The 285,875-nt window shown below is 46.8% G+C and overlaps 4 protein-coding genes and 1 pseudogene across 12 annotated transcripts; 2 read left to right on the forward strand and 3 right to left on the reverse strand.

Annotated features, from left to right (window-relative positions):
• Positions 1 to 11,963: 11,963 nt before the first annotated feature.
• LOC146177921 (uncharacterized) lies at positions 11,964 to 240,209 on the reverse strand. Of its 9 annotated transcripts, XM_084580661.1 has the most exons (22): positions 240,073 to 240,209; positions 223,919 to 224,107; positions 217,383 to 217,572; positions 207,497 to 207,712; positions 188,567 to 188,768; positions 175,561 to 175,814; positions 163,795 to 163,863; positions 153,000 to 153,488; positions 128,536 to 128,712; positions 116,415 to 116,501; positions 116,061 to 116,138; positions 115,761 to 115,958; positions 115,067 to 115,213; positions 114,719 to 114,832; positions 75,918 to 75,992; positions 67,130 to 67,213; positions 57,956 to 57,985; positions 45,345 to 45,446; positions 42,589 to 42,779; positions 31,965 to 32,034; positions 25,818 to 25,899; positions 11,964 to 16,034 (listed from the first exon to the last, which is right to left on the reverse strand). In XM_084580661.1, exons 2-21 carry the CDS (start codon positions 224,089 to 224,091, stop codon positions 25,864 to 25,866), a joined length of 2,982 nt encoding a protein of 993 aa, XP_084436787.1. In that variant the 5' UTR covers positions 224,092 to 224,107; positions 240,073 to 240,209; the 3' UTR covers positions 11,964 to 16,034; positions 25,818 to 25,863. The 9 variants fall into 9 exon arrangements, with proteins under 9 accessions (XP_084436787.1, XP_084436780.1, XP_084436783.1 ...); XM_084580654.1 differs by lacking the exon at positions 31,965 to 32,034 and having other exon boundaries at positions 42,609 to 42,779; XM_084580657.1 differs by lacking the exon at positions 31,965 to 32,034 and having other exon boundaries at positions 42,609 to 42,779; positions 75,981 to 75,992; positions 175,561 to 175,817.
• LOC146177922 (protein GVQW3-like) lies at positions 16,579 to 25,809 on the reverse strand (annotated as a pseudogene).
• Positions 89,892 to 92,036, forward strand: LOC146177923 (uncharacterized). Its single transcript, XM_084580652.1, has one exon. It carries the CDS (start codon positions 90,228 to 90,230, stop codon positions 91,461 to 91,463), a length of 1,236 nt encoding a protein of 411 aa, XP_084436778.1. The 5' UTR covers positions 89,892 to 90,227; the 3' UTR covers positions 91,464 to 92,036.
• Positions 106,130 to 109,534, reverse strand: LOC146177924 (uncharacterized). Its single transcript, XM_084580662.1, has one exon. The coding sequence runs from the start codon at positions 108,024 to 108,026 to the stop codon at positions 106,176 to 106,178; it is 1,851 nt and encodes a 616-aa protein (XP_084436788.1). The 5' UTR covers positions 108,027 to 109,534; the 3' UTR covers positions 106,130 to 106,175.
• On the forward strand, positions 111,946 to 113,447 carry LOC146177925 (uncharacterized). The gene has a single exon (XM_084580663.1). It carries the CDS (start codon positions 112,107 to 112,109, stop codon positions 113,427 to 113,429), a length of 1,323 nt encoding a protein of 440 aa, XP_084436789.1. The 5' UTR covers positions 111,946 to 112,106; the 3' UTR covers positions 113,430 to 113,447.
• Positions 240,210 to 285,875: the final 45,666 nt, after the last annotated feature.

The following is a 285,875-nucleotide window of genomic DNA, read 5'->3' on the forward strand; positions in this document are numbered from 1 at the left end:
CATGGTCAGTTAATCATACACTAAATGATTCATTTTTTTCTGCATGGTACAGCAGCTGTTGTACAATTTTATTTTAGCCTTCATGAAGAATATCACCCTGGCTCCACATGGCCTTCTGTTGACCCTTGATATGCGTCACAATCACACACCCGAGTATGTATTTGTCTAAGGGCACCTATGCATGCAAGGAGGGGACCGTTACTTTCCATTTGTCAGAACTGAAATGCACGATCCACATCATTTCTGTAATTCAACTGCCTGCTATTTGAACTGTCCAGCATTGATGCAAGTTTCAAAGAACTGCAATTAGCAAATTAATCCAAGCAGGAAACCATGCCAAGAACTGCTTCGGTTTCATCTTTAACAACTGTTTGAGAACTAAAATTAGCCAAATGTTGCAAAACATAGATGAGAGGTTACAAAATCTAAAAAACAATGCAGCCTACCTGTGGCATGTAGGGTTTCACATCCTAAAGTGACATATGTAGCTATGAAAAATACCGTAGTGGAGAGCTCCAGACTAATTTGACTGCCCGGGCTTTGTACTTTGCGTTGACATCTTGCAGGAAACAGAAGCATTTGCATTTCACCTGCACCACAGTGCGACTGCCATCACTGGCATTAAACATCACGACCTTGGGGCAAGTGGCCGAACGTGCCACTAAGATGTCGCAGCGTCTACGTACATGCTATACACGTCAACCTTTCTAGCATTAAAGCTGTCACATGCATGGCAGATATTCATGTTCAGCTTTGGACTGACAAGTTTAAAAGTGTACTATTTGTATTTGTCTAGCATGAAAAACAAAAAAAAAAACTAAGGAAAAACGAAAAAAAAAATGAACATATGTTGAAAAAAGCACTGTCATTAACACACAAAGCATATTCGTTCCTTTATTAATGATAAAGTGGCCTTCAACAATAGTACAAAGCCTGAACATTTAGGAAGGTGCTGTGCCAGGCAGCTATTTTAAAGAAACCTGAACCATTTCACCTTTAGTAATGTGCATCCCGACGGTGTGGGCTGGGCACTTATTTTTCGGTCCACTCCAACATGCGAAAACTGCATCATTTGCATTCCCATTTTCCGAGTTTTGAGCTCTATAGTGCAGGCTAACAAATTGTCGATGACTTCTTTTCGTCTGATTGTTGCACAGCGCGTGTAAATAAATTACCACTGCACCTAATAAACACTGACATGCACGTGCAACATCGCCGATCATAAACGGACACACTGATGTCCGTCTGGACATCGGCGCACTCTTCGTAGTCTCACACAGCACTCTAGTAGGACGTAATCCGTACATCACAGCATCTCACGGTAAGCACAAACCACACCTCCAACAAACACGAATGACGCGATGCTTGGGCTAGAGACACTCCGGCGGCACCCAGCTTTTTTAGCGCCGCTTGTATATGTACTACGTAGAACTTGCGGCACCAAACCTCAATGCGAGCAGAAAGCGATGCGTTACGTGACGCATCTCATCACAGATAGAAGTGACGAAACTTTGAAGAATCAAAACTACATAACTACATAACGACCGTCGTAGACGTTAATCCACATGATAACGAGGACCAAATGAGCGGGCGTGCGGGCCGCGGGCTGGCCGTCAACACCGCGATTACATGCGCTTGCGCTCTGGTCGTGCTTGCCACCCTGCCGCGGTCCAACTCACGTAAACCTGTCATCATGCCATCACGTAGTATATCACCCATTCTAGGCACTATTCTTGCCACTGTACTATTCTTTGTAATTTCACATTTCACGCATGCAGTATGTTCTTGCACCTCGCACGTAGTACACCTCATACCAACTTCGATTTGGCTACATATGGCTACCATGTTGTTGCTACAACCACATCTGAGTCCGGCTTTCCCGACGGATCCCAAGGCCCATATCGGAGAAAAATGCGTTGGGTCCGTCGGAAGAACCCTACCGATCGGGTCCGTCCGCCGTACCTCTGAAAAATATTTCCCGGATCCGTCCGTCGTATCCCGAAGAAAAACGCACCGGGTCCGTCGGACGTACCTTTAAGACCATTGATCGGGTCCGTCCGACGTACCTTTAGCCACAGCCTTTTTTTTTTCACATTTCCCTCCAATTGCTTGAGCCTCTTAATCTCATCCGCCAACCTAACTTTCTGCCGCCCCCTGCTACGCTTTCCTTCCCTTGGAATCCAGTTTGTTACACTCAGCGACCATCGGTTATCCTCTCTTCGCACATGTCCTGCCCATGTCCATTCCTTCTTCTTAATTTCTACTAGAATGTCGGTAACTTGACTTATTTCTCTGACCCACTGCACGCTTTCTATCTCTTAATGTTACCCCTACCATTTTTCGTTCCATAGCCCTCTGGGTTGTCCTCAACTTAAGTAGAACTCTCTTGGTTAGCCTCCACGTTTCAGCACCATAGGTGAGTACAGGCACTAGACATAATCTGCGAGTGCTTGCCAAATGCGCTCCATCGCAATCTTATTCTTCTTGTTATTTCCTTTTCATGGTCCGGATCTGCGGTTACTACATGTCCTGAGGACATATTCACCCACTACTTCCAGTATTTCGCTACCTATATAATGCAAACTGCTGTTCCTTCCCGAGGCATGTTGAACATTACCTTAGTCTTCTGCATATTGATTTTCAAGCCTACCTTTCTACTTTTCCTGTCTAGGTCATCAATTATTTGCAGTTCATCCCCCGAGTTGCTTAGCAAGGCAATGTCATCAGCAAATCGCAGATTACTGAGGTATTCTCCATCTACCCTTATCCCTAACTGCTCCCATTCCAAGTCTCTGAATACTTCCTCTAAACAAGCTGTGAATAGTACTGGGGAGATTGTGTCTCCTTGCCTAACACCTTTCTTTATGGGAATTTTGTTGCTTTCTTTATGTAGAACTATGGTTGCTGTGCAGCCACTATATATATCTTCCAGCACTTTCACGTACGGCTCGTCTACCCCCTGATTTCGCAATGCCTGCATCACCGCCGAGGTTTCAACTGAGTCAAATGCTTTTTCGTAATCAATGAATGCTATGTATAAGGGCTGGTTATATTCCGAGCATTTTTCTATCACCTGATTGATGGTATGGATATGATCGATAGTAGAGTACCGTTTCCGAAACCTTGCTTGATCCTTTGCCTGATTAGGTTGTCCTGATTCTATTAGCGATTACCTTAGTAAATACCTTATACGTAACAGACAGTAAGCTGATTGGTCTGTAATTTTTAAGGTCCTTAGAGTCCCCTTTCTTGTGAATGAGGATAATGTTTGCATTCTTCCATGGTTCCGGTACCGTCGATGACACCAGGCACTGGATGGATGGAATATAGGAGCGTCCCTTTTGAAACGGGGTGGTAGCAGTAGCTATCATGCTCATTTTTCTCCATATATCTTAATTATTGACTTAGAATGGTTAACTAAACCATCATTCTATTTATTAAATTTTGCTCCTACATTACTAACATTATGTCACTTCTCTGCTTTTAAGCCACCAATCTTCCAGCCGTTTTTTGCTAGTTTCCACCGCCGGTTTATTCACCCGGCCATGGTTATCTCTAAACCCCAGAGCTTCAGGAACAGTGATTGCGCCTGCATCAACTTCCGGATGGACTGGATGGATGGATGGATGGATGGATGGATGGATGGATGGATGGATGGATGGATGGATGGATGGATGGATGGATGGATGGATGGATGGATGGATGGATGGATGGATGGATGGATGGAATATAGGAGCGTCCCCTTTGAAACGGGGTGGTAGCAGTAGCTATCATGCTCATTTTTCTCCATATATCTTAATTATTGATTTAGAATGGTTAACTAAACCATCATTCTATTTATTAAATTTTGCTCCTACATTACTAACATTGTCACTTCTCTGCTTTTAAGCCACCAATCTTCCAGCCGTTTTTTGCTAGTTTCCACCGCCGGTTTATTCACCCGGCCACTGTTATCTCTAAACCCCAGAGCTTCAGGAACAGTGATTGCGCCTGCATCAACTTCCGGATGGATACCATTGCATTCGAGTATAATATGGTCATTGTTTCACTGGAGTTTCCACATACAGCACATGCGTCATCTCCATTGTTAAACTTCTTTTTGTAGCTGCGTGTTCTAAGGCACCCTGATCTAGCTTCAAAAAGTAGGGCACTGCCTCTTGAGTTATCAAAGAAATCTTCCTTCCTGATCTGCATTTTCCACTTTCGGTATAATTCCACACTCTGTTTTTTTTTTTTTCATCGAATTTATCCAATTTTTACCTGCTGTGTTTTTCACCTGTTGCTTAATGCTCTTTATTTCTCCGTCCTTGTTACTACCATACTTACTAGTTAGTTTCCTAGTTCTTTTCGTCCATTGTGAGTCAACGCTTTTTTTGGTACAGGTATTTAAATACCTTAGCTGCCCATCTGTTACTGTCCAATTTCCTCAGGCGTTCCTCATATAATATTTTACTCTGAGCTTCCCGTACTTCGAAAGATGCCCAGCCCATATCTCCCTGTACCGCCTCATTTGTAGTTTTGCCGTGGGCACCTAGTGCTAATCGTCCAACGGATCTCTGATTTGTTTCTAATGTCGACTGCACCTCTGATTTTAGGCACAAAACCGCATTTCCGAAAGTAAGTCCGGGCACCATAATTCCTTTCCAAATACCCCTCAATACCTCATACCTATTGTATCCCCACAATGCTATGCTTCATTATCCCGGCATTCCTTCGCCCTTTGGCCTTAAGTGATTGCTCATGCTTTCCAATGTATGCCAATCCTTCGTTTACCCATACCCCCAAATATTTATATTCTGCTACTCTAGGTATTTCAAGGCCTTGAATTTTAAGACCCTGATCAGTTGAGCCGTTGAAAATCATCAGACCCGACTTAACTGCGCTGAAACTGAAGCCTAGAGCGTCCCCTTCGTCTCCGCAATACTTAACTAGAGTTTGCAATTCTTCCAGACTCTCAGCTAGCAGCACAATATCGTCTGCATACATCAAACCGGGGAGGCGCTGCTCGACCGCCTTTCCATCTAATCTGTATGACAGGTTAAAACCTAGGTTACTGTCTTGTATCCTCCGTTCCAGGTTTATCATATAAAGCATGAACAGCACCGGTGATAGAGGACAGCCTTGTCTTAATCCTTTGCATACTTTGATATCCTCCGTACTTCTTATCCCTTCCCACGTAATTTCTACTTTGTTATCCCGGTATATTTCCTGTAGGAACTCTATTATCTCATAACCGCTACCTTCTTCTTTTAATATGTTCCACAGGAGTTCCCTGCTTACGTTGTCGTACGCCCCGTTTATGTCCAGGAAGGCCAAATACAAAGGTCTATTTTCCACTCTAGATATTTCGATGCATTGGGTAAGCACGAACAGGCAATCATCTAAGCGCCTACCATTTCTAAAGCCGTTCTGAAGTTCTCCGAGTATCTAGTTACTAATTCAACCCATGCTTGCACCTTTAATTTCACCGCCTGCATGGCTAATCTGTACATTACAGATGTTATATGGTAATCGGCCTGTAGGATTTTATGTGCATCCTTTCTCCTTTCCCTTTATAAATCAAATTCATTTTACTCTGCCGCCAGCTGTCCGGAATTTGCTTATTCGCTATGACTGTTTCCAAAGCTTTTAACAACGTTTCCTTACTTTTTTGACCGAGTTCATTAATCAGCTTGATCGGAATTCCATCTATTCCTGTAGATGTGTTTTTAGGAATATTTTTTTCTGCCTTTTTCCAGTTTAGATTGGTCAGTTCTAAGGTGCTTTGTATTCTGCTACCTTGTGTTGCTTCCTGATTTGCGGAGATTACCCTATCGTCGTTCTTAAATGACTCGGCTATAACTGATGTAATGTAGTTCACTGCGTTGTCCCCCTTTAAACAATTTCCCTCGTTATCTTGAATCCGATCTTGCTTTCTTTGATTCTTCTTCCCTAGCCAGCTTATATGGTTCCAGAATTTTCTTGCTCCGCCTCTAGAGGCATCGTGTATATCAGCCATCCAGCGATCGGTGGACTGTCTTATTTTACTTTGGACGAGGGCCTGCACTTGAAGTTTCTTTTGTCGATATGATTCCCATTTTTGGTCGATTTCCTCCTGAGAAGTCTGTGCTTTCTTTGCCATTCGGTGTTCCCTTGAAGCAGCCCGTCGTTGTTCAATAGCCACGGAGCTGGTGGAATAAGGAAATCAGGGAAGCTAGCTTCCCTGATTTCCTTATTCCACCAGCTCCGTGGCTTCCTCTTTCCATTCCAGCGGTTTGCATCTTTAACCTCCTGAATTTTACTCCTTATGAGTAGTTCTACCTGTTCATAATCCCAGTCTTCCATGGGGCTTTTCTCTATTGCTTCCACTATGTCTGCTGCTATCTGCGCTATTTGATCGTCGTTTAATTTTGCGTATAGGCACGCGCGCCCCTCGCGGCGGGAAGAACAGTTTGGTAGGGAGACGTGGCACCCGGCCGTGCAGCGGAGACGCGGCGGATCTGCTGTGCATGGGGCGCATTCGCCGTTCGTTCTTTCGATTCGCGGCATTCTATGGTCACAAATGAATTGCTAGATTGCAGACCTTGGATTGCTGCTGTTGCACACATTTCCACTGGCCTGATCAAATAGTTTTAGCGTCACCGAATAAGCTTTACGAAGCGAAGCGACGCTAAGGCGAATCGCTGCCTTCCAACGAGCAGTGAGCTGGCAATCATGCCCGGGTATTGCCGCGTCCAGATTTACCGCGAAGCATTTTTCCCGAAAGAGGACAGACTATACCTTCACCTGCATTAGCATCCTTTCTCAACCCGCAAAAAAAAATGAATAATAATATTTAAAGAAATTGGGCAACTCGCATCAGTGCTATTGGGCCGCCGTGCGCGCCTGTGGGCCGCGCTCGTGGATGCAGTTGTTCATTGCATAATTTTTATTTATGCTGTCCTGTGGTCTATATTTCCCTGTCTACGATAGCTTGCATAAGCACCAGTACAATGCAGAGAGTAATCATCAGAAATGGAGTGTTTAAATGACGCATTTACTATGTCTTGCGCATTAGTTTCGCGAATTTGCCTTGGCAACTTTTTTTGCTTGCTTGGTTTCATTATTTTTTTTCTCCTCTCAGCTCATTCCTTTTCTTCTTTCCACACCCTTTCCTTCCACGCTTATGCCGCTACTTTCCTTCTCCTCTTGGGCGGCTTCCTTTGTCCGTCCCCCAGCCTGATTTTTTTTCCTCGCCATCCTTCGCTGTCCACTTCGCCCTCCTCTGTAGATGTGATTCAGGTTGTTGTTGTTGAAAACTTTTATTGTCCAACAGAGAAGGACCACACCGCCTGGACCGCTCTGTCTCACCCCCCCAGGAGGTGCCATTCCATACGCTTTATTCATTTAGTTGTGTTAATGACATTTCGATGTCTACTGAGTTGTTGAACCTCGAATGATAAGCTGTTTCTCATGCGACACTGCTCAATCGAAACTATAATAAAAAATAAGTAAAAAAATTTTTTTTTTTTACTTATTCGTGGACACTCTGAACAGATCTTGCATTCATTACATGCCATCCTGCTCCAAACAAGTTGTCGAGCGGCTGGCTGCCACCTGTTACCTTCCCCTGTCAAAACTTAATTTTGTGGCGGAGGACTTGAAAGTACCGGTAAAGAGGCAGTAAGGATCTTAAAAAAAAAAAAAAAAACGAAAGAAAACTAGCATTCAAGTCGGGATGAGGCAGGACGTTCTTTCAACGAAAAAGAAAATTAAGCATGCTACAATTCTGACATGTGACAGAGAGGAAGACATGAATGTGTATTAGAAACTGTAGATCGTTTGTGTGGTGCTGTAAGGCAGTTGCCATTCTCATAGCTGTGTCACTGTATCAGCGACCGCGTGCCATCTGCCATCCTTTCCTTTATCGTCGAGAAGTGGCAACAGTCTCACCAGAAAACAGCTTAAGCTCTTCAAAATCCGTCTGCGTAATGTAAGTGCCTGCGGCATCTTCAGGTCGCGTTCTCGAGTTTTCAGGCTTGTCCCTTTTTTTTAGGCTTTTTTCTCTTCTTCGACTACAGCTTCATTCATTATTTTTCTCCCATACTCGTTCCACCCTTCTCGGCCGCTCGATTTCCCGCAGATTTTTTTTTTTTTTTTTAATCTCTCTCACCCACCCCAGCTTGGGGCGTTCGAGCCGGCCTTTGTGAAGCTGTACCACACTTGGGAGGAGGGGCGTTCGCCACAAATGTTTTTTGTATTTGTTTTTACATTTTTACCGTGTTTTTTACGCCCCCTTCGTTTTTTGCTCGGCCTTTTCTAACTGCGCGCGCTTCTCCTGTCGTCTTCCGTTTCGCGCGTTTCCAGCCTAGAAATAAACGCCCAGCGGGCGGCCAGGGCTCGTCTCTGTCTCTGCGTCTTGTGGTTCTCGCATAGTTTGTGCTTCGCTACGTCGCTCGAGCTGGCTGAAACTGCTACCATTTCGTTGCGCAGGCCGCCTTTTCAAGCGCGCGCCCTGCCTAGGCGGCCGCGCGTCTCCCTATCAAACTGTTCCGGCGCTCACTTGTGGCGCTGCCTGTCCGCCGCGAGTGCTGCCCCCTGGGTGACTATACAGGGTGGCCAGTTTTTCTAGCACGATATCCCCCCCGTCCTTCAGCAAATCTGTAGTTATCTGATCCTCTCCAGCCGATTTCCCCTTTTCATAGTTTCTAGTGCTTTCTTGACCTCGTCCTTCGTCACTGGTGGAACGTCTGTTTTTCCCTACCGCCAATCTCATTACGGTCCCGACTACTTTGGCTACTGTAGAGATCTGTATAGAACTCCTCGGCTACTTTTACTATCTTTTCCATATTAGTGATTACGTTGCCCGCCTTGTCCCTTATCGCATACATCTGGTTTTTGCCTATGCCCAATTTCTTTACCGGGGGAAGTTCTTTACAGCATGCTCAATTTTCTCCATTTTAAATTTACTTGCAAACAAAATTTAAATATGCTTTTCTAATTTGAAAATTGTATTCGTATTAGCTCCCAAATCGAGGGCATGCCATCAGCCTGCCGTGCTTCTCCCGGTGTACTGCATTACTGCGGCTGGTTAACTGGATATCTCATTATTTGGTTCACTGGGCAGCAAAAACCAGCCTTCCGCTTAATTTGAGGTTTGGAGCAAATGGAGCAGTGCTTCCACCGTGTGCCTCATTCACCCAGGCCCTTGTCAACTTTGTGGCCGATGGCAGTTGCTAGACAGGAAGAACTTATTTACGCTCAATGTTGGATGTGGTAAATGAGGTATGGCAAGGAGAAGACATTCCACTTGGCTGGAAACAGTGGTGGTCCCAATACCAAAGGCTGGGAAACCTCCAACAAGCCTAGAAGCTTTGCGGCCTATCTCGCTAACACCCACAATTTGCAAGATCTATGAAAAGATGATAGCCACCCGCCTGTCATGGTGGTTGGAAAGTAATAAAAAATCCCATGCTCGACAAATTGGGTTCCGAACAAACCTTGGCACAGAAAATGGACTGGCCATGCTCGCTGAAGAGGTCATACACGTGTCGCCTTAACCTAGTGCGCACTGTAGTGGCTACCGACGTGGCGAAGGCATACAACGCGTTACATGCCAAGATTCTTAGCAACATGGAATGTATGGCATTCCCTTGCAGGTCATAAAAGCAGTACATAATCTGCTTAAGGACAGGACATTTTCTATCCGGATAAACGGAAAACAAATTGGCAATTACACCTCGAACAGAGGCGTGCCACAAGGGTCAGTGTTAGCACCTTTGCTATTTAATATCGCACTGATCCCATTGGCATGGAAATCAGCTGAAATACCAGAAGTGCGGCTCATGATATACGCAGATGATGTCAAGATTTGGTCTGTTCATAAACAACTTGAAAGACAGAATCGGTATCTGCAAGAGGCTTTAAATACCATAGCTGAGTACGTCCAATATGCAGGTCTGGAATTGTCACCTCAAAAGTCCAGTTACATTCATGTTGCAAACAAGGATGGAAGAAAATAATTGGCAACGCGAAGAGTCAACCTAAAAATTGGAGATCAGACATTGGAAGAGGTGGACGAGTTGAGAGGGCCTAGAAATTCACAAATCCGGCAAAGGAACACAATGGCTCCATAAGGTGAAAAAAGTAGTTGCGACTTCCTTAAACTTGATAAAACGCATTCCGTCTAGGGGAGGAGGAGCTCGAGCGGACATGGCAAGACTTCTTGTACAATCGGTGTTACAGCCGAGGATACTATACCAGGCCCAATTCCAAAGACTCACGAGGCAGCAGTGGGCCAAATTAGAAACAATAAATAGAAACGCAATGCGCATTATCACGGCCTTATCAAAACTTACTCCTATCCCTATTCTGCAAGAGCTTGCACAGATAAATACGTTGACAGAATTGAACAAGAGGCAACAAGGGATATGAAGCGAAAGTACGTTATGCCAATAGCATCTTTGTACAACGAAGTGGCAGTTCAAACACCACCAATGGCTGACACCTCTCTGTGGGAATTCAGGATAATTACGACAAACAAGACCACTCGGCTTCGTCGCAAAGAAAAGCTGGCATCTCGACCTCTGGTTGATGCACTTCCAGGTGCCTGCATTGCATACACGGACGCATCATTATAGAAAATGGCGGTAGAACAGTACATTTCGGAATACCCGGACCCACTTGTGATGGAACTCTATGCAATCCGCGATGCTATGGAGGCCATAAATAAAATAGATTCCATAACAGAAGCCCACATCTATACAGACTTCTGAGCCGCCATAATACAACTGAAGAAAGTGACAAACACGCTATGTGTAACCCAGGAAATCCACGCACTCAATAAAAAAACAGATGTGCATCCAGATACATTGGACACAAGACGATGCTGAGAACGCTGAGCAGAGAAAAGTTGACCACCTCACACACGAAGTTCCAAACACTAATGCGCCCCCCACCAGGCTCCCTTTTGATGCCCGCTCCGCTGTTCCCATCTTAGTATCCTCTTTAAGGAAAAGTACATGTGCCCTCATTCCCCCGTGTAGATTCCCCCTCCCTCATAACTTAACGAGACTGGAGGAGGTTTCCCTTAGAAGGATAAGAGCTGGGGCGGCCCTTACCCCGTCGGTAACCTGCCGATGGGAATCTCAAGCAGACATCGGACCAACCACATGCCCAAGTATTCCACACTGGCTGTAGAAGTGGATGTTTGCCACCTGCTGTGGACTTGTGCAGGGACAAGGGCATCAAGGACAGATTCTGCGCGAAGTGGGACTAACCACAACAAGGGAAGAGGACTTCTCTAAATGGCTCACAGATGACAAGAGTGGGAGCCTGCTCCGGTTCCTCACCGAAAATGTTACAAGAGTTTCTATAATATGCCTTATGGCAAGCTTGCGTTAAAAAAAAAAAAAAAAAAAAAAACTTCTCGCGGGACTTCTAATTGTCATAGCTGCAGTCGTGTGGTTGTTTCATTGAGAAAAAACAAACATTTGCTTTTTTTTGCACTATCCACACTGCTATTTATGCTTAGTAAGGTTGGTTGGTTTGTGGCGTTTAATGTCACAAAGACTCAAACTATGAGAGACGCCGTAGTGGAGGACTCCGGAAATTTCGACCACCTGGGGTTCTTTAAAGTGGTGGGGCTGCAAACCATTCTAGAATGTACACAGGAAATTTTAATGTCTGCACTAAGCCTTTATGGCCAAGACACTTCATAAGTGACATCACCAAGTATCTGTGTTCAACACATGCAGCTAATCATAGAAACCCGAAAAACCTGGAAAGGGTGCTGGTATGGCACATGGTATGGTTTTGGGTTTTCACTGCATATGCGAATACCAATTCAGCCCATTTGAAAAACATGCACTTCTTAGCAGGTCTTCGATTTTAAGGTGAAAGCTGTTTCCAAGAACATGTCCACAAAACGTCACAAACGCCATAAATTCTTACCCATCAGTCCCTCTCATGAGTGTGAAATCATGTCTCAAGCCAGAAAACAAAACAATAGTTCAGTAATTGTTTATTGGCATACACCTTTATGCCTGCTTATCCAGCAGCATGCATGAGTAGCATTTCTGCCAGCGCCAAACTAAGAATGTCTTTCACACATGGGAACACATCGTTAGGAATGCCACCCTTTTCTTTGCAGTTGCCTATTTAGATAGGAGAAAAAAGTAATCGAGAGGAACAATCACTGAACAGCCACAAGTGCACCAAATTCAGTAGCATTTCTTGAAAATTTGGCTTGTCAGTCGTCAGCATTCTCCCTTTCCAACACCCTGCTGTTGCATATGCTGTTGGGCACAGAGATAATGAACAAGCTGAGCCGAGATACTTGAGACACTTGAGGTGTGCCCAGGAGCTTGGCACGCATTCACGCAGACGCACGCACGCACGCACACACACACACACACACACACACACACACACACACACACACACACACACACACACACACACACACACACACACACACACACACACACACACACACACACACACACACACACACACACACACACACACAAGCAGCAGCAGCAGCAGCAGCAGCAGCAAATATCTGCTGTCTCGATGGTAGTACTAACGGTCAATTTCTTAAACCTGAAAAACAAAAAACAAAAGGGGGTACAGTGGCCTGAACTAATTATATACGAAAAACAGTTGGCAGAGCCACTACTGTGGCAAAAGATCTGTTCTCTGGCCTTCAGCAATGGCCTGCTGTTGTGCACTTGAGTGAACAAAGGCACCTCAAATGAGGGTAGCCATTTCGAAATATATCAAGTGTTCGGATCTTAACTGAACTGATATTGTGCCTTTATTCAACTGCACTCAGCAAACTGCTCTGCACACAGAATGGTATAAGCTGGGCTCCACACTCTTCTTAAGACGAGGATTTCAGCCACACCCTCTCTAAACCCATAAATGACTGATGCACAGGCTCAAGAGGCGCACACAATATAATGGATCTGCATGCTCTAACCTGGATGGCCGACAGTTCAAGGCTTCACAGCACAAAAAGGTCCTGCTAAAAATTCTTGAAAACATGTCCATGAGAGCGCTTGCCCTGGTCTACTGCTAAGCCTTTCTGAACACCAAGCTGAACGATACGTTTGGAGAGAGTGACAGGTGCAGACAAAGCAGCATGCCAAGACGAGCACCCTTCCCCAACTTGCAACAGAATCAAGTAACTTCACGACAACCAGCATACTTTAAAATGTAAACAGTCTGTGTTTTGTAGGGTTAAGCTGCACAGTTAGGATTATATTGTTATGAGGATAACGAAGATCACACTTTGAGGATGAAGTCATGCCCCAACTGTGCCTCCTCCGTCCCTTGTTGCAATGAAGGCTCTAATTCCTAAATATATATCATACGTTTGGTTGAAGTTCACTGTAGAGTTGTACATGGACAAGGGGACATGAAAAAAAGTTGACCCCAATTTTTCTTTTTGCTTGTTATTCGCAGGTTTTCACCTGTTTCGTAATGAAAAAGCGAGATCTGCAACAGAAGTCAACAAAAGTTTGTTTTGTTATCGAAAACTGATGGCCATGCATTGTAGCAGATTTTATGAGTAATATCATTAAAAAAACTGATAAAAAGCAACAGAATATGAAGCAGTAAACGGGGGCAAACGAGTAGCAAACACTGATTTTCTCTGCTTTTGCTTTGCTAGCCTTTGTAAAAGCGCCAACTTATGTCCTATAGACATGCCTTTAAGAGAATGTAAAATAACTACAAGAGCCAACTTGAAACAAAATACAGCTGTAAAAGCAGCATAGAAAGTTACGTATATGAAGCATCACCACTTAAGTTATAAACAATTTACCCCAAAAGTCTCCCCCCCATCATAAATACAAGATAACGGCAACAAGTCCAAACCATCCATCTACATGCTTCTATACATGTTCGGTCTGGACCTAATGAATCTGTGAACCTCTGGTTGAAAGAAAGAAAAACCTTTTATACGGTTGCAATTCAGGAATCAATGTCACAATGATCATTCAACCTGCCATGTTGCAGTGTTACCAAGTGCAGCCAATGCACATGCTTCCACATTTCTCTAATCTCTGCAGTGCTCACAAAGCTTTTATTGATCCTTAACTAGTGCATGCCACACATTCTTACCCATCAGTGCGAAATCATCATGAAGAGAAAGAAGCAGATAGCACCCTCCTAATATCCAAGGAAAGGTACACCTCAATGCACAGCCCTTCCATAATAAGCCACAGTTCTCAATTCCCATCACATAAATGAAATTCAAACAGCCACAACTTAAAGATAGGGCCATAAAGGAAAATATATTGGTGCCCTCTCCACGCAAACTACGCTGCTCAGCAGTGGACTATGTCTGTAGGTGTACATCATTTTGCTTACTTCAGCATGCGCTTTTTATATACTCAAATGCTATCCTGCAACAATAGGATGCCTTGGCTTTTCTTCATTCATGGTATGCATTTTTATTACATTTTTCCCGCACTTACATGTTTCAATGCTAGAAAAATATTTCCCCAACCAATAAGCATTAGTTGCAAATGCTGCAATACAATTTTTTCAAATTATGCAGCTTGCATGAATGAACCTAATCAATGCCTAAGACAATTCCAAACATTACCTGGTCTTTCCAGATCCATTCACTGGCTGCACTCAAAACTGAGCTAGATGCAGACACAAACTGTCTGAAATGCCAAGACATGCAGGCCAGCCGAATCTCTATAATGGAGGACTGATTTCGGCCACCTATTCATTCTCCCAACAGTGCACTAACGAACAGTGAGCCTCCTGTCAAACTTAATCTAAGGAGCATAAAGCCAGATGCTTATTTGATTTTTTTTGTGCTATGCAGTATTCCTGTCTGGGCACACTGAAAACCTGAGAACATTGCAAGGTGACCCACAATCCAACTACATGCCCGACAAGCCTGACACGTACAGGCCTGAGACCACATGCATCAAATGCACAACACAAATAGATGATATATAGGAAACAACGTCCCAACGAAACATTGGCTTCGTGAAGCACCATACCGGGAGGCTCCAGACTAATACGTGCATCTTGAAGTACACCGGTGCCTTCTCCAAAATGTGGGTTGGGAGAGCCATTGATACAGCTTTCATTGCAGAGACACAGCACAAATGCCTGCCCACACCACAGAGTTGTATGCCGTGCACTCGAAGAAACACTTTCATAGCTGGTTCTTTGTAGCAACAGCCGGAGGCTTACCAAAAGAACTGACCGAGCCATGTGAAACAACAATGCTCAAAATCAAGACAAGTAATCCCAGCTACAGCTCCTTCCTGTGTGGCACTGAGACAACTGAGGAAAGAGATTCCCATCTCTTGCCTCATACAAGTTGTAACCTTTACAGATAATGAAAGAAAAAAAAAGAAAAAGTGCACCCAAAACTTGGTTTCAGAGGTTGGACATAGTAATCCGACAGGTAGGAGGAGGTAAGCTTCCTTTCACAGTCCGCTTCTGTTTTATCTCATCCTGATACTTCTGTTTACAAAAGCAGCTACTAGGAGACCAAACTTAGGACAACTCAAGTTTAACTGCCTAACACGGTCAGGGCCAGACAGATTATGTGAAGCCGTATAAGACCTCTGGTGGCCTGTGTGAGTGGGCGCCAGTGTAACTGGGTAGCAATGAAGAGAAAGAAGCACTCTAGAAAAGCAGACAGTATAGAACTTTATGCAAAAGCATGGGTTACATACTAAACAAGGGAGGCAAGAGAAAAAAACAAATGCAGGGGGCCTAGTACGACGTGAACTCACAGGCCGTGCTGACTGCGGTGGCAGCAGCAGCAACAACAACAACAACAAGTAACAAACAAACAGTTAGGAAGGAGACAAGAAAAACACTACACCAGAGACGCGTCAGCAGCAGCAGCAGCAGCACGTAGCAGAAGTCCTGGGCAAAAGAAAATCCCACGACAGTGGTCCCTGGCCTGTGTCGCACGCACCCTATCATCATTGCACGAGGAAGAAGCAGCAGCCGGAGCGTGGCGGAATGGAAAGCACTCCATGCCCAGTCTGGGCGGGCTGGTGGTGTGAGCTCTACTTTTTGTTTGATGACCCCTGTGGGCAGAAGAAGAAGCAAAGTGACCCCTCCATAAACTGTTGTTCTAGAGCAACACCAGCTAGAGCAACGTAAAGAGGGCACAATTCAGGCACAAGATCCAGCCCATGCAGCTCCCTCACATTCAACTGGAAAGCCAAGTCTGCACTGTTTTTTCTCTTTCACTTGCTGTTAAGAGCCTCCTTTTGCACTTTAAGAGAGTTAATTCCTGAGCTAGTTGGTTTCAGACGGGCCAACATCAGACTCTGCGAGCCTTTTATATGAGAAATGCAGGTTTGAACTGTGCCAGCGACACCTCGGTTTTCCTTTACGAGGCTGAGAAAACATTCGTCATGCCTTCTTTGGTAAGTTTGGTGCCCTGATGCCTTGTGCACATTAGCCAAGAAGGCTACTGTATATTTCACCTGATTAAACAGTTGGTGTCCTTTTTCTTGTGTGTAGCGCTGAATACCCTCCTTTTAACCAGGGATACTTTAGGTCCCCGTTTGCCAAACCCACCCTTTTTTCACATTACAGCAGTGGTGAGACACAGCAATAGAAAAACATTAACTGCCTTCGAAACTACAGTTGGATATGTAGATGAGCTCATCTATAACGCCACAGACTGCAGCCACATTGACCATTGGCCCTGGAACTAGCTACTGTTTATGCCAATTCTGTTACACATGCAAAGGTCACGCTTCAGTTGGCTTCACTGCACAACAATATTGAGAGACCAAGGTAAGAGTAACTGCAACAGTGGGCAGTTTTCCCATCCTTTTGCACCTTCTCTGACAGTTTAAATCAAGGGATGAATCCAAAGCGTACTGCATTCACAGGCAGGATCCAAGAGATCTTGCCACCCATCGTATAAAAACTGGCACCTCTTAAAAACGAGGTTTTCGGCCATTTCATCAAGTTCGCTAACAAAACAATATTCCAAGCTGACAACTCTGTTACTAAGGGCAACGTTTTCAGGTCCCTAGAGTAAATCCTTCACTATTTAGAAGAGACCCAACCCAGGTATGCTCATGCAATGCAGCTGAAGCGTACCAACTCGTACATGCTGCACTTCAGATTTCTTTAGCTAAATTATGGTCCATATCAGCATTCTTTTCTTTTTGTAATATGTTAGGAACTGAGAAGGAGTGCTTCCCCATAACTGGAAAGTCAAAACGACCCCGTTTCAGCCACTGGCACTGCATTACTGTCACCTACAAAGCAAACCAAAATGCATGAATGACATCCAGCATTTTTAACTCCTCTCTTAAAATTTGATCACAAGATGAAAGCTCAGAATCCTAATGCCTTTCTCTTTATGGTAAATGCTTCTAGCAGCATCAAAGTTCTCGTGCTCAAAGCCACCAAAGTTATTTTTTTCCCTCCAAACTCTAGCAAATAGAAAAAGGGATTATGCACTCTGCCAAGTTGCTGTACAAAACAAGGTTGGTAGAATGCCTGTTGTTTAAGAGGCAGCAAGACTGTACAATAGTAATTGAAGCAAAGATTGCTGTTCAGGTGATTTCAGGTGTATGGAATGGCCCGAGAAGTGAAGCTGTGAAAAACTGTTTCAGACAAGCAGGCTTTAAATTATATGATAACTCAAATTTTCGTGCTGCTTTAGCTAACATTGTATACTGACGGGATTTTTTTGCACTGCTTCTTATTGTATGTAATTTTTTGTATTTATTGTTGTATTTTAGATATTTTTGAAATTCATATCCTTGTAAACGATACGTTTATGCTTATTTTGTTTTGTTATTAACCCACTCCCCTCTTCAATGCTTTACGGACCCTGAGGTTATTGTGAATAAATAAATAAATAAATAAATAAATAAATAAATAAATAAATAAATAAATAAATAAATGTGGCGATATGATGTAAGAGGGCCCATATATGGATACTGTGATTGTTTTTTAACCCACTTTGCGGATATCTTTGTATTTGTCCTCCTTTGCACAATGCTTCTCTGGAGGCCTGTAAGATATATGTAAATAAATAAATAAATACTGTGGAAAGCTTCCTTGAGGATGAAGCTGAGGTAGCAGAATTTTTTCGAGGAATTCTTATCTGCAGATGCAGATCTTGTGAGCTCCTGAAGAGCTTACAGATTGTGCAATTCTCACGCAAGTAAATGGCACATGTGCCATAGAGGATGACTACGAGGACATTTCAGAGGAAAAAGTGTCAGCATCTGAGAGTGACGAGCATGTAAGAGTGCTTCAAAGGTACTGTGAGCAACAGGAAGGTTTGCAAAGTGAAGTGCTTTACCTCCAGAATTTGGGGAGGAATACACTCTGCACTCACAAAAAGACACTAGCATGAAGGACATCTTTAAGCTTTCCAGAGCAATTTCCTGTTAATGCTTGTTGGTTTGTGGGGTTTAACCTCCCAAAGCAACTCAGGCTATGAGAGACGCCGTAGTGGAGGACTCCGGAAATTTCGACCACCTGGGGTTCTTTAACAAACACTGACATCGCACAGCACACGAGAACCTTGCTTTTCGCCTCCATTGAAAAGTGGCCGCCGAGGCCGGGACTCGATCCCGCGTCTTTGGGAACAGTAGTCGAGCGCCGTAACCACTGCGCCACCCCGGCGGGGTTGTTAATGCATGTGAATGTGAATGAATTTATATGCTGATGTGCAGTCCAGTGATCAACACAATGCTTTTAGAACTTTTGGTTACAAGAGTCCTCGCTTATAAGAGATCTTTTTCAGGTCCGTTGAGTGTCACTTGTAACGCGGTTTTACTGTATTACTTGAACACTAATACATCTGTCACAAGAACACTAACTCAATCTGCATCAAGTTTTCAAGAAGGACTGAAGTAAATGGTGCGACACGGCTGTTTTGAATGACCACTGAGAAGTTTCCTTTGGGTGTGTTAGGTGACATCGATGGTGTCAACATCCGCTCTCGAATGTGCTTGAAAACTCGAGAGCACTTGAGGAAGTGGCTTTGAGCCAAGCAGGTTTGGGCTTGATTGCCATGTGACATTCAGTTGAATGCAGATCGAGTTCAATGAGGATCAAAAGTGCCCGTGTGACAAGACACTGAAAAGATGTGCTATAGTTTACGAGGTCTGTTAGAAAAGTATCCGACCTTTGGCCAAAGAAAAAAAACTGGCATAACTGGAGCGTCGGAAACCTAATCACCCAGTAGTCTCCTTGGGACTCCACACACCTCGCCCAGTCCATTGTTGGAAGCCTCTTCAGAATGGAGTTTAGCTCAGCTGTCATTGCAGCCATAATGTCCTCTCTTGTTTGAAGTTGCGCTCCTTTCAATGGCCTCTTAATTTGGGAAACAGCCAGAAGTCGCAGGGGGCCATATCAGGTGAGTAAGGAGCCTTTAGAACTAAAGGAGTCTGGTTTTTCACCCAAAAAGTCTGAATCAAGTGCGAGGAATGTGCACGAGTATTGTCGTGATGGATGTACCAATTCTTGTTGACCACAACTCAGACCTCTTGCGCCGCACAGCATCACGTAGGCGATGAAGGACATCCCGTAGCACTCTTTGGTGATTGTTTGATGCTGTGGTGCGTACTCGTGGTGTACCACACCACGGGAGTCAAAGAAAGGAGTCACTGTCGCTTTGCTGTCGCTGTGTACTTGGCGCTTTGATCATGGTGACATGAAATGCTTTCAATGTGATGAATCGGATTTGGTTTCTGGGTCGTACCCGTACACCCAAGACTCGTTACTAGTGAATACAGTGTTCATGAAGTCGGGGTGACTGTTAGCGGAATCCAGGATGTCCTGGGAGACTTAAACCACAAGGCTGCTTTGCTCCACCGTGAGCAGATCCGGCACGAATTTTGCCGAAACTCTCTTTATGGCCAAACCTTTGGTGATAATGGAATGTGCGAAAAAAGTGCCGATTCCCACCTCTTCTGCAATTTCTCGGATAGTCACACGATGGTCCCGCACCACCACAACGTTCACTTCCGCAATGACCTGGCCATTCAGCATGTTGATGGCCAACTGGAGTGTGGCTCGCTCTCCACCAATGTGTGGCCATCTTCAAGTTAAACCGGCTGTACCACTGCTTAATCTGTGTGCTGCTCATAGCATCGTCACCGAAAGCCGCCTGAATCTTTCAAATGGTTTCCGCTTGGTTGTTGCCCAGTTTCTGGCAAAATTTGATGCAGTAGCGCTGCTCCAGTCGCTCCGTCATTTTCCTTGAAATAAAAACCCAACGAAAGCTCTGCGCACTACCTCACTCAGACGCTGCGTCCCAGCGAAAGACACTATCGGCAGGCGGAAAAAAAAAAAATGGGCATGCGTATGAAGGTTCAAAGTCAGCTGATGCACTTCTTTCATACCCATAAGATGTTCGAAAAAAAAAAAAAAAAAAAAAAGTAAGGTCGACTACTTTTTTAACAGACCTTGTACAATACCCCATATGCAACTGAATCTAGGCCAACCATTCTTACTTTAGGAACATGCTATCAAATTATTAGATCAGTTTAAGTATTTAAAAGCACATTTTGTAATACACGATTCACTGAAATGAAAAAACAGTATGCATGTGAACACCCACCAACTAGGCTTTGTAAACGACAGCATGCCTAAGCTGCAAAACATGGTTTCATGCCTAAGCTGCCAGAGATTAGGAACACTGATAACGTCTGGACGTTGGGTTAGCTGTTCGTAACATGCTTGACAGCTTCCAACTATCATGTGGCAAAAGCTTAAACCTCACAGAACTATTTTCTGCACTTAAAACACAGCACTGCCACTGGCCATGAACACCCAAGACAGCCCAACAAGCAAAACCTTCCAAAGAGGTCAATGGGAAGGGCACTTACCTTTCGTGTCTGGTGTTGTTAGGGGGAAAGAGAAACAGTGGACACAAAATGTCAGCAAACAAAAGAGAGAAATGTGCAGGTTAGTGAAGCTGTCACTTGAGCAGCTTAGTTAGTAGAGCCATACAGAACAGTAAGTGCATTACAGCAGAGACACTCCACCAAAAGTCCCAATCACCTCCACAGCAAGACCGGAAGGTATTCACGGTTGTATGCAATGCAGAGTAAAGGGAGGACATTGCACAAAGCCCACACTTTCGTTAGGTTCAAAACTTTCGCACCCAAACCTTGGACCAGCGCAGAAAAAGAAGAGGTATGTAAGCCTGCTACTGGCTGGCACGGCCAAAATGCAAGTTGCTGCCATACCAAGCCAACACTGTACAGAAACAATGCCGCACAAGTTCTAACTTGGGAGGGGGAAAGAAAGAACAAGGCCATGAGCTACGATGACCTCAGCAAGAAGCCACATTATAGCTGGTACTTGCGTGCCAACACCTGCGGTCCAGGCACAGCTCAACATCTGTCCTGTTCCTTTTTGTTCTTAATTGGAAGCTCTTCGATTTGAACGAGCCCAATTTTTGTGTAAGATTTTCGCTAACTGGGCAGCCCAAAGCATGAAGCTTTAGTTTGCCCCAGGTACCCTGCACGTAGAAGATTACCAACAGACAGGAATTACTCATAATCCAGACAAACCAAGAAAAAAAAAAAAAAAAAAAACTGCAACAGCTGCAATCTCCTGGCTTACCTACCCCAGGTGTTTGGAGGCCGATAACTGCAAAGCACTTAAGCTTTGGGTCTTCCATTCAGTGAACAAAGCTTCCATACAAAAGTCGAAATTGTTGCCATCTCGTCGAGGTTACCTTTCTTTTCAACTCAAGAGACAAAGAAAAAATGCCAAGCCCTCATGCCACAAACCAAAACCGTCCACATTCCAACTGCCACTTGGGATTCGCCTGAACGCTGCACACATTAATCACAATACCATCCTGTAGATGCAATTGGAATGTGCGGATTAGCACTGACACGACTTGCCTACAACACTGAGTCAACCCAAGAATGATGCAAGGAGGTTATACAAAAACTGCTGGAATGGAAGTGGCACCCAGAAGCTGGAGCCACCAAGATAGGAAGGGGCAGAAACGGCAGTGCCCAAGGTTGGCTTCATTTAAATGTTGCATATGTGACGTGCCCAATTGTTTTGCATTTGTCTGAGTATTATCACGCTCTTGTATCTGGTAGAGAAAATATCAGTTTGCCGCAGATATTCTTTGAAGCGACGTTTTTGCCATTTAGCCCAATTCAGAGTTTACAGCTTGGCACTAAGCAATTAAGCAATTGATCAAAGCTCTTTGGGCCAGTTGGTTCATACTAGCTCATACAAAGACCAGCTCAAAACACAGGGACAAAGGAACAGAAAAACGAAAGGACGGACACTGATTACTACCAACTGTTTAACTAGCACAACATAAGCCAAAACGCTGACCATGTGACCACTGTGAGGGGTGAAAAGAAAACACAGTAAATCATGTCATATGTGTCCAGCGCTATCTGTTTATAAACCGTATCAAGACTCCTTCCACACCAATCTTCGTGGCACCAGCGCCAGAAAGCAAAAAAAACAGAGATGATAACATGGCATCACTGCACGACACATGAAGGATAACCAAGATGAAGTAGGGGGATCAAAAAAGCATCAAGACAAACCAGGTTACAGTTTGATAAATAAGAGGATGGACAGGCAGAAATTTACAACACGCACATTCAAAGAAACTTAAAACAATGAACAAAGGGGTTTAACTATGATCCAGGTAACACATTTCTTTTCCGTGCAATGAAATTGATGGAGTGCTGACACAAGAGTCGCCCACCTTAGCAATGAAACAAGCCTCGATCACCCCCTTTTCAGTTTTGCTTTTAGCCGTCCCCAGGAGCCTCGTGCTCGCTAATATCGGTTCCCATTTGTGGCCAGACTGGTTGCAGGATCTGAAAGGTTTCCCCGCGTCAGTTTTTTACATTGAGGAAGTGCTCCCTGGCTTTAACATTAAAACACCCTACCTTGGGTATATTTTAAGCTTGTACATCCAGCTGGTGCCGCTAATGAAAAAAAATGGCCGTCTAACTCTGGTTAGACGAGCTCTGCTTTACATGGCTTTTGTGTTGTTTAGTTTTGGATTCTATTTGAGAGTATTCAACGATATAGGACTTCCAAGTTGTAGCATAAGGTTCAATTTTAATCACAATTACTAACCATCAGAAGTTAAGACCTCAATGACACTAGCCAAGCAACAATACATGACTTGAAAGTATAGCCTATATTTCAATTTTAGTCAATTAATTAGCACTAATTAATTAGGACGTGCAGTTACTCCAGTGCAATTACACTCGGCATAGGCAATCCAAGGATATAAGACTTGAAGCTATAGCATAATTTTGCATTTACAATGAACTAATTAGCAGTAATTAGGACCTAGAATTACACTAGTAAAATTACACTCTACACAAGCTATCTAACGATATATGACTCGATGTCGCATGAAGTGCAAAGTTAAATGGCAGCTATTTAACCACGTTTAAGACCTACAATAATATAGTGCTTTTAAATCTGATAACCTACACAACTATATAACATTTGCATTGATATGGACTGCCTAAAAGGTTTAACATTGAGTTTGAGATGTGACTATTGCAATGAGTAGAGCTAAAAACACCCCACACTCAGATATCGTCGACATTTTCGAAAATCCAAATGGTTCCAATAGATTCGGAGACGTCCAGTATGGCGTGCCTGATAGCCCACAGTATTGCAAAAGAACGTTAAAATCTTAAGCTGTCGAAACACGCTGGCAACGCCGACGAACAACGTTCCCAAGTGCATTGGCAGGCCGTTTCTGGACCTTCTCAAAGTGGCTGCCACAGGCTTCATCCTGGTTGTGTGCTAGTTGTGTGCACGCGTGTTTATCTTGGATCGCTTTGATATCTGATTTCACATTGTTATATATATTGTGGGTATTGTAGGTAATATGTAGATACAGTTTCTCTAATAAAACCAGTTGGCAGTTCGTGCTCTGTCCTGTCGTCATGCCTCTTTCTTCTTCTACCTATTGCGCAAGTTTATTCCTTTTGCTAATATGAACCAACTCGCCCAGAATAAAGTACTAACTTTATAGGAGACTTCCACTCCAGCAGTTTTTTTTTTTATAGCCCACTTGGTGACACGTCGAAAGAAGTCTCCGAAAATCTTGTTCTATCCTCCCACATACAAGCAAGTGATGAGTGCAAGCACAGTGAAGCTCTCTCCACATCACTGTGTTTAGGAAGCAGTCCTCCACCAAAATTCCTGTGGTAAAAAAGTGTGTGCCTCCATCTTGGCCATTATCAAGTGAGACACCCCTTAAGCACAGCACACGCTAATGCTGCAGGGACCAGACACTCACGCCTGTCCAAATGAGTTAATGAGCGCAATTTAATAAGCCCAGACACTAGCGTCAAACAGCATACGCTTCTTTCCAATAGGTGCCACTAGGAACATATTCTTGCTTAGTGCAACTAAGAAAAAAATGGAAGAGCCAAACTGTCCATCGACACTTTGTACACTGTGCTGCAGGCTGGCAGCTCTTACGTCTGTCTCAACCCTAATGTGCCAAAAAATGGAGACACAGTTTGGACCCTCCCCTGTCTCCCATGGAGGCAGACTGAAATGCTGGGCCAAATCGAACCTGCACATTGTGTGCAAGGACAATGGCAACCTCAGAAAAAGAGGTCACGAAAAGGAAGGTGCAGTCAGCTCCAAACATATACCAACACAATGCTGAATGCACTATGACAACCCCTTTTGACATCAGTAGAGACTTCCATGTTTCCCCGGGCAGAACATTGATGAATGTTCGCACTCTCAGAATGAGGCCTTGGAACCTGGGACCACATAACCTATGAAAACCCCTGGAAAGACCTTAAGCAAGACTGAGTAGATTATTGCTATGGTCTGATATAACTGAACTGTGCTGTAACAAACATATACAATTCCTCAGACAGAAAATAAAAAAGCTAACCATCAGAAAAAATTAAAAGCCCATTAAATTAAAATTAAAAGTGGAGTAACACATATGCTGCATACCATCGCTGTTTTTTCAAGTTGTATCCTACCACAGAATCCGTGCAGATGCCGTAATGCACTAACAGCTCGGTGATTTAAGAGAATCACTACTTGTGAAATGCTACAGCAGCAGATGACTTGCATGGTTGCGAAGTGCCGGCCATGTTCACATCTAGTGCCAAAGTAGAGATTTGAAATAAGGCAGCGCTCACCAGCATACACCCAAGTGCAGCCACCCTATAGTTTGTGCCCCAAAGGACGCTGCAGCGGAGGCTCTGGAGGTTGTAACCACCTGGGGTTCTCTATCGTGCAGTGACATGACAGGGGTTAAGGTTTGTGCAAAAGCTTTCCTTTTTCTGTCCACATTATGGATAAAAAAACCCACTCAAGCTTTGGCCTTAAGGGCATGACACCAGGCCACATATAAAGCCTGCTTTAACCGAGCCATATGAATGCGTGGCCTAGGGATAACGTGAATGCAAGGGTCTTGGCAGGCTGATTCTGCTATCCCACATGACAGGAGAGTTGGCCTGCCAAACACAAGGTCGGTGCTCGGCCATGTCAGCTGCCAGCACCATGATTTCTTGCTCACAATGCCAGCGTCAATAAATGGCTGTAGACTGCCAATGCCAGATTTTCGGTGAACAGGGTTTTCAATCCTATTGTGTTAAAAAAAAAAAAACACTTTTGCACAGCCTTGCCTTATCATCCACACAACTTTCCTTTGGCAGCCAAATGTCTGCACTTGGGTGGACCAATGCCAGGCATGCTGTGCAAACACCACAGGCCAGACCGCAAGCCCCCAAGCGAGCCAAATCCAAAGCAAAAGGCGAAGTTGCATCAGCAGCCCAGTGTTGCCAAAACCACACAGCAAAGCAGTGTGTGGAGCAAACTGATATACTAACATCAGCAGAGAGGGGGGGCGCACACAGCTGGCATCCCGACGGCGCCTCATTTTTTGCTCTTCTTCCAAAATTTCAGCCGTAACTGAGGGAGAGCAAAAATGAAAAAAAAAAAAAAAGACAGTGGTGTGTTGTGTGCATGATGCCATCAATGCAAACAGGCAGCCGCGCCTGTCGCAAACAACATATTTGAGGAAGGAATTTAAGAAAGGAAAGAACATTCTCATTAGTTGATCACATATACGTATAGCTTATGAAAAAAAAAAAGTTAACCTTCATTTGCTGCCTATTCACAAACCTGAAGGAAGTGGAGGCATCAGCCCCGGCAGACTATAGGCTGAATGAAAGGCATCACCTGTATTTACAAAAAAAGAAAATTGCTGCCACGGACTCAGCACTGTACCAATGATAAACCTGCATTGTGAGCACTACAGATCAACTGTGTGAGCAACATATCTTTAAAAAGTGTGTATATATATAATACGTATTTCAGCAAACTAGCAGCACCTGCCCCTACATTTCAATGCACATGCCTGCGCTTCACCTGTGAAGGCAGCAGAGTGAGAACTGCACGACATAATCCTCTATGCAGCCCACAGGAAGACAGTACACCTCCTCTTCCCAATTCATTATCCAAAGTCACTAACACTTTCGGTTCCACCAGTTGGATGACTTGAGGTCTTGCAACAAGATGCAAAATTGGAATAAGGAGCATGCCGACACATTCTAGGTGAGCTGAACTATGTCCCAGTGAAAACTGTACTTCCAAAGTGACCATGCCCTTTAAATGCAGCCAGTACGCAAGGAGGTTTCACAGGCGCCAAAGAAAATGTTGTAAGAGCACAAACTGAGCTCTGCCCAAAACTCTGGCAATGAAGCAAAAGCTGAAACACTCACTCCCTGTCTATGCAGTGCTTCGGCAGAACACAAGGAAGAGTATCTGACACCATTTTGACAACACTGGGCTCCACCATTAGACACCATGACATGCACAGTGCTGCATTTTTCCCAAACATCATGCAGCTCCCATGCAAGGCATCCATTTCAATGACATCAATCTTGAGCCCATTCATGAGAAACCACACACAGGGAGGAGTGCAATGCAATCCTTATGAGCTGGCCTTTCTCTTTCCTCTCCAAGAGCTCGCATTTATTATGTTTGCACTGCACTTGTATTTCATTACTTGCCAAGATGCATAGCAGAGAATGTTCTGTAAAGCAGTAATCTGGGTGCTTTGAACAAGAATAAGCACCATTAAGGTTGCTATCATCAGCTGCTTTTCTTTCTTGATGCCATCCCTTTGCAAGCAATAACCAAGCGTATCCTAGAACCAACTGTGAATATCATTCATAAGGGATGAAAACGAAACCTATCAAGGCATTTTTCTCGTTCCATGGAATGCTGAACATTTTGAAAGAGCTTTGAAGAAAAGTATGTTACGCCATTTCAAAGCTATCTTATTAAAATGCAGCCCCAAGGAAAGTGCCTCCAACATGCAGCTGCATCCATTTCTGTGTTCAAGCTAGGCAGTTAAAGATGAACACAGTAGCAGCTGCTCGTTCAAACCCACAGGTCTGCAACAATGCGCATAATGCTGTTCAGGCAGGCATTGATGACTACATGTGTGAGCAATGTAGCAGGATCGACTAAATGGTAAGCCTGTGTCTTTGGGGCTATGTCCAGAGTCACATCGCACCATTTACAGGTTGCCTTCAATATGACACTGACTTTTGCTCAAACAACTAGCCAAACACTAACAAACGCTGCCTCCATAGGTACCTAGTGAAAGGAGAAAAAAATTATCTCAAAGCTTTGTTACCATGTTTAGTTTTGGTTTGTGGGCTTTAACGTCCCAAAGCGGCTCAGGCTATGAGAGACGCCGTAGAGGGAGGACTCCGGAAATTTCGACCACCTGGGGTTCTTTAACATGCACTGACATCGCACAGCACACGGGCATCTTGCTTTTCGCCTCCATCGAAAAGCGGCATGTGTTTCTATGGGTTTCACTCCCAGCTTCTAGTCCCTAATGTGGGTAAATCCCACGCATACAAAATAAAACACCTTTTGAAAATACCGTATTTGCATGATTCTAACGCGCACCCTTTTTTTCTCCTGAAAATAAGCTTTCTGCACGTTAAATCAGACTCAAAACCCGAAACGAAGCAGCTCAATAAACCATGGCCAGCCACATTGCCATCAGTATCAGCAAGCATCCGGCACGGGCTCTTCCGGTAAGCCAATTCCGTTTTTTGGTTGTGTTTGTCCAACTACTTGATGTGTGCTTAAATCATGATATCATGGCTTAAATAAGCCCGTAAAGGATCGCGTGCGTGCAGCGACCGGCTCTGTGAGCAAGCCCTCGCATGATCTCAAGATAGTGATGCTCGAGGACATTGAAAGAGGGATTCAGAGTGTGTTGGTAATGCATGCACAAGATGACCTTTTGTGGTCGATGAACAGCGAGAAAGAGCTGTTTTCTGAGTGATGGCCTACGGTGCCGATTTTGTTCCATTAAATGTTACCAGCAATTTTCAGACGTTTGTTTACTGCATTATTTCTTGTGCGTGGTAGAATCGGCGCCATGTTATTTCCAGGTGTTAAATATTGCCGCGCGGTTCTATCAGGGGCGTGTTATAATATCCAAATATGGCACACTGCCTTTGAAATCAAGTTTCATATTTTGAGAATCTGGTCCAGTATGCACTTGGTTATTCTACACGAAGGGGGAACATCATAGGCATGCTGCAAAATCAGAAAACTAAGCACTTGGAGAACTTTAGTATACACATATTTTCATGGGTGCAAACCCTACTTCACAACCCCCGTGTTTGCAAACAGGACCCTAATACCCCAGTTACACAGGCAAGGCTAGGCGAAACCGTGGTTAGCCCATGTTACACGGCAGACCAAACCGTGGTAACACCACTAACCGCGGTTATCGCAAACCGAGCTTGGCGACCTTGGTTTGCGTCGTTAACTGAGGTTTTGGCGGCGTCCGTTGACGGAGGCTGCTTGTTGCCGCCCGATTGCGTGAAGCGTACGAGCGGGTCTGCTTCAACAATGCACTCATTTGCCTACTATATCACCGATGTATGGAATAGCTGTTGCCTACTGTGCAACCTGACGTCTTCAGTTAGGGCCGACAGAGCGAAGCAACTGCCTGCTGAAGTTCCGTCCTGTCTCTGCAGAATTGTTTGGGGGGCTTATCGCTGAGCGGAGCATAAAAAAAACAATTTGCGTGGCCTTAGCTGTAAGTACGCAAGTTCGCAACGCTTTCAGCACTGGATGCTGCGAGCAGTCCGAGCTTCGTATTACCGTGTCTGTGGAGCGTGCTAGCACAGCGAACGTCGTCGTCGCTAGGGATAAATGGTTTCGCTTCAAAGCCGCGGTGGTCGGCGCTTTTGAACTGATCGACGTTTCGTAATTGGTCTACTCATGAAAGTACTTTTGTGAATCCTAATCTGCCATAGTAAAAGGATGGTATGCTTAACTTTGGCAAAGCATTAATCGCAGAGCTAGTACAAGCAGGGCGTTTGAGCCCAATTTGCACTGGCGGCAGCTGGCTTAGCTTGAGCAGAAACTTGCTTGTTACGCGGTTATCGTTCTTATCAGCAATCTGTCACTGGTCAGCGATTCTCAAGAGTGATTCATTCTTGATAATCTGCTCAGTATTCCAGACATCAACAAATTTCGCTCGCTTTATTTCAGACATCGGTGCTAGCGATATACCGTGTTGTTCGCGTATGGTTTGCGGGAGGACGGGCTACCAAGGCGGTGTTTACGACGGTCGAGGAGGTGCTGCCATCGTGCGGTGCTTGACAGTGCTGTTGACGCTTTGTCGTTGGACGACACTCCGGGAACCATTTATAAATAAGATATTTGTAAATGCAGCTTCGTTACGCCGATCACCGCATCGCTTCGGCTGTTGTACTTAACGGGCAATGGCCCCGTAACCGAGAACGGCAGCGAGCTGTGTAACAGCAGCGAACCGCGATTGGCGGTTAACCATGGTTAAGTTCGGTAACATCGGTTAAGCGTAACTGTGGTTAAGCCAGCCGTGGAACTAGGTATAAGACAACTCTGGATTACGCTTGATCACTGTCATGCAGCACCAGAACTATTCAGGCTCTAGGCTACTGACAAGAACAAAACAGGGTGTGCATAACAAGAAGAGGCACACACGACAAGGAGTGGTCAAAGCTCATACCAGCTTCAAGGAATTGACTGATTTGGACATCAGTTGCCTATTTTCTTGCTCAAGAAAAAAATTAATGCAAACCTTGGAAGGCTAGACTGCATACAGAAGGAGCGCTACACTCACACATAGTGCAATTCCAGTTGCAATATTTTCTGGCCACGCTACAGATGCACTTCCCCTGCGAGTTCAATAAGTTCAGCTTCTTCATCTTTAAAGCAATCTTTCCTCCCAGAAAAACGTCTGTGTTCCCTTGAAGACTAGTCGAATGACAGCCTGTGTGCAAAATTGGGGCACCGTTAACCCAGCGCGAGGTTAGGCACGCAGGAAGCAAACGATTCAGCGCCAGAAGCAGAGATGCAAGCACCCAGATGGACAAGCAAGCAGCGTTCATAATGGTCCTGCCCTCCACCCAAGACAAGGGAGACTGTGTGTGCCAACCAGCAAGAACAAAGGTAATGATGGCATGACAAGGTTTCTTCTAATGCACAATAATATGGACATGTCTCTGGAACATGGCAATTTCAGACTGTAGGTACAACATGTTTTCTAGCACACAGGAGAGAACTGCAGTCAAACTTTGACGCCAACAAGTGTGGTTTGAAGTAATTGACTGATATGAAAGCTATGTAGCTTAAGAGAGCTTCTTGTTGGGCTAGTTGGTGTCTATTCATTATAAATTAAAGGCGTCAAAATATGCACACAGAAGAACAGAACGGGACAAAGCGCCACTCACAACTGATTTATAGTGCAGAACAAAGTATATATATACATCTCACTGCCGGCGCATGCGCAAGGAACACATTCAGCCTCATGTGATATAAGATGAGCTATGTTCAAGAAACGCTTTCTCAGCATTATACAGATTGATCGATGTGTCACTGACACACAAATTACCTTTCTTTCCGATATAAAACGCTTAAATTAGCTCTCTGGCCATTGTATTGCCACTCCTTGCAAGAATGCGCACATCAGAAAATCATGTTTCACAAGTGCCTGAAGGGCAGGATCTGATATGCTTCGAAATATTGGGACCATCTTTATTTTGATCTACGTTACGTTCATGTTCCTGGATTCGCCCATTAACACATCTCCCGGTTTGTCCGATGTAGGAGCAACCACACGAGAGGGGAACTTCATACACAACCCCTTCAGCACATTTTATGAATTGTCGCCCATGCCTCGTACCACAGCCTCTTTTCTTTTCTTTTGTTCTTCCTTGTCGCTATTCGAGGGCAAAGGCTTCCAAGCTTCAGGGGAGCCGAAAAGACTAGTGGCACCTTATGCCTACTCGCAACTTTCTTCAAGTTGTGGGCCAACTTGTGCACATACGGCATGGCCGCCGGTCTCACCTCTTCTCAAGGGACCTTCTCCCTTACTCCCTTTGCCTTCAACTTCTGTAGAAGGCTCTCGGCTACCTGTGCCACGACCGAACCAGGGAACCCGGCTGAAGCCAGCCTAGCCAACTGGTTTTCAAAACTCCGACGCATCTTGTGAACACATGACGCATTGCAAGGAGTGGCAATACGATGGCCAGAGAGCTAATTGAAGCGCTTTATAGTGGAAAGAAAGGTAATCTGTGAGTCAGTGACACGTCGACCAATCTGTATAATGCAGAGAAAGCGTTTCTTGAACACAGCCTATCTTATACTACATGATGCTGAATGTGTTCCTTGCGCATGCACCGGCAGCGAGATATATCTGTACTTCGTTCTGCACAATAAATCAGTTGAGTGGCGCTCTGTCCCATTCTTCTTTTATTGTATGTGTGCATGTTGTTTTGGCGCCTTTAATTTATAATGAAAGCCATGTGCTTTACTTGCAGTTCACATACTCCAGAGACTTTCAACCCTGATAGTGCAGTTGGCTCAACTGGGCCGAGAGAGAGAGAGAGAGAGTGCTCTGCAGCAAGGCATAGTGGCAATGGGTGTGAGGAGAAGAGAAGGTAACTCACCCGCACCCGCTTCTTAGTTCGGTTGCTGTTAGAGTTTTTAGAGCAAGGTGTGTCTGCCGACGGGCGCCCACTCTCGCCAGGCCCACAAGGGTCCAGCTTCAAAGCGGGTTAGGTTAGGTTAGGCGGCAGCGGAGGAGAGAAAGAGGGGCACAAGCAGCCAGGCGTTAGCAACAGCAAGACAGAGCACCCTTAGCAACGATGAAAGGAGATGGAAAAGCACAGGGACATTTCACCCTTTCTTGCCCATGTAACAGAGAAGCCAGTCACGCAAAAAGCTGGTCACACAGCTCATTGACCCCAGTCTGCCCCAGCTTTCTGAGGCTGTTCACACAGGGTTGGAATCGGTTCTCTCTTCCAACAAGACTTTCTGAGAGTCTTTTTCCTTTCTTTCATTAAAACATTAGTGCCTCTCATCTGCTGTGACATCAAGTCACTATCCAAGCTTTCTTGGGTTGGAACTAGAGCACTGCACTGGTCCGGGCTTACCTGAAAGCCCAGGCCTGGCCACGAAAAGCCCTTTCTTGCCAGGCCTGGGCTGGGAATGAAGCATGTACACCGCCTGTCACACAATCTTAAAAATGTGGCAAAACGATATGGCATGAGGAAAAAACTTATGTTGTGTGTTAGTAAGCCATCAATTTATCTACATAAAAGTGAAATTGCGTGCCTGCATCCCACGTAGCTTCACGTTTATTCTTTTTTCCATATATTGTGTTCCCTCTTTAATAAACTTTCAGTTGTGAGTCAGCGCTCGTCTTGTTTTCCTTTTCTGTCGTGTTTGTCTGTCGCGCTGTTTTTCCATCCAGTATGCTCCACCAACTCGCCCGTTTGGCTATAGGTTTGAAGAGTTGGTGGGAAACTTTTTTTTTTCCGTTCTGTAACCATTAATTTCTGAGGAGTGTCGCCAGTTATTTCACTGGTTGCTGGCCCTGTTAAATGCGGCGAAAGAGGGTTCAGAAGTAAGCACTCTGGTTTTAACGAGGGCTGAATTCGACTATCAATTGTTTAGTCAAGTTGTAAGTACTGTTATCCTTGCTTGTTATTTGTTGTATTTCTTTTCATGTTGTAAATAAATAGCTAACTTACCTGCCCTCGAATAAAGTGAATGTCTGCGGCTTTGAACCAGCAAGGCATCACAAACCCCAATTGCAACATCAAGATAGTGAAAGCTCGTTAATTGAAACCTCGATAATTCGAACTACACTACTTGGTCCGGCCAAGGTCCATAGAAATCTGTGTACAAAAAAGCCCGTTAATTTGAAACAGAGTCGGTTCCGCAATGGATAATTCGAACTACGTGCTGCCTCGTCTGGGCGAATTGGCGCTCAGCACATGGCAAAAAAATATCGCCCCCAGCAAAAGAGCTGCAGAAGAACGGAAATCTGAGCTAGTTGGTGCATTGCAAGATCAAAAAACAGCGCAGCTACTTGGGACCTCGGCTACTTGGGCTACTTGATCTAGCAAAAGAGCTCTATAGAGGCTGCGCACGTCCAAAACAGGGACAGAAGATGAAACCAGGTAAAACCATGGAAGAGTGAGTGAGGCCTAAATGGCGCGGCGGCGCCAAAGGGTAGGGGTTGGCGGCCACGGCAGCCTGCTCTCTGCTGCTCAACCTCTGAAACTCATCTAAATAGTCGTTAATCGAGCCCTGTTAATTCGGAAATACGGATAAGCACTGTCGGTGTGGTCCCAGCCAACACACATGACAGGCTATGGCCTTCGGACGGGCGCTACGGATTACACGGATTTTTTTTTTGTTCTTGCGAGTCATTCATTCTTCCACTCATAGGTCATCAACGAGAGCACGCAGTCAGCCGCGATCATGACGCTGGTTCCAGACAAGCACTGGCACTCTGCCAAGATCAAGATCCCCCTGCTAGAGCCCAAAAGGTAAACACATCCTGATGTTATTGCTGCGGCATCTTGGTGCACTGCCAAGAAATGCGTTGTGGACCATGATGGCGTGAAATGGAGGGACACGCTAACAACCCACGCCTTTTTTTTTTTTTTTTCCAGTTCTTAGGCAAAAATCGAGTTCATTACCAGAGTAAATATGAGTAAATGTACCGCAGTGGAAGTGGTCCTTGCCAGTTTTGTTGAGGCCATTCGATAATTCGAACATCGGACAATTTGAATTTCCCCTGGTCCTGTGAAGTTCGAATTAACAAGCTTTTACTGTACCTCCTCTCACCGCCACCTGAAGGGAAAAGTCAACTACATAGAATTTTGGTCAGTCAGTGCTCATTTGCTACCACTGCTTTGTAATCACCTCAAATTCTGTACCACTGAAATTATTGCAAACAGCCAGAGGTCTAGACGGCCTTCAGAGACATTATGGGGAAAAACAATACAGTCGAACCCGGTTATATCGAACCCGGATATATCGAATTTTGGTTATATCAACTCACGGAATATCCCCTTGAAAATCCCATGTACAAGTATAGGAAAGCCGGTCGTTCGATATATCGAACTCCGCACCAGGCACTGGAAAGTGTGCCTTCCCCAAAGACGATCGGATTACCCTTGGCCTTTTTCAAGCCACGCGCAGAAGGAATGAGAGGGGACAGTTCGGCGACGGCTGGTCTGGGCAGCGCCGGCCTGCCCATTCCCCGAAGGCGCGCGCATCTGCAGTTATCGTTTCCCGCGCGCCAACACATGACGTTTGCAAGCTGCAAGCCATGTGCGTAGGTGTGCCCATCCTTTTGCCGAGCTATCTCTCCTTCAGCACGCGCTACGCATGCGCCAAGCCAGCTCAGCCCGTTTTCAGACAGGCGCCGGACGCTTTCTCCAGCGTGTGTTGTGAGCTCTCTATGGCGCCTGCGGACATTAAAAAGCGGCAGCTTTTTTTTTTTCTTTTTGCGAGTCATCCTTTCTTATCGTTGTGCTGCTCGGACAATAAGAAACGGCAGGATTTTTTTTTTGTGGGAGTAGTTTATTCTTGCATGCATGAATCAACGAAAGCACGCGGTCAGCTGCTGCAATCATGACGCCCGCCCCAAGCGCGGAGTGATAAATCGAACCAGGCTTGTGCAATCAAGCCATCACGGGCACTTTGCCAAGTTCGCTCCCCGCCACCGCAGGAGCTATCAAAAGATAAACGCGCCGGATGTTATGCTGCAAACATCTTGGCACGCTGCCAAGAAATGAGCTGTGGATGAGACGACCGAAACGGAGTGACGCGCGCCATGGACATGCAAGCGAAAACGCTCGCGTGATTTTGGTACGGCGACACGGAAATCTGGTTTTTGAGCTGCCGCGGTGGCTCGAGCAGCGAGAGGGACGCAGTTCCAACAAGTTTGAAATCTTTCGCTCTGTCGCTAACCTTAACTCTTTTTTTTTTTTTTTTCAAATTCTCGGTGCAAATGTGGAGGGTGGGTTCATTATGCGAGTGGGTTGATTACGCGAAAAATACGCTATCGTTTTTTTCGCATCGTAAGTGCCGTCACAAGCAGATTTCTGTATATCGAATTATCGATATATCGAACTATTTCGCGATCCCCTCCGAGTTCGATATTTTATTTATTATTTATTAATACTGCAATCCCAGGAAGGGATTTTCGCAGGGTGAGCATACAGAAAATAGGTAAGTACAAATATTAAGAAAAAAAAAAGTACAAAGGCCACAAATTAATAATAAGCAACAAAACACAACAGCAAAAATGAAAGGCTCAATGACGTAACACAACAAAAAGTTACACTAAGGTTTGGGGCATATAAATACACTACTATCAAGTCATCAGTGAACATGGTCAACAGGGAATTAATTAAATGAAGAAAGAGCACCAGAACGATCACAATATTAAATTCAGTTCAAAAATGGGAACCGGGAATGCATGACAGAGGACATTATTGTGCACTGAGGTTGCCGATGAATGATGTTACAGATAGCTGTAAGACTTCGTCGTTAGTAAGTTGATTCCACTGATATATCCGGGTTCGACTGTAATGACCTCCATTTTTAAATTAACCTTTTCATAAAATACTATAATGTTTCAAACGGGACACTCCCTATCCATCTCATAGAGTGACACAAAATCCACTGCTGTAGACATCCTACTCTGGCATGACAGTAAGCGTACGAGTACATCCGTAGGCGATTTGAAGGAGAATCTGTATTAATCAATTTAGCATAGATCAGCCGTTAGATTTCCTGAAAGCGAGAACTAGCTCCTATAAAGACAGCAGCAAGATAAAATCTGGAGTATATGAAATTTGAATAACTGTGCCAGAAGAACTAGCCTAGTCTTACCCCAATTAAACAGACAGCCCCTGTGGACCGGATAGCCTTAGGTACTGGTGCTTAGTTGTTGATCAGCGAATATATCTTCTATAACAAGGTGTTCGTAGTGTGTCGCATGACATTGACCTGATGTTTTGACAATGTGAGACCACATTAAATATAGCTGAAATACACTAAGTTGTGCTTTTTGATACATGCTGCTGACTCAAAGAATAATCTAAGCTTATACTATCAGAACAACAGGGAACTTACGCAGCACCTATTGGAGTGTATATAGGCCAAAAATAGAGTATTTTGCAACAATTTTTGCTAGATAACAACAGAGCTTGTTAGTACAGTAAAAGCTCGCTAATTCGACTCCCGTTAATATGGAAAATCGGATAATTCGACCTTCGCGCCTGGTCCCCAGAATTATGTATAGGAGCCTATGGGACGAAACTCTCGTTAATTCGGATGGATTTGACCGCACAACGGATAATTCGGACAACTTTGGGCAGCTACCGAGGCTCGAAAACGAAAATAAGACGAACGCGGCGCTATAGCGATACCCAAAAGCAGCATCGCCATGGACATCAATTCTTCAACTTGGCTTGACTTGTGGCCGGATGGGCGCTTTTTGTTTTTTCACGAGTCGACGTTACTGGCGGTGCCATTTTGTCGTTTTGCTGTTGTCGGTGCGCTACGCTGTTGTACTGAGGACTGCTCGCTTTAGTGCGGCTCATTGCTTCTCTGTTGTGCGCTGGTATCACCGCACTCGCCCCCGATGGCAACATCGGCGAAACGGCCGAAGAGCTACGAGGCCATGGACTTGGCTACCAAAGTGGAAATTTTTCGGGCCCTTAAGAACGGGCTCTACCGACAAGAAGCAATGAAAAAATATGACGTTAAAAGGAGTACTTTAAGCACATTGTTACGTTTCTCCACCGACAAGTGGGACAGCTGACGCGGCCACCGCATAGCAACAGGCAGAACCGCGACCGGATCGGCCATTTCGGCGCTGTTCATTGGCCGCGCAACGCTTCCTCCCGCGGGCAAGTCTCGGCATGATCTTGCCACGCGCCAAATGTGTGTGTGTGCGTGTGTGTGTGCAAACGCCGGCCAAGCCTGGAGCTCGTGAGAGAGTGCGCCGTCCTCGCCCGTCTGTAGGAGGTGGAGGAGATGCGGTCGGACCACCTGCTATTGAGTCATCCCTTCGTGCCCAGACTTGTCGGGCTCTCCATTTCCTGTGAGGGTTTACCCTTTCCCTGTGAACTGGAAAACCTATAAAAAGCAGCGGCCGACTCCGCTGAGAGAGAAACTACTTTGACGCGCCGTTGAGACAACGCTAGACACCAGCTGTGTGAACGTGTCTGTATTCTCTCCGGGTCAGCTTCTCTGCCCGATCCTTCATGATGTTTTAGTAAAGGTTGTTTCGTTAGTAGACGCCTCGTCTTTGCTGGGACCGTTGATGCCGTCCGCCGTCCACCGAGCCGCCAGGCCAACGCTACTGAGGGGCCGCGCGCCGCATGTAACAACGGGCGTCAGCGGTGGGCTGAGCACGCGAGCAACGCACTTAATAACCGGTGGCAGCGGTACGCTACTCAGGCGCACGCTGCCCCAAACCTAATAACTGGTGGCAGCGGTGCGATACCACAGGCACGCGCGATCCAAAACCTAACAACATAAGTAAAAAATGAAGAACAGATTCTTCAGGCGTTCGAAAGCGAGAAGTTCCAAGCGTCAAGAAAGCGTCTGCGAACAGCAGCTCATCCGGAGTTGCAAGAAGCCTTGCTTCGGTGGGTGGTCAACTCGCGTGATGCAAACCTCCCATTGAGTGGACCCCTCATCATGGCGCAGGCCGAGAGGTTTGCACTGATGATGCATATCGATGGATTCAAAGCGTCAGAAGGATGGTGTGCGCGCTTTAGAGACAGACATGGTCTCGTTTTCAAGACAGTGTGTGGCGAAAGAGGTGCCGTCAACGAAGATGTTGCCAACAACTGGAAGAACGCTCAGCTGCTGGAACATATCGCAGCATATGATCCAAATGACATTTTTAATGCTGATGAATAAGGCATTGCCTGACAAGACTGTGACAATGAAAGGAGATCCCTGCATCGGAGGAAAAAGGAGTAAAGAACGAGTCACCGTTCTTTTAGCCGCAAACATGACAGGGACAGAGCGCTTGCCGCTGGTCGTCATTGGAAAGGCACAAAAGCCACGGTGCTTTAAGAACGTGCCTGCTCTTCCAGTGGAGTACCGGGCTAATAAAAAGGCCTGGATGACATCGGAAATTTTTCGCGGCTGGATACAAAAGTTAGACTGACAGTTTTCCGCGAAGAACCGCAAGGTGTTGATTGTCCTTGACAACTGTAGTGCACATAACAGTGCCACCGGACTGAACAACATTGAAGTTGTTTTTTTGCCGCCCAACACTATATCGGTCCTCCAACCGATGGACCAAGGTATACAGTCGAACCTCGTTATAACGAACACGGATACAGCGAATTATCGGATATAACGAAGTAAAAGCAAAGTTTGGTTGGCTGTGCTTTATTTCTATGGGAGTTCTATCTGTATAACGAAATGAAAAACTGAAAATTTGACACTAAATCGGTTATAACGAAGCATATTTCGTATTCACACGACTCAAAATCTGCAAAGAAGCAAAAAAAAAAAAAAAATCAAAACGCTAAATTTCGGTTTTATCAATTGCCTCCACCTAAAATGTGTTTGAATCACCCGCGCTTTCGCACGCCACGGCATCTAGGGACCGCGAATGAATCTAGCATCAACGGCTGCCTGGCATGTGACCGGCACGTGATCGAACCACCGCTCGCGTGCACCTGCCTCTACTTTTTGCCGACCTGCGCGTGTGCTCACTTTCCTCGAGGTCGTGCCGTCTTGCAGCATGGCGGCGCCGAAACGCAAAGCAGTTTCTCTTGAAACAAAGAAAAATATTCAGGGCGGTCGACAGCGGGCGCAAGAAGAAAGAGATTGCCACAGACTTCGGCGCTGCGCCTAGCACTCTGTCAACCATACTGAGCGCAAGGCAGAAGATAGAAAACGTGCACTCTGCAGGCGCCGTGAAGAACGACAGGAAGCGCGTCAGGTATTGTCACCACCAGGATGTTGAAGATGCCTTGTTCGCGTGGTTCAAGGACGTTACAGCGCGCAACCTGCCCGTGTCTGGTGCCGTGCTTCAAATATGGCAAGAAGTCTCGCTTGCGTCTTAGGCCACAATTACTTCTATGCAAGCAGTGGCTGGCTGCAGCGATTTAAAGACCGCCACCAGATTGTTTGGCACACCTTGTCGGGTGAAGAAGCAGCCGTCGATGTAGAGAACTGCCGAGAAGTGGGCAGAAAGCTTCCGCATGCAACTGGATGGCTACGAGATGCGTGATGTCTACAACGTGGACGAGACTGCGCTTTTTTTTAAGCTGCTCCCAGAAAGGTCACTCGTTGCGAACAACGAACTGTGCCGAGGAGGCAAGAAAAGCAAAGACCGCGTCACTGTTGTTGTTTGTGTCAACATGGATGGGTCAGATAAAAGGCGGCTAACTGTTATTGGTAAATCTGCTCGCCCCAGGTGCCTGCGCAACGCCCGGAATGTCCAAGCGGACTATCGCTCGAACAAAAAGGCGTGGATGACATCGTCACTCTTTGAAGCATGGCTGAAGGCCTTCGACTAAGACATGGCAGAGCAGCGCAGGAAAGTGCTCCTTATATTGGACAACTGCTCTGCCCATAAGGTGTCTGTACCACTTGAGGCGGTCCGCCTAGTTTTTTTGCCGCCAAACTCGACCTCAGTGCTGCAGCCATTAGACAGGGGCATCATTCGCTCACTAAAATGCTGCTACCGAAAGCGATTGGTTACGCAGCTCGTATTTGACATAGACAGGGGCATATCAATGGCCATAAACCTCAAAACTACGCTGGACATGCTGTACGGTGCATGGAACGAAGTGGCACAGTCGACAATAAGAAATTGCTTTGTTGATGCTGGCCTAGCCCCATCCACCAGCGAGACTGAGCCCAACGACGCCCTCGATTCTGAAGGTGAAGCGGACAATTTCGACGAGACGACATGGCGTCAACTGGCGGTTCCGAATGTTACGTTCGAGGACTTTATTGCTGCCGATGACAACTTGGCTGTGGCGCCCGAATTGACCGACCAAGAAATTGTCGATCAGCTGCTTCCTACAGATGATGCTATGAGCAGCGATGAGAGTGAAGAAGGCGAAGAGCGAGCTCTCAGCAGCACCGAGGCCGCCAATATGGCAAGGAAATTGAGAAGGTACCTTGAGAACCTACCTGTGGCCAAATCAGCTGACATTGGGAAAGCACTGCACAGTGCCGATTTCGTTGAGAAATTTATTCTATCGAATAGTATGAAGTGTCGCCAAATGAAGATTACGTCGTTTTTTAAATAAATCAGTTCTGCGTGGCCTAAATCCCGATTTGTGTGCTCATTTTTGCTTAGCAGTGCAAAATGAAAGGTAAGGTTTCGCGTGCTTATATCACGCTTTAAAGAAAAAAAAAAATGCTTTTTTTCAGCTCTGTGCTTTCCATTTTAGGGTAGTCTTTACTTGGGTTTATGAACAGAATTTTTTTTTTGTAGGAATTTGTGTGTACTTTTACAACGAATATCGGATATAACGAACGAATTTCCGTGCAAAATGAGACTTCGTTATAACGAGGTTTGACTGTAATTCAGTATGTGAAGACTAAATACCGCAGGCGCGTGCTGGAATGCATGCTACTGTGCAATGAAGTCGGTAAGCAGTACGACGTGGATCTTCTGAGCGCGGTCAACATTCTTGCCTACGTTTGGAAGAACACGCCTGCGCACGTCATCGCTAACTGTTTTCGACACAGTGGCTTCGTTTTGCCTGAGCCCTGCAATGACACAGTGGCAGAAGTGTCGCCAGACGACAATGCAGATGACTGCCCGGATTTCGGAGGTGTGCTGCCAGATGCGGTGACACTCGCCGATTACATCAGCATTGATGACGGCGTTGCTACAGCCGGCTCTCTAACTGAGGAAGAAATTGTCCGGGACGTACTGCACGGCAAAGATTCGGAGGAGGAAGAGGGGCAATGAGAGGAGCAGCCTCGGCCCCCTCGCACTGTGAAGGAAGCAGCAGAGGCCCTCGTTGTGTTAGAGGAATTTTGCTGGGGCACTGCAGATGGCATGCGCGCTGCTGAGCACCTGGAAGGACTGAGGAAAATAGCATCCGCGCGGGTTTCAGCGGGAAAGCAGACAAGCAACCGTGATTACTTTAAGTAATAAAGGTATGTTGAGATAAAATCGCGTTTTTTTTTTTTTTGTTCTCTCGATAATTCGGACATTCGGTTAATTCGAACATATCTTACGGTCCCTAGAAGTCCGAATTAACGAGCTTTTACTGTACAATATTGGATGCACCTGGTTTCAGCATGCTTTTCTGACGTTTTTAATTACTTAGTTTTTGAGAAGGCTAATTATTAAGAGCGAGAACTTCCTTCAGAGCGAGAACTTCCTTCCCTCACCCCTTTTCAATGCAGCGATGAGCACGGCTATCGTAGGCTTCTAGGCTCACGCGATAGCGTAATCTTCAGCGGTGAGCCTATTCTGAATCAGAATGTGCTTACACGCTCGTTAGGACTTTGATGCCAAAAATAATATACAGTATCGTAAGGAAAACATAAGGTAGCATTACTTTCGAGAAATTTGTATCCATGGAATGTAAGCCACTGTACTAGAACGAATGGCACTGTAATAAAAACGAGGGCCTTTTATCAGGGAAATTTGAAGTAGCAAGAACATCTACAGTAGTGAAGCGTGCTTAGCTCAAGAATTTTTTTTTTTTTCGGGCTGGGTCAGGTAGGCCAGAATTTCCTCGGGTGCAGGCCGGGCATCTGTGTATAACAGGAAAGGCAGACGGGCCAATAATTACGGCCCATGCAGTGCTCTAGTTGGAACCCATTTGACAGGCAAGCCACCTGTTCAGACAGGTGCAGCATAATCTAAACCTAGGGCAGAAATGTGACCAGATGGCAAAAGAAGACTTGTAGGAGCCCATTAAGGTCCCACATCACATTCCATCCTGCATGTGTGATAGAGGTGCACAGACAACCCTTCATGACTTGCCTGCTGGGCCATGCTCTCGATTCTTAGCCTGAATGATTTCTGTCACTATGACAGCAGTACACACAGGCAAGCACTTAATGAAGTAACAAAAGCAACATAACCTGGAATGTCTGACCAGTCAGGCGTTAGAATGAAATCATGCGAAATGAGAGCAAAAGTACCAGGGCAACAATGCAGTGGTCACAACCACATACAAAGCACCCGACTTGCCCTGTTCAGAGGCCCTCCTTTACTTCTAGAGATGGGCGTATTGTATTCCACAGACAAGGAACATGGTGGATGATCTAATCACCTTGTCCTCCTTCTCTGCTGCAGGTGTTGGGGAAGGTGCCATTGCCGAGGGGCCATTGGTGGCGGGTGATGATGTGTCCACCTTGGTGGAATGTGGGGGGCTGTGGTTGGCCACTTCCTCCTGCTGGGCTGCACGAGCGTCTGCCAACTGGGCCTTCACCTCGGCCAGTTCCTGTAAAGAGCCTACATTAAGCCACTTTCATACTGTCACCATCCATTAGACTGATTAGCTAACAGACTTCACCCTTTATCACAACCCTCTGGCATCTCTGCATTAAGCAACTCCATCAACAGACAAGGCTGCAATCAACTGAAGTAGAGCAGAGAATAGTTGGGCATGTTGGTACTGGTTCATATTGAAGGAAAAATAGTGCAGTGATATGATTGGAAGATCGGGGCCTATAGGGCTTCACCGCAAGGCGTTGAGGAAGGCAGAAGACGGCAGGAGTTGTTAGGAGAGCAAACTGAAGATTTATTTTACATATTTACAATGCAAACGTGCAAGCACGTGAAAGGGAGCGAGGTAGCTCTTAACTAAGAGCACAGCCGAGTCACACTGAAGCAGTCCTCATAGACTGCTTAAATCACTTTTCAGTCCCACTGTGGAACCCGCAGCTTCCCAAACGTCCAATAGGCGCTGCGCCGCTTCTTTTGGCTCCGCCTAGCTGTTCTACCAGCACCTCATGCACAAACACGCACACATACACACTCCTCCTCGCACTTGAACAGGGAATACTGTAGACCGCTGCAGAAAAGCCAGGCCGTCCCCATTGCTCTCTATGATGCAGCGATGTACCATCTGGCTCCAGGCCTCTTCAATGGCGCCGGCCAGGAGATGAAGCACACATCCTCAGCAGCACAAAGCCTTGTACAAGCCAATACGTCTTAAAGGCCTTCGAGCGGTGCGTGCATCAGCTCCTTTGAATTCACCGCAGCCTCCCTGAGAGCAATTAAGGAAGCAAGCTTCCGCAGTGAAGTCACAATACGACGAGTGCAGCTGCTCCATTTTGCCCCGCTGACCTGGTCCATTGTCCAGAAGTTTCCAGTCACAAAACGTAGTCTTGCTGCAATGGTGCCAGCCAGGTGATAGGGCACCCATCTCCCCGCCGCCAAACTGGAGCCTGAGAGAACTACACCCTGGCCCAAGCCAGTTTGCCTTAATGATCACGTGTTGACACAAGCAGCATCTTTGAGTCAGCAGTCGCTTCCTTAAGAACGGCTAAGAAAGCCATCTCCCGCTGCTGGGTCACAACACGACGGTGTGCCGCGGCTCCTAGTTCGCCCCGCCACTGTAGTCCATTGTTCAGAAGAGGGGTGCCGGAGATCAAAGGACGTCCATTTCGGTTGCCGACAAAAGCACTTGACTTCAATTAGCTTGTACAAGACGCGCCTCTCCATGTCGGGAAGATAAGGATCCGTGCTCCTTTGTCCTGATGTCCCCGGTGTTGAATCAGGTCCCCGGGACGCCTTGGTCCGCTGCCGCATTCTCGAAAAACCACATCCGGCTCTCCAGCGGCGCTCTCCAAATGCGCGGACTCTCGGGGACATTTATAGCCGATTGCTCGGGCATAACAGCAGGAAAGGACTAGACACTAGAAGGAACACACCACAAGCACTTACTAACAAAGGCGTTTATTCACTCATCAGAATAAATATGGAGGAAGGAAAAAAAAAATCAGAAAATTAGCCATGACAATCTAGAAAAGAAGTTTCTTATCCCTTGCGCTGAGTGAGAAAAAAACTAATTTTCTAGATTGTCATTGCTAATCACCTGATTTTGTTCCTTATTTTTTTGTCTTGTTTTTTCCTCCGTATTTATTCTGATGAGTGAATAAACGCCTTTGTTGTTAGTAAGCGCTCGTGGTGTGTTCCTTCAAGTGTCTCGTCTTTTTCTGCGCTATTTTTCCTTGAAGATGCTGCAATCTAATATCTAGCCCGAGAAAGTATCTATCATCCTTCATCAGCAAATCCGCATTTAATACAAGGTGCAAGAAAGTCTTCGTCTATGTATAATGTGAGCGAGGAAATATCCCCAAAGTATAGATCTGCACTAAATTTCAGGGTTGCACGGTTGTTCCCTTTTGACGTTCTTAATCTGATAATTTCGCGCACAGTAAAAAGAGCAGCTGCATGTGGTCCTCCGGTTGTTCTAAAACTAGTAGGTCGCTTCCAGCTTGGACACGGGGCAGCAGCGCATGAGCCATCATGCGCTGCACCTGTTTGCGTCAAACAAGGAAGTGTTCTCATATTCAGGGTTTTCGCGGTCCTCATCATCTGCTGAGATTCCCTTGCTGGAGACATTGTTTCGCAGAACCTTATTCTGCTTCATTTTTCAGAACAGACATAAGCTGTAGGGCGTGGCCAGCACGACTGGAGAGGCACGTGAGAGACCTGTCCAACGTGCTATATTAACAAGGCGCAGTTGTTTATTTCATTGCACCACGAAGCCTGCCATTTTTCTCTGTTTTCTTTGTATGAATTTCGTGACATATTTATGCAGAACATTTACTTTTTCCATTTTTGCATTCCAAGCCGCTGCTGCCCACGCATCAGTAGATTCCAACACTGCTAAGTATCCTGCAGAATTTAATTTTCTTATGCAATGAATTACATTTTCCACTAAAGGTTAAGTTGCTAACCTGCTTTGCAGCGAAGACAAGGAAATGAAGGGATGTCTTAATGAGCATTCATTCCTGCAACCTCTGAAAAGGGGGTTGATCATGATATGCCCAGATACCTTCTTGAGGAGGTCATAGTCGTCCCGTGTCAACTTGATCTCCTCCAGCTCCCGCACTCTGCTCTCGAGGTGTGTGCGCACATCCTGCGCATTGCGGCTCACCTGCAGCAGGAGAAGAGATCAATGGGCTATAGTGCAGCTAGAGCACCCACTGGACTTTGTGGTTGCAGCAAGCCCACTAAGCTCTCTCCACCATTTCTTTATGGTTGTTCAAGAAATTGGGACCCTGGCACAAATAATTAACAAAAGAGAGAGGTAAGGGGACAACGAACAGGTGCCAGTGTGGATGACTGTCTTTCGCAACTGCTGCCGTATTTACCATGCCTAACTAGCCAGGCGGATTCAGGGCCAACTGGAAGTGATGGCCAACAAGGCTGTCTCAAATGTGTGTGAGGCTTCATCGGCTAATTTGAAAAAAAGAGGATATGTCTTCTAGTCTAACTTTCCTGAACAAGCCTTTGGAAACATGCAAGCCGAAAATGCTAAGTTGAAGGCTATCCACAAAAACTTGACCACATAACAAAACACTTGCATGGAATATTGCTCGCATAAAAGCAATGTTGAATTCAAGGCAATTTCATGCACCATGGGCAAAGATTACACGGCCATCCTAAAAACACAAAGACTGGATGCCCTGTTACCACCAAAGATGGTCCACCGGATATCCACAAAGGACTACTATAGGAACCTGATTGCTCAATTCCACTCACGAGCAAAGAAGACTGAATTCATCAAGGCAGCTGGAAAGACATGCTAAAAACTGCTCTTCGAGTCTAATCAGTCAATTGCAATCTTCATCAATGACCACCCGAAACACAAGAAAACAAGCGCCTGTTTGTGCAGGCACCGGAATGAAAAAAAAAAAAAATTAAGAGTAATGGTAGTTTCTCTGCACCGCCGACTGCATGATCAAAGCCAGGAAATTTAATGACAGCCATGCCATTTGAATCCACAAAGAATTTGATACAGAGGTATTTGAATAAGCTATTGCTTTTCACTTATCAGTGTTTTACACCTTTGTAGCGAGAACTACAGTGGCCAGTCTCGCCATTTCATTGTGCCTGTCCAGAGAGCAAAGAAAGAAGAAAAAGAAGAAAAAAAAATTAGTGGGTCTCTTAGATGCCTCTTAAGAGGAGAATGGCGAAAGCCTACCCTTCCTATTCTATAATTTACCTCCCATCGTTAGCCTCTTGTCGGCATTCGTTGCAGTGCTACATGCAATTGGTTTACAGGAAAGGAAAGGCGCAGTATCTATCACACTTCCTTCGGCAAGTGGGCGTTTGGACGGTACACCATCGCTTCTGTCGCGTGGCATTCCTTGGCGCGTGTTCAAGTGCGGCATTGCAGATGGCAGGGACGCATCTCGCTTCGGCCAATCAGAACGCCGCAAAAGCGGGACACACTTTGTCCACAACAGCTTTTGCCCTAAAAGAAGCAAGAAAGAGAAAAAAAAGAAGACAGAGGCTAACGAAAACAGTGAGTTGCTAGGACAGAAGGTTCTTTCGAATGCTGCGACTGCAGTGTGCTCCGGAGTTTGACGTAGAGACAATGTCACACCACTACAAGTCTTCTACATCTGTATGAGAATGGTCAACAACGAGAGGCAAGGGGTGCTCATATGTGATGAGATTCCTCTATGGCATAAATAAGCTGAAACCATAGAGTAAACTACTATGTGCAAAAGCCATGTCGTTACTTTCAAGCCGAACCTAAGCATAGCCATGTAAATTGCTTTAACTAACTCCATGCTTAACCACAAGCTAATTTTTTCCAACCAGAGCGACCTCACTTTTGTTTTTGTTTTTTCACAATCTCACCCTTTTGCTATTCATTTCCACTCACGCAGCATCCGCAAACATCACATCGAATTTCAAATGCTCTTATCGTCAGTGCATTTCCATCGTATCTGTGTCTGAGAGTTGGCTCAGTGGTTGCGACAGAAATCTAAGCTTTTTCTCCATATTCCGCTCAGTATTCACATCGCGCTTCATCATACTATGGTGGTTTGGCATTTTTTTTTTCTAACAGAAATCCCATATATATGAAGAAATGACATTCATTTTACAGTGCCTGACTGCGAATCTGTTTGGATAGAGGTCGATAAATCAGAATTTAACATCAATAATAGAAGTGCCATATTCATACCTGCCAGGTTCATAGAAAAGGCATTAGGGAGATTATTTGGACCAAGGAAGGAAAGGGGGGGGGGGGGGGGGGGGGGGGGGGGGGGGGGGGGGGGGGGGGGGGGGGGATGAAGGAGTTACTGGGCATTTATATTGAATGAGTTGATTTTTTTGGTTCAAAAGAGCGGGAATTGGGTGGTTTTTGTTTGAAAACCACTGATATGCCACATAACTGTTGGGGAATCTTCGATATGGCAGATGCTGCCCTTTCCAGAAATTCCTTTGAGTACTGCCGAGAGTAAAAGTGTTCACCCCTGCGGCATTTAGTCAAAAGAATGTGACCGAGGGTTGTGTCGGACATGGATGATCTGAACTAGGTGCGATTTTTTTTTTACAATACTGAACTGCCTCTCACATTCAGCATTGCTGTGTGGTATACAGAGGATTCCAAGCATTACTGCTGAGATAAGGCTGAATTTGTTGCTGGAAGATGGCGCTCCACTGCCTGTCAGCACGTACCTCTTGCAGCATATCTTGGGGAATGTCAAACGCCTGAAGTTTGACAAAATTCCATTTCCAAAGAATTCAAAGCTTGGCCTTTCGACTCTTGCTGCTTAAGTGGCAGTAAGACCGGAAACCGCTCCACAAAGAAAAGCACTTTCTGAAAGGACATAGTGTTGATTGATTTCAGATCTGCGACTCTAGAATTAATTACTGCATTGTCAGCCAAAGAAAATTTGAGGTGAATATAATCACAGGCAGTGATCATGTACTTCCGAACAGCTTCATAAAATTGTTCTTGCTCACTTGGCTTGAGCTTCTGAACAATGCATTTGGCTTCCAGTCCCACCACAATGTCTTCATCATCCTTCTGTCCATCTTTGTCATGGTAATCAACTGTAAGTAGGTCCTTGTGTTCATTTAGAAGGCGTAGCTGCACAAACCTTGAAAGAAGGTCTTCAAGAAGCCCAAAGCGTAAAAATTGCAATGCGTGTATTTGAGGAGCTTGAGACTGCAGCCAACAGTTCAATGTCTCAAAGACAGGAATGGTGTAATTAAAAAAAAAGACGGCACACTTTGTTGAGGTCCGAGCTCAAAAACTGAAACAGCCTCTCTTCACGTATTATGCATGGTGGCCTACTCTGGTCCACCATATCAGTGGCCTTAGCCTTTTTCACTGGCACTGGTGCAGCACCTGCTGTCTTCTTTCTCTTCAATTTGCACGGCATGTGTTCCAGTTCTGTACTTTGTGCAGACAATACTAGAGTCTGGAATTTGGTAGTATGACAGAAATTGCGCACTTGCGGCTTCTTTTTTCACCTCATGAAGGAAAGAACTTAACAGAGGTCCCCATTGATTCATTAACCTTTCCAGGCATTTCCCAAGCGACAGCCATCAGGTTGGCACGTGCTTCAAAATTTTTCGGTACTCAACGTTATGCATTTCTTGGAAATGCTTAAGGGCAGCTTTTCTTTCACACTTTTTTCTAAATAAAAAAAAATATCTACGAGGACTTCGTCCACCTTCGCTGGGAGACAACATGCCGCTTTTTCTGGTGCAATGTTGTTTAAATGGTACGGACAGCCAATTATAATAATGTTTTCATGGGCTTCAGTCAGCGCTACCGCTACGCCATTTTTCTTTCCCAGCATGACATTGGCGATGTCAGAGCGAAAAGCTATGCAGTTAGATAATGGTATGTCCAAGGAATTCAGAGTATCTATCAGCAATTTGGCGATATTACGCCCAGTTGACAGGTTCTCTAAGGTGCTCAGCGCAAGAAGTTTGCTATCGATTATGCCCAATTCTTCAACAAAATATGTAACCACGATCGGGTACAGCTGCACTCTGGCTGTCGTTGCAGCCATCAACGGCAACTGAAAACACACTCTTTTTCATGGCACCCACCGTGCTCTCTTGTGCGTGACGCGTCATTTCACCAACAATAGCTGTCGCCTTCGTTCTAGAACATGCGTAGCGCTTCGCAACGTCAGACTGAAAAAATTTTGCGCAAGAGAGGTCCCACGTGCTCAGAGGCGCTCAGTGGGACGTTATGCTCCAACAAGAAGCACTCCGCTCGGATGACATCACTGTCGTCTTGCGCACCAAAGAAATCTTGGAGACGCTGTTGCTTGTCTTGGCACTGAAGGTTGCTTGAGTGCTTCTTTCACGAAATGTGCGTAGCCAAGTCCGTTCTGCCGCCGTGCGAGATGCTGATGTCACAATTGCAAACTGTACAAAACGCTTGATGCTTGCCTTTCAGAGACGGCACAATACATCCAAGCTCAGCAGTATACTGCCTTAGGAAGACGTGAAGATATTTTTTGCGCTCTTTGCTTAGCGTCATGGCTGAAGACTACATTAACGCGGCACTAAACAACACACAACGCACGCCTTTTGAAAACTGCACTAGACCATGCAACTGAGCAGTCAAAGGTAACAAAGAACACAAGTAAACATGGAAGTTGCCTAAGCAAAAACCGGTGTTAGTGTAGAAACATTATAGGCAGAAATTAAACTACTGAAACTTTAGACAAAACCAGACCTTAGCGCCACGCCTGAACCGCCCCAAGCGGTGGCAGCGCTTCAGTCTCGAACAGCAAAATGAAAGTAGTTCTGGCAGTTTTAACTACTGCGCTTGGCTGACTATGCTTTTTAGACATTTCACTGATCACGATATCAATCGGTGTCAAGCGGTAGATAGCCTTGGAGCTATGTGGTCAGACTAGAAAAAGGGTTTGGCCAAACGTGGGAGCGTTTCCGGGAGATTTCTGTTTTAGCGGTACAATCGCACAAAAGCATCAAGATTCGGGAGTCTGCATATTTATCGGTCTCCAAGATCACTGCTCACTTTTCCAAAGCAATCGATAAAGTTCTTAGCATTATTATTAAATCACATAATACTGGCCGACGTTAGCATAAATTTTCTACACGCCAACCACTCTCAAGTCGCTGCTTATACTAACTGCTTTAAGGGCTATGGCTTTGAATTATTAATTGCTCAGCCTACATGTACTGTTAATAATTCTGGTATTGTAGATCAAACTATATGTAACCTTCTTTCATGCCCAGATGCTTTATTCTTTAAACAAGCATTACTGATCATTTTCCTTTAGCATTGTATTTTAATAACACGTTTCTCTAAATCGATATATTGATCACAATATCTTCGAACGATCGCAGAAGTCAACTGCAGCGTTTTCTTCAACCATTTCTAGCTGCATAGCCTCCTGCACCCAACATGTACAATGCCATAAAAATATGCAGTGCATCTGATAACCTTTGGTTATCTGATGGGTTGTGCTTCAAAGCCTACAAAAAAGTCAACATATGCCTAAAAATAAGACATACCAGAACACTCAAAATTTTGCTAAACAATGCCAAGAGAAGCTATTATGAGAGCGAAATACTATGTACCGGAAGTGACAGCTCCAAACGCTGGAAATCAATTAATTTGCTTCTTAACAACACAACTCTTATACTTCTATAATGCAAATAGTTTACAAGGACAATACAATGACAATTCTTAAAGACATAGCTAATGCATTCGGCACACTCTTTCTGCTCCACCAACCCCGTCTGTTCCCGAAGTCCATAGATATCATTCGCAATGCATGCAATCATTTTTTAATTCTCTCTTGGAGGTCATGAATGCCATGGTGCCATGGCCGGACTCAAGCGGCGCCAACGAAGTGTGTTTAGATCGTCCGTGAATTTGCGTGCCGCGTCATCTAGCGGCAGCGGCAAAAACTGGCGCCAACGGCCCACGGCCTCAGAGATCACACCTCCATGCGCGGCGATCTCGGAGGTCATGAACGGTCATGGCCAGACTCGAGCGTCGTTGCCGCTGCCGTCGCTCGAGTCCTGCAATGCAACGGCTGACAGGCATGTGATTGGCATGCCATCCCCTTTGCCTCATCATTGGCGTGAGCCCCTGCCGCACCTCTGGCACTGCGACTGACCTGTGCGCGCGCACTACACTCTCCCCCCGAGTCCTTTGGCTCCGTTGAGCAAATTTTGCACAGAGGCAACATCCCAAATTAATATTCAATTTTGTTACCGAGATTTCATGCTTATACCCAGTTCAAAATCTTGAAAATTGTGCATTTTCGCACCTTCGTGTTCTCCATATTAGTGCACATTTTGTTTAGTTTTATTAGCAAATGTATTTAGAAGAATTTGGGCGCGCACTTTATAACAAATGTCTGATATAACAAGCAAATTTTCGCGCCCCGTACTACTTTGTTAAAATGAGGTGCGACTGTACGCTCCACTGCCATCATTCTGGTTTTGCTGAAAGACTGATTCAAGCTACTCCCATATCTCAATTGGCATCCATGAGCAAACGCCCAAAGTGGCAAACAAAGGGACAAAAAAATTACGATGGACTTTAGCGACTAAAGTAGTGAAAGACGAAAGCTTGAGTGCCGCATTCTGCTGCGCAACTAGCACTAATGAGTAATTAGTTTGTTTATTAATTAGTCATTAATAATTATGTTATTTAGTCCTTAATTATTATTATTATTAGTCATTAATTGGCAATTGCTCATTGATCGACATATGGCCCATATAAGGCACGCATTCGCGCATACTGTGGTGGTGCTCTTTGATTGCTGGAGACCTCCATGACATCATCTCGTCTCGGCCAGTCAGAGCCGCCGTAAAAGCGGGACACATTTTGTCCACGACAGAGTGAGCCATTAAAGGCTTTCGCCTTAAAATTGCACATGACACATACTGCTACTGAGCTCTGAAAGCAGGAGACCAAACTGATCACTTCTGGTTGCAGGCTGGTGCCATTTAAAAAGGCCATGCAGTTAGACCTAGCCAGCTTAGCACTGCTCTGTCATCCAACGACTGCACAAAACGGAAAAAAAAAATTAAATTCGAGCGTCGTAATGGCCTAAAAAGAAACAAAGGTAGAGCCAAGAGGCAGTAGTGATGCAGCATCGCGTCTCGTTATCTACAATCAGCGATTCTTGCGTAACCTGCATCATGGTACAGATGAGAAACTGATACCTAAGCCGGTTTCATGCGAGCACCAAAACAAGCACTCGAAAAACTGCATGGCATGGCAGCAGCGGCGGTTGCAAAATGGTATCAAGTGTGGCATGTGGAATCACAAACCTTCTTGAAATAAACTTGCTTCTGAGTTGCAGGGGCAATTATTTCACCCACACCACTAGAAACCAGTCGGAACTCACTTGAACAAGTTGCCGTTAACCTTGGCGATTAAAAAGTATGGAAAAAACATTTCTCTACAATTTATTACATTTTGGGCACAGCATATCAGCTATCTCTGGGATTTTTAAATAAACTCATAAGCTCTGCAATAACACTAATTTTTAAACACTGCATGTTTACTAAAATTATCAAAATAGTTTTTTCCTTGGCAAGTTTGACAAGCCGTACTGTTCGTTCTAATCATCCTAGAATGTTAATTTAGGCCTTACTACAGTACACTGATTCTGGGTCACTTGAAGGCAGAAATTTCCACAAGGCCCGACGTTTACAAATCATGCTTCCTCCAAACACAAGACTAGCTTTCCTTAATATATTTAAAACTACCAGGTGTAGGTGAAAACAGTCTGCCCTTTGGAATCAAGTGTGGTGCAAATTTGCCTTTAATGCACCACCAGTCTCCTCCTCCTAAAGCTTTCTGCATTTGGTAAAAATGGCCCTGCACTAGAGCTCCTCCGTAGTTATTTATGCATTGTGAAAACTATTAGCATATCAGGAATTTTATGTAACACTGAAATAAAATTACGAGAGCACTGCAGAAATGCAAAAGCCTGAGCGCTGCTGCTGCACACTGTGTGTCCCTTGTATAGCCTTTGCTAGCAAGGCCAGGGCTGGTGCCACACAGTGGAAATTTTATTTGCCTGTCCCGACCGCTGGTGGTTGAGCATCGGCTGCAGCCCTGCACTATGGCACCCCCTTCCCTTTTTCCGCTTTCACTCCCACCTTCCTCCCTTCCCTTATGGCATGGTTCAGGTGTCTACAGAAAGTGCGACAGATAATGCGCCTTTTCCTTTCCTGACAACCAATAATTAACCACATCCACTTCCAGTTGGCGTGTCATCACATCCACTGGATGTCTAGATTGGTTGGTTGATGAGGTCCCAAAGCAACTTAGGGACGCCGTAGTGGAGGACTGCCACCTGGGGTTCTTTAACATGCACTGACATCCCACCTCGATGTCTGGTTTTACTTTTACTTTTCTGGCTATAATTAATGAACTAATTGACCTATCATTATAATTTTCTTATGCAGAATCCTCATATCATCCTCTTTCGATCAAAGCCATTTGTTTGGTCTTATCCCTTCTGACAAAGACACAGCAGCAGCTGCAAAACAACTTAATAAACATATGGTGCCTGAAGACTCCCATTCTAGGACCCCTACAATTTCTAATCTATATTGAAGACTTCACATATTGCCTTCAGTCTTCTGAATCTTTCTTATATGCTGATGATATGACTATACTAATTCCTACCTTCATACCATTACATCGAATCTCAATGACAACACTGAGAAAACGCAATTCATAATCTTTTTGTTTGCACCCCTCTGCTTATGGCAGTAATGCTGCTATCATCTTCATTGAACCTCATCATATTATTCCTGCAAAACAGTGTTTTTGAAAATACTACTTTATGTCTCCCTAACATTTCACCTTTATGTTGCTGTTAAAAAAAAACTGCTTATAGCATCAGGCTGCTCTTATAGGATGCGCGATTGAATCCAGGCCTTTGCGGCTGCTTTACGATGGAAGCGAAAAGCAAGGCACTCGTATGCTGTGCGATGCCAGCTAGTGCACATTAAAGAACCAGGTGGTAGAAATTGCAGGCATTCTCCTCTACGCCGCCTCTCATAGCCCGAGCCGCTTTGGGGCGTTAAACTCCAGAAACCAAACCATTACTTCCATCTGTCTCAATTACTGCATTACAGCCTGGGCTGTTTTGCGGCCTCACATATTCACAAATCGCCCCACTACAACATGTGCAAAACCAGTTACATAAAGTCCATACAGTGCAAATACAGGTTGTCGACGAAGTTTATGTTTCCAAATCCCAAGAGTTCTCCAGGTTTTCCCCGAGTGCATTTGTAAAATTTCCTGGGTGATACTGTACTTAACGGGCTGACGCAATTTCACCTGATGGCATCGCTCTCCAGTAAGCATGTTAAATAATAAAAACCAAAATATAATCTGTTTTGAAAGGTAAAGAGTAGAGTATTTAATTTAAAAACAAAGCAGAAGGCAGACATTAGTAAAATGCATAACAAATTGACTACCTTCAAATAAATGCAATACCTGACTGCAAATCAAATCGAGCATAGCTGACCGATTTCTCGCCAATTATTTGGACTTGTACAATACTTCAGACTTTATTCAGGTACTGTCATCACATACCCTATAGAAACGTGTATATTTTCACAACTGATATTTTGGACTCTATAATGTCCAAAAGTTGAATTTTTTTGGACCAAATTTGGTGCCATCATTACTATGGAGGATGTGAAAAAACCAGCGCAAATGAAATAGCCCGAAGGCGAAAAATCTCCCTTTCGCCTTCAGGCTATTTCATTTGCGCTGAAGTTTTTTCACATCGTTATGGACCAACTAACTAGTCCAACAAAAAGTTTTACCTAATTACTATGGAGATAACTTTTTTGGCCGAAGCCTCGTTTTTGCGGCATGACACAGATGCGAGCGGGCATCCTTGCTGCAAACAACAGATTTTGCACATTCGGATGGACTAGCTTGGCTCTCTGCTCATCGCTGCCTTTGAGGTAATGGCAATAAGGGAACGCTTGTCGTCATCACGGTGGTCTACGAACGAGCGTAATCAGAAAATGAAACGTGACCACTGTTTGCCATGGATTCACTCCGACGCTTCACTCCGAGCCGCCGCCCGTGGAGACACTTGGGGATGGGGGAATTTACAGAGGATCCTATTCCGCTGGCTTTTTCCCCCGAGAGTCGTCTTGCACTATTTGCTACTTTCGGACTTTTAAAGTCCGAAATATCCGTCGCGAATATGTATGCGCTTCTATGGGGTGACTGACGGTGTCTCACTGAAGTCCGAAATATCCTACAAGTCCGAATTATTGGAGTCCGAATTACCCGTCGGCTACTGTATTTACATTACCTGGCCTAAGAATCCCGATTCAAACCTATTTAAATTAGCTTTTAGTGTTCAACAAAACATTTGCTCAAAAATTTTCTCCACAGAGTTATTGCACCCCCTAACTTCGCAACACTTTTCCGTGAAAAGAAGTGCGAGCATTACGCCAGTACAAACTGGTATGTATGCATGTTCAATATGTGCACAATAAACCTGAATGAATGGAAGCCGAAAAAGGACTCAAGTAGGTCCCCATTCTTACGGCCCAACTGGAGCAAAATTTGTGCTCGGAATACGAAATGCCCAGTGAGTCCAGAGTGCATTCCACAGGACAATGGGGATGCACAAAACCACCACACAAAGAAGTGTTGCTACCTCAACCATCAGTTAAATGGCTATTTTGGCACACAGCCCAAACGAACTTTATTCTGAAGATGAACCAGAATACTTTTGAGCCTTGAATAGCCTTAACCCATGCATTTTTCCATCTGCAGCAGTCCTCATTTGAAATCAGAATAGTGTGAAAAGAGTAAGACCGAAGAACATGAGCGCTATTCCTCAACACTGACAACTAAGTTTCATTTCAAGCTTCTGTCGTGGACATGGGTATGCTTGCATAGGGCTAAACAGTGCAGTTGAAATGCTGAAAACACTCAGTGGCATTTATTTCTTATAGGTTGCTAAAAAAATCCTGTTACAATCATTGCATTCTCACAAAAGGCTTCAAAGCGGTGAAGCCAAAATACTACATCCATTCTGCCCTCAGGTTGCACTATGTGTTCCACAAAATCCACACAAAACAGTCTGCCTAAACCAATGACCTCTAAAGCTGAAAATTGTGACATGCCTGATTATTCCTAATATTTCGCAGCACTGCGACATGCTGCTGCACAGAGCTAAAGTATGTGTTGCCTTATACAGTGAAAGCTCGTTAATTCAAACCTCGATAATTCGAATTTTCGAAGAATTCGAACTGCACTACTTGGTCCGGCCAAGCTCCAAGAGATCTGTGTATAAAAGCCCGTTAATTCGAAAGCGAGTTGGTTCCGCTACGGATAATTCGAACGATGCGCCACCGTGTCTGGGTGGCTTGGCGCACATCAAGCGGAAACAAAATAAGTAGAGAAACACCTTTGGGATCGGAAGGCATAATTAGAGGCTGTGCACGTCCAAAACCAGTACAAACCAGGTAAAACTAAACGGCGCCATGACTGGCGCAGCGGCCGGCGGCATTGCAGGGAGGGGATGGCGGCCACGACAAGGTCAGTGCGTGGCCATGGCGGCGGCTGCCTGCTCTCTTCTGCGCAACCTCCGTAGCTAGCAACTAAATACTCGTTAATTCCAACCCTGTTAATTTGGAAATACGGATATAAGTCCTGTCGGCGCGGACCCAGCCAACGCTCATTAAAGGCTATGAACTCAGAAGGGCACTATGAGTTAAACTTTTTTTTTTTGCGATAGCCATCCATCCTTCCACCCATTATTTGTCAACGGAAGCACGCGAGTCAGCCACGATCATACTGCCGGCTTTTAGCACCATTCGCTGATATCGCGCATTCAGGTGATTGGAGTGGCATTAGATGGTGCCCGTCCCAGTCATTCATAGCATGATAAAGCAAACATACTGAAAAGGAGGCTTGCACAACCGGACAAGCGCTGGAACTTTGCCAAGTTCGCTTCCCCCCTCCCCCCTGTTGGAGCTAAAGTAAAAAAATAAACACGCCGTTATCACTGCGCAGCATATTGGCGCACTGTCAAGAAATGTGTTGTGGACCATGGCGGCGCGAAACGGAGGGACACGCTAAAGACTGACGCCTTCATTTTTTTTTTTTTCCAGATTCATAGGCACGAATCGGGGCTGGGTGGGTTCATTATGCCAACGAGTTCGTTATGCTACTGTAATACAAATGGTTCTTGTCAGTTTTTTTGAGGCCATTCGATAATTTGAACATCAAAAAATTCGAACCTTTTTCCCGGTCCCGTAAAGTTCGAATTAACGAGCTTTTACTGTACACCCAAGGTGAAAACTGTGTCTAGACATTTTTTTTTTTGTAGTTTTGTAAAAAACACACTACCTGGAAAGCCCAAGAAATGATGCAACCTCAAAATTGAATCTGCAGAAGCAGGTCCACTTTTGCGCCTGAATTTCGTCTAAGCCGTGCAGAGTACAGCCATACAGCGTCAAGAATTGGCACAGAACTGCTGATCCCTTTCTCCACCACATCACAACTTGATATAATGTAATTTTTGCTATAGAAAAAACATTTTCGTAGTTCCTAGAAAGTCTGAAAAATTGGTTTCTAGTCACAAAGCCATGCCAGAGAATCATAGCAGGCAAAAGAGGCAGAGCAGGGGTTACCTTTTCAAGAAACTCCCCATAAAGATTGGCCTACAGTGGTGCAGGGAATGGGTAGGGGGTGAGGAAGAAAGTGTCTTAGTGCAAGCCCCAATACCAACACGCACTCCACTGTAAACCCAAAAAGAGGTAAAGAAAAGCACACGAGCATTGCTCCGGAGGGGCTCCGATACTTCTAACAAATGCCACAATGTGGTGAAATCATGGTGGCAGCAGTTATCCAACAGGGTTACCCATTATAGAGAAGGGTGCACAGGTTGCAGCCAACGTAAAAACCAAAGAAACAGCAGGGCAATGCAGTCGAAATTTGATGATCATCAGATTCCATTGTTTTTTCTTCCACTTTTTAATCATTTCCATGGCTACATTATTTAACATTTGATCAACACTGTGGGCTTTCCGCGGCTGTCTTTTGCGCAGCAGTCGCTCGCTCCCCTGTTGTTCTCCTCTTTCCCTTTCTCCCGCCTTAGGTGGCAAAAAGATGTCCAGACAACTTGTCACTGTCGTTCGGCCACAGCTCCGCCCTGGCGTCCCAGTGGCTGTTCTCATCCGCCTTTTGCGTGAGTTTTCTGCGCATGCGCGAAGTCGTAGCGGCGACCGATGGAAACACATTGGACGGCGTCGACGGCGTTTCTCGGCACCGCCAGTGCACGGGGGCTGGCGGCACCGGGCGGCACGGTGACCGTCACAGGCTTGGCAAAGCGATGCCAACCACATCTGCTGTGTACGGTTGCCACTCTCTAGACATGCAGAGGTGCAAGACGCGGTTTTTCAGGTCTCCTTCGAAGAGCCGCGACCAACAACGACGTGATGAAGCTTGAATTAGGGCCACCAAGCATCAAGATGTGAATGGCTGACCTTAGCAACCGACTGCGTACTGTCGACTGTGCGAAAAACACTTCGTTGCAGGTACGTATGCATCTAAAGGAAATGTGCATGATGAAAAGAATCTACCGGAGTTTGCACCAAGCCTGTAACCCACCAGTGATAGCCGCAATGAGCATTTGTTCGGCGCGTCTTTACTTTTTGTGCGACGAAGCCTGATGGTGATGTATTTTGTCGTTTGTTTTCTTTATGTGCGAAGGGGCCGGGTAGCGCAGATATCACAGGTGGCTGTGTGCGCTAGACCGTAATATTTAGCATGTTTTATCGCGACTGCCGCCCGACTAAAAAGAAAAACAAAATTGAACGTCTGCTGTGATGCACCGCCGTTCGCGAGCCGAGTGGTTGAGCTGGTCATGAGGCTCGCGAACGGCAGTGCATAAAACTGTATTTTTTTCTTGTTAGTCAGGTGGCAATCACGCTAAAACATGCTAAATATTACGGCCTAGCGCACACATCCGTCAATGATATCTATGCTACCTAGCCCTTTCGCACATAAAGAAAAGACAAAATACATCTCTTTGAGGCCCCGGCGCAACTAAAGCAAACACGCACCGAAGAAATCCTCATTGCAGCTATCACTGGTGCATTACAGGCTGGGTGCAAACTCCAGTAGGTACTTTTCATCATGCATATTTCCTTTAGATGCCTACATACCTGTAGTATCTGCCGCTCGGAGCATATGACTCACTTGACACACTTGCACGACGCACAGTATTTTTTTTTTACCTTAAAGGCTCGCCTTCGTGCACGCCAAAGCATTCGGATTTTGTTCCTTCGGTGTACGCAATCAGATGCACTGCGTTAGGGAGCTTGATAATCGTCGTCTTCGTACAACCGTTTGCAACGGCAAGGAAACTGCCCGGCACAAATGAGTCTCCTGGAGGGTTCATGCTTGTTCACTTGCAGAGTGGATCGCTCTAGACGTAGAACAGTGTTGGTTCCTGACCGAGATGCGCATCCGATATGTAGGAGATGCACATGTGTAACCAAATCGTTAATTCCACAGAAATCGCAGCGGAGGCAGAAAGGTAGTGGATCTTTTCACAACAGAATGACCATTCTCTGTGCACCGAGAATACTTTCACCACTGCAACCACATCCGTTCCGACTCCTGAGGGCAAAAACCAGCTAAAGCGCTGAATCATCCATTGCATCCATTGCCAGAAAAATGCCCTTTTCAGGGGGGGTGTGTATAAGCGCCTCTCTGCAGAGCTTTGTAGATGAAATCCTATAGCTGCACGCTTGAAGATGACGCGAGGAGGAAGCGACGCCCATTGCACCATGCCGGCGCCGCGGTGACTGCATTGTGCTCGTAACTCGACACCCCGCGCATATGCGCCGCTCGTCACAGGAGACGATTCCACCTAGCTCTGCAGCATCAACAAACCCTTTGCCCTTTGAGATCCCTCTCTCTCTCTGCCTCCGCGCTCTCCTGTCTACCAAGAACCTGCACGGTGAGAGCGTCTCATTCTGTCATGTGCACACGGGCCGCGCTACACGCTCTTACAATACGAAGATAGTATATGCGTGCGTTATGAGTGGATTGTGAAAACGCTGTAACATTCCCCCATACTGCGTGAACATGATATACTGCAATCACTGTCACTACTTTCTGCCCCGAGGTCAAAAAAGGGGGGAGCTTTCGCTTTATAACTGCGTTGGCATGGCCATTTCGTACGGCGCGCTTTCGAGTCTGCTACACTGCCGTCCAAGGTGTTTCTCGCCTGCTCCTGCATGATGGCGCCACATCCTCTTGCAAAAGGCGGATTGGCGTCTTTTGGCAGGAACACGACACCGCTTCGACGGCCGCGCTCATGCAGCTGTCCGAGCGGGGCTGAGAGAGAGACCACTCCGAGACATTGCAAGGTGCATACGCTACTGTTCTTGTCTGCCGGCTTTTGTCCGCACAGACCGGTGTGTACTCGAGTTCGCCCGCTCCGGGTCATACCTGAGAACGCAGCTAGAGCCTGTCGATCGTGATGCAATGATCCGCGACAGGCGTACCTTGCGGTGGTTGCCCACACTCTCTCAAAGGAGCCCTTTGGTCACCATGAGAGAGATCACAGCACGCCCTTGCATTCTTGCGGCACACAATCCTTATCACTTTGTGCGCGCAGGGGAGCCTTGCTTCTCACGCGCTCCCGGGACACGGTGACTGACTATGTGTATGTGTGCGTGTATATATATGTGTGTGTTTGTGCATGTGAGTGTGTGTGTAACCCTGGAGGATGACATTTCAATAAACGTCCCCTTCGGGAACTTGAGGCCTGTATCCCTGCAGCGAAGTGCTCTCCTTCCTGTAGAGGTTGAGTGCGTGCTGCGGTGTTTCAGTGTGTGCGTGGTGATGGCTGATTGGGGATTCAGCTCGCATGACGCTCGAAACTGCGGTGGTTGGTGGCTTATGCACATGTAGAAACCACAACTGGCACACAACGTGAAATGTCCTTGGCTCTGTCGTTGGACAGTACATTGGCCGAGCCGGTCGCCTTGACGATCAAGCTCATGCGCCATGCCTGCCGCCCCTTGTGCACACTTGACAAAGGCATTGAAACACATATGGTTCTTCGGACCAACCTGTGGTGCGACCGTTGACCATATGCCTCCACTGTTTCAGCTTTACACCATTGCAAAAGCAATGTGCGCGACGCTGCCGCTACCAGCAACTCCGCACAACAGCACCCGTACCCCGCTAGCAGTCATTTCTGTTCGGGGAATGGTGAGGCGTCGGCCGGGCTCCCTCTGGAAACTGCGTCGACAGCGCGCTCAGTTGGCCGATGTGGCTCCATGAACCTGCGAGCCGGCTGGCGCGCCATTCTCTCCTGGTACAGCATTTTCACTTTTCGGTGCAGTATCGAGAGGGGAAAATGAGGTAGCTGAAGCGCTATCCCGTACCCCACTCGCCCGCAGCGTCTTTACGCCGGCAAGTGAAGAGGGCAGCTAGCAGACGAGCCGCAGACCGGCACGGAGGGGACGCCCGCAACCAGGTTCTCCCATTCCGCTATCCAGGTAAGCAGTGCTTTGCAAAGCAGGCAAGGGTGAAAGCTCTTTGTGAGCACCTCTGAGATGCCGATGCCAGCGGAAGTTTTGCTGCAAACCTGTGGGCTGACGAAACCAGGCTCTCCTTTTGGATGACTAGGATCGTTTTCAGCCATGAAGAGCTATGACGGCCCAGCAAAATGACCCGTTTTGTCACGATGTAAGCAACTGTCTCTGGGAGACGAAGCGCCGTGACGCTACAGTCGACGACCAATTTTTTGGACTCTCAACAGACCGCAAAAATGTCCGATAAACCAAATGTGCACCAAAATAGCTCAATGTGTTGACCTTGAGGCAGAAAAAGTCATGAATGCTTTTCTGCACCACGCTCCGCTTCCGTGATAACAGGTCCGCCTGAATTTCGGCGAGAGTTGTAGTGTCGCCGTAAGCCGACGAAAGGGTTGCGACCGCTTGCATCAGCTCAGGTTGCGTCGGCTGCGCTGCTGCAGTTGAATCATTGTCGTCATCGCTCTCCGACTCCGCAAGCACTTGACGAATAATTTCGGCATCTGTGAGCCCAGCGCACAGTTCCAATTCGTGGTCTACGTCTGCGAACTCTGAAAACGAGACGGTCGATGGAATTTCGACGCCTGCAGCGCGAAGGTCGTTAACGAGCTGCTCACTGCCCGACAGCTGCTCGACGATGCTCTCCTTGTCCAAAGCCGCTGACTCGTCTTTCAGTACAAATCCCACGTGGCGGAAGCAATTGCGCAGTCTTGAGGCTGCCACTGACTTCCACGCATCGGCGAGCATACTAAGTGCTCCAAGCATATCGACAGAGTAGGTTTTCCCACTGTCGAGGCACACCACCACACGCGAGAGCAAGCGTGACCAATAGCTGACCTTGAGGTTTCGGATCACACCTTGGTCCATCGGCTGCAGGACACTTGTGTTCGGTTGCAAAAACTCGACGCGCACAGCCTTCAAGTTGTGAATGTGCCCGTGTGCAGCACAGTTGCCAACGAACAACTCGGCGGCCTTCCTGGTCAAACTTACGGTCCAGTTTTCAACTTTCAAAAAGCTGCTGCGTTATCCACGCCTTCTTGTTAGCCTCATACAAGACAGGCAGGGTCTTTACGCTTTTGAAGCACCTTGGGGCTTTTGATTTGCCGATGACGAGCATCGGCAGTTTTTCTGTCCTCGACATGTTGCTGCCGACCAAAACTGTAACCCGCTCCTCACTGTTTTCCACCATGGTAGGGGTCACCAGCAAAGGCAAGGGTCTTCTCCGGCATAAGCTTAAAGAAAAGTCCGGTCTCGTCGCGGTTGAACGTGTCGTTCGGCAAGTATTCTTGTAAGAGCAACTGCAGCTTCTCAGAGCGGTAGTCCGCGACAACACTCAAATCAGCAGCTGCATTTTCGCCGCACAGTTTTTTAAAACAGGTCGAAACGCTTCTTGAAACTTTGTAGCCAGCCGTCGCTCACCTTAAAACCTTCCATGTTCATTTGAAGCGCCATCGTCTCAGCTTTTTGTTTGAGGAGGCCACCGGAGATTGGAACCTTGCTGGCCGCTGTTGACTTGAGCCATACGATGAGGGCCTCCTCGAGCTTCGGGTAGGTGCCTTTGCTTACTTTCTTCTGATGACACCCAGTCGACTTCTCCACTGCTTCCAAAATCTTCTGCTTGTTCTTCATGTAGTCCGAGATAGTTTGTCTCGAAATCTGGAACTCTTTCGCAACGTCTGCCTGTGATCAGCCACCTTCTACGAGCTTCACAATAGCCGCTTTCTTCGCCATCGACATGATGAGGTACTTGCCTCGCTTCATGGGTGCCTTCGAGGCCGATGACAACATCGATGATTGCTTCTCCATTACGAACCCCTGGATCACAACACTGACTCCGCTGAGTGCCTTCTCGCTGCCGCTTTGCACGCAAAAAATAAAAAAAAAAAGCTCCTTATAAAATCCGCAGCAGCTTCAGAAATGAAGCCGATTCAATTAAACGCGAACCACAGTAGTGACCCCGGTAGCGACAGAACGCAGAACGATCACGGCTGGGCCTACTCGCTATGCTCGGCAACGCTTATGAAAGGCACAGCAAACACACAGAGGAACAAGCAGTCGAAGCAATCAAGCCAAAAAAAAAGAAAAGAAAAGAAAGCACTCCAGCAGCGATGTTCTGGAAGCGGAAGCTGCTAGGCGAATAATATAGCCTTGATCCAGCGTCAGCTTAGCAGAGGAGCGCACGCAAGGTTGGCACCGGTTTCGAGGCTACAGAAGGAAAAAGTAAACAAACAAGTAGGCGGCGACACCACTCAAAATGTGTGGCAGTTCACCCGGCTCACGCTTGAAATGTCCGAAAAATCGAATAGCCCTCCCTAGAGTGTGAAATTTTGAGCCGCGTAATACATTGACTTTATAAGACGTCCTCGGGCCAGGAAAAAGTCAGAATAATCAAGCGTGTCCGAAAAATTGTTCGTCGACCGTACTTGTACTGAGCGGGCGCAGGGGGGGCATGAACCAGCATGTGTCGCTGCGTGCCCCGGGGATTCATATTTGCTAGACCATGACGGGCTCTCGCTGAAATACATAGCCACGGATCCACCAACCATTTGAAGTGGCTATCCCTCCAACGTCCGAGCGGTGCTATGTTGAGTTTTTCTCGCGACAAATCATTGGCTGGTCATCTGAGTGGCTCTAACGTTTTAAGAAACTGAGTCAATCGGTGACAAGCCTGGCATGAAGTGCGACATTTTCCGCTGTTGCCGTTCCTGCCATGTCTGTCAAATGGGGAAGTTGAGGGGTGGCAAACCACCGGGCATGACGAAACCAACTGACAGTGTGTGTTCGTGGCAGATGGCCACCTGCGATTGCATGGGGCATTTCCCCAGTAACAAGCAGGGGCTCATTGGTGGAGATGGGGAAAGCCAGCCGTGCCTACATCGCAGACCTGAAGGCTTATGCGTAACGGTCTGACGAGCTTGCGCTGGTGCCCACTGTCACCACAGGCAAACGCCGAGGCTCACCCGATGCGGTGGAATGCAAGCGTGCCCCCTACCGGTACAAGGTGAGGCGACATTCACCTGTGTGATTGATGCCGGACGGCAGGCGTTTTCTGCAACCGAAGGTAGACCGCCTCAGCTGGTGAACTTTCTCATCAGATCCTACCCAGAGGCAAGGCTGGTCCCCCCCTTTTCTGGCTCCCTCAGTTCCGGCCTCCGTGTGTTATTTTATTTTTGTCTTTTGTTGTTTGTCTCTTCTAGCATCTTTCGCTTTCTTCTGTTTCTGTTCTTGCTTCCTGTCTTGTAAATATTGTAAAGTGAGTGTCTTCTTTTGTACAGCACGTCTCTCCTCTTTCTTCTTGAAATTGCGAGGGCTGCTTATTAGGCGGCCCTGCTGCGTGGCTGTTCCGGCGTGCATGGAGGGGAAGTTGGGCTCGTTTGGGGAGTGTGGACGATGACCCCTTTCATCCAAGGCCGCCGCAGCTGCGAAGGTGTCAATTCTTGTCACTTCGTGCACGCAGGGCAACCTTGCTCCTCGCGCGCTCCCTGGACACTGTGACTGAATATGTGTATGTGTGCGTGTGTATATACCGGGTGTCCCAGCTAACTTGAACCAAGGGTTACAAAATAATATATTTGGTCAGTGAAACCAGTTGCATACAATTGCCAGCCTCCTTGTGCACCACAGGCAATTTTTTGTTTAGCAATAACTTAATTAGCCAATTACATTACTTTTTCAAACTTACTAAATATTCAACTTAGACCAAAAATGTGAATTAGAAAGTTGTAGAGCACCTTCAGCAACCCTCATTCTATTATATGCGATAAAGAAATTCCCACATGTACCTTTTTTGCCAAGCTCAAAAGAAAGCCCGCGAAATACAAATAATACCACGTGACTAGCGCATTTGAGCGCTATGATTGTGATGCTCTTGGTCATGGTTTGAGCGAACGAAATCAGCTGCGGCTGTGACCCGATGGTCCCGTTGCAGCGGCAGGCTGAAATGTTGGCGATGGTTGGAGCGAGCTCGAGCTCACCCGTCGCCGAGATCGTAGCCTGCGCACCCCAGCAGCCTACGTCACGACAGGCGGATGGCGATTAAGTACCAGCAAATGTAGATGCGAGCGTGAATCTGAGTCGAGTCACATGCATAATGATGCTGATGGGAGAGAAGGTGATGCAAAGGCCTTCTTAGAATCTCGGTCGTGACGGCTCGCCGCGTTCGCTGCTACATGCACCATTACGTGCGCCGGCTGGCTGACGCAGGCGAAGAAACCATCACAAGCATATCAGCCTACCAATGCAACATGGCCGATGAGGCCCGGTCGCAGGTGATTTCGTTCACTCAAACCACGACTGAGGGCACCCCAATCGCTGCACGCAAATGTGCTAGTGACGTGATTTTATTTGTATTTTGCGGGCTTTCTTTTGAGCCTGGAAAAAAAGATACACCTGACGCCTTCTTTATCGCAGTTAATGGAATGGGGGTTTCTGAAGGTGCTCTCCAATTTTGCAATTAACATTTACGGTCTAAAGTCATAATTTAGTAAATTAGAAAAAGTAACATTTAGTTAATTAGGTAATTGCAAAACAAAAAAATGCCTGTGGTGCGTAAAGTGGCTGGCAGTTTCATGCAACTGATTTCCCTGGCCTACCTCACATTTTATTTTTTATCCCTTGGTTCTAGTTAGCTGGGACACCCGGTATATGTGTGTGTGTGCATGTGTATGCATGTGTGTGCCGCTGGAGGATGGCGTTTCAATAAATGTCTCCTTTGTGAACTTGGAGGATTGTCTCCTTGCAGCGAAGTGCTCTCCTCCCTGTGGAGGTTGAGTGCACCCGGTGACAGCTGACCGGGGCTTTGGCTTGCACTACGCTCGAACCCGTGGTGGTTGGTGGCCTATGACCACGTAGAAACCACAACTATGCTGCTTGCATTGGTCAGCTTGCTTCAATGTACAGCTGTTGCACCGCATCTTGTTTCATTCAGTTGCAAAAACAAGCATGCCTTTAGCATTGTTCTGCATCCAATCCTCCTATGCTTACAAGCATACTTTCAAAGTGAACTCTTTTCGCTTCAAACCCTGCATCAACCCTTTCGAAGCCTTACTCGCATCTCCGTAATGGCAGCACCACCTTCATAATTCGAGGCCCCTTACCACTACAGGCAAATCAACCAAGAGTTTCCTCATAGTCTTGGACTGAAGGCCACCATCATGAATTCTCTGGTTTGAAGACAGCCTGAATTCAACCACCATGCACTGTTAGTGTTGTTACTAACCAACCGTGGAACTGAGCAAGCAAAACACGCACCTCGTCGTACTTCTGCTCCAGCACCTTCTTTTCGCCCTCTTCGTCTTGCAGCTTCTCCTGCAGCTCCTTCAGCTTGGCCTGCATCTGAAAGGGAGCACAGGACAGCCGCTGACTCAAGGCAGCAAAGCACAATCCCATAGGCCCAACACATGCTGTCACCTTTTCAGTCTTGCACAAATTTAATGAGACCAGACTGTTACCTCAATTTCTGTGCCGCTGGGTTAGTAATGCTGGAATCCTGAATGCAGCCAATTACCAGACCCACTAGCAGGCCTCTCTCAAGTGCAACTGAGACCAACCTTTACAAATAAGAAAAATACCCTCCCACTTGAGAGCACAGTTTCCTCCCCTATAACTGCACACAGAGCCCAAACAGCCCAGTGTACCCAACACTTGAGGCTCAAGAGCAGTTCATAAGAGAGGAGCGAAAGAGTGCACCATAGCACCAAAGATGAGACACTGTTATGCTGCGCAGAAAGAAACTGACATAACCCACTCCACATGTGCAAGCATGCCACCAACTAGGCCACACCACCAGACCAGATCGCCACTCATTTCACTGGTGCGGGTACCCAGCAAGATGCCCCCAACAACATGCCACACGACGACGCAGAATCCTTCCGACCACAGACCAGCAAGACGCAGATACCTCCTTTAGTGAACATGGCCCAGCCACGCTTATTATTTCTAAGGGTTGAACTTTTCAGTTTAAACAGAAAAAAAAAAAAAAGTCTGCTTAAAGAGGTCATGCCATGGTCATCCAATATATTACAGTTTTGCAGTCTGGTATATACACTTATAACAAGACCGGTCTTCACAATATATTGGATATAACATGGGCAGCCGCTGCGCCATCAGGTTTGCCATGTTTTCTATGGAAAAATAAACCGCTTATTACAATAATGTCATATTGTGGTTCGTGGGGTTTAACGTCCCAAAGTGAATAAGGCTATGAGAGACGCGTAGTGGAGGACTCCGGAAATTTCAATCACCTGGGGTTCTTTAACGTGCACTGACATCGCACATATTATATTATTATATTATAATGTCATTATATATTATTGGTTATAACAATAAAATATGGTCACCAAAAGTCAACAAAAACGCAGAAATGCGGCGAATACAAAACTGCATGTGAACGTGGAGACACCGACAACGCTGATGCAATGACAAAAATAATAATGATAAAAAAAAAGGAAGTCGGGACAGAGCGCGTCGAGCCATTGCATTGGTCAGGTGTGCTGGGGAAGCTTCCATGCCACTGAGACGCAGGGGAGGACGGAGCACTTCCTTGTGCGGAGGAGGAAAGGCGCTGCTAGGCACGGCCGTTATGAGGGACAGCTTCCCCTCGCATTCTGACGGTGGAGCAGTCCATTCAGAGGGTGCGCTGCACTATCCTCCCCTATCTGCTTTCCCCTCGCTTGGCAGTTGCACGTTTTGTGGCAGGTGTGCAGCAGCGTTCATGCAAGCGTCTTTCTAGCGTGGTTCTCCCAGTGTGCCATCATGCTGGCTATGAATTTTTCATTAACAGCAATGGAGGATCCTCCTTCAAGAAGCGTGACACAACCGGGGCAGAAGACTAACCGAAGGGCAATACCGCTAGAAGTTAAGCCAAACATTGCATGTGAGCACAAGGATGGTGTAAAAGTGTGCAACTTGGTGCGAAGTACGGCCTGACGCAACCAACAGTATCGACAATCGTCCGCAGAGCACAAGATTGAGAACGAAAGCGATGCCAGTGCAATGGACGACGGTCAGAAAAGGGTTCAACCCAGGGCCTACAAAGAATAGGAACTTAGAAAAAGTGGTTCTTGAATACCTGTGCAGCGAACCTGCCGATTAGTGGCCCGATTTTAGTGGAGAAGGCAAAGCAATTTGCATACCTCCTGCGCAATACTTATTTCCAGACTGGTGGTGGTTGGATTCAACGGTTGCATACCTCCTGCGCAATACTTATTTCCAGACTGGTGGTGGTTGGATTCAACGGTTCAAGGAGAGACATGGAATCGTCTACAAGGCAGTCGTGGGCGAGGCAGGATCGCTCGACGTCGACACTAGACAGAAGTGGCTTAAGGAAACACTGCCCTGCACCCGAAAAGCATATGCAGATCAGGACTTGTACAATGGGAATGAGACTGGGTTGTTTTTCCAGATGCTAGTCAAAAATGCACGCTGTCAAAGGCGATTCCTGTAAGGGCAGCAAGCAAAGGAAATTGCACATATCATTTTCTTGTGTGCTAACATGGATGGCAGCGACAAGTGCCTCGCCGTTTTTATGGTGCTGCGAGGATCCCGGTTCACTACAGTCATAACGGGAAAGCATGGATGACTTTTCCGCAAGTGGCTGGTCGAGTTTGAAAGCATGGAAGACGCGCAAACTGTTCCGTATGTGGCTGGTCGAGTTTGATCAGCGAATGCAATTCGAAGGCAGGAAGGTGGCATTGGTGCTCGACAATTGCGCTGCGCACCAAACAGCCCAGAAGCTCCCGCATGTGGAAGTTTTTTTCCTCCCACTTAACACCACTGCAGGGTCTATGGATGCAGGCGTGATTGCTTGCTTCAAGGCACTGTATCGCAGGCTTGCACTGAATCTCGACATTTTTGTCAAAGAACTCCGACCGGCACCAGACTTGAGATCTCGCTCCTGATGGCAGTGCAGTTAATTTTTGGAACATGGGCAGAACAAAGCTCCTCCACCATTATGATCTGCTTCAGGAAGGCGGGCTTCGCTGGGGATGCCGACAACGCAGCAGGTTGTAAAGCTCCTGCCGACACAGCAATGGCCGAACTTTGGTTCACAGTGATCGGTAGCGATGGCGGTGCGTTGGGACTTGAGAATTTTTACATACCGTCGATACAGTTGCGACAGATGAAGAGCTAGCTGACAGACAAGGCTATCGTCGCAGCAATCACCGACGCGGATGACAGTGGCAGTAGCAACGACAATGAATTGGAACCTGTGCAGGTTGTGTCTCACCAGCAGGCTTTGAGAATGATCAACTCCCTGTGGAACTTTCGCCCGTATCCACAAACGTGCCTCGACTCGACGCTCCACCTCCACTCGGAGCGGAGAATACAGCCGCCACTCCACTCCAGGGCCGATTCGGATTCATGAACGACCCTCGGCGTTTCCTCCGACAAGTTCTCCTCGAAAATACCTCCTCCACTCGGAGCAGCGCAAGTGGCATATGGGGACGAGATTAAGATGAACTTTTGGCCCGAAAACTGCGTGCTGAACTGTGCAACATACTCAGTTTTTCATGTCAAGTCTTCTAAACAACTTTCGCAACCGACCTCGACGTTAACAGCATAGTGTAACTTGTTTTGTGGGCTGGATGAAAAGGGCGGCTGTAAAAAATGGCTGAAAATGTTTTCGCATCTGGCAACAGTCGTTGCTGGTGACGTAAGCTTCGAGAGATCTCGAAGATCTCGGGTGTGAGATCTACGCTAGGCCTTTGCCGCTTTGCCTTTTTTTTTATTGACAGGCTTGACCAATTTTTTTTTTTTTTACCAGGCTTTTTTTTATTGCCGGGCGTCAAAATACATTGCAGGAAAAAAAAAAGTACAAGCCGCGAACTCCTACGAGCATGGCTCTGGCCTGCTCAGAGGCGAGCTAAACATGCGTGCTGCTTCGCAGCGCATTGCAGCTCATGCACGCTGAATTCGACCCTCCAGAAGAAAATGCCGCGTGCGGTTTCCAAACAAGTACGGAGCCCTAATTGAAAACGTGCTTGAAAAGTCATGCTCTTCGTCGGCCGCGAATATCCCTCCGTAGGAGGAGCACACCAACACGCTCCCTCGACAGGCCGCGCCGGCCGCGCGTCCGCAGATGTACTACGTACCCTCGGGCGACGGGCAAGCCATTTATGTCCGCACAGTCCCACCGCGCCTCCGGTGCTCGCCAGCTTACTGGATACAACACGCTGTTCCCCACAAGTTCGGCGCCGTCTGCAAAAGCGCGCGGGGCGAGCCACGGAAAGTGCGCCGCCACAGCTCGACTCCGGCCGCGGGCGAGCTCACCATTTCACGCCCCAATCACGCCCCAACTCTGCACTCGGTGGGCTCCGAAAAGGTTATCCATTTATCCAGTGACGACTTGTGCCCACGCCACACACGCGCGATGTGACGATCAAACAACACAGACGTCGGTGGCTGATCACGGTTATCCATGTTCGGCGTGAGCGGCAGGGACGGCCGGAGGCTGGCCATGACCACATTCGTAAAACGATAGCGTGCCAGAAGTCTCGGGTCACAGCTGATGCTTTAGAGAAAGGTTCGGTGCATCCTTGTCGTATCTTCTTTTGTGAAACTTTTGGTATACTGGTAGAACGAATTCCACACAGCGAGCGAGCGATGCGATGTCGGCCATGTTTACAAGCGGAGTAGCGATCGAGGAGCAGCCAAGGTAGCGTCGTCGCAGACTCGAGATTCTTGAGAAAACTCAAGTTTTCTCCGCCACTGGAGGAGCGATTCGAATGGAGACTGCTTTGTCAAACGAAAAACAGGCCTCGAGGGCCGCTTGGAGTAGAAGTTCGAGTGAAGGCGTGTTTGTGAATACGGCGGTTTGTTTTTGCTAAGAACCTTCCACTGCACTGTGTTCAGAAGTTGGATGCTATGCAGAAAGATGATGGCTAGATTGCTGTGAAATGGACAACGCTTACATATTACGGGTTTCTTCCCGCTAGGAAATAATAAGTGCAAGCTACCTTGTTCTCATTAAATGTGCAGTTTATATATATACTTTAATTTGCTTAACCCGGTTATAACAATTATTGGTTATACAGTCAAACCTGGATATATCGAACTCGAAAGAGATCGCAAAATAGTTTGATATATTGATAATTCGATATACAAAAATCGGCTTGTGACGGCACTTATGATGCGAAAAAACGATACCATATTTGTCGCGTAATCAACCCACTCGCATAATGAACCCACCATCCACCTTTGCACCTGAGAATTTAAAAAAAAAAAAAAAACCGTCAAGGCCACCTTGTTTACATGCAAGATATTGAGCGATCTTAGCGACGAGCGGCAGCGACAGAACGAAAAATTTCAAACTTGTTGGAACTGCGTCCCTCTCGCCGCTCGAGCCACCGCAGCAGCTCAAAACAAGGTTTCTGTGTAGCCGCGGCAGAAATCGAGAGCGTTTCCGCTTGCATGTCGATGGCGCGCGTCACTCCGTTTCGGTCGTCTCATCTGCAGCTCATTCCTAGGCAGCATGCCAAGATGCTGCACAGCGATTACGTCATGGCGTGTTTATCTTTTGATAGCTCCTGTGGTGGCGGGGAGAAAACTTGCAGAGTGCCCATGATGGCTTGATTGCACAAGCCTGGTTCGATTTATCACGCCGCGCTTGGGGCGGGCGTCATGGTCGCAGCAGCTGACCACGTGATTCATACTTGCAAGAATAAACGACTCCTCCCTCCCCCCCAAAACCCCCAAAAAGAAAAAAAAAGCAACCTTCCGCTTCTTAACGTCCGCAGCCGCTATATCTTATGCTACGCCGCGCGTATAGCACAAAAATAATGGACTGAAAAAAAAAATAGACAAATAGGGAGAGAGAGATCAGCAGCTTCTTAATGTCCGCAGGCGCCATAGCCACACCAGCCGCCGCGAGCGGAGGGTTCGCAACACACGCTGGAGAAAGCGTCAGACGTCTGTCTGAAAACGGGCCGAGCTGGCATGGCGCATGCATAGCGCGTGTTGAAGGAGAGAGCTAGCTCGTCAAAAGAATGGGCACACCCACGCACATGGCTTGCAAACGTCATGTGCTAGTGCGCGGGAAACGATAACTGCAGATGCGCGCACCTTTGGATAATGGGCGCGGCGCTTCCCAGACCAGCCGTCGTCGAACTGCCCTTCTCATTCCTTCCGCGCGTGGCTTGAAACATCCCGCGGGAAACGGCCAAGGGTAATGCAATCGTCTTTGGGGAAGGCACACTTTCCAGTGCGTGTTGCGGAGTTTGATATATCGAACGACCAGTGAAATTGAGTTCGATATATGATGCGGCTTTCCTGTAATTTTACATGGGATTTTCAAGGGAATATTCCATAAGTTCGCTATAGCCAAAATTCGATATATCCGGGTTCAATATAACCGGGTTCGACTGTAACCGATATTTCCATGGCACTTCAATATTGTTATAAATGGGTTTGCCTGTATAAAGGGGTTCTACTATATGCACCATGTTATGCAGCTATGAGTGCTAAATTGTCCCCGTCCGATATTTCGGACGCCCAATTTTACAGACATGCCTGAAAATCCAGACCTTGCCATGACACTGCCACGCACTCCATAGAGTCATGCATAACACCAACCAAAATTTCGGACGTTTGAAATCCTTCTCGTTCGATTTTTCGGACCTATTCGTTCGATTCGCGACTCGAGAGCTATCGAAAACGCAAACAACGCCGGTTGCCATTTTGCTTTTCTGCAACCTCGAACCCACGTGCCACAACGTTTGCTGATCACGCCCGGTATAGCCTCGACAGCAGGCACCGCTTGCTGCACTGTCCCACCAGCTCTGCCGTGTTGCCGTTGTGCGCAGTCGTCAGTAGCATGTGTGGTGTGTTGTGCTGTACGATGTCCCTACTACAACCCATGGACCAAGGCATTATCCGGACACTCAAGCACCTCTATCGATCATGCGTGCTCAGTCGCATGGTGTTATGCGTGGACAGTGGCAAAACCTAGTGTCGACTTGTCTGCAATGCTTTCCGATGCATGGAAGGCGGTGACCGAGGAGACACTGCGAAATTGCTTCCGTCACGCGGATTTCGCGATCAGAGATGAAGTGCCATCGTCATTCGATGACAGCGCCAGTGAATCCCACAGCCGTCTTCATGTGCTGACCTCATCGAGCACTTGCGCGCTGCAGGAGCCGTCCCCATGGAAGTGACGCTGGAGCAGTTTGCTAACACACTGACAGCGAGCTCTGCGCTGCACTCACCGACGACGAAATTGCTTGCCATGTGCTGGAAGGTGATGACTCGGGCTCCGACACTGAGGAGCCAGAGGCTGTGCTGCCAACTAGCAGTGAACTAACCCGAGCTCTGATGGTGCTTTTGGCTGTGTGCAGCGAGAACGTCACCCTTGTTGAAGTGCAAGCCAACTTACTTGTACGGCAACGCAGTGCCCCGCAGTGGCATACTGACCACTTTTTCAAGCCGCTCACTAAATGAAGCGACTTTTTTTGAGTGAATTCGTTTTTTCGGACTGCCCAATTTTCCGGACGCTATCTCGGCCCCTTGAGGGTGTGAAAAATCTGTCGGCGACCGTATAATAGCATATCTTCCTTTACCTGTTTTGGTTTCAACAGCCAAACAATGTCTGCAATGTAGATGTGAAGTTTATGTCACGTCAGGGATGAAAACAACTGCTATCTACCATATTTACTCGCATAATGCTAAAAAATTTCCCCCTCATATTTATCACCCCCCCCCCCCCTTCACATCCATATTCCGTGAAGAAAGTGCGAGCATTATGCGAGTAAATACGGTAATTGCTGCTCCTTCACTCACTGGAGTTTCTCCTCTTGGGGCAGGCTGGCTTCGCAGTGAAACCGAGAAGTGAATATCAACCTGCACATGACCTAACTCTGACATCATAGCCACTGCTTAGGCAAGGGAAGAAATTTGATCATAAATTATTTGACGGTCATAGAAAAAAAGTCACATAGTCTATAGTAGCCTTTTACACATCATTACAAAGAATGAAACACGAACCCCAGAAATCTGGTGTCGGATGGAGCTTTGGCATGGCTAGACAGTGCCTGTTAGATTAAAAAACACGTCCGATATTTCTCTGTAGCAAAAACAGGATAACCTTAGTTTGTGTCTAATAGTTCCATCATTTCCACTGGCTTCTTTAAATGCAGATATCTAACAGCGCATGCGTCTGTTGTTCATGTGTTTCGTCTCCCCTAGCGCTGTTTTACTCGATTCTTAAGCATGTACCAACCAGCCCGTATTTGCCCTCTTCTGGATATCTTCATCACCCCTTCATGTATGACTACTAGTGCTGTCAAAAAAAGCTACTGTCAGAAACTTGACTGTACATGAGTGTTACGTTATACCAATGTAAAAAACGAAAGAAAAAAAAAGAAAGACATTACCTCGGTTATGCAAAACAACTTGCTAAAAAAAAAAAAAAAAGAAAGATGTTCTGAAATGAACATAGCAAAAAATACTGTAAAGTGCAACCCCTAGTTGCATGCCAACGTAAAAAAATGAAAGATGGACCAGACCAGATTGTTAATGGACAGTTTAACAGAGTGCCAATTGGTATGATTTGTGGGGAGTCCCCTTTAACCCATTCCTTTGCCTTACACAGTAACGGAGGCAGTGCACAATCAACATGCACAATTGATGGTTGTTTGTGCACGTTGTCTCGCCCCTTTCAATATGGCACATACACTTTCAACATCTGCACCCACTTTTCATTGCCTTCCCTCTGTGTCCAGTGGTTTCCTTTAGGTTATACTGACAGTGCTTGCCAGGTTACTTTCGCCTGCAAAAAATGTTACACACTGTCTCTGTGAGAGCCCAAATTGAGCCAAAATAAAGAAAAGGCAACAATTGGCAGCAGCTGCTACCAGTGACACCACTGCCAATTCGGTGCCTCTGCCTAGATGTTTGTCTGGCAAGCACAGCGAGGAAATGTCTTTTCCCGTCCTGCATGTGTTGTGGTGAATGCAGTGCGGTGGCCCCCATCCGTGTGATGACCAGCAGGCACCCTCTGTGCTGGAAAGCCCAACCATGGTGGCACAGCAGAGGCTGCTACTACCTCGTTCACTATGCTGGGCAACGTCCGCTCAATGCAGGAGAAGGCAAACCGCATGCCACATACCTCCGACGTCGTCTGCACAGAGAGAGAGAGAGAGAGAAGAAGCCACCCGTCAATATGCAGCTCAGCAAGCCAGCCAACATGTGGCACACACTCGCCAAAGAGAGTTCCGACACTTTGCAGGGCACCACAGCTGGGGCCATCTCTGCCAAATTTCGTTATTCTAGAATAGGTATGAAGGGCATTATGACCATGCTTGCTCAGAAAAATTATCATTCAGCAAAAAAAATTCAGCTGTCGAATTATTTGCTTAGTTTTGCTATATGTTAAAGAAATGCTACCATATAAATAATGGCACTGATTTTTTCATTACCCCCATTCTTTAAGGTTTTTCAGGAAGAAAATACATTGAACATCCAGCTGTCACAAAATTTTCCACCAGAAAGCCCGCCATGATAATATTACCAAGTATTGATGGATGGAGAAAACTGCACTCTAAGATTGACCCCACTATAATTATCCAGTGCTCAAGAAACCCTCCCAGCAGCAGTGGCTTTAGGTTTTCTTCTGGTCACCTTTGAGCTCTGAAATGCCTACAGCACAAAATATATCAAGATGGTCTTGCAAGAGTGGTGTTCCCTTGGTCAAGTGCTGCAGCTGTGTACACAGTCATTCTCGTGGCTTCACCTACCTAAAGCGTGGCCCGCATGGACCGTTTTTTGCACGTGAAAACGCGTCGCACGCCCGACGCCTGCGGCGGGGTCGACGATTTTACTCCCGCATGGTCAGCAGCCGAGCGGCGTTTTTTTTTGCTGCCCAGTTGCGCGACGCACGCGCCCCCGTGCGTCGAGGTCGCGCACATCATGTTTTCCCTGTCGCCGCGAGCTTCAAGTTGTGGTTTTCTCTCTTTCTTGTGGGTCAGGTGTGTCAAGAAAACAGGCACAGGCATCACTTCCAACAGCTATGGATCTAAATACAGAAGCCATAGCACAAGGGAGGTATCTGAGGGCAAGGCTAGCAGCTCATAAACCTCGGAGCTCAGCGTAGACACTCGTGGCCCCAGCGGCCAGCCCACCTTCACCCAACTCTTCCTCCTGCAACAAACTTGTGCGACTGAGACTTCAAAATGCCACAGAACTGACCCATCGACAATGCGTCGAGGACGCGATGCACTGTTCTCCGGAAGGGAAAACAGGGCACAATATCACACACCAACGAAACTGCTCGTCGCTTGGGCTAGCTAACCTTTAAAAAAAAAAAAAAAAAAAAAGGAAATGCACGATGCCCGATGCCCGGACCTTGCTGTCGTCGTCTAGTGCGCGGAACGAATCCGAAAGACAACATTGCTGCTCGGCCGTTTCGGCCGAGAAACCCCAAACCCTCGGTGCCGTCGGAGCGCCAAACCCCCGTCTTTCTGCTCTCGCGAGGTTGCTCGCGAGAGTCTTTCTCGGCCGCGTGGGCGCGGCTCCGACCGGAATCATGTGACAGCTGCTCCGGCTCTCATTGGTCCTCTGCCGCTGTCCACTTCCGGTGTCGGCGTGTCGTCGGCGTTTTTATCTGTTCAGCCAGATCCCGACGATTTGGCAAAATCGTCCTCTCCGGCGGCAAAAAAACGCTCCGCTGCCGTCGACGCCGGCGAATTGCCCGGAAAAACGCTCCATGCGGGTCACGCTTAAGGGGAGATGCGGGTCGAAAAACGCGGGTTTTTTCAAAAATGACTGATTTTTTGTTTTTACTTGTTTTGTCAAGTTTAGTATCTCTACTTTCATGAAAATAAAAATCAAAGCCGAGTTTAAACAGGAAATGGGCTGAAGTTACGTTTAAAGAGCGCACGGTGGCGGTTAAATGACCGAAAGTATGCTATCTTCGAGCGTCCCGCGGTCGGCATAGCTCAGTTGATCGCCGTTGCAGATCACGGGGGGAGATCAGCCAAGCCGCATTCTCCCAATCACCACAGTTGCCCTGCGTCTAAAACGCAAGCAATAAAAAAAAAGCATGCCTAAAAGCATGCCTACATCGCGTTTTTCGAGCGCTGCGACTGGTTTTTAAATCACGTGGTACGAATCAAGCCTCGCCATTGGCCGCCGCGCGCGCGCATGTGGCGAAGCCCACTTGCTGGCTCCATGCTACGTCGAGGTGCGTTTCCGAGTGACGATCGTTCGGCAACTTTATCTTCGTCATGGATGAAGCACAATTGAACCAGCGCAGTCACAGAGGAGTGAAATACCGTTCTGTTCACAAATATAGAGGACGTTGGCGAAAATCGAAAGAGAAGGCTCGACCAGTGACAACTCGACCTGTGGCAGTTAGGCCTAGTGGAACCGACGCCGATCCCTCCAGCGTTTCAGATGCCTCCGAGGAATTTGAAGCGGCGTTAGATTGTGTGAGTGCCTCGGAAAAAAAGATTGGGCATTTCTAAGGTGAGGAAATAGCCTGCGATGAGGCGTCATCTGTAGTTACTGACTTGGCAGTGGTGAACGTTCTTGTGGGCGGCGCGATTTGCCCAAGCCAGCGTTCAGGACTTACAGTATTCGGGAACCGGCCGCAATGCGCAGACGCTTCGTTTCTTGAACTACTCTGTGAGAACTCTGCCTGCCCGCAATGCGTGCTTTCCACAACATACTGATTGCGGCGAGTTATGGCGTGCAGGAATGCGAGCAGAGATTGACAGCGGGAGCTCGGATGAAAGCTTCGCCATCAACGTCAAAGCTGCTGTGGCGGCCTGTTTTATAGGAATTGGATATGAGCAGCTAGTGCGATTTTCCTCAATTACTGGACTCCACAAGCCAATGCATCATAGCTTGGCACATCCAGAGAAATAACAATGCAGAAACAAATGTCCTTGAAGCTGACTGCGGAAGCGAACGCAAATCGCCGCACACTGAAGAAAAAATGCGCATGTCGGAGTCCACTCGCAAGGGTCATGAGGGAGCGCCTTATGCTGCAGGAAGTTTCTAGTGCCAGTGGCTGCTTTATGGACAATTTTCTTCTTTTGTTCCAAAGTTTGGTCGGAATTGAAGCTCTCTTTTTGAAATAAACATGCAATTTTAACTTCAAATGCATTTTTCTCAAAATGCAACTTTGGGCAATTTTCAGTGTTTGCCCTTCATGTTTTTGGTACTTCTGATGCTCATATCTGAATGAAATCTTGCACACATTTTCTCTGAGGTATGAGGAGTGCCATTATCTCTTTCAAGAATAAATACTGATCAAATGTTTACAAAAAAAATATAATTACCACATGGTGGTGTCTTGACAATGTAGACTTGCCAGGTTCAAATTTTTTATGTCATTAGCATACTTAATATGTACTTCATTATTAGTTTTTGGCACTCTACAGTTTATATGGATCAAAATGAGCCATCAACTGTGTGTGTTTATGGAAGTTTAGTATGGCAAAGAAGGGGGGCAAAAGAGTGTATATTTTACACACTGTCACTGAACAGAGCAAAAACTATGCAACTTACAATAAACCTAATTGCAGATTTGAAATCAGCATAAAAAACTGAAACGTGTTCAGTGTGTAGAACACATCCTTTTGAGCATTAACGCAAAGTACAACTCCTTGGAACAAAGCCAGCGATTTATTATTAATTTTTAAAAACTGTGTTTTTTGAAATTCGCAGGCACAGGGAATGTCGCTTGGCGGTGTCGCATGGAACTATTTCCTAATCCCGTGACGTCACGGGTCGGTTGACTGGCAAGGCTTGCTAGAAGCTGCCATTCGCTGCGGTCACTGCAACCATGACGTCACGAACACACTTCCGGTAGCTGCGAAAGTCGTCTGCTCGTGCGCTGCTCGAACACTGTGCGGGCTATTACAGCTCGCCGCCCTTATCGGTTAGGTGGCCATTGCCCATTAATTGCAACAACCGAAGCGACGCAGGGATCGGCAGAACGAAGCTGCATTTACAAATATCTTATTTATATAACGTGGTTTTAGGAGTATCAGAGTGTCGTCCGACGAGGCGTCAACAGCACGGTCAAGCACCGCACGATGGCAGCACCTCCTTGACCGCCGTAAACACGCCGCTGTGGCCCCTCCTCCCGCATACCGTTCGCGAACCACACGGCGGATCGTTAGCACCGATGTCCGAAATAAAGCGTGCTAAAATTTGTTGGCGTCTGGAATACTGAGCCGAATATCAAGTATGAAGCCCTCGTGAGGATCGCTGACCAGCAGCAAATTGCTGGTAAGAGCGATAGCCGTGATACAAGCTAGTTTCTGCTCAAGCCAGCTGCCGCTGGTGCATTTCGGCTGATCCGATCTGCTCGTACTAGCTCTGCGATTAATGCGTCGGCAGAGTTAATCCTATAATTATTTTACTATGGCAGGATAGGAATCACTATAAGGCGGTTTCATAAGTAGACGATTTACGACAGCGTTGATCATGTTCCAAAGCGTCGACCGCCACGGCTTCGAAGCGAAACATTAGGCCTAGCGACGACTAGGGACAGTCACGCACGGCGCCGGCATTCGCCGCGCTCGCACGTTCCACCCCCGCGGTAATTGTGTAACGTACCTCAGCCTGCTCGCGGCATCCCGTGCTGCAAGCGTTGCAAACTCGTGTACTTTCATAGCTAAGGCCGCGTATTTTTTGGCGTTCTGCTCAGCAACAAGCCGTTGAAACGATACTGTAGGCACGACAAGGCTTCAGTACGCAGTCGCTGCGCTGTCGGCCGTAATCGAAGACGTCGGGCGGCACCATAATCTATACATCGATCTTTAAACATGATACAGTGGGCAAATGAATAACTTTGTGAAGCAGACCCGCTCGTACGTATCGCGCACTCGGGCGCCGACGAGTAGCTTCCGTCAACAGACGCCGTCATAACCTCGGTTAACGACGCAAACCGAGGTCGTCAAGCTCGGTTTGCGGTAACCGCGGTTAGTGGTGCAACCATGGTTTGGTCCGCCGTGTAACATAGGATAACCACGGGTTCGCGGTTACACTAACCGTCGCTGCGCGAACTGGCGAACTCCCTAGGCGTGTGCAAGCGAGGACGGGTTGGCGGAGTACGCCCAGTACGCCAGCGAGCGAGCGAGCGGCAACCGGAAGTTCGTCGAAGTGACGTATGTCTGGGCGGAGCTTTGAACTTGCTTGTATTCTTTGTTTTTTATGGCTCCCTTCGGCGTACGAGTTGAGAGGGAAAATTGGAAGGGTCATTTTTAATCGCCGATATCTCTGGTGTTGCAGAAGCTAGATCGAAAATTTTTGCGGGAGAATGATGGGTGGTTCAATAACTATCAGTGTTATGGCGTTGTTTACCCTTCTTGGTGACCCCTTTCTGGGGACCTTTAAGGCTTGATGTGGCTCCCAACAAGAAACCAGAATAGCAAGGCAACTGGAATCAAACATGGCCTGACAAAGTGAGCCCGCTTGCATCTCAAGTTTCTGTTGTGTAGCCAATCCATTTTTGTTCTTCAATTTTCAGCAACTTGGGCGAGTGGGGCCCCTCATGAAGTTAAGAAATTCTGCCACAAATGCAGCGTTCAAGACAACACACAGCGCCCCATCCTTTGTGGGACAAGGAAAACTTTTCTTTGCATGCACTTCTACCCTGCTCGCTTCTTCCCCTGGACACATGGCTACATCATACAATCTGGCATGACATCCGATCCAATACCACAAAAAGGGAAGCAATAAAGTCTGAAATTAGATTATCTGGACCATTTTTTAGATGCGACAGCACAAGCCCACATATAAAGCCCTGCTGTAACCAAGGGTCCTGATATCCCATATAGAGAGAGCTCCTGCCGCCATCCAGTCACATGTCAGTTACCACCTGCCAGATACCACGCTGTTGCCAGCTCAGACCTTGTGGGGTCCTCAAAATGTGCCCTCCCCAGCAGCAGGGTTCACAAACAGATCCTGCATCATCTGTTGCCAAAGCCAGCGAGCAAGTATAGGAGTGAACAGTGCCAGGAATGCTCAACAGATATTTTATGCAAAATGTGCATAAAAAAAGAAAACATGTCTCCTTTTCTCCCTGTCAGTTTTATGCCTGCTTGAACATTCTGCACTCACGTAGCCTCCCTTTTTCCAAACTGCTGCTCAGAAAGAAGGTCTTGAAATTAACATATTAACAGAAATTAACAGAATCTCTCCCCCACCAGAAAAGACAAGCACAGTAGAGTTGAATCTACATTAAGCCTCTCATGTGAATTGGTTTGCTTCATTCAAGCAGCAGCCTACCTCTGGGTTTAACATTAACACCGACATTCTACAGCTTCTTGGCAGCACCTCATTATTGCCCAAGTTAAACCTCAATGTAACAAAATTCACTGGAACGAAATCCTCAATGTAACATAGTATTTTGGTTTTCAGTGTCCATAGAACAGCATGTATTTTAAGCCACAGTATAACGAAGCAAACTTTACTGCACTTTCAATACAGCAAAACTCTGTTGCTGCTTCAAAATGAACCAGCAGCAAAATTGTGCTGCGAGCGGTTGAGCGCGTATCGAAGCACGTGCGTGAAGGTTTGTTGCCTGGAAGACTGATAAGGAGTGAGTGCCAACAGAGCCATCTGGGGCAGTAGAGGTAAGATTCCTGAACGCAGGAAAGCACTAGGCAGCACAAGCATCCAGGAAGAGTGGAGACATTCCTGGCACAATGTTGCTTGCCCAAACTGGGCACCAAATGCAGTGCAGAGCTTGTACTCAAAGGGACCTGTGCTGTGATTATCGCGTTTACCCATAAAGCTCGGTTAGAACAACGAAGGGTGCCCTCCATTCGGTCACTGTGCGTGCACGCGAGCAAAGATGAGCATGTTCTCGCTTGTGGCGCAAAGCTACCATCAATCTGAAATGGGTTGATCAGGTGTAATGAAGGAACGAAATGTGGAACAAATGAAGGAAGCCATCAATTTGCCAAAGAACATTACAAAGTGCTTGTCTTGTGATTGACAGCCATGCTATTCTGACGCGAGAATTCTTGGTAAAAGAGAACTGATTGAAGCATTCTACAGTAAAAGCTCGTTAGTTCGAATTACACGGGACCACTAAGCCAGTTTCAAATTACCCAAAATTCAAATGAATGAAAATGAGCAAAAATGAACGCGCTTGAAATGCGGAAGGTACGAAAAACATTTGCCAAAAAAATCAGTTATTACCTTCTGCCTCCTTTCTTTCAGGGCAACAGTCGCCACTCTATCTTCCAGGATGCGAATGCAATGCAGGGAGTCTTCTTCCCCTCTTCAAAATTGAAGAAAAGGCATGCAACATTCAGCACTTCCACTGCTGCCGCCACGGACGGCCGCACGAGCGCCTCTTCCTCTTCGTCTTCCACATCTTCTGGGACAGACCACTCACCAACAACTGCAGCAATAATGCCCTCATCAGATAGGGCACCGCACACTGCTGCATCGCAGCCGACTTCAACGTAGTCATCAAAACTGAAGCGCAGCACGCATCGCCGCAGGCAGGGGTTCCTGACTCTTGTCGTCGCCACTTTCCTCCATTCCAGCAACAAAGCCACAGTGGTGGAAGCAGTTCGACATCTTAGACGGCGTTACCTGCTCCCATGCACGTACCAACATGTGCATTGCTGAGAGCAATGTGATGATGTGAGAAATGTGATGCTGTGGCTTCTTTGGTTGCTGCGCACAAAATCATGCTTTCGAGCATATGGCGCCTGTAGAAACACAATGTTTCTAATGACGCCCTGATCCATTAGCTGCAGGGTTGGCGGGCAGAAACACCAATCTGGTAGCTTTCCGCTCGGCGTTGACCTTGTGCGCCGAGCACTACGATGAGCAAAACACTTTGGTTGCTTAGCTCCATCTTCCAGTCAAATTTCAGCAGCCACTTCTTGAACAACTCGCCCGTCATCCATGCCTTGCTGGTGGCGGTGTATTCGGTTGACAGTGTTCGGATGTTTTTGGAACACCGGGGCTTATGCGACTTCCCAATCACAAAAAGTGGAACATTCTCCGTCCCGGTCATATTCGCAGCGACCAAAACGATAATCCGATCTTTGCTGCACTTACTTCTGTCCGGTTGAAGCTTGCAGAACAAAGCTGTTTCATCAGCATTAAATATGTCCTCTGCCGAGAAACTGTCCATTACCGCCGCAGGGAACCGCATCGCCACGTCACGCAAGTCTCTGCATCTACTTCTTTTGCTTCATCAAACAGCACCCGGAAGACAAGATATGTCTGCCTCTAAAGCGGTGGAACCATCCTTTGGAGGCAACAAAATCTTGCATATTCATGCGCAGGGCGAAATCACTGCCTTTACCAAGATGATTGGGTCACCACTCGGGGGTATATTATTGCTTCTCATTTCCTTCACCCATGTGATGACGGCGGTCTCAACCTCGGGGTACTTTGCTGATTGTAGCCTTTTTCTGTTGCTGGATAAATCTGATTCGTATGCATCCTCGATGGCCTTTCTATTGCGTACATCGAAACCGTGCTTGGCGGAATACCATGCTTTTTCCCGATTTGCACTTTGCTGATCTTTCCTTGGTCCATTTAATGCAAAATATCCACTTTCTCCTGCACCGTTTTCGCGCAGTATTTTCCGCACGAACGCATCTCACGGACACAAGCTCAAGGCAAGCGGCGTGCAAAACTAGCACTCCCAACACCAAGCATCTCTTGGAGTCGCTCGCTGCACAAAGGCCTAGCCTGCCCAGTCTCCCAGCTATGCCAGTGTGTCTACGGTTCTGCCACCTGTCATTCAGCCGTGAAAGCTTCGAATGGTGGTTTTCAACAATGACGCTTGGCGGCGCCCAGTTCGAATTATCGGTGGCGGCGCTAATCCTTGATTTAATTAACGAGCTGTTATACGCATTGACTTCTATACAGTGCGGACCGGACCAGGACGACTAGTTCAAATTATACAAAATTTAGAATTAAAGAGTTGTGAATTAACGAGCTTTTACTGTATATCAAAAAGAAAGCCAGCTCGTGCATGAGTGATACATCAATTTTTCTGTATACAGCGGAAAAGGAATTTCTTGAGCGTGGGTAATGACATCAAGGGGAGATGCTACTCGAAAACATTTTTTTTAAATATTGATGCTAGGTGAATACAAATTGCACCACTTATAGGTATTGATCTCTTCCAAATACCATTTTAGTTTTAAGATAGCTTGGTGCCTTCATGTTCTAAATGCCATGCATAAGTGAAAAACAATACATGTTTGTGCAGCTGCTGTACATAACTGCATGCACGATAGGGCAGTGCCAACTTCCGTATATTGCCGCATATAAGTCGACCTTTTTTTTAAAATGTCCTTCCAAAAGTTGGAGGGTCGACTTATAATCGGGGTCGACGTATATGCGGAGTCGTAAAGTCGGCTTATATGCGGGGTCAAAAGTAATTTCGATCGAGTCTCGGATAATATCACGTCCCATGCGCTCGTAATTCCATAAAAGTTGTCAGACACAATGCGAAAGTGGATCTGCTTTAAAAAAAAAAACTAATTTCAATCGAGATTTGCACCAAAGGTTTGTGATAACTTGTTATCGACAAACCGTGGGCGTTCCATGGAAAAACGGCCAAAGCCGGGCAAGCTGGCAATGTCTGATACAAATGGGACAGCTACTAATCCAATCCAATCCAAAATAACTACACGAGACCAGCCACATGAGCCGAGAAGCATTTTCGCATGTTGTGCATTTCGCCATTTCTTCTCGTCGCACCACCTGGACTCAAGCCGACGTGACAGCTAACAGCAGTGTATGTCACTCGACGGACGCCTCGCAAGATGCCGCCACAACCCCGGCAACAGTACAGCGCTTCTTTCAAGTGGCAAGTCACCCTCTACGCAGAGTCGGAAAACAACGTCGAAGCAGGGCAGAAGTTCGACGTTTCAGAAAAGTGCACGAGAGGCTGGAGAAAACAAAGAAGTCAGCTTTTTGCATGCGCTGCTAACGACATTCCTTTCGCGGGCCGAAGTCCGAACAATACCCTGCCGTTGAGGAGGCGGTTCGAGATTGGGTTCACGACCAGAGAAGCAAGAGCCTGAATGTTTGCTACAATGACATTGAAACAAAGGCACGCGCTGTCGCGGAGGAGATGTGCAACCCGCGTACCGAGTTTAAAGTGTAAGAAATGGGTGACGAATTTCATGAAGAGGAACGGCCTAAGCCTAAGGCGACGAACGACCGTATGCGAACGGTGGCACGAAGCCTACGGAAAAAAACGGAGCGCCTTTCTGCGCTACGTGAATGACCTGCGAGCAACACATTCATTCCTGCTAGGTCAAATAGGCAACGGTGATCAGACTCCAGTCTGGTTTGAAATGCCTAGCAATAGGGTCGTGTTCGCAAAAGGGGAGCGCCAGGTCCGCCTGCTGACGACAGGCAACACGCACAACAGTTTCACGGTTATGTTATGCTGTACGGCAGACGGGCACAAGTTACCGCCATTCCTTCTGTTCAAGAGGAAAACGATCCCGACGAAAGAAAAGTTCTCGCCAAAAGTCATCATGCGGGTGAATGAGAAGGGATTTTTTGATGATGAAATTGTCCTCAAATGGTTTCCTCTCGTGTGGTGCAGGCATCCGCGGGCACTGCTGAAGCCCCGCAGCATGCTCATCCTGGACTCTTTCCGCAGCCACATATCCGACCATGTGAAAAAAGTGGTAGCAGACGCGGGATGCGACCTGGTCATTATTCCGGGCGGATTGGTACCTCCTATTCTTCAGCGACTGGATGTGGCGCTGAACAAGCCATTCAAAGACCGCATCGGTGAATTCTACAACGAGTGGCTCCAGCAAGAGAACCCAAAGACACCAACAGGACGGCTGAAGAGAGCTTCTTTGGGCGAAGTGGCTCAGTGGGTCAACGACGCCTGGTATGGACTACCAATAGACATGGTCTCTGCGGCGTTCTTCACGCGCGGCATCTCGGCACTGCTTCCGACGACCAGCTGCAGCAGTGGCTCATAAGACGATGATTGCGACTGTGTCCTCACAAGCGACGACAGATGTCTCGTGAATGAATAAATGTTTCTTTGACTCGGCCTTCTGAAATACGTTTTGGGTGAGCTAGGACCGCAGGGTGCGGCAGCATCGACCTAAATTCGGAGTGTAACTTTTTTTGCCCAAAGGGGGTCGCGAGTTGGGGGTTCGACTTATAATCGGCAATATACGGTAGTTCTTCTTGTCCCCAACACTCCACTGAGTGCAAATAAGCAACATAGCAACATTCCCTTGGTATGCAATGTTTTGAGACAATTTTATATCTGGTGCCTGTTTTTTAGTGGCTAGAGCCAGAGAATTTCTTTAATTTTCATGCCCAAAAATACTGCTGATTGCATTTAAACCCAGATACAGTCGAACCCGGATATATCGAACTCGAAGGGGATCGCGAAATAGTTCGATATATCGATAATTCGATATACAAAAATCGGCTTGTGACGGCACTTACGATGCGAAAAAAGGATACCGTATTTATCACGTAATCAACCCACTCGCATAATGAACCCACCCTCCACTTTCGCACCCGAGAATTTGAAAAAAAAAAAGCGTTAAGGGGGCTCGCTCACATGCAAGCGACTGAGCGATCTCAGCGACGAGCGGCAGCGACAGAGCGAAAATTTTCAAACTTGTCGGAACTGCGTCCCTCTCGTCGCTCGAGCCACCGCGGCAGCTCAAAACTCAAAACAAGGTTTCTGTGTCGCCGCGGCGGCAGAACAGAAATCAACAGAAATCGCGAGCGTTTTCGCTTGCATGTCGATGGCGCGCGTCAGTCCGTTTCGGTCGTCTCATCCACAGTTCATTGGCAGCGTGCCAAGATGCTGCGCAGCGATAACGTCGGGGCGCGTTTATCTTTTGACAGCTCCTGCGGTGGCGGGGAGCGAACTTGGCAGAGTGCCCGTGATGGCTTGATTGCGCAAGCCTGGTTCGATTTATCACGTCGCGCTTGGGGCGGGCGTCATGATCGCAGCAGCTGACCGCGTGCTTTCGCTGACTCATACATGCAAGGATAAATGATAAAAAGAATAAAATAAACATCCCCGCAAAAAAACAAAAAAAACCTGCCGCTTCTTAACGTCCGCAGCCGCCATATCTTACGCTACGCCGCGCATACAGCACAACGATAAGAAAAAATGACTCGCAAAAAAAAAAAAAAACAAAAACTGCCGCTTCTTAACATCCGCAGGTGCCATAGCCACGTCCGCCGCCGCGCCACCGCACGCAGAGGGTTCGCAACACACGCTGGAGAAAGCGTCCGACGTCTGTCTGAAAACGGGCTGAGCTGGCTTGGCGCATGCGTTGCGCGTGCTGAAGGAGAGAGATAGTTCAGCAAAAGAATGGGCACACCCACGCACATGGCTTGCAAACGTCATGTGTTGGCGCGCGGGAAACGACAACTGCAGATGCGCGCGCCTTTGGGGAATGGGCGCGGCGCTGCCCAGGCCAGCCGTCGCCGAACTGTTCCTTCTCATTCCTTCCGTGCGTGGCTTGAAAACGTCACGCGGCAAACGGCCACGGGTAATGCGATCGACTTTGGGGAAGGCACACTTTCCAGTGCGTGGTGCGGAGTTCGATATATCGAACGACCGGTGAATTTGAGTTCGATATATGACGCGGCTTTCCTATACTTTTACATGGGATTTTCAAGGGGGTATTTCATGAGTTCGATATAACCAAAATTCGATATATCCGGGTTCGATATAACCGGGTTCGACTGTACTTACATTCTCCCCTTCATGGATCACTGCCTTGTTGTGGCGGAGGGGGCTTGCGAAACTCAATGAAGTCGTGAGCTCTGCTGTGTAGGGCCACCCAAGATAGACAGGTCACGGCAGAGTTCTTGGTTTAGTTTTTGGTTTTGTGTGGTTTAATGTCCCTAAGTGACTCAGGCTATGAGAGACGCCATAGTGGAGGAATCCGGAAATTTCGACCCCCTGGGGTTCTTTAACGTGTACTGGCATTGCACAGCACACGGATGCCTCTTCGTTTCGCCTCCATCGAAAGAGAGTTCTGACAAAATGTGATTCACTGGAGAAGGTAATAGCAACCTGCTCCCGTATTTCCTGCCAAGAAAACCCTATGGCTAGTCACAATAGCATTAGCGGATTAATACCGTTTCTAGGGCTAATTGGTTCATACTTGTACTGTGAAAAAACTGCGCCGAACTTAACGCCTTTAACAACAAGCGCCTTTGTCTCGTCTTCTCTCTTGTGGTGTGTTAAGTTCGGCACAGTTTTTCACAGTACAAGCATTAGCGAATGATACCACTTTAAGGGGAGACGCGGGTCGAAAAACGGCGATTTTCAGTAAAAATGTCACTTCTGTGTTTTTGACTGCTTTAGTAAATTTCAACCTTCCTCTTTCATATATAAAAAAATCAGAGCCACAAATGATCCGGAAATTATCGAAAACGGCGGTTAAAGTACCTGCGGTGGCTCAAAAATGTGCAAATTTGACCCATTTTCAAGCGCGCGAGGCGTCAAATTGCGAAGTTGTACGGCGTAGGAATTTCGTGCGGCGCTAGGCCTACGCGTTTTCTCCCCAAAGCAGGCTTTGCCGCTGCGCATGCAGCAAAGAAATAATAATAAAAACAGCATTCCTAACCGCCAAAACCGCGTGCTTGCACGTCACGTGGTTCGATCGTAGCTACGCCATTGGCTCCCAGTTCGCGAAGCGGCCGCACTTCGTCTGCTGTGTCTGAGACGCGCACCTCGCACTACGTGTTCCGAAAGCCGCTGCAAATATTTCTGCTTGTTGCTGATATGGATGCTAAGAAGGAGCGTGGCGTTCAACGTCAAAAGTTTTGGACGAAGCATAAATACAAGGGAACCCGCCGCAAAGTAAAACGGCGTGTGACGGAGATGCCCGCGGCACCTAGGCCTAACCTCGGCGGAGGGGACGCTTACGTTTCTGTGACGGCTGGATGTTCCAACTTCATCGAAAGCGTAGACAGCTTCATCAGTGCGTCTGAGAGAAAGATCGGGGTCTTCGAAAATGAAGGTAGGGATGGTGATGAGTCGGCGACTGCTTTTATCATCGAGATCGGCGCCGTGAACGTCCTTGTGAGCGGCGCGGCATGCCCGGAGTGCGGACGGTGCGAACTTTCGATCAAAGAGTTGCCGGCAAAGCGAAAAGGACTCGCTTCATTTCTGGAGTTGCACTGCGGAAATGAAGCATGCCCCACATCGACTGTTTCATCGACGTATTCATCGCGACGAGCGACTCCGGCGAGCGACGTCAACGGTGAAGCGCGTCCATCTGCCAGCGCTAGAGAGAGCTTCGCCGTCAATGTTAAGGCCGTGGTTGCAGCGCGCGCTGTTGGAGCGGGACACAACCAACTCGTCCGATTTTGCTCAATTCTTGGCTTACCTAAACCAATGCATCACAAATCGTTCAACGCCATCACGAAAAAGGTGCACCTCGCGGCTACGAAGGCGGTGGTCGAGAACCTGGAGTTCGTTCGCAAAGTGACAGCTGAGGAAGTTGGATCCGCCAGTCTAGCTGTAATGTTTGATGGCACTTGGCAAAAAAGGGGACACAAAAGTCACAATGGCGTAGGCACTGCCATTTCGCTAGAGACAGGGCTTTGCCTGGACTTCGAAGTTTTGTCTAATTACTGCCAGAGCTGCAGTACCCACACGGAATTTGCAGACAAACGGGAGGAGGAAATATGGCAAGCTTTCCACATGCCAGTTTGTGAAAAAAATGTGGACTGCTCAGCACATGCCATGGAGACGACTGCTGCTCTGAGGATATGGAAGAGGACACAGTCCTACAGTACACCACTGAAATTTACAACCTTTCTAAGTGACGGAGATAGCAAGGCCTTTACAGCTGTGTCAGCACCAAGTGTGTACAGTGGTGTGCCCATAACAAAAGAGGATTGCACAAACCATGTCGCCAAGCGGCTTGGGACTGCACTACGAAAGCTCAGCATGCCAAGAGGTCACAAGCTTACAGATGCAGTCATCCACAAGCTGCAGACATACTTTCAGGTCGCCATCACTGGTAATAGAGGAAGCGTGCTTGGCATGTATTGTGCAATTTGGGCATCCTTCTTCCATTCTTGCTCAACAGATGCAGCCAAAAGCCACAAATTTTGTCCAGATGGAGAGGGCTCATGGTGTAAATTCAAGAGGGCAGAGGCATTGGGCCAGGCAGCCCCAGCACACACCCCCATTCTCACCAACAGCCAGGGCAAGGCAATGCTGCCCGTATATAAGAGGCTCACAAATGAACAGCTGCTCTCTCGCTGTGTGAAGGGGAAAACGCAAAACGCAGCTGAATCGCTCAACAGCAAGATTTGGCTGTTGTGCCCCAAGACGAGGTTCGCCTCACGCACAGTTGTCGAGATGGCAACATCACTTGCGGTCTTGTGGTTTAATAAGGGACACAAGGCCTTTGAGAATGTGCTGGAAGAACTGGGTGTCCTTCCCTCAAGAGAACTTGTCACTCTGAGCAAGAATTCTGATACATTCAGAATTTCAAGAATGTCCAGAAAGCAGACAGCTGAGGCAAGGGCTCGTCGCCGCAGTCTAGCTAAGAAGGCTTGTCTCGCGGATGCTACTAACAAAAGCTCTGAGGGACGAACATATGGTGCAGGGGAATTCTGAAGCTGTACACTGTAGGAGGATGCCCTGGCCTGTATTGCCTCCAATTTTCATGCACATAGTCCAACTAGAACCGTAGTAAAGAGCATTTACAACTTTCATTTGCATTTTTCTCAACTTCTTATTTTGAGTGAAACATGGTTATTGCATGCAACATTTTATGCATTTGTCGTACTCGGATCAAGACCAAATTTGGCATGCATAATATTTAGGATCTGTAGAATGCAGTTATCTAGGTTTTATTACAATTGGTGAAGTTTGTAAGTATGAAAAGTTCAAATAGATTTATGCACTAGCTTCTGAAAAGGGAAGCATGAGATAAAAATTCCAGTAAAATGGTGCATGCTGCAGGATCACCATTTCCTTGCTTATTTGCATTTAGTGAAGTATAAGGAACAAGAAAAAGCAACTTATACTGCTTTCTCATGCTCACTGGCATGTCCAGTAGGTTTGTAAAATGCACAGTTTTTCAACTGTTCATGGTACTTAGAACATGAAAGCTTGAAGTTATCTCAGAAATAAAAACAGATTTGGAAAGAGGAGATCAATCTCTATAAATGGTGCAATTTTCATTTATGTGACATCAATATTAAAGAAAATTGGTTTCCGAGTAGCGTCTCCCCTTAATAGCAGAAAGTGAAGTGGAACTCAAGAGACTTCTGACGCGCGTACAAGAAGAAAGTGATAAGTTTGGGCTTAAACTGAACATTAAAAAGACAAAGATCATGGTGTCTTGCTTTATCAAGTCCTGGAGCATCAAGGGACAAGTGGAAGCTGTGACAGATTTTCTCTTCTTGGGCTCCAAGATTACCCCGGAAGGAGACTGCAGCCATGAAATTAGGAGACGCCTGCTTCTGGGAAAGAGAGCCATGGCTAGCCTTGACCGCCTAGTAAAGAGCAGAGACATTAAACTGCCAACCAAGATCCGTATAACTCGTGCTATGGTCTTTCCAGTTGTGATGTATGAATGCGAGAGTTGGACTGTGAAGAAGGTTGACCGCCGAAGAATTGACGCGTTTGAATTGTGGTGCTGGCGGAGACTCTTGAGAGTTCCTTGGACTGCCAGAAGATCAAATCAGTCTATATTGTCGACCATAAACCCTGACTGCTCATTGGAGGGTCAAATTCTAAAGTTAAAGCTCAGCTACTTTGGTCATCTGATGAGAAGAGAGGAGTCGCTGGAGAGAGATTTGATGTTGGGAAAGGTTGAGGGTCGCCGGAGAAGGGGTAGGCAGTGAACGCGATGGTTAGATGGCATCCTCGAGGGGCTGCAGATGAAGTTATGTGATGTTAGGAAGATAGTGAGAGACCAGAAAGCATGGCGTGGTATGGTCCATAGGGTCACGAAGAGTCGGACACGACTGAACGACTGGACTGAACTGAACTTGCATTCTACACATCCTAAAGATTATGCATGCCAAATTTGGTGTTGATTGGACTAAAATAAAGACATAAAATGTTGTGCACAAAAGCCATTTTCGGCCGAATATAAGAATTAGAGAAAAATGCTATTGAAAGTTACAAAAGCTGTTTATTGCTGTTGCAGCAGCACTATCTGCATGAAAATTGCACACAATGCAGGCCAGGCTATCAAGATACAGTGCACAATTTTAGAATTCACCAGCACCATATGTTGCTCCCTCAGACACCTTGTGAGCAACATTCTCAAGACATGCTTTCTCGGCTAGTCAGCGATGCTGAGACCTTACTTCTGCTGTCAGCCACTGCTTTTGTAACCACAAGGTGCACTTTCTTTGTTATGTTATTAAACTCCTTATGGTGCACTTATTTCGGCAAACCAAAAACCGCACAAAATCGGGCAAGTCGATAGTATCCAGTACCAATAACGCATGCCGCAACCACTGCCTTGACATTCACGGCGAAACTCTCCCTCCGGCTGGCTGAAGGGCATCATCCACCGGAGCTGCGCACCGTGACGACTATGACACAACGAATGCGGGACACGGTTCACTGCTGCAACACAGCTTCAGAAACAACGAGAGTCCTTTTCGCTTCTCGGCCAACTCGCAACGGAAAGTTAGCACCATCCACACTCCCTACATGCTGCCCCGCTTCCCAGTACGTTCGCAGCACCGATCTAGCCGATAAAGGTACTCGCCATCTCCTCAACGTTGCCGTCTCCATTCTCGAAGACCCTTATTTTATCCGAAGCACTGACGAAATCGTCTAAGCTGTCAATGAAACTTGCGCGCCCGACCGGCTCCGATCCATCGAAAGTGTCGCCTCCACCGAGGTTTGACCTAGCTGCCGCGGATGCCTCCACAGCACGCAGTTTAACCTTGCCGGTGGCTTCCCTTGAACACGTGGTTTGACCGGTACTTTTGTCACCGAAAATCAAGCTTCTTCTCGGCTTCCATGCGTGAAATCTTTAAAACACGCGGAGAGAAAACTAGCGGGGAAGCGTGACCGTCAGCTGCGTATCGCATGAAGAGCAGACAAGCTATGGCTGCTTCCCGCGCTGACCGCCAATGACGTGGCCGAAATCGCACCACGTGATTTAAATGGCCAGTGAGAACACTAGGTTTGGGCGGCAAAACTTTTTTTTATTACTTGCTGGGCATTTGTGAAGCGGCAAAGGCGGCTTTAGGGAGAAAAAGCATAGGCCTACCGCCTTGCAAAATTCCAATGGCATGCGACGCCGCGATTTGACGTGTCACATGCTTAAAAATGGGCCATATCTGCCCCTTCTCTAGCCACCTTGAGTGCTTTAACAGTTCTTAAATAATTTCGCAATTGTTTTCGGCTCCGATTTTTTTATATGTGAGAGAGGAAGGATCAATGTTGCTCAAACAGTCAAAAACACAAAAGTGACTTAGTTTTTCGACCCGCGTCTCCCCTTAAATTTGATCTTTGGTGACGTGTCTGTGAGTGCCAATAAAGCCAACCGTATAAACGCATCTAAGGGCTGAATCTGTGTATGGGCTGCACCCCTTATTTCCTGAAACAAATATTTAAAAAAGAAAAATCCACGTAAGGGCTGCACCCAAGCTTTCCATGACCCACACTGGAATAGCCTTCAAAATGCAAGCACACAGGAGCTTCCAGATGCTGCCCACAAATGGTGCCCGAAGTCGCGGGTCGTCATTACTATATTTTCCTTCTGCCATGAGCTTCCGCAATCCATATCAGCATCGCAAGCACCGGCCACCCCAGCTTTGTTTTGCAGACTGTCAAAAGGCACGTGAGTAGTGTTAGCGTGGTTGGCATGGTCATGTGACATAGTTGCGGCTCTTGTGTGCCCTCTGCTTTATTTTTTGTGAATTGCCGTTCGTCAATTGCCGCTCGTGAGTGTGCCTGTGGCCAAGGACATTGTACTCCGTAGCTAGTTTCAAGATGACCGGAATTTCAAACAGTTTAGACAGGACTGAAGACGACTTGTGGGGAGAATGTGCACAAGAGCACAGCAGCAGCTCAGAGTTTGAAGACTCTGCGAGCAACAACTGAAAGGTAAATAAACGCCACATTTACTGATAGTGTGCTTTTACTCGAAATTTTTTTTTTATTGCATGTCACATGTATGGGCCACACCCCGAAAATCGGCCCTAAAATCTGAGGAAAAAAATGCGGCCCTTACACACTTTTATCGTTATGTACAGTGCGGTCCACTTATAACGATACCAGATATAACGATATATCGCTTATAGCGATCAAATTCTTGTGATTTATCGTTTTTTTCCATTGCGACTATGTAAAAATAAACCAGATACAGTAGAATCTCGGTGATACAAACTCTGCTGATACGAAATTCGGTGCGATACGAATTTATAAAATTCCCCGGCCGAATTACATTGCGTTCAGTGGGCAAAAAAGTCGGATGTTCCGAACACTTTTTCTTTTCTCTACGTGTGATTTTTTTCTTTTCTCTACGTGTGATACGAACTTCGGTATCACGACCGGTCAAGGCCCACGCACACACGCACAGCGAGAAAAGAGTGCACAGCGGCGCAGCACTGATAGCACGGATCACGCACACGCGCGCGAAAGAAGAAAAAAATACAGCGGGAAAAAACCGACTTGGCAACCTGCGTCAGCAGCGAAGTTGGCGAAGGAAGGCGGCGATATATTATCGGCGGTACATCGGATACAATGATAGATTTATCGCTGCCCGGTAGGTGTTTACCATGAAAATTTGACTGAATATTCAATAAAATATAAAATATTTAGAAGACAATGACGTGAGAACTCTGCATATGCGGCAAACGGTGATATGCGACGAAAACGGAATAAAATGAGCCCTATCATCATCGCAATCGCAGCCGTGCAAAAGATGCTGCTGCGGCTGTATCGTCATCGCCATCACCGATTCCGTGTCAGTGGAAGATGGCGACGACCACATAGACGGACGGCGCGATAGCTCACGAGATGAAATGGCAGATTCATCAGGATTTTTGGCATGGTTTCAAGGTTGGAAGCCTCGTGAAAAAACAAGGACATTTGCACTTAACGATTTTAAAGATCATCAAGGCTGGAGATGTCCTTCAGTTCATTCAGCCGCTAATCTGTTTCGTGCAAGCAAAAAGGACTGCCGCCAGCGTACATGCTACTGGATGCTCAAAGCGATTGTCAAGCTTCAGCTGCTGCTCAAGCGAGTGCGAATTTCCGACTGCTTTAGATATGCTTAAGGGGGGACACGGCTCTTTGGCACCGAAAATCGGCCTGAAAATCGGATTTTCAATTTTTTCATTTTCGTATTCCTCGCACCATTCCGCATCTGCACACAAATTTTCATCCTTATACCCCGCGTATTTATGAAGTTATAGCGATTAAAAAATGCAGTACCACACCCACTGCCCTTTAAATTGTGGACAAACGACACCCAATTTCGATCGCCCGGCGCATGAGAACTACGCGCTCCACCGCGGCGATTTTGGTCTCGTTCGAAAGCGCGCGCTTTCGGCTTATTTTTTCTTTCGGAAAGCAACCCTGTGCGCTCCGCCTTCCCCATAAAAAACAAACAAAAAAATAGCATGCAGCGCGCGCTACTATTGGCCGGTTAAGGCACGTGATCAAAATGGCGTCGTTTGGTTGGTTCCGGCAAGCTAGCCCTGAAATGCGGACTCCCAGTGACGCCATTTTGTCTTTCTGCCGACCACGCTAGTGCAACGCGAGAGTCATGCCAGGCGCGAAGAAGTACCGCTCTTTGCACAAGTTCGGGCGAAAGCAACCAAAGAAACGCGTTAAGAATGCGACTTCGTTGCATACTGTGCAAGAAGCAAGTGCCAGTGCTGCGGGATTGTGTGACGATCACGTTGCGGGCGGCGACGCTTCTCCGATTCCGCTGGACAACGGCGCCGTTCTTCGTGCCGACTGCAGTCGTGTACGTATTGATACCGCGCCTGTCACTAACAGTGACATAACTCAAGTGAGTGCCCGTGAGCAGGCTACGCTTGATAGACTGGTATCGACGCCGGCGACGGCACGAAAGACCGCGCTGTTCGCCGATGCAAGTGGTGCGTCCGCAGAGTCAGATGCGGACGGAACAGCCTCCTATGCGGTAATTGACCTCAGCATTGTGAATATCCTTCTGGATGCCGTGCGGTGCAAAACGTGTCGTGGATGCGTGCGTTTAATTACCAGCGACCGGAGCTATGGCCTCGCCGTAAAACTGATCGTGCTGTGCGACAACTGCGGTGAGATTGCGGCCGAGTGGAACTCGCGGAGGGTTGACGGCGAGAAAAGGTGCAATCCTTTTGAGCTGAATATTCTGGCTAGTCGAGCAATGCTGTCGACCGGTAACGGCCAGACAGCAATGAACGATATCTTTTCGGCGATGGGGTTGTCGCGGCGCGGGATGCACAACAAGACGTTTCAACGGCATCTGAAGAACACACTGCAACCCGCTGCTACCCGAGCCGCCACGACCGCTATGGCACAAGCTGCGCAGGCAGTGGCGAAGGTCTACGATGACTTGTGTTTTGGGCATAGGGGGAACATTGCCGTGTGCTACGACGGCACATGGATGACGCGCGGACACTCATCACATATAGGCGTCGGTGCCGTGGTGGAACTCTTCACTGGTTACGTGCTTGATTATGTGGTGTTGTCAAACTTTTGTCTGGGCTGCGAAATTGGTCCCAAGCCAAACACTGACGGCTACGAACTTTGGAAATCACGCCACCAGTGCCAAAAAAACACCAACTCCAAGGCTGGTCAAATGGAAGTAGAGGCTGGCAAAATTCTGTTTGAAAGATCTCTGCAGCGCCACAACATCGCTACACAACCATGCTATGCGATGGGGACAGTCGCACGTTCAGTGCTCTTAAAGATGCTGCAATCTATGGCTACATTGAAATAGTCAAAGAGGACTGCATAAATCACGTGCACAAGCGTATGGGAGCAGCTTTGCGCAACCTCTTGCAGAGACACAAGGGTGCAGGGAAGCAAAGTCTTGGCGGCAGAGGAAGGCTGACAGCTGATCTAGTTGACAAGCTGGCAATATATTATGGCCGAGCGCTTCGATCAAATGTAGGTGATGTGGATGCCATGCAGCGAGCTGTGATAGCGACATATTACCACATCACATCTACTGATGACTGCCCCAAACACAGTTTGTGTCCTACCGGTGAGAAGTCATGGTGCCGCCACAACGCTGCAAAGGCAAAAGAGGAGCCTGCACCAAAGCACAATTACAGTCTGCCAAGAGATGTGGCTGATGCTCTTTTGCCTGTTTATAGTCGTTTATCAGAGAAGAGCCTGCTGCAGAGGTGCATTCGGGGGAAGACCCAGAACTCGAACGAAAGCTTCCACTCGGTCATCTGGACCTTGATCCACAAAGAGCGGCACTCATCACTGTTTGCTGTGGAAGCAGCCACAGCAGAAGCTGTGCTGCGCTTCAATGCCGGCTGCAAGCATACAGCAGCAGCAATTCTGCAAGAATGCAGTACAAATGTGACAGCAACTGGGTCCAGGAGAGCTGAAGAAAAGGACTTGCACCGTAGCGTACGTTCTGCAAAGAAGCGGGCGGCTTCGCTTGGCGTTGCTAAAACAGAAAAAAGAAAACACCGCGACAGCATGCACCCCGACTATGCTCCTGGTGCATTTTAATAGCATGAGGTCTTTGAGGTTGCCCTTCCTGATTAAATGCCGTGAGGCTTGAGTGCTTCCGACAATCCCCCAATTTTGGTAGTGTTGCATTTTTTAAAGATCAATATCTCTGGTCCTGTTCTTGCTATTGCTTTAAAAAATTTTTTTCTAGAAAGGGAATCCTGCGAGTCTCATGAAACCAAGGTAAATGCAGTGACGACAAAAGAAAATTTGCTGAGAAGGTTATGTTGTCTTCGGTACCCAAATGGAATTTTCCTTTCAAGCGTTTCCTATTGCGTAACTTTGGCTCAAATTGGCATAGGCCATTAATTTTCGCTTCAGATCACTTTCCACCTGTTTCTGATCTTGTTGACATATCAATCATTGACATAATTTACACCTACATGCTGTGAAGTGTTTTTCCTCGTTTTCTCAAAACTGCAATTTTGAGGGTGCTGCAATTTTGGAGGAGAGATATCTCTTAGTCTATTTGTGCTATAGCTCTCATTCTTGTCTTGTTAGAAAGAGAAAACCTTCGACAGTGCCGTAGGACAAAAATATGTACAGTTATTATGCGGCAACATTTACAGAATTAATTATCAATCTTAGGTGCCAACCTGGGCTTTTATTCATAAAAGTTTGACTTATTGTAGCTTTGGTTCAAATTCTTCTACCACGTTAATTCATGACTAGCGGCACTCTATGATCCTTCTAGATCACTCTGGCAGGGCTATTCTCCTCATGCCATAAAGTGTTTAGTAATTAACTCACCTCCAAACGAAGAACATGAATTAGGTAATATTTTGAAAGCTATTTCATCTACAAGAAAACTAATCAGATATTTGAAATCAGCATGCAAAAGTACATTAATGGTGCAAGTTTCAGTCAGATCCACCCATAAATAAGGAAAAAAGTTTTAAGAGGGGTGTCCCCCCTTAAGTTACTTTATGGCTACTATGTATTCTGTAACAAAGTGTTTAGTGCTCTTTATGATGATTAGCATTGTTCAACCTAATTACTCATCGCTAGTAAGTAGGCAAGCCTACAGCATGGAAAAATACGTGGGAGTGACTTTTTTTTTCCGCCGGTCCAGATATAACGATCGGATTTTCAGGTTTTCTCAATATCGTTATAAGTGGACTGCATTGTATGCATGTTTCATCTACAGTCGACGACTGATTTTTCGGACACCCAATTTTTCGGACATACAGTCGCCGACCGATTATTTGGACCTCACGGGGACTGCCGAAAAATCTGAATAAACAGGAGTAAAAAAAAAAAAAAAAGAATCGGAAAAAAAAAAAGGAAACTTTATTTCTATGCACTGGCATGCCTTATGCCGTTATTCAGGCCCCGCAATTGGCTGGAAAAAATCGTGAATACGCCGCTGGACGCTCCTACGTTCGCGAGCAATCAGATCAGCTTGAATCTCTGAAAGGGTCGTGCTGTCACTGTAGGCAGCTACAAGCATCATCATCGCTTTCACAAGGTCCGCGTGCGATGACAGTGGAACAGGTAGTGCGTCATCCTCTTACTCAGATTCGTCGTCAGGTGGGACAGCAGACACCTGGCAAATTATCTCTTCATCGTCCAGCTCCGTGCATGTGAGTGCTGCACTGTCGGCATTTAAAAAGTTCTCAAAGATGACTGCGTCTGGGATCACCCTACCGCCACTGCGCAAGTCTTGCAGCACATGCTCGCCATCTGTGGGAAGCATGTCGGACGGGAGATCCTGGGCCGCGGCATCCACTTCACCAACTCCAACAAATTCAGCATGAAGAAAGCAGTTTCGGAGTATGGCTGCCGTCACTGCCTTCCAGGCGTCAGCAAGCATGCTAATCGCCAACAGCAGAGTTACAGCATACTGCTTCCCGGCGTCAATGCACAGAACCATGCAGCTCAGCAAGCGTGCTCTGTACAGCACCTTCAAATTTTTGATCACACCTTGGTCAATGGGTTGAAGGACGCTTGTTGTGCTTGGTGGCAGGAATTCCAACTGAATGGATTCCAGGTCATCAATGAGGCCATGTGCACCGCAATTCTCCACAAAGAGTAACACCTTGCGATTTTGGGCCTTGAATTTCCGGTCCAGCTTGCGTACATAGGCAGCGAAAAGATGCTGCGTAATCCAAGCCTTCGAGTTGGCTTCATACCACACGGGCAATGTTTTTACTCCCTTGAAGCATCTCGGGCTCTTTGATTTTCCAATCACAATAATCGGGAGCTTTTCGTTTCCTGACATGTTGCTTCCAACCATCACTGTGACCCGGTCTTTGCTATGCCTTCCGCCATGGCAGAGGTCGCCAGACACGGACAGTGTCTTTTCGGGTGACAGCTTATAAAAAAGACCTGTTTCATCACAATTTAAGACATCATCAGGCGAAAATCAGTCCAGCAGCGACTCCACTCTGTCGGAACGGTAATTTGTTACAAGAGTCTGGTCCATGGCCCCACTCTCGCCGCACATCTTCTTGAATGAGAGGTCGTACCTCTTCTTAAAATTACGGAGGTAGCCATCGCTAAACTTAAAGCCTTCGATGTTCATTTGCAGTGTGAGGGCCTCCGCCTTTTGTTTCAGAAGATCGCCCGACACTGGGATCCACTTTGCAACTGTCGCACACAGCCATATGTGGAGCGCTTCTTCGAACTTCGGGTGGCTGCCCTCTCTGAAATTTTTTCTTTCCAGCACTGGAAGAAGACTTCAATGATTCGTTCAAAATCTTCATTTTGTTCTTCATATAGTCCAACACAGTCTGCTTCGAGATGCCCAACTTCCGGGCAACTTCGCTGTGCAGGCGGCCATTCTGCACTTGATGGATCATGGCGATCTCCTTCGCCATTGTCAACGTTGCGTATCTGCCGTGCTTCTTAGCTGAATTCCCCGGCGCTGACTGCCCCGATGTTGGCGCCATTCCCGTATGCTTCGTTGGTCCCACTGCTAGGCGTACACAACACGCAAGCAACACAAGTAGAATGAACACTGCACACTATAACTGCACCGCAAGCCGTCACAAAGAACAAAGAAGAGACGACCGGGCCAGCAGCTACTGGATTTGACCTGGATTTGACCTGGATTTGGATAGGCGAGACCGAAACTAGCCATTGCGCCAGAACACAAAAACGATGATGAGAGCACTCCGCCCCTACTGCCACCTTGTGGGGCGGTAAGCAGGCTCATTCCAAAACAGAAATGGCGTTTCATGCTTCAGTCAGCGTCAGTGTGGGTAGCTGCTGTCGATCGAGTTGGCTCGAGTAGGGTCCGAAAAATCAAATGAGAGGTTGCAAGTGTCCGAAATTTTGGTATTTGTTATGCATTACAGCCTATGGGAAGGAAGGGTGACGGTGCTGCGAAGCAGTTTGAATAATCGAGTATGTCTAAAGTTTTGGAGTCTGAAAAATCAGTCGGCGACTGTGATTGTTCGGACTTTTTCCCAGCCCCGGGACAAACCTTATAAAGTTAATGTATTATGCGGCACAAAATTTCGGACACTCTAGGGAGGGCTATTCGATTTTTCAAACATTCCACGCGTCAGACGGGCCAACTGCCGCACATTTTGAGCGGTGTCGCCGCCATCTTGTTTGTTTACTTTTTCCTTCGATAGCCTCGAAACCGGTGTCGGCCTTGCGTGCCACTCCTCAGGTAAACTGACGCTAGTAGCTTCCATTCCCGTAACAACCTCGCTGCTCGCTGCTGGAGTGTGTTTTTTTTTCCTTTTAGCTTGATCGCTTTGACTGCTTGTTCCTCTGTGTGTTTGCCGTGCATTTCATGTGCGTTGCTGAGCATAGAGAGGCCTAGCTGTGGTCGTGCTGATGCGGGAACTATGTTTATGTCGCTACTGTGGCTCGCAAATTGAATCGGCTTCAGTTCAAGAAGCAAGAAGCGGCAGCGAGAAGGTACTCAACGAAGCCTGTGCCGTGATCCAGTGGTTGGTGGTGGTGGTGTGCCTCGACAGTGGAAAAACCTACTCTGCCGATTTTCTTGGAGCACTTAGTATGCTCGCTAATGCGTGGAAGTCGGTGGCACCCACAACGCTGCACAATTGCTTCCGCTACGCAGGATTTGTGCTGAATGACGAGTCTGCTGTCTTGGACGAGGAGAGCGTCATTAAGCAGCTATCAGGCAGTGAGCAGCTCACTGACGGCCTTCGCACTGCAGGTGTCGAAATTTTATCGACCATCAGAGTTCACTATGAGTTCACCAGAGTGGACCAAGAGTTGGAACTGTGCGCTGCGCTCACAGATGCACAAATTATTCACCAAGTGCTTGCGGAATCTGAGAGCGATGGCGACGATGACTCATCTGCAGCAACGCAGCCAACGCAAACTAAGCTGATGCAAGCGGTCGCAACCCTTTCATCAGCTTATGGCGACACTACGACTCTCGCCGAAATTCAGGTGGACCTGTTAGCATGGAAGCGGAGCGTGGTGCAGAAAAGCATTCATAACTTTTTCCGGCCTCAAAGTCAATAATAGGCAATAAATTGAGCTTTTTTGGTGCACATTTGTTTTTTCGTACTGCCCGACTTTTCGGACATTTTCGCCGTCCGTTGAGAGTCTGAAAAATCTATCGCCGACTCTACTTGGGGCAGGTATTGACCGCAGATCCGGACCACAAAAGGGAAATGACTAAGAGAATAAGATTGGGATGGAGCGTATTTTGAAGGTACTCAAACATTCTGACTAGCAGCTTACTAGTATCCCTCAAGAGGAAAGTGTATATTACAGTAAAACCTCGTAATTCGAACTCGGTTAATTCGACATGGCCCTATGTATTTCAATAGGAGAAAACGCCCGGTAACTCGAACATACCAGTATCCACAACGGTTAATTCGAACTAGGAGCCCGTGGCTCACACAGCTCCTCGCAGACAGAAGTCGGCCCATACCGTGTACAATGCGCACAAAGATTACTAAAGACGCAAAAAACAAAATCTTTCAAATCTGCCCGCGCGCGCGAGACGAGGTGCGCACTCGACAGTCACAGCGAGCATTCCGGTGTATGCCGTAGCAGGTTTTCGCTGCCGGGTGCCGCCAGGCTCCATCACACCAACGGTCCGGCGCAAGCCGTTGCAGGTTTTGGCTGCACCGCGGTTGCTGGGTGCGCTTTTGACAAGCCTTTCTTATTGTCCTGCGATCACGTTGTGTGCACAACGCAGTTGTCGGTGTCGTGCATTTGTTCGTGACGCGGTGGTCTAAGTTTTACCGTTTTCGTTGCCTCACCGCTTTGCCAGCAACGACTCATCGATTGTGACAGCCATGGCAAACCGCGGTAAATACACGGCAAAGGACCTCAAGACGAAAATGGAGATTTTGAGTGAGGTGGAACGTGGTGTCCTATCCAAGACGGATATAGCCAAAAAGTACGACATCAAGAAGAGCACGCTGTCAATGTATCTCAGGAACAAGGAATCGATCAGTGCTGCCTTTCGTAAAAACGTTATGGAGCCCTCTCGCAAAAGGCTACGGACGTCGGCCCATCCCGAAGTGGAGAGTGTCGTAATGGCATGAATAAAAGAAGTTCCCAGCCGGAACATTTCGTTAAGCGGCCCATAATTGCTGCGAAGGCTGCAGTCTTTGCCAGCCAAATGGGCATCAACGAGTTCGGCGCGTCGGAAGGCTGGCTGTCGCGTTTCAAGGCGCGTCACGGGCTGACTTTTAGAAACGTTTGTGGGGAGTCAGCTGAAGTCGACAAGGAAACGTGTGAACAGTGGGTCTCCAGTGAAATGAAGGAACTCCTCACTGATTATGTGCTCAGCGGTGTATTTAATGCTGACGAGACGGCGCTGTATTTCAAATTGCTCCCCAACAAGACAGTCACTTACAAAGGCGACACTTGTGCTGGCGGAAAGAGAAGCAAAGGAAGAATCACCGTCATGATGTGCGCAAATGCGACGGGCACGGAACGGTGCCGCTTGCTGGTGATCGGCAAGGCAGAGAAGCCTCGGTGTTTTAAAGGCATCAAGACGCTTCCTGTTGATTACACCGCAAACAAAAAATCGTGGATGACACGGGAAATTTTCACCGACTGGCTGCGCAAGCTAGACAGGAAATTCGCTGCACAGAACAGGAATGTTCTCATGTTCGTGGACAACTGTACAGCTCATTGTGACGCGAGTGGACTGACAGCAATCCGCTTGGCATTTTTGCCTAAAAACACGACTTCTGTGCTCCAGCCTATGGATCTTGGAGTTATTCAGAACTTAAAAACGCTTTACAGGCGCCACCTCCTAGAGAGACTTCTTTGTTTGGACAGTGGCAAGTCGTACGACATCGATTTGCTTGGAGCTGTCCACATGCTGGCATCATTGTGGAATACCGTCAAGCCGGAAACTATCAAAAATTGTTTCCGCAAGTGTGGCTTCGGTGACGCCCCAGAAGCATGCAGCACGGAGGTAGCGGAGGCTTCATCTGATGATGACTCCGTCGTGCTCGACCGTGGCTACGCGGCTTTGTCGGAGGGTGTCGCCTTTGAAGCCTACGTTGACGTTGACAACGGTGTGGAGACGTCTGGGCCCTTGAGTGATGAGGATATAATCGCGGCTGCATGTGCTCCACAGGGCTCACGGGTGGCGAACACGGCTGAAAGCGATGAAGAGTCCGACGAAGGCGTCGATCCGGTGCCACCCCCTAGTGCATGTGAAGTAGCGTCAGCGCTCGATCTCGCTGCACGATACTTCTCCGCCGATGAGAATTCGGATCCTGCGCTGGAACTCTTGGGCAAGCTGCAGTCGATGCTTGTGGAGTCGCGGCACAAGAAACGCAAGCAAACGCACATCACCGATTATTTTTCCGTGTAAATAAACATGTTTTGAAGCTCGCTACTCACACGAATACATTCCGGTTCTTGTTTGCGGCGCATGACTGACCGATTAGTCCCGTTCATTCGCGTTGCGGCTAGATTGCAAAAATTATCGGAATCGCCCTCTGTAAACGTGCAGTAGCGCCTAGCCCTCTTTACTCATGGTAATGAGTCAACATGTGGGCTCGGCCAGCACGGTGGGCCACGATGGCGCTCATTCCAGTGCCCGACTGTTAATTCGAACTCCGCTTAAGGGGAGACGCTACTCGGAAACCAATTTTCTTTAATATTGATGTCACATAAATGAAAATTGCACCATTTATAGAGATTGATCTCCTCTTTCCAAATCTGTTTTTATTTCTGAGATAACTTCAAGCTTTCATGTTCTAAGTACCATGAACAGTTGAAAAACTGTGCATTTTACAAACCTACTGGACATGCCAGTGAACATGAGAAAGCAGTATAAGTTGCTTTTTCTTGTTCCTTATACTTCACTAAATGCAAATAAGCAAGGAAATGGTGATCCTGCAGCATGCACCATTTTACTGGAATTTTTATCTCATGCTTCCCTTTTCAGAAGCTAGTGCATAAATCTATTTGAACTTTTCATACTTACAAACTTCACCAATTGTAATAAAACCTAGATAACTGCATTCTACAGATCCTAAATATTATGCATGCCAAATTTGGTCTTGATCCGAGTACGACAAATGCATAAAATGTTGCATGCAATAACCATGTTTCACTCAAAATAAGAAGTTGAGAAAAATGCAAATGAAAGTTGTAAATGCTCTTTACTACGGTTCTAGTTGGGCTATGTGCATGAAAATTGGAGGCAATACAGGCCAGGGCATCCTCCTACAGTGTACAGCTTCAGAATTCCCCTGCACCATATGTTCGTCCCTCAGAGCTTTTGTTAGTAGCATCCGCGAGACAAGCCTTCTTAGCTAGACTGCGGCGACGAGCCCTTGCCTCAGCTGTCTGCTTTCTGGACATTCTTGAAATTCTGAATGTATCAGAATTCTTGCTCAGAGTGACAAGTTCTCTTGAGGGAAGGACACCCAGTTCTTCCAGCACATTCTCAAAGGCCTTGTGTCCCTTATTAAACCACAAGACCGCAAGTGATGTTGCCATCTCGACAACTGTGCGTGAGGCGAACCTCGTCTTGGGGCACAACAGCCAAATCTTGCTGTTGAGCGATTCAGCTGCGTTTTGCGTTTTCCCCTTCACACAGCGAGAGAGCAGCTGTTCATTTGTGAGCCTCTTATATACGGGCAGCATTGCCTTGCCCTGGCTGTTGGTGAGAATGGGGGTGTGTGCTGGGGCTGCCTGGCCCAATGCCTCTGCCCTCTTGAATTTACACCATGAGCCCTCTCCATCTGGACAAAATTTGTGGCTTTTGGCTGCATCTGTTGAGCAAGAATGGAAGAAGGATGCCCAAATTGCACAATACATGCCACGCACGCTTCCTCTATTACCAGTGATGGCGACCTGAAAGTATGTCTGCAGCTTGTGGATGACTGCATCTGTAAGCTTGTGACCTCTTGGCATGCTGAGCTTTCGTAGTGCAGTCCCAAGCCGCTTGGCGACATGGTTTGTGCAATCCTCTTTTGTTATGGGCACACCACTGTACACACTTGGTGCTGACACAGCTGTAAAGGCCTTGCTATCTCCGTCACTTAGAAAGGTTGTAAATTTCAGTGGTGTACTGTAGGACTGTGTCCTCTTCCATATCCTCAGAGCAGCAGTCGTCTCCATGGCATGTGCTGAGCAGTCCACATTTTTTTCACAAACTGGCATGTGGAAAGCTTGCCATATTTCCTCCTCCCGTTTGTCTGCAAATTCCGTGTGGGTACTGCAGCTCTGGCAGTAATTAGACAAAACTTCGAAGTCCAGGCAAAGCCATGTCTCTAGCGAAATGGCAGTGCCTACGCCATTGTGACTTTTGTGTCCCCTTTTTTGCCAAGTGCCATCAAACATTACAGCTAGACTGGCGGATCCAACTTCCTCAGCTGTCACTTTGCGAACGAACTCCAGGTTCTCGACCACCGCCTTCGTAGCCGCGAGGTGCACCTTTTTCGTGATGGCGTTGAACGATTTGTGATGCATTGGTTTAGGTAAGCCAAGAATTGAGCAAAATCGGACGAGTTGGTTGTGTCCCGCTCCAACAGCGCGCGCTGCAACCACGGCCTTAACATTGACGGCGAAGCTCTCTCTAGCGCTGGCAGATGGACGCGCTTCACCGTTGACGTCGCTCGCCGGAGTCGCTCGTCGCGATGAATACGTCGATGAAACAGTCGATGTGGGGCATGCTTCATTTCCGCAGTGCAACTCCAGAAATGAAGCGAGTCCTTTTCGCTTTGCCGGCAACTCTTTGATCGAAAGTTCGCACCGTCCGCACTCCGGGCATGCCGCGCCGCTCACAAGGACGTTCACGGCGCCGATCTCGATGATAAAAGCAGTCGCCGACTCATCACCATCCCTACCTTCATTTTCGAAGACCCCGATCTTTCTCTCAGACGCACTGATGAAGCTGTCTACGCTTTCGATGAAGTTGGAACATCCAGCCGTCACAGAAACGTAAGCGTCCCCTCCGCCGAGGTTAGGCCTAGGTGCCGCGGGCATCTCCGTCACACGCCGTTTTACTTTGCGGCGGGTTCCCTTGTATTTATGCTTCGTCCAAAACTTTTGACGTTGAACGCCACGCTCCTTCTTAGCATCCATATCAGCAACAAGCAGAAATATTTGCAGCGGCTTTCGGAACACGTAGTGCGAGGTGCGCGTCTCAGACACAGCAGACGAAGTGCGGCCGCTTCGCGAACTGGGAGCCAATGGCGTAGCTACGATCGAACCACGTGACGTGCAAGCACGCGGTTTTGGCGGTTAGGAATGCTGTTTTTATTATTATTTCTTTGCTGCATGCGCAGCGGCAAAGCCTGCTTTGGGGAGAAAACGCGTAGGCCTAGCGCCGCACGAAATTCCTACGCCGTACAACTTCGCAATTTGACGCCTCGCGCGCTTGAAAATGGGTCAAATTTGCACATTTTCGAGCCACCGCAGGTACTTTAACCGCCGTTTTCGATAATTTCCGGATCATTTGTGGCTCTGATTTTTTTATATATGAAAGAGGAAGGTTGAAATTTACTAAAGCAGTCAAAAACACAGAAGTGACATTTTTACTGAAAATCGCCGTTTTTCGACCCGCGTCTCCCCTTAATTCGAACAATTTTCTCGGCCCCTTCGAGTTTGAATTAACGAGCTTTTACTGTAGTTGCATCCTACGGGTACTCACCTATGGGGCTGAAACATGGAGGTTAACGAAAAGGGTTCTAACTAAGTTGAGGACAACGCAGAGGGCCATGAAACGATAAACGGCAGGTGTAACGTTAAGAGATAGGAAGTAGGTTAGGGAAACAACTCAAGTTACTGACATTCTAGTCGAAAATGAGAACCGGAAATCAGCATAGACAGGACACGTAGTTCGAAGAGAGGATGACCGATGGTCTCCAAGAGTAACCAATTGGATTCCGAGCGCAGAAAATTAGGTGGGTGGATGAGATTAAGAAATTCGCAGGGGTCAAGTGGATGCAGCTAGCGCAGGACCGGGTTAATTGGAATATAATGGGACAGGCCTTCGCCTTGCAGTGGATATAGTGCGGCTGATGATTATGATGCATGTTTCGTGTGTTTAATAAAGTAGTTGGAAGTGGCACTTCGTCCTATGTTTTTTGTGCCTTAAAATATTAAGAATGCACTGTAACCAACTTGCGGGTCTTTGGAGCCGAAAATCGGCCATAAAATCGGATTTCCTATTTCTATTTCATTTTCGCGACCCTGAGATTTTTCCGCAGCTATCTCCAAAGTTTCGTTGAAAAATATCGCCTAATTTGCGTGTTACAGCGTTCCAAAGACGAGAATCTGCGCGTGCGGCCGTTTAAGGGGATACACTGCTCTATAAACTAATTTTCTTAGTTTTTGTCGCACATAGATGAAAAATTTATGCCTGATGTATTTTTGTATGCTGAACACAAATATGCAATCTGTTTTTATCTATCTTGTGTCAATTTTGAAATATTCGTTAATTAATGACTAATCAATGTGCTCAAGTTTTTAATAAGTTCCTGATCAAAAAATGATTAAAATTTCATATCTGTGTTCTGCAAGAGCCAGAGTGTGCAACCATACCATTTTTGTAATTTTGGCCTCCCTGGCATAGAAGTTATAGACTTGCCAAATACATCCATCAAAAATTGAGAAAATTTCAACAAATAACTTACTAATTTAATTAAATTTCAAAGAGGAATTGTTATGCTTTTTAGATCTTATTGCAGAGAACAATTCATAAGCTTCAAAATACAACAAGAATTGTTGCAATCTGACCACCACATCTGGAGATATCTTGGGCAACAGTATGTGGAGTGGTTAAAAAATCCATTTTGAGAAAACAAGAAAAGAAGTTTGATAACAAAGCCGGAGTTTATTTGCTCCAAATCAAGGCTTGGACTTCATTGCAAACTGTGTTAGAAGCCTCCAGGAACATAATCATTATCAACAGTTTTCCCTTGCTTTCTTTTCATGGCACTCCGGAAGTTTTCAGCACCTGCATGCTTCCTGTCCGATGCAGCCAGCCGGCGCTGGTCCTTCTCAGCACATCTTTGTACAGTAGAATTTCGGTGATATGAAATTCAAACGGAGACGAAAATTTTCGTATCACCCGAAATTTCGTATCACCAAAAAACGAGCAAAATCCGTTTTCAAGCCTTCCAACAGGTACGAAATATTTATTTTCGTTGAAAGAAATCGTGTATATCCTTCTGCACCTTTTTTTCCGCGAGATCTGATAACAGAGTGTTTTGAAAACTGAAAAATTGGGCCGCTGTCTTCTCCCGCACAGACTCGGAGGTCACGGCGCGCCGCAGAACATCGATGGCGTGCATAGTTTCTGCTGCCGTCGGTGGTGGGTCATCAACGCTTTGGTCGTCGTCATCTTCGTCACTGCATGGAATGCCAGGCTGTGATGACGCTTCCTCCACAATATCTTCAACCGTGCGGAGACCACAGGTGGCGAGGTCGTCGTCCGCGGTGACGAAATCGTCGACGCAACAGTGGACGTCAAGTTGATTCCAGACATCGATGGGAATCGGGTCTGGCACTTGCGAGGCAGTAGCCACAGCGGATTTGAAAACCCCACACTTCGCGAAACAATTGGCGATGGTCGTAGGAACGACGCGATCCCAGGCAATTGCAAGAAAATGCAAAGCGTCCAGAAGAGTGATCTGGAGATTCGAGTCCTTCCTTTTAATCTTCCCGAGGAGGCGGCGCACCAACAAAGCTTTAAAATGGTGCTTAACATTCCTTATAATCCCAGCATCCAGTGGTTGCAAATGACTTGTTGCGTTCGGGGGCAGAAACACCACCTTAACACTCTGTAGTGTCATTTGTTTTGGATGGGCAGTGCACTGGTCCACCAGCAAAACTGTTTTTCTGTTGTGGCAAGACATCTTGCGGTCGAGGTACGTGACGAATTCCATAAACAGAGAAGGCGTCATCCATGCTTTTTTGTTCGCCTTGTAGACGCAGGGCAATGGACCGGCTGCCTTAGAGCATCGGGGCTTTTGATATTTGGCATCTTTTCCGATCCGTCGGCGTTGCAACAAAACAAAACTGTAATGCGCTGCTTGCTCTTTTGTCCGCCCCGGCAGGCATCGCCTTTAAGGGGAGACACGGCTCTTTGAGGCCGAAAAATCGCCCAAAATTCGGTTTTCTGAACTATTTTTTTCTGGAATCTGGAGGTTCTGAAGAACCCATTCCTGAAATATTATAGTCCTCTGACTAGTATTTATTGCGTTATTAGATTTTAAAGTCAGTAACACGACAATTTTCGCTCATAAAAAGACCTCAAGATTAGTCGAATTCAACCTCGCGCCCCGCGGCAACGGCGCAGCGCGGCTATCTTGGTATCGTTCGAAAGCTGCACTCTTCTATTTTCCATTCCTAGCGGGAAACAGTTCTCCGTCCGGCAACAGTGGAGCTAGACCGCCGCAAAAAAAAACTAAAATCTCGCACGCTATTGGTGTTCTTGCATCACGTGGGACAAATCCTGCTTTCCGATTGGACGCCGGCAGAATCGTCTGCTACACAAAGACGCTGCTGCTCCGATCGTTCGCCATCTTGCATTTCGCCGCATTTCGACCGCATTTCTCCGTCGCGATGGCTGGTGGAAAACGGAAATTTCGAACAGCGCACGCTTTCGGCAAAAAATGAAGACGGCGGCCTCGGACGTGTGAGGAACCATCGGAACCGCCAGCAGCAGCAGCGACGACCACCTCGACGAGGCAGTGCAGTGCGTCAGAAGGGTCGTTGGCATGCGCGGCGGCGACGCCCGTCGCGGTGCCGAAAACAGTGCGCGTCGATACGCCACTTCTTTCCGATGCACAAAAAGCGGCAATCAATCTCCACGCACAAGAAGAACAGCGAAGGCTTTCATCCATGTCTGCGACCCTCCGCAAGCGCCTTGTGGGGGACTTCAACGAAAGGCCGGGAGACGAGACGCCAAGAGTCGGGACGCCGTTCACCGTTCTAAGCCTCGCAGCCGTGAACAAACTCCTCCAGCATGCGCAGTGTAAGCAGTGCGGTAGCCCTGTGACGCTTTCGAAGACGGGCCGGGAGTACGGAATAGCTGTCAAGCTTGTTTTAACCTGTGATTATTGCGGTGAACTTGATGCGCAATGGAGCTCGCCGAGAGCAGGTGGGAATGAGACCTGCAACCCTTTCGAAGTGAATGTGCTCGCTACTCGTGCAGTGATGAGCACAGGGAACGGGCAGACAGTTTTAAATGACATTTTTTCTTCACTGAACGTCTCACGACGTGGTTTGCACCCGAAAACCTTCCAGAAGTACGTGAAGAAAAAACTTAACCCTGCTGCGCTGAACGCTGCCGCGCATGTGATGAGCGAGTGCGCCGATGCCGTGAAATCGGTGTACAGCGAGTTAAACTTCGGAAACCCCGGCAATATTGCGGTTTCATATGATGGAACGTGGCTGACAAGGGGCCACTCCTCTCACATCTGCGTAGGCACAGTAATTGAGCTGTTTACCGGGTATGTGCTCGATTTTGTGGTGCTTTCAAACTTTTGTTTGGGATGCCAGCTGGGCCCGAAAGAAGATGACCCTCACTATGAGCAGTGGCGAGCTGACCACCAGTGCCAAAAAAATAGTTTGAGCAAGCCTGGGCAAATGGAAGTGGAGGCTGCACGAATACTGTTTGGGCGATCACTGCAAAAGCATGGCCTGCGCTATACAACGATGTTGTGCGACGGCGATAGCCGAGCTTTTAACAGCTTGCACGAAGAAAAGGTATATGGTTTTGTGGAAATCGAAAAAGAAGACTGCATTAACCATATTCACAAACGCATGGGCGCTGCTCTGAGAAATCTCCTGCAAAAGCATAAGGGAGATAGCCAGAAAAGTCTCGGTGGAAAGGGCAAGCTCACAGGGGATCTTATTGCAAAATTATCCACCTATTATGGGCGGGCTCTGAAGGCGAACCAGGGCAACATTGATGACATGAAGAATGCTGTTCTTGCAACGTATCATCATGTGACCTCAACAGATGCAAGGTCGAATCATTCGCTCTGTCCAAAAGGGGAAGACAGCTGGTGCATCCACAACAAGGCTGTGGCGAAGGAGGAGCCAGCACCAAAGCATCGATACAACCTCCCAGAGTATGTCGCTGAGGCATTGCTACCCATATACACACGCCTCTCCGACAAGAAACTACTTGAGCGTTGCCAGAGAGGCAAAACGCAAAATGCAAATGAGTGCCTACACTCTGTGATATGGTCACTCGTACCCAAAACCAAGCATGCCTCTCTCTACACTGTTGAGAGTGCAGTAGGGGAAGCTGTCGCCAGATTCAATGCTGGGAAAGAGCATGCCACTGAGGCTATCCTTAAAGAATTGCACTTGAATCGAAGCAGCATATTGGTACAAAGATGTGCCGAGAAGGACCAGCGCCGGCTGGCTGCATCGGACAGGAAGCATGCAGGTGCTGAAAACTTCCGGAGTGCCATGAAAAGGAAGCAAGGGAAAACTGTTGATAGTGATTATGTTCCTGGAGGCTTCTGACACAGTTTGCAATGAAGTACAAGCCTTGATTTGCAGCAAATAAACTGCGGCCTTGTTTTCAAACTTCTTGTCTTGTTTCCTCAAAATGGATTTTTTAACCACTCCACATACTGTTGCCCAAGATATCTCCAGATGTGGTGGTCAGATTGGAACAATTCTTGTTGTATCTTGAAGCTTATGAATTGTTCTCTGCAATAAGATCTAAAAAGCATAACAATTCCTCTTTGAAATTTAATTAAATTAGTAAGTTATTTGTTGAAATTTTCCCAATTTTTAATGGATGTATTTGGCAAGTCTATAACTTCTATGCCAGGGAGGCCAAAATTATAAGAATGGTATGGTTGCACACTCTGGCTCTTGCAGAACACACAGATATCAAATTTGAATCATTTTTTGATCAGGAACTAATTAAAAACTTGGGCACAATGATTAGTCATTAATTAACAAATATTTCACAATTGACAAAAGATAGATAAAAACAGATTGCATATTTGTGTTCAGCATACAAAAATACATCAGGCATACATTTTTCATCTATGTGCGACAAAAACTAACAAAATTAGTTTAAAGAGCAGTGTCTCCCCTTAATACAAAGTCTGCTATTTTATGCCCAAGTTAGCAGTAAATAAGTTCAGGCTATGTTTTGAAACTTCTTTCCTCAAAAGTGTTTTTCTTATGACATACGGTGTTGACCAAGGTATCTCTTGATGTAGTGGTCAGATTTCAAACATTCTTGATGTATATGAAAGCTTATACATCCTTCAGTGAAACTAAAAAAAAAAAAAAAAAAAAAGACTACGTTTTTTTTTTTTTTGGCAAAATTGAATTAACTTAGCACTTCCATAGAATAAAAAATTTGACAAATTTATGCGCGCTCATGACAGGTTACAGCCCTTGAACTACTGCTGCTAAAATTATGCTGATGATATAGTTGCACTCTGGGGTTACAGTAGAACAATTAGACAAAAATTTTGCCAGTCATTAACGTATGAATTATTAAAACTTGGGCTGATTAATAAAAAAATTGAAATCTTAGAATCTATCAGAGAGGCAAATATGGATTGCATATTTGTTTTTAGGATGCCAAAATACACTAGCCACAACGGTTCATCTTTTTAAGTTAAATATTAACAAAATTTGGTCAAAGACCAGGGTTTCCCCTTAATAAAGTAAACGGCGTTTCTTTGCCAGCTTAATGATACTGAGGTTTAATTCCACACCGTGAGTGGGCAGTCCAAATGACACTGACTGCTCCCTCATGCAGCGGCTTCTTCCTACACAGAACTCACCTCTTGCAGCCCCTGCAGCTGCCTCAGGTCTGCCTCAAGCGCTGCGCAGCGGGCCTCAAGCTGCCGCTCCCGTTCCGTGGGGCCCGACTCCTTCGGCACAGATGCTGCCTGGGCCTGCCCAACAACATGCGGAGAGAGAAGGTCACACTGACTGTCCGTCACAGCCAGATCCCCAGTTGCATCCCGGCAAAAAGCATTCTGCTGTGGGCAACAATGGGCGTGAGCTTTGCGAATGCACTTTGCTGGCCACATTCACAGTGCTCTGCTGTTGGTGAACCATTGCTGGCACCACAAAGGACTGCCCTCTTCACCACCCAGACCACTGCCAGAATCCTCCCTTCCACCGACCTGTTGCAGCTGCTCCTGCCAGTGCACGCGTTCTTTCTGGTGGTTCTCCTCCCGCGTGCGCCACTTCTTCTCCTCCTGCTCCACCGACCGTTGGAGGTTCTGCAGAATCTCCTCTGTCTGCGAGAGCACCTGCTGGTAGTGGGCAACCTGCACGTGCCGTCAGACCTTACTCTGGCTGCACTGTTACAATCCCTAAAACATTTCGTATAACCACAAATCCAGAAGTACAGTATGAAGTGTTCAAAGGGATGCTCTACCCCTGATAGCCAACAGAGCCGGAAACGTAAGGGCATAGTGTATGCTTCAATGCCAATCAGCAAATGACACAAGTGACTGCAAGCCCAACCTATACCACACTGCTTGCACACACCCCACTCATTAGAGAGAAAAAAAGTAACAATCAGTCACCAAAATGAGCTTTTCCTTTGTCAACAAGCCATGCCATAACTCATGTACATCGTGCTAGAATCCTTAAATGCCTTTAGCAGTCCATTGTAGCCCTAAACCATTTAAAAATAAAAATCCTCTCTTCAAGAATGTTATCTTTACTAACCATGCCTTTTCAAGCTGCAGGTGAAAAATGTTCGAAGTTTTGGAACACGAAAACACAGAACAGTGAAAATTTGTCGCATATCTCCAATTTAAATAAAAGAAGCTGTGCCTCGCATTCACACTTTTCCAAGAGTGAAGAGACCTCTTTGTCCAGCCGTGCGTTGGTCTTGGTGAGCTGCTGCAGGCGCTCGACATCCGCAGCAGAGGAACCGTTGCTCTGCTGTGTGAGGTGGTCGCCCGTGCCATGTTGCAGCTGCTGTTCCTGCTGCTTCTTGAGGCAGTGCCGCAGCTCCCGCTCAAAGCACACCAGCCACTCCGAGTGGCCCAGACCCCCATCCACCTGAAAGTGCCATAGCCCACTCTGTCCCATTTGCACTACCAATAATGCCATTCGGGACTAAGTGGTTTTTCTACCATCCAACTCGCCCAGCCATGCACTCACCTTGACCGTGGGTAGCAAGCGCTCCAGCAGCTCCCGTTCCTTCTGCTCACATTCAGACAGCAACCGCTGCTCCAGGCTCTGCAAAACACACCACTGCTGTACTGGCCACAGTGAGGGACAGAACCAAAAAGCATGGCATGCGCTTCCCTCACTGCTTTTCCCACCACCTGCCCAACCACATGGTCTCGACCACCCTAATGTCTGACCGAAGCCACCATGAAGCACCCAAGCAAATCTTTTGGCCCTGACCTAGTTCTCCGATGAGGGGTTGTCTGGCCCATCCTCTTCGCTGTGGTATGGTGGGGGCCAAAATGACATCACAATACGACACAATGCTCGCACCAGTGAGCTCACCTGGATCTCTTTCGCGTGGCTGGCTTTGAGCACCTCCAGCTCCTTGCTGAGCTCCTTCGCTTGGGCTTCAGCCTTGCGTTCATATGCCTGCACCACAAAAACATCAGAGAGGGTACTGTTGTGTTCGGAGTTTAGCGGTGGGGCAGTTGCGCGTTCCTGCCGCGGTGTGGTGCGAGTGTGCTCCAGACTAGTAACGAGGCGTGGAAGACTGGCGTCACACATATCAGTGGTGCAGTGGAATGCGGTGTGTGTTTTTTCTTGAGTGTTGTTACGGCTGGGGCCGGACGAAGTTAAATAAAATGTTGTGAACCCGACATAACATTGGCGACGAGGATGGGATCCTGGGTCGACGTCGTTTCTGCTGCGGCTCAGGGAAGTTGACATCGCGGACGCCCACCTGTGCAGCATGGCCGCCACCGCCAGCGAGGGCTACATTGAAGTTTTCGACTTGTCCCGCCCCGAGGACTGGGAAGATTATGCACAGCGTTTCGAGTTCTTCCTGGATGCGCAAGGTATAACAGACGGCGGGAAAAAGCGGTCCACGTTCCTTAGTCGTTGCGGCTCCGCCACTTTTCAGTTGGTGAAAGCGCTCGTCGCGCCGGCCCAGCTCGGAGATACCCCGTTCGAAACAATACTCGCCGTGCTCAGGGAGCACCTGGCCCCGAGGCCGCCGGAGCTCGCAAGGCGATACGAGTTCCACCGACGCGACCAGACACAGGGAGAGCCGGTGGCCGCCTACCTTGCTGCCCTTCGAACCACGGCGCAGCATTGTAATTTCACCACCCTGGACATCGCGCTTCGAGACCGTTTTGTTTTCGGGTTGCGGAACGACAAGGTAAAGCGACAACTTTTGGCCAAGAAAGAAGTGACCCTCGCTAGTGCTGTGGAGGAGGCAACCGCTGCCGAGGCCATCGACCGGGAAGCTAACCGCGGCGTCCGTCCAGGTCTAACCACGCCGCGCATCGAGCCAGTACATCAGGGAACGAGCTCGGACGTCGATAATGAGCAAGACGCCACCGAAGATGTCTTGCGTCTACGGAACATTCCTGCCCAGCGGACGGACCCAGAAGGAACAGGGGGCGTCACCTGTGCTGGTTGCGGCGGCCCCCACGAACGTCGTCTGTGCCGTTTCAGGAACGCCCAGTGTAGGGGCTGCGGAAAAATTGGTCACATATTGAGGGTCTGCCGTTCGCGGAAGCCAAGGAACTACCGCCAGAACTCCGAGACTGACAGCAGGACGCCTCGCGCGAATATTTCCTACTGCGACGACCAAACTGCGACCGCTATACACGATGTGCCTGCACCCGCCCTGAAGAAGGTACATGTGGTGGTCGAAATTGAAGGTAATCCATGCCGAATGGAGGTGGATTCGGGGTCAACTTTTTCACTCGTATCTGAAGCCACAGCCAGGCGGATTTTCCCGAGCGGCCGTTTGCCATTGCTGAAACCACTGGATATCATGATGGATTACCAGGCCAATCGCATAGCCGTGCATGGGTATGGCACGTTCAGAGTGAAGTTTAAGGATTTCGATGGCCTGTTACGTCTTATCATTGTCAAGGGTGAGCGTCCAAGTCTGCTTGGACTGGACTAGTTCCCAGCATTGGGTATCAACATTACAGGAGTGCAGCATATCAACCAGCCATCCCACTTGAGTGCTGACATATTCCAGGAGTTCAGTTCAGTGTTTGATGGAGCACTGGGGTGTTACAAAGGGCCACCTGTGCAGTTTGCACTCAATGCCAAGGTTGAGCCAATCCGACTGAGGGCACGCAGAGTACCTTTTGCACTTCGTCCAAAAATCGATGCAGAGCTGGACAAGCTCATTCAGCAAGGGGTCCTGGAGCCAGTTGATCATGCAAGATGGGAAACACCTATCGTCACTCCTTTGAAGGCTAATGGGGACATCCGTATCTGTGCAGACTACAAGTGCACAATAAACAAAGCATTGCAGCAACATGCATATCCAGTACCAGTGGTGAGCCATGTGCTGTCGTCCCTCTCCGGTGCAACTGTGTTTGCTAAACTCGATTTGGCTCAGGCTTACCAGCAACTGCCAGTGACCAAGGAAGCGGCGGAAGTGCAGACTATCGTAACTCACCGGGGAGCTTTCCGTGTCCACAGACTTCAATTTGGGGTCAGCACCGCACCCGGCATTTTCCAGAGTCTCATGGAAAACCTTCTACGGGGAGTGCCTGGGGTTGTTGCTTACTTTGATGATGTCATTGTTGCTGGAACCTCGGAAGAAGAGCTGCTCAGTCGTCTTCGTGAAGTTCTCAGAAGGTTCCAAGATGTGGGGCTTAAGGTCAAGAAAGAGAAATGCCAGCTTGGGGTGGCTGAAGTAGATTTTTTGGGGTTTAGAGTCGACGCCGAGGGAATTCATCCAATGCCGGAGAAGACTCAAGCGATTGTGAAGGCACCACGTCCTGCAGGCAAGACAGAGCTACAGGCATTCCTGGGGCTCCTCAACTTTTATCATGCATTTCTGCCCCATAAGGCAACTGTCGCAGAACCACTGCATCGGCTCTTGAACAAAAATGCGCCCTGGGTCTGGGGTCACACACAGCAGAGAGCGTTTGATAATGTGAAGCACCTCCTGTCATCCAACCAGGTCTTGGTGCATTTTGATGAGAACAAACCACTCATTCTGGCTTGTGATGCCTCACCATATGGAATAGGGGCTGTGCTAAGTCACAAAATGCCAGATGGCAGAGAAGCACCAATTGCATTCTACTCAAGGACGCTGTCTACTACTGAGCGGAATTATGCTCAGATTGATAAAGAGGCACTTGCAGTAGTTGCAGGCGTAAAAAAGTTCCACGACTATGTATATGGCCGGCCGTTTCAGATCCACACGGACCACAAGCCACTTCTGGGATTGTTTGCACCAGACCGCCAGACGCCGCAGATGTTGTCCCCTCGGATGCTGCGCTGGTCCATTTTTCTGAATGGGTACCAATACTCTCTCCTTCACCAGCCTGGAAAACAGCTGGGCCACGCGGACGGCCTCAGCAGAATTCCCCTGACAAACCAGCAACCCGAGGATCCGTCCCCAGCTGAGATCATTATGCTCTTGGACACTCTTCCAGAACCCCCACTCCATGCGGCTCACATTGCCACGTATTCTGCCAAGGACCGTATAATATCCCGTGTACTCAACTGGGCATGGAAGGGGTGGCCACCAAAGCACAGCATTAGTTCTGAGTTCACACCATTCGTGGTCAGGCAAAATGAACTATCGGCCCACAAGGGCTGTTTACTGTGGGGTGACCGTGTAGTTATTCCGCAGAAGTTACATTCCAGGATTCTTGAAGCCTTGCATGCCGGGCACCCAGGAATTGTTCGGATGAAGGCACTTGCCCGCAGTTATGTATGGTGGCCGGGAATCGATGCAGCTATTGAGGAATGGGTGCGACGATGCTCTCCATGTCAGGAGACACGGCCAGAGATGCCCAGAGCACCAGTCCATCCATGGGAGACGACGCGGACACCATGGTCCCGCCTACACATTGACTTTGCAGGGCCGTTCCAAGGACAGACGTTCTTGATCGTGGTGGACTCGTATTCAAAGTGGCTGGAGGTCATTCCAGTTTCATCGATGACATCACTCACTGTGATCAACGCTCTGCGGAAGCTGTTTGCAACACATGGCCTTCCAGCCACTATCGTGTCTGACAACGGGCCTCAGTTTACGTCTGCCGAGTTTCGGGGGTTCCTCGATGCCAACCTAATTCGTCAGGTGACTTCTGCACCCTTTCACCCGTCCACAAATGGTCAAGCTGAAAGAATGGTGCGAACCACTAAAGAAGCACTGTCCCGCATTATTCAGGGGAATTGGTCACGGCGGCTAGCAGATTTCATGTTACAGCAACATGTAACCCCGCACACAGGCACAGGGCGATCACCAGCCGAACTTTTGATGGGCCGCCGGCTGTTAACCATGCTGGACCGGTTGCATCCGGACAGGGCCCCAGACAGGTCTTCCCAGCATACAGGAACGCTGCCGATGCCACGTTCATTCCAACCTGAAGACCCGGTGTTTGCACGCAACTATGGCCAGGGGCCTCCATGGGTCTCTGCTGTGGTAGCCCGAGCCACAGGCCCAATCTCCTACGAAGTTACGCTGCCAGATGGCCGAGTGTTGCGGCGGCATGTGGACCAGCTCCGTCGACGGGCCGCTACCCCTTGCATAGGTGAAGGACCAGTACCCACAGAACAGCAGCCAGAAGTCTGCCCCTCACAAGGAGGGCCACCGGTAGAAGCTTGTCCTATGCAGGGAACACCACCCGAAGTAGTGAGCAGCGAGCCACCTGAAGACCAACCAGTGGAGGAGCAGCCAACAGCTGAACCTTCCTCTGACGATACTGTCACACCACAAACGGTACCAATGGCTATGCCTCTACCACTGTCTTCAGGGGAGAAAAGTGACCCTGCTGAGCCACCAACCCTACGTCGCTCACTTCGAGCTCGGAAGGCTCCGTCCCATCTGCGGGACTTTGTGCTGGCTCTGGCCGACTGTTGAGTCCGAACTAAGGGTGGAGGAGTGTTGTGTTCGGAGTTTAGCGGTGGGGCAGTTGCGCGTTCCTGCCGCGGTGTGGTGCGAGTGTGCTCCAGACTAGTAACGAGGCGTGGAAGACTGGCGTCACACATATCAGTGGTGCAGTGGAATGCGGTGTGTGTTTTTTCTTGAGTGTTGTCACGGCTGGGGCCGGACGAAGTTAAATAAAATGTTGTGAACCCGACATAACAGGTACCCTGTTAGGAATCGGACCAGCCTCAAAGTCCATACTGAGATAGGAACAGTTTCGCCAGGCCTGGGCTTACATTTGCACAGGGCGATAAAGCACGGCAAAGAGCATGTACTACACTCGTGTAGTACCATCTTGGTACTTCCACGGTCGCCTGTACCCCTTAATGGGACTTTCCTAATAAAATTAGCCCATTATTTCCACTTTACTCACACTACAGACGCTAAAAAGTGAACCCATAAAACCCACCTTTATCGGCCTATAAAGGTGTTCAGTTCAGTTCAGTCCTGTCCGACTCTTCGTGACCCCTATGAACCATATCACACCACGCTTTCTGGTCTCTCACCATCATCATAGGGTTTTCTTGGCAGGAAATACTGGAGTGGGTTGCCATTACCTTCTCCAGTGAATCGCATTTTGTCAGAACTCTCCACCATGAACTGTCTATCTTGGGTGGCCCTACACAGCAGACCTCACGACTTCACACCTACACCTTCGTGTAGGCGTGAAGTCGCGAGCTCTGCTGTGTAGGACCAACATAACCGAAACTGAAGTGGGCACCTGTGGCGCCTCCAAGTATATTTTTGTATTTGCCTTACAACGTTTACGTTTACGCCGTCATTTACGTATGATAAAAGAGTATTATCATATCTGAGACAAAACCTACGACCACATTCAAACGGGCAACGCAATTCGCATTTGTCAGCCTCCGGGATCCCTAGAGCGTCACGTGATTTGTAGTTGCGAGAAAGCAGCATGCTCAATGTGCACGCTCCAAATGTCATTTGAGACTGAGCCTTTGTAGGCATCTTATGTGTACATTGCGAAGCTCTGTATGCATTTGATGTACCGTATACATGCGTGTAATGGCCGCACTTTTTTTTCCGAGATTGGGGTGAAAATCAGGGGGTGCGGCGATTACACGAGAAAAAAAGACAGCGAAAAAATTACTTGCAGTGGTACCTGCCTTTATTATTGTCAAAAAACTCCTCGTCCTCCTCCGCTAAACTCGTCGGGATTTCAGGCTCGTCCCGTGTCCAAAACATCACTCCTCGTCGTCCTCCTCCTCCTCCTCCGAACTCATCGGGACTTCAGGCTCGTCCTTATCCCAGGTGAGGTCATCCTCCGTACCGTCCAGCCTGTTTGATATCCCTGTCACCTTAAAACTTTCTTCCACAGTCTCGAACAAAACCGTGGCCCACGCTTCGAGTATCCAGTGGCAAACAGCCACAAGCGATGCCCGTTTCAGACGGCCGGTTGGAGTCTTCTGGTGGAGGGCCGTTGCCATCCACTCACTGTACGCACGGCGAAATCCACACTTAAAAGGGCGGTTTACGGAGACGTCCAGCGGCTGAAGCATGCCGGTCATGCCTCCAGGTATGACGGCCAAGGCCGTGTTAGACGCGCGGAGCTGTTGCCGCACGCTCTCCGTCAGGTGCCCCCTGAAGCTGTCTAGGACGAGTAGAGAACGCGTCGCAAAATTCGCCCCTGGTCGCTTCTCCCAAACACACTTCAACCAGTCTGTCACCAGCTCATCAGTCATCCATCCTTCGTCCTGCGCACGAACAAAGATGCCATCAGGGAATTTCTCCGCAGGTAGACGTTTCCGCTTAAAAACTACGTAAAGCGGTAGTTTTCATCCATCCGCTGTGATGCAAAGCATGACCGTGCATCGCTGCCTTTCGCGCCCCGATGTAAGCACACTCACGCTCTTCTTCCCCTTCGCCTCGACTGTCACATTCTGGGGTGCGTCAAACCAAACCGGGGTTTGATCGGCGTTACCAATCTGAGAGAGAAGGTGCGCGTGTTCTCTGCGCTTGTTGATAACAAACTTGTGGAGCTGCAGAAGCTTTTCACCCTACTCCTCGGGTAGACGTTGACACATTGTCGTGCGACGGCGAATGGACAGGTTTTTTCGCTTCATAAAGCGCGAAATCCACCCTTAAACACGGTAGCCGCAATCCCCTTGCTGCGTGCAATGTCTAGTGCTTTCATGTGCAACATCTCAGTCGAAACAGCAAAGCCGTTGCGCCGCGTCTCCGTCACGTACTCGAGAAGTGAGTCTTCAACTTCCGGAAACATGCTCTGCTTCCCTCGGAAAGCGCGCCTCTGAACATTTGTTTTCCTGAGGGCATCTTCTTGGGTGCACCATCACTGTACACATTTTTCGTCAACGCCGAACTTTCATCCAGCCGCTCTTTTTCCTTCTTTCGCGTAGTGAATCACTTTCAGCTTAAAGTGAGCGGTACAACTAACATATTTTCCCATCGAGGAAAATCTTCAGCTCACAAGCGCAGAACAAATCAGGGCAGCGAAGCGTTCCGATTGCAAGATCGCACGTGATATGCCTCGGGCGATCGAGGAAATGCCTGTAAAACGGAGAAGTAAACAGACTTGGATTGGATTGGATTGGATTTGCTGGCCTCACCCTTTGTAACGTGCGGGCATCGCTGCGGCAAGGAGCGCCCCCTTTGTAACGGAGGTGGTGGCCGCTGCCCCCATGCTCGACTTTTTTTTTCCTCAAATATTTTGTTCTTAATTCTTAGTGGCAATTCTACTTCTAACCTTACGCTTCATTTTGGCTTTCACTTGATTTTTGGGCCCCACCTGGTGGCAGTAACCACAAAACGTTCCTTATTTCTTGCACCACACAGTACACGGCACTGCCCAACTTCCTGAAACTGATGGTGCGGCTTTTATTCGGGAAATTTTTTAAAAGTTTTTTTTCCCAATTTTCTTTCTAAAGTTCGGGGTGCGGCCATTACAGTAGACTCCCGTTAAGACGAACTCGCTTAAGATGAACCCTCGGTTAAGATGAACAGTGGAGGTCGTTTGTTTGGTTCCCCATAGAGTCAATGCAAAAAAATCCGCTTAAGACGAACACTCTGCAATCGCTAATCGGTTAAGATGAATTTTCACGGCCGGCCGCACCCCACCCGCGCAGCTTACCCGACCGTCCGAGCAGCGCATCAGCGGAAAGAAAAACAAAAATATTTTCAGTGCCACGACCATCCGTGCCGCCGACGCACGCAGACCCAAGCACGTCGGCGTCAGAAATTCGATTCTACGAAGGCGGAAGAGTGCCGCTGCTCGTCCTCTCCCACCGTTCTCCCGCTCACTCCTTTTGTCCCCGCAGTAGGAGTAGGCTCGCATTTCGCGTCGCGCCGGCTGTCTTGGTACGATCTCGGGCAAGGACGAAACAGAGCGCAGAGAGGAAGAGAGAGAGAAATAACAAAAGAGCATGCACGGCTCGGCCAGCAAAACTAGCGAAACGCGGGAAAAAAAACGGTGAGAAGAAAAAGCAGCCAATGACGTTACCCAATGGTGATCACGTGATAGTGTCGTCATGCCAGTGCTACTGAGCTCCGTGCCTTTGCTGACCGCCAACGACGCCTACTACGCAGTGCACAGATCCATTGTTCGTGGCGGGTGTGCGCGTCGTGTCCCGCAATTTTCTACCAGGCTGTACACTGTCACCTCGTGGTGTGCGCTGTTTTCGTGCACGCCGTGTTCGCCATGTTGTTACTATGGCTAGTCGGCCAACAACTCGAAAAAAGCCGCTTGAGCTTCGGGAGAAGGCCGAAATTTTGATCGAAGTTCGCGCCGGCCGGCTTTCAAAGACTGTAATAGCGCACAAGTTCGGCATCGCGAAAAGTACCGGGAGCGGTATCGTGAAGGACGAAGTGCGGATTACCAGTGCTGTGGAAGATGGTGAGTTTGCACCGAAGCGGAAGAGGATGCGCACAGCTATGCACAAAGACCTTGAAGACGTTCTGCTTGCCTGGGTGAAGAGAGCGCGCAGTGCGAATTTGCCAGTGAATGGAGTGCTACTGAAAGCTAAGGCAGAAGAAATTGCCCTGCGACTGAATGTCGAGTTTGCGTGCAGCGATGGGTGGCTTGACCGTTTTCGGAAAAGGCATGGACTGGCCTTTAGTTGTGTTGTCGGCGAGGCCGCTGCAGTGGATGAAGCAGTCTGCAGCGATTGGAGGCAGAACAAGATGAATGAACTCATGGACGAATATGACCCTCAAGACATATACAATGTGGACGAAACTGCGCTTTTCTACCAGCTACTCCCAAATAAAACGCTCGCATTTGCTGGTGATGACTGCGTGGCGGGCAAACGGAGCAAGCTTCGAGTAACGGTCCTCGTGGGCGCAAATATGACTGGGACTGACAAACTAAAGTTGCTGGTGATTGGCACATCTAAAGCACCACGCTGCTTTAAAAACATAAAAACGCTGCCGGTCACGTATATGGCTAATTCAAAAGCGTGGATGACGCAGGCACTTTTCGAGCAGTGGCTTCAAGAGATGGATCGCCACTTCCAGAGACAGAAGAGAAAAGTTCTCATAGTTGTTGACAACTGCCCCGGACACGGCCACGTCGCCGGACTTCATGCCATCCGACTGGACTTTCTACCAGCGAATACAACGGCGAAGCTGCAGCTTATGGACCAGGGAGTAATAAGTAGCTTGAAGAGGCACTATCGTCGCTCTCTGCTGCAAAGGATGCTGATTTGCATGAAGAGCAGTAAGGAGTACACAGTTAACCTGTTAAGTGCTGTCCACTTACTGACGAGTGCCTGGGAGCAGGTTACTCAAGCCACTATTGCCAACGCCTTCCGCCATGCAGGATTTGTGGCGCTTAGTGATTGCTCAGTGCAGAATGACTGCGATACTACGAATGAGGACCACACTGCGAACTTGGAGGATAGAAGCATTGCTTCTGCGCTGAGCAGTAAGGGTGTGTTCATTGACATCAGTGCGTATGTCAGCATTGACGAAAGTGTGGAAACGTGTAGGGCTGACACACTGGACGCTCTGATTGAAGAAGTGCTTGACCTACCATCGGAAACTGCTGCTGAAGATGACAGCTTGAATGTTATGCCTGAATCTGCACTAGTTACCTGTGATGCAGCTGATGCCTGCCTAGACACTTTAGTGCAGTTTTTTGAACAGTGTGAAGGCACTGAAGGGTATCTTCAAAAGTTAAGCGAGATGTCTGCTTTTGTAGCAGGCCATCGATTATCACGACAGACAAAAAAAAATAACAGACTGGGTAACAGTCAACAATGCCTGATGCCTTACCACTGCAAAGTGTAGTAGACAATCGTTAGTCCAATAAATGCTTGTATTGCAGTTTATTTTCCTGAAAGGCCATTTTATTCATTTGTTCTCATATAAGAGGTATTTGGATACACTCTGCATGCTCAAACATCATTTTTGGAAGCACTCCTGATTAGACAAACTTCTGATAAGACGAACAACTTTCATGGTCCCTTGGAGTTCGTCTTAAAGGGAGTCTACTGTACATGCGTGCAGCCATTACACGCGTGTATACGGTACTTCTCTGACTCACGCTGCACGCTTCCTATCTCTTAATGTTACCCCTACCATTTTTCGTTCCATAACCCTCTGGGTTGTCCTCAACTTCAGTAGAACTCTCTTGGTTAGCCTCCACGTTTCAGCCCCATAGGTGAGTACAGGTAAGATGCACTAGTAAATATACTGCAATATTGAACTGCACCCCAGCACCATTCCACGCACCGCACTGAATGTACTACGTAAAAAGTGCTGGCTACCATGCGTGAAGTACCATGATGGTTACGAACATGATTAGCAAAGGAGAGGATTAACATGGGAGCACCGCTTTCGCTCTATACTCCGTTTCATACATCAAATGCAACACTGCCAAAGCTACAGCTCGTTTGCAAGCTCCGAATCCGCGCTGAAAAATAGTGCCTGCTCTTTACGAGAGGAAATAATAGTTATTTTGTCTGCAAGCTTAATAAATCTTACATTTGCCATCAACTTCATAAAGAGCACCTTTTTTAGGGGGAAAGGATCAGATTCGGTGAATTCGTATGTTTTTTATGTCGTTTTTGTTCGTGTCGCGTTTTCGCTGCCCCGCAACCTTGCCAGCTGTGCCACTAGATGGCACTGGCTGCGCCCTCCGTGCTGTGCATCTTTTTTTGAGAAAATGGTTCTTCGGTGCGCATTTTTTTTATAAGATCCGCACTGCGCAGATGTCTAGGCATGCAAACCAAGTTATTGCAAACGTGTATGTTCGGAATAGAGCCCGTTTCCGCAGGAACCACTTGGCCACAAAACGAGTGCGTAGTGATACGCCTCTTTTTTTTTTTCTTGCGGACTACTTGCGTAGCTTTCGCTGCGTTGCACCTGATGTATGAAACGGAGTATAGTCTTGGGCCCAGGTCAGGCTTCGACTGATGTGCGGCTTACGATCCCCTATTGTAGAGTGAACAGAGAGCTTGCTGGAGACGTGCTGATGTAGATGCATACCGCTTTGCTACTGGACCTCTCCTGCGTATGTGCATTGACAGAGGTGAGTACAATCACGGCCACTGCACCTGCGCTATGGTAAACGTGCATATGTTTACGTCAGTACGTCTCTAACTACACTTTGGGCGTTACAGCGGCAACACATATGAAATACCGTATGAGCATGTGTAAAGGCACCTATTTCCTGCAGCAAATATTAAAAAAAAAAATTCGGGAATAACTTTCAAAATGCAAGCGCACAGGAGCTTCCAGGTGCCACCTACGGATGGCGCCAAAAGTCGCAGGTAATCGTCACCATCATATTCCCTCTGCCGCGAGCTTCCACAATCCATATCAGCATTGGTATCGCCAGCCCCAGCCGTCCCAGCTTTGTTTTGCCGACTGTCAAAGGCACGAGTAACGGTAGCGGTAGCGTGGTTGGCGTGGTCACACACTGCAGTTGCAGCTCGTATGTACGCTGCTTTATTTTTCGTGAACTGCCGTCCAGTGTCGCCGTTCTAGCACGATGGGCAAGCATATTGGTTGCTACACGGAAGGTTCTAAACTGAAAGTAATGGAGTTTGCCCTTGAACACAGCAAGCTTGCGGCTGGCGGGAAACTTGACGTGCACGAGAAATGTGTCAGATAGCGCAACCAGAAGGATGCAACCAGTTACAAAAGGCATTTTGAGGCAAGCCGTGCAAGTATCCCGAGCTGGAAGAAGAGCTGTTCTGCTATGCAATTGAAGTGCGGAACAATGGCTATGCATTAACAACTAACATGCTGTGCATGGAGACACAAGCCTTGGCCCATGCGAGCAGTATACCGCACGAGGACTTCAAGGCTAGTGTTGGCTGGTTACCAAGATTTCGAAAGAGGAAGGGCCTATCTTTTCGGCAAGGGACCATGCTGTGCCAACAGCTTCTATTACAGCACTGAATGCGTCCTCAGTCTTCTGGGGCATTGAAGTTGTTATGCTGTCAATGGAAGCTGATCGTTGCACAGACAACCTGCGTTTTGGTATGTGCGCATGACCTTATTACTTATTGTGTTTGCACTAACCCCTGTGTAAACCACCTAGCAGCTCACCCGCATGGCCTCTACCACCTCCCAGTTCTTGGTGCGCAGGTCGTTGTTCTTGGCCCGCTGGTCGTCCAGCTCACGTCGCAGCTCCTCCACAGCAGCCTCATGTGCCTGGGCAAGCCGCTGCTCAGCCCCCTCGGCCGCGGCCTCCGCCTCTGCCTTCTTGCGCGACAGCTCGCTCACCTGCCAGAAAGACACAAGTGATACTCGTCACCTTTCGAAAGCACCCTTCAAGCACAGGGGTTTAACTCTTTGTGCGAAAAAATCACAAAAAATTACATTCTTGACCTCTTTATTTTGTTAACAAAATTCGCAATGCAAAGAATTTTGTTATTTCCGAATCTGCCCCATTGAAAACCATAATATATTTTTGTGATTTAACGAAGTAATTTTATACCGCACTCTTGATTTCACGAAGTCCTCGCACATCGCATGCATGTACCAGTAGCCACCTTGACAATTGGATGAGAACTTCACACCACATTTTGCATCTGCCCTTTTCAGAGCCAATTTTGCCGGCAGTCTGGAAATTGCGAGCGAAACAAAATCCGTTGTGTGCATACAAAACCCACGGTGCGGAAGTTTTAGGACACGTCATGCCATGGCGTAACTGGCCAGTCAATGAAAAAGCGCTAACCGGAAATACTGTATTTACTCGCGTAATGAACCCATTTTTTTTTTCAGGAAAAATTCACGAGAGCTTGAGGAGAGGGCTAACGAGTCCATCCCAGCCATCAATCATCAAAGAAAGCATGCGGTCAGTTAGCCACAATCATGACGCTGGCTCTTTGCATTTTTCCCATCAAAAGGTGCGTGCGCAACGCAACGAGCAGAGCAGGCCACCGCAGGCACTCCTCTCAAGGCTGATGGCACTCTGCCAAGTTTGCACCCCCCCCCCTCCCCCCTTGCCCCACCACTAAAGGTAAGGACCCACCGGCGCAGCGCACTGCCAAGAAATAGAAAGGAATGGGCTGATGTTTTTTTTTTTTCCTTATTTTGCCAAGTTCTCAGTGGCAAAGTGAGAGGTGGGCTCTTATGCAAGTAAATATGGTACGTGCACATGAAGCCTGAACGAAGATTGCCTCACCCAAAGTGCGATACATACATACGACTAAATCTAGTTCACTATAATAGGGCAATGTCCCGTTAAACAAAACATCCGGTGCACTTGTTAGCTATTATTGATAGAATTTCTTATTTTCTGAATTCGTAATTTACATGTTCCCATAAGTGTTCCACAAACATGTTGTACTTCAATTGGGCAGCTAAAACATAGCGGCCTCGACGTAATGAAGTTCGCAATTTAATGGAATTTTCAGCTGGATGTAGGACTTCGTTATAGCGAAGTTCAACTGTACCTATACATAGCTACATCCAAAGTTTCCCTGAAAAATACTGCCTAATTTGCTCATTACAGCATTCAAAAGACTCGAATCTGTGCATGTGACCCGTTAATTTAAAGAGAAATCATGCCAAACTTTGATGGCTCTAAGTTCGAGAAATATTGGCTCCGTAGACATAGTCTCGATCTCATTTGAAACATTGCGATTCAGGTTATTACTATATTTCAGCTCACAATCGAGAATAAGCCCATCAGAGCATAAAACAAAACAAGAGAACAGCGCAAAACATGAGCTGCTATTGGTTTCCCGACACACATGACCAAAATGGCAAACTGACTTGTTCGCGACGTGGGCTGCTTGTGGTTAGGCACCATTTTGAGAAAGTCACGCCGCTAGACCTCATTGGCCTAGTGCCGCTCCCTAGCCGTGAAAATGTTGCCAGAGATAAGAAAGAAAGTTGCATCACCACATCCTGTCATCTACTATTTACGGGCATCATAATCGTGGCAGCATATGAAAAAACTATGTCTAAGCAACAGTAGGATGTGTTGTCTGGCAATATTTCAGACATGACAGTCGTGCGAAAAAGACATGCACAAGACGGTACGGGTCATCCCGTACCCTGTCTTTTTCGAGTCTTTTTCGGGCAACTATCATGTCTGAAAGGTGCCCAAGCAACATTTAATGCCACAATAGATGTCATGCAGAATTGGTGGCACAGTGGCAGTCGTGAAACGGCATCCCATGACACACGAAATCCCAAACCTTGCCTAAATAAACTTGCTTCTGAATGTTACACGGTGCAAGATATCACTAGTTATGCGCTGACAGCGATTACAGTGTGACCGTCAGAATGACAATCCCATGCCACGACTTCAGCGCCAACTACACGGAGGTTGCAAAGCAAATGCACTCATTTTGGTATCAGTATATCAGGACCACACATTATATTCACTGACATATTTGTTCTTGCAAGGACAATTGCAGTAAATGCTCGTTACAGTCCAGCCCACTTATAACAGCCACAGATATAACGAACACTCACTTAGTACGAACGAGGGCGGTGCTACCGTCAAAATATATATTGGGGCAATGGCACAGTGTCTCACATAGAACGAACTGTTGCGGCCTTAACACTCGGTTAGAGCGAACGCAAAGCTGTCGGGCCCCCATAGTTGCCGCGGGTGAATTTCGCGCACTTTGTGTTCCCCTGACACGACGCGAACACAGAGTGCACAAAGCGTCCCCCAGCGCTCCTTTGCGGGTAAAATAAAGTAAAAAAAAGAAAAAGTGCGCGTTGAGAAATGAAAACGAAAAAGCGCGCACGGTGACGAAAGAGAAAGTGGCGCCGCCCGCGTTACTATGATGCATCCACGTGATCTGCGTCGCCCAATCCGGAAAGTGAGGCGCCTGCTCTACCGGCTCAAACCGGTTCTCCATTTGTTGCTCCGTTGCCACCCCGCGCTGAGGGCATTGCGCCGTCGATTCTTTCTGTGCGATGGCACTGCGTTGACATCGTTGCCGCATCCGTGCCTTTCCCGGATCGGGGAGTTGAAGGCTGCCTCAACGCGCGAGCCCAAGGGCTTGACTTGCGCCTGGTGCGATGGAAGACTGTACGCCGACCTCTTCAGGTGCTAAAAGGAAAGCTGTCGACATCGCAACGAAGATGGCCATTGTTAATGAACTTGCTCAAGGTGCAAAAAACTACGAACTGGTCAAGAAGTACGGACTGTCGAAATCGACCATTTCAACCATTGCTAAGGGCAAGGAAAAGATTCTTGCTGCTACCGTGAATGCCGACCCGACGACTAGAAAGCGCCTTCGGAAGGCGACCTACGCGGACGAGGACGCACTGCTGAAGTGGTTCGGTGTCTCGCAACGTTCCGATCAGTGGACCGCTGATGCTCTCCAAGGCTAAAGACTTCGCCTTCCTTTTGGACTTTCCCGATTTCCGCCCAGGCAATGGATGGCTCCACTGGTTTAAGGCTCGCCACGGAATTGTTTTCAAGGCGGTCGTCGGCGAGGCCGCGTCTGTGAGCAACGAGGACGTCGATGCGTGGCTTTCCGACAACCTCCCAACAATCACGAGCTATGCTCCACGGGATGTTTACAACGCCGACGAGACTGCGTTGTTTTATAAGATGTTGCCATCTAAAACGCATGCCTTGAATGGCGACAAGTGCGCAGGATGGAAGAACAGCAAGTTGCGCATAACCGTTCTTCTGTGTGTCAATATGGACGGCAGTGACCGGCGGCTGCCTTTTGTCATTGGCAAGTCACGTAAGCCGCGATGCTTTGGAAGCTACGTGCCCGTATGTTACAGGAACAATATGAGTTGCGACTTATTTGCCAAGTGGCTTGTCGAGTTCGATCGCGACATGGCACGAGAAAACAGGAAGGTCCTGCTCGTGCTGGGTAACTGTGCGGCGCACCATGTGCAGCCTTCCTTGAGTGCGGTGACAGTGCTCTTTCTTCCCAATGCAACCTGCAAAATTCAGCCGCTGGATATGGGCATCATTCATGCGTTCAAGGTGCGCTACCGGCGGCGCGTCATCCAACGCTTGTTGATCGCGACTGATGCTGCCATGCCAGTTCGCATCAGCTTGCTTGCCGCCGTGGAGACGTTGAAAGCGGCGTGGATGGAACTCACCGCGGAGTGCATAGCAAATTGCTTCCGCAAGGCGGGTTTTATGGGCCCAGGCACCGAGGACGCCATAGATCACCCACCGGAAGGCCGGTCGCACGAAGACTTGTGGCAACGCGTCGTTGACACGCAGCTGGCCGGACCTGATGTTTCCTCGGACGATTACGTTTCTGCTGATGACGACGCCGGCATTGCGGAGCCATGCAGTGACGAAGCTATTGTGCGTGAAGTGCGAGCCCTTCCTGACTGCCCAGACATCGAGGACGATGACGAGGATGCTGCGCTACCGCCGGTTGCTGTGAACGCTTCAACCGCGATCTGTTACATCGCGTCGCTTAAGGAACTCGTGTGCAGCAGAGGCCTTGGCGATAAACATGTTACCGCGCTGGAAAAATTAAAAACGGCAGTGATGTGATCAGCTTTGAAGAAGCAGACATGCATCATGGACTTTTTTCAAAAATATTTTCGAAAATAAAGTTAACTTTTGTCTCCCTTGCTCTTTTTGCCCGTATTATAGGTGGTCTACTTACTACGAACTTTGGATACAACGAACAAATGCCACGTGACGATCAAGTTCGTTATAAGTGGGCTGGACTGTAATTCGAACTTCACGGGACTGGAGAAAAGTTCATATTATTGAATGGCTTTGAAACAACTGATATTCGATTGGATTGGTAAAACGTTTATTCGGGGCCTGCAGTAGAACGCGCGCTCCGGACGGGGCCTACGTCGTCCTCTGGGCACCGGCCGCGCGGCCTGGGTCCCCGCTCGCCGTGGCCGGTTCGCTGGTTCCCTGCCGGGCCAGCGCCTTGATGACCTGCTGGATGGCCCAGAGTTGCTCCTCTTGATTGTCGCTCCCTGCGGCTGCTTCCAGTCGCGGCGGGATCCTCCCAGACTTAGCTTCTTCCTGGTACAGGGTACAATTCCACAGCATGTGTGCGAAGCCGGCAGTCTACGTTCGGCAGACTCTGCATTTGTCTGTCGGGTGCGTCTCGGGACACATTCTATGCATCAGCAACGGACTGGGGAGTGAGCCTGTCTGTAGCTGTCTGAATAAAACGGCTTGCTTTCGACTGAGCCCCGAGCAAGGGGGTGGAAGAGTTCTGAGAGCTGTAAATTTGCCACATTTACTTCAGCAGCGAACCAAATCCGAACTGAACTTACTTTTGCCACTGAGAAACAGAGAAAAGAATAAATAAAGCCAGCCGTTAGCGCATCCCTCCATTTCACACCGGCAACGCTGCGTTCCACAGTGCATTTGTTGGCAGTGCGTCAAGAGGCTGAGCAGCGACAACATCCCTGTTCACCTTTTGACGTTAGCGGGAAAGAGGAGGCAACTTGACAAAGTGCCAGCACTCTTGCTCGCAAGCCTTGTTCGCAGGTTTTTGGTATGTTTGCTTTATAACGCCATATTCGGGGCAGATGCTATCAACTGCCATATAATCACTGAAATGAGTGATAAGCGGTGTCATGATCGCAGCTGACCACTTGCTTTCGTTACGGACCGATGAGTTTATCCCCCGTAATTATTTGGATTTTTTTTTATTTGGACACCCACAGCGCCCGTCCGACATCATAGTCTCTCATGAGCGTTGGCTGGGACTGCGCCGACAGAAGTATTTATTCATATTTTCGAATTAACGAGTACTATTTAGTTGCAAGTTTCGGAGGTTGCGTGGAAGAGCAGGCAGCTGCCGCCGCGGCCACCAACCCCTATCCTCCAACGCCTCTGGCAGCTATGCCGGTCATGGCGCCATTTAGGCTTTATCCACTCTTCCATGGTTTCATTTGGTTAATCTTTTGTTCCATTTTGGACGTGTGCAGCCTCTAACTACGCCTCCTTATCGCGGAGGCATTTCCTTGGCCATGTGCTGGGCACCAGGTTGCCCAAACACGGCAACACGTAGTTCGAATTATCTGTAGCGGAACTGACTCTCGTTCGAATTAACAGGCTTTCTTACACATACACCTCTACAGAGCTTGGTTGGACCATGCGGTATAGTTTGAATTTTAAGAAAATTTCAATCATTGAGATTCGAATTAACGAGCTCACTGTATATCAACGGTAAATGGTGCATCAACACCAGACACCAGTAAGGACCCATTTTAATGAGTTGCTGTTAGCTTTGGTGCTTCAAAAATAGTATGTTTTTTCCCAACAGCATTTTTGACACATTTGGCATTTTTGGAGGAGCATACCTCCAATTATACATCCCCTATTCCTCTTTTTTTTTCTTTCCCCTAGGAAGATAAACTTATCAGCTATGCAATAATAAGGAAGTGCCACCTATGGCAGAAAAATAGCAACGGGAAATATGGGACATGGCCTCCGAGATCACCTCCGCGCGCACGTTTCTCTCCGGCCGTTCCAATCGGCCGGAGAGAGCGCAAGTTGGAAAAGGGGCGTGGCAGCGTCTTTCGCCGCACCGCGGCGCTCGCCAGCTTTAAAATGCCACGGGCAAGACGGCAGCCAACAATTTCGCTATAGTTAAAGTACTAATAATATAAGAACCACATGCGCAAAGTTAGGCAGCGACTACCCGAAGCTGCATACCTGCCCGAAGCATGCATGCGTGCTCTGGCGCTCTCTGCTGCGGGCGTCTTTTATTTTTTTTTTTATTTATTTATTTATTATTTTTTTTTTTCAGTGTGTATTTACACGCCGTACATTTCCGAGTTCATTAACTCGCTAAATACAGTATTTACGAGTGCGGCGACTTGCATAAACATCCATAGCACGAATGCAATTCTCTAAATGGTTCCGCCACAGCCACATGATTATTGCTTACTTAGATGCATATGTCACGATAGCTGTCTTTTTCTCGCACGGTTTTAAAGCAGCCTTGGAAGATCGTAAGCACGCAAGTTCGATAGAGTCCTTACAGAAAACAATTTACGTGTGCTTTTATAATACGCCTTATGGAAAGCTTGCGTAATAAAAAATTTCGATAAAGGTGAAGGGTAATCGCGGCCCGTTCAGGCACCTCTGCCGTCATGTGAGTATACGCAAGGTTTTCGGAAGTGATCCCGTTAAAAACTGATCAGCTTATACGATCGAAAGTGAGGAGAAGATAATCACGCGAGTTTCAGCTTATTTCTTATTTTCACTTGTTTGCATATGCTACAGACTGGGTGCAGTGCTTTTATTTTTTATTTTTACTCCTATGCCTATACATGCAGAGGGCCAAGCAGAGCAAATAGGTTACTGTATTTACTCGCATAATCCTCGCACTTTTTTTCGCAGAAAATCGGTGCGAAGTTAGGGGGTGCGATAATTACGCGGGGAAAATTTTTGAACAATGCTTTGGAGTGTTGAAAGCAAATGTAAATAGGCTGTGAACCGGGGTTCTCAAGCCAGCTATTGTAAATTTAACCAAAACTTCAATTGCAAGCAGGACTTACGTTTGTAATAAAACCACAGAGACGACAAACACTAGCTGCAGAAACACTTTATTTGCGAAGGCTGGCCGCCCGCAACATCACCATCACTGAGAGTCCGCGGAGTCCACGTCGACATTGCCATCGCTATCGCTGGTCGCTGCTTCGTCGGCTTCCTCAGCTTCACCCTCTTCATCTTCGTCCCACACCAAGTGGTCTGTCGCGTCCAGGGCGTTGGAAATGCCAGTTTTCTTGAAACTCTTCACGACCACGTCAGCGCCAATCATGCTCCATGCATCTGCACAGCACAGCACAGTTGCACAGCAGCTCCACAGATGGCCTCTTTATCTTGCCACCCGGCGTAAGAGCGTGTTGGCCTTCGGCCATCCATTCTGCATACAGCCTCCGAACGTTATCTTTGAACGGCTTGTTCAAAGACACGTCCAGAGGCTGCAGCATCGATGCGAGGCCACCTGGTATTACTGCGATGTCCGTACGCAATTCCGTCAACTTCGCGCGAACAGAGTCCATGAGGTGACCGCGGAAGCTATCAAGAACGAGAAGCGACGGACAAAGAAGTGCTCCCGGTCGCCGTGCCCACACCGTCTTCAACCAGTCGATCATCAATTCTGCCGTCATCCAACCTTTCTCTTGCACCCGCACGTGTATTCCGGAGGGCAGCTTTCCTTTTGGCAGGGTTTTCCGCTTAAAAATCACATATGGTGGCAGCTTCCGCCCGTCCGCAGTCACGCCTAGCATGACCGTGCATCGTTGTTTTTCGGCACCAGTCGTCCTTATGTGCACAGACCGCGCACCTGTCTGCTCCACTGTAGTGCTGCTCGGCATATCAAAATTGAGGGGCGTTTGGTCCGCGTTTCCGATCTGGGAGAGCAAGAAGTTTCTTTCCTGCCGAATTCGTATCACGAAGCGATGGAAGTCCACAATCTTGTCTTCATAGGCTGCAGGTAGCCGCTGGCAAAGCGTCGTCCGCCTCCTGAGCGAAAGTCCATTGCGCCGCATGAACCGCGTGGCCCACCCGTTACTTGCCTGGAAATCTTGCGCAGAGATGCCTTCTTTCCTTGCAATTACGCGCGCCTGGTTCCGCATCAGCTCTATTGACACGGTGCAACCATCCGCCCGTAGAGCCTTAATGTAGTCCAGGAGTGCAGTTTCAACCCCAGGAAACTTTCCCGTCTTCGGACCACGGAAGGCACGCCGAGTCTTGCTGGTTGCCTTGAGCTTGTTGTGCTGCCGTCTCCAGTAGCGGACACAAAACTCGTTGACTCCGAAGTGTCTGCTGGCAGCGCGGTTGCCGTGCTCCAAAGCGTACTCGACAGCTTTTAGCTTAAAGGCAGCGGTGTAGCTTGCGTATCGCCCCATGGCGAAGCGGCACAGAGAGCACGGTGACAAAAGTAGCACGCACTGAGCGAGGCCTACGAAAGTCTTCGCAAAATGGCAGAACTATGCGCGGAACTCGGGAGAACGTGCGGCGGTACCAGCGGAACAAAACTGACGAAACACCTTGACGTTTCCTTCTCGAGGCGCTCGGAGTGGTCGGAGCTGGTGATGATGATCGTCGGTTGGGTCGAGTAGCGCCTCCTGGTAGCGCACGCACCTAACGGGGCCAGCTAGTTTCAGTAGCACTAGAAAGATGGCGCTCGCTACGCGTAGTCGACTGCCGCGGTGCAACATGTCGACTCTCACGGCAGTGATGTTGGGGGTGCGATGATTATGCGAGGAAAAAAAAAAATTCCAATTTTCGATAGGCAATGTGGGGGGTGCGAGCATTATGCGAGTGCGAGCATTATGCGAGTAAATACGGTAGTTCAAACGAATTATGATGACTATAGAATGGCACTATCATACACGCCTGCCACACTAGTTAGCAATTTTTAATTAGCTTTCAATGATATGCGAAACTTATCAGAACATTTTTGGCACTAAACATCCACCGGTTGTAATGATACTAGTCACTTTCTGAACAAAATTACGAGGCAAACACTGTGAGCAATTTAAAAAAGACGTACATGTTCCTTTATTTGCAAAACTCATGAGGTGGACAAAGAGAAAAACAATATGGGCAAGCACAATCAAGAAGTACACACGAACATTTCGTTATTTACCAAGTTCAATCACCACATGATGACTACTTGCATAGTTTTCTATTCGCAAAGATAAAACTCGCCAGACTAAACACTCAGCTCCTATCTTGCTCAGCAGGTTTTATTTTTTTTTTTTCCGGAAAGCTGCTTGATCAATTACTATTTTTCCTGCGTTGATTAGCTGTGGCCTAAGCAACATTTCTATGATTATCTTCGTTTTGGTGCACAAAGCTAGAAAAGAGCACCTCTCGAAGTATAAGCAACATAAGCTAGCGACATGTACGCTACACATAGAATGTAGCGACCTATGCTCCACTGGAATTTGTTCTATTTGCAAGCAAGCGCAGAAGCCTTAGGATTAAAAATGGGGAGGAAAACGAATGTCTCATCAGTTCACCAAACTGCAACAAGACATTGCTGCTGAGAAACATGCATGCCTTTGACCACTCGAGCATACGCTCGTAACGTTGATTGACTGCCGGCTTCACGAGTGACCGTTAGGCACTCAAAGACTACCACCTACACGAGGTAGTCTTGACGAGTAACTGTTTCGCAAGCAAAGAAAACTATCTACTCGAGCACAATGTGTAAATTCTAAGTAGAACAGAACGCATTATGTGAACACAGCAAGAACATCAACACTCCGCTTCGGTAGCACACACAACACTTAAATTGTGAAACATTTCACACACACCTTGCGGTCAGTCTTTGCTGAAAAACCAGCTAAAAATGAAAGGCTACGTGGCACGCTCGTAACAAATTTTTCGTCAATGTGCACGCACAAAAAACGAGAGAACCGCCAGCGGAGATATGTCGCGAGCGGGCTGGACGATGCATCGACGCATAGGCGCGCACTGCCGCCTGGTGGCGCTTTGAGGAACTGACGAACTTACAACATTTGGCTGGAGCGCGCACCGATTGGAACGGCCGGAGAGAAACGCGCGCGAGGTTGATCTCGGAGGCCATGTATGGGAGCTGTGCCAGCCGCACTTACTGCATTCCTCCTCCTTCCGTGCACGGGCACAGCTATTGCACTGCACCTGCGGCACATTGCAGTGTGCCGCCAGCGATGGGGCTTCACAAAAATCCATTGGCTGACTTTTACTTTCCATAAATCGAACTTGAATAAGGTTGAAACATTCACTGATAACATGCACTTTCCGAAGCAAACAGTTGACAAATGAGATGGGACCACCATTTTGTAAAGAGGACCTTCCTGACAGCGCATGCAAAGTGAAGCGCACAACGGAATTGGAAAAAAACGTCCTTCCTGCCTGTGTTTCACCTGACAGGCAGAGAACCATTGTGCAGACATTCATGAGGTAAAATTATTTTGACGCAGCAGTTTTCCAGGCCCATCTGATAATTTAAGATTTAACTTAATTTGGACATCTTTTTCTCGTCCCTTGAACGCTGAAATTACCCTCCGAGGGTTTCTGCCATAAATGTATGGCAGCGGTATTCCGTCCCGCAAGGTCTTTGCCGTACGAGTACAGTTTCAATTCTCCGTTTGAAATTTCACGCCCTAATGACGATACATGCTCACTGGGAGGTGCTGCCATCTCCTAGAACTTACAAGATGCGCTTGAAATTTATTGCGCTGCCTTCTTGCAAAGATAAACAGAAGTGATTTGTAGCTGCAGCGTGTCGGCCGGTCTGCGACAACAATACTTTTTCGTGGTTTCGGTTTCGCCACGTGATCACAACGGAGGCGCCGCGCAAAGCTTCTGTGTTGACTACTGATGATTGAACAATGTAACTAAGAAGGATGTTTACCCCCCGCCCAGAATCGATGACGCTTTAGATCGCCTAAAGCGGTATTCACACGGGGGAGCCTTTCGGGGAGGGGGTGCGGGGGCAAAGCTGGCCGGCAGAACCCCCTACCTCCCTTGCTCCCGCATTCACACGGGCGACCAAGTACCAGAGGAGAGTGGTGTCTGCGCGGCCTACCTCTCTCCTTTGCCGAAGTCGGGTTCAATGTGCATTGCTGAAATTTTGAACTCTGGTAGTGTGGATGGGGCGGAGAAGGCATGAGGAAACCGTAGACAGGTTCACGATGAAGTAGCGAGGATATTTTATATAAAATATCACACCAGTTCAATGTCAAAATAAGAGCATAGAGACAATGTAGGCATCAGAGCGACGACAGGAATAGATGAGGACGCATACCCTCAGTCTTTTTTCCATTACTACTAGGTCCCTAGATGAGGAGTGCAGTTACTTGAAAAATTAATTGAAAACAAAGTATTTTATTTACTTTGCTCAATACAACACACGACAAAGAATAAAAGGCTGCCAACCGCAGGCTGAAAAGCTCCCTGTACCTATTCTTCACACGGCGACTGGGCTTCAGCATTCGGGGAGGTAGTACGAGATTTCTAGTTTGTACACAAAAAGCAATGTATTAGAGAAAAATAATTACATACCGCTTATGTCAGTAGCATTTTACGAATCATAGGCGCTGAACTTGGCAGGGCAAAAAATGTTACATGAAACATATTGCAAAAAAAAAGTTGAGTGCGAAACAAAAGACACTAAAACGCCAAGAAAAACATTGCACCGAAAGGTGAGGCATTACAGCTAATTATTTTGCATGTTTTTCTGTGGTCATGCCATGTTACGCAAGACTGTTCAGTTGCTTCAGGAAGTTGCAGCACAATGATTGCGTACATATGATTAGTGGTGCGGCAAAGTGGAAAGGACCAAAAGTTGCAGTCTTGCACTGGATAAGTAGGCATGTACCAAACTAAATGGAGCATTTTAAGCATACAGTCAATGTTACCAGAAGAGCAGTCTTATACAAGCGTAAAAGTATAAGAGTGTATAATGTCACTGACCTGACAATGGTAAGTTATAAAGTATGTATGCATCAGTGTGCACATGCGACGGCATGTTGCAATAATTTGCGCTACGAGTTTTTGTGTGACAGATATTCTGACTATTATGTTTGGTTATCGCACTACAGATGCGAAAGCTGTACGTGATAAATGGTTGAAGGGAAACACTGTAAATTAGAATTGTCACTGTTGTTGGAAGACTGCTTGTGGGGACAATGGATACCAGCTGTTTTATTTTATACTAATTATTCATCCCACAAACAGATAGAGTGGCGTACGGCCGTCCACTTCGCTATGATCTTCCACACAAACATACTCGAGATTGCTTTATTGCACTCAGCATCGCAAACGACATACCGAGCGACATAGTGGGTACTCTCCAGCCAGTGAAAATGGAAACGAATGTTTCTTGGTACGTCACAATAACCTCTGTCACAGCAAAGCAGCACCCCACCACACAACCAGCTACAAAAATGGGCTTCCCGCAGAGCGCAACCCGTGAATTTGCCAGGAGAGCGAAGAAAAGGCCGCGGACAACCCTCCTCCCAGAGGAGGTTTTGTGCCAGCCGATAAAAAGCCCCCCACCACCGAGGGGCCCCAGGGAAACCGGTTCAGGTGCCCAAAGGCGGCTCCTTTTCACAACATCGCCGTCCAGAAAGGTGGTTTTCTCCCCCGTGTGAATACCCCTTCAGCAACACCAAGTATTTCTCTTCCATGGACCTCAAATCCGGGTACTGGCAAATCAAGGTAGACTAGAGGGACCGCGAGAAGACTGCATTTATCACTCCAGACAGACTGTACGAGTTTCACGTTATGCCGTTCAGCCTTTGCTCTGCACCAGCGACCTTTCAAAGGCTTATGGACAGTGTCCTCGTGGACCTGAAATGGCAAACGTGTCTCGTATACCTGGACAATGTGATCGTCTTCACCCCAAGTTTTGCAGAGCACATTCGTCGCCTCGAGGTGGTACTGCAAGCGATAAAGTCCACCGGCCTTACATTAAAGGCAGACAAATGTCACTTCGCCTACGAAGAATTGAAATTTTTAGGCCACATCATCTACAGGGAAGGGGTCCTTCCTGATTCCGAGAAAACTGTTGCCATTGCCATCGCAAATTTCCACCGCCATGAGACCAGAAGGAACTTCGGCTCTTCCTCGGGTTATGTGCATAATACCGCCGCTTTGTGCCAAATTTCTCAAAAATCGCCGCGCCCCTTGCGTATCTCACCAAGGCAGATGTACAGTTCCAATGGGAAACACCCCAGCAGCAGGCATTTCAGAACCTTCAACGCTGCCTTCCGTCACTACCCGTTCTGGCGCACTTTGATGAACACGCTGATTCGGTGGTACACACCGATGAGAGTAATTTTGGTTTGGGCGCTATCCTAGTTCAGGTCCAAAAAGGTCAACAACGTGCACTTGCTTACGCAAGTCGTTCTTTGTCGAAGACCGAGGGCAATTATTCTGCCACTGAAAAAGAGTGCCTCGCCATCGTGTGGGCAATTATGAAGTTCAGGCCATACCTGTACGGAAGACCTTTCAAAGTAGTTACGGATCACCATGCACTTTGTTGGTTAGCCAGTATCAAGGATCCATCAGGGCGCCTTGCACGATGAAGTCTGCGCCTAGAAGAATATGACATAACAGTGACCTACACATCCGGTCGTAGACATTTGGACGCAGATTGTCTTTCCCGGACTCCTGTCGAGCCTGCCCCAACTGATGCAGGCGAAGACGACGACATCTTCGTCAACGCAGTAAGCTCTACAGACTTCGGCGTGCAACAACATACTGATCCTGATCTTCAGGCAATAATTGATTATCTGCAAAGTGTTAGCGGCAGAGTTCCCATAGCTTACCGGCCCGCTTCATCCTCTTTCTGCCTATGCGACGACATGCTTTTCAAGTATTTTGCCCCCAACAGTCGACATTACTTGCTTGTTGTTCCTACAAACCTTAGTAATGTCGAAATTTGGGCTAGTTGGTAGTGATCTATCTAAAACAGAGCACATAAAACACGAAAACACAGAGAACAGCAGGACGGACAAGAGCACACTAGCAACTGATGAATGGTCAAAGAAACACCTCTCACTCGGTGAGCATGCGCCAGGAAATTCAGCACGTGTCTAAAACAAAACCAAATCCAAAACATGACGAAGTTGTGCTAAGAACATATGAACCCTCCCCCCCACTTCTCGCTCACCAGTAGAACAAAAACCAACAAGCAAAAACCTAAATCCATAGTGTGTCCAGAGCAAACAATCTGTACGTGAGAGGAGCAAAAACTGGAGTGTGCAACAAATTCGGCTATCAGCTGCCCAGGAATCGGCATTCTTTATCTAGCAATAATGACTTGTGCGTTAGTTCTGCATAGGTTTTATTGCTAGATAAAGAACACAGATTTTTGGGTAGCCGATAGCCGAATTTGTATCACACTCATCCAGTTTTTGCTTCTCTCCTGTACCGATTATTTGCTCTGGTCACACTATGGTTTTAAGTTTTTGTTTCTTTTTGTTCTACTGGTGGGGGGTTTCATATGTTCTTAGCACAACTACGTCATGTTTTCGATTTGGTTTTATGTTTTAGAAACGTGCTGAATTTCCTGGCGCATGCTCACAGAGTGAGAAGTGTTTCTTCGACCACATATTAATTGCTGGTGCGCTCCTTTTCGTCCTGCTCTTCTCTGTGTTTTCGTGTTTTATGTGCGCTGTTTTAGATGGATCCTACGAACCTACGCAACGAAATTTTGCACGCTTGCTACGACGAACCAGCCTGCTGCGACGAACCAGGAATCAATAGAATGCAAGCCAGAATTCAAGAAAAATACTACTGGTCTCAAATAGGACATGACGTTATGAATAACGTTCGCATTTGCCGCGACTGTTAGCGCCGAAAGATTCCTCTTGGCTTTCTAAAACCCATGAAGCCTCCCTCCCAGCCATTTCAACAAATCGGAATGGATTGTACTGCAATTCATCCCGCGCTACGTGTTCCTCGGATTGTGATCACAGACCGCAGTGCTGCCTTTTCTGCTGAGCTTATGCAGCATATTCTTGACTTAAGTTACACAAGTCATCGCAGGACTACTTCCTACGATCCCCAGACGAACGGATTAACCGAACGTTTAAACAGAACGCTTGCCGACATGATTTCAATGTATGTGGACGTTTAGCACAAAACGTAGGATGCAGTCCTACCTTACATAACGTTCACATATAATACAGCCATCCAAGAAACGACCAATATGACGCAGTTTAGCCTTGTTTATGTCCACCAAGTCACCACAGTACTCGACACCATGCTACTCCATGTCGACGAACACCCCAATGATGACGTTGCGTACTTTTTGTAACATGCCGAAGAAGGCCGCCAGCTCGCTAAGCGGCGCATCCGTGAGCAGCAGGTGCAGAATGCAAGACACTACAACCTGCGGCACCGCGAGGTTAAATACCAGATGGGTGATCTTGTCTGGGTTTGGTCTCCAGTTCGACATGCAAACTTGGCGAAAATCTCTTGCGATGCTACTTCGGTCCTTAAAGAGTTCTGCACCGTGGTTGGCGCTCTGAACTATGAAGTTCTTCCTCACAAGGCCCCACGATCAAGTCGTGCCACACGCTCATAGATGGTCCACGTCATTAGACTCAAACCTTAACAAGCCAGGACGCCCTCCCTGCGAGTCCGTGAATTGCCTCGAGTATGCCTCCTCACCGGGGGAGCTAATGATGCCAGTGTGATGAAGACAAGGAAGAGAAGCAGAGGACGACGAAGTCCCCCTCTCTCGTTTGGACCGCACGCCAACACCGGCTCTGTGTTACCGGCTCTATGGCCTTCACACGCTTTTGCCAACGTAACAATACGACGCAGCTTTTCTATACTTTTACATGGGATTTTCAAGGGGATATTCTGCTAGTTCGAATTAAAACCAAAATTCGGATTATCCGAGTTCGACTGTATGTGTTTCTTGGTAGGCTGCCTAATAATAAATTAATCAGGTAGATTTAAATATAGTAAGGAAAGCGGAAAACTCGTCTTTTGTTTGGAGGAAGCATGGTTAGACGCTCTGATGGGCTTAGTTGGTTCATTTGAAGCAAACGAGTAAAACTGCGCAATAGACAGGACTGAAGGAGCACACAGGCACTACGCCTTGTTTGTGTCTGCGTGTTCCTTCAGTCCTGTCTTTCATACAGTTTTACTCGTTTGCTTCAAGCATGGTTAGTGAAAATTAGATCTTGAGCAGATTTCAATCCTTAAATAATCTAGAATCATAAATGACTGTAATAAAGCCTAAATGAGCATTCTAGGATGATTTGAAAGAAAGTTATGGCTTGTCAAACTTGCCCAAGAAAAAGCTTAATTTTGTGACTGGGAGAAATGATTTATTTTGATATTTTTGGCAAACAGTGGTTAAGGGGGGAGGCTACCCTTGAACATCAACATTTTTTATTTCTTGAAATATCTGAATAAAACGCCAAAAGCTTTGAATTAAACAAACTTCCAATTAAGCAGTAAGCACCAAACAATCATTTTATTGGCATTGAAATCGCGCCAGCTCACGAGAAATAGTCTCATCTTTCTTTGCTTCTGCTTACTGAAAAGTGCAGCAGAAAGCATGTTTTGCAGGCTGTAAATGTGTTTAAATGCTTCAGCCGCATTACTTTCTGCAGCAAAAAACTGCTCCACAATAGCGAAGCCGGCAGCTACATTGGCAGCCCTCGGTTGCGTCTCGTCTTCGATGTCGTCGTCCACATCGCTCCCGGCAAGAGGTTCACTGGGCCGGACAATCTGAAGAATTTCGCCATCCGTAAGCGCGCCACACATTTCGACTTCATTGTCCATGGCGACAAACTCTTCAAAACGAACATCACCCAGAGCAGCGCCAAAGTCAGTGGCGTCGAGCTCGCCTGTTTGTGCTTCCTTCGAAGTATGAGACGCATCCTCCAGAGCTGGTGTCAAAAAGCGGCAAACCCTGAAGCAGTTGGCAATAGTGTCTATTTTAACACGATCCCACGCTCGTTCTAGCCTGTGAATAGCACTGAGTAGACTCACCTCGTACTGTGGGGAGTTGTCCATGCACAAAATCAACTCAAGCAGGTGCTTCCTGTAGAGGACCTTCACATTTTTTATTATCCCCTGGTCCATGGGCTGTAGGACAGACGTGGTACTTGCAAGCAAGAATGCAAGGCGGATAGCAGTTAACGCCGGCACGTTCATGTGCGCACTACACTGGTCAACCAGAAAAAGCACTTTCCGGTTGGACGACGCAAATTTTCAATCCAACTTGAACAGCCAATGTTTGAAAATTTCAGCCGTCATCCACGCCTTCCTGTTCACAGCGTACTCAAGGGGAAGCGTCTTTATGCTTTTAAAGCATCTAAGCTTGGCCGCTTTACCCACCACTAGCGGACAGTATCGTTCTGTGCCAGTCTTGTTGGCCGCAAGCCGAACAGACACTCTCTCCTTGCTTCGCTTGCCCCCGGCAGTCAATGTGTCTTCTCGGGAAGAAGCCGATAAAAAAGTGCAGTCTCATGGGCGTTGAAAATATCTTTCGGTTCGTACTCTGCCAAGTACTCTGGAAGCTTTTAGTTCTTCCACGTCGAGCATGTTTCTGGGTTCACGGATGCCTTCTCTCCACCAGATCATGACGATCTTTAAAGCCATCCATCCGAAGAAGCGAAGTCTTCAATCATTAACATTGCTGCAAGTGATTGGGCTTTCGCCGCAACAACCTCACCGCTGACCGGAAGTTTGTTGTTGCTTCTCTAATCCTTCTCTAGCTCTGGATGGGCGCCCGTGCGCATCCGCTTCCTGGACATCTCGAATGTGTCGTGCTCAAAAGCAGCTAGTATTGAGCTTGATGTAATTAGAAAGGGTGTTAGGCTTAATGCCATACTTCCGAGCGATGTCCTGCTTGGCGGTGCCTCCCTTTCCCACTTCTCTCAAAATCTCAACTTTCGTCGCCAAGTCAAGCATGCGGTAACTTCGACGAGTTGCCATTATTGGTGCCAGAACCGTTGCGAGCAAAGTCCAAATTCCACTCGAAGCGTGGAACCATTCACAGAACAAAGCAGGATGGCAACGTTCGCAAGCAAACAACAAGCCAACTGACGCCGCCACGCCATCACGTTCTCGCTGCCATCGCATAGCGACTCATCAAGCCTACTCTCATCACTTCGAGGTGAGAGGCACTGCAGGCGCTTACGACTGCATCGGTGTATCTTGCCGTTGAGCAGTTTCAAGAAAGCGGTGCTGCCGCCTAGCCACGATGGTATCTCAAATGGCGGTCGTCGTGATTCTCGATTGAAAAATAACTTCTAATTAGGCGTTACTCTAAGCTTTTCAACTTCGAATTACTGAGTGATATTTCTACTGGATTGAATACAAAACAGCCAGGACCATATCATCACTTCTAATTAATCGAAAATTCCAATTAAGCGACTTCTAATTATCGGGAGCGGACTATATCAAGATGGTTTACATAGGTCCCTTGGGGCAGGCCTGGAGAATTTGCAAAACGTGCTGGCACTATGAAATTCATTATGGTCATTCCTGGATAGTTACCCCAGGGCAAGACAATTCTTTTTTTCCAAATTTCCTCACTGAGACATTTTAGCAGTCTCAAAATCAATGTTATTAATCAGACGTGCACCAACCAAATTTTCATTGTTTCTAGACACAATATTTTGAAAAACGAAAACTGTCTTGCCCTCGGAAAATTATTGAGGTATGGAATGAGAGAAACCTCATGAAAATCTGATCCGCGGTTCCCGAGATACGGCTGTCCTACGCAGCTACACTAGGCAAAAAAGTGATTCTGAGAAAATGGCCTTAGAGGTTGAGAGAACACTAGCTTTTTGTTTGTCAAGATATCGCAATGAAATTCTTAGGAAAGGCTCATAGCATGGACATTTCAATAACTATTAAGTTTCATAAAACTGTGTTCGCTGGTTCTCAAGTTAGAGAAGTATATGCAGTAGAACCCCGTTGTTACGTTCCTCACTGCTGCGTTTTCCCGGCTGTTACGTCGCTTTCATCCGGTCCCGGCATTGCTCCCGTAGGATCCAATGTATTGGGATCCTCGTTATGGTATAGCTGTGAAAACGTTCCCGCATGATACGTCGCAACTGGTCACCGCGAGCCCGCCTGAGGCAACGCACGCCGACCACCATTTTGACTTTTGAAGAGTCTTGGCTAGGCTTGGCTATGGAACTAACTTCAAGAAGCCGCACGCGAGTTGGAGAGGCCGCCAAAGATGGCCATCTGCCTCGTGAACGTCAGCTAGGTGGCATGCACCGCCACCGCCCGATTCAAAGGGTTCAGCTTCATTCATCCATTCTTCCGTCGAACCAGTCCACGACAAAGCCGGTCATGAACCGGTCGAACTAACCCTTGTCCTTTGTATCAGACGATCGTGATCTGACGTTCTTCGATGGTGTCGCGCAAGCGGAAGGCGCTTTCCCTCCAGGAAAAGCTGGACGCACTCAACGCTGTCGACAGGCAGCCAGCGCGGAAAAGAATTGATATTGCCAAAGATCTTGGTCTGCCACCATCGACGCTTAACAGCATCGTCTCAAAGCGTGCCGAGATTGAAGGCAATGCAGCGCTTTTCGGCCCAAAAGCTAAGCAGGCTCGTGGGGCCAAGTATGGAAACCTCGACAAGGCTCTTCTGACCTGGTTCAAGCAAGCTCGCGCTGCCAGCGTCAACTTTGATGGCAGCATTTTGCGCGAGAAGGCAGTGGACATCACCGACAGACTGGGCATCACGAACTTTGCGGCGTCGAATGGCTGGATCGACCGTTTCCGGAAGAGGCACGGCATCGCGTACAAGACAGTAAGCGGTGAATCAGCAAGTGTGAACTTGGCAACAGTTGACGATTGGAAGGCCACACTATCTGCTATACTAATTAAGGACTATGCGCCTCGTGACATCTACAACGCCGATGAAACGGGCTTTTTTTTTTCGGGTGCAGCCGTCGAAGTCCTGAAAGGAGAAGAGTGTCACGGAGGCAAAAACAGCAAAGAGCGATTGACGGTGCTCCTTTGCTGCAACATGGATGGTTCCGTAATAAGCAAATATCGGAACCCGCAGTGCTTGAAGAACACTCGCCTGCTGCCATGTCACTACAGAAGTAACAGTCGCGCGTGGATGACGTGTTCGTTGTTCGAAGAATTTCTTCACTACTTCGACAACAAGATGGGATCCCAGTGCACGAGTGTTCTCCTTTTTCTAGACAATTGTGCTGCCCACCCAAGAGACCCGCAGTTTCTTCGGAACGTCAAGCTTGTGTTCTTCCCACCGAACACTACAAGCCATCTGCAGCCGCTAGATGCCGGCGTCATAAAGAACCTGAAGCATTCCTACCGGAAGTGTGTTGTGAAGCACTGTCTTGCGCGTATTGATCATGGACAGCAGCCTACGACCATTTCGGTGCTTGATGCTATGCACTATGTCGCTTCAGCGTGGGCTGCAGTGGCCGCATCAACTGCACACCACTGCTTCGCGCAGTGTGGCTTTCGCACGGACGGCAAAGGAGAATTTCCTGGCACAGATGCTGGGGAGTTGGAAGCAGCCTCTTGCGATCAAGAGCTCACTGAGGCGATGGATGCGCTGGGTGCCACGGGACTCACATACGATGACTATGTCACAGTGGATGCTGCCATCGTGACATCGGATTGCCAGAGTATCGGTGATATTGTTGCGAGCTCGGTCGCGAGTGAAGCCGCAGATTGTGATGATGAGCTCGAGCCACACGATTCCGAGGATTTGTCGGATCCGAGCTTTGGAGAAGCGGTCGCGGCTCTGGACCTCCTCTGTAGGTATGTCGCACCTCAAAGCGACGCGGACAGCAATGCGGCTTTCCAGGCTATTGAGAAGCGCCTGGTGTTTTCTAGCGAGCAAAAGAAACGTCACTTTGCGGAAATAAATTGTTTGTAAGTGAAAGCTGCACAGTTCTCGTTCCTTTTCGGGGCCTTCCTCACTGTTGCGTTTTCCCGGCTGTTACGTTTTTTGTTTTCTCGGACCAGTGAAAAACGTATGAACGGGGTTCTACTGTAATATGGGTCACACGAGTCCAGGCCTGTAGAATTTGCGGAATGTATTGGCATTGCGAAATTCATTGAGGTAATTTACGGATATGTGTCATGGGGCAAGACTAGGGCATTTTTTTTATTTTCTTGCTTTCCAAGTTCAACTGTAACAGATGCTAGGACACTGCGGGTGTCGATGCAGTAGTCGTCGGCCCGCCTAGCCAGGAGGATGGCCTTCACTTCTGTGCACTGAACGCGCGTTGCATCTCGAGGCATCGTGAGCGACCACGCAACGTTTAACACGTTGCTCGAAACTGTTCAGAGGGCACGACTAGAGATCTTAAATCCGGCGATCGCAGAAATGGCAAAGGCGAAGAAGTACAAAGATAGCCAACAACGGCAGCAAAGAGCCAGAGCAGGCGATGCGGGGAGGTAGCCGGCGCAGACCGACGTGTCAGTGGGTACATTCGATTATCAATCCCGGACTGTCCAGGACTACTTGCCGACAGCTGTTTGTGTTCGTTTTTCCTCGGGCAGCCCAGAAGCCCTGCCCACAAGTAAAGCTCCTGAGTCGGCGGCCATATTCAGTTAGACCAAGCGCATTCTGGGTACTTTTCGTGATCCTGCAGACGATATTGCGCGCTAAATAATGATATAAGCTCCAGCTTCACATCTTCGCTTTGAAGCGTCCAGAGCCCCAGAACACTGATTTTTGTTCGCGCTGTGAAGTTCTTCTCAACGCACAGGTCTGAAAGCGTCGTAAGCAAAACGCCGAGTACTAAAGCAGCTAATGCTAATTGTAAATGTCGTTTCAAATGCAATAAGCTGGGAGGAACTTCGCTAATGTATGGCAAACCATTGCAAAAATCACCACCTTTATAGTGTTACACAGAAGATAAACGTGTGTGCGACGTTACTGGCGTTACTGCGAAAGAACCGAGTCCTGTGACATGATCGTCCGCTGAAAGCAAACGCTGGAAGGAGTTTGCAAGGTCATGTGACCATAACGCTGCGTCAGCAAGTAATCAGAGACTGGAAAATCTAATGTACTGTGGGGATACACGTATATCACACTGTCCTTTCTAACCAGCCCGTTACACCTAGTGGCACGGGCAGAGGCATATTATTTTCTGTTTTTTTTTTTTGGTAGCCTCACCATAATATATGTCCTTTCTAACCAGCGACGAGCACGGCTGAGTCAAGAGACGACGGACGCTCGCCAGGAGAGGGTGGGGGAGAAGGCACTTAGCGTTTCCCTCACTCCCCATACACAGCATCGCGCTGGTAACCTAGGGAAGGGTAACATTCCAAACGCGAGGAGGAACGACTTGCTTCTCGAGACCAGTTCTCTCGTCTGGTCTCGAGAAGCAACCGATTACTTCTCGGTATGAATACCGAGAAGGATAAAACCGCGGTGCCCGGGAGAGGAAGGGCTCTTGCCTCGCTTGCACCCGGAGACCCTGGTCAGATCTTTGACCTTCCCAACCAGCAGACGACTACGACAAACCGGTGAGCGCCCCCCGAACTCTTATGTTATCGGATAGAACATTCTTCCACAGTGAGTGTTGTTGCCTTGCGTTAGGGTTAATAAATTGTTACCTAGCATGCCCAGTTCGTTGCCTATTTCGTCCGGACCTGCCATGGCTGCGACTTTGCGTCACGAGTTGGGGACACGTGTCGCGTACAAGTAACGCCTGTGTGCAGTTGGTACGAGAGCTCGCCTACCCCGCCGGCTGTGCGTAGGTGTGACCCCATAAGTACCCAGTGAGCACTGCAGCCAATAGCAATCGCCCGATGCTCCGCGTTCTCGCGGAGCGTGCGCTTTGCCCAAACGCAGCCTTAAATTTGAGCGCGGGAAACTCGAAAGCCGCTGCCGCCGCAAACCTCCCAATCGGAAGCAAGCCACGCATTCGAACCAATTTGATATGCTTCTGTAACTTGAGAACTAGCATGCACAATTCTATGAAACTTGGTGGTTTTTCATTTGTTAATGTCATGAGCCCGTCCTGAAAAACAAAAAGTTATTGTTCTCTCAACCTTCAAGAGAAGTTTTCTCAGAATCAATTTTTGCACGGTGTGGCTGCTAGGGCAAGTCATATCTCAAGAACCGCTTATTGGGTTCTCATGAGTTTTTTTTTGTTACATACCTAAGTAAATTTCTGAAGGCAAGACAATTTGTTTGTTTTTTTCAAAATCTTTCATGTGTAATTAGGGGCAGTCAATTAAAATATCGTTAAGTCAGGTGTAAATTTTAACGCTAAATTTGGGGCTGTACTAAAATTTTTCAGAGAGGAAATTTGGAAAAAGAGAATTGCCTTGCCCTGGGGAAACTATCCAGGAATGACCATAACAAATTTCACACTGCTAGCACATTTTGCAAATTCTCCAGGCCTGCCCCTAGGGACCCATGTAAACTATATTGATATACTCCTCTAATTTGAGAACCGATTAACCCAGCAACATGAAACTTGGTAGTTCTTCAAATGTGTGTACTATGAGCATACCCTGAAAATTTCATTCAAATATCTTAAGAAATTAAAGGGCCAAGCATTCAGATGCGCAACTTTGGAATGCTATAACATGCGAAATGGGTGGTATTTTTCCACGAACATTTGCAGATAAACGTCTCAGGATATCAAAAATGAACGAATTTTAGACAGATTTTAGTGTTCCACCTTAACACCATCCCTCAAAGGGGAAAGGTTTGATTTTTACCTATGAATTGCATCCAGATTTTGGACCTAGAACAACAGTTTGCCGGTGCCCACATTTGTTGACCGTACGACCCAAGGTCTAACAAAAGCGTTTTACCCTATAAAACTAGGTATCATGTTCACATGCAGCATCATCCAGTTTCCAAAGTCGGCCGACTACTGTCTGCTGGCTACCTGCATGTGACAGCATGCTTCCAAAGCTCACTGCAACTTCTCATGGCATCTTTTCATTGCCCCCTACCCCCCCCCCCCTCTTCTGAACTGTACAGTTATATTTGCATTAGAAATCATGGGACCGCCGAAATTCAATCATTTTGAACTGTGTGAGTTTGAACGATTGAGGTTTTACTGTAGCTGGAAGCCTGTGCTCCGTCTTCTTGGTGCGGCTTAAATCTCTACATGAAATGACCATAGAAAAAGAGACCTACCTCACGGCTGTGGGTCTGGACGGCCTCGGACAGGCGGGCCCGCAGCTCCTCGGCCAGGTGGGCCTGCTCCTGGCAGCGCTGCTCCAGAGCATCCAGGCGGCGCTGGTGCTCCGCCCGCTCCGCCTCCAGCTCCAGCTGGTGCACCTTGCTCAGCTCCTTGACCTTGCCCTCGGAGGCATTGCGCTGGGCCGCCAGGCTCTGGGCTTCCTGGTCCAGCCGCTGACGCAACTGGGCGCACACCGCCTCCAGGGCATCGGCCTGCTCCCGGGCCTGGGAGAGGCGGGCCTCGGCCTCCTGCCGCTCCCGGTCCAGAGCCTCCCGATGGGCGTGCTCCAGCTCCTCTTCCCGTGAGCGCACACGCTCGCAAACAGACGCCGAGGCCTGCTGCAGCTCCGCCTCCAGCTGGTGCACCCGCTGCTGCAGCAGCCGAGACTCATCGCGAAACCGCTGCAGCTGGGCCGCCTGCTCTTCACCGAGCTTCTGCTGGGCCTGCATATGGTTACATTTCAAAGTTAGTCTCATTGGTCAGGGCTCCTCCCAAAACCACCACCCATCCTCAATTCCGTTGCCCCCACACAATTGAAGAGTGAAGCAATGAATGCTTTGTCAGAAAAACATACTTCAATTATACCTTGAACCCACCAGCCTCAAGGCAAAGGGATGGTTTCATTTCTTTTCTAGAGTTTAACGTCCCCAAGTGACTCGGGCTTTTCAATCACCAGGGGTGGTCGTGCACAGATATCGCACAGCCCACAGGCCCCACCCCGTTTCACCTATATCAAAATGCAGCCGCCGGCAGTTGGCCTCAAACCAGGGTACTCCGGCACAGTAGTAAGAATCTTAACCATTGCGGGGCGGTTTGGCCGTGATGTCATGGCAATCATGAAAGGAGACCAAGCTGCCAGGCTAGTTGGTGTTGCATGATGTAGAGAAGTACGGACAAAAGACAAAAGAGCATAGGATGTTCACGGTTGCAGAGTTGGGTGAGATGGTAGTAATTCATTTTAGATAAAAAAGAAGGGGTGCGTGTTTCCTGTTCCTTTGCCCTTCGTCCCTTACGCTACTACCAACTGTTTGTTACTGCTAACAAGTACAGTCTGACCTCAAAATAAAGAACCTCAAAGTACAACAAATTCACGATGCAATGCATTTTTATTTCCCAACTTGTGTCTATTGAAAACCACAGATTGAAAATTTAATGCCGCACTTTCGATTTAATTAAGTCCTCTCGCATAGCATGCATGTATCAACAGCCACCTTGACAATCAGACGAGAACTAAAACTTGGGCCAAGACAAGCCACATTTTGCAGTTGCCCTTTTACGTGCCAATTTAGATGGCAATAGCGAAACAAAACGTGCGATGTCAGTGCATATTGAAGAACCCCAGGTGGTCGAAAATTCGGAGTCCTCCACTACGATGCCTCTCATAGTCTGAGTCGCTTTGGGACGTTAAACCCCACAAACCAAACCAAACCAAAATGATGATAGGGCCGCACCGCCACGCCATGTGATTTATGCATACAAAAACCATGGTGCGGAAGTTTCAGGATTCATCACGCCACATCACTAGCCAGCCGGAAATGCAAGGGCTAGCTGGAAATACCGCATTTACTCAGCACTTCTTTCAAGAAAAATATAAGTCACTTTGAAAGGAGGGTCTAATATATGAGCAAAAGTTGACAGATTCTTTTTTGTTTTTCGAAAGTCGTCCATCTTTCCACCCATCAAATCATCAGAGAAAGCAGCTGTAATTATGGCGTTGGCTTTTAGTATCGTCCGCTTCAAAAGGTGCTTGCTGCTATCACACGTTCCAATGATTTTGTGGCAGCGGACGGCGCCCACCCCAATTGTGTGATAAAGCAAAACTACACAAAACCAGGCTACAAAAAAGTATGACATACTACACCATACGTCATCAGTGGTATAGTATGTCATACTTTGAAACTAATGATGACGTAATCAGTGATGTAGTATGCTGCACCTTGAAATAAATGTCATCGGTGGTGCAGGATGTCGTACCTTGAAATTGATGATGTCATCAGTGGTGTAGTATGTCATACCTTGACTAGTCACTAACCTGTACCAATGACTTACTAGTTACTGACTAGTACTAATTACTAGTCTAGTTTAGCAGTGCTGTTAGAGGAACTAGAGGGCATGAAATGGGATGTCATAGGGCTTAGTGAGGTTAGGAGGCCGAATGAGGCATATACTGTATTGAAGGATGGGCATGTACTGTGTTATCGAGGTTTACCAGAGAGGCGACAACTAGGGGTAGGTTTTCTTGTCAATAAGTATATAGCGGGTAATATAGATGAATTCTATAGCATTAATGAGAGGGTTGCAGGCATCGTAATTAGGCTTAATAGGCGGTATAAACTGAAGGTTGTACAGGCCTATGCACCTACATGTAGTTATGATGACCAGGCAGTTGAAAGCTTCTATGAAGATGTAGAATCGGCAATGCGAAAAGTAAAGACGCAGTATACTGTACTAATGGGCGATTTCAATGCCAAGGTAGGGAAAAAACAGGCAGGAGACAAGGCAGTAGGTGACTATGGCATTGGTTCTAGAAATAGCAGGGGGGAGTTACTAGTTGAGTTTGCAGAGCGCAATAACTTACGAATCATGAATACCTTCTTCAGCAAACGGAAGAACCGGAAATGGACATGGAAAAGTCCTAACGGAGAGACTAAAAATGAAATCGACTTCATAATGTGTTCAACCCCCGCCATTGTGCAGGATGTAGAGGTAATCGGGAAAGTTCGATGTAGTGACCATAGGATGGTGAGGTCCCGAATTAGCCTAAATCTGAAGAAGGAACGCAATAGATTAGTAAGAAAGAAACCCATCAACGAGTTAGCGGTGAGGGGGAGGGCAGAAGAGTTCAGAATCTCGCTACAGAATAGGTTTTCAGCTTTAACTGAGGATGGCGACATTACCCTAGAGGCAATGAACAATAATTTCAGAGATATCATTACTGAGTGCGCAGTAGAAGTAGGCGGTAGGATAGTTAAAGAGGATACCGGTAAGCTGTCTAAGGAGACGAAAGATTTGATTAAGAAACGGCAGAGTATGAAAGCTTCCAATCCAACAGACCAGATCGAATTGGCCGAGATATCAAAGCTAATCAATAAGCGCAAGGTGGCCGATATAAGGAAGTATAACATGAAGAAAATTGAGCATGCTGTAAAGAACAGGGGAAGCCTTAAAGCGGTAAAGAAGAAATTGGGCATAGGCAAAAACAAGATGTATGAGATAAGGGACAAGGCGGGAAACGTCATCACTAATATGGACAAGATAGTCAAAGTAGCCGAGGAGTTCTATACAGATCTCTACAGCAGCCAAAGTAGTCAGGACCGTAGTGAGATTGGCGGTAGGGAAAAACAGTCAGACGTTCCACCAGTGACGAAGGACGAGGTCAAGAAAGCACTAGAAACTATGAAAAGGGGGAAATCAGCTGGAGAGGATCAGATAACTACAGATTTGCTGAAGGACGGGGGGGATATCATGCTAGAAAAACTGGCCACCCTGTATACGCAGTGCCTGGTGTCATCGACGGTACCGGAAGCATGGAAGAATGCAAACATTATCCTCATTCACAAGAAAGGGGACCCTAAGGACCTTAAAAATTACAGACCAATCAGCTTACTGTCTGTTACGTATAAGGTATTTACTAAGGTAATCGCCAATAGAATCAGGACAACCTTAGACTGCAATCAAGCAAAGGATCAAGCAGGGTTTCGGAAACGGTACTCTACTATCGATCATATCCATACCATCAATCAGGTGATAGAAAAATGCTCGGAATATAACCAGCCCTTATACATAGCATTCATTGATTACGAAAAAGCATTTGACTCAGTTGAAACCTCGGCGGTGATGCAGGCATTGCGAAATCAGGGGGTAGACGAGCCGTACGTGAAAGTGCTGGAAGATATATATAGTGGCTGCACAGCAACCATAGTTCTAAAAAGAAAGCAATAAAATTCCCATAAAGAAAGGTGTTAGGCAAGGAGACACAATCTCCCCAGTACTATTCACAGCTTGTTTAGAGGAAGTATTCAGAGACTTGGAATGGGAGCAGTTAGGGATAAGGGTAGATGGAGAATACCTCAGTAATCTGCGATTTGCTGATGACATTGCCTTGCTAAGCAACTCGGGGGATGAACTGCAAATAATGATTGATGACCTAGACAGAAAAAGTAGAATGGTAGGCTTGAAAATCAATATGCAGAAGACTAAGGTAATGTTCAACAGCCTCGGGAAGGAACAGCAGTTTTCATTAGGTAGCGAATTACTGGTAATAGTAGGCGAATATGTCTACTTAGGACAGGTAGTAACCGCAGATCCAGACCATGAAAAGGAAATATCAAGAAGAATAACATTGGGATGGAGCGCATTTGGCAAGCACTCGCAGATTATGACTAGCAGCTTACCGGTATCGCTCAAGAGGAAAGTGTACAACAGTTGCATCTTGCCTGTACTCACCTATGGGGCTGAAACGTGGAGGCTAACCAAGAGAGTTCTACTTAAGTTGAGGACAACCCAGAGGGCTATGGAACGAAAAATGGTAGGGGTAACATTAAGAGATAGAAAGCGTGCAGAGTGGGCCAGAGAAATAACTCAAGTTAATGACATTCTAGTGGAAATTAAGAAGAAGAAATGGACATGGGCAGGACATGTAGTGCGAAGAGTGGATAACCGATGGTCGCTGAGGGTAACAAACTGGATTCCAAGGGAAGGAAAGCGTAGCAGGGGGAGGCAGAAAGTTAGGTGGGCGGATGAGATTAAGAAGTTCGCAGGGGTCAAGTGGATGCAGCTAGCACAGAACCGGGTTAAGTGGAGAAATATGGGAGAGGCCTTCGCCCTGCAGTGGGTATAATCAGGCTGATGATGATGATGACTAATTACCGTATATTGCCACGTATAAGTCGACATTTTTTTATAAAATGTCCTTCCAAAGTTGGGGGGTCGACTTATAATCGAAGTCGACTAAAGTCTGCCTATATGCAGGGTCAGAAGTAAATTCGACCGATTTGCGGATAATATCATGACCCGTGCGTTTGTAATTCCATAATAGTTGTCAGACACAGTGCGAAAGTAGATCTGCTTAAAAAAACTTTAATTGAGACATGCACCAAAGGTTTGTTTTCATACGATGGCAACGTATCGACAAACTGTGGAAGTTTTACGAAAAAACAGCCAAAGCCGGGCGGGCTATTTGATACAAATGGGACAGCTACAAATCCAATCCAAAAATAGACTACACGTGACCAGTCACATGTGCTGAGAAGCATTTTCGCGTGTTGTTGTGCATGGTTGTGCAACCGTGCAACATTCAACGTTGTTGTGTGTGCGTTTCGCCATTTCTGCACGTCGCACCGCTACGTGACAGCTAACAGTGGTGTATGTGGTTTGTGTCGCTGCCCGATGGACGCCTTGCAAGATGCCGCTGCAACCTCGGCAACAGCGTGGCTTTCAAGCGGCAAGTCATCCTCTACGCCGAGTCGGAAAACAATGTCGCAGCGGGGCGGAAGTTCGATGTCTCAGAAAAGTGCGCGAGAGGCTGGAGAAAACAAAGAAGCAAGCTTTATGCTTGCGCTGCTACACGCCGTTCTTTTCGCTGGCCGAAGTTTGGACAATACCCTGCCGTTGAGGAGGCGGTTCGAGATTGGGTTCACGACCAGAGAGCTTCTTTGGGTGAAGTGGAAGTGGCGCATGGGTCAACGATGCCTACTATGGACTACCAACAGACATGGTCTCAGCGGCGTTTTCCACGTGCGGCATCTCGGCACTGCTTCCGACGACCAGCGGCAGAAGTGGCTCATAAGATGATGATCGCGACTGTGTCCTCACAAGCAACGACTGTCAGACATGTCTCGTGAACGAATAATGTTTCTTTATGACTCTGCCTTCCGAAAAACTTTTTGGCCGAGCTAGAACCGCAGGGTGCGGCAGCGTCGACCTTAATTCGGAGTCTAAACTAACTTTTCTAACTTTTTTTGCCCAAAGGCGGTCGAGAGTTGGGGGGTCGACTTATAATCGGTAATATATGGTAGTCATGAGTAATGACAGAGATGACTGTGACTATGATGTAATTGTATAGTGATGTCATTGGCCCTGACGCCATGACAGGATGCGACGTCATTATGACGGATGATGTCACATCCGGCCATCAGGAAGTGATGTCATAATGTTACATCAGATCATGACGTCACGACTGGTGATGGTGTCACCAGGCAACTCACGCTTATACGAAGCTAACCTCGCTGGGCGTTCGATCCTGGCGTCTATGCGGCACCTTTGGCGCTTCCTCGAACGCCATACCACAAAGCATATAGAAATAAACGCAGTACAGCAGGCATCAGCAGTGTTTCAAATCGGTTTACAGGAAAGAAAAGGCACAGTATGTCACAATGCTCTGCGGACACCTTAACAGAGCCATAAGGAAAAAAGGAGGAAGTGAAAAAAATTACGAGGGACTTTAGCGACTAAAGTAGTGAAAGGCGAAAGCCTGAATGCCGCATTCTGCTAGGCAACTTGCGCATGTAGCGATAAATGCTGCTACAAGTGAGCGACTGCTGTTTCACATTCTGCTAGTGCACTAAGCTGTCAAGTGGTGACATGTTTTTAGAAGGTTCCAAGCATTGTCTGCACATCTAGAAATGTAAGTTTAGATCATTAACGAGTCATTGATTAGGCATTCATTAAAATAATTAGTCATTAGTAATTGAGCATTAGTCAATGGTAATTGATGATTAGTCATTAATAATAATTTATTAGGTTTTACATTTAGACTTTGATTAGTCAGTAATGTATAATTAAACCATTAATTGGCCATTATGAATTTATTTACCATTAATTAGTAATCAATCATAAGTCATTGACAATTTATAATTAGTCATTAATTTCAATCAATCAGTCAAATTAGTAACTGATCATTGACTGGCATATGACCATATAAGGACACTCATTTGTGCATACTGTAGTGGTGCTCTGATTGGTTGAGACCTCCATGACGTCATCCCATCTCGACCAATCACAGTCGCCGCAAAAACGGGACACTTTGTCCACGACAGTATGAGCCATTAAAGGCTTTCGCCTTAAAAAGAGAGAGTAAATATGGTACTTGTGAGATTAATGGCTCCCACAGATTGGCTTACTGCTACAATGAATCTAATCCTTTTCAAAAACAATGCCATTAGGACAGCTGCTTTCTTAACAAGAGACAAATGATCGCCATCAGCTGGATTATACCCACTGCAGGGCGAAGGCCTCTCCCATATTCCTCCAATTAGCCTGGTCCTGTGCTAGCTGCATCCACTTGTTCTTAACCTCATCATCCACCCAATTTTCTGCCCCTCCCTGCTAAGCTTTCCTTCCCTTGGAAACCAATTGGTTACTCTTAGGGACTATCGATTATCTTGTCTTTGCACTCAAGTCCTGCCCATTTCTTCTTGATTTCCACTAGACTGTCAGTACCTCAAGTAATTTCTCTGACCCACTCTATCCCCAAACGTTACACCTACCATTTTTCATTCCATAACCCTCCGTGCTCTCAACTTAAGCAGAGCCCTTTTCGTTAGCCACCATGTTTCAGCCCCACAGGCGAATACCAGTATGATGCAACTACCGTATTTACTCGCATAATGCTCGCACTCGCATAATGCTCGCACCCCCCACATTGCCTATCGAAAATTGGAATTTTTTTTTTCCTCGCATAATCATCGCACCCCCAACATCACTGCCGCGAGAGTCGACATGTTGCACCGCGGCAGTCGACTACGCGTAGCGAGCGCCATCTTTCTAGTGCTACTGAAACTAGCTGGCCCCCTTAGGTGCGTGCGCTACCAGGAGGCGCTACCCGACCCAACCGACGATCATCATCACCAGCTCCGACCACTCCGAGCGCCTCGAGAAGGAAACGTCAAGGTGTTTCGTCAGTTTTGTTCCGCTGGTACCGCCGCACGTTCTCCCGAGTTCCGCGCATAGTTCTGCCATTTTGCGAAGACTTTCGTAGGCCTCGCTCAGTGCGTGCTACTTTTGTCACCGTGCTCTCTGTGCCGCTTCGCCATGGGGCGATACGCAAGCTACACCGCTGCCTTTAAGCTAAAAGCTGTCGAGTACGCTTTGGAGCACGGCAACCGCGCTGCCAGCAGACACTTCGGAGTCAACGAGTTTTGTGTCCGCTACTGGAGACGGCAGCACGACAAGCTCAAGGCAACCAGCAAGACTCGGCGTGCCTTCCGTGGTCCGAAGACGGGAAAGTTTCCTGGGGTTGAAATTGCACTCCTGGACTACATTAAGGCTCTACGGGCGGATGGTTGCACCGTGTCAATAGAGCTGATGCGGAACCAGGCGGGCGTAATTGCAAGGAAAGAAGGCATCTCGGCGCAAGATTTCCAGGCAAGTAACGGGTGGGCCACGCGGTTCATGCGGTGCAATGGACTTTCGCTCAGGAGGCGGACGACGCTTTGCCAGCGGCTACCTGCAGCCTATGAAGACAAGATTGTGGACTTCCATCGCTTCGTGATACGAATTCGGCCGGAAAGAAACTTCTTGCTCTCCCAGATCGGAAACGCGGACCAAACGCCCCTCAATTTTGATATGCCGAGCAGCACTACAGTGGAGCAGACAGGTGCGCGGTCTGTGCACATAAGGACGACTGGTGCCGAAAAACAACGATGCACGGTCATGCTAGGCGTGACTGCGGACGGGCGGAAGCTGCCACCATATGTGATTTTTAAGCGGAAAACCCTGCCAAAAGGAAAGCTGCCCTCCGGAATACACGTGCGGGTGCAAGAGAAAGGTTGGATGACGGCAGAATTGATGATCGACTGGTTGAAGACGGTGTGGGCACGGCGACCGGGAGTACTTCTTTGTCCGTCGCTTCTCGTTCTTGATAGCTTCCGCGGTCACCTCATGGACTCTGTTCGCGCGAAGTTGACGGAATTGCGTACGGACATCGCAGTAATACCAGGTGGCCTCACATCGATGCTGCAGCCTCTGGACGTGTCTTTGAACAAGCCGTTCAAAGATAACGTTCGGAGGCTGTATGCAGAATGGATGGCCGAAGGCCAGCACGCTCTTACGCCGGGTGGCAAGATAAAGAGGCCATCTGTGGAGCTGCTGTGCAACTGGGTAGCAGATGCATGGAGCATGATTGGCGCTGACGTGGTCGTGAAGAGTTTCAAGAAAACTGGCATTTCCAACGCCCTGGACGCGACAGAAGACCACTTGGTGTGGGACGAAGATGAAGAGGGTGAAGCTGAGGAAGCCGACGAAGCAGCGACCAGCGATAGCGATGGCAATGTCGACGTGGACTCCGCGGACTCTGAGTGATGGTGATGTTGCGGGCGGCCAGCCTTCGCAAATAAAGTGTTTCTGCAGCTAGTGTGTCGTCTCTGTGGTTTTATTACAAACGTAAGTCCTGCTTGCAATTGAAGTTTTGGTTAAATTTACAATAGCTGGCTTGAGAACCCCGGTTCACAGCCTATTTACATTTGCTTTCAACACTCCAAAGCATTGTTCAAAAATTTTCCCCGCGTAATTATCGCACCCCCTAACTTCGCACCGATTTTCTGCGAAAAGAAGTGCGAGGATTATGCGAGTAAATACGGTATTATACTTTCCTCTTGAGGGATACCAGTAAGCTGCTAGGCATGATGTTTGAGTACCTTCAAAATGCACTCGATCGCTACCTTATTCTCCTAGTTATTTTCCTTTTGGGGTCCGGATCTGCACTCACTACTTGTCCTAAGTAGACATATTCGCCTACCACTTCCAACACTTCGCTACCCATTTTAACACTTTCCTGTCTGCGCCTACCCCACATTGACAGCCCGCTATCGATGATTTCAAGATTCGAATTTTTCGCTTTCAAAGCACTCCTTGACAAGTGTGGTCATCCAGTGGGAAATAGAGGAACCCTTCTTTCAATTTCGCTTTTGGTTTTATTTTTCCACTGCGCTGCGCCCGTCCAGATGGTCTCCGGAGTCAGGTGATTAGCGCTCCTTGTTTACATCATCGCGTCGACATCACGCGCTCCTGCTGCTCGGAAACGGCGCATTCCCTCAGAAGTTGATGCATCGGAGAACTTGTTTTTGGATGCGAACAGCAGCAGTGATGACTCTGAAGACGAATTCAGCTCTTCAGACTTTAGCACTGACTGCGAAACTATGTAAAACCAACCCGGAACATCAACAGCCATGCCCCAATAAGTTCCACTTTTGCTGCGTGATGATCGAAAAAAATCACTGTTCTGAAGGTTAGAACTGTTATCTACAGGGTGACGTCTTTTGGGTGGTATTACTTGCTGCCGGCAGTGCAGGGAGTCGTGCTTTCCGCTAGAGGACAGCCAGGGGCCGACCTCTACTACTGCTTTCCTTCCCAACTCGGCGAATACTGTACACAGAAAGCTAGAACTTGCTGCAATGTTGCATTAGTCCCTGTTGTAAAAAACGTATATTTTGAAAATTGTTTATGTTTTATACGTATCAAGAAAGTGACAATTTTGTGCGTTTTTTAACTACCAATTTTTCACTGATAGTTCTTTTTTACATCACTTATAAAATGAATATGTGAATTGTCACTAATACTATTGTGAAGAGGAATTCCTTCTCTACAATTTGATACTACGCTCCTGCACCAAGCACGTTTAATTAAAGAAAAAAAGTAATGATACCACCCAAAAGCCACCCCTTTTCCTGCTGACAGGAAAGTGCTGAACTGCTGTTCCTTTCCCAAGCTGTTAGAGAGAGAAAGCTAGAGACAGAAAGAAGTGAGGCTCACCTTGAGGCTCTTCTCTTGCTGCTGTACCCTGGTCAGCTGCAGATTTAGCTCCTGCCTCAACTCCTTCACCTGCACACAGGAGCACCTCTCTTACAATCCCGGGCACAGAACATCTTGTGTCTGGGACTCTTCAGCAATAACAGTTTTAGGAGTGGCTTTCCACGAGTCTAGCTACTTAACCTGTACAGTCTCACAATTCTTGGCTTCAAAAGATTTTACCTACAACTAGAACATGCCACAGCATGTTCCTGCTGTCACTGCAAAGAAAAAAAAAAAAGAGTGAGCGAACTAGAACGTGCATCCATTACACAAACCCTAAAAAGTAAGGAAGCAAAGCTTGATCGTTCAAGTTGGAAAGACCACCTGCACACAGGTCCCCAGCGAGCCAAGGAAACACATTGCCCTCCCTGTAAGTCAGGTTGGCAAGCCAATTAAATTCTTAGGTGTAGCCCGTGAGGGTTTCATCATTATCATCATCAGCCTGACTATACCCACTGCAGTGCGAAGGCCTCTCCCATATTTCTCCACTTAACCCCGTTCTGTGCTAGCTGCATCCACTTTACCCATGCGAACTTCTTAATCTCATCCGCCCACCTAACTTTCTGCCGCCCCCTGCTAAGCTTTCCTTCCCTTGGAAAACAGTTTGTTACCCTAAGCGACCATCGGTTATCCTCTCTTCGCACTACGTGTCCTGCCCATGTCCATTTCTTCTTAATTTCCACTAGAATGTTGGTACCTTGAGTTATTTCTCTGACCCACTCTGCACGCTTCCTATTTATCTCTTAATGTGAGGGTTTGGTACCAGCTAGCTAGGATACTTTCTAGAATGTCGGTAACTTGAGTTATTTCTCTGACCCACTCTGCACGCTTCCTATATCTTAATGTGAGGGTTTGGTACCAGCTAGCTAGGATACTTTCCTCTAGCCCTAGATTACCAGGAGTGAAATGCTTTGCGAGGCCCACATTGCAGCCCCGTCTCTTGGCCACAGCTGTGTTGCTCCTGGTGCTAAATGGCTTCCATCACTGTAACCGGGATGCTGCACTATAAGGCATGTTTACTACTTGATCTCAGATCGTGGAATGCAGGCCCTCACCTGCATTCTGAGTCGTGCCATAAATGCATCGCTCAGACTCTTGAAGACCGGCTCCAAAGCTTCGCAGACAAAGTTTCGCAGACTGTCTTTGTTGGGTGAGAGCTTACCACCTTTTGCCATGGTAGGGTTATAAGTGACTGTCTTTGTTGGGTGAGAGCTTACCACCTTTTGCCATGGTAGGGTTATAAGTTCAACATGATTCTGGCCCCTCAGGGCACAGGGTCATCATCAGTTGATGAGATGCCTCACACAACCTCAGGTTATCTCCTTGACCCTGTCTTGCAAAAGCCACCCACTTACTTTGGGACTTTCATTTTGTCAAAAAGCTCACATAAAGGCTGGTTCCATGAGCATATGTACATAAATATGTACCCAACACAGTGACACCAACACAATTTTTTCTGTCAAGGTCCTCCTGTCTCCATCGAAAAACATCACAGTGTTACGCAGCTTCCATTTCCATTTGCTAGGTCTCTCAGTCTACATGTTTTTGACATTCGGGACCCCGTACAGCACTAAGGGCAGACCGAGGACACTTGCACTCTATGTCACACAGGCATGCTTAACCCTTTTGCAGGTTGTGACGCACCCCCAGTGTCGGCTTGGTTTCAGGAAACGAGCATGGCGATTCAGGTTTGATTATGATTGCTATACGAATAACATAGTGAATGGAATATGCACATTTCAGAGTTCTGCTAGTGTCGTTAATAAACATCATTATCAGCCTGTTTATAAATTTGATAAATGAGGACGTAAGAAAAAAAACTGGTCGATACTTCTTAAGAGACCAAATCCGAGCAACTTATAATCAAAAGAGCCACTGCTCCAGTCGAAGCAGTCCAGTTTAGCAGTCAAAGGTCCCACGCGGTCAGCCATCCGAAAGTAACCGCGTGCACGGAGGGCGCACTTTCGGTGATCCGCACAGCGAAGATAAATCCTACGTGAAATCAAGATGAGAGAGGGAGATGGAAAGAGGCTAAAACAACCTCCTTTGCTGCTGCTAGCCGCAAGCAAGGGCGCGGCAAGAGAGCGAAAGCAGCAATCGGGTCGTGTGTCAACCTACTGCAGAGACAACTGCGCGAGCCCCTGAACGTGACGCGGCGTAGAAGACACGCCAACAGAATAAAAATAAAAGCCTGCAAACCTGCGGCAGATGGCAGAACAACCCTTGAACCCGTAACTGCACGCACACACCGCAAGGTCGCTTAGAGCGATAGAGTTTGTAGAGTATGAAAACGTCATCTGGTGATGCCTGGTTCGCAGACTTCCGGTTGTCGCGCAGATTTTCCTGAGCGTAGAATTTCTCCTTCCCACACCGCCCACACATTCATCGATCTCTGCCTTTCCCTTCTCGTCTGCTCTTGCAATGCCTACAACCTGGTTTTCCTCGACCACTGGCTTCTGCAGTTTCTTGACCTCTCCAAACTGTGTGCAAAAGCAGCCTGAACAACCCGGATTGATTGCGAGCGCAAGCATGCAGGTGGGCAGGCTGGTGCAGGCCGTGGAGAAGCACTTCCCTGCATATCTCTGCCCCACTGAGCGCAAATTAGCATGCACTCCTGGAGAGCAGGGCTTTCCAAAAGACTCCTTTCTTCTCTCTTACTTACTGTCCAGTGTCTGTAGCGTTGGTACCGTCTTCTGTGGTTTGACCAATGGTGGCCGGTGCCTTCGCGGAGTTGGCGCAATAGCCAGCAACGACTCTGCATGGATGCTGGCAGACGAGCGTGCCAGTTGCACGCATGCAACCATGCCATCGTTGTTTTTGGCCAGAGTGAGCACTTTCAGGATGGTCGGCAAGAGCTGCCTCTCTTGTGGTGCATAACGAATGGAAAGTACAGTATACAGTCGAGCCCACTTATAACGGCCCCACTTAAGACGAACTTTCGCTTATAACGAACGAGACCGGAGCGACCGCCAAAATATACATTACTTCAATGGCACAAGATCGCACGTATAACGAACGTCCATGAGCGCTGCCGATCGGTTACAGCAAACGAACGGCGTAAACCCGGCGCCCTGATACGAGATAACGATGGGCTCCCATCCCTTTTGGTCTGTTTTCGCAATCCTCCTCGCAAGCGAGCTACCCTTTGCTCGCCGACGCGCGCTGCCTACGAGTGTCGGCACGTGGTGTGGCCTCCAAGGCCACGCTGCCGCCCCTCCTCGCAACTCCGCTCCCCTCTCCTCTCGCCATTCCCTCGTCTTCGCCTGTTTCCACGGCGCCGGCCGCCATTTTCGTGTGTGTGGTGTGAGCGCTTCGTCTGTCGAGCCTGAGTCGTATAATTCGGGATGGCGGACGGGAATTTCCTGCCTCCAGCGGTCACGAAACGAAAAGCGCTGGACATGGCAACGAAGCGAGCAATTGTGACGGAACTGTCTCAAGGTGCTAAAAATTGCAAGCTGGTGAAGAAGTACAACATGTCGAAATCAACCATCTTGACAATTCTGAAGAATAAGGAAAAGATCGCCAGCTCCGACGCCAACACAGCGGACAGAAAGCGCCTGCGGAAGGCCACCTATGCGGACGTAGAGGATGCGCTGCTGAAGTGGTTCGTCGACGCACGGGCTTGCAACATTCCGATAAGTGGACCAGTGATGCTGGGCAAAGCCAAAGACTTCGCATTCCTACTAGATTTTCCCGACTTCTGCCCGGGCAATGGCTGGCTACATCAGTTCAAAGTGCGGCATGGGATTGTTTTTAAATCGATTGTCTGTGAGGCACGTTCGGTAAGTGACCAGGACGTTGCCAATTGGCTTCCAACAAACCGAGCCATTATTGCAAGCTACGCGGAGCAGGATGTGTATAACGCAGATGAAACTGCATTATTTTATCAGATGCTTCCAGACAAGACGCACTCCATGAAAGGGGAGTCATGCGCTGGCGGTAAACACAGTACAGTGCGAGTTACAGTTCTTCTGTGCACTAATATGAATGGCAGCAACCGGCGCATGCCGTTTGTAATCGGAAAATCCAAGAAGCCACGTTGATTTCGGAACCATGTACCCGTGCGCTACAGGCACAATACTAAGTCCTGGATGACAAGGGATTTATTTGCAGAGTGGCTGGGCGAGTTTGACCGCGACATGCAGAGGCAAAGCAGGCGCGTGCTGCTGTTGCTCGACAATTGCTCAGCGCACCACGTGCAAACGTCTCTGACGGCAGTGACTGTACTTTTCCTGCCGCCCAATACCACTTCTAAAGTGCAGCCTCTTGATTTGGGCATAATACACTCCTTTAAGGCATCGTATAGGCGCCGCATTGTGCAGCGCTTGCTCATCGCCGTTGACCGTCTGGCTGCTAACTTGCCGCTCCGAGTTTCATTGTATTCAGCCCTTGAGATGGTGAAGGCGGGCTGGGCGGAGGTGACGACCGCTTGCGTGCGAAACTGTTTCCGCAAGGCCGGCTTCGTCGACGCAGTACCGGACATCGGGCCTGATGCCTCCGATGATGATGCTTTCGGCGGCAATTTGTGGCAGCGCGTCGTCGACTCCGACATGGGAGGCCCTGGCATTGGTTGGCAGGATTTTATTTCTGCGGACGAAGACGCGGATATTGCGGAACCGTGCACGGACGAAGGCATCGTTTCTGAAGTGCGGGCCGAGAGCGACGCGGAAGAATCAGATGAAGATGAAACGTCTGAGCCAGCACCCGTAAGCACATCTGTAGCAATGGGCTATATACAGGGCCTCAGACAACTTGTCTATGCCAAGGGACTCGGCGAAGAGCACGCTAGTGCTTTAAATAAACTGGAGACCGCCCTCATCGCATCTGCACTGCAGAAACAGACGAGCATCACAGACTTTTTTGCTAAGAAATAAATTTCGTGTTTTGACCGCCAACTTTTTTTTTTCTCTTTTTTAGTTTGTGGTCCAGTTACTACGAACTTCGGGATATAACGAACGGACGCCGCGTGACGCTCGGGTTCGTTATAAGCGGGCTCGACTGTAGCCCGGTTTATAGCGAAGCCACCTACAGCGAAATAGCGGTTATAACGAAGGACATTCAATTTCCCATTTTTGCATTTCGAATACAATTTGGGTACAGTTTTAACGAAGGAAATAAGCGCATGTCAGCGGATATAGCAAAGTGATTTTGTATGAAATGAAAAAAATAATGTATCGATCAGGAGATTTTTACGCTTTCAGGCACATTTTTGTGCGAAAATAAGAACAACATTTGGCTGACGCCGCATTTGCAGCGTTGTCTGCTCTCTCACGAAGTGAAAGGTTGCGTCATTGAATCACTTGGCTTGTAGACTTCGCAATGCGGCGTCCAGTCGTGCCGTTGAGCCAGTTGCGCGGGAGGTAAAAAAAGTAAGAAAATAAAAGGCAATTTCTGGTGACGTCACGGAGCAGCGGTAGACTTGGCTAATCGCGGTTCTTGAATGTCTCTCTGGGGCTTCTCTCCTCTCTGTAAAGTGTCGGGGGAGTGAGAGAGGGAGAGAGAAGCAAGAGTGTTTCCTCTGCTTTCGTGGATCTTTGCATGCGCTTCTTTCACCCCATTACGCCTTCCTGCTTCATTTCGCTGCTTACCTTTGATATCTCGTGACCCCCGACATTGCCTGGACAATTTCTAGGCAACGGACCTACTCAGTTATCCCCTTTCTCGGACCCGACCCTTCGATTTCTCGGCAATATTGAGTCTCGCGAGCCCCAGCACCTCAACGGGAAAGAGAAAAGTTGTTTTTGAATTTTGAAGACGACGTGCGCCGAAATGTGAAGAAAAGTGATATTGCACAGAAGTATGACATTGCACAGTCCACACTCAACGATAATCAAGAACGGCAGCAAGATTGACGCCGTTCTCAACGATGACGTTGGCAGCAGGGACCGAAAGAGGATCCGGTGTGCCAGGTACACTGATATAGAAGCGCACTTTACAGGTGGTTCTTGGATGCCCGATCAAAGTACATCCCGCTCAGTGGACCCATCATGCTAGTTAAGGCTAAGGACTTGGGCTTTGCGCTCGGTCACGATGACTTCCAGCCGGGAAATGGGTGGCTCCAGAGGTCCAAGGAAACGCACAACATTACATGTAAAAACATTGTTGGGGAGGCCGCATCCGTTGACGAGGGAACGCTCCAGTAGTGGATGGCCAAGCATTGCGATCGGAGTCTTGCGTATTCCGACAGGGACATATACAACGCAGACGAAATGGGTCTGTTCTTCCAACTGCTGCCATCAAAGACTCTCGCGGCCAAGACGGACAAATGCGTGGGAGGAAGAGCCAGCAAAAACCGAATCAAAGTGCTGATCTGCTCTAATATGAATAGTTCAGACAAGTGAGACTTGTTGGCAAAGCTAAGAAACCATGCGGCTTCGCCAAGGTGCTCTCTACGCCAGTTACTTGAGTAAGCAACAAGAAAGCATGGATGACGAGAGACGTTTTCGGCAAGTGGCTCGCAGACTTCGACAAAGAGATGGTCCGGAGGAAGTGCAAAGTGCTGATGTTGATTGACAACTGCACTGCACATCACGTCAATGCACACTTGAGCGCTGTCGAGATTTTGTTCCTGCCGCCAACTACTACTCCCAAGCTGAAACCCATGGACCGCAGGTTATTGCTAACTTCAAGGTCAACTACCGGCGCCGAGTGATCGGGCGCCTTCTGATCGATGCTCGCTTTGCCAGCAACGTGGCAGAGATGAAGGTCCCTATGATGAAGGCCATCTATTTTGCAAGCGGAGCCTGGAGGGACGTGAAGCACCTGACTATCGCTCATTGCTATAAGAAAGCTGGCTTCTCCCGAAGCAGCAGCGTGGACACGCTGAGGATGAAGCTGCCGCGGTTAACATCGCTTCTGCAGCTGATAGTGCCGCCACGACAGCCTGCTTGGGGCTGCTATGGGAGTCCGCTAATGAGTTGGACCTTGCGCCTCCAGGTCTGTCCCACATAGATTTCATTTCCGCCGCCGCCAAACTTGTTGCCATGGAGGACTTCACAATTGGGTTGGTTTGTGGGGTTTAACGTCCCAAAGCGACTCATTAACAAAGTTGACGTGAACATCATGGAAGGGACGGATAGCGCCTCCGAGAGTGACTGCGACGACACTGGTCGTGCCCCTAAGCCGGTGACCTCCGCAGCAGCCATCGCAGCTGTTGGCATATTACGGATGTACCTTGAGAGTTCAAAGCAGAACTTCGGCTCGCAGTTGGACGGTGCAAAACGTGTTCAGGTAACACTGGACCACTTCGTCCAGCGACGATAAAACAATTCACTCAAATTTGTCTTTTTTTCACAGTCCAGATACAACGAAATAGCGAATATAGCGAGGCGGTTTCCCATTCCCGCCGACTTCGTTATAACCGGGCTAGACTGTACATATGATTGGCGTGAACATAGATTTATCATTTCGAGAAATGCTACAAAGTATTTGCATATCGGATTACAGCTGAGCACAAATTATTCGTCCGCGAGTTTTAAGAATCGAGATTAACAAAAAGGTAGTATTGCTTTTTTTTTCTTGAATTTTTTTCACGTGATGAATTCAGCGTTTAGGAAGTGCTAAGCCGTAACGTATGTGCACACGTGTTATCTCGCGTGTATGCATCGTCAGAGCCAGAATTGAGAGCGCAAAACATCAGCAAAGCAGCTCAATCGGCACATGCAGTTCGGCAGCGCAGGGTGTCTCCTATTTCCATGGCTTCATACAAGAATCGCACACAAAAGAGCATGTGAGCGCCTTTAAATGTGCAGTGGAGGAGCTTTGCCAAAATGCTTTTCCGGCATAGCAAGGAGTTCGCCAACTGTTCGTGCAGAAGCTTACATAATGCCGGAAGAAAGAGAAATGTTTCCAGAGAGTTTGTTCATACTTGTTCATCCATATGTTATGGCCAGCCTACATGCCTACATTTTTTGGTGAATGAGGAATGTTACAGAAGTATGTTTACATTGTTGCCACGTGTTGTTTCTTTCTGCCAATGCTGTAAATATGTTGTTAAAAATTTTCCTCACAAGAGCATGTCACTCCGTCTTTATGCCTTGCTAAGACGTGCTAACATTACTGATGGCTCCGCTTCACTGGCATCCGTCAAAATATATCATGTGCATGTCAGACTGTGCCACTTGCCTAATATCCTCTGCGTGGCATAATAGCAGCTTGTCTGCCTTCACACAAGTGCCAGCCTAAAATAAAAATAGTTTAGGTTGATGAAAAATATGAAAATATTTTAGCCTCATGAAACTGAGTGGGAGGCACTGGGCAGTCACGATGCACCACCCCTGCAGCATATGATCGTGCCGGTTTCGCGTTTAAATCTGCCAACATCTTTTGCCATGCAAACCAAGGTGTCAGTAATGATATCATTGCCATGTAGCGGTAAGTAAATCAGCACCGCAGCTCCAGAATTCACAGGAATAGTGTTTCAACATATGCCTAAGATGTAAAAGTCCAGCCGAGTAAAGTGCTGAACACAGTTTTTATTAAGCGGCTTTGTTCAGCAGACTGGCGGGCAAGTGAGAGAGCGCCTGCTTCCTTCAGGAAGACACAGAAAAACAAAAAAGTTAGGGGCAAATATTTCTCACGTATCACCTCACATGCTGTTTGTGTTCTCACGCTGTGCGCACTGCCGAACACATGCACACAATCCATGAAACACATAGGACACAATGTCAGCGGGCACAGTTGGCCCAATTCCCGCTAGAGCTATTTCGAGGCGGACAAGGGAAGTTGTGGCAAATGTGCCTCCTGTGGAGGCGTCGTATCACCTACTCTACTCCCACGAGTCATCGCCATTACCATATTTTCTCTCTACTGCGAGCTTCCGCAATCCATATCAGCATCGGTATCACCAGCCCCGGTCACCACGGCTTTGTTTTGAGACTTCTGCAGTCACTTGACGAATACGGTTAAAAAACATCTGTGCAGAACCCATACTGACATGGCCATTATTCTGGGCGGCCTCACCAGCATGCTGCAACCTCAGGGCATCAGCATCAACCGGCCTTTTAAGGTTGAATTCCGAAGAGAGTACACAGAATAGATAGTAAACGGCAATCAGGACTAGTTGCTGACCAGTGGCTCAAGAGGGCACTGCTCGCAACTGTGCTTGGCTGGATTTTCTCTGCATGGAACTCCGTGTCTAGGGATATTGTATCCCCTAACTTCAAGATGACCGGGATTTCAAACAGTTTACATCAGACTGAAGACTACTTGTGGGGTGAACGTGCACCAGAGCACAGCACCAGCTCTGAGTCTGAAGACTCCGCGAGTGACGAATGAAAGGTAAATAGTCACTGATTGCTCTGTTTTCATTTGGAATGTTTTTGTTTTTTTTTGCACGTCGCATGTACGGGTCGCACACAGAAAATTGGCCCTCTAGTCTAGAAGAAGAGCGGCCCTTACAGGCCGGTATTTGAGACATAGCCCTTCAAAGGTGCAGTAGATAAGTACTGCACATGATCACTGTATGAGCTGACACAATTAGCACACACTGATGGGTCAGTGATTCATTTCACCATCCCACTGCCTAATGCGGCTGAAGCCCATATAAGGCCTCCCCCTTCCTTCTTGGCCAATGACCTTTTCCGAAGCATTTCACCCCAGAAGAGCTAAGCAACAGGCAGGGGAAAGCTTTTACCCACTGGAAACCACCAAATGATGCAGCGGCTGTTGCCAACATTTTTTTCTGATGCTGCGGCGGCTGTGCACACTGTTTACAGTGAGATGGACCTTGCATTTAACAATAACAAATAACATAACATAACCCCCTCATAAGTACCAGCTTGCAAGGCATGTTGCAAATGCATTGCTACCTGCGTACCAGCGGCGTTCCGATGTCCAGCTCTTCAGCCACTGTCTTGGGAAAAAAACGCAAAATGCTGCTGAGAGCCTGCATCGAGTTCATCTGGTCTCTGCTGCCAGAAAATGAAAACATGTACTTGATTGTAATAGAGACTGCCGTCAACGCGGCAGTATGCAAATATAATGCAGGGGCCCGCCGTGCTTATGCAGAATACTGTGCCACACTTTGTCTTCAAACTGGCCAGCATGCTCTTCACAGAGCAGCGGAAAAGAAAGGCAGCAAAAGCACTTCAATCCCGAGGCAAGGCATCCAAGAAACCCCGTGTTGAAAAGGACAACCCTGTGCCTTTTGATAAAGTGCAATAAGAGGCAAAACTTTGGAAGCTATTTTCTCAGAATTGCTTTTTGTCACCTGGTCTGACCGTTCCGATGGTCGTGCAGAAATCATTGGGTCTATCTAAATGTAGTTTTTCTTGCTGCATTCCTTGAGAAAGGCTGCGGGTCATAAATACTTGCTTTCTTGATACAGTGTTTGCAGACTTTTTGATTCAACTGGTTGTTCCGAGTCTAGATGCCTGTTGTACGGTCACCTTGCAAAAAATGAAAACTGAAAACCCTTATGTTGTAAAGAAAGAAATCTGAGAATGTCACGACCTTCTTCATGCATATTGGAATGCAAAGAAAAAGAATTGGAAGAGAAATTCTAGAGGGCACTTCAGACTACTAAAGTGAGATGAGGCGAAAGCCATTATAGTGCAGTGGATCATAGCCCTCCACTATAGCACCTCTATCTCCTCTTTCACTCCCACCTTCCTCCCTTCCTTTACGGCGTGGTATGTGTGTCCGTGGAGAATTGCGACAGATACTGCGCCTTTTCTAACCTGCAAATCAATTTCAAATGCCGCTGATGCCTTCTGTACTAACGCCTCCTAGACATCCGAGTCTGTGTGGTGCGGCGTTCCATTGCTGTGTGGTGCAGCGTTCGAGGAAGCGGCAAATGAAAGGCGCCACATGGACACCTGAATCGGACGCCAGGCGGGGTCAGCTTCGCATATGCACGATCACCTGGTGACGTCATGACCTGCTGCGACGGTACACTGCGCGCCCCTTGTCAAACGCAAACAGCATTTCATTGAATACATCAAATTTCACCGGCGTTCTATAAATTGTTTACAGGAAAGGAAAGGCGCAGTTATCTGTCCCTCGATGAATCCCGCTATCATCCTCACGGCAGATAAAGGGAATTATGAAGAGCGTTTCACAATCCGGGGCATGGCGCAGTTGGTAAAGCACTGGGCTGGGGATTCTCAGTGGAGACTAGGTTTATTCATTTATTTTTAACTCTTGTTCTCGAAAGTATGACACCTCTGCTGCAAAATTCTGTCGACAACAATGAGGCATTAAAGGTTTTCGCCTTAAAAAGCTTACAATCCACCGACAAGAGCAACGCCCCGCCGGTGACTCGCTAAATGTCAGATTTCAGGCGTGGCCCCCTGGAAGCGGAGGTTCTCTATCTGGGCAAACGCTAGCTTTGCGGGCTGTGCCCCGACGTGCCTGTCCCAATTGATCAGTGTGATGTCCAACACTAGAGACATACATGGCACTTAGTCCTAGTTCGAATTCTCCAAATTAATGGGTTTGAATTAACGACACTTCACTGTGCCTACAAAAAATGTATCATGTGACGCTGTATACATTTACTTCTCAATGAAAAATAAAGTCAGAATTGAAGCACCCGCCTGTGTGGACTTTCTGCTGTACCATCTTCATCAGCCGCACTATGTCCACTGCAGGGGAAAGGCCTATCCCATCCACCTGACCCGGCAAACGTCCCAATCTCATTCCTAGCAGCCCCCTGCCACACTTGCCTTCCCTTGGAATCCAGTATCTGTCACGTGTTCTTGATCCAACCAAAGCAAGAGGCCTCACCTTGGTAGCGTGCGAGAGAGTATGCTGGCGCTCTGCCTCCAGGTCGCGTTCCCGCTCGGCCAGCTGCCGCCGCAGGTGCGCCTCCGGGTCGGGACCCCGCTTGCGCCATTCCCCGGCCGCACCTGGCTGCCCTGCACGGTTGAGCAGCTCCTCCACGAGCTGCTGCTGCAACTCCTCTTCCTCTGCCGAGAAGCGGGCACCTCGCACCAGGGCCAGCAGCTCCCGCACACCAATCTCCCCCATCCGCACGTCACCTGCTGCGAATGAAGCTGCTGTTTTCTTAACCAAGTCAAGTCAGTCCACTTGTCCAGAATTTTTCAACGATGTAGCGTAAAGAAGTTCCATTGTTAATCACAATGATTATCATATAAGGCCTGCAATCCTCGTGCTGCAATTATACTCTGCATAAGCTATCTAACGATATGACTCAATGAGGAGATAAAAAATTTAAATTTATGCCACAATTATTATTTATTTGTGCCTCACAGGCCTCAAAAAGCATTGGGTGTGAGGGGGCATATAAAAAAATGAACATAAAGAAATAATAATCCAGTACAACGATACATCGGACGCGGTACACAGCAAGCACAAGATAGGAGCATAGTAGTATAGATCCAAAACAGGGTAAGAATGAAAACGATCACAAAAAATGTAAAGAACGAAACGAAAGAAAGAAGAACAGGTATAAGGGCTATTCCATGCGAAACGTCCCAGGCCCCAAAACCGACCATTCCCAATTCTCTTGAAAAAAAATTGGGGCAATTGTAGATCGTGTGAATACTGTTTTGGTAAAATATTTTGGCGAAGAAAAAATTTTGTTTTCACGTAAGCGACTTTCTAAGTTTTCACAAACACGCAAAAGTTGTTTGCAGTTAAATATATTGAAATCGGGTGAGAATGCAGACAAATACAAATTCTATTTTATATTATCAAATCTTCGTCGTCTATGAATGGCATGTGTCAATATTATATTAATCTGAAATGAAACAGATGAGAGGATAAGAAAACAGAAGGCAGAGAAGACGAATGTAGTGAAATTTCCTGTTTGTAGGTTGGCCCTTGTTCTATATGTGTTCATGAGCAAGTTCGAGCCATCATTTCACTCTGCTGTGAAACAGGAAAAAAAAAATGTCCACATGATTCTTCTGCCTCTGCAAAGTTGACTGTCACACAATGGGCGCCAAAATGAATGTCTAGATGAATTTTTGCTGGCATCAGATAATTGAATCCCAAAAAGCACAAGTGTTATCCAGACAAAGGTTCTAAGTTTGTGTGTTTAATCAGCAATGTCTTTATCTCGAGGGCCTTTAGGCCTAATTTACGTCTCAATTTAGCAAAAGTGTTGCTTTTTGCCAACTTTGGGACTGATTTTCTCAAAAAGTGCTTGTTAAAGAAAGTTTTTATTTTTTGGCATCAACTCTACCAAAGGGCGAACGCTGTAAAAATTTATTGCGACCGAAACATGAACAAAGTTTACGATAAAAAAATACTGAAAACGCACAATTTTTCACTTCTTTATTAAATAAGGAGACACAGAATAGCCTTATATGGAGGCAGTAATGATGTTACATTAAGGAACAACCTATATGCGATAATATAAAATAGAATTTGTTATTGTATCTGCTTTCTCACCTAATTTTAAAATATTTAACTGCAAACGACTTTTGCGTGTTTGCGAAAACTTCGAAAGTCACTTACGTAAAAACAAAATTTTTTCTTCGCCAAAATATTTTACCAAAACTGTATTCACACGATCGACAATTTCAAGAGAATTGGGAATGCTCGGTTTTGGTGCCTGGAGCGTTTCGCATGGAATGACCCATAACTGAAACAGTGGTACAGCATTAGGAACAACTGATGCATTATTTCGAACAATACTAAAGTGTATGGCTTACCAAGATACTTTGTTGGTAAACATCCATGGTTAATTTAAACAGCGCGAACAGGAAGCTACAGGACAAGCGTATGTCCTGTGGCTTCCTTTTACCTTGTCCTGTGTCTTCCTGTTCGCGCTGTTTAAATTAACTGAAGTGATAAATGCATACACAAGTGCTTTTTAAATTATCCAGGGTCAGACATTCAAACTGTGTTGTCGGGAAGATCATTCCAGAGCCTAATTGCTCTGGAATGTAAAGCAGATTAATTAAATGAACGAGTTTTGTCATATATGCGGTTCAAGCTAAGATGCTTACGCAAGCACTGTGAAGAGCGGGGAGGTGATTCCAGAGGCAAAAACAAAGGGTGGGTGGAAACATATTTATGAAATAAGCACAGAAGGGAAACTGAACGACAAATTTCAAGTAGCTGAATATCCTTACGGCTTTTAAGCTGGGAGGTACTGGCGAGGGGACCATGAACGCCACAGATATACAGCCTTTGCCAAAAGTTTTTGAGCCATATAGCAGCGCTGACTGAGCGTTAATGGAGGTTTTTACCATTGGAGAGGGTAGGACAAAAAATCTTACTATCAAGAGATTCGGCGGCTCAGAAGCAGACCCCCTGGGCTCTACACTGCAGCTCTGTTTTGAATGGATTCAAGGCATTTCCATGAGGTATTTTTGATGGGGAGACCATACAGATGAGACGAATTCCAACTGTGGGCGAACATATGTTAGATAGGAGAGTCCGCGAATGGAGCTGGGGAAGTTTCACAGGTTTCGGCGTATCCTTGATGCTTTGCTGCCGACTGGTGAAATGTGAGAAGACCATGAAAGATTGGATGTGAACTGAGTCCCAAGATATTTATAAGACATAACCTTGGACAGGAAAGTGTTATTTATAGAGTAGTCCAAGTTAGAAATAACATGCTTACTGCTGAAGCTCATAGATTTACATTTAGTAATGTTTAGAATCATGTGCCTGCTTTTACACCAACCAACAATGGTATGAAGATCAGTTTGAAGGATAAGGTGGTCAGTCTCTGAAGTGATCTTACGGTACACAACACAGTCATCTGCGAAAAGACGTAAACGAGATGAAATGTTATGGGAAGGTCATTAGTGCAAACGAGAAAAAGTAAGGGTACACTTCCTTGTGGTACGCCTGAGGTTATGTCACATAGCGGTGAAGAAGAGCCGTTGACAACTGTGAACTGTTGATAAAGTTACGAACCCAAGATAATGTTAGTGAACCAAGGCAATGTAGGAATTATTACAGTGCAATTTAATTCGACATAAGCTGGCTAACAACATAACACTATTATACTGCGCATCAGCTACACAGCCACTGCGCAGAGCATTGCATGCATAAAAAATAAATGACAGGTCAGAAAGAAGGCCCTGCAGTTCTTTTTCAGCGCTGCACATTCACTCCCGGGCCTTCTGCAGCGGACTCTAACCTTGGGTGCAACGGTGAGCCCAACAAGCTTTTTGCGTTGGTTTGCTGGCAACTGCTCTGATGCATGTTTAAGCAACAGCACAAAAGGACAGAGACGAGTGGAAGGAGGTACACAACCACGGCGCTGAACTTACAACTGTCTTTATTGGGAAAAGCACACATCAATTTATACTCTACTCAATCAGCGCACGTGCGCAATGTCGAAAACATGCGTCAAACCCAGATGTACTTATCAGGATAAAAACAATTACAAATCCCATGTGTGTGCACTGAGCCTTTCTTCTCTGTGAAGTAGGCTCATTTCTTTGGCTGATGTCAAGGATGGTGTGCTGACACAACCGTCTGCTTTTCTGATGATATGGAAAGCCTCTCTTGTGTGCCGGTCATTATGCACAAAGAATGAAACACATTTACATGAAAAGCAATGTTTGGCTAGGTTTGTGGTTTGTTTGTCTAATGCATTACAATGCTCCATAAGCCTAACATTGATACATCGGCCTGTTTGGCCGAAGTACGTGCGGCCACAAGAGAGCGGAATTCGGTACACTACACCCTTGTGGCACAGAACGTACCCACTTACGTGCTTAATGCCTTTGCGTCCTTTACTCCTCCCCAATTTTTCTAGTTTATTAAGGGCTGAGAATAAAGCATGCACTCCATGCCTAGCCCCCCCTTTTTTTAATCTGTGAGATAAGGCATGTACATATGGAATAACCGCCACCTTCCTGCATTCTTTAGGAGTCTTTTGCATCTCCGAACCGCGTTCTAAATATTTATCAATCAAATAACTGTCTCGTCTGTGTCCTTTTGCGCTGTTGCTTAAACATGAATGATCACCATTTAGGCCAAACATCCGTGCTCCGTGATACAGTGGCACTGTATACTGAATTACAGTAGGAACTGAAGTTAAAAAAATACGTATTGTGAATGTGGCACAGTGAAAAGCCCGGCATTCTATCCAGGTTTCTCGTACTAATTACCACAGAAATCAATGAAGAGAGAAAAGATGTCATTGTTAGTGGTAACAGTACCTCCTGGGGTCAACATTATTAGATAGGCAGGACTTTTAATCCACTTCTGCTGCTCATTTCAGTATGAAATTTTAAAGATACATTGTTGAGATGTACTAGTTTTTGATGGCAAAATTAAAAATTAGAAAGAAAAAAGGAATTCAGGACGTATTTGCGTTGTCCTAAGGGAAGAGAATTAGCAATAGACCTGGTTCGTAGAAGGAATGACGGGCCAGGATCGCTTCTTTAATTGGTTCAGGATTCTTTGCTCCCTTACACCAGCGATAGATGGAAAACCCATTGTGATGGCTTACAGTCACTGCAATTTTTCTCATGCTGCTTCCCCCAGACCCCGCCTGCTTGTATGCAAGCAAATACAGTAAAAGCTCGTTAACTTGAACTTCGGGGGACCAGGAAAAAAGTTTTAATTATCGACTGGCCTCAAAAATTGACAAGAACCATCTGCATTATGGTAAATTTACTGCATTTACTCCCGTAACAACCTCCTCGCATAATGACCCCCCTCCCCACTTTTGGCACTGAGAGTTCAAAACAAACACAAGTGTTCGCGTCACCATCGCATTCCGCCATGCATTTCTTAGCAGTGTGCCAAGCAATAACATCACAGTGTGTTTCCCTTTACATGCTTTGGGGAAAGTGGGGGCGACGGGGGGAGGGGGGGAAACTTGGCAGTGTGCCAGTACTCGTACGGTTGTGTAGGCGCAGTTCTCACTTTCTCGCGTCATGTCCGGTTGTGCACCGTCCATTGTCTGGAACACAATCATTGGAAGTGCAAGGATGGACTGTTGCAAAAAAATGTTTTCTCCGTGTAATGATTTGGTTTATTATGTGGAAACCCGGAGCACCTGTAGCCACTGGCTGGGACAGTATATTTATCTGTATTTCCTAATTAACGAGGGTAGAATTATTGAGTATTGAAAGTTTTTGAGGTTGCGCAGAAGGGAAGGGTTGGAACCCATAACCTCCGGTCATGGCATCATTTCGAATTAAAGGGCCCCCGAAATGTTACTTGTGGTAATATTCTAGTGCAAGAAATTCATGGAGGTGGTCCTTATGGATATTCGAGACAAATTTGAAACCTTTGTGTGGAGCATATAATTTGGAAATATTTTTGAAGAGTGCTTCTGGGGACCGCTCGCAAGCGACTGGGGCGACGCACCTCCATACGCAAACCTCCCATATGACGTCTCATGGGCTTACTGGGGGTTGCCCGCCTTTTCGACGCTCCTAAGATATACGCGGGCATGGCGAAGCACCGTGGCCACCTGTTTACTTCTTTTCTTGGGCGTCGGCTGAGTTGAGGGGGAAAGGAGAAACACCATTTTCGATCACTCAAATCTTAAGTGCTAATAAAGTTAGCGTAAAAATTGTGTTGCTGTGAAGATTGATGGGATACATATTGCTTGTGCACGTTTTATGATTTTAGTAAATAACTTTGGGCCCTTTAATGCACTTTCACTGTAGCTGCTATCAAATGGTTCATCCCTAAGGCACCACAAAAGAAGCCACCACGTTTCTCCTCATGAGGTCATGTTTCCGAGCAAACAGGTGCCTCATAGGTTGGCTCGCTGGCTTTCTTTGACGCTTTGCCCCGTTGTACCTAGGCACTGCAGGAAAGCAACTGTAGCCAGTGATTGCCGCCGATCAACTTTTCAAGTCACGAGCACTCGTTAGCATATGTCCAGTTAATCACAAAAACTTATACGACCACAGTCTGCCAAAAATTCGAACGCAGTAACCCGGAAATCGTGTTATCCAGGAACGTATCAACCGGGAGAAAAATGGTGTAACTATATGGAAAATGTTTTACTGCCTGCAATTTTGAACGTATCAAATTGGAAAATGTATGAACCGGAAACGTACCAATGATGTTCTACTTGCACACTAGGGACTGAAAAAAATTCCAGCAATTGCAGGATGTCCATTTGCGAGCAGGCACACCACATCTTGCAAGACTGTGCCTCAAATTCTGCTAAAGACTGCTACATAGCACAAGGGGCGGCTTTAGCTACCTTTCTCCAAGAAAAAATCTCTACCTATATTCAGTTTATATGGTACCATCCCCCTTGAATTCAAAAATATTTCCAGCCATTTAATGTTTTTACTTTGCAATAGATGGTGCCGTCAGGGTTACGTTTCTATTGCATATGATTTAAGCTGCCGATGCCTTGCTTGGACATTTTGACAGTGGAAATGAATGTCATTATGTAATAACTGGCTCTAAACGACTCTGATGTATATTAGTTTTTCATCTCAGTAGCTCTAAACCACTAGTAAAGGGTATTTTGCCTTCATGAAAAGGAAATCGCATTTAACTGTTTCTCTCTGGAGATAGGTTGCTGGCAGCACTTCTATCATGCTGACCATGTGCTAAATCTTTTTACTAATCAAATGTTCCTCTCAAACATTCCATAATGTTCAAAGGAACAATTTAATCGAAGACAGGAGTCATAAATGCAAAAAAAAGTGAGAAAGTATTTTCAAAAAGCAAATTTCTGGCCCTCTTATACATTCCATTTTCTCCATTCAAAATATCACAGCCGGAATAAAACTACAAATATCATAAAATTTATTTATGTTTTACGAGTCTGCATGGCCAAAAGCAATCTCAAATGATAGACAAAGCTTAAGTTTGCTCCTCTCGCTCTGTTGCTTCATAAGATAACGGCCATTTCGGTGCTGTTGGAAAGCTCGCTTCCTCTATCGCATTTGAATGCTCGAGGACACCAAACAACCATGTACAACTGACTATTTTGTGCCTTTTTCATTTGGCAGAGCAGCAGCAGATACCTTTCATAGCAGCAGATGCCTTCCCTGCCAGGTTCTCCGTTGTCCACGCCATTAGAAATGCTTAAAGCTTTTGGCTAAGTTTAGGTAAGCCTATAAAAACGTTATAAAAATGAGAAATTACTCATAGGAATTTACAGAATTACAGTAATTGCCTCATCCTTCCTGGTGATATATTTGGAATCTAAACGCGTATGCAAATCAGCATTCTATGCTACACCTAGATAATTTTCAGTAAGATATGCTGACAAAAAAGAAAATACAGTTGAACCCCTTTATAAGAGAGACGTACGGGAGAGCAGTTTTTGTCTCTTATATGAGAGATCTCTTATAAGCAGGGTGCCATTTTTTTATTCTCTGATCAGCCCTTATTTCAAAGTAGGTACCTTACGACTAAAAGAAGCACAAAAGACTGGTATAGCCTGTCGCAAAAAGTTTATTATCATTTGGATTCATATTATGACCTGCTAGGTCGACAGCCACACACTGAATGCAATCCACATTCCTTCCAACAGAACTTTCTCAGACTGCTTTGCGGGTGAAATAGTTCTCAATCTTGCTCTGGTTCATGGCTGCATTTACAGTGTTTTTTAGCACAGCTTATTCCAGCTTTGTGACAAGGCCAAGAGCTTCATACCCACTGGGCCAAAGCTGTATGTGATGGCGCACTTGCCCGAGTACTGACATGAACTCACCAGAAGTCAGCGGTGGTGCAGAATCAGTTTCATAGTCGGACTCATCCGTTGCACTATTCTCTTGATCCTCTTCCTGCACCATTCTGACTATGTTCTCATCTGCGAGGTCTTCTTCAACAAGAATATTGTCATCGGCTTCAACAAAGCTTTGGAATGTGCCGCACTCTTCAAATTTACTTTGAATGACTGGCCAAGTTTCCTCATCTCCACATTCCATGTCTTCATCTTCGGTGTCCCCTTCCTGCTGCAGATTAAAACCCGCTTTTTGGAAGCACCCTCTCACTGTGCTCGTTTTGATGTCACTCCAAGAGCCAGTCAGCATTTCAATTGCTGTCCTCACATTGATAGTTGTTTCCCGCTTCTGCAGCATGTTAAAGAGCAGTCGTTCAACCTTTAACAGCTCTTATGACCCCCTGGTCCAGAGGCTGTAGTAGATAGGTGCAGCCTGGAGGGAAATAGCTGAGCTGAACAGCTTTCAACGGCGGGGTTTTCATATGTGCCGAACAGCTGTCCAAAAACATCAAGATCTTCCTGTTTTTTCTCGCCATCTTCTCATTAAAGCTTGTCAGCCATTTATTGAAAATGTCTGCCGTCATCCATGCAGCCTTATTAGCTGTGTACTCCACACTGATGGAGTAGTTTTTTTAAGCATCTAGGGTTTTTAGCTTTGCCAATATCCAAAATTCTTTCTTTCTCAGTTCCGTCCATGTTAGTGCAGAACATAGCTGTAAGGCGCTCTTTGGATTTTTTGCCTCTGATGCAGTTTTGGTTTGTGAAGGCAAATGTTTTGCCGGGGAGCATTTTGAAAAATATTCCCGACTAGTCAAGACTGTACCCATCACAAGCCTTCCATCCGCTTAATAAAGACGGCAACGTCTCATTCTTCCATTGCCTTACGGTGTTTTCGTCAGCAGCATTGCTCTGACCGCAAATAGTTTTGTAGCTGATACTATGATGACACTTGAATCTGTCAAACCATCCTTGACTCGCTTCAAACTCAATGCAAGCTGCCTGGCTCTGGCTTGAATTAAAGGCCCGCTGAGTGGAATGTTTCTGCTCCGTGCGTCTTGAATCCAGAGAAGAAGCGCTTCTAGTACGGGATGGGACGACTTACGCAGCTTGGACCTGCTTGCCCCAGTGGGTGCTTCTTTGATGATCTTTTCTCGCCGAGTCCAGATTCCGCTGATAGTGTTGCGTGACAACCCAAACTTCCTGGCAACATCTGCTTGCTTCATCCCGCAGTTGAGGTCCGCTATGATGTCCAACTTTTTCGCGACCGTAAGGCTAGTACGGCGCTTGACTGAGCAGTCCGCCATGCTGACTAGGCGCCCATGGATGTGGTAACAGCGAAGCAGCCAGGTGGCGATGGTGAACGTTGCACAACGGTAACAATGACAGATAAGCCCAGTTCAAGATGTTCCTAAAAAGCAGCGTCGCGTTGTGGCGGCGCAGTTAGGGTTAAGCGCAGTAGCGGGAAAGTTTCATTGATGCTAACTGCGATGCTGCTGTCTAAAAAAGCATGTGTGCGGCCGCTTTCACGCTGCTTGTCTGGGCTTGGCTTGGCGATTGCCTCGCTTTCATGGCTTGTTCGCGCCAACTAAGACGCTATGGTGGCTACAGCCACCATACGCTAGCTGATCGCCTCGCTCGCGTTTGGCAGGTATATTGGTCATTAACGAAATGCAGCGCGAGAGATAGCACCTGCTGTGCGCTTTGCCAGGCTTGCGGACGCGACACCTGTGAGTCTTGATTGGGAGTTGTGCGAGCGAGAGTGCCCACCTCGCACTCTCGGTACTGCTGCCTCAGGCAGACGCCTACATGCGCGGTCGCACTCGTACCCTTGGTGGTAAGTTTAAGGGTGGACGCGGGTCTTAACTCTTTCGGGACCGCGCCATAGGCCATCGTGTAAAAATGCACGATCAAATCGCGCGCGCTCTCAAGCTCAAATATCCGCTCATTGGAACACGTGTCGCCATCTAGTGAGTAGTCTAGTATCTAAACTTTCGGTTTTGGTGTAGTTTGCCTTTTTCACGGCAGGCGGCGACGCGGGAGAGATTTTAATCTTTGGCGCGGCGGCGGCGCAGATTGAGAACCATGGCGTCAACCTCGCGTCAGGCCGCAAGAAAGCACACACAGAAAAAATGTTGTACATAAGCCTCCCACTTTTTTTTGTCTTGAAGTTAGAAAAGAGGCATTGTACCACATTTTGTATATTCTGAAATATTTTTATTACTCTTTTTTATTTCCGTAATCAAGAATTTCCTTTTTTTTTATGTTTTTTTAAGAAGAAAAGTTATATTTTGAGATTTTTTTGTGATATCATGTATATTTTTAAGGCATCTCAATTTTTTTCTCGTGAAAGTGCGTTCATTTAGCTGCATAACAATATGTGTTACAACAAGCTAGCAGAAAATGTCATTGAATAAAAAAATATTTTCCAAGTTGTATCACAATTGCCTTCTTTTCGGGCGGTCCCGAAAGAGTTAAACTGGTCAAAAATGGGCGAAAAATTGCTAACTGCGATGGCATTTTTGGAATGTTTGTACCTTTGAGCACTAGCCTTCAAAATATCAACACTGAATTCGGTCGGGAAATATGGTAAAATCGATTTTTAAAACGCCACGGGAGCCTCAAAATGGCCAAAAAGGGGTAAAAATTGGTCGAACTTCCCGCGCGCGCCGTGGGTGAAGCAGCCGGCTGGCTGCCGCCATCTTGGACTTGTTTTCAAGCTTGTTTCTTTGTGCATATTTTGCGGCATCTCCAAATGACGTCGCTCAAACAGAACGACCACTGTCGCGGGTTTTCCGAAAGCCGTTTCCGGTCCGCTGATTGGCTGGAGCGCGCGCTCGCGAAGTGAGCCCCTCGTCTCGCGCTTCCCATTGGCCAGCGCGACTGACTTGCCATTTTGTTTTTGTTTTTGTTTTTTAACGTTCTTCATCGCGGCTGCTGCTTCGCTCGTTTATGATGCGCTTTCGCGATCGTTATCAGTCGTTCCCGCAGCCGGTGCTGGTCTTTAGACGTAGCTTGGTAGACGTAGCCGTATAAGGAGTATACTGAAAACTGAAGCGCCTAGCTGCAGCACGTCCGGCGGCATATAATCGTTTGCGAGCGGTTCAGAGCCATCAAAGATAGCATCGATAGATTTAACTGTTCAGCTGATTGATACTCATGGCCCCCACCGAAGCTACCACTTAGTTGCATTTTTATCGCATCGCTTCAGACGACAGGCGAGCCTGACATTGCGCCGTTGCCCGCGTTCCTTTTCCGCGGACGGTTTCGTTTTTGTTTTTTTTTTCCCGCAGGCTGTCTAAGTAATCGCGTCGCTGCGCTCAAGGGGTGTGAAAGTTCTAGCTTTAGCTCCAGCAAGGGACCCCGCATGCGGCCCTGCATGTGCTGTACAGCAAAGTAGCAAAGTTTCATTCTGGAACATTAGCCAATTTATTAGGTCATTCCAGTATGCCGCTGTGCTTTAGCATTAAACTTTGTGCAGGTTTATTATTATTGCAAGACCGTTTTATGGTAATTTTGAGTATTTGTTTGCCTTGAAGGGCACTGCCACAGGCATATGAAGTGGTAAATGAAGCTTCTCATGCTGGTTCTAGTTGCGGTATATTTAGACTTTGTGGCAAGCTTTTACCAGTATTTGGGGAGGGTACTGTTATATGTTTAGTATATAGCCTTTCTCATAAAGAACAAAGCCTCACAACGATTCCATTTATATTACCATAGCTGCAGTGCAGCAAAAGTTAAAGGTCTCAAAATGCAAATATGTTTTTCTCAGTGCTGTTTCTGGACACTGCACTCAGCCTTACTGTGCTTTTTCTCTACATTGTCGCTGAGTGACAATGACAAATTTAGCATCACTGCAGTCATATTGAAAAGATCAGGGGGTGATCCAACACTTACATCACTCTATCAAGATTTTTTCAAATTGCCATTAAAATAATATTGCATGTCAAAATATTTTGCTGATTTCCTAATGGCATACACTACCTTGGCCATGGGTAATGGTGATAGCTTCAGTTTTAGTTGACATATTCAAAATCCAAAGACAGTTTTGGAAATTGGAAGAGCACGACATTTTTGGTGAGAAATATCACAGTTATAATACGTGGTCAAACTTCAAATGCCGTTTTCTCAGTTTCATATTTTTGGTCGATCTCTACAGTCTTACGCAGGGTTTTGATAACTTCTTTTTAGTTCACACCAATAACTTTGGTACCATTTTCTTCAGAGAGAAATGAAGTACCCGATGACATTTTTAATATTTTAGTTTAGGTAATGGATAAATGTCAATTTGAGATTAGCTTAATGAGTTCGTGTCAAATAATGCAGCCTTTTACTCTCACCATAATATGTGAGGATGATGTGCCTTTTTGAGAAAAACGAAGGATGTCATCGGGTATGGGAAGACTTTGGCTATCAATCTATGTAATTAAAAGCAACGAAATGCAATGAGAAAGTTCATTAAAGCTGCATAAGAAATTCACTAATTACGCTCTGAACTTTGTTAGATAACTTTTGATCTACGACCACCAGCTCAATTATTACATTTTTGAAATTAGGAGAGAAAACCACATCTGTGTGCAAAGTTTCGCGAGATTCCAGCCATAACTAAAAAAGTTAGTTTAAGACCCTCATCCCCCCTTAAGTGCTTTCCTATGTTGCAATCCAATTGCAGGGGCTTCTCGTCGGTATTTTATAGCTGACCGACCCACTCTGGCTTTGCTGAAGTTATAATAGTGACTGCGCACTTCTGTCGTCCCCTTTTGCTTCCACAATGGGCGCAACTGCGATTAGCGACCGATGGCACTGCATCGAAAGTTAAAATGTCTGCTACAAGAGAGATTGTTGACCAGAATGCAAGGATAATTTGTCCTTTATAACCGATTGTCTTCTATGTCCGATGTCTGTTACAAAAGAGGTCCAATTAATGGGAGAGATAGGGCAACCAACCAAGTGGGTGAAGAGTGTGTCTTACATCCATGCCTCTTATAACGGGATTCAACTGTATAAGCGAAAGTATAGCCTCTAGTTTTCGGTGGACACCTACATTTAATTAAATCAAGGTAACAACGAGGCGAAATCCGAAGTTGCACATTCCGAGTAGCAGAGCTAAGATTTCCCCCATAAAGCACGCTATAAACGAGGACTGACCAGTAGGTGCTGTGGAGGCACCGTCCTGGCTGCCCTTGGACCGGCGGCTGCGCGGAGGCTTCTCGCGGAGTGGAGAGCCCTTGGCAGCCGCAGGGGGCGGTACAGCCCACGACCCATCCCCCAGCTCCGGCGGCGGCGGCGGCTGCTGCTGCTGCTGCTGCTGCTGCTGCTGCTCCTGCAGGTGCTTCAGCTCAATTTCATCCTGCACACACAAAAAATATCAGTCAGGGGGCAAATAGTGCACCATGCAAGTGAACTGTGCCTGATATCAGGGGTTGAGCAAATGTTTGGAATACTGAAGCGAATAAATGCAGTATTCAATTCGCGTGTCAAAGTGAATAGAAGTATTCAAATTTTCCAAGTTCTACAAGTCAGGTTTTGGAGGAAGCAGTTCATGGTCTTGTGTTTGCTCTGACACTGCCATATGATCGCACTGCATCTAAATATCGACATGCATCACAAAAACGGTGCGGCGACCACATCCTGAACTCGCGTCCTTCGCTGGCTGGAAGGTTTGGCATGTCATCCACGAGCACAAGTGATGGGGCAAAGCTCAGATGCAAAAGCAAGCAAGTCGAGGACTTCACTGCACAGGAGGCCCAAAGGTGAAGATGACAAAATAAATAGTGCAGAACTATCACCATAACCGAGGCAAGCATGCCATCAGCAATGCAAGGGAGAAAAAGCTGAAATAGTATTTGTAGCAATTTTTGGAGCAGCTCACAGGGAAAAAGAAAACTGCACTTTAGTATGAATTCAAATTTTGGAGCCCTTAAACAGGGAAGAAACTTTACTTTTGGCACAAAAAAATGGAGATGTGAATATCAGACCATATAAATGTGATCCAAAGAAAATTTAGCAAGGGCCACCTATCACCAGCATTTAGTATATTTCCTTTAGGACTCCAGCATGTACTATCATGCGCAAAAGTGGGGAGACCAAGGCTTTGGTGGCTGGAGTGGCTGCGGGGATGCTATCTCGGGCGGCTCGATTGTTGTGAGAGTGCCCGGCGTGACACTCAACTTTCCCTTCTACTCGTGCTGGCGCTTATCGTGACTGACAAACTTCCAGTGCGACGTTCTACTCTGCTGTTGACTGTCGCATTAAAGGGGAGCGCGCATTGCAAGGTGTTCACAGAGTAACTAGGTTTTTCAGAAATAGCGCTGTCCCGCTTTAGTGAAGGAAGCGAATGGTAGTGATAGTGATACGTCCACTCACTTGATTTTGCAGAGGGCAGAAGGCATTTCACTCTTAGTTGCACCGACGTTTCATATTTTCTCCACAAAGAAGGGATAGCAATTTATTTTAAAGTGATAGTGTTGTTAAACCAAGGTCGAAAAATAATGTCCGTCAGCGTTGACGGCCGTTTGAATACTTGAAAAATTGAACAATCTTGAACTCCTCCGCCCTCCCTTTCGAGGCATGGCAGCCTATTAACATCACGAGCATGCTTTGAGAGATGGCATGAAAGTCTGCACTTCTCTTACAATAAGACTATGATGATCCCATCGAGTTCAAAACCTTCCCCTGAAAGAAACGATGCTGACAGGATATGTCACGTCCTCTACGTCACTGAAAGAAATTCCACGACACATTAAATGATTAAAAAACAAGCATTCATCTCGCTGTCATTTCATTACATAGATGATAACAATCATGTAGCATGCTGTAGAAAAGCAACGCTATCATGTATATGTTGCCTGCTTGTCATTGATAACCTGATCATTTTTCTTTAAAGTTGAGAACTCGTCTGCGCTCAAGGGGGGGGGGGGAGCTAATAGCTTATTCCAATCGAAGAATCGCAGCATGCTTTTTTGCTCCCCAAACCAGAGAGCCCAATAAAAAGGATGATTTGGATTAAGATCCAGAGCATCTAAGTGACTACCGTGACGCCGTGAAATATTTCGTGCTGTATCATTAGGTCACAGAGTTCCTCCAGATCGCAGGCCCGGAAAAGTGCAGTGACGATATGAAAATATGGTTGACTGTTGCGGCGCGATATGACTGTGCGCACCTGAATATGCTGAGTGCTCTTCTTAATGATGCTGATTTGTTCACCCAAGCGTTTATATAAGACACGCAATTTTGGCTACAGCAGCGGCAAGGGGGCAATCCTTTATTTTCACTTTGCTTTAATATCCAATAGGTTTATGAGCTTCGCTATGACAGCGGCTCACGCTAAAGATCGATTTACAAAACAGCTGGCACGCTCTAACTAGCTCGCCCTACCAGCGTGTCGCAGCAAAAACAGAGCAGCTTTCTGCATCTTTCGTATACAAAACCCAGTGTCTTACAAAAACGCGTTGGTGAACAGGCTAGCAATTTTAGGGCGGTTGCACTGTACAGTCAAGCACATGCTGTTTTATGGCGATGACAAACAGCTCATCACACCTCGTGTGGTCTCAACACTTTTCCGCATCTCCGCTCTGGCGTAACTCATGACAGCAACCAAATGATACAGCACAAGAAGTCACCCATTCAGGAATACATATCTTATATGCGCTTCCCGGTTCATGGAACAAGAACGCTTGTTCCGAATCACCGATTGGATTAAGTTTTATTAGCTGAACTAAAAGTGAAAAATATTGCATCAGCTAACCAGGATAAAAACACACCACGATTCTTTCTGTGGGGAGAAAATATGAAGCGCTGGCGCAAGTGGCCTTTGCTGCTATGGAGTCAAGTGAATCAAGGTAGCACGTTACCATTCACTTCAGTAATGCGGGACTGCACTATTTTTGAACACCTTGCGATGCCGCTCCTATTCATGTGACCGTCAGCAGCAGAGTAGAAGAATGCCACACTGGAAGTTTGTAAGTCACGACGAGAACAGCCAGAGAGCGAGGGAAAGTTGTGCGTCAAGCCAGGCACTCTCGCAGCAAGCGAGCCGCATGAGAGAGCAGTGCCGCGGTGCGCCCCTGCAGCTGCTCAGGCCGCCGAAGCAGTGATGTCCACACTCTTGCGCACGATAGCATCTATTTTTGTAACTACGTGCTCCGGCATGTACCTATATTTGTAACCAAGTGCTTTGTTCGGCAAGGCATGCTATCACACTAAAAAAGAAAAGAAATCGAGGAGGTAAATTTTTCCAACTTCGGGGACCGAAACAAAATGAAAAAAGACGGAGACCATGCCTTTCACTCTCCTTTTTTGCATCTTGTGCGGTTTCTTCCTCGCAAGACTCACAAGACAACGTTTTGAAGCGAAAGCTTCACTATGCCAAGTAGTTCGAGCTGTTTTCAGTTTCAAGTGGCCTAGACAGATACTGTGCCTTTCCTTTCTTATAAACCAATTTACAATGGAAGCGAAACCTTCACTTAACCAGGTATAGCCCGCCTCCGTGTGACACTAAATTTGCCCTTCAAATGACCTTGACCTAATTAAGTGTAGCTGTCCACGATTTCGTGGTGTTCACCGAACTCAAATGGAGAGGCAGCCCTGTGTTGTGTGATGACACCTTAAACAACATTGGCCTTTCTTTCCCCAAAACCTAACTCAAATGGAGAGGCAGCCGTGTTGTGTGATGACACCTTAAACAACCTTGAAGGTCAAAGACATACTACATATTTCGTTTCTTATAAACCAAATATAAAAGAAAAAATATTAAAACATGATCTTGACCAGGTTAGGTGTAGGTGTCCACAATTCCGTGGCATCCACTCAAAAGTATTAGGCTCCTTTCTTTCCCCAAAACCTAATTTAAAGAAAAATTATGAAAAAAAATGCAGATTGAAAAGTGGGTGTTAAAGAGGCTATCGCTGCACACTCGCAGCTTTCGCTCTATCACTAGGTTCAAGCCATGCTTAAACCCCCACAATTAAACCCCTCCCCACGCTTAAAACCCCCACAGCTTGTGCGAGGGTAACCCCAGAAGATCCTAATTTGAAGCCGTGACTGCAATCAGTCAGTGCCCGAAAGCAAGCGCAATACAAGAACAAAATAATTTAAAAGCAAACAAAAAAAATGACAAAAAAATAACCAAAGTGGCTACTGTCATCACTTCATCCACGAAATTCAAAGCACTATGATGCCATCTAGTGGCAAAAGTTGAAAGCATGCCTCTCAAGCTGGTTTTTATTTAAGGACTCACTAGAGAGAGCCCAAAATATAATCAATTATGACAAGCACTCGAAGAAGAAAAAAGAACAGTATACACTTACGAAAATCAGCAATATTTTACAGAGATGTACTCAAGTGGGGTACTACAATCAAAGTAATGGGTTTCCTCCGCAAGGTAGGCCTCAGTTGTTTTAATGCGAATTCCAATGGCAAATTAAAATGCTAATCTTTTCTTTGATATTGTAGCGCTCAATCTGTACTATAACAGGCAATGTCTTTTCATTTCCACCATAATCTCATTACATATTTTGGTCGGTGTTCTGTCCCTTAAAAAACTTAAATAATTTAAGGCATGGATGATCCGTGTCGTCTTCTCCCATTTTCAATTGCAGAATGTTCAGTTGTCTCTCCGGCTACGCGTCATATGCAAGCATCAACTTTTTTCATGTCGTTTTGCCACACGTTTTCGCATCAAGACCGCAATGAGAAATGGTCATTGTGGAAAAAAAAAAAAAGCCATCTGGAGCTGTTCACTGCTTCCCAGTGCTCCGCATTGCATGGGAAGCAAGCGCATTCACTATGAATGCGATCCAATCGGCACATACGCATGGCAAGCTCTACAAAGACGACGTGGCCCCACACTTTATGCACTGGAGAATGTTTGATGGAGACTTCTTATTCACACTCACTTTTTTCAACGCGAATATCGCGGCCGTATGTTTTACACTTAGCCAGTCTCTGCAAACTGTTTACACATTCCAGGCAGACGATCGTGGACTCCAACTCTCCAAGCGGACTGTCAGTCGCGCTGCCGTCATCACAAAAACAATCTGACTACCGCTTCATTGATGGAGTTGCCGCGAGTTCAAGCCGTTTCTTCTGCTCTGAGCTTGTCTTGCTGCCCATCCGAGGAGGCTGGCGATATCATTGTGTCGTGGCAATGTGCGACCACTGGCAGTAGCAGTCCCCCGTACTGGGGAACACACTAGGCCTACTTCAGGCTTGTCCGCTCAATAATTCTTGCCATTAATGCACCTTGCGGGTGCCCTGTCTCCGCCGTCTCTCCACTGCGCCCGAGCAGACGCCGCTAGCCAGCTCCAATGTGATTGACGCCGTCACATACGTCCCGAAAGCCAATGGGATTGGATTGAGTGTGTCACGTTTTCTTTTTTGCTATTTTTTATGCTACCAATGGGCGAATGGAAGCAGCAGAGGTGGCTTTTTTGAATGAGACCAAGATGGCTACGGTGCCATGCAGGAAATGGAATCTAAGCATAGCGAAATACGGCTGCTTTGGGGCCGTTCTCAGCCCTAATTTGGGCCATTTGTGTCAGCACACAATCAGGAAAACTGACAGAGCACACTGCGAGTGCTGCTGATACAAATGGATCGCAACCAACTAGCTCGACAGATTGTGCTACCCAAATTGGGTGACGTCAATTATATAAATTGGCATTGTGACTAAAATACTAATCTTAGAGGTAAGAAACTTTGCAAGTAGGTAGATAAAGAGCTACTGATTTCAAAAATCACACTTTCTAAAAGGTGATTTCTTCTCGATTTGACCCGTGTCGTCTCCCTTAAGGGGATGTGGGCGATTACTCCGGATATTACCATATTCACATGGTTGTAAGTTGACCCCTTTCTTAAAATTCCAAAATCCAAAGTTGGGAGGCTAATTTACAATCGAAACCAAAGCACAAAACCATATCAGAGAGGCTACAGCGAGCTTGTTTGCTCTACGGCTTTGTGTGCGTGCTGTGGATGCTTCTCACGAAGAATTTTTCTTTTTTAACTTTTATTGCGCAGTGGCAAGCTGCAGCTGAGGGAGTGTTGATATCTTACGGAAGAGTTGCTGTTCGAACTGCGGAGACGCTCCCTTTTTGCATGTCAGTCGCATCGGGTAACGTGACCCTGCGGCACTTCCAGGGAGTGTCGATGGTTGATGGAAGAGCTGACACCGATGAGTTCGCACTCATTGCACGTTTGCACTTTTGAGGTTATGACCGGCTACGTGTTTCGTCGCGAGCTCTCCGGTCCAAAAACATTCGGCGCTTGTTCTGTGCAGCGAAGCAGGTAGCTACCATTTATGCCGAAAAAAACACTGCTCTGTGGGCCACAAGTTCGAAGCTTCTAGACTAGTTATCCGCATAACCCGTGGCGGTGGCAGTGAGGCAAAAGTTTCAACCGAGATGCCAAGCAAAGCGGCTTCCAAGGGATACAGATGCTATGCTATCCAGAGCTGGAGGCCAAGCTTGCCACTTATATCGCCGAAATACGCGATTTCAAGTGGAGACTAGTAGTACAGCCAGGCAAATAAAATTTCATTGTCGAGAGCATCCACCGTGGTATTTCTTTTTTTTTTTGTGGGGAGGACATGCGATTTGGAGAGGTCGATTTGGAGAGTTCGTCTTACATTTTTGTCGACTTACAATTGTGTAAGTACAGTGGGTTATATATTCAGTGCACAGAGTAGATTTTAAAGTTATTTCAATTCCAGCAACCGTAAATGATAATTTTGGCAGTCCTGGGCTCCACTGCGGCATTATGGAATTAAAATCTAGATCGAAACGGCAGCTGCGTTTCAATGGAGGCAAAAAGAGGCGTCCATGCGCTGTGCGCTGTCAGTGCACGTTAATGATCCTCAGGTGATCGAAATTACTCCGGAGTCCTCCACTAAGGTACCCCTTTCCCTCCCTCTGCTTTCACTCTGAACTTCCTCCCTTGCCTTAGAGTGGTTCAGGCATCCACAAAACAAGTATTAAAGATAATGTGCCTTTCCTTTCCTGAGAACCAATTATTATTATTGTTATTATTAAGACTGCTGTGCATCCCCCGACCTGCTGACAACCGAAATAAATTTCACGTATACCACCTTAAGCTATATTAGCACAAACACAGAAGCCATAACTGATGCACCTCCTACATTTTTTAAAAACACAGCGCTACAAACGAAGGACAAGCGAGTAGACGGGAACAGCACTGACTATCAACTGCATGATTTCTTTAAAGAACACATACACACACACACACACACACACACACATATTAACCCCCTATTAAAACCAACCTTCTGGTTACGGGCCCTAAACGGCTACGTGACACTGATGGAGGTGAGGCCTTGAATTACATGTCTCGCAGCCGCTCATCGAGTCCCAACCGGCTTCTGCTCGTGTCGACACCCGTTCATCGCTGCAGCCGTCGCCGCCGAGGTCTGGTGCCGGAATTCGCTCCTCTACCTGAACCAACGCAAGCTGACCAGCAGTACGAGACTGCTGTAATGGCACAGGCAAGTCAGCATCAGTTGCTGCTTCAGCAGCCTCGTACGCCCCCCAGTTTCCATGGCGCTACTGTGGAAGATGTCGACGACTGGATCGACCAGTTCGAGCGAGTGGCGTAATTCAATCAGTGGAGCCCTGCTCAGAAGTTGCGCAATGTATATTTCGCCCCTGAGGACTGCGTAAAATCGTGGTATGAGAATAGGGAGGCCAGTCTTCAAAGCTGGGATTCCTTTCGCCAGCAGCTGCGGGACACTTTTGCCAGCCATGACCGCAGTGATCGCGCACGCTGCCTCCTAGAAGCTTGTGTGCAACTACCTAACGAGAGCGTGGCCATGTTCGCTGAGGACGTGACCCGTCTCTGCCGACGGGCTGATCCAGACATGACGGAATCAGCGAAGTTGCGCCACCTGATGCAGGGCGTAAAAGAACCCCTCTTCGCTGGTCTGGTTCGCAGTCCACCTCAAATCGTCGCGGACTTCATCGATGAAGCTACCCTCATTGAGCGAGCTCTGCAGCAACGATGCCGGCGCACTGAGTCTGCCTCTGGTCAGCCCTTCAAGCAGTGTGGTGTGGCCACATTGTACGGATTTTAGGAAACGTATCGCAAAGACAAGGACAAAAAAGAAGGAAACACACACGCTTGTCCTTGTCTTCTTTGCGCTACGTTTCCTAAAATGCGAATGCACCAACTCGCCCAATTTAGCATTCTTGTGCACATTGTACGGGTCAGCTGAAAATCACTCTCTGCGTGAGCTGATCCGCGAGGTAGTTCGCGAGGAGCTCCTTAAGCTTAATCTTGGATCGCCTAACCCGACTGCCGCTGCTGTCAGCGAAGCCGTACGTGAAGAAATCCGTCAAACATTTTCACCGCCTGAGTCGCTGTCGGAGCCACGTTCTATGAACTATGCAGCGGCTCTTCGTCGGCCTGCCGTGCCTCCAGCGCAAGAGCTTCATTTCGAATCACAGCCGCCGCCTCCTCCTCTGCAGCCACCATTCCACCAATGCTCCTACCAACCACCATCCCACCAGAGCATCGTCATGCAGCCGTCCGCTCCTCAGCCACTATACTACCAGCCTTCCTACCAGCCGCCATCCCAGCAGAGCCCTGTCATGCAGCCACCGGTTCGGAAGGCAGATGTCTGGCGCACTCCTAGCCAACGGCCGCTGTGCTACCACTGTGGAGAACCCGGCCACTTGTACTGTCGTTGTCCATACCGTGAACTCGGTCTTCAGGGTTTTTCTCGTGATTCCCCGCGTCCCCGGGTCGGCGAACGCCCTCCAGAAATCGAGGAATACCTCGCAACCCGTGCAACCTCTTCGAGCAAACGTACACAGTCGAACGACCGTGACAATATATATACAATAATGCTCTGACAACCAAGTGCGCATGTTCACAGATAAAACAACAATTCACTTCAACCAGTTTCGTCAAGATGAGATTTCTCGGGGACGAATGATAACAGATGCGTGCTTATGCACGTGTCAATTCTTGTGAATGAGATAGGCCTCTTAATTCTCGTGGTAATTTCTCTGTGTTTGTACAACACTAGTTTCTTTGAACAGGGGAGTGCAAGGAGGGTGCAAAAGGGGCTTTTGGCTACACTCCTTGTGGTGTAGTGCCAGGTTCGATGACTGCACTTTTTCTAGGAAGTCGTCATGTTCTCGTAGCCTTATGTTAAGACACCTTGTTGACTGACCAAAGTAATTGTTGCCACAAGTAAAAGGCACTCTGTACACCACTCCTTCTGTACACGGAAGAAAAACTACAATATGTTTTACCTGGAATCCTCCACGGCCTGCACATCGTTTTTTGTCATTTGTTTTTCGGTCTACCATAGCGCAAATGCTTCCTTGTTTTATGGGCGCAGAAAACATGACCTGCATTCTATACCTATGTCCAACTTGCCACAGGCGATGCGAAATTCCATGCACATTCGGTACGACGGCAATATTTTTCTTTTTACGGGGTGTCTAAGGATCCTGTCGTATTCTAGAGGCCCTTACTTTTTTCAGAACGAACCTTGTTGCATGCAAGCAAGAGGACTGCTCAGTAACTGTAAAGCTTTTGTCTTATTCCTTTTTACCATGGCATTTAAAAGCTTGAAATTCTTGTTGATGGCTAGTCTCGATTTTCTTACGACCATACCATCATCACAAGCCTGACTATACCCATTGCAGGGCAAAGGCCTCTCCCATATTTCTCCAATTAACCCGGTTCTGTGCTAGCTGCATCCACTTGACCCCTGCGAACTTCTTAATCTCATCCGCCCACCTAACTTTCTGCCACCCCCTGCTACGCTTTTCTTCCCTTGGAATCCAGTTTGTTACCCTCAGCGACCATCGGTTATCCTCTCCTCGCACTACATGTCCTGCCCATGTCCATTTCTTCTTCTTAATTTCTACAAGAATGTCGGTAACTTGAGTTATTTCTCTGACCCACTCTGCAAGCTTCCAATCTCTTAATGTTACCCCTACCATGTTTCATTCCATAGCCCTCTGGGTTGTCCTCAACTTAAGTAGAACTCTCTTGGTTAGCCTCCACGTTTCAGCCCCATAGGTGAGTACAGGCAAGATGCAACTGTTGTATACTTTCCTCTTGAGCGATACCGGTAAACTGCTAGTCATAATCTGCGAGTGCTTGCCAAATGCGCTCCATCCCAATCTTATTCTTCTTGTTATTTCCTTTTCATGGTCCGGATCTGCGGTTACTACCTGTCCTAAGTAGACATATTCGTTCACTACTTCCAGTATTTCTAAGTAAGGGGGGGGCAGACATCGGCTAAAATACTCTCCACAGTATTTTGCGGGCATGTTGCCACGTCACTCAATTCTGACATACTCTTCAAATTTCATGGCCATCGCAGCACAATTTTCCACCAGATCTTCTTCGGCTGCATCACAGACATCAACATCAGGCTTGTCCTGTGTGCAGAGTTTTTCTGCCGTTGAGGCAAACCCAGCGTGTCTGAAGCAGTTGGCAATGGTCGTCGCGCCAACCTGCCGCCAAGCGTCATCAAGAATATAAATGGCATGCAAGACATCCACCTTGTAGACCTTCCCTCGGTCCATACATAACACCATCCTCCGGAGAAGGTTTTTGCGGAAGCGCGACTTCAGTGCTTGAATTACACCCTGATCCATAGGCTGTAGTAGTGCTATGGTGTTGACTGGCAGGAATTCCAATGTGATGGACTTCAGTTCCAGCACAGTGCCATGTCCAGGGCAATTGTCCACAAGGAATAAAACTTTCCTTTTCTCTCGCAAGAAGCGTACGTCCTCGCGACAAATCCATTCTCTGAAGATGATCTGCGTCACCCACGCCTTACCGTTGGCCTGGTAGGAAACGGGCAAGGTGGCGTCATTTTTGAAGTGGTGAGGATGCCTGGATTTTTCGATCACTAGCGGCTTCAGTTTGTCGCTTCTAGTCATGTTCGCACCGATGAGGATGGTCAATCTGTCCTTACTCAGCTTCCCGCCAGTGCACTTCTCTCCTTTGAATGAGAGGGATTTTGAAGGCAGTAGCTTGAAAAATAATGCCGTTTCATCCACGTTGTAGACGTTTTCAGGGTCATACTCCTTTAGAATTTCGGGCAGCTGTCTTGCTTTCCACTCTCCACATGCCATCGTATCGGCAGCAGCAGCTTCCCCTAAAATGGCACAGAACACTACACCGTTCCGGTCTTTAAGCCTAGTCAGCCACCCGTCGCTACATGAAAAGCCCTCAATGCCGAGCTGGAGAGCGAATTCTTCTCCTTTAGCACGAATGAGTGGCCCGCTGATGGGGATGTTTTCGCTGCGGGCCCTTCGCAGCCAAAGCACGAGGCACTTCTCCAGATCCTCGTGGTCAGCCGCTCGTAGTCTTTTTCGCTGGGGACCAAAGCGTGACGTTTCGAATGCCGCCTGCAGCTTGTCCTTGTCTTGGAGGATTCTCGTCAGGCTGCTCTTCGGGGCACCGTACTTCGTCGCATGCTCCGTTTTAGTAAAGCGACCACTCTCGAAGTCATTGATAATATCCACCTTTTCCAGTGCAAGCGCATTGTATTGTCATTTCTGCGTAGCCATGGAATCCCGACTTCGCGACGAAATGTCGCTACGACACCGAACAAAGGTTCTGAGGCTTAGGCCTAACTGAATACGGAATGGCAAGCACGACGCGACAGCAAGCAGCGACGCGGCGCACTGCAGACTCCGCAAGGCGCACTGTGCGAGAAAACCCGAAACTGCCAGGAGGTCGGGGAGGTTGAGGGGGAACTGTGATGCACACCGCGATGGCGCTGCACTTGCTCAACTAGTTTTGGTTTCGAGTTTGTTTTCGGTTCCGTTTATGCGATGGTCGAAAAACTTGAGTTCCGATTAATGAGATTTTTTTTAATTGCGTAGATAGAAAACCAAACAACTCTGATGAGTTTGTTCCGCTTAAGGGGAGACACTCCTTGAAGAACTTTTTTTTTAATAAAGAAGTTAGAGAGCTGAAATTTGCACAGCTGGTATAAAGTGAACTTCTGTTATGAAATATGCAATCAGTTTTTTTATATCTATAGTAGGTAAATTTTTATATCAATGAATGCATAATTAACACCTTTTTGTGCACACAATTTTATTAATTGTTATGGCTGAGCATTTTAAAACAGCCTGGGCAGTTCATTATAGATCACAGAGTGGGCAAATCTAACTGAAATTACTTTGTGCATTTTGTTCAAGAAAAATTGTTTTTAAATAGTGTTAATCTATATTGTGTGTTAGTTTTTGTTATGAAACTCTCGGAAAAATATGACGAGACTAATTGTAAGGACAAGATTTGCCCACTCTGCACCCCAAGGAACATCTGTGCAAAATTTCATGGTGATTCAACAAGTGCAAGGGGGAATAATTGTATGCACAAACTATAAAAATGGGCAAAAACACCAATTTGAGAAAAAATGTGGTGAACTGCATCTGCGTGTCGTAAGACTATCCTGCTCCAAATGCGTAGCGCTGCTTCCGTCTCCATAGCATGCGATGAGCACTGCACATTTTTTTCGCACACAGGAGAATGAAATGCCTGCCATAATTCATCTTTCTCATCAAGCACTTTGTGGCTGCTACAGGCTTGGCAGTAATTTGACAGTACTTCGAAGTCTAGGCACAGGCCAGTGTCCACAGAAATGGCAGTGCCAATACCATTGTGGCTCTTGTGCCCTCGCTTCTCCCCTCATACATGACAGCAACGTCAGTTTGACCCACTTCCAATGAAGTTACTCGCCTCGCTTCAGCAAGATTGTTGGAGACTGCTTCGGTGGCCGCAATGTGCACTTTCTTGGCTATGTTGAAGAATGTCTTGTGGTGAAGTGGTTTCGATAGACCAAGAATGCCACAAAACCTCGATAGCTGATCGTGGCCAACACCAATCGAACGCGCAGCAAGCACTGCTTTCATGTTGATCGCAAAACTATCACGGGGGCTACCACTGCACTGCTCCGGGTCGCAGCTTTCACGCGCGGCAGTAGCAGTGCGAAGTGATGAATAAGCAGCAGAAACAACTGCTGCCGGACATGCTCCGTTCACGCACCTGAGCTCCACGAGAGAAGCTAGGCCCTTGCACTTGTTGATGACCTCTACACATTTCCCGCATGTCGCGCACATGGCACCACTCACAAGTCTGGTCAGCGCGTCAACTTCACAGATAACGGCGCTTGCGCCGCTTCCACTATCAGCTGCTTCATCATCTTGGAACATTGCCAGCTTCTCCGACGCGCTCACGAAGTCGAAAGCGTCGCTTGATTGCATAGCACTCGCAGCGCTTGAAGGCGTGCTGCCTTTCCGCTGGCGTATGGGGCTTGTAGCGTCCGCCGCGTTCGTTGCATACCTGCGCTTCTGTTTGCGCTTTCCCCTGTACGGGCCGCACAGTCCTTTTCTTGCGGAGACGAAAGTTGCGCTTTTTCTGGTCGTCCATCGCGTCAAACTTTTGATGAGAATAGAAACGCTGGCTGGCCCAGAGATGAGATGAAATGCAGCCGGATACGAAACTGCGCATCGCTGGCTGCATCGCACGGCGCCAGCCAATGGCGGTTCCACGTTCGTGTCACGTGTTCAGTGGGAGCGCTCGGAAGACGCGGGAATAATGCTTTTTAGTACGTAGCACTACTCGCCGCAATCACGGATTTCGCTGGGGCCTATCCGAAGCCGCTCACTCTCTCTCTCTTCGTCAACTTGAAGCGGAGAAAGAAGGTGGCTACGCGCGCGTCTCAGCACTGAGGAGGTGGAGCAGCCACGGAGCTGTAGTAGAAGCTTCTCTCTTTCTCTGTCCATCCATCTCTCCGTGAACTTGAGAGGAGGAAGGGAAAGTGGCGACGCCTACATCCCGCGATCTAACACTGAGGGGGCGGAGCGACAGCATGATGTACCCAGTTAGAGAGTAAGACAGTGAGAGAGGGGCGTGTCAGTTGCAGACGTGGCGGCCGTCCCAGAGCAGCGTTGAACAAGCGTGTGTGCGTTTGCTTCGCGTCGCAATGGACGAAGCCGGTCCATCTGGCATTGCGGCGCAGGTTCGCCGGGCTCGACGTGCTGAAGCACGATTACGAAGGCAGCGGGAACGTGAGTCTACTGAATCTGGTGTTGCAGCTAAACGGTGCAAGAATTTAGAAGCATAACGAAGGAGGAAACGTGCCGAGCGTGCTTACGAAACGGCTCAAGACACTGAGTGTCGGCGTGAAATGGATGCCAAAGCAAAGAGGAAGAAACGTGCGGTAGAAACTCCAAGGCAACGGGATGCTCGACTGCAAGCGAAGGCTGCTGCCAGAAAGGTACACGCCGCTGAGAGTCTCGCGAAAAATCAAGCTGCGACATGGATATTTGAACCAGATTTTCTTGGCAACCCGTTTGGATACGCCTGCTCAGTGTGTGACAGACTGTGGCATATGAAGGACTTGACTTGTGCGACAAACAGTATGTGTGCAGTTTGAACTTAATTTTCCCAGATGTTGACACAAGTAGTTTTAAACTGTGTCGGACGTGTTGTGTGTTTTGGAAGCGCAACTGCCGGCGCTGTTTGTCTTCGTGACTGCTGGCCACCTCTTGCGTGAGCTAAGGGAAGATTTTGGAGAGAGTGTAAATCGCTGAAGTATATGCATGAAAGGTATAGCGGGGATAAGCGGTGCTACGCACCTACTTCGTATTTGATTAACTATTCAAATCGGCCAAATTCTTTTTTTTTAATTTTCCTGTGAGAATACGAAACCGACAGATGGTCCTATCAAAAGCAGAAGGCTTGGACTATTTTTTGCAAATGGCCGCGATGCCAGCCGGCGCCGTTGCAGCGTGGGGCGACCGCTCAAAGATGGCCAAAATTTGGCAGAATTCGCGATTTTTTCAGTCACCGCGAGTCATTCAGGCACGTTTTTAACTACCTTCTCATCGATAACTTGTTTTCATATTTTGCTGCATAAAAGTAGAATGTTGAAAGATGCTAAAACAATTTAAAATAATGCTAAATTAAAAAATAATGGCGATTTTCGACCCACGTCAGATTGCGAAAATCGCGTAAAAAATCATTTTTGGAAACCACGCGTTTCGGTATCTACAACACCTAATATACGTTGTATCAAAATGGTTTGGCTGAAAACGCAACAAAAGTGCCTGAAAAAAAAATTTGTCAGTGCACAGGGCGAAAAAGCAGCTTTAAATTGCGCAAAATCACCGAAGTTTGTGGAGCCATATCTCGTCTTTCCCGCGACCGAGCGCCGCCATCTTGGTATCGTTCGAAGGCTTAGCGTCTTGCCGTGCCATTTGTGAATTCTTCGGTCATCGCCATCTTGTAACAATCGCACAAACACAAAAGAAGCATGGGTCTGCCGTGGGTGGATCACGCGGGCCCTTCGATGAAAGCGCGCCTCCGATTGGCTGCCGTGTTGAAAGGCGCCTTCCCATTGGCTGCTGCTGCGGCAGTGGGCAAGTTGGCAACCGCAGCGGAACGCTGCTGTCTGCTTCACGAATCACGCCGGCGTCTTCATTTCTTGCAGCTCCCATGATAGAGATGGATCGCCGCTCGTTTGAGAAGAAATTTTTGATGAAGCACGCCTTCAGAAAACAGAAGCGCAAGCCTCCTACGGCGAGAAAAATACGGCGGCCAGCACAAGACGCGGAGCCGGCGGAGCACCCGACTGAACATGCAGATAGCGTAGCGTGCTATCTTGCACCGTTCGACAGCAGCAGCGAAGCTGGTAATCGCCCTATGCTATCAACGCCGATCACCCAGACGACGAATGACGCACCAGCGGAGGCTCTCGCACCGCGGTGAGCGGCCGCGATAATCAGCAGTCAAGATCGCGTCGTTGCGACGCTGGTCGGTCACCATCGCCAGCAGAGACGGCGTACTCTGTCTCGGGCGCATCGCGTGACTTGGACATCCAGCCTGCGGATGAGCCCCAACTGTCGACGAGCTGCAGTGGGGTGCCTGAAAATCCACCGGATGATTTGTCACCCGACCATCGCACCATTCAGGCGCGCCACGAGCCGCGTTTAGTGTTTGCGATGACAGCAGAAGCGCAGGAATGCGGCGTTCGCGACTCCCTTCGTGCAGTGTCCGCAACTCAACGGAAGTTGTGCTTGATGAAACAGCAAGGCGAGGAACAACTTTTGGCTCCTTCTGACAGTGAGTTTATTCTTGTTCAAGTTTCAACAGTCAACTCTTTGCTCGCTAAAACTTTGTGCCCAAGCTGTCAACAGTGTTCTGTGAGTGTATTCTGCAGTACAAGACTCTGTTTGGCCGTGAAAATGGTGCTGTCATGCACTGCTTGTGGCCCAATTGAGTCCCAGTGGTCATCTCAAAGGAAGGGTGTTTGATGTGAACATTCGTTCAATGCAAGCTGTTAAAACAATAGGGAAATGGCGAACAGCTCTGAACAATTTCTGGGCCATTATGAATGTGTCCCATCGTGGATTACAACACAAGACTTTCCAAGGTCACTTGAAGGAGTTATTCAAGCCTGCTGCAGAGGAGGCTGCCGACAGCGTCTTTAGGGATGCCGCAGCTACTGTGAAAAGTGTTTACAGAGAGATGGAGGTTGGCTTCACAAAAAATGTGACCGTTGTTTATGATGGCACGTGGTTGATGCGCGGTCATAGCTCCCATATTGGGGTAGGGAGCATTACAGAGTTTTATACAGGGCTTGTGTTGGACAGCATTGCTCTTTCAAACTTCTGCCTTGGGTGCAGCTTAGGGCCAGCAGAGAGTGACCCAACACACCTTCAGTGGAAACAGCAACATCGGTGCCAAAAAAACACGGAAGTTGGCTCTGGCAGAATGGAAGTGGAGGCCGCATTGCAGCTTTTTGGCCGCTCATTGGCCAAGAACGACCTGCGATATACGGCAGTTGTCTGTGATGGAGACAGCCGTGTTTTCCAGGCATTGCAAGATGAACAGCCCTATGGGTTTATACCAGTCACAAAAGAAGACTGCATAAATCATGTCAAAAAAAGAATGGGCACAGGCCTTCGCTCCATAGTGAGTAAGGCCAAGAAAGGGGAACCATTCGGTGGCAGAGGTGCGCTCACGCTACAGCTGATAAAAAAGCTCACCAACTACTATGGCCTGGCCATCAGCAGGAACACCAATGATGTTGCTGCAATGCACAGAGCTGTCATGGCTACATACTGGCACATAACATCTACTGACAGTGACCCCCACCATGAACTGTGCCCCCCTGGTCCACTCAGCTGGTGTGAGCAGAGAGCAGCAGAAGCAAAAAATGAAGCACAGCCTGCTCATAAATATAAGCTTATAAGCAGAGTTGCCCGTTTTCACGTTTTATTTCCCATGATTACAGCCGCCATACCAGCGTGACTAACATCAAGTTGTCCTTATCACTCACAAGTTTACAATCACGTCAGGATATCGCGCTTATCTGTTTGCTACATAAACTAATCTACAGTCACCATGCATCAACAGTGCCACTTACTAGACCGACTCGCACCTCCCATCGCCTGAATAATATAAGTTTTCAACGTCTATTCAGCCGAACACATGCATTTAACTTCTCTGCCTTGCCACGGGCTATAAAGGGTTGGAATGGTCTTCCCGAACGCATCGCTAACATATCTGACCCACTAAAATTCAACAACGAATTGAGTACCTTTTTGCAGTCAGAATAACTTTTTTATATTGCGTTCACTGTGTGCAGGTTGATTCCGTCCAATGCCGCTAACTATTGTATAATGTCATAATCCTCGGTTTATCACTTCCCATGTATGCTCTAATACTTATTTGCAGTTCTAGTCCTGTATTACTGTTAACTTTTGTATTTTAAACTATGTACCATTGTTTCTTTTGATACACTGTAACCCCTCCCCCTCACGCAATGTTCCATGTTTAGAACCTGTGAGGTATTTGTATAAATAAATAAATAAATAAATAAAAGCCATGCTGCCCTTGTATCGGCGCCTTTCAGACATCCGCTTGCTAGAGCGCTGCAAGGATGGAAGGACACAGAATGCAGCTGAGAGTTTGCATTCTGTTATTTGGTCCACATTGTCAAAGGACAAGCATGCCTCACTTTTTGCAGTCGAGACAGCTGTAAATGAGGCAGTCATAAAGTACAATTCAGGGAACCAAAGAGCGTACTCTGAAATGTGCGCCAAGTTGGGTGTACATCCTGGTGCCCTTGCCATCCGGAGGGCTCAAGAAAAGGACTATGAACGCTCAAAGAAAGCTTCAAAAGCTCACCAAACAAAGAGGCAAAGGTGTAAGAAGATGCCTGACAGCAGTGATTTAAAATATTACAGCCCTGGTGCGTTTTAATAAATGTGCAGTGCTTGCAAAACTTTGCAGGCCATTTTCTCAATTTAGTTTTTTTTGTCGATCACCTTGCTCGTGGAAAGCATAGCACTACAATGGATGAACCCATTTTGATCTAGATTGTTTTGCTGTGATCCTTAAACTGTGCTGTATTTAAAGACAGTCTTGAAATGTTTATCTTTTCATTATTTTATTATTTCACAATAAGTACATGGCTCTATGCAGTGACGCACAGTCGTGTGCATGTAATGTTTGATCAAAAATTATTAACGCTTGAAAAAAAAAAAAAATCTAGCACTGTCTTGTTGTAGATTAGACATTTGGGCAAGCATGCAAAGTATTCTTGGCTCTCTACCATGTTTTGTTACTGTGCCAGGCTTACCACGAGCAGCGAACATATAAATTGCTATAAAACGAAAACTAATGAAGATATCTTCATGAAACTTTATATTTGTCTTTTTATTGCAATCTGCAGTATGTGTGCCAAATTTCAGCCCACTCTGTCAAGAAATAAAGTTAGTTTTGATCCCCTCCTCCCCCCTTGAGCGTCTATTCCGTTTAACCGATTGTACATCAATTCTTAATCTCGTTTTCGTTTTACATTGTCCTTTTGGGTCTTCACGTGAAAAGGCTTGTAACGAAAACCTCGATGTAATGAAAAATCACCGACATTTTGCAATTTCGTTACAACCAGGTTTAACTGTATTTTTCAATGAGTGTCTGCACTACCAATTTTACAGATATCTTTGACTGTTTTGTTTTCCACTCCTGTGCAAGCCCCTCAGGGCAGGTAATGCGCAGAGGGATCCCAGACATCACCTTGGGCACGATGTCCTTGAAAGAGTTGCGCCGCACTGGCTTAGGCGATGGCTCCAGCGGAGCAGCCACAGCTGGCTGAGCAGCCAACTCCTCAGGCTCTGGCTGTGGCTTGTGCACTAGAATTGGCTTCTGTGGGCGCCGGTTGCGAAGCGCAGGTGACGAACGCATGCTGGCCTCACAAGGTGGTTCATCGTCCTCCTTGGGAATCAGCACCACCTGTGGCCGGAACAATTCGCCACAAATGAAATAAAGAAGCTGACAACATAGTTACATGTCAAACTGCCTCTGCTTGACCACAAGAAGCACAATTGCTTGATAATGTAACCGCTGTAAAAATAAACCCGCTTCAAGTCTTCGTCTGTTCAGTTATTTCAAAACTGCATGAATACTAGATCTTACACATCCAATCTCCTTCGGCACAACGGAAGGCTTGCTGCCTAAAATAATTGATTCCATTGTTCACAAAGCTTCTGGAAATTTTTAACGATCGTTTTGCTACCAGTGCACGCACCTACTTTTGTGCAGGAAACAGTGATTGGCAAGCGTGATGGGTAACTGCGTCTGTGAAAGGGATATACCAAAATCAGACAGACTAGTAGAAATCTTAATGCAGTAGAGCGGTAACCTCAGCTAGTTGGTTAACGTTCATCTTTTCCACGAAGGGGTACATCATCATCCTGACTACACCCACTGCAGGGCGAAGGCCTCTCCCATGATCCTCCAATTAACCCGGTCCTGTGCTAGCTGCATCCGCTTGACCCTTGCAAACTTCTTGACCTCATCCGGCCACCTAACTTTCTACCGGCCCCTGCTATGCTTTCCCTCCTTCAGAATCCAATTTGTTACCCTAAGCGACCATCGGTTATCCTTTCTTTGCGCTACATGTCCTGCCTATGCCCATTTCTTCTTCTTGATTTCCACTAGAATGTCAGTGACGAGTTTTTTCTCAGACCCACTCTGCACGTTTCCTGTCTCTTAATGTTACACCTACCATTTTTCTTTCCATAACCCTCTGCGTTGTCCTCAACTTAAGTAGAACCCTCTTCAATAGCCTCCACGTTTCAGTTCAGTAATGTCAAAATTTGGGCTAGTTGGTAGTGATCCATGTAAAACAACACACATAAAACACGAAAACACAGAAGAGCAGGACAGACAAGAGCGCACTAGCAACTGATGCGTGGTCGAAGAAACACCTCTTACTCTGTGAGCATGCGTCAGGAAATTCAGCAAGTGTCAAACATAAAACCAAATCCAAAACATGACGTACAGTCGACTACAGATTTTTCGGACACCCAATTTTTCGGACATGCTTGATTATTCGGACTTTTTCTCGGCCCCAGGACATACCTTATAAAGGCCATGTATTAAGCTGCTCAAAATTTCGGACACTATAAGGAGGGGTATTCAATTTTTCGGACATTCCAAGCGTCAGCTGGACCAACTGCCACACGTTTTGAGCAGTGTTGCCGCCATCTTGTTTGTTTACTTTTTCCTTCGAAAGCCTCGAAACCGGTGCCGGCCTTGCGTGCTGCTCCTCAGCTAAACTGACGCTGGATTGAGGCTATATTGTTTGCTTAGCAGTTTCCATTTCCGGGACAACATCGCTGCTGTCGCTGCTCGCTGCCGGAGTGCCTTTTTTTTTTCTTTTTAGCCTGATCCCTTCGGCTGCCTGTGTGTTTCACGTGCATTGCCAAGCGGAGCGAGTAAACTTAACTGTGGTCGTGCTGATGCGAGAACTATGTTGTGTCGCTACTCTGGCTCGTATTTAATTGAATCGACTTCCATTCATCAAAAAGCTGTTTCCAAATTTTATAAGGAGATTTCTTTTTTTTTCTTTTTAGCCTGATCCCTTCGGCTGCCTGTGTGTTTCACGTGCATTGCCAAGCGGAGCGAGTAAACTTAACTGTGGTCGTGCTGATGCGAGAACTATGTTGTGTCGCTACTCTGGCTCGTATTTAATTGAATCGACTTCCATTCATCAAAAAGCTGTTTCCGAATTTTATAAGGAGATTTCTTTTTTTTTCTTTTTAGCCTGATCCCTTCGGCTGCCTGTGTGTTTCACGTGCATTGCCAAGCGGAGCGAGTAAACTTAACTGTGGTCGTGCTGATGCGAGAACTATGTTGTGTCGCTACTCTGGCTCGTATTTAATTGAATCGACTTCCATTCATCAAAAAGCTGTTTCCGAATTTTATAAGGAGATTTCTTTTTTTTTCTTTTTAGCCTGATCCCTTCGGCTGCCTGTGTGTTTCACGTGCATTGCCAAGCGGAGCGAGTAAACTTAACTGTGGTCGTGCTGATGCGAGAACTATGTTGTGTCGCTACTCTGGCTCGTATTTAATTGAATCGACTTCCATTCATCAAAAAGCTGTTTCCGAATTTTATAAGGAGATTTCTTTTTTTTTCTTTTTAGCCTGATCCCTTCGGCTGCCTGTGTGTTTCACGTGCATTGCCAAGCGGAGCGAGTAAACTTAACTGTGGTCGTGCTGATGCGAGAACTATGTTGTGTCGCTACTCTGGCTCGTATTTAATTGAATCGACTTCCATTCATCAAAAAGCTGTTTCCGAATTTTATAAGGAGATTTCTTTTTTTTTCTTTTAGCCTGATCCCTTCGGCTGCCTGTGTGTTTCACGTGCATTGCCAAGCGGAGCGAGTAAACTTAACTGTGGTCGTGCTGATGCGAGAACTATGTTGTGTCGCTACTCTGGCTCGTATTTAATTGAATCGACTTCCATTCATCAAAAAGCTGTTTCCGAATTTTATAAGGAGATTTCTTTTTTTTTCTTTTTAGCCTGATCCCTTCGGCTGCCTGTGTGTTTCACGTGCATTGCCAAGCGGAGCGAGTAAACTTAACTGTGGTCGTGCTGATGCGAGAACTATGTTGTGTCGCTACTCTGGCTCGTATTTAATTGAATCGACTTCCATTCATCAAAAAGCTGTTTCCGAATTTTATAAGGAGATTTCTTTTTTTTTCTTTTAGCCTGATCCCTTCGGCTGCCTGTGTGTTTCACGTGCATTGCCAAGCGGAGCGAGTAAACTTAACTGTGGTCGTGCTGATGCGAGAACTATGTTGTGTCGCTACTCTGGCTCGTATTTAATTGAATCGACTTCCATTCATCAAAAAGCTGTTTCCGAATTTTATAAGGAGATTTCTTTTTTTTTCTTTTTAGCCTGATCCCTTCGGCTGCCTGTGTGTTTCACGTGCATTGCCAAGCGGAGCGAGTAAACTTAACTGTGGTCGTGCTGATGCGAGAACTATGTTGTGTCGCTACTCTGGCTCGTATTTAATTGAATCGACTTCCATTCATCAAAAAGCTGTTTCCGAATTTTATAAGGAGATTTCTTTTTTTTTCTTTTAGCCTGATCCCTTCGGCTGCCTGTGTGTTTCACGTGCATTGCCAAGCGGAGCGAGTAAACTTAACTGTGGTCGTGCTGATGCGAGAACTATGTTGTGTCGCTACTCTGGCTCGTATTTAATTGAATCGACTTCCATTCATCAAAAAGCTGTTTCCGAATTTTATAAGGAGATTTCTTTTTTTTTCTTTTTAGCCTGATCCCTTCGGCTGCCTGTGTGTTTCACGTGCATTGCCAAGCGGAGCGAGTAAACTTAACTGTGGTCGTGCTGATGCGAGAACTATGTTGTGTCGCTACTCTGGCTCGTATTTAATTGAATCGACTTCCATTCATCAAAAAGCTGTTTCCGAATTTTATAAGGAGATTTCTTTTTTTTTCTTTTAGCCTGATCCCTTCGGCTGCCTGTGTGTTTCACGTGCATTGCCAAGCGGAGCGAGTAAACTTAACTGTGGTCGTGCTGATGCGAGAACTATGTTGTGTCGCTACTCTGGCTCGTATTTAATTGAATCGACTTCCATTCATCAAAAAGCTGTTTCCGAATTTTATAAGGAGATTTCTTTTTTTTTCTTTTTAGCCTGATCCCTTCGGCTGCCTGTGTGTTTCACGTGCATTGCCAAGCGGAGCGAGTAAACTTAACTGTGGTCGTGCTGATGCGAGAACTATGTTGTGTCGCTACTCTGGCTCGTATTTAATTGAATCGACTTCCATTCATCGTTTCCGAATTTTATAAGGAGATTTCTTTTTTTTTCTTTTAGCCTGATCCCTTCGGCTGCCTGTGTGTTTCACGTGCATTGCCAAGCGGAGCGAGTAAACTTAACTGTGGTCGTGCTGATGCGAGAACTATGTTGTGTCGCTACTCTGGCTCGTATTTAATTGAATCGACTTCCATTCATCAAAAAGCTGTTTCCGAATTTTATAAGGAGATTTCTTTTTTTTTCTTTTTAGCCTGATCCCTTCGGCTGCCTGTGTGTTTCACGTGCATTGCCAAGCGGAGCGAGTAAACTTAACTGTGGTCGTGCTGATGCGAGAACTATGTTGTGTCGCTACTCTGGCTCGTATTTAATTGAATCGACTTCCATTCATCAAAAAGCTGTTTCCGAATTTTATAAGGAGATTTCTTTTTTTTTCTTTTAGCCTGATCCCTTCGGCTGCCTGTGTGTTTCACGTGCATTGCCAAGCGGAGCGAGTAAACTTAACTGTGGTCGTGCTGATGCGAGAACTATGTTGTGTCGCTACTCTGGCTCGTATTTAATTGAATCGACTTCCATTCATCAAAAAGCTGTTTCCGAATTTTATAAGGAGATTTCTTTTTTTTTCTTTTAGCCTGATCCCTTCGGCTGCCTGTGTGTTTCACGTGCATTGCCAAGCGGAGCGAGTAAACTTAACTGTGGTCGTGCTGATGCGAGAACTATGTTGTGTCGCTACTCTGGCTCGTATTTAATTGAATCGACTTCCATTCATCAAAAAGCTGTTTCCGAATTTTATAAGGAGATTTCTTTTTTTTTCTTTTTAGCCTGATCCCTTCGGCTGCCTGTGTGTTTCACGTGCATTGCCAAGCGGAGCGAGTAAACTTAACTGTGGTCGTGCTGATGCGAGAACTATGTTGTGTCGCTACTCTGGCTCGTATTTAATTGAATCGACTTCCATTCATCAAAAAGCTGTTTCCGAATTTTATAAGGAGATTTCTATTTTTTTCTTTTAGCCTGATCCCTTCGGCTGCCTGTGTGTTTCACGTGCATTGCCAAGCGGAGCGAGTAAACTTAACTGTGGTCGTGCTGATGCGAGAACTATGTTGTGTCGCTACTCTGGCTCGTATTTAATTGAATCGACTTCCATTCATCAAAAAGCTGTTTCCGAATTTTATAAGGAGATTTCTTTTTTTTTCTTTTAGCCTGATCCCTTCGGCTGCCTGTGTGTTTCACGTGCATTGCCAAGCGGAGCGAGTAAACTTAACTGTGGTCGTGCTGATGCGAGAACTATGTTGTGTCGCTACTCTGGCTCGTATTTAATTGAATCGACTTCCATTCATCAAAAAGCTGTTTCCGAATTTTATAAGGAGATTTCTTTTTTTTTCTTTTAGCCTGATCCCTTCGGCTGCCTGTGTGTTTCACGTGCATTGCCAAGCGGAGCGAGTAAACTTAACTGTGGTCGTGCTGATGCGAGAACTATGTTGTGTCGCTACTCTGGCTCGTATTTAATTGAATCGACTTCCATTCATCAAAAAGCTGTTTCCGAATTTTATAAGGAGATTTCTTTTTTTTTCTTTTTAGCCTGATCCCTTCGGCTGCCTGTGTGTTTCACGTGCATTGCCAAGCGGAGCGAGTAAACTTAACTGTGGTCGTGCTGATGCGAGAACTATGTTGTGTCGCTACTCTGGCTCGTATTTAATTGAATCGACTTCCATTCATCAAAAAGCTGTTTCCGAATTTTATAAGGAGATTTCTTTTTTTTTCTTTTAGCCTGATCCCTTCGGCTGCCTGTGTGTTTCACGTGCATTGCCAAGCGGAGCGAGTAAACTTAACTGTGGTCGTGCTGATGCGAGAACTATGTTGTGTCGCTACTCTGGCTCGTATTTAATTGAATCGACTTCCATTCATCAAAAAGCTGTTTCCGAATTTTATAAGGAGATTTCTTTTTTTTTTTTTGCGTGCAAAGCGGCAGAGAGAAGGCACTCAACGGAGTCGGTGTTGTGATCCAGTGGTTGGTGGTGGTGATGTGCCTCGACAGTGGTAAAACCTACTGTCGATTTGCTTGGAGCACTTGGTATGCTCGCTGATGCGTGGAAGACTGTAGCACCCACAATGCTGTGCAATTACTTCCGCCATCGGGATTTGTGCTGAATGACGAGTCGGCTGCCTTGGACGAGGAGAGCGCCGTCGAGCAGCTGTCAGGCAGTCAGCAGCTCATTCCCGACCTTTGCACTGCTGGTGTCGAAATTCCATTGGCCGTCTCGTTTTCAGAGTTCACAGACGTGGACCACGAGTTGAAACTGTGCGCTGGGCTCACAGATGCAGAAATTATTTGCCAAGTGCTTGTGGAGTCTGAGAGCGACGACGACAATGACTCACCTGCAGCAGCGCAGCCGACGCAAGCTGAGCTGATGCAAGCGAAATTCAGGCGGACCTGTTAGCAGGGAAGCGGAGCGTGGTGCAAGAAAGCATTCATGACTTTTTCTGGCCTCAAAGTGAATAATAGGCAATAAATTGAGCTTTTAGCAATAATACCGATGCAGAACTAACGCGCAAGTCGTTACCTGCGACGATTATGTTCCAGGCCTCCAATATCCGTCAATTCTTTGCCTTCCGCGCCCGATGATGCTTGTCGCTCCCTAGTTGGGCACACACCCGCCTTCGCAGTCCTTGCATTTATTGCAGTGCAGAGGAAGGTTCGCACCATGACCTGTCAATGCTGTAGCCTGGTCGCGCAGCCTGTCATTCACGCATTTCCCCGTCTGTCCCACGTAAATACGGCCGCTGCCTTTTGCACAGGGAACAAACCTATTCTGGAGGTTTACCCCACAGGAAGCTTTCTTTGTGTGCCCTTCATCAACGAGCCTGCACAGCTTGGAAAGCTTATGCGGAGCGGAAAACACAAGACGAACACCCGCCTTCTCAGCTACCTTCTTAAGATTATGTGACACCCTGTGCATGTAGGGCATCACCTCAAACGACTGTCTGGAAAGATTCTGTTCCTGAGTGCACGGTTCACTCACTCACTTTTTCCTCTTTCGGTAGCCCTTCAGTAACGACTCGGACACTGCACTAATTAGGTCCAACAGGAAACCCGACTGCTCCAGTCTACTAACTTGTAGGGAAAAACTCATCACCCTGTGTGCACACGACTTACACAAGGCCGACCCAAGGCCGACCGAAGGCACGAAGACGCCAAGCCCCTTTTAACTAACTTGGAATGGGAAGAAGTAAAAGGCATAATTGCCTTCAACCTCTGCATGTAGCCCCATAGGTAAGTACAGGTAAGATGCAACTGCTGTATCATTTCCTCTTGAGCGATACTGCACTAAAAAATACAAACAAAAGAAGGCGCACGTCCTGTCCACTTTTGTCCGTGCATTTTTTAGCACAGTAACCCCTTCGTGGAACAGAAATCTTAAGGGGAGATGCGGGTCGAAAAAATGCGTTTTTTTTTTAATTTTCAGTTTTACGATTTTTATTTGTTCGGAATCTTTGGGCATTCAACCAACTTGTGTCGAAAAATAAAACCGCCATTCGCACTAGAAGTTTATAAATAATGCATATGAATGAGTCAAGGTCGGTGAAATAACCAATAATGTTGATGAAAGTCACCAATTTTTGCGCGCCTGCTGTGCAAAGCGGCTTCACTACACGCCATGACAATCAGTTTGTGGAGATAGGCAGAGGCTTATTTTCGCCCGTAGAGCTGCTGTCAGTTTCGTATTTTCACTAGAAATAAAAAAAAGTTTTGTCGCCTAGTTCAAGCGTCTCTCTGATCACGTGGTGCAATTCCGACGCCGCCATTGGCTATGGACAGACGGTTTGTGTGACGAAGCCTAAGCACAGGTTCAGGATGGGTTCTCTTTTGCTGTTGTGCTTCGCGAGCTAGCCACGGTCTTCCATGGTCACTTCTGTGCAATTCATGTTCGTTTATCATGGTCAGCCCTGAAAAGCGTAATCTTCGTGTTCAGAAGTTTCACACTAAGTTCAAATTCAAAAAAAGGGTCGCAAGTCAGCATCGAGAACGTCGTGCGAGAAAACGGCCAGAGGCCTGTTAGGCCTATCGACGGCAACGGATCCGACAATATCGATTCTGTGTTGAACTTCATCAGCGCGTCCGAAAAGAAGATTGGACTTTTCGCAAAAAACGAAGAAAGAAGCTGCGATACATCTGCCAGTGTGGTAATGTGCGACGTTGATGCGATAACGTCACTCGTGAAAGGCGCGGCGTGCCCTGCTTGTCGCGAGTGCCAACTCTAAGTCCGGGAGTCGTCGCGAAAGCGTAAGGGGCTTTCATCGTTTCTTGAAGGAAAAGCCCTGCTCCCCATACATAAGCGGCTAACAGAAGAAAAGCTGCTGGCTCGTTGCTTGCGAGAAAAGACTCAAAACACAGTGGAATCACTGACAGCAAAATTTGGTTGCTATGTCCGAAAACGAAGTTTGCTGCTCGGACTGCTGTAAAGACTGCCACAGCCCTTGCGGCTTTGTGGTTCAACAAAGAGCTTGAAAGTTTTGAGCAGGTGCTGGAAGAGCTTGGTGTTCTTCCTCCTATGGGACTACTTGTGCTGAGTGGCTTTAAGAACAAGGTTCGCTCCAAAAGATGTTAGGACGGCAGACTGCTGAGGCGCGAGCTCATCGCCGGAGCGCAGCAAAGAAGGCTTGCATTGAGGACTCTGCTCGCAAAGACAATGAGGGAACTACCTATGGTGCTGGAGAGTTCTAGTAATTTCGTGCAATTTCACCTGCATCTTGCCGAGTAAAAAGGTTTCAAACTTTGAAATGCATTTTTCTCCTTTTCAAATTTTGAGCAAATTTTCAAGTTTGCACACAGGACTTTTTGTACTTCTACTTTTCATATCACAACGAAACTTAGCACATGTGTTCTTTACAATGTTTAGCTTGCAGATATCTATTCAGAACTGCAGTACCTCTAATGGAAGTTTAAAAAAATTTGATAGAACAGTAATGAGCCCCTAATATAGAAGGGTCACATCTTTACAATTTTTGTTTTCATATTAGGAACATCCATAACAAAATTTGAGCTAGTTATCTGCATTCTACAGTTAGTAAGCTACAAAATGAGCTATAGCTTTTCATTCTCTGTGGCAATTTTCAATGTGAAAGCATGCGCTCAAAAGGCCTTTGCTTTATGCTTGTTAGCATCATCGAGCAAAAAGTATGCATGCTAGAAGAAAACTAATTAGTGTCCTGAAAAGAGCAGAAAAAACACTAAAGACTCAAAGTTTCCCTGCTTTAGGCAGCTTATTAAGAAATTTTTTATTTCAAGTAGCATCTCCCCTTAACCACCAGACTGTAATAAGACATTTGCAATGTAGAGTGGCATAAACTTTAGACACTCGTCCCTGTTATAAAGCAGAGACGTAGGCCTTTTTTTATGAATGTTTGAAGGACCGCAGTTACCATTTCAAGAAATTGGAAACACTCTGGCACCATCTCGTGGCGAAAGCTAAAAGCACATCATTGGCAATGCAAAGGAAGCATTTTTTCATGAAGGGCACAGTGGAAACAGTGCAAAGTATAAAACCAAAAAAGTGCTAAAAAAAAAAAAAAACATCTGCACGTGGAAAATTCAACTATATTTTCCTGAAACGTGGTCACGGTGTGGAGTACACAGATAACAGCAAAATTTAACGGCAATACTACAGTTGTTTGTTCCAGAAGATTTTCAACGCCAAGTGAGATAAATCCTCGTTACCTAGGGTACTGAGGTGCTCAAATTATACAATATATACAATATAAGGATTGTTAATTGCCTTGTAAAAGACGCACGCTGTCAAAATATCACCGAAGGACATGAAGACACCACAAAGGCAGTCTCACCTCGGCTTCCTCCTTGAACTCTACGTGCTCGGGACTATGCTGGGCTGGCCCATGAGTTGGCGAGGGGGGGCTGGCGGCCAGTGTTTCACTGCTCAGTGTTGGGGCACTGACTGAGGTCTCGGCCTCTGTGGAACTTTCCTTGACCTTGGTTCGACCCCAGCGACCTTTGACCTTCTTGCTGCCACCATCCCTGCAGTGAAATGTGCACATTCTGGCTGTAGTCAAAACAAGAAGTGTGCCACAAGATGCAGCTGCTGGACACTCCCTCCCATGCACGCACGACTGCTGCAGAGGAACCAAATCCCAGTAGCCACGTTGGGAGGAGACCTCATTACACTTCCTACCAACTTGCATGAGCAAGTCATGACTTCACTTGGAATGCCATTCCAGTCTGTGCAGGTAAAGGCACAGGTTATGAGAGTGGACTGACCCAGAACAGCTTTATTACTATGCGACCTATTCAACCGCGCCACCCTTGTAGCCACCGATTTCTACTTGGCTCTGTCGTCACTGCTCTCTGTGGCACCACAAGTTACCTCCAGCCCCCGTGCACTCGTCTACACCTTGCTTCCTGTCAGCTGATAATTTAATTACTGCTGATAGTCTTTCTGTAGGGCATGCGTCCCGCTCTGTCAATCTAGTGGGCATCTCAATCCCGTGACACAACTGCAGAACAATTTCTTGGCAAGCAAAAGATAACATCTTTACGTCGCTGCAAGGATTAGAAATACACCTCCAAAATGCTAATGCTTCACATGAAATGCGTCCCAGGCAACGGACCTTTGCCTGAATTGACATCTGCATTGATATTCTCAACTGCAAAACTGCATACTATATATAGTATACAGTTTTGCAGTCTGCACACTATAGGTCTTTTCAATTTGTCTACACCAGCTGCAGAAGTAGTGCAGCACCGCCGTCCTCGTTGCACCGCTTCTCTCCTCGTTTTTTCAAAGTGCAGGACTAGTTCTGCACGAGTTCTCGCCCATCCTGCACTCGCTCCAGAGGAGGTGCAAAAAAGTGCAGCACGATGTACAGTGCAGAGCAGATGACGCTGCGGCCTGCTTTTTTTTTTTTTGAGCCTGCCAGCGGGAGTTGAGTTGAAGGTAGAGAGGAAGAGCATTTTCAATAGCCCATTCATTTGTGGGCCTGTCTGTCCAGCAATGCTTCCGCAATAGCAGGCATGGACCGGGGAGGGCTGTCCTACCCTTCTTTGGCCTTTGTGACGTTCTCCAGCCACCAGGAAGGTGCTGTGCCAAGAGTGGCTCCCGTTATTATAAGAGGGCCAAAACCACTCAAGAAGTTCGCAGACCGCGTGTGGCAATCACTTGAAAAAAAAAAAAATCCACAGAGCCTCACAACATCGCCTTGCTAAGGCAGATTGTAAAGTTCATGAGGCCATTTTTGTCAAATTTCACTCTGCAGGAGTGTGCACCGAACTACAGTGCCTAGAAGGGGGCAGTGGGCCAGCAGATGCTAAGCAGAGCACCAATATGAGCTTCTCCGATAGGCTGCACTGGTGTCTGCTTCAATGAATGTGGGAGCGGCTGCGTGTTAGTTTGCTGTGGATGTTGTTTCGTGGGTGTTTTTTGCTTCAGTGTTTGTTGCACACAGCATGCAAAAGATAAGTTTGATAAGAGAGACCAATAAAAAAAAACAAAAGAAACACTGTTACGTGGGAGGTCTATTATATGAAGGACGGGCACTTCCAAGCATGGAAATAGACCGAAAGAGAACCAGTGCTTGGATGACATGAGTGCAGTATGTGAGCTCTATTTCAGTGTTTAGGTGAGCATCTTCCAAAAAAAGGTGAGGCTACTGAGGAGGCCTCTCTTATCCATTCAGTCAGTTCATGAAAAAGCTTGAATGCTTCTGTCAATGCAATTCTGTTCAAGGCAGACTTTCCCTCGAAATTGCTCCTACCCGCACAGCTGAAATTCGTTTTGTGATGTCATCATTTCAACATGAAGGGACTTTACTGACTTAACAGTGATTAGGTCAAGCTTCTCAAGTTGAGCAGTTGCACACGAGGTACTGCATGAATCAATGGCAGGATGTTGCACTTCAGTTCTCGGAAATAAAAGCTGCACGTAAGTAACAATTATCTTTTTTTTTTTCACTTCATTACTGTAGTACGAAAGCATGACACGCATAAATGCAGGAAATACTTAAGCCATACATGCAATATTCCACTTTGGCTAAGCTAATTCCTAAACTTCACTAGCTTTCTTAGCTCTGCTAGGAAGTATGGGCACTCTGTTTTCTGACTAACTCACTGGCAGACTACCGGATTTTGATACAAAATTGACAAAATGAAACAGTATATTTGGCCAGCGATTCTCCAATTCAACATTTTTGTATATATTGCTAGATAATTTGGAAAATTTTAAAAGCCCCTTCCACATGAGCATTCGAATAAAATATCCCGTGGTTAGGATGGGCAGCAAATTGCCAGAGTTGCCGTTGTCCTTTTACATAAGGTACTATGGAGCAAAATATAATGTGGCCTAAACTATTGCTTGCTAAAGAAGAATTTCAAGTGTTTCAAAAATTAAAAGCAAATAAGACTGAACAGCTTCGAACTGAAATCAACAGAAGCATCAGGAAAACTAAAGCTGCAAGAGTGAAACATGGGCTAATTGGTTAATCACACTTGGTAAGAAGCCAGCACGAAAAAGACAACAAAGACAGTGAAACAAGACAAGCTTGCGAACTTAGTGAAGCATGTTATGGCATGCAAGTGCATAACTGGCTTTAAAGAAGCAAAGGTTCTGGGCAGGAGTTTTAAAACAAAAGCAAGAGTCTTGCTCGAAGCTTTCCACATCAAAAAGAAAGCAAGGCATAGCATTAGCGATCCCTCTACAGTCTAACCTCGATATATCGAACACACATATAACGAATTATTGAATATATCGAACTCTTCCGAAATATTTTTGTATGCATTTTTACATATGCATTTTTAACTTCCCACTGCGAACGCGGTTCGGCATAAAACGGATATAATGAATTTCGCGATGTCAAGCACTACCTCACTTTAATAGCAGGAAGCAGGCTTCATTACCCTACAAGTGTATTGTGCGACACTGCAAACATTCAGGACTACCTCGCAAGCGATGACAGCACCACAGATGCCACGTCGGCATTGAGAGTTGACAGCCAAAGAAATTGTTTGCATCTCACAATCGCTGACAGCACCCCTTCACCAGCAGCGCAATCGAATGTTGCTTTTGCCCTTTTGCATCTTTTGCTTTTTTCTGTTAGTAACGGCGTCCGGCGTGGCCATCGTAGCATTCTGTGGAGGCTGCGTTGGTGGTAGTGTCAAGTGTGCTGCGCGGGTGTGCGTAGTGCTGTGACGACGGTGAACTTGAAAAGAAGAGCAGCACTGATCCTAAAGGCCAAGCTCGAGATAAAATCAGGCCTTCAAGGCAGTTTACAAGACTAGACTGATTGACACTATTCTCATGAAGCTTTGCATGAAGCAGGACTTGAAGATCGACTTGCTGGGAGCAATCCAAATGCTTAAAGTGGCATGGGACAGCGTGAAAGACGAAACGATTGCAAACTGCTTTCGGCACGCAGGTTTTGTTCCAGCAGAGGCCCGTGCATCAACCCTTTGAGGGTAGAATTTTTTTGAAAAAAACTTTCCCCAGATGGTGAAATTACTTTATTGCAGATTTTGAAAGTTCAATATGAGTAAAGTCAAGGAAAAGTTTTAGAAAAGTATTAGGAACCATATTTTGGTGTCAATGTTGCTCCACACTGCAAACTCAAGAACCTCAGGAATACTTTGCGAGCCTCGATGATAAACAGCAGCCCCAATAAAGATGGAAATCGGTTTCTGCGGCACCTGCACTGGGGTGGCCATACAGATAAGTTTTGCGCGGCTCCATTTCGATCACAGGGGAGGGGGGGGCAACCGAATCCATGCAAGGGCGTTGTTGCAGACCGAGCCACAAGCTGCAGCTAGGTATCAGTTCTCTTTATCCCCTGCACGGAAGCACCCATAAAGATAGAAAATAGTTAGAACTGATGCTTGGGCGAGTTGGTATGCCATTTTTAAAAAGAACAGCGTGACTTGGACATGGCTTCCTTCCGTCCTTGTTCAAGTCACGCTGTTCTTCAAAAAGATGGAAAAGTTTCGCGCCTCCGTTGCGATCACATGGCGAAACCGCAATAGGGCATTGCCGCAGACCGGGTAACACGCTGCAGCTAGGAATCACTGCTGTTTATCTTCGCAAGAAGGCAGCGCAATAAATTTCAAGCGATTCTTGCAAGTCCTAGGAGGTGGCAGCACGTCCCAGAGAACATGGATCGTTATTAGGGCGCAGAATTTAAAACAGAGGACTGAAACAGTACCGGTACGGCAAAAGCCTTGCGGGACGGGAAACCCCCACCGTACATTTACGGAAAAAACCCTCAAAGGGTTAACTGACGATGGGGACAATCCCGACGAAGCAGAAGCGGAGCTCCACGCGCTCGATGAGGCCTAGACGATTTTTCGAGTCTTGTTGGTGACATGCCCGCAACAATGACTGTAGAAGGCTTTGCAGATGGCAACGACATCGCAGTGACCATAGCTGTACAGATGAACACTGAAATCGCTGCGGAAGTCTCTGAACATCCCGCAGATGAAGCTCAGGCTGACCCTGCAGACGATGAGAACATTCCGACTTCACAAGAAGCGCTTGCTGCCTTGGATTTACTGTGCCGCACCTGCGGTGCTATTGAGAGCAGTGGGTTTGCCCTTGTTGAGTGTTTGCAAACTGTGGAACAGGGCGTGATACGGAACGCGATCAACACAAAAAAGCAGGCAGTGATAATGTAGTTCTTTGCACGTAAATAAATGAATGTGACCCAAGTAAGTCACATATGTCAGGTGCGGTTCTTTTATATCTATTTTCCTCCTTTGTTGTAACCTGTCTCTGACAATAGCTGCCTTTAAGGACTGAGAGGCGATAAAACCATTCATATCTGTTATATTAGTCAAAGATAGCTGGCGCCGCCCAAGTGTGACATGTGACATGACTACTTATATAAATGGAGATCAATTAAGGGGAAATGAGGGTGCTCATTATAATACATGAAGCAAAGAAGCCAACAGTCGGCGAGGCCAAGGAAAGTGTTGGGGATGGTACTTTGTTGTTTTTTTTTGTTTTTTTTTTTTTTAATGTTTCTTTCCCCTAAACAGATTACATTACTAATCTCTGTGATTATCCAAGTAAACATTTAAAAAAAAAAAAAAAAAAAGTACCATCCCCAACGCTTTCCTTGGCCTCGCCGACTGTTGGCTTCTTTCCTTCATGTACTTATATAAATGTGGCTAGCAGAAAAAATAAAATCAGTTGATAGTAGCTTTCTTTGTATCGTGTCCTCTTCTGTGGTTGTCTTTTTTGCGCTGTCTTCTTACCAAGTACCACTGAAGTTGCCTATGGTGCCATCTTTTGGATGGGACGAGGACTGCATCAAGAGGAGCAGATGAGTAAGCCCACTGCCCCCCTTCAAGGGCAGTGGGTGGGGTGTAGAAAGTGAAGCACAATTCCGGTCGATATGGTATAAATTATGTCGTGCAAGCAAACTTTTTGAGTGCTGTCATAGTCTATTCAAAGTTTTTGTAGAATGTCTCTTGAAATAATCAGCAATCAGTTGTGCGTTCCTGAATAAAGAAGCGTACCAAGAGCACTTTTTATTTTCAATTGGTGGGAAGTAGCACAGCTTCGCACTGTGATGCTACTAGGTACATTACAGAAAAAATCGTGCTAAGTTACACAGCTGGCAGAAGAGAAAAAATAAAACTACATGCCAGAAGAGCCACTCTGGGATTCTGCATGAATTGCATAAATCTAAAAACTGCTGCTCTGAGAAAACGTATTAGTGTTAATAGCCTCAAGTCGGATACAGCTTTGCGGTGGAAGTTACGCGCACGAGACGCCAGCTTCCACACTGTTCTCATGCGCTCATAAGCAAAAGATGCAGGCCTCTTGGCTAGCGGCTCACGCTCATAGCTTCCACTGTATAACACAAAGCTGTCCCGGGTATAGAATCTTTTAACTATATTGATGTAACATATTTACGGTGGGTGCGCAGAAAGTGCCATGGTTTTAACTCGACCTGGAATGCGGAATACCAGCTCAAGCGTACGACACAGAGGTGAGGGGGGCTGTCCCTCCAGAGCCGCACGTGCCCTCATAGGAGTCAGCATATCGAGCAGGTTGCGAAGTGCCAGTCATGGGATGGACAATGTGCAGCCAATGACAGGGTGTGGAGGGATGAGAATCCTGGGGCTCTTAGAAGAATAGAGGCACACTGTATGGAATGAAGACTGGCTGGAAGTGCAATAATAGCGGAGTGACAAACCGGACACCTTTTAGGGCTGAGACGCTCACGTCATAGCAGAAATACAATGCAGGGAGGACAGTGTGATATTGAATGCAGTAAAATCAATTGTCGCCGATATGAACTGCTTAATACAGCCAACCAACTGCAGAAGTAATGCAGTTAATGCCGTGCTGATAAAGAGCAGGAAGCAGCACCCTCACCGGCGATGGTGCTGCCGGGCCTGCTGGAGGGCGGCATCCTCCTCGAGGGAGCGCTGGCGAGCCTCGGCGAGGGCCTCCTCGTACGTCTTCTGGCGGGTGCCCACTAGGGAGACCAGCAGCACCGTCACCGCCGACACCACAAAGATGGCCGCCGCACACAGGGCCAGCTCCATCCCCCCACCACACCACCTACGCAGAGTAAAATGCAGGCTCATCTGATGCAAGTGCAATTTATAGGAATATTCACACAATGCTGAACAAATGTTTCACAGGTTTCGCTCTTCCGCTGCCCAGACAGATTGCTATGCAGTTGCAAAGCAGCTGCTGACACTCCATAAAGATTTCACTAGGAGCCCAACCCAGTCTCCCCATTACGGGTATGGCACAGTAGCACTGGAGCCTCCTTGCTAGTGAGGAGACCACATAACCAACTTGTTATATGCAAGGAGAGTGCACATACAATTGCACCAGAAAGAAAAAAAAAACATCCAATGCGCCAATAAGAGCACAAGACGCAGCGTGACTTAGATTGCCGATGAGCTGCTGACAGCTGCTACTGCCAAGAGCAGAAAATGAAACTATGGTACCTGTGATTGCTCTGGGTGCCACTCGGACCTAGAACCCCCTCCCTGCTTCAAGTCAGTGGTAACCGATTGGATGGCACTGCAAACTTGGCATATCTGGCCTTCGCTGCCACTCTTGCATGTCGGCAGCGTAATGTTGGAGCGAGTTTGAATTAGGAAAGTTAAAGAGAAACCGTGTTACAAACAGGCTTAAAATACAGCAAAATATATCTGACCCCGTCTGAATCAACTGAAAGTACGAGTTACCAGAGTCAATTACTGTGAGCCTGCTGAGAGGCACATACTCTGCATGTACTGCACAGCAGCTCAAATGTGCTGATATATGTGCGAAGCGTGGGCTTTTCTGAACTGCCTTCGCATTCAAAACTCCCCAATGTTCCATTTATGTCACCCAGCTCTATCACATCTTATGCCGCACACTTATGCTTCCTTCAAGAGTAAATGTTGAGGCCCGGTCACCTTCACTATTTTGGTATGCCAGGCCAGTCTTGATCTTGTGCTCGCATAAAGCTACACGGCCATGACTGTTATAAGTGGGCTTCAACGGACATTAACATTATCAAAAGGCAGCTGCAACCAAGGTTCCATCTCGCTTCGCGCAGCCCAATTACAGAGCACTGAGTTTGTTGTACGAGGGTTTTGTTGTGGGGGCTAGTTGAGTTTGTTTGGCACTATTTTCGTAGTTGATATCAAGACAGCATTTCTGGTTTGGTGCAAGTGTGGCCCACTGTACGAGATGAGAAACACGTTTCCCTATAATTTCCCCTTTTTATACAGATACTTTGGGGGGTGGGGAGGCAAAGCCAGCTAACAGCCCTTGCTTCTGCATTTCTGCAATGCATTTTTCCTATTTGTGTCAACTGTGCAGCTTATCCGGAAGTTTGGGACACTGAACTTGCTAGCCAATTCAAATATTTCTTTAACAGAGAACATAAGAGAGGAATGCTGCAGAAAGCCACAGCGTAAGTACTTAAGTACTGCAGAATGGCAGCGAGCGTCCTCAGCAAAGCTGGTGACACCAAGCTTGGCTTTGGTACTAACAGCTGCAACTTGCGCACCTTCAAGGATTCGTCCACATCGACAAGGTAAACAAGCAGGACAGAGCTCACTGGTGCTAAAAGACACTGCGCATGGCAATGATGCAAGATATGCCAAGCAGAGGGCAGGTGAAGATGTTGCAATGAAACCCCTGAGCGAACAAGTGCCTCAAACATACTTTGCAACCAATCCATAGAAGTTTTGATTTAGGCAGGACTCCATGTGCCTAGAACCAGGATCAGATGCAGGAAGTTCCTGGTGTGTTGCAAGCACTCATTTTCACAGTAGATAACAGCAGAGTGCCAGCACAAACACATCTAAAAGACAGCTGCGACACAGATAAGGAATTGAAACTTGGCATCTTCGGGCTTTATGTTCCAACTGCTGACATCAAATGGGACACCCTGTATATCAAGGGGGTACGGCAGAGCAATTCTAATGTGAAAGCACTAAGCTATGATGTGTAGCCTAAATGAGTCTTCAAAAACTGAAGCCAGGGCTCGCATTCAGAGTTTGCATCGTTATCAATAGCGTCGCTATCTCCCCGGCCTCGAGTCATCTCATGCGTGAAAATGCCGGAACATGATGCTTCCCCCTCTTGTGGTTTCGTAGTGGCAACGACCGGTTCCGCCGTTTCAACCAATGAGATGGCTCGAGGTCAAGTGAGATAGTGACAGTTCGATTACGACACTAACTCTGAATACAGGCCCAGAAGTGTGTGTGCAATGAAAGTCTGGTGCTGCGCCTGCCCTCTCTGTAAACCAATTTACAGATTAGGCGTCGGGGTCTGGTTCAAGTGTCCACAAAGAAAGTGAGACTGATATTGCACCTTTCCTTCCCTACAAGGCCATTAGGCTGTGTTGTGTCTGCAAAATCCGCACTGAAAACGGGGACAATGGACAAGTGTACTGCAAGGAAATAGAAGGGATCTGAAAAAAAAAAAAGAAGAAGAAGAAGAAATGTTACACTCGAAGTCGCAACACCTGCTCTTGCCTGACCCTGTCTTGCTCAATCAACGGACTTCTAAAAACCAACCGGCTAAAACAGTCACCAATTATTTCCCCAATTATTTTTTCTATTCCGATTCAGTCAACCAAGCCAGTAGTTCCAAGAATTTGAGACACCGAGATGTGGCCAAAGCAAGTCCCTAGTCTCGACTTGATAAGCACGAAGGCAACGTACCCCAAGCCCTTCTTGCCAACGCATAATCTTTCCACTGCAAAACAAAAAAAAAAGGAAGGAAAACGCAAATCTAGACCAGGCACACAGGAATCAGGATAAGGCTCACCGCTACTCAGAATGTGCCCTTATCTGACTCAAAGGATATCATGATGCAACACTTGAACGGCTGCGAGAGCAACCCTGCTCCACAAGCCTGCTTCCAAGCTCTCCTGATCCCCAGAGAGCGTCACTGCCAACTGAAATACCGTGCAGTGGTGCTGTGTTCTTCTGGGGTGAAATGCTTGGGAAAGGGGTCATAGACGCAGTAACACATGTGCAAGGGACAGCCACCACAGCGTCAAGACTAGGCTGGCGAATCACAACAAGGTCGTCAGTTCCAAAAAGATTTACCACCCCAACAAACGTCAAAAAGCAGACAGCATATGATTAGGCCAGCTTGGCTTTTCCTATCAAAGGAGGACCAGATGGCAAGCCAGAGAGTGGTGTGGCATATGTCACAAAACAGAAAAAAAAACGCACCTGCAGCCGAGACAGGAAATGTTCCTTTGCAGGCATCCGGATCAAGAATGCGAGCAAGAATAAGAAGAAATGAGATGCCAACATGTCTCCAGGGGTACGCAGCTGAGTGGCGCTAATCAATGGATAGATGATTACAGAAGAGGGAAATGCAGTGTTTAGCAACAGTCATAGATGACGTAACATACTCAGCAGAGTTCAACCTCACCAGCTGCGTCACCTAAAACCCGAAGCCCGGAACCTGCACACACTCAAGGAGAGAAGAGGAAAACAACAGAGGGAAGCACATCGTGATCCATACAAATGTAGATGAGACCAGTCCTGTTCTAACAGTGCCATCCTTACGGATTCAACCCCAACACACCACACTTGGCAAAAGATTAAATTGGCTTGCGTAAAAAAAAAACACTTCATTACAAAAATTACACTGAACAAATGTACATATCAGATTTCAACAGCTGCAGCCAGATATTCTTCTCAGCAATTATTTCTGTTTAGTTGCATTGTTTCTGGGCCTCTTGTGACCAGCCATGCAACCACTTCATAAAGCACAGACATCTCCGGTTCACCTCAGACCACCACTGCATCATGGTGATGCACCAAATGACATGAAAAGTCTGCTTTGGCAATGCTGCCAAATTCACAAGGGCTAGTCGGTAACAGTGATCCATGACATGAGTGTGTAGCGCAAAAGGACGACGGACACAGAGAAGGTACACAACACAGACGCTAACTTGCAACTGATAGAACCTAAGGCGACCAAGGCGAAATGTGAGATTATAGAAGCTGCACTGATTGCTGCTTTGGATGATAAATGTGTCAGCAAGCCGTCTATCTCCGTGCCCAAACGTGAGTTGGCATTGCTAAGGAACATTCATCACTGAGCGGTTTTCGTTATTTTTTTCACTGGTTTTCTGGATGCATGTGCCTGTTAGTCTTTGTCATGTTTCGCCTTGGTAGCCTTAGTTTCTTTCAATTGGAAGTTAACGCCAGTGTTGTGTACCTTCTCTTCATGTCATGGCTGCCAAATTAACAGCGGGCACGGCATCGATCCTATATGTTTCCACCATTTACACACTAAAAGAAAGACCTCCACTGAACCACTCGCAAGAATGCGCCACGGGGGCTAGACGCTACAGTCGCCTTCTAGCCCTAACAGACAGAGCTGTGACCCCCAACCCGCGGTGCGAGAAGTCGCTACTGCGGCGGGTTCGAGCCAGAGGGGACAGACACCGAGTTACGTACTCAAACAGTTTATTGTGCTCGAGTAACGGCAAGGAAAATACACTCGAGAACATTCACCGTGTAGCGAGCGAACGCCGCGTACGGGGGTGAAATCAAACCACCTAAGGGAGAAGCACGCACAAGGAGCGAGAGGTAGTCTGCTCACCTGCGTGCGGCTTCGTGCTCACGGCCCGCGGCAGTAAGTGCACGCTGAACCGGGAGCAGAGGGTGAAGGCGGCGGTCACCCGACGGGAATGCTGATCCGTGCGCGTGCACGCCCAACAGTCAAAAGACACCGAGGGAGCTGCAACAGACGCACTTCTCACCTCGGCTCGGGGAGAGGAGGCTTCCCGGGTATGCCGGTAGGAGAGAAGGAAACCCGTGCGGTGTCGCCGCGGGAGCCTGGGAGGGTGGCCAGTGTGCCCTCTCCTCGCGGTCCTCCCCAAGAGCGCACGTAATCACGAGTGTCAACTACGCGCGGCCCGTTATAATGGGGGCATGGGATTACGAGTCCCCACAAAATTTATGATCAGTTTCAGTTCTCATGGCAGTATTTCCTCTTCTCCCCCACCAACACACTATAACCATACCTTTTGCTTGTCTGTGCATGCTGCCAGCGGTGGAAATTATGAAGAATAAAAGATTTTCAAAGATCTTAACTATCATGTAAAAATGGCACTCTGCATTGGAAGAATTCGACAAAATGATGGCCAGCATAGATTCAACCTTTCCGGAACCACATCTTCAAGTATTAGTAATTTCAATAACAGGTTTTGAGTAAAACCATACTGGAGCAGCACAACAGTAAACAGTACATTTCAAGAACTGCGCAGTGTTCATTCCCGAAAAGAAAAAAAAAGAAAAAATCAGGAGAAAATGTTTTACGTGATGGCGCATGAGATCATTCAAGCTCTTTACAAAAGCAGTAACTGTACCCCAAAACTGCGAACAGTGTTTGAAAAAATATGCATTTCAATAAAATAATATTGTCACCACTGGAATTCGATCACAGGTGGGCACGCATCGGCCATGAAGGGTAGTTGGTTCCAAACTTGTTAAAGGGAGACAGGGCTCTTAAGGAACAAAACATCACGAAGAAATCACTTTTTAGAAAATGTGATTTTCGAAATCAGTAGCTCCATCTACCTAAGCCCTGCCAGGGTGGTGCAGTGGTAAGACATCCGACTACTGTGCCGGAGGAGTACCCGGGTTCGATCCCGACCACGGCGGCTGTGTTTCGATGGAGGTGAAACGAAGCGGCGTCTATGTGCTGTGCGATGTCAGCGCACGTTAACCCTTTGCGGTCCGTTGTCGGGGTGCCCGACAGGGGTGTTCGTGGTTTAAATTTCGCGGCTTTTCTTACTGCAATCCATCTGAATTTTTTTCTACATGATGCGCCATCTCTTGAGTGTCAATAAAACTATGTTTTTTGAAGTTTACTTTTTTTGCACCAGGGTGCAGCACAATGTTCAGCACTGCTCCTGGATACCAGAGCTTTCCTCCGCGCGACACCGCATGTTCGGTCGGTTCGCTGAGAAGCATGGCCACGTTTTCACCGCGTGCGTTTTACGGTGGTGCATTTAGTGACAGTGACGATGATTTCAGCGAAGAAGAGAACTACGTGCCTCCATCAGATAGTGATGACAGCAATTCGACAGAAGAGAGTGATGAAGACGACGGCGGCAGTGGAGACAGTCCGTCTGTTGACACACGAGGGAACAGTGCGCGACCACGTGCTGCAGGCTGGAAGGAGTATGCGGATAATGTGCCTGACTTCTCCAAGTTTCCCTTCACTGTCACAAACGCAGGATCACAAGTAAGCGCTCAGAATCTGAACTGTGAGCTAATCCAATAATCCTATCACCTTAACTTGTACTATCTTTGTACTATCACATCCAAAATTTGTACCCACCCCTTATGTAATGCCCCTCAAAAGGGGTCTTTAAGAAAATAAAAATTAAAACCTAGAAGGAACCAATATCATGCATGCGAGGGATATAAAATTAAACTGCACAGAAAATCTAGGCACACACGTGCTTATCTAAAAACACCCTTTCGTTACTATACATTGCAATAGATGGTGTGCTTACACAATCACTGCTTTTTTCACTAATATAAAATGCTTCCTGCAGTTCCCGGGCTATCTTATCCCTACTCCTATCTAGGATTTTTGTCTCCTTCAGCTTTGCTTGGCACAAGTTCTAGTCTTTTCCAACGCAGGCTTTACAGTGGTGTGGTAGATGGGATGTGAAACTATGCACAACTGAACAAGGAAGGGCCATCGTCTATGCAGCGACACACTTTCACCAGTACATTGCCGGCAATTCGGGGCCACGAAAACCTATGCCACCGATGTCCCCGCAAATGACACTGTGCATCAAGCTCTCAGCGAACGACTACGATCAGGTCTACCGAAATGGGACTACGCGCACAAGCTATGTCTCATCCACACCGGACACAGGGGCGTCGTTGCCATGAAAACTTGGGCAAGAACTTACATGTGGTGGCCTGACATTGACCATAACATTGAAACGACAGTCCGAAATTGCAAGCCTTGCCAAAGCAGCCGAAGCAATCCACCGAAAGCTCCTCTCCCAGAATGGGAAAAGCCACACACACTTTGGCACATCCTGCACATTGATTTTGCGGGCCCAATTGAAGGCCTTTGTGGTCTTAGATGCCTACACAAAGTGCCTCGAGATAAGGGAAATGAGACAGACGACTTCGGCATCAGTCATTGACAACCTCCAATCACTGTTCGCAACGTTCGGAATTCCTTGCAAAGTAGTGTCAGACAACGGAACACCTTTTCTGTCTGCAGAGATTCTCAAGTTTTATCACGACAATAGGATCTCAGTCACGTCAGCCCCCTACCACCCAGCGACAAACGGACAAGTCAAGCAATATGTGGCCGAGATAAAACATGCCCTTGAAAGAGACCAGACAGGGTCTCTGCAGAGTCGCCTCGCGCGTTTTCTCTTCAAGCAGCACACAACGGTTCACAACACAACAGGTCAGACAACCGAGATGATGTTTGAGCGCGAAATGCGAACAGTTCACAGCTATCCTTCCCGAGCCAGAAACCACCAGGGAAGAAAAGCAGATTCCGCGCTACAGGAAGCTTGTTGAAGGGCAGCGTGTCCTCGACCGCCAGTTTCTCAGAAAGACACGCTGGGAAGAAGCTACGATTGTGACACGCATAGGCCTGCGCTCTTGGCTCGTCAACATACATAGAACAGTGACACACCGACACCTCAAGTAGCTGCGTGAATTTACGGTGCCTTCCGAGAGCAGTCCGGCAGCAGTGAAGACATCTGCACATAGCCTGCGATCTCTCCTCAGAAAAAAAGACTGGGCCAGGGCAGACCTAGAAAGTACAGCGGACAACCAGCCTACAAGTGGTCCTTCCCTGTGCGCAACAGAGCCAGCGCGTTTCCACACGTCTTTGCCGATGATGATAAACTTTATTTACTCCCAAAAATAGGGGAACCAGCCAAAAGACTGGTTGTACTAATTAGAGGAGGTCAGCAGGGATCCCTTGGGACTCTGCAGCCTCTAATGCGCGCAAAATGAGCTGGCACAATTGGGCGAGCTCGGGGTACGAAGGAGGGACTCCCACGCATCCATTGTAGCTGAATTGTCTGTGTTGTGTACATATCCACATCATGTGAATGAATGTGGCCGGTTGTGAGCAATGTTTGCATGTAAGTGCAATAAGATTTGGGAAAAGTTTGTTATATGGCCATGGGTTTGGAAAAGTTCCTGCTTGTATTTTGCGCCAATGGACGGCCTCTCGCCAGGATAGTTCCCGATGTGCTGGGGGGTATAGAAACCGTTCGAACCGATAATGTTGGAGGATGTCAGTGTACGTAACAAGGCAAGAATGACTGCCTTGGGGGGGTGTCAGATGAAGCAGCAGGCTGAGGAGGGCGCTCTGCCCAGTAGCTGAGTTCTCGGGCTAGAGCATGCGCCTGTGCGTTCCTGCTGAATGCCTCATGGGCTGGGGCCCATATGAGAAGACTAGGTGTAGACTGTAAGGGGAGAGATCAGAGGATAGTGTGCACCTGTCTGGATACACGACCTGCACCGAAGTTGCAAATTGCTTGTTGAGAATCGCTAACGACTACTTTGGTGAAGGGGTTGGTCAGAGCTATCACGATGACAACCTCTTCCATGGCGGTAACAGTTGCGGCATTGAGAACGCTGCAGGCATTGTGCCAGTTTCGGTGCGGTGCCAATGCAACCATAGCGGGGCGAACCCCCTGCACACTATCAGGCAATTTTTTAAGGGGGAAGGAAGTATGAAGTGCTGTGTCCTCCAGTGGGACTAAAGCAGTGCGCCTTACTTGACGGACCCTTGCTCCCCTCTCTGAGCGTCACCTCGAGAACCTGCCCCGTCTGCGCCCAGCGGGACACCCCCCAAGATGGGCTCCCTTGCCCTCCTTTAGTTCTGGGAAGCAAGTCCCATCCCCATTCTTCGGCCTCCATTCTTCGACCGACCAGTTCGGCTTTCGCCTCGGCCGACGCTGGTTGCACCCTCTTGAGTGTTTAAAACAGTTAACAGTACCGCATACGTCTTTGCTACATTGACGACGCGCAAACACAACAGAAAGGAAAAGATTTTTGTCTGTCAATGAGCATGCAGGCACTTGAGCTACGGTGACAAAGTAAATAAAGCGATAAACAGGCTAGGGCCCAATAATAAAAAGAATGGTGCCTGCATGCGACTGTCAATGCAAAAAGGGTTCGCACTACAGTTGATTGCACAGTGCTCTAATAGGACAATCTGTCGGGCTAGTTGATGTTGATCCATGGTTGACAGCCCCAATCACATGGACAGAGCACTGAAAACAAAAAATGATGACACAGGTGCTGAAATTCATTCTAGAATCACCAATACTCTGCTTATGTACCCATAAACAGCACCGACTAGTGGCGATTGCTGACGCTCGTGGCAGCAAAAAAGTAACATGACAAGAGAAAAAGCAAAAACCAAAAATATAAAACTGGAAGAGACAAAACCCAGACAAGGTGAGAGCAAGATAGGCAAGTCATTTTGAAGCCGCTAACATGTGGACCAGCGGAGTAATTTGAACTAAAGAACTCCTACGAACTGGTCTGACCATACCTACACACAAGCACAGTGAATAAAGGAAGACGTAGTGGCAGGAAAAAAATGAGCAATAGAAGCAAAAAAAAGACGGGCAACAGAGGCGAAGGTAACAACATGGATAAACGCACAAGGCAAAGCGCACCAAAAAGCAAAGAAAAGGCACATGATCAACAAAGACGAAGCCAACAATTAACATAACTCAACGCAGAAGGTGAGTAGCACTTGCAGGGTGAGATTGTTCAGTTTCTGCATTTTCCACAAAATATTGCCCCCAGAACTCCTGACATTGTTTGGCGGCTTCCAGCCCAGTGCTGGCCATGCCGCCCCTTCAAGATTGCAGTTTCAGAATGGCGGAATCAAGCTTGTCTGACCCAGAACACCTGCAGCTGCTCGTGCTCTGCTTTTTCCAACATCTATCAAGATGTGACGTGAACTTTCTGCCATGGCTGACCAGACCTCCGAATTCCTGCAGCAGCAAATACTACTAAGTCTACGTGAACTTGTGCCTCCTATACTCAGTTTCATACATCAAGTGCAACACTGCCAAAGCTAGAGCTCTTGTTTGCGCTCCGCGCATCCGCGATGAAAAATAGTGCCTGCTCTTGACGAGAGGAAATAGTTGCTTTGTCTGCAAGCTTAATACATCTTAAATTTGCCATCAACTCCATAAAAAGCACCCTTTTTTAGGGAGAAAAGATCAGATTCAGTGAATTTGTATGTTTTGTTTGTCATTTTCATTCGTGTCGAGTTTTTGCTCCTCCGCAACCCTCCCATTTTTTTTTTCTCCCAGACTACTTGCGTAGCTTTCACTGTGTTGCACCTGATGTATGAAACGGAGTGTAGGAAGAACACCGCCAGGAACTCCGTGCGCCTTGTTGAACATGCAACATCAATCCCCGAGGATGTTGCCCAATTTCTTGGTCACGGACCAAAGTTCGCTGTGGAGCCTAAGAGGTCCGTGCCAGACCTGCTGACCATGGTCAGGCAAGTCTCTAGGCTTGCCCCTCTGGGGGAAGCAGATGTAATATGGACAGTGTAGATGTATTGTGATGCAATATTGAAAGACCAACATTTCCATTAAAAAAATAAAAGCTTTCACTTGAAAGAGAATCATTTGTCTCTGCTAACTTCCGAATTTTATCTGAACAAGTGTCCAAGGCTGCCGAAGCAATTCAGTCAGCCTTTAAAAGACGTCCTAACATCTCTAACAAGCAAAGAAGTTTAGCTAAAAATCTGTGTCAAAGATTCAACTTTGAAAAATTGTCTCATGCAATAGAAGGCAAAAAGAACACATGTTTGGAAATGTTCTTCATGGCAAAAACAAGATCAGGTGCCCTCTGTGCATTATTTCGGAGAAAAGTACCTGGCTGAAAGACGCCGCTATGCATTGGCAAAGCAACCTGAAAGTGATTTCTACTGATGGTCCCTTTCTGGTAACTAGCACTGATGAAGTGATTAGGTTTCTGAATGCGAATAGAAACAAAGCTTACTGTGCCTTTTTATAAATTTGAGACTTATTTTATTCTACACCCCAAGATGCCCTCTTGAATTGTGCTCGCTACGCTATTGACAAACAGAGGCATGACCTTCCAGAATGAGTGTGGCGTCTGTGGATGGTTCCTTGGAATTACTTTCTGTGCACCTAAAATCAATGTTTGCAAAATGGAATGGTTCACGCTGCATCCCAAAGCACGGGACCTGCATCATCATAGCTATGCATGACAGATGTGTCATGCATGAGAGAACTCACACGTTTAAAAACTTTTCACTTCATTATTGATTTCTTAGACAAAAAGCCTTCCCTTAGGAAGTCCCAGCAGTTGAATGTTGTTAGGAGCACCCTGGCTCCACTCGCACAAAATGCCAGACAATGATTCCTTGCGCTACCTGGAACTAAGAATCCTCTTTACACACAGTCACGTGTGCTGGGCATTTGAACCAAGGGGCAACAAGCCCTTTCTACCATACGACTCTGCTCACTCGAAGCTGCTCAAAAGAAACATCCAATCTGCCCTTGTTAATGCCTTGCACAAGCCATGCGAGCATAAACTGCAAGAAAGCTTGTCAAACAAGGTTTGCCAGCCCATGCAATTAGAGTACCCGTTACAACTCCTCTCTCCTGTCACAGAAAAAGTGCTAAACAGCACCAAGCTCAAAAAAAAAAAAGAAATCACTGCCTAAAGCATGCAGGCAATACAAATGGTTGCAGTTATTTACACGAACCAAATTTCCCACAACCTTAACTTTGGTAAGAAAGTAGGAGTAGATGCATTCCTGTACCCCAATGTCCAACATAGCTTTGTCGCATCACAAAAGAAACAGAGGCTGCACAATGCGGCACAGAAAAACCCTTAGCAGCATGCACGGAGGGAGTTTACTCTATCCCTTTGCCTTGCCGTAGGGTATACAGTGGTCCAACAGGCCGGGCCAACGCATCAATGAAAGGCTAATGAAACATAAAAATGACTTATCAGGTACCTTCCTCAGGAATCTGCCAGTCCGCTGTCGCAACTGACACAAAGAAGTTGAAAAAAAACCAATGTTGAAAAAAAGCCAAGTGTTAAAAACGCACCGGATAAGCTGACATGTGAAATAGTGGAAGCCACAGAGATTTTGAGGCTCAAGGATGAATGCATAAGCACTCCATTTCATCCTCGGAAAAAGAGACTGCCTTTTTTTCTGGATTTGTTTGACCTAGTGCGGTTTTTTTCGCTTTTTGTTTTAGCATTCTTACTTTTGCTGAATTCATAGTTTTATGCACCTCATCTTCATCCTTTAGCTATGCTAACTGTTGACTTATCTTTGCTGCTCATGCGCCTTTTCTTTCAGTTCTTTAGTGTGCTTCACCTTATGCATTTAGTTGCCTTCACCTCTGTAGCTTCCAGCCACTACGTCTTCCTTCATGCAGCGTGCTTGATCTTTGTGTGTGCATGATTTTAGTGCTCAGATCAATTCATGGAAATCAAATTACTAAGCTGTTCCACGTGATGGCGGCTTAAAAATGACGACTTTCTTGTTCTCACCTCGTTTGGGTTTCGTCTTTCTATCTTGGTTTTTACTTTCACTTGTCATGTTACTCTTTGTTACCCCAAGTTCAAAAATCATTGCTAGTCGGTGCTGTTTTTATGTATATAAGCAATGTACCGGTGATTCTAGAATAAATAAAGTTCAAGTTCAGCACCGTCGTCTGTTCTGTTTTCTGAGCTCTGTCTATGTTTAAGCGCTGTAAACCATGGATGTAAAACTTTGCGACTGTTACAAAGCTATGCTGATAGCCCATAAAACTATGAAATTGCTGTTCATCCATCTTTTCTCTGCATTGCGTCCTTAACACAATGCTATCTGTCTACCGTTGCTCCATTACTTGTGTTTGTCAATTCCACTGTGGGGCCATTCCATTTATGTCAGGCCTCTGTAGTTCAGTCTCGCCCCCCCCACCCCCCCAACTGCATTATCTGCAAATAACCTGCTATGCCCATATTTTCTCAATTACCAAGGTGCCAGTTCATGTTATTGAACTGCACCACCTCACTCCCAGCCACAGCGTTAGCCCGGCATAATAATCTCTTTCGCTGCCGTCACAAGTAGACAATATTTGAAAAACGCCTACACGAGATAATGATGGAGAACACCAAACTGAAACATACTATATGGCCCAGATGCAAGAAGCAATGTTGCAGGCAAAGGAACAAGGAGCCCCTGCATGGATTGCACTTTGCAAACAAGCATTCTCTATATAGTGTTTGTTTTTTGTTGCAAATAGAAACACATGCTGCTCTTTCACCTGCTAACAACCTTTACCAGTCCACCGCAATTGGAAACAACATGGGGCTGCTTTCGAGCAAAACAGCATTGTCAAGCATAGTCCCGCCAAGTCTCTCAAGCACAGCTGTAAAATACCAAGTGCACGTAGAACGGACAAAAAGCATTCCTTACAGACTTCAAGCCATTCTACTTTAAAGCTGGAATATGATAAACAGTTGTGGTGCTTTTAAAAGCACTGTTCCCAAGAATACAAACTGCGAAGAGGTCCAGAGTTGGCCGAGTCAGTGTCAAGTAATCGAGGTCACCTCTGCTCGACCTGCTTGGTGTCTACATGAGCTCGCTTCGAGCAAGTAAGTACAGCAGCGACACCTAGCATCGAAATTCGAAGTTAATGTGCAAGCCTCTGCAGCTGTGTTCGATTTCGTTACCTTTTACTATTAAGAGCTTCGATTATCATTTTTTATTGTTCACGAAAGTTAGAAAACATTCAACTTTGCAACTCCGAAGACCTCTGGCGCTGCATGGTTATACACAAACAATACATATGCACAAGAGAATTAAATCAAGACACTCACACCGATGATGCGCTCACTACCAACTGGCTGTTATTTGTGATATGAAGAAGAATGCATCACAAAAAACGTAGGGTTACAATAAGAAGAAGAAAACAAAAGATTCAGAAAAAATGCGAAGAAATTCAGAAGGAAGGATTAGCAAACAAGCCCGCTCGCAAGTACTACTGAACTTTGCAAAGCTCTCGGCCGCAATGGAAACTTTTTGATCCCAGAGGTATCCATAACTCGACTCCGAGTCGGCAGCGTCTACATGCTTTTAATAAGCAGGTCAAGCGAGTTAACTCAACGCTCTCCGCCTCCTATTTTACTCTATCCGAATGCATAGACGTGAACTCAACAATTGACTTTTTACTAGACAGACTGACTCGACCTGACTCTGTCGAGTTGATGTATACAGGGCTCCTTTGGAGGGCCTTTAGGGGTAACCTGAATGAATAAATAAATAAATAATGACAGTGAAAAATTGGGCTACCAAATCAGCGTTCACAACTTCAAATTTGCTGCTAAAAACAGCAAGGTCATACACTTCATTCCCACAGAATGCATGAAAGCAGCTCAGTAAAGGAATTTTCACCATGCAGGCACAGATCTCATGGTTACTTCACCACATATCAATTTTTGTACCACTGGTAGCAGTGACATATTGCAACCTCTAACCAGCGATTTCTGGTTCCACCACAGACAATACTGCAGCTGACATTCCAGCTGTAGCAATGTTTTTACTTTTGACTCATGGTGCTGGTAAGAGCTTTTGAAAAGCTGATAACAGCAAGCCCTCCTTACTGAAGAGATAAACTGTTTATGGTTCATGCCCTCCACAAGGAAACAATCATCCACAAGACAAAAGAGGGAGAAAAAAAACATGGGACAGCCCCAAATAGCAGCTGAAGTTAAGCAGGAATTCGTAATGCGTTTACTTCTTATTTTCGGAAAATTAAATTATATATATATATATATATATATATATATATATATATATATATATATATATATATATATATATATATATATATTTTTTTTTTTAGCAGCATTTTCTGAGTTCAAACACAAGTCGTGTCCTGCCCACACTGTCAACCGCGCACACGTGCCGCCGTTGACGTGGCGGCCAACCAGGGCACTAAACAGCGGGGCAACCATAGTACACGCGGTGACCGAACAGGATGGACGGAAGTTCACTCGGATAGCAAAATGCGCCCGCAATTATGGCCCTACCCCGTAATTTGAAAGCCGCTCGTCATGCCGGCGTGCGCGGACAGTAGTAAGACCACTGCAGTACGCCCTCGAACAATGTTTTCTTTTGCGTACTGCTGCTGCGTTTGCTCGGCGATTTCGTAAGCCCCACACACCTTAATTCCCAGCTCGGAAAACGTCCGATGTTGGCCAATTAAACGAGCCCGTTCCTATTCAATGTTTTATGCAATTTTAAAGGCAGCAGACGCATGCGCCAGGAAACGCAAGAGCGCTCCTCAAAGTGGCGAGGTGGGAGGGGAAGAGCCGGCTTGCAGTAATAGTCTCCATCCGTTGCAGACGTCAGTCCCACGCGGTGCGCCACTACTGCTGCTGAAAACAGCGCTGGAACACGGGAAAAACGTCCGAAACCACCAACGAACGCCTGCCAATTGGGAAGCGAAAATACGGGCGTTCGTTCCACAACAGCTGACGAAGGCAAGCCCGCAAAACACTGCGCCCAGCACTCGAGGGCTATCTGACCGTCAAAAACGGGGCGAAAACCAGAAGGCCTTCGAAACTAGAATGGGCGCAGCGATGGATAAGCTGTCAAGTCGCCACGCCAACACCGTAGCAGCGCACAAGCCGAAACATCAAGTCTTACCAGCACATACGAAGCTACTACGACGTCGCTGTGTTTGCACTTAACCGCGAAGTTGTCAGCACCACCCGTTAACAGCTCGCAATGAGAAAAGGGGCGTCCCACACACTGGTCCCCGTTACGAAGACGAGGCACGGGGGCTGCTCTGCCAGTTAAGCTCATCGGCTCTCGTTGATCGCACCTCAATCGGCCCATCCGCAATACATGTCTAGGCCTAAGCGCTCCAAGTGACCCGTCACTGACATTTGGGCCGCCAACGTGGAGCTAGAAATGCATGTCGCACGCACTCGGTGGCCGTGAGGCAAAGCAAGAACGCGACAACAGCTCACCTTGACTATGCAGCGCCAAGCGTATCTGCTGTCGTTGAATAACAGGTGCAACACCGGCTCACCACACGCACGCTCGCACACCGTCCAGAGAACTGACACTGCAAGGCAGGCCGCAGCGAGCCACATAAGACGTGATTGGGTTATTTCATCCCACGTGATTCAAAGCGCATTTTGCCATTGGCCGATGCGTGCTTTGAGCGCTGTTCCCATTCGGCAACATGTGCCACGTTGCGAGGCGGAGCTGAATTTTGAGCAGTGTGATGACCGCGGCCGCTTTTGCGATGACAGCCACTGACTTCCGCGAGAGGACGCGACGTGCAACAGGGATGTAAGCAATAAGCAAATTCCGGACAGCTGGCGGCAGAGTAAAATGAATTTGATTTATAAAGGGAAAGGAGAAAGGATGCACATAAAATCATACAGGCCGATTACCATAACATCTGTAATGTACAGGTTAGCCATGCAGGCGGTGAAATTAAAGGTGCAAGCATGGGTTGAAAGTAACAAGATACTCGGAGAACTTCAGAACGGCTTTAGAAATGGTAGGCGCTTAGATGATAGCCTGTTCGTGCTTACCCAATGCATCGAAATATCTAGAGTGGAAAATAGACCTTTGTATTTGGCCTTCCTGGACATAAACGGGGCGTACGACAACGTAAGCAGGGAACTCCTGTGGAACATATTAAAAGAAGAAGGTATCGGTTATGAGATAATAGAGTTCCTACAGGAAATATACCGGGATAACAAAGTAGAAATTAAGTGGGAAGGGATAAGAAGTACGGAGGATGTCAAAGTATGCAAAGGATTAAGACAAGGCTGTCCTCTATCACCGGTGCTGTTCATGCTTTATATGATAAACCTGGAACGGAGGATACAAGACAGTAACCTAGGTTTTAACCTGTCATATAGATTAGGTGGAAAGGCGGTAGAGCAGCGCCTCCCCGGTTTGATGTATGCAGACGATATTGTGCTCCTAGCTGAGAGTCTGGAAGAATTGCAAACTCTAGTTAACTATATTGCGGAGACGAAGGGGACGCTCTAGGCTTCAGTTTCAGCGCAGTTAAGTCGGGTCTGATGATTTTCAACGGCTCAACTGATCAGGGTCTTAAAATACAAGGCCTTGAAATACCTAGAGTAGCAATATAAATATCTGGGGCTATGGGTAAACGAAGGATTGGCATACATTGGAAAGCATGAGCAATCACTTAAGGTGGCGGTTCCACGGTCGCCATCTTGGAAGTAGTTCAGATTCTGCCACCAGGCTACGCCACTAATCCATGACTGAGGAATTGAGTACCCAACCACCCAGCCCTGTCGACTTGCGCTGCCTGAAGGCTTTTCTTATGTTGCTGCGCCGACTTTCAAAGGTTTTTGTGGCTCCACAGCAGTGTCCAGGCACAGAAGGGGAGGGCTTTTGTCCCCGTCCTGCGCAGCATGGGCTGCCCCATTGAACTCCCCTCTTCACCCCACTGCACCACTACTTCGAACAATACGCGCCCCGACATTGGGACAAGAGCCTTCCCTCTCTTGTCTATACTTGGTCTCACAAGATGCAGCACAGCGAAAGGCAGAGGCACCCCAACCGGTCCAACCAGGATCACGCGTACAATAGGCAATTGTGCTCCTAGGCGCCTCTCGCCCCCCCAAATTGGCGGGGGTGACCGCAGGAGCACAGTTCTCTATTATAGTGCGCACGGGCGAGAGGCACTTAGGAGCACAATTGAAAGGGCTCCTCTGCTTTTCGCAGTGCTGCAGATATCTTGTGAGACGAAGTATAGTTTCTGGTGTAGAGCCACGAACCCGATTGCTCCTACCCGCCGAGCGTGAGGGGGTTGGACTGGACTGCAGTAGGCTAGCTTGACTGAACACAAAACAGGGTGTCAACATGATTGCACAGTGCAAACTTAGTACGAGTGAAAAGGAAAAGCGAATGGCATTATTTCTGCAGACTTCGTCAATGAACCTTAGTTGAATTCGGCGCCTGTCTTGTGTTCTTTTGATTCTCGTCTTTTGGGCTGTGCAATCGAGTGATCATTAGCGAGCTATAGAATACGGCGACCCTATCCGTAAGTGGGATAGAGTAATAGCGGAGCGTGCGCACTATAATAGAGAATTGTGCTCCTACTGTTCCCCTAAGCGGTAGGGGTCCCATATTCTAAACCTCCCTATTGTAGATGCCATAGATATAGTAGGGATCGGAACACTCCTTGACTGGAGTGGAAGCTGCCAGCTCTTGCGGTCAACAGAAATTTGCTTTATCAAACGGGATTACAAATATGATAATGTAGCTATAATTAGCTGAACTTCAGTCAACCGTCGCCCTTGTTTATTTTTTGTTCGTGCTTGTCCAATCTTGGAAACTAGAGCTGGTAAGTTACAATGTGCAAATAAGTGAATGATTGCCAATTTTTTTCCTTTTGAGATGAATCGATATTTCGAAATAGATGTGAAATCCACCAAGAGGCTATGTATCGCGCAGGAGGCCGGCATGTATTCATGTTCTCTTCGGCACTGAGGAGGCGCATTCACACTAAACTATGTGGGAAATGGGGGAAGGGGAGAGGGGGTTCTAAAGGAATGTTGCTAGAAGAAAGGAGCTAACAGGGACAGTTTTGTAGGCGCTTATGGCGGCCACTTCCCTACTCCCAATTGGATGCGCCACAGGTCCTCATTTTATTTATTCGCTCGCGCGTACGTACGCGCGCGCCCGTGTGTGTGTGTGTGTGTGTGTGTGTGTGTGTGTGTGTGTGTGTGTGTGTGTGTGTGTGTGTGTGTGTGTGTGTGTGTGTGTGTGTGTGTGTGTGTGTGTGTGTGTGTGTGTGTGTGTGTGTGTGTGTCATTAAAGGAACACAGTATTTTCAGGCAATTAGAATAAAAGTTTAACAATCAGTCTTCTAGAAACATTTTTCTCCTGCAGAATTTCACTCGACACTGAAATCTGATGTGAAAAGTAGCATGCATGGAAGACGCTGACCTGTCCTGCTGCAGCTTCCCGTGATGATTCATGCACCTTCTGAACCAATATATTGGCTGGACTACTGTTCATTATTAGCTTGGAGCCTACTTTATTGTACTCATTTCACAGGGCACACACACGTATGCAGCAAGTATACTTTAGTGTTGAGCCCGCCTTTCGGATTCATGTGTTGGTAGTAAATAATTTCGTGATGTAACACTTACTTGTACATTCACACATTTGCAACATAATAATCAGAGCCCAATTTTTACTCCATGCAAGAGCGCCCATGCTTACCAAATGTTTTCCTGCAAATGCCAAACGATTAGACGCATCAATCAGATCGCGTTCTGTCAGATTTGGCATGTGCTATAATTTGTGAATTTTTCCATACCAATGCAGTACGGTGGTTTTGCTTCATGTGGTCAAACGGAAGCACGTTCTTTGTATGCTTCAAAATTCTCACGTTCTTCTATGTCACTTTATGATCGGATGTCTTTCAGAGCACAGGAAGTCGAGTTGCTTCAAAACAAGGTTTAGATATAAACTCAACAAATTGGGCGTTGAGACGGCGAGTGAGGGGACGCCTGGGTGACACGGTATCTACCTTACTCGAGAGCCCCATTCTTTTTGGAAACGTTCTGCCTGCCGACGAGGTTTTAGAGCGTTAGCTCTGTTGCTCACTTGCGCGAGTGGCGCGTTTTTCTAAGAATCGTAAACAGTGCCATCACCATAGCAACATCGCCGTCTTTATTGTGCCCGGGCAAGCTAGACCGAACGCTCCACGCCCCCGGCCACAGCGGCAAAGCGCGGTAGCGGGCGATGCTAGGCAGGTATAGCATTATAGCAAAATGGACGCCGAACCAGCTTCCCTACCGAATGCATCAACGGTTTACCGTAGACGCCGTAATGCTTCGGACAATCCGCGATATATCCCCCTTCACGAAGCGGAATTAGCTGGGAAGAGGACGGGACATCATGCACGTATAAAATAAATAAAATAAGCGCAAATAAAAGCATCAAACGGGAAACCAATTCAGTGTTTTCTCTCATAATATATATATATATATATATATATATATATATATATATATATATATATATATATATATATATATATATATATAGGGCCACTGATCAAGTCAAAGTATTTGAAGAAGATATAAACGAATGCTTTTTGTCTGGTTCCTCCATTGTGAACAACGAAGCTGTAGGGCTGTCGAAACGATAGTACGTTTTTATGAAACTTTGACTTGGTCAGTGACCCTGTATATTTTTTTATGCCACCACCTGATCAGACTGAATTTCGTCGAACTCTTGATTACAGTGGTTTCTCTCATTTGAGCTAAAGCTCGACATTCGGTTCAGCAGCGTTGAGCCTCATCATTTTTTTTTTTTTTAATATTTAGTGAGGGGAATGACGGAAATGCAGTGGCAAAACCCGATTCAACATCACATTTTTGTATTGGAGAAGCTTCACATGGCTGTTTCCTACTTGCCCATTCACCGAAAACATCCCCGGCAGCTACTCCGGCACGTTATCTTTACTATCATCACCGGAACACAACATTCGGAAAAAAACAAAAAAAAAAACATGACTGTAACGCTGGTGATTATCTTGGGCCGCCCACTATATCATTTTTTCTCCTTTTCTTTGGAGCCTGCACTGCTTGTGCTATATACGAACTTCAGTGGGAAGGTTGAAGAGGCATGCTTGTGCATGTTCAGGTTTTCAAGTTGTACTTGGCAGACTGTCGAAACATTTTATCTGTACCAGTAAAGTGGCAGAGGGACAAGTATTCGTGCAATTTCTCCTAGGGAGACGCTCTTTGAAATTATATTATATTAATTTATGCAGTGTTATAGTTCCGTGCCCTACTCATTTTATCGTAGAAAGGGGAAGATATTTTTTCTTCTTGCCACTGAAAAAAAAAAAGTCTAAATTCCACACCCTCACAATATATGCTAACACCGCGAACATCTGAAGATAGTTTTGTGGCGGAGCTAAAACGAGGAATAACCAGCTCCGACAGCGTTCGGGTTCGAACTGTTTTTTTTTTTTTTTCGCTGCTTGCACTGAGATGCTTAGTGCCAAATTCTTCTTCGTCCAGCGCTGTGCCGTTGTTTGTGATAAAAGCGCGGCGCGAGGGGCGCTACAAGACTACAAAACAAAACCAGAAAAAAATGTTCAATGTCTCCGGCACGATTATATCTTGCTGAGTAAGTAGAGTAAGTAAGTAGCGCGAGAGCCTTAGCTGGCAACGTTTCGGCACACAAACAGTTTGACATACTTAATTCGAGGCGATAAATAAATCTCAAAGCAAGCAAGCGTACATTTGTCAAGGGACCATTTTCAAGTAGCGCTACTGCGCATGCGCGAAGCACCTGCACCTCAGTTCGACCCGACCACTCGACCCGACTCGCCAGTGTTTACCTCTCTCTACAGTGGCTACTGTACCTCTCTCGCCCGATGGAAAGGAAAGGGCAGAGGGAAAACGTTGTAGAAGCACAATACCCTCTCGTAAACACCCCTCGATTAAGGGTGTTTGTGGTGCCATCCTCGTAATTTTTTCTGAACTGCGACATTTTAGTGCACATGCAATTTCATAGATGGCGCTACCTACTACAATTATTATACGTGGCTCTGTTATTTCACTATTATTTGCTTTTTGTACACTTTGTAGTTTATAATTGTTACCGGTTGAATAAAGGAACGAAAGCCCGAACCTTTAAGTTATATTCGCCAAAAACAAACAAGCCATGGAGCATTTCAATCATGCTTAAAATATTTCATGAAGAGCTCGCGCGCTTCAAGTGAACCACGAAAAAATTAGCTGAAATCAACCTGACCGTGCACATTCCTCGAGAGTCGTAGAACAAAACCGATGCTTATCCTCTGATAGCGAGGTGTAAAGTTTTTCCACGCGAAATTTCAGCACAGATAAAAGCTTATTACTTGAACAGTTTAGCATTTACGTTTAGCCATTTTACAAAAAACGCTAAGTTTGATCACAAATAACTTTTACACTAAATGAAGCAGACATATGATATTTTCAGGAAAAAGCGAACTATGTACGACCTCCAACTGCGCAAAAAATCTCCGCAGCAGAATGCATATCTTGAACGTTATTGTATGTATAATTACCGGTTTTATACACTTTTCACAGGCACGTGGCTAATAAACTATGCGATACACAGTAATAAAAATGCTTAACTTTGTTCATTAACATCTAATCTCAAAATATCTCGAACGGTTTTTTTCTAGGTGCAAAAGATTTTGCACAATTTTGCTTTTCCTGAGACATGTAGAGCTGAAAAGCCGTTTCTTACCTTTGTGTTTTCCTTTACAGCTTAAACATCGTTGCAGCTATTTATAAACCAAATGCACCATTAGAAAGGAGAGGAAATAAACTTTACAAACACATTAAAGTCACATTTATAAACTAAACGAGTGAGGCGCAGTAGGCGTATGAATATCACCAAAAAGGTCGTCTCTTCACCGCTGGAGTGGGACCGCCACCTTAAGGCCAAAGGGCGAAGGAATGCCGGGATAATGAAGCATTGTGGGGATACAATAGGTATGAGGTTTTGAGGGGTATTTGGAAAGGAAATATGGTGCCCGGACTTACTTTCGGAAATGCGGTTTTGTGCCTAAAGTCAGACGTACAGTCGACATTAGAAATGAATCAGAGATCCGTTGGACGATTAGCTCTAGGTGCCCACGGCAAAACTACAAATGGGGCGGTACAGGGAGATATGGGCTGGGCATCTTTCGAAGTACGGGAAGCTCAGAGTAAAATATTATGAGGAACGCCTGAGGAAATTGGACAGTAACAGATGGGCAGCTAAGGTATTTAAATCATCATCATCAGCCTGATTATACCCACTGCAGGGCGAAGGCCTCTCCCATATCTCTCCACTTAACCCGGTTCTGTGCTAGCTGCATCCACTTGACCCCTGCGAACTTCTTAATCTCATCCGCCCACCTAACTTTCTGCCGCCCCCTGCTACGCTTTCCTTCCCTTGGAATCCAGTTTGTTACCCTCAGCGACCATCGGTTATCCTCTCTTCGCACTACATGTCCTGCCCATGCCCATTTCTTCTTCTTAATTTCCACTAGAATGTCGTTAACTTGAGTTATTTCTCTGACCCACTCTGCACGCTTTCTATCTCTTAATGTTACCCCTACCATTTTTCGTTCCATAGCCCTCTGGGTTGTCCTCAACTTAAGTAGAACTCTCTTGGTTAGCCTCCACGTTTCAGCCCCATAGGTGAGTACAGGCAAGATGCAACTGTTGTATACTTTCCTCTTGAGCGAAGCTTCAAAAAGTAGGGCACTGCCTCTTCAGTTATCAAAGAAATCTTGCTTCCTGATCTGCATTTTCCACTTTCGGTATAATTCCACACTCTGTTTCTTTTCCCTTCTGTGTTTTTCACCTGTTGCTTAATGCTCTTTATTTCTCCCTCCTTGTGACTAGCATACTTACTAGATAGTTTCCTATGTTCTTTTCCTCCATTGTGAGTCAACGCTTTTTAAGTACAGGTATTTTGCATATACCTGTATCGAGCGATACCGGTAAGCCGCTCAGCCGCGGCTTACCGGTATCGCTCGGTACAGGTATATGCAAAATACCTGTACTTAAAAAGCGTTGACTCACAATGGAGGAAAAGAACATAGGAAACTATCTAGTAAGTATGCTAGTCACAAGGAGGGAGAAATAAAGAGCATTAAGCAACAGGTGAAAAACACAGAAGGGAAAAGAAACAGAGTGTGGAATTATACCGAAAGTGGAAAATGCAGATCAGGAAGCAAGATTTCTTTGATAACTGAAGAGGCAGTGCCCTACTTTTTGAAGCTAGATCAGGGTGCCTAAGAACACGGAGCTACAAAAAGAAATTTAACAATGTGCTGTATCTGGTACCTCCAGTGAAACAATGACCATATTATACTGGAATGTAATGGTATCCATCCGGTAGTTTATGCAGGCGCAATCACTGTTCCTGAAGTATAGTGCCTAGAATATACTAGGCACTATGCCCAGTATATTCTAGGCACTACCTGAAGCTCTGGGGCACGGTGGAAGAAAGCGAGGTGCTACGTGCTACTACTACGACGGCGCGGCCGCGCTGCAGCGAGCGCGCGGCCGCTAGTGTGACCGGAAGAGAGGGCAGCCGCCAGGGGCAGCACGTGTTCTGGAGGCCATCCTCTCCGCCGGTTCTGCTGGCGTGCTTATGAAGCACCGGCGCGCGCGCTTATAATTTCACACCTAAATCAGCATTAAAATGTCCTAACTCTTAGATATTTATTTTGCGATATTTACACCCCAACTTCTGAGCAGATAGAAACTTTCGTAACGCTGACTAAACAAATAACTCTATTTCCGAGCAAACAGAGACGCGTCGTCTGCTTGAGCGGACGACACGCTGCGCTCACCGCTCCGGACCACGCATCAGACCAACACCCATGCCAACACCTTCTCGACTTTTACAAGGCCTGCTCACATCCTCCTCTCCCCAGCGTCTACGTCACGCTAGTTGTCCTTTTCTGCTATAGTGAACTAGAATACTTTCTAGTGGCGCGAACGACGACGCTCGGGCACGCCAATTTTCATTGACGCCGCCAGATGGCGCCACTGCAACATCTACTAGTCGACTTTTCAATGCTTTCTTGCAATAGTGCGACATAGTACCGATGCTTTTGTGCGCCTATTCAGTAAAAGTGGTGATTTTTTCCCTATGCCCACGTGTTGTGGACCTCCACCCATGATAGAAGGCGTTTCATTCGACATTATTCGGGTTTTCGCCGTTGCACTAGGGTGAAAGCGCTCTTATTTCGCTGGCGTCTGCTACAGCTCATGCGGGACGAGTTATCGCGCACTGTAAATCGTTACGGCACATTCATTTGTATGGGACTGGTATTTTTCTGAGTCCTGCAGAGCCCGCTTTATTACAGAGCCAACTCAACTGTCAGCAGCAGACTGGTAGCAGAGTGGCCAGGCATCGTGCGCACGTACGGGTTCTCGCATCTCTCCAACCACGCCGCAGTAACTCTCCTTTAGCCAATAATAATGATTATATTACACTGCGCTATTCGGTATCCACTGGTAACCAGGAATGCTCATTTTAGCTTGATATCTGCTTAGCGTTAGGAAATTTGCCAACATGGTAAAGTGAGGAGCAGCTTCAGGCTGTTATATTTTTTTTTTTTTTTTGACAAAGTGGTCATGAAAAAAAAAAAGAAATCCTAGGCTTTGAAACGAATCATCCAGCGATATTCTGTGGCGTCACCATTATTCTCTGTTCACAGCAACAATATCTGTTATAAATCGTCGCTGTAAACCAGGTGCTAATTAAAATCCTTTCATCATCTCATATGCAACATATATGCCAAAAATACATACATGAGGAGGGCAGAGCAGTTTTGTTTAGGTACTTCACAAGGCTTATCCACTGCTGTTTTATTTTATTTGAGTGCATGGGACAAAGGCCATCAACAATGAGTTGTTTTGTGAAATTATTGACTACACAAACAGTCCTAAGAGCATCCACCTGCTCATCTTCAGGTGCTTTGAAGCTTGACATATCGCTGGTTAATGTATTTTGTGAAAAAGTGCATGCGGGTACTTAAGCAGTGATTTCAGCTGCACCAATTTGACAGTGGTCAGAGCACCCAAGTTAGCAGGTTTGCTTGACCAGTAGCATACTGAGTACAAGCTGTCTGCTTGAATTTAGACTGAAGCAGGTTGTAAACACATTCTCAAGGTCAGCCACAAACTGGTATCACTTGAAGGGTACAAAAGGCCTCTGTTGTCCTTAAAATTAGTAAAATTAGCCAAGTTTAATACATGTGACATCTTTTTCTTTTCAGAAAAATATTAAAGCCTTTCTCACAGTTAGCTTGAGGTAGGATAGAGAGACCACAATTGTATACAGCTGCCAGCCAACTGGCTCACCCCAGGCAATATTTTATTTTGAAGTTAAGTAATTAGTAATTAGTTTTTTCAATTGACCAACTATTGCCTTTAGACAATAACTGGGTTTGCAGAATTTGAGGGCGCCTTCTAAAACCTCCATTCCATTTATTTCCAATAAAGAAAGCCTCATCGTTTTTCCAAGCTCTAAAGAAAGCCCGCGAAATACAAAAATTATCAGCCTGTATAGCGCTGAGACTGGGCTGTTGAGTCACGGCCGCAGCTAATTTCTGTCTCTCAAACCATGCACGGTTGGGAGAACAATAATATCGTAGCGCATGAATGCGTCAGTCACGTGATTTTTTTTTTTTTTTTTTGCGGACTTTCTATAGAGGTGGGAAAAACTATGCACATGATCGAGGTTTTCTTTATCGGGAATAAATGAAATGGGGGTTTCGAAAGGTCCTTCCCAACTTTGCAAATCACATTTATTTGAACGCATTACTATAGTAAATTAGAATTGCAAAATGAAAAATTGCCTGCACCGGTTTTTTTTATCGATATTTATTGTCTTAGGGCATCAGTAGGGTATGATATGAAGGATGAATAAATGATTAAATAAATGTGCCAGCTAGAGATCCAAGGACATATCATGACTACGCGTAATTGAATTTAATTAAATCTCAGCTGTCTGTTTTATTGAGCCAGTGGTAGTATTCGAGATCACGCAAACAGTCGAAGCTTTCTTCCCCAAAGACTTCCTTTTGTTCCGACTTGGTGCGCCAGGTGGCTGTCAGCAAGTGGTTTCTTTGGCCTATCTCAAATGGTTTATTTTTAACCCTTGGCTGAAGTTAGCTTGGACACGGGGTATAAAATATGTCGAAAATATGTCGGCTATCGTTTGGTGCCACAGGCTTAATAGCAAGAATTTCTGCACTGAGCACAACTCTCTGCAACATCAGTATTGCCCACATGCAGCCTTGGCTTCACGGGTTTGACGGTAATATATGCCGGACAACCCGGCAAGAGTGTATAGGCATCGCATCAGGTGCCAGTGATGGCTTTTCACGCGGTATATCCTCACTTCTGCCGTTGATCATATATATGCATAGTCACGCAGCAGGATGAGATGCGGCTTGAAATGATGCTCACACACTACCAATGTTTCTGTGAGAGGCTTTTCCTGCCTCCACAAGCTTCGTTTCCACTTTGTGCGATGTTTATTGTCCCTCGGAGCAGCAAACAAAGGTGACTGGAGCATCCGGATAGCCGCGCTTCGGCATCTCGAAGCAAAACAGTGCGATTTGGTCTTTTTCCTGGCCATTTCGAACATCGTATGGTACTTTTGAAGAGCTGAGATGTCTTAGTTGCTGTGATGGAAGGCAGAACTGAAAGTTCGAGGGCAAAATCGCAAGAATGTGCAGACTGCACGGCGCGCCAAGCATTGACTTCCCTTTGCGGACGTGCACGCGGTCCTAGGATGGATGGATGGATGGAATATAGGAGCGACCCCTTTGAATCGGGGTGGTAGCAGTAGCTATCATGCTCATTTTTCTCCCTATATCTTAATTATTGATTTAGAATGGTTAACTAAACCACCATTCTATTTATTAAATTTTGCTCCTACATTACTAACATTATGTCACTTCTCTGCTTTTAAGCCACCAATCTTCCAGCCGTTTTTTGCTAGTTTCCACCGCCAGTTTATTCACCCGGCCACTGTTATCTCTAAAGCCAAGAGCTTCAGGAACAGTGATTGCGCCTGCATCAACTTCCGGATGGATACCATTGCATTCGAGTATAATATGGTCAATTGTTTCCCTGCAGTTTCCACATACAGCACATGCGTCATCTCCATTGTTAAATTTCTTTTTGTAGCTGCGTGTTCTAAGGCACCCTGATCTAGCTTCAAAAAGTAGGGCACTGCCTCTTGAGTTATCAAAGAAATCTTCCTTCCTGATCTGCATTTTCCACTTTCGGTATAATTCCACACTCTGTTTCTTTTCCATCGAATTTATCCAATTTTTACCTTCTGTGTTTTTCACCTGTTGCTTAATGCTCTTTATTTCTCCGTCCTTGTTACTAGCATACTTACTAGTTAGTTTCCTAGTTCTTTTCCTCCATTGTGAGTCAACGCTTTTTAGGTACAGGTATTTAAATACCTTAGCTGCCCATCTGTTACTGTCCAATTTCCTCAGGCGTTCCTCATATAATATTTTACTCTGAGCTTCCCGTACTTCGAAAGATGCCCAGCCCATATCTCCCTGTACCGCCTCGTTTGTAGTTTTGCCGTGGGCACCTAGTGCTAATCGTCCAACGGATCTCTGATTTGTTTCTAATGTCGACTGTACCTCTGATTTTAGGCACAAAACCGCATTTCCGAAAGTAAGTCCGGGCACCATAATTCCTTTCCAAATACCCCTCAATACCTCATACCTATTGTATCCCCACAATGCCTTATGCTTCATTATCCCGGCATTCCTTCGCCCTTTGGCCTTAAGTGATTGCTCTTGTTTTCCAATGTATGCCAATCCTTCGTTTACCCATACCCCCAAATATTTATATTCTGCTACTCTAGGTATTTCAAGGCCTTGAATTTTAAGACCCTGATCAGTTGAGCCGTTGAAAATCATCAGACCCGACTTAACTGCGCTGAAACTGAAGCCTAGAGCGTCCCCTTCGTCTCCGCAATACTTAACTAGAGTTTGCAATTCTTCCAGACTCTCAGCTAGCAGCACAATATCGTCTGCATACATCAAACCGGGGAGGCGCTGCTCTACCGCCTTTCCACCTAATCTGTATGACAGGTTAAAACCTAGGTTACTGTCTTGTATCCTCCGTTCCAGGTTTATCATATAAAGCATGAACAGCACCGGTGATAGAGGACAGCCTTGTCTTAATCCTTTGCATACTTTGACATCCTCCGTACTTCTTATCCCTTCCCACGTAATTTCTACTTTGTTATCCCGGTATATTTCCTGTAGGAACTCTATTATCTCATAACCGATACCTTCTTCTTTTAATATGTTCCACAGGAGTTCCCTGCTTACGTTGTCGTACGCCCCGTTTATGTCCAGGAAGGCCAAATACAAAGGTCTATTTTCCACTCTAGATATTTCGATGCATTGGGTAAGCACGAACAGGCAATCATCTAAGCGCCTACCATTTCTAAAGCCGTTCTGAAGTTCTCCGAGTATCTTGTTACTTTCAACCCATGCTTGAACCTTTAATTTCACCGCCTGCATGGCTAACCTGTACATTACAGATGTTATGGTAATCGGCCTGTAGGATTTTATGTGCATCCTTTCTCCTTTCCCTTTATAAATCAAATTCATTTTACTCTGCCGCCAGCTGTCCGGAATTTGCTTATTCGCTATGACTGTTTCCAAAACTTTTAACAACGTTTCCTTACTTTTTGGACCGAGTTCATTAATCAGCTTGATCGGAATTCCATCTATTCCTGTAGATGTGTTTTTAGGAATATTTTTTTCTGCCTTTTTCCAGTTTAGATTGCTCAGTTCTAAGCTGCTTTGTATTCTGCTACCTTGTGTTGCTTCCTGATTTGCGGAGATTACCCTATCGTCGTTCTTAAATGACTCGGCTATAACTGATGTAATGTAGTTCACTGCATTTTCTCCCTTTAAACAATTTCCCTCGTTATCTTGAATCCGATCTTGCTTTCTTTGATTCTTCTTCCCTAGCCAGCTTATATGGTTCCAGAATTTTCTTGCTCCGCCTCTAGAGGCATCGTGTATATCAGCCATCCTGCGATCGGTGGACTGTCTTATTTTACTTTGCACGAGGGCCTGCACTTGAAGTTTCTTTTGTCGATATGATTCCCATTTTTGGTCGATTTCCTCCTGAGAAGCCTGTGCTTTCTTTGCCATTCGGTGTTCCCTTGAAGCAGCCCGTCGTTGTTCAATAGCTTCCCTGATTTCCTTATTCCACCAGCTCCGTGGCTTCCTCTTTCCATTCCAGCGGTTTGCTACTTTAACCTCCTGAATTTTACTCCTTACGAGTAGTTCTACCTGTTCATAATCCCAGTCTTCCATGGGGCTTTTCTCTATTGCTTCCTCTATGTCTGCAGCTATCTGCGCTATTTGATCGTCGTTTAATTTTGCGTTTACGTTTTGTCTAAGTTCCATTTCTCTTTTCATCAAGGGCCCCATCTGCAGACTAATACGTTTATGATCACTTCCCAGACTACACTCCCCTTCTTCGTCTATTTCCATTTTTGTGACCTTGCTATAAATTTCCTGCGACATTAGGCAATAGTCAATGGTCGTCTGCCTGTTGCGGAATTCCCACGTGATTTGGCCTTCACATTTTGTTTCTCTATTTACTATAACTAGATCGTGTCGCTCGCAGAAATCTAGCATTAGCTTCCCGTTACAATCCGTGTATCCATCCAGATCGTCGATGTGGCCGTTCATGTCCCCCATCAGAATGATATTGGCCCCGTTTCCAAACTGGCTTATATCGTCACTGAGACATTCAACAAGATCCCTGTTTTCTTGCCTGCATTGATGTCCTGTTCCTAAATAAACTACCCCTAGCCATGTCCTTATGCCGGCAATGGTTCCTGAAACCCAGATATGTTCTTTACAAGATGATTTAATTCTTTGCCAATTTGTTCCCTGGTGTATCAACATACCTACCCCTCCACCCTTTCTTTCCGTTCTCGTTCTGTTGCATCCTTCCCAGACGTAGCCTTCTATAAACGGCGGATCTTCTAGATCCCTGAGATGAGTCTCGCAAAGAGCGTACACACCTATTTTGTCATCCTTCAACTGCTGTTCTATCTCTAGCCATTTCGCTCTTTTTCTACCTCCTTGCATGTTTATGTAGCTGATCCTAGTGTTAAATTTCTTTTTTGTACTCTTCTTTCTCGACCTACTCTTTGCCATTTTTGGGGGCTCAGCCTCCATTATTACACTTTCTTCTGCTTCACTTCTAACTACCTCTGTGCACGGAGTCCTCGCGGACCCCCTAAAAAAGCTACAGCCCTGCCTGCCAGGCGCCAGCCGATCTCTGCTCCCACCCTTCTGTTAAAATGGATGCCATCTCGCTGAAAAGCCCTACCAAAACCTGCTTTATGTACCTCCCTGTTTACCTCAACCACTTCGAAACGCTTCTCCAGGCTTAACTTTCTTATGTCCTGATTAACTGTCACCACGTCCTTTTCCATCTTTCCGTTCAATCCTAGCACCTCTGGTACTGTGCATACAACTATCTGCGTCTGATGTGCTATCTCCCTGATCTCGTCAACTCCCTTAGCTAAACTTTCCACCACTCCTGCAGCGTCACCATTTAGGACATCGTTTAGACCCGCGGCTACTATTACCATACTGCGCTCTGCGGAATCCTTCAACAGCCTATTTTTACTCTCTTTTAGTACAGCCCTCATTGTTCTCCCTGGGAAGGCACCAACCAACACTCTCTTATCACCCCTTACACGTTCCAAGATATCTCGCTTGCACCTGTTCATGTTAGAATCTCCGGCGATAAGCACCTGGGCCTTCTCTCTCCCTCTCCCAACTGTTGGCTCCTGCTTTCGGTTATCTGTGTCCTTATCTCTGGGATTTTCATTCTTCCTTACTTCTTCCTTTTTTTCTGGCGTCTTAGCTGCTTCTAAATAACTCTGACGGTTCGGATCCGCCTGACCTACTTTGCTGATGCCTTCCATGCCAGTGCTGGCCCCAGCCACGTGGCCCGCATTGGAATGTTCGTCCTTGTTGGTTCCAAGGACTAAGTCGGCCCCTTTCTTTTCAATCTGAGTAAGCTGTCCAAGCAGTTTCTGATTTTCCGTCCTTAGCAAACGTACCTCATTTTCTAAATCCTCCACACGAGACACTAAACTGCCCCTTTCTTGATCAAATTTATCTAGACGTGCATTCAGTACGCAACATCGACACAAAAAGTCGCTGCCTTCCGCTTCCCCTACAGAATCAAAACGCGTTTCTTTGAGATTAACCTGCGCCTCACACTGAGTACACTTTACCTTCTTTTGATTGCACATCTTAAGCGCTCATCGACTGAACTATAACTGTTACGAATTCTTAGAATATACAAATTGCCAAAATAAGACACAAGAAACGACTAGCAAACACGCGTTAAAAACCAAATCTGCGAATGCCAATAGCCTAGAAAGAAAAATATTTATCTAAACAAGATAGCTAAACACTGAACGCCAAGAAAACCTAGCTGCCGGCACGAAAAACCAGGCCGCTAGGACCAAGAGCTAAAATCTATTCTTTAGGCTGCACCTAACCTAACTAGCTGAAAAAGAAATAAAGTTAATAAAAGAAAGAACTCATCTTTTTGACGCCAAAAGAAGACACAAGAAACGACTAGCAAACACGCGTTAAAAACCAAATCTGCGAATGCCAATAGCCTAGAAAGAAAAATATTTATCTAAACAAGATAGCTAAACACTGAACGCCAAGAAAACCTAGCTGCCGGCACGAAAAACCAGGCCGCTAGGACCAAGAACTAAAATCTATTCTTTAGGCTGCACCTAACCTAACTAGCTGAAAAAGAAATAAAGTTAATAAAAGAAAGAACTCATCTATTTGACGCTTCGGAAGCTCCCGCTGTCGCCAGTCCGTCCGTTTCCGGTAGCCACGTGCGATCGGAGGAGCGATGGAACACGCGTCCGCACTACACGGCTGTCAACTGTCAACTAGTAAACGTAACTGCAGCGCCACCAGCGGCGGTCAGTGGCGTCCGGCGTGCAAGAGCACGGCCGCTCTCGAGGGAGAGCGCGTTTCTCTCTTCTCTTACGGCCTCTCCAATGGGGTCTGTTTCCACCGCCCGCCGCGCCTCGGTGGGGTCGCCACCGCCCCACTGCTGCTCCTCCGCTACAGCCGTTCACGCGCAAGGGAAACGCGCGCTCGCTCTTCGCTCCGCCCGCATCGGTTGCAACCGGCAGGTCCTGATATTTCACCCCTTATGGCTTATAGGAAGAAGCCGTAATCAGCGTCTGATTTATCGTGTATGAGCAATAAAATTGTCAATAATGCGCGTGCGCGCGAGAGCGCGCGCGCCTTCGTCAGTGCTGTCGCGCACGGTCGAATGAAGTTTTGGGTGCACTTACATCAACACTTTTTGCCCCTAAATTTTTCACAAACCTATATGTACCATTTTATGCAGTGTGCCTTTGAAAGCTGTAAGCAGGTATAGCCCTACCTGACGCTAGTGCATGGCAAACTGTTTGGTGGATATTCTGTCACCTGCTGCCATTTTCGTTTAGAGCAAAAGAGGCACTGACGAAAATTCATAGTACGTCTCAGATTCAGAGTAAGGAACAAAAATTTACGCATACAGCTAAATTTCAGTTGTCTGGTGAAGTGGGCTGTTCTAGCTTCGTTTAAAACAAATCAGTAGGTTGAAAGACAGCAGATGTATACGTAGTCTCGCTTCAGACGCACACGTAAACAGTCGTAGTCAGTTTAATACAGTGATAAAAAAACATTTAATCAAGGAAATGGGCATAAACAGATATGCAAAATTGAAAAGAGCGGCAATCAATAAAAAAAATGTCCTTCGAAGTTAACACATTGCACTCATTCATCAAAACGGTACATCCGGCTAGAAAATTAGTCTCAAAATCTTTCTGGACGGTTTGTGCACATAAGGAGCTGGCCTTTCGTTCCTGTCTGTCACTTTCTTAGCATAATTGACAAAACTATTTTCATCTTCGGTGTTACCTCGATGGTTTCTCATCTAGCGCTGAAAGACGGTTTTGCTATTGTTGCTGTTATGTTTGCCTTGAAGAAGCTTCGATGTGCTCACTGCTCATTCATTTTTTTTATTCATCTTCTTGTACAGGCTTGGGAAAAAATTCAGATTAAAATGAACAAAAGTAGATACCATGCCGCAATACATGTCATATATGCTTGTTGAACGTTTGCTGAGCGACAGTGTTTGTTTTTTTTTTTTAATATAAAGACTCCATTCACGTGTGTAGCACGTTGACAGGATGCCGCTGCAGCATCTACCTTCTGTAATCTTTCATTTAGGGGCTGCACTCACCACGAAACCCGCGGGCGACAGCGCGAAACCAGGCAAAAGCCACCCGCCGCCACTGAAGCAGATGCGGAGCGAACAGTGAGCAGGTCGCGCCCCTTGCGGCGGCGGAGAGCGTGACTCAAGGAGAAAAATTCCCATTGTTCACGCGGCGATTGAGAAGGCCGTAAGAAAGAGCGCGCGCTCTCTCCCTCGAGACCGGCCGGGGCAAGAGGCGCCCATTTTCCTTCCGTTCGCGCCACTAGAAAGTATTCTAGTTCACTATATTTTCTGCCAACACCTCTGGCGTTCGGACAAGACTCTCGCGAACGCTGCTGGAGGAGACGGACGCCACTTTGTTTCGCTCCGCAAAAGTTCATCTGCGAATGCGGTATTTGACTTCTCACCTTCTATCCTGTGTTACCAACGGATGCCTGAACCTTGAAACACCACGGGGACACCGGACTTTCGACGGTAGGCCCAATTTTCTGGATTTTATGAGTCTTTAAAAATTTCTGACCGAGGCCTAGGCCTAGCTCGACTCCGAAGCCTCGCTGGGCGCTAGGCGTTCCCCGAAGAGGCTGGGAGCAGCGTCGCGACTTGAGACGATCAAGATGATGGAAACCGTGGAGGGAAGAGACGCTTCCGCCAGCGATATTTTGAACGGACAATGGTTCATCAGAAAGAGAACCGAAACGCCCAAGCCGATAACGTTGGAACGCTGAGCCTACCCAAGCCCAAGCCCCCTCAAGGGAGGAAGCTGGCCGAAAAATCGATTGAGCGACAGCAGGAGCGAATTCCCAGCACCGCTAACAAGATCATCATTCGCCCCAGAGGCGGAATTAACAGTATTATGAACATTGTAGGAAGATTGAACTTGTCGCGAGTTATCATCCAAGCCGCCGGCCTGGATCTGACGACCACGAAGGGTGACATCATCTCCCCAAACTGTACTCAGCAATCAATACTGGTTGCTACCACGGATACCGAGAGAACATACAAGTACGCAGCAATTCAAGCTCTGAAGATTGGACCCAACATAATTGAAGCCAAGTCATACATCGCCATGCCGGAAGACGGAGGCAAAGGCGTCGTTCACGACGTGCCACTCGAATATTCAACGGAGGAAATTAAAGAAATGATAGAATGGAGTGGGACTAATCCGCAAATCTCCGGTATTAGAAGATTGGGAGCGGGATCCAAAACCATTCTGATACTTTTCGAAGACTGGTTTGTGCCGAAATGGCTCAATTTCCAAGGAATCAATATGAGGTGCTACTTGTATAAGAAGAAGTACGAAGTCTGCACAACATGCGGCAGACTGGGACACAGAGCCGATGTATGCCCAGACCCAACCAACGTGAAGTGTCGCGGCTGTGGCTTGGAACATCCAGGCGCTGAACACACATGTGAACCTAAGTGTCAACTCTGCGGCAAAGACCATGTCCTAGGAGACAACAAATGCCGCGAAATATACAGGATGCCCTACCTCTCAAAGAAGAAAATGTGGGAGAAAAGGCTAGAAAAACAACAACTGCAATCAACTTCAGGAAGCCAGGGATCCAACCTCTACTCTTCGGAACAAGAGCACCGGGGACGAGAACCCCGAGGAAGGAACCGGGCAAACACGGACTCACGGTCGGGGACCCGATCGAGATCAAGATCAAGCTCGAGAACCAGAGAGACCTCGAAATCCCGGGACACGAGCCAGGGACGAGGACCTGGCCTGCCTCCCAGAGATCCTAAGAATCCATGGGGCCAACTCAAGTCAGCAGACAACAAGACGGTAAGCTTCGTTAGCAAAACCTCCCAGGCTGAAAATAGAGAGATGGAAAAACTCAGAGGGGAAAACGCAGAACTTAGAGAGATGATCAAACAAATGAGTCGCGAAATTCAAGAACTTAAATCTAAATTCACCGAAAAGCCCACGGCTAACAGCCCGCCTGCAAATCAATCACATGAGGTACCAAAAACCACAAATTCAATTACTACTAATTCTACTTCAGAGGAATCAAACTGTATGAACTTGGAATTCACCCGGCCGCCACCCCAGAAGCGTAAAGGGGGAGAGACCGATCCATTTATAACCCTTAATAGAAAATTTGAACAACGTAATGACAAATTTGATAAGCAACTCGAGAATATTAACACGCTAATCCAGCAACTTCTAGGGGCTCAGGGACAGATGCAAGTGCAGATTCAAAATCTCACTAAACAAATGCAGGAAGCATCACTAGCCTTCTCTGAATCCAGTAACAGAATCGCAAAACTAGAAGAAACAATGGGTAACAATCATGGGCAAAAGCCATAATCAGAAAGACAACTCCACGATCTGGCAGTGGAACTGCCGAGGGTACCAGAGAAAGCGAGCGCTATTGCAACAATACATAGAACAAACTGCCGACAAACCCATAGCTATCATGATACAGGAGACTGGGAAAAACCCAACCAAATTGTTTGGATATCAAAGCCACTGCAGCGATAGGGGCGAAAAATCCAAAGTCACGACTTTTATCCAGAGAAACATAGCCGCTACTAATCACGAGATCACATCTCGGGATATAGAAGCAGTTTTAACTGAAATCATCACCGGAAAAAAAGACCGAAAGAGTATTTTTCTCTTGAACATATACAGCACTCCGAAGCAAAAGAAAGTTAGGTTTCAAGCCCTATTCCGAAAAGCCCTAAAGATCGCAGGAAATAACCCGCTTATCATAGCCGGTGACTTTAATGCAGCCCATCAGGAATGGGGGTACAATCGGCAGGATCCTAAGGGCAGACAATTATGGGAAGACATGCAAACACTAGGACTCACCCTGCACACTGATCCAAATGCACCCACACGCACGGGTAATAGCGTCAGCAGGGACACCACCCCCGACCTCACCTTAAGCAAGAATGTAAGTACAGCGGACTGGAAAAACACCGAGCAAAACTTAGGTAGTGACCACTTCATTATTGCACTCACATTAGGAAAAGGAATAAAAATTAGAAAACCCAAACAACCCAAAATCACGGAATGGGAAAGATTTAGGCAAATACGAGAGACCGAGGGAATTGAGAAAATCGACGATATCGATAAGTGGTCACAAACGCTAAAGAAACATGAGGAGGAAGCAACAATCACTCTAGAAGACGAAGATGCACCGCCGAATATCGATAGCAAACTCCTAAACATGTGGAACAAGAAACAGGACCTGGAGAAAAGCCTAAAAACACAAAGATGGAACCGTAACATTAGGAGAGCACTAGCTCGACATAATAAAGAGATGGAGACATACGCCATCAAACTAAATGAACAAAACTGGTGTAGCAGATGTGATGAAATGGAACAAGGCATGAGCCTCTCCAAAACATGGAACATTCTACGACACATGCTCGATCCGGAAAAATCTAAAGCACAAGCCAACGTAAATCAAACTAAAGTTAAGCATGCCTTCGAAGGCTCGGACGAACAATTGATGAGTAAATTAATCGAAATCTACATTGGACAAACGGAAACCGAAACGTTACCAGCATATGAGGGGAAACCTAACCTAGACTTAGACGCCCCCATTACCAGGGCTGAAGTCCGAGCTGAGATTATTGGATTAAAGACAAGATCAGCCCCAGGACCTGACGGTATCACGAACAATATTATCAGAAATCTAGACGACGATTCAATCACAGCCCTGACAGGATACATGAATAAGGTATGGGAGACTGGACAACTACCGCAGGCATGGAAAAATGCCAGTATAATCCTCATACCCAAACCGGGGAAGCCGCCAAAGCTAGAAAACCTAAGACCCATATCACTGACCTCGTGCGTGGGAAAGCTAATGGAACGTGTTATTCAGACGAGACTTACCAAATACATGGAGCAAGAGAACCTCTGGCCACACGAAATGGTGGGCTTCAGGCCGGGGCTAAGCACACAGGACGTCATGCTCAGACTTAGATACGATATCATAACACATGAATCTTCAGATACAAAGACTATTCTCGGCCTTGACCTAACCAAAGCCTTCGACAATGTCAAGCATAAGGCAGTGCTCGAAGGTCTCCAAGAAGTTGGGGTTGGAACCAGAACCTATAACTATATTAAAGATTTTCTCACTAACAGAGAGGTCACCATGAGCTTTCAAAGCGCCAAATCACACACAATCACCTTGGGTAGCAAGGGAACGCCACAAGGCTCTGTCTTGTCTCCCTTTCTATTTAACATAGCTATGAGGGGGCTACCAGCACAACTAAAGCAAATACCGGACTTAAAATTTAGCATGTACGCAGATGACATAAATCTCTGGATAAATAAAGGTAGCGACGCAGAAATAGAGAGCAAACTCCAGGCTGCCGCAAATAAGGTGGTTGAGTACGCTGCGAAACGCGGTCTATCCTGCTCGCCGCAAAAGTCAGAACTATTCATCTACAACCCCAAATATAAGAAGAATAAAGCAGACATAAAGATAAATGTTGAAAACTACCCGGTTCCACAAGTAGAGGAAATTAGAATCCTAGGAATGATCCTCCAAGCAAGAGGGCAGAACACAAACACCATCAAAAAATTGGAGAACTACGCAGCCCAAGTTACGGGCATATTCAGAAGAGTAGCGCTTAGAGGACACGGTCTCAAGGAACGTAGTCTACTCAAAATGACACAGGCCTACATCATCAGTCGCATATGTTATGCCACACCTTTTCTCAATCTCAAAAAGACAGAACGTGAAAAAATCGACGTCATAATTCGAAAATGCGTCAAACGCGCACTAGGCCTCCCTGTCTCCACATCAACAGAGAAGCTGGAGAAAATGGGGATTCATAATGCATGGCAAGAGCTCACTGAAGCTGTCAGAATCTCTCAACTGGAAAGACTAAGTCAGACGGAGACAGGCAGAGCCATCCTAGACTGGGTCGGACTCCAATCAGACAGAGGCCCACAGACGAAAACATCTATCCCACCCAACATAAGGGAACACATACTGGTACCACCCTTACCTCGAAACATACACCCAGACTACAACAAAGAACGCAGAGAACACAGAGCCAAAGCCATCGCTAAAAGGATGAAACGCAAAGCAGTCGATGAAGTTGCTTATGTAGACGCATCATGCGGACGACATGGAGCAGCTGTCTCGGCAGTAGTAAATGGAGAAGGTGCACCTAAAATTGCGGCCTCAACACGCACCCGTGACATTAGTACAGCTGAAGAGGTCGCAATAGCGCTCGCATGCACTGGTACACAGGCCAAAACTATAATCAGCGACAGCAAAACGGCTGTCTGGAATTTTGCAAAAGGACGGATCTCAGAGGAGGCCAAAAAGATTCTTCTCACAAATCCCATTACTAGAACCATATCCATCATATGGATACCAGCACACGAATCTGCCCCTGGCAACGAAGCTGCGCACCTGCTGGCCCGAGATCTCTACCACCGGGCAGCGGTAGAACAGCCCGAATGCAAGGGAATTAAAGATTGCGCTATCACATACAATGAGATCACAGAATCTTACAAATTAGATCGAAAAGTATACCCTCCCCCAGATCGGTCTCTCACTAACAATGAAGCACGCATCTGGAGGCGATTACAAGCCGATAACTATATCTGCCCTGTCTGGGTTTTCTTAACACAGACCGGGGAGGAAGAAGATTCTAAATGTAAAAATTGCGGACAAAAAGGCACGCTAGATCATATAATATGGCAATGCGCCGATTCCCCAGGCGCCGGCATTAACATTGATAGTAGAGAAGCCTGGGAGGTTTGGCTGCGGAGCGGAGATCCCACCGTTCAGCGGCACGCGACCCGCCTGGCGGCTGAGGCCGTGAAGAGTGCTTGTAACCTCACCTGACCTCAGCCTGCGGGGCCCTGCTGACCCGCTACCCGGCCTGCGTGCCGGGGGCGGGAGATGAAGGGCTCCTTTTCGGTGGAAATAAAGTTTTCATTCATTCATTCATTCTTTCGGACGGTACACCATCGCTCCTGTCGCGTGGCGTTCTTTGGCACGCGTTCGTGTGGGATTGCAGATGGCAGGAACGCTAGACAAAATGAGACTTCTGGTAGGTCGCTTCGATTTTGGTGGCTGGTGATGTCACTTCTCTGTCGACTAACCAGGTGCGCCGCTCGCCCGGATAGCTTTGTTCGACGACAGTATGAGCCAATAAAAGCTTTCTCCGAACGTTCCCGGAAACAGGCTCGAGCGAAAATGTTTGAGCAACTGAATATCAGCTTTTTAGTCGTCGCTGCCTACTCTTTTGATTAGGTTTGGTGCTGCACAGCTCCGCGTTGACGTTATTTTTGGGTTGCTTTCCCACGCTCAAGTGTGCTTTCAATCGTGTGCATGCATTTTTGCATGTACCAGTACGTGCAAAATATTGAAGTGTGACCAGCATCACCGGTGCTTGAAACGAGGATATGGCGTTGCGCAGAAGACTACACTTGACGTGGCGTAACATGGGGTGGTGTTGTGTTCCTGTGTGTCGCGGGAACTATGACACTGGTCCCAAGGTGCGTGTTATCGCGTTTCCAAGGGATGCCAGCAGGAATGGAGCGTTGTCCTCGTGTTTGTGTGTGCTTCTTATGTTGTGTGTTGTTACCTGCTCCGCTGCCTTCTTCTAAGAAATGAATCGTGGATTAGAGTCATCCCGCGGAAGTATATCACACCCAGCGTGCATTCAATGGTGAGAAACTGAAGTTTATGCCGTACTCCATGTCCCATGTGCTCGACCAGAAGGTCATGTAGTGCATAATGTTTGACGTGAAAAGACTGGCATCTTAGTGAATTTGACCAGGCCAGGGTTAATGAACAGAAGTATGCAGTAGTGTGCTGGACTGCTTAATAACAAGCAAATTATGTAATAGTGTGTCCATGTACCGGCAATAAGTGACTACATATTTTTCATACATTGCGCAAGTTTGTGAACTTCGCTTCCAAGGGAAAGATCTAATGAAGAGCATATTGATGCAGCAACAGGAAAGACTTTGACAATTGTCAGTGACAGGTTTCATCTGGTGTCCAATGCCGTACCACCTATTTACCCGAACTGCGCAGCTTACTTGAACCAGTCCCAGCCCCGGAGGGCCATGTCGTTGTCCGCCACCGAAGCGGTGGCGGGTAAAACGACGGCCTACAAGATACATATCCGGTGGCAGGCTAGCCCCGTAGGCATTTCATTTCAGCGAGATGCCGCCTTGGAAACCTGTAAAAATGGTCACACACTAGAAACTCTAGTGCGGCATGTAGTGCGTGCCGCAACATACGTTACTTTGAACAACTTTTGTAAAATGAGAAACGATCATATTCAAAGTGCAGCGCAAAAAAAAAAGCTGCGGACAGAAAAATGAAGACGTCAAGCAAGAAATGAAATTGGCCGCTTCCAACCTTTTTTCTCAATAAAACTATTTGTATAAAAGCATTTGCGACTCTATTTCAGAACGTTGTATACAAGTCTAAAAGCTACCTTAGACATTGGCGGTGCATGCCTCGGTGGTGCGAAAAAAAATGAACTTGAGTGTTTGTCAAGCTCCCCTAATAATTACCAAACGCGAAAAACCTGCAACAAACGCGCACTTGGGCAAGCAGCCGCGAGACTCGACGCGAACGCCAGGCGGCCGAACGCAGCGTCCGGAGTGGCGAGGGCAACTGGCGTGACGTCACGGCCTCCGTGGAAGGGTCAAGAGGGTGTTGATCAGACACGCTTCTAGCGGATTGTTGCCACGTCTGGCCAATTAAAGAGAAGCTTCATGACATCATGCCGCCGGTGCAACACCTCTTGGGTAGCTGTTCAACGCATGTGAAATGAAGGTTCGCTATTCTATCCGCCCCTTGTTCGCATCGCAACCAGACGCCGATTGCATGGCGGTGAAGGAAGCAAGATTAAAGCGCTGTCGGGGAGGTTTGAGCGCCCGCTTTATCCCCGCGGCCGCGACAACCGTTGCCACACGAGAAACAGCGCAGCGCTGTTTGAACGTGGCGCTCCAGTGGCAAAGTGAAGCAAAGCTATCTGTAGCTGGATGCGCGTGTCTATCTCAGACGACGGCCACCACACTGTCAAACTGGGGCTTTTGTCGCGCGTTCGATCTGCCGTTCGCACTTCAGGCATGCATAGCCTGGACTGCATGAAAGAAACAAAGAAACTGTGCACAGGAATGAAGGAATGTGCGTCGTCGAATGATTAAAGTAAACGACTGCAGCTAAGAAACATTCTATTTTAATGAGGGAATTCTCCATGACCTTAACAATTTCTTCATTTCACTAGTAATATTTGGAATACGTTGCTTGCTCATTGAACTTTATCGTATTTTTGCGCAATCTGTGTTTTGGTGAAGGTAAGACTCAAAAAACATCTCTGTGCTGCCCGATGCCACAAGCGCATCAGGAACACCACGCGTACGAATTTCCGAATCATTCACTACGCTGTCTGCCAGATAATTTGCAACGCCAAGACATAAATGACAAAATACAATATTATGCCACATTGAAAAACGGTGTACGATTCACAAATGTCGTAGAATCTTGAATCCTGCGTCGTGCACTGAGACTTGTGCAAGGGCGTTATTGGAGTGGCCGTAATTACTAGCGCAACTAAATTATGCAATATCTTTTCAATGAATTTGAAAGCTGAAGCAAAGGAGAATAGGGGACAAAGTTTAAGAAATATAAGAAAAATTATTTGCCTTAAGAAATTTTCATTGCTCGCTGTTTTCTTGAAATTAGCGCGATCGTACGTCTGTATATTGAAACATTATGTAAATATAAGCTTTCGCAGTTTGATACATAAGTATGCTGAGAACAGTGTGTGGAAGATTGCCGCTCTATCGCAAACGTTTTTTGAGACAAAGGCCTGCAAAATAGGCAAAATTTCATTTCCAGGCCCGATTTTGCCCCGCCGCGTGGTGCAGTTGATAAGATGCCCGACTACTCTGCCGGAGCACCCTGGTTCGAACCCGACCGCCGACGGCTGCGTTTCGATGGAGGCGAAAAGAAGAGGCGTCCGTGTACTGTGCGATGTCAGATACCCGGGTGGTCGAAATTACTCCTTAGCCCTCCACTGCGGCACCTTTTTCTCTCTTTCCGCTTTCACTCCCACACTCCTCCCTTACCTAAAGGCACGGGTCAGGTGTCCACAGAACATTTGTGACAGATACTATGCCTTTCCTTTCCTGTGAAAACTAATTATTTTATTTTAGGAGATTTCATAAAAAATGACCGACGATTACGTTACTTCCTAATGCGAAATTTGAGCGCAGCAAATAAGCTGTTTCACCTTTTCGATAGATTGAGGGAAAGAAATCGAGCAACACATGTATGCGCTATCACAGAATTTTTTTCTCTGGCAGCTCGTTTAGCAGCAGCAGCAGCAGCAGCAGACGGAGGACTTCCACTGGTCGTCTCGCTCATGGCTCAGAAAGAACTGGCAGATAATTTAGCAGTGGCGAACGGCAGCGGCAATTTCGGCTCGGGCGGTGCACATATACAGATCCGCCGCCACCGATCTGGCTCTCTGATTGCCACCGCACAGGGGTTGCATTGGAGGAGGAGCGAAGAAAGGAATTAAGTTCGAGCCGGCGCTTTGACAACCGGAGACTCGCAGGAAGAGGGGGGAGGGGGGCGGCGTGTACACCCAGCGGCAAACGATGGGGGCAGAAGCGCGCGCAGCAAGCGGACAACGCGATAAAGGGAGGAGGGAAGAGATAGCAGCGACTGACTGATGCTGCTGACGCCGATAGTGAGTCAACCCCAACTGCGGAGTTGGATTCAGGGACAACGCCGCCGATGCCGACGCAAACAATATGATACCCTCGCTTCCGCAGCGCCAAGAACCAGGTCTAGCCGTGGGAAGGTGGTCACGTATTCGTCGACGTGCCGGGGCCTACGTGAAATAACCGGCGCGTCGGCAACTGAAGAGCACCCTATCCGCCACACAGGAACGGGGGGGGGGGGGGGGACCCTCCCCTCCTCTTTCTGCATGGCGGCGACGGTGTTCTATGCTGTCACGTTATCTTGACTCTCTTGCGGCGTCAGCGGTATCAGTTGGTCGCTGCTAGCGCTGGGGGGATGAAAGGGGGGCGGAGCTGGTTACGAGGCCGACGACGACGCCGACGCGAAACCCAGGAACGGACGCCAAAGAGCTGCGCTCTAAAACAGACTAGGTGATTCTACAAATCTGGTGAAAAGGAGTAGCCGGAACCGCTATGCGCCACCAAATTCTCCTTTATTGTTCACATAGGTAAATAAAAAAATCTACACTCCCCCCCCCCCCCTAAAAAAATTATCTGAATACAAACAAAAGCGTGCATATTTTTAGTGAGATCATTTCCAGCTACCTAGCTTTATTATAATTTCTGTAATCAGTCTAATCAATAACCAAAGTTGGCAAAAACAACAGAGAACATAAGCGCGGCACTCCACTTCGTTATTATTAATTTCCTATGCCCCCCCCCCCCCCCCAAAAAAAAAAAAAAATGGCAGCACAACCAATTGCAGATATCTTCTTTCCAGTCATCGGGCAATAGTATATCAAAATTTTAAAATCAATTCATAAGGTCGGCCGACCATCCTTTGTTTGATCGTACATGGAATCGCCTTATAGCATCCTACCTTCAAATTGGGCGGTAATGCACGACAGGCACGTGTAATGGCAATAAAAAGAAATGCGAGCAAAGGCACGCCGCTGTTTAAATTTCTTGCGTCATGTTTACATTTGGGTTGCAGCAAAAGCCTTCTACAATTGTCCACAATGCAATAAATCAGGACATTAGCGTGTCTTTGCTATCAACCGGAGAAAAAAGAACGGCGAGAAAAAAATCAAATCGTGGAGTGCGCGAACGTAACTCTGTTCGTTTCTTTTTTTTTTTTTTTTTCAGCGCGACAGTATCTGGAACTTCGCACATGTTGGCAGCTGTGAAGGCTCACATAGTCCTCTTGCACTCCTTTGGATGCTCTTTACGCATCGCTCACTGGAGTGCTTTAAGGAAATATTGTATTACTCGCGTTTGTCGTAAACAGCAGATCTGCATATCAATTAAGAAATTATTCATGCAATCCCCAGTCGAATTATAACCTAGAAAATGGGCAGAAATATAGAGGTACATAATTCCAACAAAAAAAAAATTGTTTCAAGCAGGCGAACGCCCCTATGTGTCAAAAACAAGCGCCCGTCCTAGACGCGCCCATTGAAACGCCAGCGAAACGAGCGACGAGACAGGCTGGATGGATGGAGGGAATATAGGAGCGTCCCCTTTGAAACGGGGTGGTAGCAGTAGCTATCATGCTCATTTTTCTCCCTATATCTTAATTATTGATTTAGAATGGTTAACTAAACCACCATTCTATTTATTAAATTTTGTTCCTACATTACTAACATTATGTCACATGCCACCAATCTTCCAGTCGTTTTTTGCTAGTTTCCACCGCCGGTTTATTCACCCGGCCACTGTTATCTCTAAACCCCAGAGCTTCAGGAACACTGATTGCGCCTGCACCAACTTCCGGATGGATACCATTACATTCGAGTATAATATGGTGAATTGTTTCATTGGAGTTTCCACATACAGCACATGCGTCATCTCCATTGTTAAATTTCTTTTTTTAGCTGCGTGTTCTAAGGCACCCTGATCTAGCTTCAGAAAGTAGGGCACTGCCTCTTGAGTTATCAAAGAAACCTTCCTTCCTGATCTGCATTTTCCACTTTCGATATAATTCCACACTCTGTTTCTTTTCCATCGAGTTTCTCCAGTTTTTACCTTGTGTGTTTTTCACCTGTTGCTTAATGCTCTTTACTTCTCCGTCCTTGTTACTAGCATACTTACTAGTTAATTTCCTAGTTCTTTTCCTCCATTGTGAATCAACGCTTTTTAGGTACAGGTATTTAAATACTTTAACTGCCCATCTGTTACTGTCCAATTTCCTCAGGCGTTCCTCATATAATATTTTACTCTGAGCTTCCCGTACTTCGAAAGATGCCCAGCCCATATCTCCCTGTACCGCGTCATTTGTAGTTTTGGCGTGGGTACCTATAGTGCTAATCGTCCAACGGATCTCTGATTTGTTTCTAATGTCGACTGTACCTCTGATTTTAGGCACAAAACCGCATTTCCGAAAGTAAGTCCGGGCACCATAATTCCTTTCCAAATACCCCTCAAAACCTCATACCTATTGTATCCCCACAATGCCTTATGCTTCATTATCCCGGCATTCCTTCGCCCTTTGGATTGCTCATGCTTTCCAATGTATGCTTTACTCATACCCCCAGATATTTATATTCTGCTACTCTAGGTATTTCAAGTACGTGTATTTTAGGACCCTGATCAGTTGAGCCGTGGAAAATCATCAGACCCGACTTAACTGCGCTGAAACTGAAGCCTAGAGCGTCCCCTTCGAGTCTTTGTATTAACTCTATGTCCCTTCGTCTCCGCAATACTTAACTAGAGTTTGCAACTCTTCCAGACTCTCAGCTAGCAGCACAATATCATCTGCATACATCAAACCGGGGAGGCGCTGCTCTACCGCCTTTCCACCTAATCTATATGACAGGTTAAAACCTAGGTTACTGTCTTGTATCCCCCAGTACCCGTGCTGCCCCTGGCGGCCGCGTCATGCGTAAAAGTCATACTAAGCGGCCGCTCCTCGCGGCGCCGTCGGAGCATCTCTCTTTCTTCCACCGTGCTCTGGGGTTTAGAGATAACAGTGGCTTAATGAATAAACCGGCGGTGGAAACTAGCAAAAAACGACTGGGAGATTGGTGGCTTAAAAGCAGAGAAGTGACATAATGTTAGTAATGTAGAAACAAAAATGTAATAAATAGAATGATGATTTAGTTAACCAATCTAAAGCAACAATTAAGATATAGGGAGAAAAATGAGCATGATATAGCTACTGCTACCACCCGTTTCAAAGGGGACGCTCCTATATTCTATCCATCCATCCATCCACCCATGCCACGTTCGCCACTCCGCGCGTAGCGGCCGCGGGGATAACGGAGGTACAGAGGAGGGCGCGGTTCTCTTGGGAGCTATTTTCACATGCTACGCAATTGGTGCGATATTTAACAAAGAGGCAACTTATTCCAGGTGCGTAAACCGATCCCTGCAATTCCTTTACTATAGTCCTTCACGTCCCTCTGGAGACGCCATGCACGCTTGGGCATTCATTTGGAGCAGCGCGCTATGCTGGAATCGCTATATGAAAGTCTTTCAAGGTTTCAAAGGGAAGCTGAAGCGGTTTTCAAATTGCATGAAATTGGGAAGAAAAGACCTCGAAAATTATATGTGGAAATTTTTTCTCGATTCTGTCCGTTAGAACAGACGCAATCGCCTTTTAAAAACCCGCCGCGGACGCGCCCCCGTCGCCTCCGGAAGCGACGGGTTGGGGGATGGCAAAATTGGAGAGCTGGCGGAAGTGACGCCATTCACGGGGAGCCGCGAGCCGGCCGGCCGTCCTGCCTGTCCCGCATTGCTTGCTCCGCTGCTTCTCGCGCTTTGGCGTGGCGAACGACGATTCAACGTAATCGTAAGGAAATACAAAACTGCGCAAAAAAAGACGGGACAAGAAGAACAGAGAGGCACACACGCACACACGCCCCTCTCTGTTCTTCTTGTCCCGTCTTTTTTGCGCAGTTTTGTATTTCCTTACGACATGGACCGACTAGCCCAACATCACATTTTACTTCAACGTAATCCTTTGCTAGTGCCTTTTGTTTTTTCTAGTTCGAGCGTTCTGTGTGGAGTGGGTGTAGCGACAAGTGACCATCATGTTGTCGTTCTGCGCAGCATTCGGCTGCGCGAACACTGGCGGCCGGGACGATGTGGTGTTTCACACGTTTCCAAAGGACAAGAAACTTTCAGCGCGGTGGGTCTCTGCCGTGAAGAGAAAAAATTTCGTACCTATGAAATCAACTGTGTTGTGCTCGAACCATTTCCGTGACAGTGACTATTATCGGAGCTTGGGAACGATGCGGGCACTCGGAATTCCAATTAAATAAGCGCGACTGAAGCCCGGAGTCGTTCCGTCAGTGTTCCCACACAACAATAACGCCTCGCCACCTCCAAGAGCGGCCTTCGCCAAAAGAAAGCGGCGGGAGGTAAGTGTTTAAGGTACGCTTGTGCCTGTCCGTGGTTTGCTTGTGTGGTTCAACGTTCCGCGAACTGACTAGAGCTATGTGAAGGACATAGTGGCTCGGGAAATATTTCTCCTGCCCGAATCTCCATACATCGGATAATACACAGGCGCCTTGCATCTGCTGTGGCGGGGCCAAATCCCTCTGCCTCGAAATCAGCGTCCTAGCAATCGGCACCCGAGGGCCATAACTGTATAGTGGATCGTGTGAACATATCCTGTGCGCCGCAGCGACCAGTCGGCGGCACGAGACCCACCAGTTAATAAGGTGTGACTCGGCAGCCCGTCTGTTTTCTTTCGACGACATTCGTCAAAACAGCCACTGAGCCACCGCGGTGGGACAGTATCTTTTTTTTTTTTTTTTAATTGCGTGCTATCAGCGTTGTAGTACGCGGGGGTATATCTGTACAGCATAAAACTGAGACCTTTGGTCGGAGTTTAACTTTCGTATTCTCTCTCATTCACCCTCTGAACATCAGCAAAATGCACCATATTGGTGCAGTGGAGTTTTCTGTGCTCGTTAGTAAAGTTGCACTCACGCTTGTGCTGTTAATCAGTATAAATCTGACTTCTTTTGAACAGAATCTTGCAACTACGTTTTTCACAATGCAAGAGAACAGAGTGCAGGAAGAGCATCGTCTCAGGATAGTAAATTCCTTGAGGCTCCTAATCTTTGGATGTGGTCTAAGGCACTGTGGTTATTGATACTAAAGAAAGAAAATGCTTTTGTCAGTGTTTTCATGAATTTTTATGTATTTCTTCATAGTAGGCTGGCATTTGTGTTGTGCATATTTCATATTCTTTCAGGTCCTCGCAGAAATGCTCGAGAACACGCCTCCTGAAGAAGAAGCTACCACTTCACCCCCTTCGCCATGCGAAGAGAATGTAAAAATCAGGCTTACAGAGGCACAGGTCGTCTCAAAGGAAACTGCTGACAAAAGCCTGCAAGTTGTGGTGCGGCCGCCAACAGTTTGCAATGCATCCACCGTGCTCTAAATAAATGAAAAACAAATGCTTTACCTCGCGTGACTCGTGTAAGCATGCCGGCGTTTTGAATTCGATATTACGGGTGTCTGGTGTTTCGGCTGTTATGCAGCAGACAGCGTTTCGACGTGATTTACTTTATTACCACTTGCACATCTACCTCGCAAAGATATGTAAAAACAAGCACCTACGCAAAACATACGTACCAGAGGAGATTTCCAACCCGAGAAAATGTCGCGGCGTCACTTTCTCCATCGGCGCACTCCGCGGCGTCGTTGGTTCCGCCGTTTTCTGCAGCCGCTGATGGCTCGAACATATATGGCGAGAGTCCAAACTGTTCACTACTGCCCGCACTATCCATAATTTTCAAGACTAGGCCTTCCAGCCAACTGAAGCAACGCGCTAGCAACGCACTACGCAGCAACGCCGTCGGTGCAGGACGGAGACCCGCGGGACACCCGTAGATGACGTCACGACAGTTCCGACCACTCACAGGCGACAGTGGCGTTCGCTCGGCGCCCTGAGGCGCTGGCGCGCGTTTTCTTCTAAAAAAGAACAGCGTTTGTTTAAGCCCTTTTTTAATGCGATATTCTTGTTCAGTGGACCAAAAACAACTAAATGCTGCCGAAAACTCAATTTCTTCGAAAAGTGCTTCAGCTTCCCTGCTGTCATATTAACATGTAACCAAAATTTGGTATCCTTCAAGTGCATGGTGGCTTTAGACAGCTTGTGTTGTTCGTCCCTTTGAGACCTTGATTGGCAGGTGGCAAAGTAGAGACAAGAGGGATGATGAAGAGAAGGTAGGAGGCAGAGGGTGGAGAACGGGTACAATGTGTCGCACTGTGATTTGTAGATTAGGTGGCACTACCTGCTTGCATGGTCGTAACCCATCAGCGGCATTGAGAACAGCAATGCTAACTCCTAGCACATACTCCCCTGCAAAGATCGTATTGATTGTCTATACTTTTTCTTGGACAAGTTCTTTTGAATGTCTTGTAGGATGTCTGTACGGCCCCTGAAGGCTAGATGTTGCTCCAAAGCACCTTGTCCAGAAAACGGAAACATAGAATGACCAGCTTGATTCTGCAATGGGCACAAAACTGGACTCCATTCCACTCGTGAAATATGGAGGAGTCTCTATGACCGGTTATCATTGTACAGTAGAACCCTGCTATAGTAAAGTGAAACTGAGGTCCCATCATATAGTAAGGGTGCTTTTGGTAAAACTAGGTTATCTAAACAACGTCTGGCCGCGGCGTCGACGTCCCACGAAATGACATTGCTGCACACGCATTACTTAGAATCGCAAGGAATTTTTTTTTTTCTCAAGAAGAAATTAGTGCTTTTTTTATGGTTTTACCGCTAGGCTCATCAGCACTGAGAAGCAGCCAACTTTAAAGCCTTGGAGCCGTGAGGGAAAGCATGCAGCGCGTAGGGGGAAAAATGTAAAGCTGACTACAAACACAAAAAGAAGACTGCCGGTCACTTAAAAATAGAGTAAAAGTGCAGCAAGGAAAAGGGAAGCGAAGAAACGGCCGAACATTCACACAACACTGTTCAGCACGAAGGAGTAGTGGCAAGAATTGGAGGCGTGGCTTGTGAGGTTTTGCAGTGCTGGACTGTCGCACATTTTTCATCTATTGCCTCTTAAAAGAAGGAAACAGCGGAAGATGATGCTGCGCTCACGCAATGCTTTGGTTCTCAGCTGAAATCAAGCTCGGCTGCACTCGTATCTATGTTGCATTCATGCTAAACAGATACTTCTACAAGCTGTAAAAAAAAAAATGAAACAGGAAATGGCACAGAGACGATAAGAGAGAGATGGAAGGCATTTTAGAGTGTTCTATTCATAAAGCAACAAGATGTGCTTAGTAAGCAGACTTTAATTACGAGATAGTATCTTCAGGACCATGTTATCACTAACAACTAATATAGTAAGATTTTGGCCGGTCCCGGTGACTTTACTATTTTTTTTTCTTTTTTATTACGTCTTTATTTCTGCTTACGGTAGGCGTTTACCTTGCGGCAGAACTAAGTTGCTTCATGGATGTAGGGGTGGGGGAGCGGTTAAGGGTGGGGGTGAAGGTCGGGATAGATATGAGGGACCGGTGTCCACTTCTTCCTCGAGGTAAGGTCGTCCCGAGGTCAGCTCCGCGAAGTAATAGCCTGGTCCTTCTTCTTCCTTGAAGTAAGAAAGAAAAGTTCGCCAGAGCCGGGTTGCGTCTGATGGCCCGATGTGCGATGGGGGATAGACCCATGCCTGCAGGGTTGCAGGTCGAAGCCCGCCCAGGGACTTGAGTGCTCTCTCCCGTACTGCGTCAAAAGTAGGGCAGCTCCACAGGAGATGTTCGGCCATGCCTCTGGCTTGGCATGTCGGGCACTGAGGAGAAGGGTATACCTGCGGGTTTATGAGGTGCAGCTTCGCGGGTGACAGAAGCTGACCAGTCTGGGCTCGGCGAAGGAGTACTGCCTCCACTCTCCGGAATGAGCTATCGGGGCGGCGATATAGTTGCTCAGGGTTTGCCAAGTGCTGGAGTATGCTTCGACGATAGCGTTGTGCTCGATGCCATGTCTCCGCCCTATCCATATGAGGCGACGACGGATGCGTAACGTCCTCAGGGTTCCACGAAGCGGAAACGAATGTGGATCCAGGCGAAGGTGCGGAAAGAGCTGCTGCGCGCGCTGCCTGGTGTGCCTTTTCGTTTGCAGTGATTCCTTCGTGTGCAGGAATCCATTTGATAATTAAGGTGTAGCCCTCCTCTCTCAGGCGACGGGCCTGTGTTCGAATAGTGTTCAGAATGGCATAGTCTGCTCCCCCTGCACGGCATGCAGTGTGCGCTGCTAATGGGGTTCTACTGTACTTATCAGTTCGCAAAGACCACTTTCTGGCAGAAGGGAAGCTCAACACTGTTAATGTGGAAAAGCACTCACCACTCTGCTCGTGCTCAAACTGAAACCCACATCTGAATTTGATTATGCTTCCTGCAGGAACGACCTTTAGTCTGCATCTCAAGTGAGCATGCGGGGTATTTTGATGCTTATTTTTATTTTTTGTAACCACAATCTCGAGCAGACTAATTCGCCAAAGCTGGCAGCGCTGGTTGTGTATACGTTTGCCGCTGGCTCAAGCCTGCACTGCAGTGAAGTGCAGGCACAGAGCTACGCTGGAGAAGAGCATAGGCGTTCAAATTGCGAATGGCCCGAGTCAAAAAGAATTCCATTTACGCTTCCGGGAAAAAAAAACAAAAATGCTAGAGTGGCCCTGCGCAATATAACACCATTTACCAGCTAGTACCACATCACTACTCTCTAGAGTGACTTTCTGTTAGCTAGTGCCAAGTTACTGTATATCTGGCAGAACCACATGAATGGATTGTGGGGTTTAACGTCCCAAAGCGACTCAGGCTATGAGAGACGCTGTAGTGGAGGACTCCGGAAATTTGGACCACCTGGGGTTCTTTAACGTGCACTGACATTCCACAGCACACTGTCGCCTTGCTTTTCGCCTCCATCGAAAAGCGGTCGCCGAGGCCAGGATTCGATCCCGCATTCTCAGGAAGCGCCCTAACCACTGCGCCACCCCGGCGGGGTAACACATGAATGTGTCATGGCAAACACAAAATAACATAAAAGGAACACCCAAGATCGCAATGAGCGACTGCAGGTGACAAATGCACCGGTCCCTGGTACTCGAGTTCTTTTTTAACATCACACTATGCAGCACTGAACTGAATGCTCATACGAGCAAAAAGTAAAAACTCTAGGGGCACTTTGGACCACTAAAGAGCAATGAGGTGAAAGCCTTTATTGCACGGTGGTCTGATGCCCTCCACTATGGCACCTCCTTCCTCGTTTTCCTCATGGCTCGATTCAGGTGTTCGCGGAGAAGTGTGAGATACTACGTCTTTTCTTTCCTGTAAACCAATTTGAAATGCTGCTGATGCTTGCTGTATTGCGTCTGCGTTTGTATGCTGTGTCATGTGGCGTTAGAGCAAACGCAAAATGAAAGGCGCTGCACTGACGACTGGATCGGGTTAACCTTCACATGTGCTCGAGTCGCCTGGTAACGTCATGACTGAATGTGATGTCATGATGGTTTAAGTTTCGGCCATGACATCATAGTAATCTGTCATTATCATCAATGTCACTAACTATCACGATCAATCAGTATCTATCACTAACTTCTTCACTGACAGATGTAAAGGTAAACAGCACAACCATGCAACTGCTCGCAAGATTCCAATGACAGCTCTCGCATGTTGGAATGGGGACGGAGGAAAGCAGTGGCAATGTGAGTGGCAATTATGTATTTCCTGGGGCGGCTGTGCTGCGCAGACAGAGCGGGGACATACGTGAAGACACAGGTGCCTTCACGGCCAGTCAGGCTCAAGCAGTGGTGACATGACTGCACAATTCCCAGGCGAGGTGTCTCTGGCCACCCTCCTCACACCTCTCATAACCATGTTGCGCGAACTGCAGCGGAGGTGGTGGAGGCTGCTGCCACAGTTGCCCTAACAGTGCAATTGCAAAATGTTTTTTTTCCCAAGTTTATGATTACGAGAAATGGGGGTTTGCTGTAAACATTCCCACGGTGATTTCACTTATATGTACTCCTTATTTTGGTTTCCACTCTTCTTCATGCAAAAATTTCACAGAACCAAGAAATAAAACTGCAGACCTGTCGTAGTTAATTTATAACTGGGTTTAAATGTATTCAATGAGGTAATCACCGATAGATTAAGAGGAAACCTAGACTTTAGTGAACAAAAAGGCCAGGCTGGATTTCAGGCACACCACTTGACCACAGCCGATGTTCACGGCATCAATCAGATGAAAGAGGAACCACAGAATATACCGTATTTACTGGTAAACAATTCCGTAATGAATATATGATGTGAGGGAAGAGTTTGTGTCGAAAATAAAAAGAAAAAAAATTCTGTCACGATTCCAACACAAGCTCACGATTATAACATGAAATCGTAACATTAAGGGCAACCATAGCTGGGGATGTAACAATAAAGGAGACTGCATTTAAAAATCCAAAAGAAAAGTATCCGAGTGATTTATTCACTGTCACTACTCGTTTCCCCCCTCTTGATTAGACACGATTTGCTAAGCACTACATGCTTTCTTCTCTCGCTTAGAATCCCGCATCGCTCCCTGCATGTTTTGCCCATTGGCCATGATCTAATATTATTAAACAGGAGAGTTCGAACCCTCAATAACTACAGCTTTTTATTATTTTTTTTCACTTCCACCTTCTGGTCTTTCTCTATGGTTACCTTTTTTTTTTAACCTTGCCTCATTTTACAGCCTCGAAGTTGCCAGAAATTTGCCTTCTCTTCGCAACTGGCTTGCCTGGTGGTAAAGCTATCTTGATGACCAGCAAAAAAAGAAAAGTGTTAAATTCAGATATTGCTTCTGAACATAGCATGAAGTGCTGTTTCAGTGATGCAATTTCTAAAAAAAGTAACTCGTTCTATAATCGTATAAATACGGTATGGATCACTGCCTTGTCGTGGCGGAGGGGCTTGCGAAACTCGATGAAGTCGTGAGCTCTGCTGTGTAGGGCCACCCAAGATAGACAGGTCACGGCAGAGAGTTCTGACAAAATGTGATTCACTGGAGAAGGTAATGGCAACCCACTCCATTATTTCCTGCCAAGAAAACCCTATGGCCAGTCACAATACCATTATCGATATGGCGCCGGAAGATGAGCCCCCCAGGTTGGAAGGCGTCCCACATGTTACTGGGGATGAACAAAGGGCGATTCCTAGTAGCTCCAGGACGAATGAAGCGGCTGGGCTAAAGCCAAAAGGACGCTCAGTTGTGGATGTGTCGGGAAGCGACCGGAAAGTCCGATGTTGCAAGGAGATATATCACATAGCAACATGGAATGTAAGATCTATGACGCAAGGTAAACTGGATATCGTCAAGCGAGAAATGGACAGATTGAACATTGATATCTTGGGTATCAGCGAGCTCAAGTGGACCGGAATGGGAGAATTTAACTCCGGCGACCATTATGTTTTTTATTGTGGGCACGAATCCAAGAGAAGGAATGGGGTCGCTCTCATAGTAAACAGAAGAATGGGCAAAGCAGTGCTAGGGTACAACCCCAAAAACGACCGAATGATTTCACTTCGGATCCAAGGTCACCCTTTCAACATAACAGTTATCCTTTTTGCTACTAAGGTAGTTCCAAAGCAAAAGAAATGCAAAAAAGCAAACTGGTTATCTGAAGAGGCTTTACAAATAGCTGAGGAAAGGAGGATGGCAAAAGGTATGGGGGAAAGAGAAAGATACAAGGTTCTCAATACGGATTTTCAGAAAATAGCAAGGAGAGATAAGAATGCCTTCCTGAACATACAGTGTCAAGCAGTTGAGGACAACAGCCAATTAAGGAACACAAGAGCTCTGTATAAGACAATCAAAGATATCAAAGGAAGCTTCTGTGCTAAGCTGGGCGTGATAAAGGACAAACGAGGCAAGGACCTCACTGAAGCCTCAGAGATAAAGAAGAGGTGGCAGGAATACACAGAAGAACTGTACAAGAAGGACTCGGATGTGCAAACCCAACATAGGACGGTTGTGATTACTGATCTCGAGCCGGGCATCCTGAAGAGTGAAGTTGAATGGGCCTTAGCCAGCCTTGCTAAGAACAAAGCTAGCGGAATTGATGGTATTCCAGCTGAGTTGCTTCAAAACCTCAACCACGACGCTGTTAACACACTGCATACATTATGTCAAAAGATTTGGACAACCCTGCAGTGGCCACAGGATTGGAGGAGGTCAGTTTAGATCCCCATTCCAAAGAAAGGCAGTGCCAAAGATTGTTCCAACTACCGCACGATCGCGCTTATTTCGCATGCTAGCAAGGTGATGTTAAAAATCCTGCAAGGTAGGCTGCAGCAGTATGTGGATCGGGAGCTTCCGGACGTGCAAGCTGGGTTTCGCAAGGGCAGAGGAACTAGAGACCAAATTGCCAACCTTCGCTGGATCATGGAAAAAGCAAGAGAGTTCCAGAAACCCATTTACTTCTGCTTTATTGATTATGAGAAAGCGTTTGACTGCGTAGATCACAGCAGATTGTGGCAAGCTCTCCAAGAGATGGGAGTTCCAATTCACCTCATCTGTCTCCTCAGGAACCTTTATGAAGGGCAAGAGGCCACAGTCAGAACTGGGCATGGTCTTACTGATTGGTTTCCGATTGAGAAAGGGGTGAGGCAAGGCTGCATACTGTCGCCCTGCCTATTTAACCTATATGCAGAGTGCATCATGAGGAAGGCCGGTCTGGACGAGTCTTCAGCTGGAGTGAAGATTGCTGGAAAACGTATCAACAACCTTAGATATGCGGATGATACCACTTTAATGGCAGAAAGTGAAGTGGAACTCAAGAGACTTCTGATGCGCGTACAAGAAGAGAGTGAGAAGTTTGGGCTTAAACTGAACATTAAAAAGACGAAGATCATGGCGTCTTGCCCTATCAAGTCCTGGAGCATCAATGGACAAGAAGTGGAAGCTGTGACAGATTTTCTGTTCTTGGGCTCCAAGATTACCTCGGAAGGAGACTGCAGCCATGAAATTAGGAGACGCCTGCTTCTGGGAAAGAGAGCAATGGTTAGCCTTGACCGCCTAGTAAAGAGCAGAGACATTAGTCTGCCAACCAAGATCCGTATAACCCGTGCTATGGTCTTTCCAGTTGTGATGTATGGATGCGAGAGTTAGACTGTGAAAAAGGCTGACCGCCGAAGAATTGACGCGTTTGAATTGTGGTGCTGGCGAAGACTCTTAAGAGTTCCTTGGACTGCCAGAAGATCAAATCAGTCGATGTTGTCGATCATAAACCCTGACTGCTCATTGGAGGGTCAAATTCTAAAGTTAAAGCTCAGCTACTTTGGTCATCTGATGAGAAGAGAGGAGTCGCTGGAGAAAGATTTGATGTTGGGAAAGGTTGAGGGTCGCCGGAGAAGGGGTAGGCAGCGAACGCGATGGTTAGATGGCATTCTCGAGGCATTGCAGATGAAGCTATGTGATGTTAAGAAGATAGTGAGAGACCGGAAAGCGTGGCGTGACATGGTCCATAGGGTCACGAAGAGTCGGACACGACTGAACGCCTGAACTGAACTGACTGAACTGAACGGTAAGCAACCCCTACTTACAACCTGCTTATATTACAAGCATTTGATTTAGTCTAAGCATCAATCATGCATGCATTACATAACCATGGCATAGGAAAGACATTAGTAGAAACGCTGTTAATAGTATATGGAAACCGAACAGCAGCCACAAGTCTTCTGCAGAAAAAGCTAACCCTGATCAGGAATGGTGGTAGTTCCCCCAACCCCCCATAGTTCATCCTGTGTTTTTTGCACCCCTAATCCCACGAATTTAGCGGTGAGGAGGAGGGCAGAAGAGTTCAGGATTTCGTTACAGAATAGGTATTCAGCTCTAACCGAGGATGGCGACATTACCCTAGAAGCAAGGAACAATAATTTCAGAGATATCATTACTGAGTGCGCGGTAGAAGTAGGCGGTAGGATAGTTAGAGGGATACCGGTAAGCTGTCTAAAGAGACGAAAGATTTGATTAAGAAACGCCAGAGTATGAAAGCATCCAATCCAACAGACCAGATCGAATTGGCTGAGATATCAAAGTTAATAAGCGCAAGGTGGCCGATATAAGGAAGTATAAAATGGAGAAAATTTAGCATGCTGTAAATAACGGGGAAAGTTTTAAAGTGGTAAAGAAGAAATTGGGCATAGGCAAAAACCAGATGTATACGATAAGGGACAAGGCGGGAAACGTCATCACGAATATGGACAAGATAGTCAAAGTAGCCGAGGAGTTCTATACAGATCTCTACAGCAGCCAAAGTAGTCAGGACCGTAATGAGATATCCGGTAGGGAAAAACAGTCAGACTTTCCATCATTGACGAAAGACGAGGTCAAGAAAGCACTAGAAACTATAAAAAGGGGGAAATCAGCTGGAGAGGATCAGATAACTACAGATTTGCTGAAGGACGAGGGGGATATCGTGCTAGAAAAACTGGCCACCCTGTATACGCTGTGCCTGGTGTCATCGACGCTATCGGAACCATGGAAGAATGCAAACATTATCCTCATTCATAAGAAAGGGGATGCTAAGGACCTTCAAAATTACAGACCAATCAGCTTACTGTCTGTTACGTATAAGGTGTTTACTAAGGTAATCGCTAATAGAATCAGGGCAACCTTAGACTCCAATCAAGCAAAGGATCAAGCAGGGTTTCGGAAACGGTACTCTACACTCGATCATATCCATACCATCAATCAGGTGATAGAAAAATGCTCGGAATATAACCAGCCCTTATACATAGCATTCATTGATTACGAAAAAGCATTTGACTCAGTTGAAACCTCGGCGGCGATGCAGGCATTGCGAAATCAGGGGGTAGACGAGCCGTACGTGAAAGTGCTGGAAGATATATATAGTCGCTGCACAGCAACCATAATTCTGCTTAAAGAAAGTAACAAAATTCTGATAAAGAAAGGTGTTAGGCAAGGAGACACAATCTCCCCAGTACTATTCACAGCTTGCTTAGAGGAAGTATTCAGAGACTTGGAATGGGAGCAGCTATGGATAAGGGTAGATGGAGAATACCTCAGTAATCTGCGATTTGCTGATGATATTGCCTTGCTAAGCAACTCTAGGATGAACTGCAAATAATGATTGATGACCTAGACAGGGAAAGTAGAAAGGTAAGTATGAAAATCAATATGCAGAAGACTCCCAAGTGCAGCTGCCGACTATAGCTGTTAACAATGCTGCGTCATACGCTTAAACGCAGAGCTTGTGTGTATCCCTGACATATATCGCACCAAGTAGTGACACACAAGCGATCATTATCTGAAGAATGGTGCCAGCCACCGACTTCCGCGAGAGGACGCGACGTGCAACAGGGATGTACGTACGAAACGGGGCGTACGACAACGTAAGCAGGGAACTCCTGTGGAAGATATTAAAAGAAGAAGGTATCGGTTATGAGATAATAGAGTTCCTACAGCAAATATACCGGGATAACAAAGTAGAAAATACGTGGGAAGGGATAAGAAGTACGGAGGATGTCAAAGTATTCAAAGGATTAAGACAAGGCTGCTCTCTATCACCGGTGCGGTTCATGCTCTATATGATAATTAAACCTGGAACGGAGGATACAAGACAGTAACCTAGGTGTTAACCTGTCATACAGATTAGGTGGAAAGGCGGTAGAGCAGCGCCTCCCTGGTTTGATGTATGCAGACGATATTGTGCTGCTAGCTGAGAGTCTGGAAGAATTGCAAACTCTAGTTAATGCGGAGACGAAGGGGAGGCTTCAGTTTCAGCGCAGTTAAGTCGGGTCTGATGATTTTCAACGGCTCAACTGATCAGGGTCGTAAAATACAAGGCCTTGAAATACCTAGAGTAGCAGAATATAAATATCTGGGGGTATGAGTAAACGAAGGATTGGCATACATTGGAAAGCATGAGCAATCACTTAAGACCAAAGGGCGAAGGAATGCCGGGATAATGAAGCTTAAGGCATTGTGGGGTACCATAGGTATGAGGTTTTGAAGGGTATTTGGAAAGGAATTATGGTGCCCGGACTTACTTTCGGAAATGCGGTTTTGTGCCTAAAATCAGAGGTACAGTCGACATTAGAAACAAATCAGAGATCCGTTGGACGATTAGCACTAGGTGCCCATGGCAAAACTACAAATGAGGCGGTACAGGGAGATATGGGCTGGGCATCTTTCGAAGTACGGGAAGCTCAGAGTAAAATATTATATGAGGAACACCTGGGGAAATTGGACAGTAAAAGATGGGCAGCTAGAGTATTTAAATACCTGTACCTAAAAAGCGTTGACTCACATGGAGGAAAAGAACTAGGAAACTAACTACTAAGTATGTTAGTAGGCTGTGGCTAAAGGTACGTCGGACGGACCCGATCGATGGTCTTAAAGGTACGTCCGACGGATCCGGTGCGTTTTTCTTCGGGATACGACGGACGGATCCGGGAAATATTTTTCAGAGGTACGGCGGACGGACCCGATCGGTAGGGTTCTTCCGACGGACCCAACGCATTTTTCTCCGATATGGGCCTTGGGATCCGTCAGGAAAGCCGGACGTATCCGAGATTCACAGATGTGGTTGTAGCAACAACCAACGTTTTTAGATCCCTTGGCAACAACATGGTAGCCATATGTAGCCAAATCGAAGTTGGTATGAGGTGTGCGAGGTGCAAGAAGTATGTACTACATACTGCATGCGTGAAATGTGAAATTACAAAGAATACTACAGTGGCAAGAATAGTGCCTAGAATGGGTGATATACTACGTGATGGCATGATGATAGGTTTACGTGAGTTTGCGTGAGTTGGACCGCGGCAGGGTGGCAAGCACGACCAGAGCGCAAGCGCATGTAATCGCGGTGTTGACGGCCAGCCCGCGGCCCGCACGCCCGCTCATTTGGTCCTCGTTATCATGTGGATTAACGTCTATGACGGTCGTTATGTAGTTATGTAGTTTTGATTCTTCAAAGTTTCGTCACTTCCATCTGTGATGAGATGCGTCACGTAACGCATCGCTTTCTGCTCGCATTGAGGTTTGGTGCTGCAAGTTCTACGTAGTACATATACAAGCGGCGCTAAAAAAGCTGGGTGCCGCCGGAGTGTCTCTAGCCCAAGCATCGCGTCATTCGTGTTTGTTGGAGGTGTGGTTTGTGCTTGCCGTGAGATGCTGTGATGTACGGATTACTGCCTACTAGAGTGCTGTGTGAGACTACGAAGAGTGCTGTGATGAGTGCGCCGATGTCCGGACGGACATCAGTGTGTCCGTTTATGATCGGCGATGTTGCACGTGCATGTCAGTGTTTATTAGGTGCAGTGGTAATTTATTTACACGCGCTGTGCAACAATCAGACGAAAATAAGTCATCGACAATTTGTTAGCCTGCACTACAGAGCTCAAAACTGGGAAAATGGGAATGCACATGATGCAGTTTTCGCATGTTGGAGTGGACCGAAAAATAAATGCCCAGCCCACACCTCCGGGATGCGCATTACTACAGGTGAAATGGTTCAGGTTTCTGTAAAATAGCTGCCTGGCACAGCACCTTTCTAAATGTTCAGGCTTCGTACTATTGTTGAAGGCCACTTTATCATTAATAAAGGAACGAATATGCTTTATGTGTTAATGACTAGTGCTTTTTCAACATATGTTCATTTTTTTTTTCGTTTTTCCTTAGTTTCCTTTGTTTTTCATGCTAGACAAAAACAAATAGTACACTTTTAAACTTGTCAGTCCAAAGCTGAACATGAATATCTGCCATGCATGTGACAGTTTTAATGCTAGAAAGGTTGACGTGTATAGCATGTACGTAGACGCAGCGACATCTTACTGGCACGTTCGGCTACTTGCCCCAAGGTCGTGATGTTTAATGCCAGTGATGGCAGTCGCACTTTGGTGCAGGTGAAATGCAAATGCTTCTGTTTCCTGCAAGATGTCAACGCAAAGTACAAAGCCCGGGCAGTCAAATTAGTCTAGAGCTCTCCACTACGGTATTTTTCATAGCTACATATGTCACTTTAGGATGTGAAACCCTACATGCCACAGGTAGGCTGCATTGTTTTTTAGATTTTGTAACCTCTCATCTATGTTTTGCAACATTTGGCTAATTTTAGTTCTCAAACAGTTGTTAAAGATGAAACCGAAGCAGTTCTTGGCATGGTTTCCTGCTTGGATTAATTTGCTAATTGCAGTTCTTTGAAACTTGCATCAATGCTGGAAAGTTCAAATAGCAGGCAGTTGAATTACAGGAATGATGTGGATCGTG

Source organism: Amblyomma maculatum, chromosome 10 (assembly GCF_055883805.1).
Source record: "Amblyomma maculatum isolate TAMU_Amacu chromosome 10, ASM5588380v1, whole genome shotgun sequence".
NCBI classification, from domain to species: Eukaryota; Metazoa; Arthropoda; class Arachnida; order Ixodida; family Ixodidae; genus Amblyomma; species Amblyomma maculatum.

What these genes read in the sequence shown, in the direction of transcription:
- LOC146177923 (XM_084580652.1), top strand. Translation starts at nt 90,228, where the DNA reads ATGCATCACAAATCGTTCAACGCCATCACGAAAAAGGTGCACCTCGCG.
- LOC146177924 (XM_084580662.1), bottom strand. Translation starts at nt 108,026, where the DNA reads ATGGATGCTAAGAAGGAGCGTGGCGTTCAACGTCAAAAGTTTTGGACG.
- LOC146177925 (XM_084580663.1), top strand. Translation starts at nt 112,107, where the DNA reads ATGAGCACAGGGAACGGGCAGACAGTTTTAAATGACATTTTTTCTTCA.
- LOC146177921 (XM_084580661.1), bottom strand. Translation starts at nt 224,091, where the DNA reads ATGGAGCTGGCCCTGTGTGCGGCGGCCATCTTTGTGGTGTCGGCGGTG. An exon ending in GCCACGCGAAAGAGATCCAG is followed by an intron (nt 116,139 to 116,414) that starts GTGAGCTCACTG and finishes TGTGTTTTGCAG; the next exon opens with AGCCTGGAGCAGCGGTTGCT. An exon ending in TGCCCAGCATAGTGAACGAG is followed by an intron (nt 67,214 to 75,917) that starts GTAGTAGCAGCC and finishes GCTCCCTTTCAG; the next exon opens with ATGCAGGCCAAGCTGAAGGA.